Source organism: Bufo bufo, chromosome 3 (assembly GCF_905171765.1).
Source record: "Bufo bufo chromosome 3, aBufBuf1.1, whole genome shotgun sequence".
Taxonomy (NCBI): Eukaryota; Metazoa; Chordata; class Amphibia; order Anura; family Bufonidae; genus Bufo; species Bufo bufo.
In genome coordinates, this window is record NC_053391.1 from 574,963,800 (window position 1) to 575,252,157 (window position 288,358).

A 288,358-nucleotide genomic window follows, 5' to 3' on the forward strand; every position below is an offset into this window, starting at 1 on the left:
AGACAAGGTCTTAAAGAACCATCTTTTTTCTTAAAGAAAAAACCAGCGGCAACAGGTGACTTCGAGGGTCGTATGTGTCCTTTTCTCAGACTCTCAGAGATATAAGCACGCATAGTGACCCTCTCAGGTTGGGAAAGATTGTATAAACGAGATTTAGGCAGTTTGGCGCCTGGGATGAGATTAATAGGGCAATCGTACTCCCTGTGCGGGGGCAAATCCTGAACTCCACTCTCAGAGAAGACATCCGAAAATTCAGAGAGGAAAGGTGGTACAATCTTAGTAGAAACCTCAGAAACAGATGTCGTGAGGCAATTCTCTCTGCAAAAGTCACTCCAACCATTTATTTGCCTCGCTTGCCAATCAATGGTGGGGTTATGTTTAGTGAGCCAGGGTAGCCCCAACACTAGAGGAGTAGGCAAACCGCTAAGGACGAAACATGACACATCCTCAACATGAGTATCACTCACAATTAAACGTGTGTGAACTATGCCCTTTAATGATTTCTGAGAAAGTGGAGCGGAATCAATAGCAAAAACAGGAATATCCTTTCCCAAAGTGCATACCTGGAAACCATGAGTTATTGCAAATTGACTATCAATGAGATTGACAGCTGCTCCACTATCCACAAAAATCTCACAAAAAATGCTCTTGCTCTCTAGCGCCACCCTAGCAGGCAGGACAAAACGGGAACTACAAGCAAACGGAAAACCTTCAATTTCCGCCTCAACCCTGCCAATAGTAACAGACGGAACATTTTTAAAAGATTTTTTCCTTTTTGTTTCTTTATTACTCCCAGAAAACTGCCTGAATCTCCTAGAGGGACAAACATTTGGCAAATGATTTATACCTCCACAACAAAAACAAACCCTCCCATGCGGGCTGAATCTTCTATTGTCAGAGGCAATCAACCCCAGCTGCATGGGCTCCTGCTCAGAAGGGGCTGACAGCGACTGAGATCCCTGCGCACAGAATGAGACCGCTGCACTGTCCCGGGACTGAGTATGACAGGAAGGAGAGATCTCTCCTCTCTCTCTAAGACGCCTGTCAATACGAACGGCCTGAGACATAGCAGAGTCCAAGGAGATAGGCCTCTCATGAAAGGCAAATGCATCTTTCAATCCCTCTGAAAGACCATGGCAAAATTGACTTCGGAGTGCAGCATCATTCCAACCAGTATCAGCTGCCCATCTCCGAAATTCTGAGCAGTATATCTCTGCGGATTGTTTACCCTGGCATAACAGACGTAGTCTAGACTCAGCCAGAGCAATACGATCCGGATCATCATATATCTGACCCAGGGCTAAAAAGAATTCATCCACTGAACAGAGGGGCCGTGCCCCCTCCGGCAGCGAAAAGGCCCAGGACTGAGCGTTACCCCTGAGCAGCGATATAATGATCCCCACCCTCCGTTCCTCATCACCAGAGGAATGGGGAAGAAGGCGAAAATGGAGTTTGCAAGCCTCTCTAAAACGCACAAAATTCTCACTACCCCCGGAGAACGTATCCGGGAGCGAGATCTTAGGCTCAGAACAAACTCCATGAACGCAAGCTGAACCGGTCACTTGAAACTGAGAAAAAGTCTTACGAAGATCAGCTACCTCCAATGAAAGACCCTGAAAGCGTTCAGCCAAAAGTGAAACCGGATCCATGCTTAAGACGGTTTTGACGGCTTATAATGTCACGGATGGTGTACAGGAAACAAGACAATGCAAAATAATCTATGACTCACTGGATCCACAACTAAGGAACAAAAGGGAGACCCCTGCATGAGACCTGGCACACTCTCCCTAACTGCTCAGCCTATGCAAACACCCCAAAGGTGGATGGTCGCATATCCACGTACCTCGACTATCTAACGCCTGAAGACCCTACAATAGTGAGGGGACACGACCACCGGCTCCCTACACTAGACACGGAGGGAGTCAGGGTCTCCTAAGATCCAGCAAACAGAAAATCACTAATTAATATACAGCACTTATCTTGCAGAAGACTGGGATATAGGAACAGCATGCACACACACTCCAGGAAGTTGTATAAGCCGCACACTACTGCATTATGGGGAGGAATTTAAAGGAAAGCAATCAGTCCAACTGCATGACAGCTGAGAGAGGCTAACGAGATGAGGAACTGAAACCAAAATAAAGAAAACTCAAGGAGGAGGTTCTGAAAGGCTTCTGTCAGAGCTTCTCAGCTGTCTGGTTGTGACACGGAAACATAAAATGAAATAAATGAAATATACCCGTGCGAAGCCGGGTCCTTCAGTTAGTCTCTTATATATATATATATATATATATATATATATATATAAAAATGGGTTGTCCAAACGACTGAACCAATCGTCACCAGAGTCTCAGCTCTCTAGGACGTACTATTCCTGAGATATTCCTAAACAATTACCTGCATTAGCCAATACAAGCCTTTTTCTTCAAAACCCAACTGCCATACACACAGTTTTAAACCAGGTTTCCATAAAAACCCAGCCATTTTTCTTCACTGCTGTAGGTCAGCCTTAGGCTAGGGCTACAGAACGATAAAAGTCGCACGACACATAGGGCACAACTACACTGCTTGGATGGATTTTTTGCGACTGTCGTGTCGCAGTCGCAGCATGTCGCATTTCACAGTGTGACACCATAGCCCATCATTATAAAAGTTGTTGAGACAAAATGTCGGGCGACACATGTCGTCGTGTAGCCCTAGCATTAAAGGGGCAGGGCGCTGTGGAGGTCATTGTTAATGGGGCAGGCACTGTTAAAGGGGCGGTCACTGTGGAGGTCACTGTTAAAGAGGCGAGCACTGTGGAGGTCACTGTTAAAGGGGCGAGCACTGTGGAGGTCACTGTTAAAGGGGCGAGCACTGTGGAGGTCACTGTTAAAGGGGCGAGCACTGTGGAGGCCACAACTGCGCAGACGGGGAAGGGTAAGGAGGGGGGCTGTTTGGGGGCTCTCTCCCTCTCCATCGGGGGGCTGCAAAGGCACAGCAGCCCCCCAATGGGAGAGGGAGGGAGCTCCCTGAGCTGTTAACCTTTTCCATACAGCGGTCCATACGGACCGCGGTATGGAAGGGGTTAAACGGCTGACATCACATCACAGATGTTAGCCGTTTATACCAGAGTGTCAGCAATGTGCTGGCACCCTGGTATACCCACTAGCCACCAACGATTATTCAAGCGGAGGCGGGCGGGGGATCGCGATCCCGCCTGCCCGCCTCCTGCACCTCCCACCGGGATAAAATCACTCAGGGGTGCAGGGGGGGGGAGATCCAGATATATTTTCGGCATAGTAAAGTTTCTGATCCCTGCGGTCAGGGACCGCGGGGATCAGAAACTGCAGAAAGCGCAGCAAGCCGCAGGTCTGAATTGGCCTGCGGTTTGTTGCGATCGCCGACATGGGGGGGGGTCACGGGACCCCCCCGCGCATTTAGCCGAGGTGCCTGCTCAATGATTTGAGCAGGCACCGGGTTCCGATCACTTCCAGCCGCACTGCAGTGATCGAAAATACACAGGGCATACATGTACGCCCTGTGTCCTTAAGTATCAGGACATAAGGGCGTACCTGTACGCCCTATGTCCTTAAGAGGTTAAAGGAGTGGGCACTGTGGAGGTAACTGTTAATGGGGCAGGGGCCACTATTAAAGGGTTAACTGCTGTGAGGTAACTGTTAAGGCAGCGGGGTACTGTGAAGGTCACTGTTAAGGGAACAGGCCCATGAGGAGGTCACTGTCAAGGGAGTAGAGTGCTGTGAAACTCACTGTTAAAGAGGCGGGCTGCTGTGAAGGTCAAAGTTAAGGGGATGGACTGCTGTGGAGGTCCCATTTTAAAGTGGCGGGGCACTGTGGGGGGATCAGTGTTAAGTAGGGATGAGCGAACCCGAACTGTATTCGTACCGAATTTTGGGGTGTCCGTGACACTGACCCGAACCCGAACATTTTCGTAAAAGTCCGGGTTTGAGTTCGGTGTTCGGCGCTTTCTTGGCGCTTTTTGAAAGGCTGCAAAGCAGCCAATCAACAAGCATCATACTACTTGCCCCAAGAGGCTATCACAGCCATGCCTACTATTGGCATGGCTGTGATTGGCCAGTGCAGCATGTGACCCAGCCTCTATATAAGCTTGGGTCACGTAGCGCTGCACGTCACTCTGCTGATACAAGTGTAGGGAGAGGTTGCAGCTGCGACGTTAGGGCGAGATTAGGCAGTGATTAACTCCTCCAAAAGACTTCATTCAGTGATCGATCTACAGCTGTGGATCATTGAAGTGCTGATATTCAATTGCTCAGTGTTTTTAGGCTGCCCAGAGCGTTTTTCAGTCACTTTTTTCTGGGGGGATCGGCGGCCATTTTGTGGCTTGTTGTGCGCCAGCACAAGCTGCCACCAAGTGCATTTAACCATCAATAGTGGGGTTATTTTTGGCTATATCTTACATCAGGGTCAAGATTTCATCAAGTGCATTTAACCATCAATAGTGTGGTTATTTTTTGGCCATATACTACATCAGGGGCAAGCTGAGCCTGTCACCCAAGTGCATTTAACCATCAATAGTGTGGTTATTTTTTGCTATATCCTACATCAGGGTCAAGCTTTCATCAAGTGCATTTAACCATCAATAGTGTGGTTATTTATTGGCCATATAATACATCAGGGGCAAGCTGAGCCTGTCACCCAAGTGCATTTAACCATCAATAGTGTGGTTATTTTTTGCTATATCCTACATCAGGGTCAAGCTTTCATCAAGTGCATTTAACCATCAATAGTGTGGTTATTTTTTGGCCATATACTACATCAGGGGCAAGTTGAGCCTGTCACCCAGCGCCTAAAAAATAGGCCTCACATTTATATTCATCCAAATCTGTCATTACTGCTTTAGCTGGTCAAGTTATTTAGTGTCCGTCAAAGCACAGTTTTTGTTCTGGGTTGAAATACAATTCCCAATTTTGCAATTCTCAAAATTAGTGGTTTCTGCTGTATCAGGCCTACTTTAAATCTATCCCTAAAAGGGTATATTAGATTCAAGGTGCTGATAGGGTAATTCTCAAGAACTTCACACACACGCTACAGTGCAGATCCAAGTCTAATTCTGTGATTAAACGTATACCTGTCACCCAGCGCCTAAAAAATAGGCCTCACATTTATAGTCATCCAAATCTGTCATTACTGTTTTAGCTGGTCAAGTTATTTAGTGTCCGTCAAAGCACAGTTTTTGTTCTGGGTTGAAATACAATTCCCAATTTTGCAATTCTCAAAATTAGTGGTTTCTGCTGTATCAGGCCTACTTTAAATCTATCCCTAAAAGGGTATATTAGATTCAAGGTGCTGATAGGGTAATTCTCAAGAACTTCACACACACGCTACAGTGCAGATCCAAGTCTAATTCTGTCCGTAAACGTATACCTGTCACCCAGCGTCTAAATAATAGGCCTCAAATTTATATTCAGCTAAATCTGTCATTACTGGTGTGCCTGTATTAGTGTAATACGGTACCTAAATAGATAGCCAGATAGTGTTAGGTGTCTGTAAAAAAAGGCCTGAATTTGAATTCAATACATTGGCCCGAATAATATTTTTCTTATTGTGGTGAATGGTAACAATGAGGAAAACATCTAGTAAGGGACGCGGACATGGTCGTGGTGGTGTTAGTGGACCCTCTGGTGCTGGGCGAGGACGTGGCCGTTCTGCCACAGCCACACGTCCTAGTGTACCAACTACCTCAGGTCCCAGTAGCAGCCAGAATTTACAGCCATATTTGGTGGGGCCCAATGCCGTTCTAAGGATGGTAAGGCCTGAGCAGGTACAGGCATTAGTCAATTGGGTGTCCGACAGTGCATCCAGCACGTTCACATTATCTCCCACCCAGTCTTCTGCAGAAAGCGCACAGATGGCGCAAGAAACCAAGCCCATCAGTCTGTCACATCACCCCCATGCATATCAAGGAAACTGTCTGAGCCTCAAGTTATGCAGCAGTCTCTTATGCTGTTTGAAGACTCTGCTGGCAGGGTTTCCCAAGGGCATCCACCTAGCCCTTCCCCAGCGGAAGACATAGAATGCACTAACGCACAACCACTTATGTTTCCTAAAGATGAGGACATGGGAATACCACCTCAGCACGTCTCTGATGATGACGAAACACAGGTGCCAACTGCTGCGTCTTTCTGCAGTGTGCAGACTGAACAGGAGGTCAGGGATCAAGACTGGGTGGAAGACGATTGAGGGGACGATGAGGTCCTAGACCCCACATGGAATGAAGGTCGTGCCACTGACTTTCACAGTTCAGAGGAAGAGGCAGTGGTGAGACTGAGCCAACAGCGTAGCAAAAGACAAAGAGGGAGCAGTGGGCAAAAGCAGAACACCCGCCGCCAAGAGACTCCGCCTGCTACTGACCGCCGCCATCTGGGACCGAGCACCCCAAAGGCAGCTTCAAGGAGTTCCCTGGCATGGCACTTCTTCAAACAATGTGCTGACGACAAGACCCGAGTGGTTTGCACGCTGTGCCATCAGAGCCTGAAGCGAGGCATTAACGTTCTGAACCTTAGCACAACCTGCATGACCAGGCACCTGCATGCAAAGCATGAACTGCAGTGGAGTAAACACCTTAAAAACAAGGAAGTCACTCAGGCTCCCCCTGCTACCTCTTCTGCTGCTGCCGCCTCGGCCTCTTCTGCTGCTGCCGACGCCTCGGCCTCTTCCTCCGCATCTGGAGGAACGTTGGCACCTGCCGCCCAGCAAACATGGGATGTACCACCAACACCACCACCTGCGTCACCAAGCATCTCATCCATGTCACACGGCAGCGTTCAGCTCTCCATCTCACAAACATTTGAGAAAGCGTAAATTCCCACCTAGCCACCCTCGATCCCTGGCCCTGAATGCCAGCATTTATAAACTACTGGCCTATTAAATGCTGTCATTTAGGCTGGTGGACACAGGCAGCTTCAAACAGCTCATGTCGCTTGCTGTCCCACAGTATGTTGTTCCCAGCCGGCACTACTTCTCCAAGAGAGCCGTGCCTTCCCTGCACAACCAAGTATCCGATAAAATCAAGTGTGCACTGCGCAACGCCATCTGTGGCAAGGTCCACCTAACCACAGATACGTGGACCAGTAAGCACAGCCAGGGACGCTATATCTCCCTAACTGCACACTGGGTAAATGTAGTGGCGGCTGGGCCCCAGGCAGAGAGCCGTTTGGCGCACGTCCTTCCGCCGCCAAGGATCGCAGGGCAACATTCTTTGCCTCCTGTCTCCTCCTCCTCCTACTCAGCTTCCTCCTCCTCTTCTTCCACCTGCTCATCCAGTCAGCCACACACCTTCACCACCAACTTCAGCACAGCCCGGGGTAAACGTCAGCAGGCCATTCTGAAACTCATATGTTTGGGGGACAGGCCCCACACCGCACAGGAGTTGTGGCGGGGTATAGAACAACAGACCGACGAGTGGTTGCTGCCGGTGAGCCTCAAGCCCGGCCTGGTGGTGTGCGATAATAGGCGAAATCTCGTTGCAGCTCTGGGACTAGCCGATTTGACGCACATCCCTTGCCTGGCACATGTGCTGAATTTGGTGGTGCAGAAGTTCATTTGCAACTACCCCGACATGTCAGAGCTGCTGCATAAAGTGCGGGCCGTCTGTTCGCGCTTCCGGCGTTCACATCCTGACGCTGTTCGCCTGTCTGCGCTACAGCGTAACTTCGGCCTTCCCGCTCACCGCCTCATATGCGACGTGCCCACCAGGCGGAACTCCACCTTGCGCATGCTGGACAGACTGTGCGAGCAGCAGCAGGCCATAGTGGAGTTTCAGCTGCAGCACGCACGGGTCAGTCGCACTGCGGAACAGCACCACTTCACCACCAATGACTGGGCCTCCATGCGAGACCTGTGTGCCCTGTTGCGCTGTTTCGAGTACTCCACCAACATGGCCAGTGGCGATGACGCCATTATCAGCGTTACAATACCACTTCTATGTCTCCTTGAGAAAACACTTAGGGCGATGATGGAAGAGGAGGTGGCCCAGGAGGAGGAGGAGGAGGAGGAGGAGGAGGAGGAAGAGGGGTCATTTTTAGCACTTTCAGGCCAGTCTCTTCGAAGTGACTCAGAGGGAGGTTTTTTGCAACAGCAGAGGCCAGGTACAAATGTGGCCAGACAGTGCCCACTACTGGAGGACGAGGATGAGGTGGATGAGGATGAAGCATGTTCACAGCGGGGTGGCACCCAACGCAGCTCTGGCCCATCACTGGTGCGTGGCTGGGGGGAAACGCAGGACGATGACGATACGCCTCCCACAGAGGACAGCTTGTCCTTACCTCTGGGCAGCCTGGCACACATGAGCGACTACATGCTGCAGTGCCTGCGCAACGACAGCAGAGTTGCCCACATTTTAACGTGTGCGGAGTACTGGGTTGCCACCCTGCTGGATCCACGGTACAAAGACAATGTGCCCACCTTACTTCCTGCACTGGAATGTGATAGGAAGATGCGCACGTTGGTAGACGCGCTACTGAGAACATTCCCAAATGTCACAGGGGAACCAGTGGAAGCCCAAGGCGAAGGCAGAGGAGGAGCAAGAGGTCGCCAACGCAGCTGTGTCACGGCCAGCTCCTCTGAGGGCAGGGTTAGCATGGCAGAGATGTGGAAAAGTTTTGTCACCACGCCACAGCTAACTGCACCACCACCTGATACGGAACGTGTTAGCAGGAGGCAACATTTCACTATCATGGTGGAACAGTACCTGTGCACACCCCTCCACGTACTGACTGATGGTTCGGCCCCATTCAACTTCTGGGTCTCCAAATTGTCCACGTGGCCAGAGTTAGCCTTTTATGCCTTGGAGGTGCTGGCCTGCCCGGCGGCCAGCGTTTTGTCTGAACATGTATTCAGCACGGCAGGCGGCGTCATTACAGACAAACGCAGCCGCCTGTCTACAGCCAATGTGGACAGCTGACGTTCATAAAAATGAACCAGGCATGGATCCCACAGGACCTGTCCATCCCTTGTGCAGATTAGACATTAACTACCTCCCCTTAACAATATATTATTGTACTCCAGGGCACTTCCTCATTCAATCCTATTTTTATTTTCATTTTACCATTATATTGCGGGGCAACCCAAAGTTGAATGAACCTCTCCTCTGTCTGGGTGTCGGGGCCTAAAAATATCTGACAGTGGCCTGTTCCAGTGGTGGGTGACATGAAGCCTGATTCTCTGCTGACATGAAGCCTGAATCTCTGTTATGGGACCTCTCTCCTCTGTCTGGGTGCCGGGGCCTAAAAATATCTGACAGTGGCCTGTTCCAGTGGTGGGTGACATGAAACCTGATTCTCTGCTATGACATGAAGACTGATTCTCTGCTGACATGAAGCCTGAATCTCTGTTATGGGACCTGTGGCGAAACCAACCTCGCCACTGGGTTTTGGAGAGGACTGGCTGCTGGCCTCTTGCCCCTGGATTATGGGCCATATACTAACTTTTAAACCCCTGAACCTATTCAAGTGAATTTTGGATAGGTTTGTCCCCAAGTTATACTGTTTTAATTGATGTTAGTTATATGTATGGCCAATGTAAACTCACAAAGTTGTAACAATTTATAATAAGTGTAACTTGTCAGCTTGGGAGGAAAATGCTGGGTGTGTTTCTATTGTGCCATTGTCCCATTGTGTGTTTAAATGGTGATGTCTGTCCTGTTGTCCTCACATGTGTATTGGCGATCTCCCTTTGTCCTCAGAGATAATTGGATTGCTCCTCAGGTTGTCTCCGGGACAGAGAGGAGGAGACCATGATGCATGTGGGGATATGTTGTATCTGTCCTATGTCACAGTCTTCATTCTGGTCCTCTGGGGGTGTGAACGATTGGTTGCTGTAGTTACATTGTATGTGTTGTAAATTACTGATTGGTTGCATTTCAAACCCCTGTGGGCAGTACTATGTTTGTGGTTTATGAATAAAAGAGGCTGTACGTGAAGTACAGTCAGACCACTGCTTGACCCTCAACACGGAGCCTTGTCTCGTTATTGGGGGGATTCACTGTATGCTGTTAGAAGACCGATTGCCAGAAGTGTAAGCTGATTCCTGTTCGTCTGCTAGCAGCTATTCGTGAGGTTCCAGTTTGGAGTGCTATTTTGTATCCAGTTCGGGAGTTTGGTGTATCCTGCAGTAGCTGTGCCTGTCTCTCAGAAAGGGGCTTATCGCCTAAACAGATTTTAACCCCTTGTCTGCTGAAACGGTCCGTTACATTGGTGGCAAGTAGCGGGATCGTTCCTACAGCCAGAAGGACAGCTACAGGAGACACCATTTCTGTGGATTCTACAATTTAAGGACAACGCATGTCCCAGTACAGCGTCCCTGACAGCAGCAGGATGGAACCAGCAGTGTTATACGAGGAGGAGGACCTGGATGGCCGGGATGCATTAAGGAAAGGCATCTGGTACCAGGCCCTGGATAGTGTACAATACCAGCGGGGTGAGAGTCTCCCCAGTGAAGAGCAGCGGTTGCAGAAGCAAGTGGCCCTGCGGATGCCCTTCCTGGGAGAGCAGCCCCTGGAGGAATGGGTGAAGGATCTAGAGCACCGGGTATGGCAGGAGCTATGGCTGGAGGATGCCTACCAGGCGCTTTGGTGGTATATGGCACAGTATATACCCTGGACAGCCGAACATGACAAGCCAGAGGGAGAGGAGTTTTATGGTCCTGGCTTGTTATGGGAGTCCTTTGCAGAGCCTGACTTCGGGAGCCCTGCACAGTCCAGACTTCAGGACATTTTTTATGAGAGGGAGGCTAGGCATGAGTGGGATGACCCCCATGAGGTAGAGCAAGACCTGGCTCACCTAGCAACCCTGGAGTGGGAACTGGAGCAGGACTACCGAGATCTCTTCCACTCCATTGAGAAGGCTCAGCAGGACGGTAAGGTGACAGACCCAGATCCAGACCCATTCAGCTGGGCAGATATTGTAGAGTGTTACTGGGAAGGACCCCAGGTGGCCGGTAGAGATGGGACCGAGGTCTCTCCACCGGTCCTGCAGGGAATTGGGAGCCCAGTCTCCATTCCCCAGCGGCAGTGTGAAGTGCAGGGAGAGGAAAGCAGCGTCCTCCCTCCCCAGCGGCAGGCTGAGTTACAGGGGGCAGAGGTAGTTGTTCCTGCCCCCCAGCAGCAGCATGATTTTTTGGGAATTGGGAGCCCAGTCTCCATTCCCCAGCGGCAGAGTGTCCAGCAGGGAATAGAGAGCCCAGTCTCCTTTCCCCAGCAGCAGGACACTGTATTGGGAGCGGAGACGGTCGGTCGCCCTCCCCAGCGGCTGGCAGTATGTATGGGAGAGGAGCTCGTTACCCCCTCTCCCCAGCGGCAGCTTAACGCACCAGGGGGAGACAGTAAGCCCCACAACAGTGCAGATGGGACCGTGGTCTCTGCACTTACAGCACAGGGGGTAGAGACAGTCGGTCTCCCCCTCCAACAACCAGACTCCAAGCCAGGGAGCAACACAGAGACCGGGAGTACCAGCTTCCAACATAACCTTGGTGGACCCACTGGACAGAGACAGGCTACCAAATGCAACAGGTCCAGTATTGGGTTGTTGGTGGGCTGCCAGACTAACTCAGGTACCGACCGGCGTGAGGTCAGGTACCTGGTTAGTCTTCCCTGGGGGGGGGGGGGGGGGGGAGTTGTGTGGCGAAACCAACCTCGCCACTGGGTTTTGGAGAGGACAGGCTGCTGGCCTCTTGCCCCTGGATTATGGGCCATATACTAACTTTTAAACCCCTGAACCTATTCAAGTGAATTTTGGATAGGTTTGTCCCCAAGTTATACTGTTTTAATTGATGTTAGTTATATGTATGGCCAATGTAAACTCACAAAGTTGTAACAATTTATAATAAGTCTAACTTGTCAGCTTGGGAGGAAAATGCTGGGTGTGTTTCTATTGTGCCATTGTCCCATTGTGTGTTTAAATGGTGATGTCTGTCCTGTTGTCCTCACATGTGTATTGGCGATCTCCCTTTGTCCTCAGAGATAATTGGATTGCTCCTCAGGTTGTCTCCGGGACAGAGAGGAGGAGACCATGATGCATTGTGGGGATATGTTGTATCTGTCCTATGTCACAGTCTTCATTCTGGTCCTCTGGGGGTGTGAACGATTGGTTGCTGTAGTTACATTGTATGTGTTGTAAATTACTGATTGGTTGTATTTCAAACCCCTGTGGGCAGTACTATGTTTGTGGTTTATGAATAAAAGAGGCTGTACGTGAAGTACAGTTAGACCACTGCTTGACCCTCAACACGGAGCCTTGTCTCGTTATTGGGGGGATTCACTGTATGCTGTTAGAAGACCGATTGCCAGAAGTGTAAGCTGATTCCTGTTCGTCTGCTAGCAGCTATTCGTGAGGTTCCAGTTTGGAGTGCTATTTTGTATCCAGTTCGGGAGTTTGGTGTATCCTGCAGTAGCTGTGCCTGTCTCTCAGAAAGGGGCTTATCGCCTAAACGGATTTTAACCCCTTGTCTGCTGAAACGGTCCGTTACAGGACCTCTCTCCTCTGCCTGGGTGCCTGGGCCTAAATATGTGACAATGGACTGTTCCAGTGGTGGGTGACGTGAAGCCTGATTCTCTGCTATGACATGAAGCCTGAATCTCTGTTATGGGACCTCTCTCCTCTGTCTGGGTGCCGGGGCCTAAAAATATCTGACAGTGGCCTGTTCCAGTGGTGGGTGACATGAAGCCTGATTCTATGCTATGACATGAAGACTGATTCTCTGCTGACATGAAGCCAGATTCTATGCTATGGGACCTCTCTCCTCGGCCTGGGTGCCTGGGCCTAAATATGTGACAATGGACTGTTCCAGTGGTGGGTGACGTGAAGCCTGATTCTCTGCTATGACATGAAGCCTGAATCTCTGTTATGGGACCTCTCTCCTCTGTCTGGGTGCCGGGGGCCTAAAAATATCTGACAGTGGCCTGTTCCAGTGGTGGGTGACATGAAGCCTGATTCTATGCTATGACATGAAGACTGATTCTCTGCTGACATGAAGCCAGATTCTATGCTATGGGACCTCTCTCCTCGGCCTGGGTGCCTGGGCCTAAATATGTGACAATGGACTGTTCCAGTGGTGGGTGACATGAAGCCTGATTCTCTGCTGACATGAAGCCTGAATCTCTGTTATAGTACCTCTCTCTGTCTGGGTGCCGGGGCCTAAATATATGACAATGGACTGTTCCAGTTTTGGGTGCCGTGAAGCCTGATTCTCTGCTATGACATGAAGACTGATTCTCTGCTGACATGAAGCCTGATTCTCTGCTATGGGACCTCTCTCCAATTGATATTGGTTAATTTTTATTTATTTTAATTCATTTCCCTATCCTCATTTGTTTGCAGGGGATTTAACTACATTTTGCTGCCTTTTGCAGCCCTCTAGCCCATTCCTGGGCTGTTTTACAGCCTTTTTAGTGCCGAAAAGTTCGGGTCCCCATTGACTTCAATGGGGTTCGGGACGAAGTTCGGGTCGGGTTCGGATCCCGAACCCGAACATTTCCGGGAAGTTCGGCCGAACTTCTCGAACCCGAACATCCAGGTGTTCGCTCAACTCTAGTGTTAAGGGGTGGGAAACTACTGTGGAGTTCACTTATTAAAGGAGCGGGGTGCTTAAGAGGTCACTGTTATGGGGGATACTGTCGATATCTTTTAACGACACATAGAAACATTAAATGAAATAGATTAAATATACCCGTGCGAAGCCGGGTCCTTCTGCTAGTCTCTTATATATATAAAAATGAGTTTCTGTCTGTCTGTTCTATATGCGCGACCAAACGACTTAACAGATCTTCACCAAATTTGGCACACAGGTACATCATGTGTCCAGGAAGGTTTTAGACAGCTCTCTAGGACTTAACGTTCCTGAGATATTCCCAAAAGATGACCTGCATTAGCCAATAAAAGTCTGCAAGTCTCTAACTGCCATACACACGGTCACATGTCATATCCTTCTGCTAGTTTTTATATATATATATATATATATATATATATATATATATATATATATATATATATATATATATATATATGTATGAGACTAGCAGAAGGACCCGGCTGTGCACAGGTAAATTTCATCTATTTAATTTAATGCTTGTGTGTGTCATTAAAAGATAGACAGTATCCCTCATAACAGTGACTTCTACAGCACCTTTAACAGTTAACACTGACCCCCCCACAGTCCCCCGCCTCGTTAAAATTGGATCTCCACAGCACCCGGCTCCCTTAACAGTGACCTCACAGTACCCTGTCCCTTAACAGTGACCTCCGCAGTGAACGTCCCTTTAACAGTAACCTCCACAGCAGCTGCCCTTTTAATATAACTGTGTGTATGTAGAGACTAAGGGCCTGTGAGCTTCTATTGGCTGATAAGGGACATGTCACTGTGTGTACGGTAGTTGGGATATGAAGAGAAAGACTTGCAGACTTCTATTGGCTAATGCAGGTAATTTTTTGGGAACGGTACGTCGTAGAGAGCAGAGACCCGGTCTAAAACCTTTCCGGACACCTGATGTACCTGCACCAAACTTGTTGAAGATCGGTCCAGTCGTTTGGTCGCGCATAAAGAACAGACAGACAGAAACTCATTTTTATATATATAAGAATATATATAGATAGATATAGCAAAAGAGAGTTTGTAAGTTTGCAATTTCACAGTAGGTGTATACAGTATGCGCATAATTTAGTATTTGCGGCATAAACATTAACTGTCTGCATCACTTTGTGATTTACGTTAGCCAAGTGGGGGTACTTTTTAATCCATATTTATGAAATGCAAATCTTTGCCTCTGCATATCACCAGCCGGCTGACATGAGCCACAGATGTAATCCTAAAGGCACTACATCTCATCAACACAAACTGCAAAAAAGGAACAAAATAAGACATAGAATTGTTGCTACTGGACAAATGTATATAGGGATAGTCATATAAAAGCAAACTTGACTCTACAAAAATTACATTATGGCAAAAAGTCTTAGTAAAAACCCCAAAACTTTGTGCGTATATCAAGCCGACGAAAAAAAACAAAAAAAAAAAACGATCAGGAATTAAACTGTCACTAACTTTCACACAACTTTACATAAATTAATAATACAAGCAACCATAAGAAACTTTGCATATGTCTTATCAGAGAGAAATGTCTAGTTCTCATGTTATCAGCTGTTTACCTCCTGACTTCCTTGCTAAATACTGTTCTCTTTGAAATATGCTTTAAATTCATCCAGGACAGAAGCAGCTCACTGAAGGTTTATATTACACATGTCAATACAAGTCTATGGAGAGGGAAGAGAGGAGGAGTAAGCATGAGTTGAGTGAGAAAGGACTCCAGGAGATACAACAAAGACTGCTGCAGCTAAATAGAAAGAGTCTCTCTCAGCCCGTGTATTATTCACAAGTACCATACACCTAACTTCAGGGAGTGCAGAATTATTAGGCAAGTTGTATTTTTGAGGATTAATTTTATTATTGAACAACAACCATGTTCTCAATGAACCCAAAAAACTCATTAATATCAAAGCTGAATATTTTTGGAAGTAGTTTTTAGTTTGTTTTTAGTTTTAGCTATTTTAGGGGGATATCTGTTTGTGCAGGTGACTATTACTGTGCATAATTATTAGGCAACTTAACAAAAAACAAATATATACCCATTTCAATTATTTATTTTTACCAGTGAAACCAATATAACATCTCAACATTCACAAATATACATTTCTGACATTCAAAAACAAAACAAAAACAAATCAGTGACCAATATAGCCACCTTTCTTTGCAAGGACACTCAAAAGCCTGCCATCCATGGATTCTGTCAGTGTTTTGATCTGTTCACCATCAACATTGCGTGCAGCAGCAACCACAGCCTCCCAGACACTGTTCAGAGAGGTGTACTGTTTTCCCTCCTTGTAAATCTCACATTTGATGATGGACCACAGGTTCTCAATGGGGTTCAGATCAGGTGAACAAGGAGGCCATGTCATTAGATTTTCTTCTTTTATACCCTTTCTTGCCAGCCACGCTGTGGAGTACTTGGACGCGTGTGATGGAGCATTGTCCTGCATGAAAATCATGTTTTTCTTGAAGGATGCAGACTTCTTCCTGTACCACTGCTTGAAGAAGGTGTCTTCCAGAAACTGGCAGTAGGACTGGGAGTTGAGCTTGACTCCATCCTCAACCCGAAAAGGCCCCACAAGCTCATCTTTGATGATACCAGCCCAAACCAGTACTCCACCTCCACCTTGCGGGCGTCTGAGTCGGACTGGAGCTCTCTGCCCTTTACCAATCCAGCCACGGGCCCATCCATCTGGCCCATCAAGACTCACTTTTCTCAGTTCATGGGCAGTTATTTTGCGCCTTGGTTTTTCCACACGCTTCTTGCGACCCTGTTGACTATTTTGAATGAAACGCTTGATTGTTCGATGATCACGCTTCAGAAGCTTTGCAATTTTAAGAGTGCTGCATCCCTCTGCAAGATATCTCACTATTTTTGACTTTTCTGAGCCTGTCAAGTCCTTCTTTTGACCCATTTTGCCAAAGGAAAGGAAGTTGCCTAATAATTATGCACACCTAATATAGGGTGTTGATGTCATTAGACCACACCCCTTCTCATTACAGAGATGCACATCACCTAATATGCTTAATTGGTAGTAGGCTTTCGAGCCTATACAGCTTGGAGTAAGACAACATGCATAAAGAGGATGATGTGGTCAAAATACTCATTTGCCTAATAATTCTGCACGCAGTGTATCTGTAGTGTCCTCCATGATCCTGAGGCTGCTTCTGAGTAAAAGAGGGTTAGGAAGCAGATTATCCTCTACTTTCTGTGTGTAGTGGATGGCAGCTAGTCTCCACTCATCTCTGGGCTAACTGAAAATTAAAGGTCTAGTATACAGAGGAGAAAAATGCTACAAAATACAACATACAAGTCACATATTGGCAGTAAATAGTATTATTCCTTATGTACACACATTGTACTATTGATTAATGCAGTTAATTGAAAGGTTAGCTATGCTTTAGCCCTTTCAAGACCGGGCCTAAAAAAGGCCTGAATGTCCAGGCAATTTTTGTGATTTTGTGCACATGGTGGTTTAGTGACCCCAACTTTTTTGTTTGACTACCAAAATAATTTTTGCGACGTTTTTTACTTGACACTTAGGACTTATTAGCATGTTTTTATAGAGATTTATTGCAATGGTTTCCCTATTTTGTGACAATAGTTTTGTTATATAACATGTATAGGTTTGAGTGAACGGGGCGACTATGGTGACAGTTTCCGTTAGCAACGACATTACACACAACCAGAGCTGATCATTGTATCCTTAGACCCTGCAGCTCTGCCCCGAGACTCCCGGCTGTCATGTGACTGCCAGGACTAATAGAAGCCGCTTCCTACTCTCCTCCCGGCACCGGAGAAGGCAAGAGCGGTAATAAACCACTCCTGTCTTCTCCTCAGGGTCCCAGCTATGTCTCACAGCCAGGACCCGATTTGCTCCTCCTAGATTGCAGGAGCAGGAGCTTTAATCCCAGCGCTGCCTGACCGTTTATATACGTGCTATCTGCATGTGCAGATAGGACATATATAGCCAGTGGGCAGTCGGGAAAGGGTTAATTATTTTACATGCTGTGTATACATAATCTGCTACTTGTCACGGTAGTTTATGATGCTTTATGATACAAATAGGCAACAGGAATAATGGTGGACAGCAAAATGTGTCTTCCATGTGGATTGTGATAGGGATTTCATTGTAAAGTGTGAAATCTGAATGTAGGACAAGATTTTGTGGTGTATGACAGTGACATAAAATTATGGTTGCCCACCACTTATGTGAATGGTTCAGCTAGTTATAGGGAATGTGATCAGAAAATGACCTATTGTCTAAGTCACATTTTTAGTGAATTTTTCCTATCTACAGGGTGGGCCATTAATATGAATACACCTTAATAAAATGGGAATGGTTGGTGATCTTAACTTCCTGTTTGTGGCACATTAGTATATGTGAGGGGGGAAACTTTTCAAGATGGGTGGTGACCATGGCGGCCATTTTGTTTAGTTTTTTTCAATAGGAAGAGGGTCATGTGACACAAACTTATTGGGAATTTCACAAGAAAAACAATGGTGTGCTTGGTTTTATCGTAACTTTATTCTTTCATGAGTTATTTACAAGTTTCTGACCACTTATAAAATGTGTTCAATGTGCTGCCCATTGTGTTGGATTGTCAATGCAACCCTCTTCTCCCACTCTTCACACACTGATAGCAACACCGCAGGAGAAATGCTAGCACAGGCTTCCAGTATCCGTAGTTTCAGGTGCTGCACAGCATAGACAATTGCCTTCAGATGACCCCAAAGATAAAAGTCTAAGGGGGTCAGATTGGGAGACCTTGGGGGCCATTCAACTGGCCCACGACGACCAATCCACTTTCCAGGAAACTGTTCATCTAGGAATGCTCGGACCCGACACCCATAATGTGGTGGTGCACCATCTTGCTGGAAAAACTCAGGGAACGTGCCAGCTTCAGTGCATAAAGAGGGAAACACATCATCATGTAGCAATTTCGCATATCCAGTGGCCTTGAGGTTTCCATTGATGAAGAATGGCCCCACTATCTTTGTACCCCATATACCACACCATACCATCAATTTTTTTGTTCCAACAGTCTTGGAGGGATCTATCCAATGTGGGTTAGTGTCAGACCAATAGCGGTGGTTTTATTTGTTAACTTCACCATTCACATAAAAGTTTGCCTCATCACTGAACAAAATCTTCTGCGTAAACTGAGGGTCCTGTTCCAATTTTTGTTTTGCCCATTCTGAAAATTCAGTGCGCCGATCTAGGTCTTCCTCGTTGAGATGCTGCAGTAGCTGGAGTTTGTAAGGGTGCCATTTGTGAGTAGCTAATATCCGCCGAAGGGATGTTCGACTAATGCCAATCTCCAGTGACATGCGGCGAGTGCTACGCTGTGGGCTCTTGCTGAATGAAGCTAGCACAGCCACTGATGTTTCTTCATTAGAGACACATTTTGGCAAATCCAACACTGAACCAGTTTCACGAAACTTAGCAAGTAGTTTGCTAACTGTAGCATGGGAGATGGGTGGTCTCGTAGGGTGTCTTGCATTGAAATCTGCTGCAATGACCCGGTTACTGCGTTCACCAGACATCAACACAATTTCTATCCGCCCCTCGCGTGTTAACCTCGGCAACATGTCAATGGCTGTAAACAAAGAGAAACTTGTAAATAACTCATGAAAGAATACATTTACGTTAAAACCAAGCACACCATTGTTTTTCGTGTGAAATTCCCAATAAGTTTGATGTGTCACATGACCCTCCTCCTATTAAAAAAAAACAAAAGTTGGATTCAAAATGGCCGACTTCAAAATGGCCACCATGGTCACCACCCATCTTGAAAAGTTTCCCCCCTCACATATACTAATGTGCCACAAACAGGAAGTTAAGATCACCAACCATTCCCATTTTATTAAGGTGTATCCATATAAATGGCCCACCCTGTATATTTAAAAACATACCTAAAAAACATACCTAAAATTGGCAATTTTCACACTGGCCAATTGGTTTAATAAGGTTAAGACTTCCTGTTCTGTAAAGCCAACTCTTCAGTAGCCATCGCATTATCATCACATGTATGATTACAACGAAGTTATCACCTCTGTATAGGTAACACAGGATCGACAATTCACAATAGGTGATATCTCAGCTTATCTGCTCAATCCTGACCTCTGCACACTTCATAGAGCGTGCCTAGAAAACTCTCCTATAGAAGTCAATAAAGGTCCCCTGCAGTCTATTGTGTCTATGGCCCATGTAGCTGATCTGAAACAACAGGAAGTCTTGAAATATTTTGGTGGCCAGTGGGAAAACTGAATGATTAAAAAAATTTTTTTTTATGATAGAGACATGAAAAAAAAAAATAATCTCCAAAAATTCTATATAAAAAAAGTTTATCATACAAATTTTATTTAAACAAATAGGTCATTTTCTGATGGCACATTCCGTTTAAAGAACTGCTGATCAGTACATGCACATAGCCAGATCTTCTAGGGATCTTCCTTCACTCATAATGCTCGTAGTAACAAAATAACTACAATCTGTAAATTGGAGGTAATAAAGTAAGTATATGACCACATGGCTCAGCTGTGATGCGGTCATGATGCGGCTGGTAAGTCAATGGGAAAATAGGTTTCTGAGACAGACTTGACACTTTCAAAGTTGTGATGACTGCACCCGATTTACATGCAGTTGATCGCACACATAAAACATGTCCGGTTGCTTGCCATTGCTGGCCACATGGGGTATACAGTTGAGTATCCGCTTGCGGTATATATTTTTAACATTTTACCACGTGTCACTACTTGAAGTTAAAGAGGTTATCCGGTAATTTAAAAAAAAAATCTCATCTTGCCCCCAGTGGCAAGTCTTACAAGAATTAGCATTATGAAGAACTTTTTTTTTTGCATTACTGAGCAAGCGCTGTGCTTACCAGTCTAATTATGTTGCGGGCACCTCTGGGATCAAGTGCTGTACACGTGATCCTAGCCTGGCTTCAACCCACTATGTATAGTGGTTGTGCAATGAGCAGGACCGTGGTACGGTTACACGGACGCCAAATTATGTAGTGGGTCCGGATATGGGTATATAAGTCTATAGTTTTTGTTCGTGACACCAAATGCAGCGTGCGCAGGGTACTAACATAGGGCCCTTTAAGATGTTGCAACTCACGTACCAGGTGAGGAATGCCAGAGTGGTTTAATGTCTCTGTAGTAGTAGGTATAGTGTCAACGGTGTCTCCTACCTTGGTACGGCTGGACTCCAGGATCCTGGCTCACTTGCAATAAATGAGTGTGTTGCTAGTAGGAGTAATTGAGGTATTTTGGTAGCAGTAAATGAGATCCAGACTTGGAATATAATTCAACTTGTCTTTACTGGAGGCAGCATTAATCCATATGAGTTACAGCAATAGTCTTGGGTCCCAGCAGGTATTGGCAATGTATGGCAGGGATCAATATCTCTTCTGCATCTATCATGTGCCTGGAGAATATGGCAGGAATATGTCTTCTGCTCTGTCTATCTTCTGCTGTGTATGGGACTGACTAGCTGAGGAGGAATTTGGCTTCTCCTGGCCTCTGGATGGTACTCACAGTTATGCTCACAGGGATTGGTTCGTCCTGGAGTTCTGGAGATGGCTGCTTGCTTGTCACCAGTTGAGGCTGAAGGGCTCAGACTGGGGATGAAGATCTTTAGTTTCAGCAGAGACTAGATTCTGGCCTGGATCCCTATTTCTGGGAGCTCCTACCAGCACAGCCTTCCCCTATCTGGGGTGGCTGGCACACTAACTGTAACTGAGGGAACATTCCACACCTCCTCAAAGAGGGGGGAGCTAAACTGGAATGTACTATTCCAGTCTAGATATGCTAAACTGACCTAAGACCTTGCTAAACATTTATGCCACCTGCTGGTGAACATGAAAATTACAGCAAATACATGTAACAGGCTTAGAAATTGCACATTTGTGAGGAATGTTAAATAAAATCACATTAGATGACAAGGCACATGTTACCAACAAATAGTAGCAGGGAAAAAGAGTTTAGTAACATAACTCTGGGAAGTTACAGTTGCGCATATGCAGTCAGGCAGCAATGGGCATAGACAGCTCATAGCGCCCTAGGCTGCCTGATTGCACAGCCATAACCTGCAAGCATTGTGGGTTGGAACCAGGCAAGGACCACATGCCCAATGTATGGAAGGTGATATGGGAAGTGCCTGCAACATAATTAGACAGTGAGCTTGCAACGTAAAAAAAAATTCAAAAAAATAATCAGAGTGCAATTCTTTTAATATATGTCGCTGTGTGCGAGATTAGAAAAAATAAAAATAAAAGGGAATACTGCTTTAATCAGAAGGCTAAAGAACCACAAACATTCACAACAGTCCATCACGGACAAAAAACACATGATTCTGCATGCCGTAACCTGCCCGTGGCAGGGCTCCATAGGAACACAATAAATCTAACAAAGGCTGCAACGTTAAATCAGCAGTCTATGAGAGAAGCAATTATACGATCGCAAGTTCAAGTCCCCTAGGGGGACTTAAAGGAGATCTGTCACCACCAACATCCTATAAAACAATATGTCAATCTGTTCAGCTCCTCCTGCTCCGATACATGCTTCATTCAGCTCAGCCATGTTCAATGTGACAAATTCACTTCACATCTATCACAAGCGACTTCCCTATCCAACTGATTGCATAGACACATAGCTGTGGTTTACCTAATTGAAAGCAGTTTTTTTTTGTTGATTCAAGGCTCCATTGTAGAGTTTTTTTTTTTTCTTAATATGAAAATTAGGCCTTTGGCACAATGAAGGTGTCATCATTGGTCTTGTTTAGGGTTGAGCGAACACGAACTTTAAAGTTCGGGTTCGTACCGAACTTTACGATTTTTTGACCCTGGACCCGAACATTTCAGTAAAAGCTTTGTGGCCTGCGCTGCATATCTGACAGCCAGGCAAATAAATACAGTAAATCCATCTGTAGGATTGTGGGGTGACATTTTCACGGTTATCAGGCCAGTCATTCACAAGTGGCTCGGAGGGTGGGTTCGTGCACCAACATAGGCCAGGTACACAATTGTCCAGCCAGGGCACATGTGCAATACATCATTTTTACACCCCGGACACAGAAAGATAATTTATCTGTCTGTTCATTCTGTGGCTGACCTTCCTACAGCAATTTTTTGGTGGGCGCAATGCAACATCTAAAATAAATATTAATAATTTAATACTTAATCCGTCTTAGTTAGGTGGGCGACAAACCAATTTTTGTGTGACGTACACCTGCACCTGCATATGTGCCAGGGACAATAATATACACTGTAGTTAATCTGTCTGTGAGTTCAGGGGTTGACATATTTGCATTTTTGGCTGTTTTATACCCCTGCTCTACATAGCAGACAGGGAAATAATTTTTTAAAAAATTGTCTGTTACATTGTTGGGTGACATTAACCCATTTTTGCCGTTTAAAAACCCCTACTCTGCATAGGTGACAGAGACCGAAATTTTTAAAATTCGTCTGTTCCATTGGTGGGTGACATTAACCCATTTTTGCAGTTGAAAAACCCCTGCTCTGCATTGCTGACAGGGAAATTTGGTAAAAACGTCTGTTACTTCGGTTGGTGACCGCAAAAAATTAGGAGAGCGTCAAATAAGGGACGTGGCCCTGGTCGTGGTGCTTCTAGTGTTGGTGGAGCTCCTGTTGCAGGGAGAGGACATGGTCGATCTGTACCAGCTACATGCCCAAATGAAACACCTTCCTTAGGTTCGCGTAGGCGACAGAGCCTTCAGCGTTATTTAGTAGGCCCGAATGCAGCTCTACGAATGGTGAGGCCAGAACAAGTACAGACGATAGTAGATTGGGTGGCTGACAGTGCCTCCACATTGTCTCCCACCTGGTCCACTGCTGAAAGCTCAGAGTTGGCACCTGCAGGCTATGGGCATCTATCTTGCACCTCACCCCCTTGCAAATCAGCCAAGCAGTCTGAGCCCCAAGTCATGCAGCAGTCTCTTATACTTTTTGATGACTCTGCTGGCAGGGTTTCCCAGGGCCATCCACCTAGCCCTGCCCCAGAAGTGGAAGAGATTGATTGCACCGATGCCCACCCACTTATGTTTGAGGATGAGGACATGGGAAGACCCCCGCAGCACGTCTCTGATGATGACGAAACTCAGGTGCCAACTGCTGCGGCTTTCTGCAGTGTGCAAACCGACAAGGAGGGCAGGGGTGAAGACTGGGTGGAAGATGATGAGGTCCTAGACCCCACATGGAATCAAGGTCATGCGAGTGACCTGTTCAGTTCGGAGGAAGAGGCGGTGGTCGCACAGAGCCACCAGCACAGCAAAAGAGGGAGGAGGGTGCAAAAGCAGAGGGGCCATCCCTTAGACAGTACGCCTGCTACTGCCCACCGCACCCAGGGACTGAGCACACCAAAGCCAGCTCTAAGGAGTTCCGTGGTGTGGCAGTTCTTCAGACAATGTGCAGACGACAAGACACAAGTGGTTTGCACGCTGTGCAATCAGAGCCTGAAGTGAGGCATAAACGTTCTAAACCTGAGCACAACCTGCATGACCAGGCATCAAAGTGCAAAGCACGAGCTGCAGTGGAGCAAACACCTCCAAAACCAAGAAAGGTCTCAGGCTCCTTCTGCTCACTCTTCTACTGCAGTCTCAGCCTCTTCCTGCACCTCTAGAGTGACAGTGGAATCGGCCACCCAGCAAACAGAGGATGTGTCAGCAACGCCACCACGTCCGTCACCTTCAACAAGCAGCACCACAATGTCCCATGGAAGCGTTCAGCTGTCCATCTCCCAAACACTGGAGCGAAAGAGGAAGTACCCCCCCTCCCCACGGCGATCCCTGGTCCTGAATGCCAGCATTTCAAAATTCCTGGCCTTTGAAATGCTGTCATTCTGTCTGGTGGAGACGGAGAGTTTTAAAAACCTTATGGCAGTGGCTGTCCCACAGTACGTCATTCACAGCCGCCACTACTTTTCCAGGCAAACCATCCCTTCCCTGCACAACCAAGTGGGGGACAAAATCAGGTTTGCACTGTGCAACGCCATCTGTGGCACGGTCCACCTAACTACGGATACGTGGACCAGTAAGCACGGTCAGGGACGTTATATCTCCCTAACACCACACTGGGTAAATGCAGTGGTGGCTGGGCCTGAGGCAGATAGCTGTTTGGCGCATGTCCTTCCGCCGAGGATTGCAGGGCGTATCTCTTTGCCTCCTCCTAACCCGGTCAGCGTAACACCTTCACCACCATCTTCAGCACAGCCAGGGTTAAACGACAGCAGGCTGTTTTGAAACTCACGTGTTTGGGGGAAAAACCCACCACCGCGCAGGAGCTGTGGACGTGCATGGAACAACAGACCGATGAGTGGTTGGTGCCACTGAGCCTCAAGCCCCGCCTGGTGGTGTGCGATAATGGGTGAAATCTCATCACATCTCTTGCTGAGATATCCACTAAGATGTTACCCCCGTTTCTCTCTGATTGTTCAGAAGTGTTCACTGAGAGTGTGGATCAGGAGTTGCCCCCTCACAGACAATATGATTGCCCTGTCAATCTGATTCCCAGAGCTAAGTTGCCAAAGTCTCGGTTGTATAACCTTTCTGAACCCGAAAGAGTTGCTATGCGAAAGTATATTACTGAGAGTTTGGCAAAGGGACACATCAGATCTAAGTCACCTATGGCAGTGGGGTTCTTTTTTGTAAAGAAAAAAGATGGGACATTGAGACCGTGTCTAGATTTCCGAGAGTTGAATCGCATCACTATCAGTGATCCTTATCCCCTTCCCCTGATCCCAGATTTGTTTAACCAGATTGTTGGAGCTAAGGTGTTTTCTAAATTAGACCTAAGAGGGGCATATTATCTGGTAAGAATCAGAGAAGGGGATGAATGGAAGACAACTTTTAATACTCCTGTGGGTCATTTTGAGAACTATGTCATGCCTTTTGGTTTGACCAATGCCCCGGAAGTATTTCAACATTTCATCAATTACATTTTTCATCATTTGGTGGGAATGTTTGTTGTCGTATACCTGGATGACATATTGATTTACTCGCCCAAGATGGAGAGTCATCAGGATCATTTGAGACAAGTCTTGCTGATCCTCTGGGAGAATAAGTTATATGCCAAGATAGAAAAATGTGTGCTTGCGGTTCAAGAGATTCCTTTTCTGGGTTACCTGCTTTCCGCTTCGGGCTTTCGCATGGATCCCGAAAAAGTCTGTGCGGTCTTGGAATGGGATCTGCCCAAGAATCAGAAAGCTATTATGAGGTTTTTGGGGTTTACCAATTACTACAGAAAATGTATCTTGAATTATTCCGCTGTTGTCAAACCTTTGACTGACATGACTAAGAAAGGGGTGGATTTCTCTGTCTGGTCGGAAGACGCGTTACATGCTTTTTCCACTATAAAGAGATTTTTTTTCTTCTGCTCCCATTTTGGTTCAGCCTGATATGTCTCAGCTATTTATTGTTGAGGTGGATGCATCAGAAGTGGGAGTTGGTGCAGTTCTGTCGCAGGGTCCTTCTGGCACATGGCGCCCTTGTGCTTTTTTTTCGAAAAAAAACTCTTCTGCAGAGAGAAATTATGATGTTGGCAATAGAGAGTTGCAGGCCATTAAGTTGGCCTTTGAAGAATGGCGTCATTGGTTAGAAGGAGCGATTAATCCCATTCCTGTATTTACTGATCATAAAAGATTTAATTTCATTGTCACTTTTTGCCCTGGGGTCAAGAATGTCAAGGCGGATGCCTTGTCACGTAGCTTCCCTGGGGGGGGATGGGGTTGATACTGAGGATCCTGGTCCGATTTTGGCTGATGGGGTGGTTGTATCCGCCCTCTATCCTGAACTGGAGGTGTTGGAAGTTCACGGAGAGGCACCTGATTCCTGTCCCCCAGGGAGGCTGTTTGTTCCTTCTGAGCTTCGTCACATGATACTGTCTTTGCTGGACACCCTGGGAGCAGATCCACTGTTGATCTTAATTCTCTGAGATTCTGGTGGCTGGGTTTACGTAAGAGTGTTGAGGGCTATGTGACAGCTTGTGAAACCTGTGCACGTGCCAAGGTGACTCATACTCGGCCCTCAGGATCTCTTCTTCCTTTGTCCATCCCGTCCCTGGACGCACTTGTCCATGGACTTTATCACCAATTTACCAAGTTCTTTGGGTACAACGGTGATTTTGGTGGTGGTCGACCGCTTCAGTAAGATGGCACACTTTATTCCATTTTCTGGTTTACCAATGCCAAAACTCTGGCTCGGACATTTGTTGATAACATTGTGAAATTACACGGCATTCCCTCTGATGTGGTGTCTGATAGAGGGACTCAATTTGTGTCCAGATTCTGGAAGGCTTTCTGTACTCGCCTGGGGATTTGTTTGTGCTTCTCTTCGGCTTTTCACCCTCAGTCGAACAGACAAACTGAACGCACTAACCAGAATCTGGAGACGTATTTGAGGTGTTTTTTCGCTGAGAATCAGGAGGAGTGGTCCTCATTTTTGTCCTTGGCTGAATTTGCTTTGAATAACCGTAGTCAGGAGTCCACTGATGTCACAATTTTTTGGTGCATATGGGTTTCACCCTCAGTTTGGTATGTTCTCTGGGAATAGTTCCTCTGGTATACCTGATGAGGAGAGATTTGCTTCTTTCTTGTCATCTACCTGGCAGAAAATTAAAATCAATTTAAAAAAGATGGGCGATAGGTATAAACGTATGGCTGACAAGAAACGTGTGTCTGGTCTGGACCTGAATGTGGGTGATTTGGTGTGGTTGTCCACTAAGAACATTAAGTTGAAGGTGCCATCCTGGAAGTTAGGTCCAAGATTTGTTGGTACATACAAGATCTCTGCCATTATTAATCCGGTTTCTTTTCGCCTTGAACTTCCACAGGCTTGGAAGATCCATAATGTCTTCCATAAATCTTTGTTAAAGAGTTATGTGGAACCTGCTGTACCATCTTCCTTGCCACCTCCACCTGTCATTGTTGACGGGAATCTGGAGTTTCAAATTTCCAGAGTTGTTGACTTTTGTGTCCTTCGGGGTTCCCTTCAATACCTCATTTATTGGAAGGGTTACGGTCCGGAGGAGAGAATGTGGGTCCCGGCGACTGATGTGAATGCCTTTCACAGAGCCCACCCTGATAAAGTTGGTCCTGGGTGCCCAGAGGTCACCCGTAGAAGGGGGGTACTGTCACCGCCGGCCATGGGAGAGATCTTAGAAGTTCAGACAGACGGAAGACTCAGGAGTCTACCTAACAGATCCCTCTTGTTTTCATTGTTGCTGACAGGTTTCCACCCCTTCACAGATGCTGCTCATTATCAGTCAGGTGGCTCTTTATATGTTCCACCTCACTTGTTTTCCTGCGGCTGATAGTTCTTCTGTGGAGTGCTCTGCTTGTGAGGTGGTTCTCTTGTTCCAGTTGCTTTCAAGCTTAGTCCTTTTCTATGTGTGTCTGTTCTGACTAGGCCTCAGGGAGGCACTAGCTCCTTCAGTTTGGAAGTAGCCGGTTACCTCTTTCCCCCTTACCTAAGCTGAGGGTTTGGTGCAGTGTTTCAACAGTCTCAGGTTTCTGTGAATGTACATTTCTACCTTTGAGATTTGCACATGGTAGCAGCTTAGGGAGAGAATCAGGGATTGCTAGGAGGTGACCTCTTTGTTCCCTAGGTTTGGGGCCTAGTCTGTTGTTGTTTTGTTGTGGTGTGGTTCCCTTTGGTTCTTTTCTTCCCCGTACTACCTGTGACACTAGCCATTTCCAGGACTTTTTTAGAGCCATTTTAGTGCCCAAAAATTCAGGTCCCCATTGACTTCAATGGGGCTCGGGGTCAAGTTTGGGCCCCAAACTCAAACTTTTTTGTAAAGTTCGGCCGAACGTGGCGAACTCGAACATCCAGGTGTCCGCTCAACTCTACTCTTGTTGCACTCAAACTTCACTCCTTTCTGTGGCCAGTGTGTGCAAACACGTTTCTCTCCTTTCTGTGACCTGGCTCTTTTGATTGCCATGGCAAGGCACTGGCAAAGCAGTGAGGAATATAACTGCAAAAAAAAAAGGGGTCAGTCAGCACATCCCAAAGAAAAAAAAAAAACAATGTAACAGCACTCTACAAATAATAATGCCATAGTTGTAGAAAATATTCCGGTGCTAATGCTAAGCCTATTTTGAAAAATGTGAGATTCTTGGCAAATACTTTTTGTACAAAATCATTTGAGCCCGTCTTCCAAACGTCAAGGCGATCTCTATAAGACGGGAACCTAACACCAAATACTACCTGTTATGTGCCATACTGGCCACCATAAAATTCAGGGAATGCAGGTTCCCCATGCATGCTGGGTCCACTCTGCTTTTTACCATTTTTGGTGCTATAATGGCCTCCATTAAATCCAGGGAATACAGATACCAACATGCACTCTATACCTCTCCTGGTGACAAAAGGCTTCCAATGAATGTAATAAGAGCAGGCTACAGCTTTATACTTACACTAATTAAAATCAGCCTATGGGTCAGATAGGCTAGTCAGGGGTGCAAGACCAACTGGCGTCAGCCACAGCTCCAGTACAAACTGCAAATTAAAAGGGGGTCAGTCAGCACATCCCAATGCGCAGGTGCACGCTGCCATGCCTGTAGCCTGCTCTTATTACATTTATTGGAAGCCGTCTGGCACCAGGATAAGTATAGAGTGGGCTCAGCATGCATGTTGGTACCCGCATTCCCTGGATTTAATGGAGGCCTTTATGGCACCAAAAATGGTAAAAAGCAGAGTGGACCGAGCATGCATGTGGAACCTGCACTCCCAGTATGGCACATAACAGGTAGTATTTAGAGTTAAGTTTCCGTCTTATAGAGATCGCCATGATGTTTGGCAGACGGGCCCAAATGATTTTGTACAAAAAGTATTTGCCAAGAATCTTAAATTTACTAAATAAGCGTAGCATTATCCCCAGAATATTTTCTATAACTATGGCATTATTGTAAGTTATTTGTGTTTTTTGTCAAAGCAGTGAGGGAAGAGCTGGTCTAAGAAAGGAGTGGAGCTCGTGTGCAACAAGAGCAGTGGTGACACCCTCACTGCACCAAAGGATTAAAAGAGTTGTCTCACTTCAGCAAATGGCATTTATTATGTAGAGAAAGTTAATACAATACACTAATGTAATGTGATTATCCATATTGTCTGGCTTTGCTGGCTAGACAAATTTTTCATCACAATATACACATCTCGTTTCCATGGTTACAACCACCCTTCAGTCCAGCATCGGCTTGTGCTTCTGTGGTCCTGGCCACTAGAGAGGCCAGTGCTTTTTTTCTGTAGTGTGCAAGCACGGCCACCGCTGCTGGATTGAAGGGTGGTCGAAACCATGCTAATGAGCAGTGTATAATGTGATAGAATAATTTGTCTAGCCAGCAAAGGAAGCAATGTGGATAATACCAATACATTAGTGGCTGCTTTGACACATGCCGGGGTCATATAGCATTATATTGATTTATGATGCCATGTAACCCTTAGAGGTCTGGAATGTATTAGATAACAGTGACAGCATTATGTCACCGTTATCAAATACATTCCAGAACTGTAAGGGCTCTTTTCATACGAGTGGATCCCGTGCGTGGAATCCGCTGTGTGAAAGACAGCCAAGCCCCATGCCGGACAGCAGAGACGCGGAGCATTAACATGATTGATAATGCTCCGTGCCTCTCTGTGATCTTTTTACTACAAAATCACAGTGACAACTTTATCACACTGTGATTTTGTAGAAAAAAAAGATCACAGAGAGGCACGGAGCATTATCAATCATGTTAATGCTCCGTGTCTCTACTGTCCGGCACGGGGCTTGGCTCTCTTTCACACAGCGGATTGCACGCACGGGATCCGCTCGTGTGAAAGAGCCCTAAGGGTTAAATAGCATCATAAATCAATATAATGCTATATGACCCCGGCAGTGCTAGGAGTTCAGGACGGGAGCTGTCTTATACTCACACTCCAAGTCCGGATGGTACAACTCACTCGTGTGAAAGCAGCCAGTAAGTGCCTTGTATTAACTTTCTCTACATGATAAATGCTACTTGCTAAAGTGAGACAACCGCTTTAAAGAGGACCTTTCACCAGGATAAAACATGTAAACTAACTATACAGCCATGTAGAGCGGCGCCCAGGGATCCCCCTGCACTTACTATTATCCCCGGGCACCGCTCCGTTCGCCCGGTATAGCCTCCGGTATCTTCATAGTTAGGCTCCACCCAGGGGAACCTGCCGGCGTCTCATTCTCCCATGCTGTAGCGCTGGCCAATCACAGCGCTCAGCTCATAGCCTGAGAGAAAAAAAAAACCTCTCAGGCTATGAGCTGAGCGCTTCGATTGGCCAGCGCTACAGCATAGGAGAAAGAGACGCCGTCAGGTTCCCCTGGGTGGAGCCTAACTATGAAGATACCGGAGGCTATACCGGGAGAACGGAGCGGCGCCCAGGTATAACAGTAAGTGCAGGGGGATCCCTGGGCGCCGCTCTACATGTCTGTATAGTTAGTTTACATGTTTTATTCTGGTGAAAGGTCCTCTTTAATCTGCATATTAAGAAAAAGTATAACTCGGGAACAGAGCCTCATATCAACAAAAGAAAAACATTTTTATTCAGGTGAGCCAAAACTAAATAGTTGGATAGGGCAGTCACTGGTGACAGATTTAAAGGGAACCCATCGCATTGAACATGGTGTCTGAGCCAAGGTGTGTGTGTGTGTGTGTGTGTATATATATATATATTTTAAAAACTTTTTGCCTTTTACACTTTAAATGAAACTTGTCACCATAAAAATGCAAAGTAATCTGCATGGTGTCTGAGCTGAAGGCAGCATGTTACAGAACAGGAGAAGCTGAGCATATCAATATATAGTTTTATAGGAAAAGATTCTGTAAAACTTGTAATTTATTCATTTTAATTCCTGCTCATTCTGGGCTTTGAAATCATTAGGCCTTCCCTCTATGACCCACAAAAGTCTATATTGATCTGCTCAGCTACTCCTGCTCTATAACATGCTGCCTTCAGCTCAGACACTATGCAGATTACTTTGCATCCCTTTAAAGTCTAGGGAAAAAAAAAAGGGAATACTTTTGTAAAAGTATAAAAAAAAAACAATAAGAAATTAATATAAAATTTCAAATCACTATCCCAATATACAGAAAAAAAAAGTTCATGGGTATCTCCTCTCCCCGGCTGCTCTGCTAGGATGTAAACTTTCATTTTGACATTGTTGCAGCCAATAGTTAGCTGCAGCGGTGACCTGTTCCCCTTGCGTCACATAACTATTTGACATGATGCAAGGAGAGCGATTGGCTCTAGCAGCAACAAAACAGAAATTTTCCTCTTTGGAACGCAGAGGAGCAGCTGTTGTCGTGGAGAGAAGGAGCGGGGAGCCAGGACAGGGAAGTATGCTTCCCTTTGCAGGTCTGCCCAAGAGGGGGGTGTTTGCCAGAAACCTGCTCAAAGCTGGGTAACCATTTTAAGGGGTTAAAGAGATATAAAAGAAAAAAAAGAAAAAAGAACTGCTTTTCTTCTCACCATTAAAAACAGCGCCGCTCTTGCATAGGGAACACACACAGCCAATGAAGATGAGTGGCACTGTTTATGAAAAAAAAATAAAAAACTTTTCTACTCTCATACTATCCCTTTAAGCAACTTCTATGTCCATGTTATCAGTGAAAAAAATATATTATAAAAAGGTTTATTATTCAAAAAATAAAATAAAATCATGCATTTCACAAACCACTTAAAACAAACTATTAGTAGGAATTACAGACGTAGGTACCAGATAGCGCTGGTCAAGGGGGTGTCTTCAATTATGTATACTGATAATGAAGAATTAATTTATGTATAACTAGCACACCATACAATTCTATGTTGAGACCTAGTACATTGGGAGCGGAGTGTTTAGATATTTGTGTTTTTCTAGAACTAATATCGGACACATTACTAGGGCATTGCAAATAAATGGCATGTAGTTGGGCCAAAAAGTGCTAGGCTCCTGTTTAATTAAAGGCTATGGACACATTTGATAATTTTTTATTGAATAATGTGTAAAAGGATACTTTTTCAATGGGTTTTATTAGAAATGTTGCTGTGTTTGGCTTTTGCAGCTTCTACGTATTCCAAAACATAGCAAGCTGCACAGAAGGCCATTCTGTGCTAAACTGGTCAACTTTCTGCCGACTTGTCCCCAGCCCCTCTTCACTACTCTCCTGAGTAATAATTGGCTGAATTCTGGCTGAATTGATAAGAATACAAGAAATGACTGCCCAGGAGAGGAGAAGGTGACTAGCGATAAGCCTCAAGAAAGCCAGCATGATGGAAATGACAGTGAACAGTATTCTGCAAGGTGCTAAACAAAGAAATACATGCAATTTGAAGCGAAAGGAAGCAAAATTAAAAACAAAACAAAGTTATTACATAATTGAGATAAAGCAATAAAAACAGGTGCCCATAGGTGTTATACAACTTAACTCCATCTTACCCACACTTTCCAGGACAAATTCCTCTTTGATCTTGTTTGTCCTTTATGGAAATCCAATAAACATATATGCACCCAACAGCAATGCTAGAAAATTTAGACTGGTGGTCAGGAGACTACTTGCTTAAAGGGGTTGTGCAGCCAGTACAGTACATACTGATGACATATCCACAGGATAGGTAATCAATATCTGATCAGTGAGGGTCCGACCCCTGTAGATCAGCTGTTTGAAGAAGTGGCTCCCATGCAAGCGCTGCTTCCTATTCAAGATTACTCTGTGCGTTGCCTCTCCTGTAGCAGTGGCACAGATTAATTACAGGTGTTCATCCCATTTAAGTGAAAGGAAAAAGCACTTGTACACTGCGTTCCAAACTATAATGCAAATTAGATTTTTCTCGGATTTTCGGAAATGGTCGATGCAAAGTCAATATATTTTCAAGCCATAAACCATTAGAGTACTTGAATGGGTCCACGATCTGCTCGCACCACAAAAATAGAGCATGTTCTATTTTTTTTTGCGCTGCAGAGGGCTCCATGGCCTTCTGCTCCATATCTTCCGGATTGCAGACCCATTCAAGTGAATGGGTGTGCATAAGACTGGCGCCTGTATATTGGGGGCCGCAATATGGGCATGGCCGGCACACATTCGTGTGCACAAGCCTGTAATCCGATGAATTTGTCTGGCAGAAACCTTCTGCATTATGCCTTTATCTGCACAAACCAGTCTGTGCGCTGAATCAGTCACACATCTCTCGACAGTACAGTGATCATGCTTACGTTTTAGTGAAATATCTAATGTTTTCATACCTTGTCCAAGGCATTGCACATTGATGCTTTTCGGCAGCAGAGAGATCCTTTCCCCCCCCCCCCCATATTGCTTGAAACCTGTGGCCTGTTTAATAATGTGGAACGTCCTTTTTAAGTATTTTTCCTTCAATTGGGCTCACCTGGCAAACTAATTATCACCCCTTTACATCTAAATTTGCATAATCATTTGGAATGTGGTGTAATTACATAGTGACGCCTAGTGTAATCTTGAAGAGGAAGTAGCGCTCGCACAAGCGCCATCCCCTTTTTTAAAAATCAAACCACGGTCACCTGACCAAAAACTCCTTTTAGGGGTCCTATCTATATGTTAAAACTTTAAACTTTATTATTTAGTTTTAAAACAAAAATACTCAGAGAAACCAATACTACAAGGTAATTTAAAAATATCAGGTTGCAGTTTTGGGCTAAGTCAGTTAATTTATGTCTTTTGGGGCGCTGTCGCTCGCTCTACATTCTATTTAAGAGGTGGTTAACCTCATGGACACTCTGTATCACCGCAGGTTGCCAGGTGTGTTTTCAATGGTGAATTATTTGGTGTCCCTATAGGTCCTAAGTATAGGAGTTTCTATTGTAAATAGATGAGATGTATTCCTATATCCCTATGCGACAGACATCCATCATTCATTCAAGCATCTCACACGCTGGGAGATCAGGCAGTTTGCCTCTGAACATTTGCACAATATGTATTGAGCTGGACAATGATTGCGACCATACTGGTTGTAGATCTTGCCCTATACTGCAACCTGTCTAAAAATTGTAGATAGTCACTACCCCACCCGACATGTTTTGCTGCGATGCGGCTTCGTCAGGGGAGTTGGGATAATTGCGTGATCTCCTGTTCAAACAGCTGATCGGTGTGGGTTCCGGAAGTCTGACCCCCCACTGATTAGATATCGATGACCTATCCTGTGAATATTAAGACAGGAAACCTAAGCTCCTATCACAAGTTTAAAGGGAATATATCACCTCCAAAACACCTTTGAAACTAGCGTAAGCAGTGTATAGTGTAAATGACTGATAGTGTAACTTTTATCTTCACACTCACTTGCGTTCCAATGATGTGCTCCTCCAAACCAGCAAAAAAAGACATTGAGAGGACTCCTAGAGTCCTCTCCATTATGTACATAAGCTCAGGAGCCCTCTCAATGCATTTTACAGCTGGTTTGTAGGAGCACGGTGTCAGACTGCAAGTATGAAGATAAAAATGACATAATTGAACTAAGCGTCACTTACACTATACGCTGCTTATTCTAGTTTAGGGAGGGTTTTGGAGCAGACATTCCCTCTAATCCTGGCCAAAGTTGCTCCAGAATGAACAGAGAATTCTGAGGATATGCATCCACATATTCTCATTATTACTCATTCATTATTAGGTTTGGGTCCCTTGAACAAATAAACCAAGAATTGCAAGTCTTATTAAATAAATGAACTCAAACACAAGACCTTATTAAAATAGTACATGAAATAAAATTTATGGACCATAATGCAATTCTATGACTGAATACCTTTAGAGGCATTCTGTTATAATAGAAGTCTATGGGCTGCAAAACAGATCCGTCCCGTTTCCGTTATGCAGGGGATCAGTTATGCAGCCATAGACTTCTATTATGACAGAATGAATAATGGAATGCCTCTAAAGGCATTCTGTTATAGAATTGGCACAACCTGCCCGCCGGGGGAAGAACAGCCACGATGTCCTGGTGCAGACAAAGGGCGCATTCAGAGACCGCCTTAGCCACCCATGGGGAGGCAAAAATGGGACGAAGCACGGAGCCAGCCACCGCAAAGGCGGACTTAGTAAAAGACTCGGCAATCCACGGGGTCCTGAAGGGACATGACATTTGGCGACCAGGTCTGGCGGAAAGGGGTATAAACAGAATGAGGCACTTAGAAGCGCTGAAACGACGATCTGGATGGTCCCATGCCTTGGCAATGACGTCCAAAAAAATCATTATGAAGGGATCCGGTTGTATTATCTTTAACAAAGCAATGACGGATCTGTCATAAACACCATTGAAAGCAAATGGGGAACGGATCCATCCCCATTGACTTGCATTTTGGGTCATCCGTTTCACTCCTCTGCATCCCATGACGGAAAGAAAATCGCAGCTTGCTGTGGTTTGCTCTCCGGTATGGGAACGCAACCAAACAGAACAGAATGCATTTTGGAGCATTCCGTTCTGTTCAGTTCTGTCCCCATTTACAATGAATTGGGACACAACGGAAGCTGTTTTCTCCGGTATTGAGACCCTATGACGGATCTCAATACCGTAGAAAGTAAACGCTAGTGTGAAAGTAGCCTAACATAGGTTTCCGCTGTGCCATACATTAGTATAACAGTATTTGTGTTCAGAATTCTGCATCCAGTGCACTGACTTACTGAATTGCATAACAAAACAGTGGAGGTGCTTCATAGCGTGAGATCCCACAAATGAGAGAAAATGCAGCAAAGAAATGGATATCCTCACCAGAAGGGTGCCAAGAGCAGGCACAACACTGAAATGCACTAAGTATGGATCAAGTATCCACTAGTTATAGATGCTACCTATGGGGAATCTCAGAAAAGGTCCCTGGAATTTTCAAGAAATCCACAGATTTTGAATAAAAGTTTTCCAGGAGTTTGATATTGCTGACCTATCTCAGGATAATTCCTCAACATCAGATCTGTGGGGGTTCAACTATAAGTGGTGGATGTCCAGCTCCCAAGAGAATAGCTTGTAGACTCGGATCCTAAGGTGTGTCCACACCCTGAGAAAGCTTGGAAGAGAAAAAGGTGGATCCAGCAAGTAAAATATCTTCTTTATTGACAACTGTTCACATTAACCCCTTAAGGACCCTGTCATATTTCATCTTAAAGGGGACCTTTTATGCGATTATATTAAGGGAGATAAACACATGTACTTTGACGCTGCCACCCTGCTTGATTTTTTAAAATATGCCTCGCCGGCGTTCTCCCACTCAGTATGCTAATACTGAGCATCGAAACAATGAGGAGGAGATTGAGTCTTTCTCCCTGGCTGTGATAATCTGGCTTGTTCCACAAGAATTAATGGAAAATGGAGATGAAATTTCAGAATTTTACTTTTTTGGCAGATTTTCCATTTTAATCCATTTTTTTCCTCTAACAAAGTAAGGGTTAACAGCCAAACAAAACTCAATATTTATTGCCCTGATTCTTTAGTTTACAGAAACACTGCATATGTGGTCGTAAACTGCTGTATGGGCACACCGCAGGGCACAGAAGGAAAGGAACGCCATGTGGTTTTTGGAAGGCAGATTTTGCTGGACTGGTTTTTTGACACCATGTCCCATTTGAAACCCCCCTGATGCACCCCTAGAAGAAACTCCAAAAAAGTGACCCCATTTTAGAAACTACACCCATCAAGGTATTCAAGACTGATTTTACGAACTTTGTTAACCCTTTAGGTGTTCCTTAAGAATTAATGAAAAATGGAGATGAAATTTCAGAATTTCACTTTTTTGGCAGATTATCCAGCTTAATAAATTTTTTCCTCAAACAAAGCAAGGGTTAACAGCCAAACAAAACTCTTTATTGCCCTGATTCTGCAGTTTACAGAAACACCCCATATGTGGTCGTAAACTGCTGTATGGGCACATGGCAGGGCGCAGAAGGAAAGGAATGCCATATGGTTTTTGGAAGGCAGATTTTGCTGAACTGGTTTTTTGACACCATGTCCCATTTGAAGCCCCCCTAAAAGAAACTCCAAAAAAGTGACCCCATTTTGGAAACTACGGGATAAGGTGGCAATTTTGTTGATACTATTTTAGGGTACATATGATTTTTGGTTGCTCTATATTACACTTTTTGTGAGGAAAGGTAACAAAAAATAGCTGTTTTGGCACCGTTTTTATATTTCTTTTATTTACAACATTCATCTGACAGGTTAGATCATGTGCTATTTTTATAGAGCAGGTTGTTACAGACGCAATACCAAAAAGGACTACATTTTTTGGTTGTTTGTTTCAGTTTTACATAAAGCATTTTTGAAAAAAATTATTTTTTATTGTCTGAAATGACGTTTGATTGGTACTATTTTAGGGTGCATATGACTTTTTGATCGCTTGGTATTACACTTTGTGTGAAGTAAGGTGACAAAAAAATAGCTTTTTTGACACTTTGTATTTATATATTTTTTTTACGGTGTTCACCTGAGGGGTTAGGTCATGTGATATTTTTATACAGCAAGTTCTTATGGACGCGGTGATACCTAATGTGTCTACATTTTGAAATTTATTTAAGTTTTACACAATAATATTTTTGAAACAAAAAAAATATAAATTTTAGTGTCTCCATAGTATTTTTATTTTTTGGGCGATTGTCTTAGGTAGGGTATCATTTTTGCGGGATGAGATGACAGTTTGGCACTATTTTGGGGGGCATACACCTTTTTGATCACTTGGTGTTGCACTTTTAGTGATGTAAAGTGACAAAAAAAATGTTTTTTTTTAGCAGTTTTTATTTAAATTTTTTGACGGTGTTCACCTGAGGGGTTAAATAATTAAATAAATCATGTTTTAGTGTCTCCATATTCTGAGAGCTATAGTTTTTTTTATGATTTGGGTGATTGTCTTAGGTAGAGTCTCATTTTTGCGGGATGACGGATTGATTGGCACTATTTTGGGGGTGCAAATGACTTTTTGATCACTTGCCATTACACTTTTTGTGATGTAAAGGGACAAAAAATGGCTTTAGACACAGTTTTTATTTTATTTCTTGACAGTGTTCACCTGAAGGGTTAGGTCATGTGGTATTTTTATAGAGTAGATCATTACGGACGTGGCAATACCTAATATGTCTACTTTTTTTTGTTCATTTACTTAAGTTTTACACAATAACAGCATTTTTTAAACAAAAAAAAATATGTTTTAGTGTCTCCATATTCTGAGAGGCATAGTTTATTTTTTGGGCAATTGTCTTCGATAGGGGCTCATTTTTTGTGAGATGAGGTGACAGTTATATTGGTACTATTTTGGGGGTATACGCCTTTTTGATCGCTTGGTGTTACACTTTTAGTGATGTAAGGTGACAAAAAAAGTTTTTTTAGCACAGTTTTTATTTAATTTTTTTGACGGTGTTCAACTGAGGGGGTTAGGTCATGTGATATTTTTATAGAGCCGGTCGATACGGACGCGACGATACCCAATGTGTCTACTTTTATTTGTTTCCCTATTTTTTTTTAAAAAAAATTAACTTTATTTTGGGAAAAGGACGATTTTCTTTTTACTTGAAACTTTTAATTTTTTTGTAAAACTTTATTTTTTTTTACCACTTTGTTTTTTGTCCCACTTAGGGACTTCAACTTTTGGGGGTCTGATACCCTTTACAATACTTCTGCATTGTGATGCATTGGCTGTAAGTGTATTACTGAATGTAATACACTTCAGCCTGCTTGCCTGTGAGATCCAGGGAGCTGGATCTCACAGGCTGTCAGGGAAGGCAGCCACGATGCCTAAGGAAGGCATCGGGCTGCCTTCCCTGCTATCGGGTCCCCAACACAGCAGCGCGGGGACCCTATGGCAGCTCTGATCCCCACAAGTACATTGCACGTGCTGCGGTTAGCACTGACCGTGGCACATCAAGGGTTAATGCGCTGGCTTCGGTGATTTTACTGATGCCGACGCATACAACAGGGGCCCGGCTATCAGTGCCTGCTGGACCCCTACCACGGTCGGGCCGGCGCATCTCCTGCACCCGCCTGATCAGCGCGCCGTACATGTACGGTGCTGGTCCTCAAGTCACGGACATCTGCGCCGTACATGTACGGCACGGGTCCTTAAGGGGTTAAAAAAATGCATATCATAATTAGGTCTAAGACCATATTATGATGTGTGTTTTTTTATGTGAACAGTTGTCAATAAAGGATATGATTTTACTTTCTGGATCCACCTCGTTCTCTTCCAGGTTCAACTACTAGTACCTCCGCTGATAAGTTGTACATTACATAGTGGCTGTGCTTGGAATTGCAGCACAGGCCCATTTATTTGCATGGACTCAACCTGCTCCTAGGCCATGTGACCAAAGAACGTGATGTCACTGGTTTAGAAAGAGGCTACAGTGCTCATCTGATTGTTGGGAATCCAACTCTCAGCATCCAACCAATCAGATAGTGAATACCGAACTGGAGGACAGGCTATTAATATCGATGTCCTGGAAAGCCCCTTTAAGGTCCCTTTCACGCAAATTAGTTTTCTGCGCGGATGCAATGCGTGAATTAAACGCATAGCACCCGCACTGAGCCATTCATTTCAATAGGTCTGTGCACATATTTTTTTTTCACACATCCCTGGTCCCATAGAAGTGAATGGGGCTTCAGTGAAAAACACATTGCACCCAGATGTAATCCGGATGAAATGCATTTTTCACTAATGGTTGCTAGATGTTGTTTGCAAATCTTCCTTTTTTTTTTTACGCATGTAAAAAATGCATCAAAACTGAACGCAATTACAGACAAAACTGACTGAATTTTCTTGCGAAATGGTGCAAGTTTCACTGAACGCAGCTTGACACAATCCGTATCATGTGTGTGAAAAAGGCCTAACGGTAGCAGTGACCTGGACTTTTATTTTTTATTTTTTTTGCATTTCATGGATTACTGAACTGCATGTGAGTGGAGTCTGGACGAATATCAGTGTTCGGAGTGATTAATGGCTTGCAGAACAGCAATGAGAGAATGACACCAAGATACATAACACAATATAAATCTTTTTTTTTTTCTTTTCTTTCTTTTTTACCAAAACTATAAAGAAAGGGACACACTTAATGTGACACATATTTTTTTTTCCATATTTAAAAAGAAAATTGGATTAAATAAAATTTACAGTGAGTACAGCCCATTTGTGCAAATAAATACCCATGTTAATGTACTCTCACAAGCATAAAAAAACTAAACAAAAAGGAAAAAAAATGAAGAAAACCAAAAAAGAAAAAACTATACAATGTTCAGGACAATCAACTCCAAGAAAAAAAACAAAAACATAAAAAGGCAAGTTTTCCACGCAGGGCCAAAGAAAAAAAAAAGTTACCGTCTTTCTGTTACCCTATGGCAGTTTTATACCCGCTACAGAGCATTTCTGCTCACGATCAGAAAATGGGGGTTATGTCAAAATGAAAAGTACCGGAGGAGGGAAATTAAAAAAGGAAGAAAATTCATTATATATATATATATATATATATATATATATATATATATATAAATATATTATATATATATATTATTGAGAATGTGCAAGAAACAGGGAGAAGTTGAACAGCATGGTGACACTGGAAGAAAATGAAGTGTTGATGGACAAGTAAAAAGCCTGTCAACAAGAAAGCATGCAAATAAAAAAGCAAGTGAAGGGGGAGTTACACAGTATGAGTACTGGACAGCGAATCAGGAGGTCGGATGAGAAAAGGGACAAACGAGAGATGTACAACCGTAAAGGGAACTTCTGAAAGGAACAAAAAGGTGCGCGGAGGAAGTGGAGTTAGAAAGGGAAAGGCTGTATTAAGTCCAGTGTGCTTCTTTTGGGGTAGAAAGGGCAAAGAGTAAGAAGTGTGACAAAAAGAGGGAGGGGGGGGGGGGGGGAGAAAATATTTTACTCCTCCGGGTCTTTGCTGCAGCCCTCTTGTCCCCTTCTTTCCCATCTTCCCCCACCAATCTTCATACGCTATTGCGAGCTGGCACGTTCCAGTATGCGCAAATCATAGTTCTTCTTGATGCTGCGCAATTTGAAGCGGCTGAGCGGACTGTTTTGCTGCACTGAGGCGTTTTGTGCTGCCATGGTGCTAGGGAAGACTGCCACGATAGTATAAAAGGCTGCCAGGTCGTTGTTGTGAACTTGGCGACCATTTTCTGCAGGTCCATGGTTGTCACCATTAGGCCCTGGGGCATGACCCTGAGCGTCCCTCAGCCACTGTATTTTGGCCCCAGACATTGCCAGCTGTGTAAAAAGTTTGCCTGCTTCTGCTCGCGTGATGCCCTCTGGGAGGTCTGTGATTTCTAGCACTCTGCCAAGAACTGTAGGAGAGGAAGAAGGGAAAAAGAAAGCATTTATGAGAAACACACAGTACAATATCCAGAGATGTTATTAATATTATAACTGCATGCAAAAGACAGTGACTGCATCAAATTTAGCAGTTCTTTTCAAGCTACTGTTTAGCAAAGATATGTTTACGTCTGTCTGAAGAAGTTAGCCTGAAGGAGGTTTTACATTGATTAGTTAGCAAAAACAAATTTACAAATCCTGCTCTCTGTCTACAGCTTAGGGCCTGTTCACAACACGTTTACAGCCTACACTGGAGGTTTACATTAGAAGGATCTCCCAACGTATACCTCCTACAGAAGGCGGCAAAGTTTACGACTGTATAGACATAAAGTGTGTTATCCGGTAATCGGCTCCCATAGTTAAAAAAATAATAATACAACAAAAAAAATAATACAACACATATACACAGTAAACTATTTTCAGCAGTAACTGTATGGAATAGTTGGGTCTAATGTGCTATTACCATAATGCAAAAAAAAAATTCATAAAAAATACAAAAATCTACCAGGGTTACAGTCTGTTTAGAAAGGATCGCTAAAACCGGAGAGGGGTCTGCCTTTATGTAAAGCCCTGTCTAAAGCCCACAGTCCGAGACGATATAAGTGAGGGACATGAACATGTGGAGTCACTGCGGGTAGATATAAATGGAGGCAAAAAATAATAATAAAATACTAATAGCAGTTTATTATAAACCACCTAATATACCAGAGTCCACAGAAAATCTACTACTAAACGAGATAGACAAGGCGGCAAATCATAATGAGGTGGTTATTATGGGGGACTTCAACTACCCAGATATAGACTGGGAAACTGAAAGCTGTACATCTCATAAAGGAAACAGGTTCTTGGCAATAACCAAAGACAATTACCTTTCCCAACTGGTTCAGGACCCGACTAGAGGGACAGCCATACTGGACTTAATATTAACCAATAGACCTGACAGAACAACAGACGTGCAGGTTGGGGGACACCTGGGAAATAGTGACCATAAAGTAATAACCTTCCAATTATCATTCAAAAGAGTGTTTCTTCAGGGAGGAACAAAAATACCAAACTTCAAAAAAAGCTAAATTTAACCAACTAAGAGGGACAACTAACTGGGACAAAGTCCTCAAAAATAAAAATACAGCCACAACATGAGATATTTTTAAAAGCATCCTAAACTCCAATTGTGAGAGGTACATACCTTATGGGAGTAAAAAGTTAAGGAACAAAAAAAAACAAACAATGTGGATAAATAGAACTGTAAGGCCCCTTTCACACGAGCGAGTATTCCGCGCGGGTGCAATGCGTGATGCGAACGCATTGCGCCCACACGGAATCTGCACCCATTCATTTCAATGGGTCTGTGTACATGACTGTTGGTTTTCACAAATCACTTGTGTGTTGCGTGAAAATCGCAGCATGTTCTATATTCTGCGATTTTCACGCAACGCTGGCCCTATAGAAATGAATGGGGCTGCGTGAAAATCGCAAGCATCCGCAAGCAAGTGCGGATGCAATGCGTTTTTCACTGATGTTTGCTAAGAGATATTGTTTGTCCGTTTTTTATCACGCATGAGCAAAACGCATTAAATCGCATTGCACCCGAGCAATAAAAACTGAACGCGATCGCAGACCAAACTGAAAGAACTTGCTTGCGAAATCGCGCATTTTTCACTGAACGCATCCGGACCTATTCCGCTCACGCTTGTCTGCAAGGGGCCTAAAGAAAGCAATAAATGACAAAAAGAAAGCATTTAAAATCACTAAAACAGGAGGGCAGCGAGGAAGCACTGAAAAACTATAAAGAAAAAAATAGAATATGTAAAAAACAAATAAAAGCAGACAAACTAAAGACCGAGAGATTAATTGCCAAAGAGAGCAAAACTAACCCTAATATGTTCTTCAATTATATAAATGGTAAAAAGTGTAAATCTGAAGTGGTCGGCTCTCTACACAGCAATAAGGGGGGAGTTGCAGAGAGCAATGAGGAGAAAGCAAAGTTATTAAATATTTTTTTCTCCACTATATTCAGTTAGAAAAATAAACTGTCAGATGAAATGCAGAATGTAAAAGTAAATTTCCCATTAAAAGTCCCCTGTCTGACCCAGGAATAAGTACAGCGGCATCTTAAAAAGATTAAAATAGACAAAATCGCCAGGACCAGATGGCATACACCCCCGTCTCCTCAGAGAATTAAGTAATGTCATAGCCAGACCCTTATTTCTGATATTTAAGGACTCTATACTGAAAGGGAGTGTTCCACAGGATTGGCGCATAGCAAATGTGGTGCCTATATTCAAAAAGGGTCCAAAAACAGAGCCCGGAAACTATAGGCCGGTCATCTGTAGTGGGTAAACTGATTGAAGGTTTTCTAAGAGATGCTATCTTGGAGTACCTTAATGAAAATAAGCAAATAACGCCATATCAGCATGGCTTCGTGAGGGATCGGTCATGTCAAACTAATTTAATCAGTTTCTATGAGGAGGTAAGTTCTAGACTTGACAGAGGCGATTCAATGGATGTCGTATATCTGGACTTCTCCAAAGCATTTGACACTGTACCACATGAAAGGTTAGTATATAAAATGAGAATGCTTGGACTGGGAGAAAATCTCTGTATGTGGGTAAGTAACTGGCTCAGTGATAGAAAACAGAGGGTGGTTATTGATGGTACACACTCAGATTGGGTCACTGTCACTAGTGGAGTACCTCAGGGGTCAGTATTGGGCCCGATTCTCTTCAATTTATTAATAATTTTGTAGAAGGCTTGCACAGTAAAATATAAATTTTTGCAGATGACACTAAACTGTGTAAAGTAATAACACGGAAGAGGATAGTATACTACTACAGAGGGATCTGGATAGATTGGAGGCTTGGACAGATAAGTGTCAGATGAGGTTTAACACTGACAAATGTAAGGTTATGCACACGGGATGGAATAATGCAAGTCACCCGTACATACTAAATGGTAAAACACTGGGTAACACCGACATGGAAAAGGACCTAGGGATTTTAGTGAACAGCAAACTAAGCTGAAGAAACCAGTGTCAGGCAGCTGCTGCCAAGGTCAATAAGATAATGGGTTGCATCAAAAGGGGCATAGATGCCCGTGATGAGAACATAGTCCTACCACTTTACAAATCACTAGTCAGACCACACATGGAGTACTGTGTACAGTTCTGGGCTCCTGTGAACAGGGCAGACATAGCAGAGATGGAGAGGGTTCAGAGAAGGGCAACTAAAGTAATAACTGGAATGGGGGGAATACAGTACCCTGAAAGATTATCAAAATTAGGGTTATTCACTTTAGAAAAAAAGACGACTGAGGGGAGATCTAATAACTATGTATAAATATTTCAGGGGTCAGTACAGAGATCTCTCCCATCATCTATTTATCCCCAGGACTGTGACAAAGGGACATCCTCTGCGTCTGGAGGAAAGAAGGTTTCTACACAAACATAGAAGAGGATTCTTTACGGTAAGAGCAGAGAGACTCTGGAACTCTCTGCCTGAGGAGGTGGTGATGGTGAGTTCACCAAAAGAGTTCAAGAGGGGCCTGGATGTATTTCTGGAGTGTAATAATATTACAGGCTATAGCTACTAGAGATGGGTCGTTGATCCGGGTAGTTATTCTGATTGCCTGATTGGAGTCGGGAAGGAATTATTTTTCCTCTTAAGTGTGGAAAATTGGCTTCTACCTCACAGGGTTTTTTTTTTTGGATCAACTCGCAGGATAACAGGACGAACTGGATGGACAGATGTCTTTTTTCGGCTTTATAAACTATGTTACCAGCCCAACAGAGGCTGAAAAGACACATTTGACCTCTATTGGGTAAAATAGGGCTCTATAGACATGCATGGCAAACAGGGTATTCGGAAATTTTTTTGACAAATTCACCTTTTTGTGTTATGTTTCGGCCTTGTGTTAAAAAAAAAAAAAAAAAGTTTTCCCTCGTCAATCTATATCAGCCCCCTCAAAAAAAAAAAAATACATTTTAATTACACATTTTTTTTTTAGAAATGTTTGCAAATTTATTAAAAAGGAAAACGAACATTTTGTGCATGGACATAAGTATTCAGATACATTCCTCTTGATCATCTTTGAGATGTTTCTACACCTGGATTGGAGTCGACTTGTGGTAAATTCAGTTGATTGGGTGAGATTTGGAAAGACAAAGCCCTATCTATATAAGTTCTCACAGCTGACAGTGCATATCAAAGCAATAACAAGGCCATGAGGAGAAAAGAAGTGCCTGTAGAGCTCAGAGACAGGATTGTATGGAGGCACAGTTCCAGAGAGCACAATGGCCTCTGTAATTCCTAGATGGAAGAAGTCTGGAAAAAACAGGACTCTTCCTACAGCTGGTTGCCCCACGGAACTAAGTAATCGAGGGAGAAGGGTCTTGTAAGAGAGAGGACAAAGAACACAACGGTGACTATGGCAGAGCTCTAAAGATCCTGTGTACAGATGGGTGAAACTTCCAGTAGGTCAACCATCAGTGCAGCACTCAACCAATCTGGGTTTTATGGCATAGTAGCTAGAAAGATGTCTCTCCTCCGTAAACGAAACCTGAAAGCCTGTCTGGAGTTTGCAAAAAATATATAAAAAAAATCACCTAAAGCACTCAGACTGTGAAAAAAAGAATCTCTGGTCTGATGAAATTAGAATTAGAACTGTGGCCTCAATTTTAAGCGTAATGATTGGAGGAAACCAGGCACTGCTCATCACCTGCCCAACACCATCCCTACAGTGAAGCATGGTGGTGGCAGCATCATGCCCTCTGGGTGTTTTTCAGCAGCTGGGACAAGGAGACTGGTCATAGTTGAGGGAAAGCTGAATGGAGCAAAGTACAGAGATGTTAATGAAAACCTGTCCCAGAGTGCTCTGGACCTCACACTGGGCTCACATTCCAAAACAATTACCCTAAGCATACAGCAAAGACAACACAGGAGTGGCTTAGAGACAACTCTAAATGTCCTCGATTGGCCCAGCTACAGCCCTGACTTGAAACCAATCGAACATCTCTGGAGGGAACTAAGAATGGCTGTCCACCAATTGTCCCTTTGCAACCTGACAGAATCTGCAGAGAATCCCCAAATCCAGGTGTGCAAACCTTGTGGCATCATACCCAAGAAGACTGGAGGCTGCACTCGCTGCCAAAGGAGCTTCAACTAAGTCCTGAGTTATCGGTCTGAATACCTATGTCAATGCCATATTTTAGTTTTCCCTTTAAAGTAAATTAACAAAGATTTCTTACATTCTGTTTTCACTTTGTCATGATGGGGTGTAGTGCAAAATGATGGGGAAATGTATTTTGTTTTATTTTAGCGCAAGGCCACAATGTAACAAAATGTGAAAAAGTCAAAGGGTCTGAAGACTTTCTGAATGCACTGTGTATATGCCAAATATATGGTATGAATATGATTTGAACAAAGCCTTAATGGTCTGAATACTCTTGGACCTCTTACAGTTCCAGTCCTGTACCGACACAGGACTTGCATTTGTATGTATGAAGAGCCCCTCCCCCATACACATACATTTATATTACCCCCTCTAACAAACCGATGCTAAGGGTGATTACAATTGTGGGGCGATCATACATTTATCACCTATCCTTGTAGATAGGTGCTTAATGTTGAATAGTGTAACCTCCTTTAATGGAATGTTACTGTCTATTTCTTTGCATCAGAGGGTCCCCCACCATGTCCCCTGTGTGAATAGAGTGGTGGGACACATGTGGGAATAGTGCTCTTTTGACATCAAGGGGACTGCATCAGTCCTCATGGGCATGAATGGGGCAGTGGTCACACATGAATGCTACTGCACCATTCACTGAGGAGACTCTGGGACCCTTATTCTCATGACTTAGCAGAGGGTATTTCCAGTGGTGTCCCCAGGGCACATCTATTTATGTCCTACCCTGTCAATAGGTGAAAATGGGTAAACCCCTTTAAGGCCAATTATCCAGCACAGTTCTTTCACCCTGACATAGTTAAGAATTATTTTTATTGCTCTACGGGACAAGGAAAATAGAGCTCAATAGTTCACTCCTATGGCCACTGCCTTTTTCTCTACTGCCCCATTACTATGCCACTCTGCCTCCATGATGGGCTGCACACTAACTGGCAAAAATATGTAAAGTCATAGCAGTTAATTGGCAGTGAAAGGTTTGTGATGTACTGCGGTCATCCTCTTCATTATGGTCACCCTGCTATAAACCACCTGTTAAGGTGAGTGAAAAGCGGGTCCTTGTAGTGCATTAGGGCTAAGTAGGAGCCACTGAAGTTTGGCCTAGAGTTCTCTGGCTCTATTGTATCTAGTATTTTAGTTGTATTAATAACATATTTTAGTGTTTTCCTCTCTGGTCTACTATCCAAATTGGAGAATACTAGTTTGTGCTCCCAGTAACTACTGAGCATTCATACTAAACCATTACTACAGACTGGAGTAATGTTTCAAGAGAGCGAGTAATGTTAGAGAAGTACAAATAAATAGTAAGAATAAAATGGACATGACCTAGTAGCACAAGTTATAGAAATGAAATGGAGCTATACTTGCCTATGTCTGTTGTACCCAAGTCTGTAGATGCTGACTTCAGGGCCTGCCTTTTTCCCCGGTTTCCATGTTTCATCCCTGTCTGTCCATTCAGCACCATAGGATGGAAGAAAAAAAGAAAAAGTAATCATGAGAATATGTGCACATACAGGTATCATTTATAGCCTGAAGAGTATGATCGAAAATGTCCAATAGGTTTATAAGTTTCACAAAATCTAAATCGTGAAATGTAGGAGTTAAAGGAAACCAAACTAGAAATAAATAATGAAATTCCACCAAACACCTGCCCCTCACTGTTTGTCAGTCTGCAACATTTTCAGCAGAATCCTGAAAGAACGCCTTACAGAAATTCTGCAGAGAACACAGGGTTAATCTCCTGTTGATCTGCTCTATCTTCAGATGAAACCAACCAAAAAGGCTTGATGATATTTTCCACAAACCTATAATAACTTCTCCAATATACAAAAATGGACATAACCTACAAAAATCCCCAAATTGTAAAACAGGAGGCAAAAGAACCACCCATAAAAATACAGTACCGTATATATGCTTATATTAATAATTGTAAATAAAAATATCATACATTAAACATATATATATATATATATATATATATATACATATATACATATACACACATATATACACACACCATACTTTGTTTTGCACATATACATAATAAGAAATGACCTGCTGATAGCAACACAATGATGGAATTACAAAAATAAAGCATCCAACTAAATTAACAACAGTCTATTTACACAAAAAGTTCCGATAAATAACGATGATATACATAAGTAGAAAAAAAATAGGTGTGACTTATATTACCAATAGGGATGAACGAATCAACTTCGGATGAAACATCCTAAGTCGATTCGCATAAAACTTTGTTCTAATACTGTACGGAGCAGGAGCTATGTATAGTATTAGAATGTATTGGCTCCGATGAGCCGAAGTTATTGCTTCGCGAAGTCTTGCGAGACTTCGCGTAATAACTTCGTAAATGAATCTGTACTGTGAAAAACCATTTCCTGAACTCGGCTCATCAGAGCATAACGGAAACCGGCCGGATCAGTTATGCTGCCTATTGACTTCTATTATGACGGAATGCCGTCGTGGTAACGAAATACATAACAGAACAGCCACCGAACCGAAACTTAAAAACATCAAATTCGCTCTTCCCTACTCACTATACATTACACTCTGGCACTTGCAGGTACCACATATTGGTGAACGTTTCTGTCAGGCTGCTCAGCCATGATGGCATATCGTATGCAGGATCACATCATTACCATCTACTGTACAGCAGCACAGTGAGGCCCCGCTCCACCTCCCTCCCAGCTCTGCAAGTGGAGACCACCAGTCCTGCTCACATTCAAGGACAGGTTGCTGGCGCCCATTTTTAATCATTCATAGAGAACCCCTTTAATAGCAGGAAAAAGATGTTTCAGTTGACGTGCTTTATGACAGCTATGGTTTTGAAAAGATTCACTCAACTTTAGCTGAAGGAGAGAAGATGAGGTATTAGGGAAATTCATTAATATATGCCACTTTTGAGAAAGTTGCCTTAGCCCTTAGAAACTAATTTACAATAGACAGATATTTAATAAGTCAGTAGCATAGCAGCAGAATAGGAAGAGACGTTTTTTTCTTTCTACTATTTTTCAATTTTGAGGGTGCAGTATAGACTAAAATTATTGCTGATTCTGATGATATTTCTTTCGCAGGAGCAATTTATTACTACATTGCTTCCTCTGCAATATTAGCATATTCCTGGAGGTTTTAGCGGCTGCACTAGTCTGCATTCCGAAAAGGGGCTGACTTGATGAAGTAAGTACTTCTATACACCCAGTTATGAGAAATAATTACAACTGTTCTTTTCATTTCTGGTCAATGTTACTCGTCTTTAATTTTGTAATAAATAAAAGCAAATCAGTTTGCTTAGATTATAGGCCGTCAGAAAAAAAGCTTCAAAAGAAGGTACAGTATCATATCGACTTCTGGACCCCATTAGGGGTTGTGTCCTCTCAAACATTGGTGGCATATCACTACGATATGTCACCAATGTCTGATAGCTGCGGGTCCCACCTCTGCTCATCTCTAGAACGGAGAGAGAAGACCACGCGTGCGTGGCCGCCCTCCATTTATTTCTGAGCCCTGGCTCAGCTATTTCCGTCAGCCCCATAGAAGTGAATGGAGCGGTGGCTGCGCTTTAATTCTGTCACTCCCATAGAAATGAATGGAGGGCGGCCGCGCAAGCCTGGTCCAACCTCCTTCGATTTGTGGATTCAGTTTTAGAGACACATGCGTGTCCCAGAGGTGGGACCCACCGCTATCAGTCATTGGTGACATAGCCTAGCGATATGCCAAATAATATTTGAGATGACACAACCCCTTTAAGTAAATACAGTATTGTGAGGCTACTCCAGTGAATACATCTCATTTGTGGACTTAACCAATATCCCGTTTCTATTAACCCTTGAATTAATTCTACTGTATGTTCCAGGACAAAAGTAGGTCATTTCTGCCTTTGCTGTGTAAGGGACTCCTTAAACATTTGCTAAAAAGCAGAACATTGAATTTAACCATCATACACACAATCGCTTCATGCCACATTTGTGTAACTGTACCAGTTGTGCAGAGTAGGGCGACTGACTGTGCAATAATTGGGGGCAAACAGAAAGGTTGTACTGGAGTGGCTGTCCAAGCAAAGAGTATCGGCCATCACCTGCAAGGAAAAAGGAAGGGTGACACGATCTATACATAGTCAAACAGCGTCTTTACTACAGATTTATCTTTATCTGTGTACCTTGTCCTGGGCCAACAGGTCGGGGAAACTGGGAGATGACAGATAATGGTGAGAGACCAGTGCAGACACTGTTAATGCTGGAGCCTGGAGAAGGTGTTGGGGACTGTGCTGGAGACGTAATAGGACTGTTCATAAGGTTACTAGGCTAGATAGGAAAAAAAGATATTTTTTTGTTAAAGGGGTTGACAGATTTAGAAACTCCAATCTCATAATAATCTCAAAATAGGTTATACAGGTATGATTTCAGGCAGTCTGCTGCTAGGAGTCCTACCCATCAAAAGAGTGAGGGATCCCTATCCAAAACTCTCCAGAAGCCCTTCTGTTATTCGACAGTGTCCTGAACGTCCCGGCATATAAAAAATCCCTTCTAAAATATATGGTTCAGGCAGCAAAGGCAGTGATTCCCAGACATTGGAAATCTTCTTCTCCCCCCTCACCTGAGGAGTGGTTTGACGAAATTGCCTTGTATCAGAGGTTGGAAGATCTCATTTGTATTACGCCCTCAGACACCACACGCTATGTACAGACTTGGGGCCCCTGGGAAGTCTTTCGTTCCTCAGACACATTTCGTGATGCGCAAGTTTAACCGCTTCAGCAGAAATTATACCCTTTCCCCTCCTTTCCTCCCCCCTAATCCCTTGTCTAATGTCTTGTCTGTCTATATGTTACTGAAATTTTACATGTCCATTTAGATACGTCTCACTCATATTCTTCCATGAGCTAAGCTATGTGATAACGGGTGTATACCCAACACAATTCTGTGGACATTATGTTTAAATTGATAACATTTTTTGAATGTGCATTTGTCTCTATTTTGGTTGTACCAGAAAAATTTCAATAAAACTTAAATTTGAAAAAAAAAAAAAAGAGTGAGGGATCCCAAGACTTCTGCATGAACTGAGGAGCAACCGAATGCATGACCACAGATCCATTTACTTCTATGAGATGAGTGCTAACCTGCCTTTAGCAGTTCCACGGACAGCGAATAGACCAGTGGTCACGCATGCACACTAGCACTTCCATTTACACAGAAGACCACCGTTTACCACCCATCCTGTGGAAAGGTAATAAATGCTGTTCATGGGCTAACCTCTTTATGGCCTCACACATACGACTGTATTTTCAGTCCAAGTCCGATTGCACGGGGACCTATTCATTTCTATGGGGCTGCAAAAAATGTGGACAGAACATGGATGCCATCTGTGTGCTGTCCGCATTTGTGCAGCCGTATATATATACCGCAAAAAAGAACATGTGCTATTTTTGTTTGTTTTGCACGAATAGATATTTTTACAGTAGGGAGGGTAAAGTGGGGGGCGCACACAGCCGGTATGCGTGTTTTGCGGATCTGCAGTTTGCAGACCACAAACCTAATATGGTTGTGTGCATGAGGCCTAAAACTGTTGCTGCTCCAGCTATACGTATGCCCCCCCTAAGATCAACATTCCATTTCTGCTGATGAAAGGCATTTAAAATTTCTTATGTGTCAATGCCATTAACAAATAGGTAGAAACCGGTATGTACTTTGCGGTCTACATTGCTATAACTACCTTTACGCCATTAATCAATGACATATTTCATCTGCCTACCTGAGCGCTAGTATCTGCACCATATAGATGTTCAGGTTTCTGCCGCTGGTCAACACTAAAATATTTGCAGTGGTTCCACTGGACCATTTGCGGGTTTTGGGATGTTCCTTGAGGACCATTGGGTACATTCAACTGCATCACCACCACACCCAGACTTGAAGGGCTGACTCCTACAATAAGGATAGAACAAGGTTTTTCACACTGGGTTATGGTAATCCATTTAGCAATGAAAATAAGCCTTTGAACTCATATAGAAAGTTATATGAACCCTACATTTGGGTAACATTTCAATGTGTTCAAATGCAACAAGCAGCCTATAATCCAGCTGGCTTCATCCTTCCATATGTACTCTTGTCCTTCAGGCAGATGGGCGACTATGTTCAGTGCTTCATTTCACATATTCCCACCTTATTTTTAGCAATCTGTACATAAAATGACTTAAATGTGACAGCTGACTGTCATCTCTCAGCAGTCAGCCACAAATTTATTGGAGTGCCGACAAAACCGTGAAACAAGGTGACCAGGATTCATTAGCAATGACTCAAGATGTCTATATGTCATAAAATAAGTTATGACATATAGGGGGAAAAGGATATGCTACCTCAGGCTCTATTGAAAATGTAGCAAAAAAGTCCAAATGGATCCAGCAAGTAAAATCAATGAGTCTTTGTTTCTTCATTTAAAAAAAATGTATAAACAAGTAATCCTCCTGCAGAAAATCAACGCATCTCAACCATAAGACAGGTCTTCTTCATGGATTCATAGTATAAAGTATTCAGTTACAGGCATGTGGATGGGGGGGAGGAATGAAATCAATTGAAAAAAAAAAAAAAGAAAATAATTTTCCAATTGATTTCATTCCCCCCTCTTTGCTTAAAAAGCAGTTACCATATTTTTCTCCTTATAAGACGCACCTAGGTTTTATAGGGGGACAATAAGATTTTTTTTTTTCATTATACCTCAGGTCAGACCACCAATCAGACCCCCAATGTTAATCAGACCTCAGCTAACAGCCCCAATAAGATCCCCAATATTAATAAGACCTCATCCCAAACCCCAATATGAATGACCCCCAATCAGACCTCAGATAAGAGCCCCATGCCTCATAGCAGCCCCCAGTAGTCTCATATCAGCCCCCAGTAGCTTTTCCATCAGTCCCCAGAAGTGTCCATCAGCCTCATAAATCTAAAATAAAAAAAAATAAAAAAACTTACCTCACCTGCTCCTGGACGCTGCTGCTCCTATCCTCCAGCGCGATCTGCATCCTCCTACTGTCGGCTGTGCTGTGAAAGCTGCGCACAGCGTGACGTCACAGAGCGCCTCACGCAGTGCACAGCCCTGCACAGTCAACAGCAGAGGACCAGGAAGCGGTGAGTACAAAGCCTTCACCGCTTTCCGGTCCTCCGGTACTAATGAGTGCTTCCATAATGGAAGTGGCTCATTAGTATTCACCCGATAAGACGCAGGGGCATTTTTCCCCAAATTTTGGGGATGTGTCTTATGGGGCAAAAAATACGATACATGCCTGTATCTGAATACTTTATACTATGAATCCATAAAGAAGACTTGTATTATGGTTGAAACGTGTTGATTTTATGCAGGAGGATTACTTGTTTATACATTTTTTTAGATGAAGAAATAAAGAATCATTGATTTTACTCGCTGGATCCATTTGGACTTTTTTGCTGCATCTACGTGTTGGGTGTGAACACAGCCCGGATCCGTGCACAGCAGGTCAGAGCACCTTTACCACTTGAGAGCTGGACTTTGTTCTATCTATTTAAAATGTCCCTTTAGCTGTGTGACGATCCTCTCACCTTATTGCCTGGCATCAGTCGCTGTTGCCAAAGTCGCTACTAACAAAGCTGCCCTAGTCATTAGGATTACCAAATTTGCAAAAAAAGATAAAAAATTCTGTATGCCTTTCAACTCCTAAAACATCGGACACCTCTTAGTGACATGATAAAGGTTCTGATAGTGGGAGCCTAGGTGCTAAAACCCCCACCAATTGCTACAATGAAGGGGTGAAAGCCCTCCACTGTGTGAGCCGTGTACAGACTCACATTTTCTATAAGTTCATACACCACAAGCTTTTCTCCCAATAAGGACACAAAAGCACTGTGTGCAGTTATACCTTATGTGGAAACTGTAAACCAGCTTATTCCCACAAACTAAAGAAATTTTAACAAACCAGGAATAGAAGTAGTAATAACAAATGTCACAATGCAATAAATAAAACATACACTAGATGGCACTATACACAACTTCGGTCTATAAACTCCATGGTCCTTATAATTATTATATGAAATCAGATATTTTTATTCTGAAACAAAGAGTTTTGCTTTTTCTTTACTATACGCAGATGGAGCAGTTCTAAACTTGAATGTTATATTATTTTCATCAGTGAAAAATGTCTAGTTCTCATTTTATCAGCTGTTTACTTCTCCTCACCCTTGATAATTGCTAGAGATGAGCGAATTTTTGCTTAGGAAATTTGTTTACACGTCGTTTGGTGGTAAAAGGTGAAACGCTATTCTATAACGGAATGCCTTTAGAGGCATTACGTTATTCATTCCGTCATAATAGTCTATGGGCAGCAAAACAGATCCATCCCTGCATAACGGAAACAGGACGGATCCATTTTGCAACCCATAGACATCTATTATGACGGAATGAATAACGGAATGCCTCTAAAGGCATTCCGTTATAGAATAGCGTTATGGTCCATGGTAACACAATCCATAACGCAATTCACCTTTTACTACCAAACGAAGTGTGAACGAATTTCAAAATATGAAATTTGCTCATCTCTAGTAATTGCTTTTCACTTTGAAAAATGCCTTAATCCTGTCCAAGACGGACCAACTCCACATGAGGATCATATAATGATACATGTCAGTGCAAGTCTAAGGAAAGGGGAGGGAGCAGGAGCACACAGACTGCTGTACCTTCATGGGCTGAGATATAAACTTCCCAAGTGCTTTATTCACAACTATACAGGTCAGTACATTTCTGTAAAGTCCTCCATTAACCTGGGGCCACTTTTGAGTGCATAAGAGAAGGTAAGAAAGTAGATTCTCCTATACTTTTTGTGTGCAGTGGATGGCAGCTAGTCTTCACCCACCACGTGTGAAAGATCTGAAAACAGACCTTCACCAGACACAAAGAAAAACTGGTAAAAAAAATGCCAGATACAAGTGATATGTTATTCCTCATGTACGCTGTACTATTAATAAGTGCAAAGTGATACTTTAAATTAGCAATCCAATTGTAAAACTTTTTTTTTTTTCCTTACAAAATTCCTCTGCTAAGAAACCGACCAAGGGGAGCACATAAACCTTGAGACTTCATACTGTGCATTCAGGCAGGAGTTCATGGGAAAAGCCTGCTTACAAGGTAAGATGTGCATAATAGTATCCTCAGATGAAGCCCTGGGCCTTAACTGCAGCAACGTTTTCTTAAATGTGTGAAACTGTCCTTAAGGTTATTTGAAGAAAATAAAAATAATAATTAAGAGGGATCCAAATATATCTGCCAGCTAAAACCTAAAGTCTATGGCCAAAGGAACTTTTCCCTGAACTCATCCATGTATCCAATGGAAAGAGATGAGCTGCCCCCAGACACTTCATTTCCTGGAGGACAGCAGGACCTGGCAGGTTGAAAGCCCACAAGTCTGATCCTTCTTGCCACCAGGGAATAGTCAGGACATCTGCTTTCATAGAGATTCAGGACACCCCTGTATACACACATCTGACTTGCAAGTCTAACCATCTAATGAATAATATTGGAATTGGAGCACCGCACACTATGTTTACTGGTGCCAGCAATGACTGTATAGTCATAGTCAGTAACATGCAAATTGTGGAACACGGATTATTTAGATGCAATTTCAATATTTTATTGGTCCGATATCATACAAACAATCGTGATCCAGTTCAACATTGTTTTATTAACATGCTGTATATATTTATTCTGTCATTTTATTAATGGTACTTATCTGGTTACTAATGGGGCCCATGTTATTATCATAGATACTACTCTTTCACAATTTGAGCCCGATGAATCCTGGCATTGTCATCTTGGAATATGCCCGTGCCATCAGGGGAGAACAAATCCATTGATGGAATAACCTGGTCACTCAGTATGTTCAGGTAGTCAGCTGACCTCATTCTTGGAGCACATACTGTTGCTGAACCTAGACCTGACCAACTGCAGCAACCCCAGATCATAGCACTGCCCCCACAGGCTTGTACAGTGGGCACTAGGCATGATGGGTGCATCACTTCATCTGCCTCTCTTCTTACCCTGATGCGCCCATCACTCTGGAACAGGGTAAATCTGGACTCATCAGACCACATGACCTTCTTCCATTGCTCCAGATCTTTATGCTCCCTAGCAAATTGAAGCCTTTTTTTCTGGTTTGCCTCACTGATTAGTGGTTTTCTTACGGCTACACAGCTGTTCAGTCCCAATCCCTTGAGTTCCCTTCACATTGTGCGTGTGGAAATGCTCTTACTTTCACTATTAAACATAGCCCTGAGTTCTACTGTTTTTCTTCGATTTGATTTTACCAAACGTTTAAGTGATCGCCGATCACGATCATTCAGTATTCTTTTCCCTCCACATTTCTTCCTCGAATACGATGGGTCCCCACTATCCTTCCAGTTTTTAATAACGCTTTGGACAGTTCTTAACCCAATTTTAGTAGTTTCTGCAATCTCCTTAGATGTTTTCTCTGCTTGATGCATGCCAATGATTTGACCCTTCTCAAACAGACCAACATCTATTCCACAACCACGAGATGTGTCTTTCGACATGGTTGTTTAAGAAAAATGAGAAGCAACTCATTGCACCAGTTGGGGTTAAATAACTTTTTGCCAGCTGAAAGATAATCGTCCATGCAGTAATTATCCAATAGGAGGCTCATAACTATTTGCTTAGTTAAATCCAGCTGGCGACTTTTTTTTTGGACAGGCAGTGTATGACTTGACTTTTTGATCAGTTTTAATTCAATCTATTTTCATTATTTATTCATTTAATTTCATTTTTGGGGCTGGGTGTGTGTGTGTGTGGGGGGGTTGTCAGGGTCAAATATGACAACTGCTCCCCTTGCCTATGCCTAACCGGTGAAATGCTGCAAGTCAATAAATTGTGACTGTGGTCCTCTGAGGGGATAAATCTCTGGAATTAGAGTTACTGGAGGCTGTGCTACATTGTTACATGCACACATGCCCCTATAAGGGGTAAGGTCTAGGGGCCCCCTTTACATGGCCTGATGTAGCGAGTGATTGCTGGGAAGGAAACGTTCTCTTCCACAGTATGGAGAGGAGTGATCGCTAATACTATTGCTCATCCTCAAACAGAATCATTGTTTGCCGGCAGCAGATCACTGATCATACATTACGGAAAATTATGATTTAGGGGTCCGCACCAAAGATCTTATTACCCGATAAATGAGCATTTTGCTATTCGGTGGTACCTTTACACTGGCAGATTATCGCTAATGAGCATTTGTGCGAAGGTCGTCAGTGATAATATATGCCCAAACATCGAGCAGTGTAAAGGGCCCACCTTCAGAAAACTTCTGACTTGTCATAATGGCATGTTAGAAGTTTTGCTAGGTGGGAGTCGTGGTATTGAAACCTCCAGCAAACAATGTAATATGCAAAGCAGAGCACTTTACCCTTTCAGATACGATTGTCTCTCCTCAGCAGCTGACAATCGCCTTATAGAAATCTAGAACCAACAGAATACCAAGCAGCCCTAAATGTAGGAACTAGGGTTGTCACGATACCAAAATTTGGATTCGATTTCAATACCATAAAAAAGAATTGCGATACTCGATATCATTAGAAAAAATAAAAACACAGAAAAAATGGAACGTCTGGCCCATAATAGAACAGTCCTATCCTATTTTATGGGGGGGACAAGGTGGCTAAAAATGTTGAATCACGCGGTTTTGATTTTTTTTTTCTGTTATGGTGTTCACCGCATAGGAAATATTTTAATAGTTCACACTTATTTTATATGGTTTGCAAATTTTATATGTAAAATTGGGAAAGGGGCCGATTTAAACTTTTAGTATTTTGGTGTTTTTTTACTTTATTTACTAACTATTTACTAACTATTAGCCCTTGTCTTATTCACCATAATAGAGATCTATTAGGGTGAATAGTACTTCACACTCTCCATGCTGCCCTGTGCTTTGTGCACACAGCAGCAGGGAGATTACCATGGCAGCCAGGGCTTCAGTAGCGTCCTGGCTGCCATGGTAACCGATCGGAACTGCTGGGGCTCCGATTCGAACTGCCACTGTCACAAATGAAGAGGAGGCAAGGGTACCCTGTGGACACTGCAACCAATGAATATAACAATTGGAGGGGGGGGGGGAGATGGTGTGCCTGCTGCCACTGCGCCACACAGATACTAATACTTGGGGGTAAGGGTGCGCACTGCGCCACAAATGAATGTTATTAACATTAAGTATATGAGGCAGTAAGTGCATCGCATACCTGGCCTTAACAGGGCACAGCGATCTGCCGAACCGCGGCAATTAACCCCTCAGGTGTGGCACCTGAGGTGTTAATTTCCACGGCTCGGCGGATCGCTGTGCCCTTTTATTGAGGCCGGGTGCCGGCTATGTGATACCGCTGCCTTCACTTGAATTAATGTGTTTTATATTCATTGGTGCCGCAGTGGCCACAGCCCCCTCCTCCTCCCTGCTATCTCCCCATTGGTGGCAGCCGAGTCACGGTGGGGAGGGAGGGACTGCCTCCTTCTCCACTGTGCTAGTGAAGAGAACATGGCGCGCGCTGAGAGCGGTGTGTGCCATGTTCTCTAACTGATACTAGGCTGCGCAGCCTAGTATTGGTAAATAGTAAGACCTGGTATCGTATCGATCCGGGTCTAAAAGTATCGATTGGGTATCAATACTTCGACACCCGGTGCAACCCAACCCTAGTAGGAACTCCATAGAGATGTAAAATAGAGCTGTGCGTTAATTGTAATTAATATGAATGAGTATTACATTTTAAATAGGGTAAGAAATCTTGTACCTGAATACTGTTGTTGCATTTGTGGGGGACTGCAGGGAGAGGGAGACTGAGGCATCTGGTACTGCTCAGAACCTGGAGGAGGAAGGAATCCAACCGAAGAGCTACAAGAAATTTAACACATGTTAAATATATATATATATATATATATATACACACACACACACACAGCCTACTGGGAGACCAGGGTGGACATAACAAGAGGTATATAAAGGTGGATGTTCACTAGGACTTTAATACAGACAGAGCTAGAATGATCATCAGTTTACCTGGAGCCATTTTGCTGTGCTGGTGGTATAACACTGTAGTATACCGGCATTCCTCCGGCTGGCATGGCTCCCTGCACCGACTGGTTAGCTGGTAGCAGTACAGATTGCTGATAGGATTGTGGCACAACTCCCTGTGATTCATTTCCTACTGGAACCTGAGTGAAAGTGCAAAGTTACATATAAAAACTTCACATAATCAAACTGTAAAGTCTGTAACACTATTTTTCACCCTCCTTGTCCAAGACAACATTTATTCCTATTTCCACTTCATAGCTAAGTTGTGGAAATGTCCAAATAATCAATTTGAATCCTGAAAAATAAATTCCTGAATATTTTACTATTATAGGTGGGGTCAGAGTGGCATAAAAACACTAAGGAAGCAGTACTCGCCTCCAGCGCTCCACCAACTGTCCAGGTCCCTGACGCTCTCTACTTCCAGCTTCTGTATTGACATTAGGCAATCACCAGCGACAGCGGGGACATGCTGAAGTCAGTGATTGGCTGAGTGGGTATTGTGTGGCACTTTCTTAGTGTGTCAAGATGTAAGCCAGAAGAAGAGAAAAAACTTACAGCGCCAGCGGAAATACAGATTCTTTTATGTTTTTAGGCCACTCTGACCCTCGCTACCACCATTTTTTTCACACACTTACTTGATATGAAGGTAGTGGAGTGTACTGCACCATCATACTCTGCATTTGATTCCCAACACTGGCTCTCTGGCTGTTCAGCATGGCAGGACTTTGCGATTGCTGGACACCCATCATACCCTGGTAAGTTGGCGGCTGGTTGGAAATTATGGGCTGCATACCTGTCACATAAGACATATAGGGCACAATGTAATTTGTGTGATGTAAATTAACAGTGTCCTAAAAACTGTACGTGAGGCATGCAAGAATGTGAAAGAGGTGGAATTCATTCACAGCATTTGTGATCTCTGGAAACACCATAGAAACGTATAGAGCCGGTAGAAATCTAATAAACCATCTCCATTCAACAGCGTGACAACATATTATAGATTCCAGACAAGAGGGACTATTCTATACAGGACAGTGGAGTAAAAGCAGACACATTTCATTAAGGCTACCTTCACACTCGAGTTTTGGGCAGATCAGTCATACAATAACACAACCGCATGCATCCGTCATGAACGGATCCGTTTGTATTATCTGTAACATAGCCAAGACGGATGCTTCCTGAACCCCAATGAAAGTCAATGGGAGACGGACCCGTTTTCTATTGTGCCAGATTGTGTCAGAGAAAACGGATCCGTCCCCATTGACTTACATTGTGTGCCAGGACGATTGGTTTCGTCAAGCGGACAGCAAAAAGCTGCAGGCAGCGTTTTGGTTTCCGCCTCCAGAGCGGAATGGAGACTGATCGGAGGCAAACTGATGCGTTCTGAGCAGATCCTTTTCCATTCAGAATGCATTAGGGCAAAACTGATCCGTTTTGGACCGCTTCTGAGAGCCAGTGACGGATCTCACAAACGGAAAGCCAAAAAGCGAGTGTGAAAGTAGCCTAAAATGACAGAACTATACGTGTAGTCAGCACATTCAGAGTCTTACCAGGTTGTTGAGGCGGCTGGGTGACCTGTTGATTGCGTTGTGAATTGTAGGCCGCTGGGTGTGAGATAGGTCTATATTGCTGGCTAGAGTTTGCGAACTGCCCAGTAGGGTAATATGAGACCTGAATCTGGAACACAAATACGAGAATATAGTTCCCCCTAATACATTAAACATCTAATATAATATGATATAATACATTTGAAACAAAAAGTAAACCATGCCCTGCATAATACTGAACGTCTGTTTTTTCTAAAGACTATTGGGTACTATTTTATTTTTTTTATCTAAAAGGTTCCAATTTTTTATTTATTTTTATTGTATATTCACCGCGGTCGAGCTGTAAACCCACTCTGTTCACAAATATATAAAAGAACATGCTAACTTCCTGCAACTACCACAAATTTAGCTTTGTACATTGTAAAAATATCTTGAGAACTTTTTGAGGACAGTATTTTGAAGCAGGAATTTATTGGATGTGTGTTTATTTACCTGGTAATAGCTTTGCAAATCTTTTAGGCTAGTTTCACATTTCTCGGCATTGTGATCCGGCAGCCAGTGCCGGCAGAGAATGCCAGGAGTAGGCCAAACACAAACGGAGTAGTGCAGTGGTCAGGCCGATTCTAGGCATATTTGCCAGAGATCGTCCAGATCTCCATCGGACCCCTTAATAGTTAATGGGGCTGGCGGGCATTCCATTTGTAGCCCGCAGTACTGGATCTGGAGAATTGCTGCCATAGATGTGAAACTAGCCTTACTTATCCAATTGGTTTTCTGGACACACTGGGGTCATTTTCTATCCAGAAATATGCCTCATTTAGGTATATTTTAGGCGCAACGGTTAGTTGCGCCGCTATCTGCAAATTTTCCTCACTCACGCCAGATCTAACACTGTGGGCGGGGATGGGCCGGCAGGCCAGTCTCATTTACCATTTTCTACACCTGTTTTAGGCACAGAAAATGGTCTAAATGTAAGACAGCTTGGGAGCGGTCTTACATTTAGAACTTGCACTGGATGCGCCGAAGTTATGGAGAGGTCGGCGCCTCTTTATAACTTCAGTGGCTCCACCGCCAGCACAGGGCCTTTATAAAAAGCAGCGTCTAAAACACTGGTCTTAATAAATGTGCACCACTGTACTTTACGTAAATTTTACTTGATATGTTTTACATATATAAAAGACATAAAACAAAATACAAAAACAAAAAGAAGTTAATAATTAACATTTACTATATGCCTACTTTAAAGGGGTTTTCCAGGAGTTTTATACTGACGACCTATCCTCGGGGTAGGTCATCAGTATCTGATCAGTGAGGGGCCGACACCCAGGACCCTGCTAGCGCTGCGCCTTCTCACAGCTTTTCCTAGGCCAGTGACAACACGTTGATCAGTCATGTGGCCTAGAAGCAGCTCAGCCTTATAGAAGAGAATGGGGCTGAGCTGCAATACCAAACACTGCTGCTATACAATGTACAGCGTCGTGCGTGTTAAGCACGGAGAAGGCCGCAGCTCTCATAGGAGCACCAGTGCCTTCTCAAACAGCTGTTTAGCGGTGGTCCCGGGTGTTGGTTCCCCACCGATCAAACTATAGGTAATCAGTATTAAAGTCCTGAAAACCCCTTTTAAGTTAGCATTTTTCAAACTGCCTATTTTTAGGATGTTAGCAGGCGTAAAAGTTTAGAAAAAAATATCTTTTTAGGGAGCATTTCAGGTCTGAAGTGGCTTTAAGGGACCTATGTATTAGAAACCTTTAAAACACCTCTTTAAAAGGGCACTGGCCTAGAAATATCTTTTCCTGGATAACCCCTTTAATATGACTGCATTTTACTCACTCTGGGCTAAAACTATTTTCCAATTGGTCTTCATTAAAAATGTTCAGCCGTTTCTGAGATACAAGGGTTAAAAATCAATATGTTTGCAAGCTGTCAGCTTTATTTGAATCCAGTCACCTGACAGCTCATGTGTAGCTCTCATCTCCAATATCCTGACCTCATAAACACGCATTATAGCTCAATTCATATCAAACATTAAAAAATGGCTTAAATAAATGTCTATTTAAGCGATATGGGGGACATACGGATTTTTGATAGCTTTTTATTCTGGTCTTTTGGAGGTGAGTGGGCCTAAAAAGGAGACTTTTGTATTACTTACCAGTAAAGTCTCTTTCTCGCTCTTCCTTGGGGGACACAGGAAACCATGGGTATAGCTCTGCTCCCTAGGAGGCGTGACACTAAGTGAAAGCTGTAAGCCCCTCCTCCATCAGCTATACCCTTCAGCCTGGAGAAGAGACTGCCAGTTGCGTGTCCAAGTAGTGAAAGATAACCACCAACCGGAAAAAGAACTGTCGAGCCCCAACGGGGGCAACCAAGCCGGAACCACAACTGTAACCCAAATGAAGGGCGGGTGCTGTGTCCCCCAAGGAAGAGCGAGAAAGAGACTTTACTGGTAAGTAATACAAAAGTCTCCTTTTCTCGCCCATATTCCTTGGGGGACACAGGAAACCATGGGACGTTCCAGAGCAGTCCCAGAAGGGAGGGACCAGAAACAAACTCAACCAACACCAGAGGCATCAATCAACTGCCGCCTGCAACACCAGACGGCCTAAAGCAGCGTCAGCCGACGCATGAGTATGCACCCTGTAGAACTTGGTGAAGGTGTGCAAGGAGGACCAAGTGGCCGCCTTGCAAATCTGCTCCGTAGAAGCCCGATTCCTCTGAGCCCAGGAAGCCCCGACCGCTCTAGTGGAGTGAGCGGTAACACCAAGGGGCGGAACCTTGCCCTTGGCGAGATAAGCCTCAGTAACAGCCATCTTGACAAAACGGGCGATAGCAACTTTGGATGCCGCCATCCCTCTGCGCGACCCCTCCGGGACCACAAAGAGCGAGTCAGTATGCCTGAAAGAGCTGGTTATTTCCAGGTAAATCTTGAGCGCCCTGACAACGTCCAGGCGATGAAGCTTCCTCTCCCGCGGGTGGGAAGGGGAAGGACACAAAGAGGGGAGAACGATGTCCTCGTTCAGATGAAAGGCGGAGACCACCTTAGGAAGGAAGGAAGGGACCGGACGAAGAACCACCTTGTCCTGGTGGAACACTAGGAAAGGTTCCAGACAGGAGAGTGCAGCCAATTCGGACACCCTCCGAAGAGAGGTGACGGCTACAAGGAAAATAACCTTGCAGGACAGAAGTCGCAAGGAAACCGTCCGCAGAGGCTCGAAAGGGGAAGCCTGGAGCGCTGAGAGAACCAGGTTCAGGTCCCAGGGCGGTACCGGAGGACGATACGGGGGAACCGCGTGAGCCACGCCCTGAAGGAAGGTCTTGACAGGACCAAGGGGGGCCAGAGGGCGCTGAAACAAAATGGACAGCGCAGACACCTGACCCTTCAAAGAACTAAGGCCCAGCCCTTGGGCCAGTCCGCTCTGCAGGAAGGACAAAACGGTGGGGAGAGAAAAGCGGAGCGGAGGAATCCCCAGATCGGCACAGAACCCCAAAAAGGTCCTCCAGGTCCTATAATAGATCCTAGAAGAGGACGGCTTACGGGCGCGGATCATGGTGCGGACGACGTCCGCAGAAAAACCCCTACGTGTCAGGACGGTGGTCTCAACAACCACGCCGTCAAACGTAGGGACCCTAAACACGGGTGGGAGATCGGTCCCTGAGAGAGAAGATCTTCCCTGGCGGGCAGCGGCCAGGGCGCGTCTGCCAGGAGCAGCATGAGGTCGGCATACCAAGACCGGCGGGGCCAGTCCGGAGCGACCAGAATCACCGAGACGCCTTCCGCCGCGATCTTCCGAAGGACCTTGGGCAGGAGAGGGATGGGAGGGAATATGTATGGGCGCGCGAAGCCTCGCCAAGGAAGAACGAGGGCGTCGGCTCCGCAAGCTCCCGGATCCCTGGCCCTGGACAGATAGGCGGGGACCTTGTGATTGAATTTTGAGGCCATGAGGTCCACGTCCGGTATGCCCCAACGAAGGCAAATGGCCTTGAATACCTCCGGGTGAAGAGACCACTCGCCGGGGTCGACGGTGGTGCGACTGAGGAAGTCCGCCGCCCAATTGTCCACCCCTGGAATAAAAATTGCAGATAGGGCCGGGACGTGGGCTTCCGCCCAACGGAGAATGCTGGTGACCTCCCGCATTGCTGCAGCGCTGCGAGTGCCCCCCTGGTGGTTTATGTACGCCACAGCCGTGGCGTTGTCCGATTGTACACGAACAGGATGACCCTTCAGCAGATGAGTCCAGTGTCGTAGAGACAGAAGGGCCGCTCTCAGCTCCAGGACATTGATCGAGAGTTTGGACTCCGATGGAGACCAAATGCCCTGGACGGATCGGGGAGGAAACACGCCTCCCCAGCCCAAGAGACTGGCATCGGTTGTAACCACCAACCAGTTGAGTGGCAGAAAGGACCTGCCCAGAAGAGGGGACTGTAACCACCAGCGGAGAGATGACCGCACCGGAGGCGATAGACGGAAGGGATGATCCAGAGACTCCGGCGATTTGTCCCAGGAGGAGATGATCGCCCGTTGGAGAGGGCGGGAGTGAAACTGCACAAATGGGATCGCCTCGAAGCAGGCAACCATCTGCCCCAAGACCCGCATGCAGAAGCGGAAGGACGGTCGACGGTGGAGAAGGAGACCCCGAACCGCCCCACGGAGGGTCAGACGTTTTTCCGAGGGAAGACGTACCTCCGCCGCTCCTGTGTCTAAAAGCATTCCCAGGAAGACTAGTTGTCTGGAGGGGGGAAGGGAGGACTTGGGGAAGTTGATGACCCAACCGAACCTCGCCAGAGTCTCTAGAGTGAGATCCACGCTGGCAACCGCTTGAGAAAGGGACGGAGCCTTGATGAGGATATCGTCCAAGTACGGTAGCAGAAAAACACCCCTGGAACGGAGTAAGGCCAAAACCGGGGCCAGGACCTTGGTGAACACCCGGGGGGCTGTTGCCAGCCCAAAGGGAAGGGCGACAAACTGGAAGTGGAGGTCCCCCACGGCGAATCGGAGGAAGCGATGGTGACACCGGGCTACCGGAACATGGAGGTAGGCATCCTGTATATCGATGGAAGACATGAAATCTCCCTGCTCCAGGGAAGCCACCGCGGAACGGAGGGACTCCATCCGAAACCGTCGAAGGAGGAGAAAACGGTTGAGCTTTTTGAGGTCCAAAATGGGCCGCACCGAACCTCCCTTCTTGGGAACTACAAAGAGGTTCGAGTAGAACCCTTGGAACCTTTCCTCTAGAGGAACGGGGGTAATCACTCCCCTGTCCAGTAAGGCTTGAACGGCCGCGGAGAACGCAGCCGCGCTTTTCGGGTCCCGCGGCGGGCGGGAGCGAAAGAACCGATCTGGAGGGAAGGATGCAAATTCGATTTTGTATCCGGAGGACACAATTTCGAGGGCCCAGGCGTCGGAGACGTGAGCCATCCAGACGTCCCTGAAAAGGAGGAGCCGGCCCCCCACCCGGGTGGGTGGGGGCACGCCTTCAGGCAGAGGACTGCTTTGCTGCGGGTGTGCGGGCAGCCTGCGGCTTGCGCCAGGAGGGCTGGGCCCGAAAAAACGGCTTCCTACGCTTGTCCTGGGGAGGAGCCGAAGCGGCAGCTGTGGTGGGAGTCCCAGAGGCCCTGCGGGAGGACCGAAAACGAGACGCACCAGGGCGTCCGCGGGGGGCGCCCCTGGCTTGGGGTTGAGGAAGATGGGTGCTTTTACCACCCGTGGCCTCCGAAATAAGTTCGTCTAGGCGGACCCCGAAAAGGCGGGAACCCGCAAACGGTAGCCCCGCCAAGGAACGTTTGGAGGCAGCGTCCGCTTTCCAAACCTTCAGCCAGAGCTCCCTCCTGACGGAAACTGCCAGGGCAGAGGAGCGTGCAATAAGGGCTCCCGCATCAAGGGAGGCCTCACAAACAAAATTCCCGGCCCGAATAATAAGCTGGGCCAAGGAACGTAGGTCCTGGATGGGGACGTCCGAGTCCAACTCCTGTTCCAGCTGCGCACCCCAAGCAGAGATTGCTTTCCCTGCCCAAGCAGAGGCAAAAACCGGTCTGAGAGCAGAACCGGAGGCAGCAAAAATGCCCTTGGAAAGGGTCTCCATGCGACGGTCCTCCGCTGACTGAAGAGAGGACCCGTCGGGAACAGGGATGGCCGTGTTCTTTGACAGCCGGGCCACAGGGGGGTCCACCTTGGGTGGGGAAGACCATGTGGCCACGACATCGGCTGGAAAGGGATAGCAAATGTCCAGCTTCTTGGGGTTGACAAAACGGGCGTCCGGGGCGAGCCCAAGCCTTAGACACCACAGAGGAGAAATCAGAGTGGATTGGAAAGACTTTTGAGGCCTGCCTGGGTCTGATAAAGGAGACGCTAGCTGCGTCAGAGCTAGGGGGATCATCCTGCACCTTAAAGGTGTCACGAATATCAGAGATGAGTTGACCCATCGCTGAGGCTAGCTTGGACGGCAGGGCCGAGTCCATTTCCAAATCTGAAACCGCCAATTCACCTTCAGAGAGCGAATCCTTTGGAGAGGAGAGGCTCGTCTGGGTGCGCACGCGTGGCGGGGAGAGTGAGGCCTCAGAGGAGGAGGCTCGCTCTACTCTAATACGCTTCTGAGAGTGCCTAGCTCGGGAGGGGTCACTAAGAGAGAGTGAACCCGCTGCAGCGGCAGAAGCAGTGGACCCGGAGGGCGCGACAGTCAGAGAGGCGTCCTGCGGGGTAGGTGGCCTGTCTATTAGGCGGCCCACGACATGAGTGAGGCTTTCCACGGCCTGGGACAGGGATCTAGCCCAGTCAGGCGGGTCAGAGGAAGCAGGGAGCGACACAGCGGGCGACTGAGGCTGCGGTGGAGCTCGGCATGCAGTACAGTGCGGATCAGACTGCCCCCGGGGAAAGGGTTCCCTACAAGCAGTACAGGCATGGTACCAAGGCTTGGCGGCTGCAGAAGGGTCTGACATGGTGGAAAAAAGATGTTGCACTTAAAGTGGGAGACCCCAAGAAAAGTGGTGGCACGGAGGGGGTTAACAGTCCTACCAGACCCGGATGATGCAAGTGGCAGCGGTAAGGGGAACAGACTGAGGAGGCTGTGGAGGAGAGGCAGCAGCACGGAGATGAATGGCTTCAGGATTGCACGGCAGAGAGGATTCCACGCAGCACTGAGAACTGGAGCCCGATGAAACCGGAAGTAGCGGAGCGCATGTAGGAAGCTCCGCCCCCCCTCTGCCGCGCTGAAGATGAAGCAGAGCCGCGCGCGCGCGGCAAAATGATTTTAACCCCCAAGGATGATGAAGTGCCGGCCATGAAATGGCGCCGTTCACGCCAAGTAAGCGGCCCCCGCCGCGCCTGGATGTGGCAGACGGCTTGCTTTCGCCTGCAGCCGTCCCCTGAAGGCAGCGTCCCTGCCAAGGACTTGCCCAGATAAACTCCCCTGCCCGGTAACGGTCCCGATATGCCCGGGGGGGGGGTAGGGGTGGGCGCACGATGTAGCAGTAGCCATGTAGCAGTGGCCAAGGGGGATGTAGCAGTGGCCATGGGAGCCCAGGAAGCCTGTAGCAGCGGTGGGAGGGAGGAAGGGGAGGCTGGAGCAGCCACTCTCACCATACGCTGTCTTCGCCCTCAGTCCATCCAGCGGGGGTCGCCCCTTCAGCTCCTGGCACCGCAGTGGCAGGAAGCCGGGGGAGGGACTTGGCGTGCGGACGACCCTGAGCTGGCGGGACGCAGGGGAGCGAGGCTGCCCTGGTCCACCTTGTCTTCTGTGGGGGAGGCGGCAGTGCGGAATTACCGGCACTGGCGCAACTCAACCCCGGGAGAAACAGAGGGGTCTAATGCGCCTCTGTTGTCCCTGTAGGTAGAAAAAAAAAAATCGAATTAAAAACAACAAATAACGCAAAAATAAAAAATCATAGGAAAACAACCCTGCATAAGCAGGGGGTGTCTTGCCTCCTTGGACACTAAGCAAAAACTGGCAGTCTCTTCTCCAGGCTGAAGGGTATAGCTGATGGAGGAGGGGCTTACAGCTTTCACTTAGTGTCACGCCTCCTAGGGAGCAGAGCTATACCCATGGTTTCCTGTGTCCCCCAAGGAATATGGGCGAGAAAGTAGCAATTTTATGGTATAAAAAACAAATTAACGTTATTCTGAGGGTTGACATGATTATGGCAATACCAAATCTATATCTTTTTTTATGGTTACTACTTTTACCCTATGAAATCACGTAGATGGCAGACCCGGAGACCATTGTTAAGCCTTAACCCTGCAGCTACAATGGCAACCATCAGCACCCTCTAATCACGTTGTTGGGTACAGATGGGATACACTCTTGGTGAGCCTTTTAGATGCCGCTGTCTCTACTGACCACAGCATCTAAGAGGGTAAATGGTTGTGATTGGAGCTAGCTCTGATCTTGGCCATTGCAGCAAAAGCTCAGCTGTGTATTACAGCCAGTTCCCGCTGCATAATGCATAGGCTCAGCTATGGTGCCGGCACTGGGTGTTGAGTACATTCCCACTGTGCCATAAAATGTACGGCATAGAACGTAGAAGGGTTCATCTCAAATCTTTACAGCAGGAGCATGACCATTTCTTATGCAGTGACAGAACAAGCATACCTGTTGTGGAGGCTGCATGAAACCCTGTGTTGGGATGACCTGCTGTGTGGGAGAAGGGTGCCCTGAGGAAGGGTAGCCTGCTGCCGGAATGGCTTGTCCCCCAGTTGTCATGATGAATCCAGCCTGCTGCGGATGCTGGGAGATAAGGGGAGACTGATAGATGGCAGTGGAGGGATCAGGCGCCTCAGATGAGCCCTGGCGACTTAAAGTCATCTGTCCAAAGTGACTATTTAAATCATCAGCCTGTAAAAAATAATATGACCTGTAAGTCCATTATTATATATCTATTAACATTATGTATATTGTAAAGCCTAGACTTGACGCAACTGATTCAAAGGCTTGTACGTTGTGCACTGCGCTATACACAAAGTCCAAGAGACCAAAGGGTAACTAAACTTCTGAATACAATTTTAATAAGATGTTCCTAATGCCATAGTAACACTTTTCCTAATATACTTTATTAATGCTTTTTGTATTTTTAATACAGTTTCCCCACCCTAAAGTGCACCGCCTGTGCCCATGTCAGGAAAGCCCGCTCTGCTAAGCTAAGAGCAGACATGCAGGACTCTTAGCTTATGCCAGGAGTTAGTAAACCTTCAGGGGGCACGGGCAGGAGCAGCAATGTGTGCTCCTGCCCGTACTCACAGCGCTGCGGCCCCATTCATAAAGTGTCATCTCTGTACACCGCTGACTGCTCAATTTTAAGCACACAGGGAATGGTGCGCTATAAAAAAAACCCAAAAAAGTATATTAGAAAAAGTGTTACTATGGCATTGCGAACATCTTATTAAAATTTTACTCAAAAGTTCAGTTACTTTTTAATTTATATGACTCTACAGTGGTCACGGAACAGTTAAAATTGTAATTTATACATTTAAATCTCTGCAGTTGTACACAGGACTGTATTATTGGTTAACCCGATAGTTGGGCAGATAATTGGGGATGAACGTTCCTGTGAACGCTCATTTCCGATAATCTTGCCCGTGTAGAGGTGCAGCCGATCACCCGGTGAACAAACAAAAAGCTTGTTCATTAGATGAAACTGTGGTTCAGGCAGGCAAGCAAATTATTGTTTCAGGGAGGCAGGTCGTGCTGTTTAAACAGTGCTCAGCTGCCCAGAAACAATACAGCAGGATGAGGACGAGCGATCATAGTAGCAATTGCTCATTCTCTTACTGTGGAGGTGATCGCTGCGTGTAAATACAGCACTTTACCCCCACTGAAAGACTACGGAATGCTTCCTTCCCGACAATCTGCTGCTCCTCAACCTGTGGAAACCCGCCATTAGTGTGTATACATAGCTGCCAGTCAACGACAACACCTCTCCGGTGAAGTCAGAAATAGCAGAGATTTTAATGTATAAATTACAATTTTACTGAATCCTTTTCCACAAAACTAGATAATCAATCTGCTATGCTCCTCCCGCTCTATAATATGCTGCCTGCAGATTATACAGGTTCTCTTTAAAATGTCCCACTCAGCTGCTTTGGTTCCTGCGCTCCTCCATAGGCCACTTGCCATTCATCATTCATGTGGCCACTGCAGCCAACCACTGGCCTCAGCAGTTCATGCACATGTGGCTGCTGAGGCGGACGTGTGAATGAGGAATGGCACGTGACCACTGCAGACTTAGCGGGGATCGGAGCAGTACTGCAGGACATTAAATAGGTAAGGGTTTGTTTTTTTTTAACAATTTTACACCAAGGGCCAAAATGTTAAAAATCTCAGAAATCCCCTTAAAGAGAGTGCACCATAAAAAGACAGCCAAAAGTGAAACAGTTACTGATAATAATCAAAAAATAGAACAGTTTAACATGATAAATAACACGTCAGGGTTTTGGCTCTCGGCAGCAAACAGTACGACACGGAGTGTATGACAAACTATGTATTTTTCAGCTACACCAATTATTCAACTACGAAATATTTTCCCTTTTGGAATGACAAACTGGCTCTACACAAGGCACTAATACAAGCAGTGATTCAATTAATAAGAGGAGGGGGGAACGGGAATATACCAGATTGTACTGCTGGGGAGGTGAAACTGGCAGGAGGACTTGGGGGCAGGAGCTGGCGGAGTACTGGACCGGTTGTGGAGAGGGCTGGAGGGTCTTGGAACCAGCAGAGCAGCATGCAGAGAACAGGACAAAAAGGGGTAGGAGGATGCAGTGAGAGGAAAAGGAAACAGGTTGAATATCGTAGAAAAGGGTTAAAAAAAAAAAAAAAAAAAGAGAACAGAGAAATATGTTAGTTCCACAGTTATATTTACAAAGTCACACATTTACAGAGGCAGGAAAACGCGGCAGAGCAAAGAACTGGGGAATTAATTAGTCTCAAGCTCCAATTCTGGAAGCACAAACAGATAACGGCTTCATGTGAGTCACAGGAACTGCTAAGCAACAAGAAATTACACCAACAGAAAGATTCCAGGTGATTTCAGGTGACTTTCCTATAGTGTACAAGCACGACCACTGCTGCTTGATTGCAGGGTGGTCATAACCCCTGAAGACAAGCAGTATATAAATGTGATGGGAAAACGAATCAAGTAAAAAGCATTGTGTCTGGCTTATCAGTGAACTTCCTGGTGAACTTTTCCACAAAACTAGATCATCAATCTGCTATGCTCCTCCCGCTCTATAATATGCTTTACCCTTTAAGCCTGTGACCAGCTTTAGTGTTGGACTAATCGTAATACCCACCACTTGATCTACTGAGATTAATAGATATATAGATAATAGATAGATATAAAGGAAAAATTCCACGGCACTCCCAAAGTGAGGAAATTAAAAAGAATGTTCTTTAATCACCAGACAGCGACGTTTCAGTCCTCTTACTGGGGCTTTTCTCAAGCCGCGACCACATCCAATGGTGCAATGTGCAAGTATATAAACATCTCCATAGTAAATGATCATTAAACAGAATTGGTGAATAAAACACAATCCTTAATACATAAGTGAAAATAAAGCATGATCTATCACCACATTTCATTATAGTGAATCCATGAGTAAAAAAAAATAATTCATAATAATTCACTCATATCCATGTCTTCTACATAATTAGTTATAATCAACATATCCCACAGTTTATACATGATCAGTGATCATTAAAATATCTCACAGTTGTGTGAACACAGGTGTAGATTAAAAACAAAACCGATAAGGAAACCGCCTACCAGCAGGGACCTGCTGCACGTGTATTCAGCGTCATGTACTACATATGCTCTCAGGTCCCAGCGGAGCGCATTACCCATCGATACTCGCATTTAACTGTCCGCTGGGTTACGTGATCCCGCCCCACGTGGAACGCACTCTGAACCGCAAGCACCACCCTAGTGATGCAGTCACATCATGATGCTTGCGGTTCAGAGTGCGTTCCATGTGGGGCGGGATCATGTGACCCAGCGCACCGTCATATGCGAGTATCGCTGGGCCGCCGGGTAATGCTGGTAGGCGGTTTCCTTCTCTGTTTTGTTTTTAATCTACACCTGTGTTCACACAACTGTGAGATATTTTAATTTTCGCTGATCATGTATAAACTATTAAATGTCAAGTGCCTGCTTTTCAGAAAACACATGGGGAAGGGGCTGATTATTATTATTTTTTTTCACTTTACAATTCAGGTTTTATTTTCTGAAAGTGCAAAACCTGTCCTGGCAGCAAAAGGGTTAGACGCAGTAGGAAAGAACAGGAGGCGTGGATGGTATAAAGGATGGTCAGTAAGGCTACTTTCAGACTAGCGTTCAGAGCGGGTACGTCTGGTATCTGCACAGACGGATCCGCTCCTATAATGCAGACGTTTGGATCCGTTCAGAATGGATCAGTCTGCATTATAGCTTAGAAAAAATTCTAAGTCTGAAAACTGTTCAGACGGATCCGTCCAGACTTTACAATGAAAGTCAATGGGGGACGGATCCGTTTGAAGATTGAGCCATATAGTGTCATCTTCAAGCGGATCCGTCCCCATTCCCTTACATTGCAAGTCTGGACGGATCCGTTTGCCTCCGCACAGCCAGGCGGACACCCGAACGCTGCAAGCTGCGTTCAGGTGTCCGCTTGCTGAGCGGAGCGGAGGCTGAACGCTGCCAGACTGATGCATTCTGAGCGGATCCGCATTCACTCAGAATGCATTGGGGCAGTACGGATGCGTTCGTGGCCGCTTGTGAGCCCCTTCAAACGGAGTTCACAAGCGGAGCCCCGAACGCTAGTGTGAAAGTAGCCTAACAGGTAAGGAAAGCTAGAAATGAAAAACAAGACCCTGAGAGAGATGGTGAGAGGTATGAAAAGTGACACGACGCAATGATGGCGACTCACCTGTGACATTAAGTGGTTACTCATGGACTGTTGCTGAGGAGTGGGTGGAAGTGCCTGGTGAGTATGGGCATGTTGTTGCTGTGCAGTGCAAGGTATGATGCTTCGAGTAGACTGCTGAGAGGAGGAAGCCTGGCTGCACACTTCTGGGGCGCCTATTGGCAAACCTGGAAAGAACACAAAAGGCATAAAAGAAATAAAAGAGTTAATAAAAGAGTTAGCAAATCTAGTTAAAACTACGTTTAGCATCAATTCTAAGGTAGATCTGCTCATCGCTGTTTCCATGGATACGACCACAAAATAAGGACATACTAAAATACGGGATAATAGAAGATTCACACCAGAGATCTGTTAGTTCTGATCTTTGCCTTTCCCATGAGAGACTGGAAGGATCATCCAAGTCCAAATAAAAAGCCTCATCCCAATCACTGGTATACAGATCAGCGACATGGAGACACTATTAGGACTTAACAATGGAGAGCAGGAGACTAAATGTGAGGAGGATTAATGCAAGAACAAATCAATGGACTACATAGATAGATCACTAATGAGTGGTAAAAATAAACCAAGCCACATTTTCTGAAGGTGGGCCACCTTTCTCGATTTTAACACTTTATACTGTATCTGAAGATAGAGACCATAAGTCCCGCAGAGAGCACCCAAATTAGGACAGCTACATGACGCCTGTGCCCCCACCATGCCATGTGCCTTCTACATCCTCAGAAAAAAAGCTCTCCAAGATTAAAGGGAATCGGTCAGCAGTTTTGTGGTGTCCTAACAAAGGGCGACCTAAACTACTTACAGATTTCCTTAGCAAAATGCTGGGTCAGTTTCTTTAATCGACCTAGACGTTTGGCTAAAATCTTTGCAGCAGAAAACTGGTGATAGATACCCTTTAAGGGTGCATTCACACGACTGTATGGATTTGGCGGTCAGCAAAAAATCAGGATGACAACCGTGTTGCATCCGTTTTTTTTGAGAACACATTGTAACAATGCCTATTCTTGTTGGCAAAACAGAGAAGACTAGGACAGTTCTAGCTTTTTAGTAGGGCTGTGAAACAGACATACAGATGCGGACAGCACATGGTGTGCTGTTCGCATCTTTTGCAGCTCCAATGAAATGAATGGGTCCGCATCAAATCTGCAAAAAATGCGGATCAAATGCAGACCAAAAATATGGTCGTGTGAATGGGGCCTGAGTGATAGTTCCCCTTCTCATTCACCTTGTCATGACGCCAATGACTTGCATGTACAAAAATCTCACCTGGCCGGCCGGTACGGTTGGTCGTGCTTTTGTTACTGCCAATACTGTCTCCTCTTGTCAGGATGGAGATTCCACTGAAGCTGCTGGCTTTGGTAACTGGAGGACGCATACTGCGACAGGAGCCATCAGAGTCTGTGCTGCTCCATGGTCTTGGATCCAGGGACTTTAATTCACTTTCAGTGCTGCTCTGACGACTACAAGAGCCTCGATTCAGCAGGTCTCTGTTGCCTCTACAGGGTAAGATACCACTTGTGTCAGTTCATTCATCTCTTAATTTCCATCTGTGAAGCTAATTGTTATATGCAGATGCCCTGCAGTCATCTCCGGTGTTCTGCTCTAGACTAACAGAAGCGTGTCCCTGGCTTTCAGATTGGGATGAAGAACACTAATGTCCACTGCATTGTCACTCATAAAACACACACACACACAAAAATCAGTCCTCCAAACAGCCGCTATAGAAACGTACTGTCAAAGTAGCAGCACCTGTAAGGGTGACTTCAGAAGTAGTGGATTTGCGGTGTGGATTTTGCAGCATATGATAGTACCATACATGTGGAGGTGGAAACATTCTGCATAGAAAAACAAGCATGCTGTGGATTTTTACTGCAGACTTTACCCCTTTAAGGGAGGAAATCAGCAGTAAAGCCATAAGTAACCGCAAGATCCATTGCAGAAGTAGAACTCTATACGTGGCCTTACCCCAACTGCATACAGCCACAGGACATGCCCATAGTGAGATCTGCTCATTACATCATAAACCCCACCATTAGCTGCTACGGACAACAAGTCCACTTTTCTATTTCACAGAGTTTTAATGGGGCCCAGTGTGTGTGCTCTTGGAAAGAGTGCCCTAAAAATCAATGATAAGGCACTAAACGATAAAGGGATCTGTCAGGTTAATCATGGTGCCTGAGCTGCAGGAAGCATGTTATAGAGCAGAAGGAGCTGAGCAGATTGAGATTATTATATATATATATATATATATATATATATATATATATATATATATATATATATATATATATATATATAGTTTTATGGGAAAAGATTTAGAATGTTATTTATTTAAACTCCTCCTCATTCGGGGTTTAGGAGTCCAGCGGTGGTGCTGATCAGAGTCGACACTGACTGAGTAGGAACGCCCACTGGACTCCTAAAGCCCAGAATGAGAAGAAATTTTAATGCATAAATAATACGTTCTATTGAATGTTTTCCCACAAAACAAAATTGTTTACTATATTTTTATTTTTTACTCCCCCAAAAGTGGGGGGGGGGGGGGGGGGAAATGGCACTGCATCTTATAAAGCGAATACTAGTGAGCTCTTCAATTATGGAGATGCTCACTAGTATGCAGGAGGCACAGGGAGAGGTGACTGTAGCGCTGCTAGCACTGCCTGTACTCACTGTTCCCTGGTCTTCCTTCCTGCATGTGTCCTGACTATGTACGCAATCAGGTCACAGTTCAGCAGGGGAGCGGTGAGTGCAGTAGAGACCGCAGGATCTGCAGAGTAACGGAGGAGCAGGAGGGGTACATTTATTTATTTTATCTTATATGAGGGTCTGATCTGAGGTCAGATGAAAAATGTTTTTTTTTTTGTTTTTCCTCCTCTAAAACCTAGATGTGTCTTAACAGGTATATACATCTCTCTCTATCTAATCTGCTCAGCATCTACTGCTCTTTAAGGAAAATCAGACTGCATGTTCAATGTGACATGTTCCCTGAGAGAGCAAGAAGAACAATAGAAAATGTCTGGCATGTTGCACTGCTGGGAAATGTCTAGCGAGCCACACTATAGAATCTGCAGTTTTGTAGGTGCTGCTACTACACATCATAAAAGGTTATCATCAGCAAATATCAAATTAAACCTGGCTGATGTAGACAGACCCTCAGCTTACATTTTACTGGAGAGTTAGCAAAATAGGATTTTTTGTGCTTACCTGTAAAATCCTTTTCTCGCTGAGTTCATTAGGGGACACAAAAGACCATGGGTATAGCTGCTGCCACTGGGAGGCGACACCAAGTTAAAAAAAAAAGTGTTCGCTCCTCCTCTCAGCTATGCCCCTCCTGCAGACACTGAGCTAATCAGTTTGCACAAAAGCAGTAGGAGCAGCCAAGAAAAGCCAACAGAAAACAATAAAAAGGAAGAAAACGGGACCCATCTAGGAGAACCAGCAGTGTACATACAGGGAGTGCAGAATTATTAGGCAAATGAGTATTTTGACCACATCATCCTCTTTATGCATGTTGTCTTACTCCAAGCTGTATAGGCTCGAAAGCCTACTACCAATTAAGCATATTAGGTGATGTGCATCTCTGTAATGAGAAGGGGTGTGGTCTAATGACATCAACACCCTATATTAGGTGTGCATAATTATTAGGCAACTTCCTTTCCTTTGGCAAAATGGGTCAAAAGAAGGACTTGACAGGCTCAGAAAAGTCAAAAATAGTGAGATATCTTGCAGAGGGATGCAGCACTCTTAAAATTGCAAAGCTTCTGAAGCGTGATCATCGAACAATCAAGCGTTTCATTCAAAATAGTCAACAGGGTCGCAAGAAGCGTGTGGAAAAACCAAGGCGCAAAATAACTGCCCATGAACTGAGAAAAGTCAAGCGTGCAGCTGCCAAGATGCCACTTGCCACCAGTTTGGCCATATTTCAGAGCTGCAACATCACTGGAGTGCCCAAAAGCACAAGGTGTGCAATACTCAGAGACATGGCCAAGGTAAGAAAGGCTGAAAGACGACCACCACTGAACAAGACACACAAGCTGAAACGTCAAGACTGGGCCAAGAAATATCTCAAGACTGATTTTTCTAAGGTTTTATGGACTGATGAAATGAGAGTGAGTCTTGGGCCAGATGGATGGGCCCGTGGCTGGATTGGTAAAGGGCAGAGAGCTCCAGTCCGACTCAGACGCCAGCAAGGTGGAGGTGGAGTACTGGTTTGGGCTGGTATCATCAAAGATGAGCTTGTGGGGCCTTTTCGGGTTGAGGATGGAGTCAAGCTCAACTCCCAGTCCTACTGCCAGTTTCTGGAAGACACCTTCTTCAAGCAGTGGTACAGGAAGAAGTCTGCATCCTTCAAGAAAAACATGATTTTCATGCAGGACAATGCTCCATCACACGCGTCCAAGTACTCCACAGCGTGGCTGGCAAGAAAGGGTATAAAAGAAGAAAATCTAATGACATGGCCTCCTTATTCACCTGATCTGAACCCCATTGAGAACCTGTGGTCCATCATCAAATGTGAGATTTACAAGGAGGGAAAACAGTACACCTCTCTGAACAGTGTCTGGGAGGCTGTGGTTGCTGTTGCACGCAATGTTGATGGTGAACAGATCAAAACACTGACAGAATCCATGGATGGCAGGCTTTTGAGTGTCCTTGCAAAGAACGGTGGCTATATTGGTCACTGATTTGTTTTTGTTTTGTTTTTGAATGTCAGAAATGTATATTTGTGAATGTTGAGATGTTATATTGGTTTCACTGGTAAAAATAAATAATTGAAATGGGTATATATTAGTTTTTTGTTAAGTTGCCTAATAATAATGCACAGTAATAGTCACCTGCACACACAGATATCCCCCTAAAATAGCTAAAACTAAAAACAAACTAAAAACTACTTCCAAAAATATTCAGCTTTGATATTAATGAGTTTTTTGGGTTCATTGAGAACATGGTTGTTGTTCAATAATAAAATTAATCCTCAAAAATACAACTTGCCTAATAATTCTGCACTCCCTGTAGGGTGGGAGCTGTGTCCCCCAAAGAACTCAGCGAGAAAAGGATTTTTACAGGTAAGCACAAAAAATCCTATTTTCTCGCTCTTATCATTGGGGGACACAGGAGACCATGGGGTGTTAAAGAGCAGTGCCATGGAGAGGGAACAAGAACAGAACAATCCCAGGCCGGTCATAAGGCCCCGCACAGAAATGCGGGGAAAAGAGACCCCAGGAACCCTGAAAAGGTACCGGAAGACCGATTCCCCAGAAGGCCAGCCAGAGAGCGGCTGAATACTCAGAGGCTCCAGATGGGCAGAAGAAAGAACAGCCCAGGGAATATAATTCACGGCTTCAGAAGAAGTGGAGAGCACACGGAATATCCACAAGATGGACAAGAATGAAGAAAAGTCAGTCACCAGAAGCAAGGGATCAATTGTGGAAGATACAGGAGAGAAATACGTAGTCTTGATCCAGAGGACTGCTAAGGAGTGATGCCCCTTGGGGGGGGGAACAAAACAAAAAAACAACAACAACACTCAGTGAAATACTGATTGAAAGAAGATGAACTGAAAATGGCGTCTGGATATCAAGGGCCAAAGAACTGCAGATGTGACAAAACATGGCCCCCATGGGGGAAGTAGGGATGCCCGAAGGCAAAGGCCCCACACACCATACCGGACTGCCAGAAGAGAAGAACACTCCAGCGGGACCATGATGAACAAGTCAGGGCTAGAGAACCTGGAAGTTAGGCATGAGAATGGCCCACAAGAAACAATTCTTGAGGGAGTGAAGAAATCCAAAGGGAACAAGACAGTGGAACCGACTAGGGGTGGGCGGTATAGGCGATATGCGATATAAATTTGGGCCACGATATGGATTTTTGACATATCGCCGGACCGCGATATGATCGCGCTCTCTGCGCGCACCATTTTCTCCTGAGCCGGCCGGCACAGTGGAGGGAGTCCCTCCCTCCCTCCCCACTGTGCGCGGCTGCCGCTGAACACCAATGAGGACAGAGTAGGAGGAGGAGGGGAGGGACTGTGGCCACTGCGCCACCAATGAATGTGCCGGCCATATCCCACAGGGTCCCCCTCCTCCCCCCCATCATTGGTGGCAGTGGGCAGTTCCGATCAGAGTCCCAGCAGTGTAATGCTGGGGCTCCGATCGGTTACCATGGCAGCCAGGACGCTACTGAAGTCCTGGCTGCGATGGTATGTTAGTGAGCAGTATTACACTCACGTGTGCCGTGGCCGCCGGTCGCTCCTTCTTCTCATAGGTCTGTGCGGCGCATTGATAATGCTATAAGCATTAGCAATGCGCCGCACAGACAGAAGAAGGAGCGCCCGGCGGCCACGGCGCACGTGAGTATAATACTGCTCACTAACATACCATCGCAGCCAGGACTTCAGTAGCGTCCTGGCTGCCATGGTAACCGATCGGAGCCCCAGCATTACACTGCTGGGACTCCGATCGGAACTGCCCACTGCCACCAATGAATGGGGGGGGGAGGAGGGGGACCCTGTGGCCACTGCCACCAATGATTAATACTGGGGAGGGAGGGGGGGGGGGTTGAGTGATCAGAGGCTGAGGGGAGCAGATCAGAGGCTGAGGGGAGCAGATCAGAGGCTGAGGGGAGCAGATCAGAGGCTGAGGGGAGCAGATCAGAGGCTGAGGGGAGCAGATCAGAGGCTGAGGGGAGCAGATCAGAGGCTGAGGGGAGCAGATCAGAGGCTGAGGGGAGCAGATCAGAGGCTGAGGGGAGCAGATCAGAGGCTGAGGGGAGCAGATCAGAGGCTGAGGGGAGCAGATCAGAGGCTGAGGGGAGCAGATCAGAGGCTGAGGGGAGCAGATCAGAGGCTGAGGGGAGCAGATCAGAGGCTGGGGGGAGCAGATCAGAGGCTGGGGGGAGCAGATCAGAGGCTGGGGGGGGAGCAGATCAGAGGCTGGGGGGGGGAGCAGATCAGAGGCTGGGGGGGGAGCAGATCAGAGGCTGGGGGGGGGGGCAGATATGACAAGGGTTCTAGCCCTTAAGGAGGCTAATAGTTATTAAATAAAAAGTAAAAAAAAAAAAGTTTAACCCCCCCCAATATAGAAAACAATATATCGCAATATATATCGCACATGCTTAAAATTATATCGCAATATAGATTTTAGGCCATATCGCCCACCCCTAGAACCGACCCAAAACTGCAAAAAAATAAAATAAAATAATTGGGGAGTAACCTGACAGGGAAAGAGTGTCCTCTGGGATCAAAAACCACCCGCGCAGGCACCCCACAGCAGAAAGGGGGCATACGAGAACCCAATGGCTATGAACACTGACCGAGCAGGCAGTAACAGTATGTTAGAGAGCGCACGTGAGTATAATACTGCTCACTAACATACCATCGCAGCCAGGACTTCAGTAGCGTCCTGGCTGCCATGGTAACCGATCGGAGCCCCAGCATTACACTGCTGGGACTCCGATCGGAACTGCCCACTGCCACCAATGAATGGGGGGGGGAGGAGGGGGACCCTGTGGCCACTGCCACCAATGATTAATACTGGGGAGGGAGGGGGGGGGGTTGAGTGATCAGAGGCTGAGGGGAGCAGATCAGAGGCTGAGGGGAGCAGATCAGAGGCTGAGGGGAGCAGATCAGAGGCTGAGGGGAGCAGATCAGAGGCTGAGGGGAGCAGATCAGAGGCTGAGGGGAGCAGATCAGAGGCTGAGGGGAGCAGATCAGAGGCTGAGGGGAGCAGATCAGAGGCTGAGGGGAGCAGATCAGAGGCTGAGGGGAGCAGATCAGAGGCTGAGGGGAGCAGATCAGAGGCTGAGGGGAGCAGATCAGAGGCTGAGGGGAGCAGATCAGAGGCTGAGGGGAGCAGATCAGAGGCTGAGGGGAGCAGATCAGAGGCTGGGGGGAGCAGATCAGAGGCTGGGGGGAGCAGATCAGAGGCTGGGGGGGGAGCAGATCAGAGGCTGGGGGGGGGGAGCAGATCAGAGGCTGGGGGGGGAGCAGATCAGAGGCTGGGGGGGGGGGCAGATCAGAGGCTGGGGGGGGGCAGATCAGAGGCTGGGGGGGGCAGATCAGAGGCTGGGGGGGGCAGATCAGAGGCTGGGGGGGGGCAGATCAGAGGCTGGGGGGGGAGCAGATCAGAGGCGGGGGGGGGGGCAGATCAGAGGCTGGGGGGGGGCAGATCAGAGGCTGGGGGGGGCAGATCAGAGGCTGGGGGGGGGCAGATCAGAGGCTGGGGGGGGGGGCAGATCAGAGGCTGGTGGGGGGGGGGGGCAGATCAGAGGCTGGGGGGGGGGGGCAGATCAGAGGCTGGGGGGGGGGGCAGATCAGAGGCTGGGGGGGCACATGAGAGGCCGGGGGGGGCACATGAGAGGCTGGCTGCCATGGTCAGCTCCCTGCTGTTGTGTGCACAAAGCACAGGGCAGCAGGGAGAGTGTAAAGTCCTATTCACCCTAATAGAGCTCCATTAGGGTGAATATGACAAGGGTTCTAGCCCTTAAGGAGGCTAATAGTTATTAAATAAAAAGTAAAAAAAAAAAAGTTTAACCCCCCCCAATATAGAAAACAATATATCGCAATATATATCGCACATGCTTAAAATTATATCGCAATATAGATTTTAGGCCATATCGCCCACCCCTAGAACCGACCCAAAACTGCAAAAAAAAAAAATAAAATAATTGGGGAGTAACCTGACAGGGAAAGAGTGTCCTCTGGGATCAAAAACCACCCGCGCAGGCACCCCACAGCAGAAAGGGGGCATACGAGAACCCAATGGCTATGAACACTGACCGAGCAGGCAGTAACAGTATGTTAGAGAGCGCAACTACTCACCCTGCGGAAGAAGAGAAGTAGAAGCAGCGGCTTAGTAGAAAACCAGCACCTAGGGGTGACAACAAGGGCAGTACGACCGCTTGACACGGTGAGGGGAGCCATGTAGACAACTCACATATGCAAACTGAATAAGTACATATCCGAACTCCACACGGAGGGAACGCTGATGCTGTCACCGTAGTAGATTGTAGAGGCAATGCGGTACATGTAAAGGGAACAAGGCGCTAAGCCAGCGCTATAGAAATCGGTAGGTTATACCAGGTACAGAAAACTTACTAATGACCAGCAGCAGAAGTGAGCAAACCCCTCACCGCAGCGTGTCATGGCAGAACATAAGCAAAGTGCCCCCTGTGGAAGAAGGAAATGTAGATACGATCAAAACTTCAACTAGCGATAAAGCACCATGCCTAGAGGAATGCTGTGAAGATACCGCCGGAATGCCAGGCCGATACTCCACATGGAGGAAGAGGATGTGGAGAAAATCATAAATGTAGTGTCCCCCGCCTATGCGTCATGTAAGCTGCAGTTGAAAGCTGAATGCAAAAATGCCAGAATATCTATGGGCAGCGCAAAGACTGCCTTACAGGGGGGAGGCAATAGCAACCACCATTGGCTCTAGGGTCAGAGGAGAGACTCCACCTGAAAATGAGGACAACAGCAATAGCCACCAAAAATTGGTGGTAAGCAATACTCCACCTGAGAAGGAAGAAAATTGGCAATCAGAGCAGACGTTCCCCCTACGGAAGGAGTGTGGACGCCGGGCGTGCCAATGACAATCAACCAAATGAGATTGCCCCTCACAGGGACTCAAGTGGAAGTGCAATTACTCCGCCTAAGGAAGGAGGGCAATGCTACAGGCCATACAGAACCCAGTGGGGGTGCAATTACTCCTCCTACAGAAGGAGGGTAACGGCAGGGGCTGAACAGTATCCAGTGGTAGTGCTATTACGCTGCCTATGGAAGGAGGATAATGCAATGGGCTGTAAAGTATCCCGTGGTAGAGCAAGTACATCGCCTAGGAAAGAGGGCACCGCTACAGGCTGTACGGCATCCAGTGCAAGGACAATTACTCCGCCTATGGAAGGAGGGTAATGCTACAGGCTGTACGGCATCCAGTGCAAGGGCAAGTACTCAGCCTAAGGAAGGAGGGTAATGCTACAGAATGTACAGGGTCCATTGGTGAGAGCACATATTCCACCTAAGGAGGGAAGGGAATGTGACAGGACTCCCGGAATTCAGTGGTAGTGTAACTACTCTACCTATAGAAGGAGGGTAAGCTACAGGGAGTGCGGTATCCAGCGGTAGTGCCAGGATTCCGCTTACGCTATAGGACGTATGTATCCAGCGGTAGGTTAAAGAAATTATGCCTACAGAATGGCTTGGGAAATAGGCTCAGAAGAACCAGATAGCTCCAAGGGTTAATAATATATAAATATATCTTTTTTTGTTGTTTTTTTTATATAGAGCGCAATTCTAACAAAACAGAGCTAGGGAAACTGAACCCACATCCGTCTGTACTAGTGACCAGCACTGTAAGCTTCAGCAGAGATCCCAGTAAGCACTTTGCTCAGCACAGTAGTACTGAGGCAAGGTAGGGGTTAAGCAGAAGGAAGGGCGGAGCTTATTGAGCAGCTGGTGGAGCGAAGGCATGGGTGCGAAACTTCCGCACTCCAAAAATACAGATCCCGCCCCCGAAACACGCTGGGAGATGCGGTCTATTAGGCCACAGAGCTGGGGCCTCGAGTACAGGTGGGGCCGACTGGAAGAACTTCCAGTTGGGGCGGCGAGGTACGGAGTAGAGTGCACTGGGAAACAAGGTGGCCGGGAACGTGCGTACCGATGCCCCGAGTAGAAAAGTGGCAGCCACCCAAGGAGACATGCGACCACCGGGACTGGCCCGCAGGGCGTGGATGGGGCCGGGGACTGGAGGTGGGACCGAGGAGGCGAGTCACAGGGGCGAAGGTCTAGGAGAAATGACATCTATTCCTGTGTTCACTTAGAGAACACAGGAGAAGAGTGGCTGAGGCACAGGGGAGGGCCAGCAGGGGAGGTAGGTAATATACTTACTCAGATGGTTTTTGCCCACCCTGATTCCAGCATTGTCACCTTCCTCAGTGTGCTGCCCCCTGGGGAGGACGACTACACCGGTAACATGGGAGACTTCAAGTAGTAGTAGCCAAGGTGACACTGCAGCTGGTGGGTAACATCAGATTTGAGATCCCCTGTTCCTCCTCATCTTCCAGAGGTGGGGAACGAGCAGCAGGCTTGAGGACCCACTGGTCTCCCCCCTCAAGTGTGGGGAAAACAGGAGGTTAGAGCCCACCTGCAGCCCGAACCTGAAAAGTAAAACAAAAAGGAAAAAACGTTGGCAGACCTGCAGAAAAAAATGTCTGCCTCCTACGGACACTAAGCTAAAACTGATTAGCTCAGTGTCTGCAGGAGGGGTATGGCTGAGAGGAGGAGCTAACACTTTTTTTTGCTTAGTATCGCCTCCTAGTGGCAGCAGCTATACCCATGGTCTTCTGTGTCCCCCAATGATACAAGTGAGAAACAGTTATGTTTAGGAAGTGTTACCAAGTAAAGCTCGCCATACACTGTAGAGTTTAGATGGCCATGTAGCCAGATCTAGACGATTTTCTACCTTATGTTGGCACTTTTTATGGACACTAAAGGGCATGGAGGACACTGATTATAGGCAGATGCCTGTAGTAAAGTTGATCTGCCATGTTAGATTTTGATAACATCATTGTGATCATGATTACATCAAGCGAAGCTCAGCCCGGGTCACAGAGACAGGGCACAAATAGATTTATGGTTTTAATTTAGGACTTTTTCTTTCATCCAGCACGAGATCCGCTCAGAAACTAGCTACGCTATCTAAAATCTCCAGTGTACGGCCAGCTTCTTGTAACCTAGTACCATGTGCAAGCAGTAATATACCCACATTATCTGTAAATTAAATCTGGTGAAAGTTCCAATAAAAACACACATCAATACCAGATACATGATGAATGATAAACTGGAAATGAATTTGCCGCTCAGAGCAGATATCTTGTTGCTTGTAAACCTGGACAACCAGAAGCAATTGGAGAGTTTACCTAGAAAAATAATCGGCTCTCATCCCGGCCTGCTGTACTACGGCGTACAACTGCTGCGCAGAGCTCCATACTGGACACAGCATTACACAATAACAGAATGATATGTGGCAGCCATGAATACCAGCTGTCTGACAAAAAGGGTTACAGGGCACCCTACCCACATTACAGAACAGGACAATGGGCACAGACTACATGTCAAGAAGAACCTCACAAGCAGCCATGCGAGGAAGGTGTGGGCGCCAGTGACCTGGACATAGAATATTCATAGTACACAACATAGAAGGTACCTAAACAATTGTCTCCTTTTGTGAGAGATAGTGGAAAAGCCTTCGCGGTAGAGTCTGCTGGTTGCATTAAGAGGGAGGGGGAAAAGTAGTATAGAGTTTATAATTGTCATGTAAGTCGCACTGTAGAACACTGACGCACAACTGATTTAAAGGGGTTTTGCCACTTCAGCAAATAGCAATTGTTATGCAGAGAAAGTTTCCATGGTTACGACCACCCTGCAGTCCAGCAGCATGGCCGCGCTTGCACACTATAGAAAAAAGTACCAGCCTACGTCAGCTCCCACGTTCCTGGCAATTTTTCTTAGTGTGCAAGCACGGCCACCGCTGCTGGATTACAGGGTGGTTGTAAACATGGAAACGAGCAGTGCATAATAAGATGAAACCATGCCAGCAAAGGAGGCAATATGGACAGTCACAATACATTAGTAAGTGCCAGGTATTAACTTTCTCTACATGATAAATGCCACATGCTGAAATGAGACATCCCTTGAACTATCAGTGACTGAGAGCTATGTACACATCTATACACACTTAGGCCTCATGCAAACAAATGCATTTTCGGTTTGCATTTTTACGGATCAAATGCGGACCCATTCATTTCTATGGGGCCGCAAAAAAAAAAATGTGGACAGCACACGAATGTTATATGTGTGCTGTCCACATCCATTTATCATGTAAAGAAAGTTAATACAAGCCACTTACTAATGTATCCTTATTATCCATATTGCTTCATTTTTTCCTTAACATTATACTCTGCTCGTTTCCATGGTTACAACCACCCTGTAATCCAGCAGCGGTGGTCGTGCTTGCACACTATAAGACAAAAATGCCAGCCTCTCTGGTGGACTGCAGGGTGGTCGTAACCATGGAAACTTTCTCTGCATAATAAATGCTATTTGCTGAAGTGGCAAAACCCCTTTAACTAAACTGAAGTGTGCTGCGGCTTCAGCTGTGGATCATTTGAGGGCACTGTAACCTTCTGTAAAATGAATGTATTTAAAGGGAACCTGTCATGTTGTGCATGCACTTCTATCTGTAGGCAGCATGGTACAGAGCAGAAACTGAGCAGATCGAGATAGAATTCTGTGGGAAAAAAATCAGTACACTCTAAAACTTTGCCAAAAGTGCGAATCTCAGAGAGATCACCACCTTCGAGTTTCGGATCCCATACACTTTCTATGGAAAAGCTGAGCAGTGCTGATGAAACCCGGAGGAGCAGAGCACTCTGGGACGCCCTGCTGCACCTTTGGGGTTTCAGCAAAGGTTAAGACTGGGTTCACAGAACATTTTGGTCTTACAGTTAACGTATACAAAAAACATAAATGTTAAATGGATTCCTCTGACAAATGCCATTCAGAAGAGTTCCATATATAAAAAAATATTAAAAAAACTCTGCAGGATGGAAATGTATAGTAAACTGCACTTTTTTTTTTTTTTACAAACGTATAAGTTAGGCTACTTTCCGGTATTGAGATCCGTCATAAAGTCTCTCTCAATACCGGCAAAAAATGCTTCCGTTTTGTCCCCGTTCATTGTCAATGGGGACAAAATGGAACTGAACAGAACGGAACGCACCAAAATGCATTCCATTTGGTTGCGTTCTCATACTGGAGAGCAAACGGTTTTCCTTCCGTCATGGGATGCAGAGAAAGACGGATCTGTCATGACTCACAATGCAGATCAATGGGGACGGGTCCTTTTTCTCTGACACTATAGAAAAAGAGGATCCGTCCCCCACTGACTTTCAATGGAGTTCATGACAGATCCGTCATTGCCATGTTAAAGCGCTTCTGTCACTCAACTAAACTCATTTTTTTTATTTTTTTTTGTCTCCTTAAAATCCTTATGCTGCGATTTCTCAATATATAATGCTATTCCTCAGTTTGGTTCAGTAGTTATATAAAAAAACGGACTTTTATAATATGCAAATTACCTCTCTAGCAGCAGGTAGGGCGGCTACTTGCTGCTAGCAGCCGCATCCTCCATTCATAATGACGCCCCCTCCTCATGTTGATTGACAGGACCAGCCAATGCGCTCGTCCTCTGACTGGCCCTGTCTGCATTTTAAATCTCGCGCCGGTCTTCAGTTGGTGCAGGCGCACTGAGTGGAGGACGCTTGCTCGGCCGCTCCATCCTCAGTGCGCCTGGTGTACATGTGACGTCATCGGCGCAGGCGCACTGAGGATGGAGCTGCCGAGCGAGCGTCCTCCACTCAGTGCGCCTGCACCAACTGAAGACCGGCGCGAGATTTAAAACGCAGACAGGGCCAGTCAGAGGACGAGCGCATTGGCTGGTCCTGTCAATCAACATGAGGAGGGGGCGTCATTATGAATGGAGGATGCGGCTGCTAGCAGCAGGTAGCCGCCCTACCTGCTGCTAGAGAGGTAATTTGCATATTATAAAAGTCCGTTTTTTTATATAACTACTGAACCAAACTGAGGAATAGCATTATATATTGAGAAATCGCAGCATAAGGATTTTAAGGAGACAAAAAAATAAAAAAAATGAGTTTAGTGGAGTGACAGAAGCCCTTTAAATATAATACAACCGGATCCGTTCATAACGAATGCAGGCGGTTGTATTATCAGTAAGGGAAGCATTTTTGTTAAACCCTGCAGGATCCAGCAAAAACGCTAGTGTGAAAGTAGCCTTAAATGTATGACAATATCCCAGCCTTAGGCTCCATATCCGTTCCGCAAATTGCGGAACGTGTGCGGACCCATTCATTCTCTATGGGGCAGGATTGGATGCGGACAGCACACAGTGTGTTTCCGGAGCGGGCCGCCGATCTTCAGGTCCGCGGCTCCAGAAAAAAAATTAGAACATGTCCTACTCTTGTCTGCAATTGGGACTATGGGGGTGCCGGCCGGGTGTATTGCGGATCTGCAATACACTACGGACGTGTGAATGGACCCTTACGGATCATGTACACGACCATTACCTGTTTTGCGGTCTGCAAATTGTGCATCCTCTAAACACCGATACCGGCCGCTTGCATTATGCATTTTGCGGAATGGAACTGCCGTCCTTAATAGAACAGTCCTATTCTTTTCCATAACGTGGACAAGCATAGAACGCGTTCTATAATTTTGCGGACAGCATTGAATGGACTTGCAGACGCGGACAGCACACAGAGTGAGCCATGAAAAATGTGGATCAGATGTGGAGAAAAAAAAATAATACGTTTGTGTACATGAGCCCTTGGACACACTTTAAATCCCTGCTCGTTCTATACTTAGGGTACAGTGGACGGACACATGACTCCTACATATAAAATGAGCAGAGATGTAAAGGACTATATATGAATCTGCTCAGCATCTTCTGCTCTATAACATGCTGCCTGCAGATCAGATACCATGTCCAATGTGATTGGTTCCCTTTAACTATATCCAGAAGTCTATGGGCAATCTACAGATGTATCAGCTAACCTCCTTTTATTATAAATGATGTTAAATATTCCTCAGAGTAGGCCGTGCCCCCATGCAGGTTATATATACATAGTATAGTTCAATGCTACATATAACACAAATATAAATCCATAGAATTGTGAATGTCGTTGATAGCTCGCTATGGGAAACAAGGAAGAGTTAATATTTTTCCTTATGAACAATTTTACCAGTGAATTAGTAAAAACAGCTTAGGAGAAGAATTATGGAAAGGCTGGCTTACCTGTTATCCGGAATATGACCATTCTGTGCAGACTAAAAAAAATTAAAAAAGCAATCTAAGTGATATTGAAATCATAGACAAGTCATCAAGTCAGTTAAAGAGTTTTTCTGGGATTTTCATATTAATGGCTTATCCTCAGGACCGGTTATCAATATGTGCTTGGTAAGCTGCAAGGAAGGATCTGGGGAACTCAGCAGTTTTAAACAACTGATTGGTGGGATTATCATTAATATGAAATCTGGAAAAAACCCTTTAAAGACTGTTTTATGATTATTAAAAGAAACTAAGTTTGGGGCTACTAAACCACCGATGTGTCCTCATGAAGGTGCCATTTATCTTTCTAGAGAGCCTATCACAACCAACAGTCACCTGCACAATGTATATGAAGCCACTGGACTCATGTCCCGGGGTAATCTTGAGAAATAAGTTCTTTAACTACATAATGCTCAAAAGTCTGGAGAGACATCTTTAGAAAGCTAAACTAAAATGCATAAAAACACGCTGGAGGTTTAGAGACAGGTTCCCTTTACGGCCAATTTGACATGAGCACAATTGTATGCCTGAAATATGGTCATAAATAGAGATGAGCGAATTTCAGGTTATGAAATTCGTTCACGCTTCATTTACTGGTAATAGGTGAATTGCGTTATGGATTCTGTTACCACGGACCATAACGCAATTCTATGACGGATCCGTTATGCAGCCCATAGACTTCTATTATGCATTCCGTCATAGAATTGCGCTATGGTCCGTGGTAACGGAATCCATAACGCAATTCACCTTTTACCAGTAAACAAATTTCATAACCTAAAATTCGCTCATCTCTAGTCATAAATTGTGACCCAACTGGACATCCAACAACCGGAACTAACATAATAAAGATTTATGATGCTGTCAGTTGGTGTCATGAAACTGGAGGTTTGGTCGGGGCTCACAACCTGCATTATGTTCATGTAAGACTTGCTTCATAAGATTCCCATACCACAACTATTTAAGATAAAGTTTTTCATTTATTACTATAATAGAGTGGGATATCATGCTTAGGGCCTCTAATAATCAGAGTGGAGCAACACGGCAAGGAGGGACTCTCTGAACTAGCTAGCTGAGCATTATTCAGTAGATCAACCGATTTCAAAGGGCACCACATAATGCTTCATTACGACAATGCAGATGACAATACGCGTAACTCGTAGGTCAGGCAGGCGGTAAGATGTGCGGTTCAATCACTTTCGAAGAAGCACGAAGAAATGGGCAATATTGAGGACCAAAGACACAGTGGTCAGCCAAGAAAACTTAATGCAGCAGATGAGACACCTCATGCTCATCTCCCTCCGAAATCGGAAGATGTCCAGCAGAGGCAGAAACCACTGGGACCCAGGTACACCCATCTACTTGGAGTGGTCTTCATGCAAGAATTGCAGCCAAAAAGCCACAAAAGAGGCCAAGTGACTCAAATATGCATCAAAACATTGGGGAGTAGAAAAAGGGCAGCAGGTGCTCTGGACTGACGCGTCAAAACTCAAAAGTGAATATAGCAAACTAATTTAAAAGATGTTACCTCTCTTGCAAAAATCCTTTCCCGTACTCTCTGGTATTCCTCTTCTCTCTCTTCTATGGACTTACTCCTTCTGCCATCTTGTAAAGGAACTCTGATCTTTAAAATATGAATACAACAAAGTAAACAGTTGAAGAAAGAACCAGAAAAACTAAAATTAAACAACAACATCAAATCAGATGCACTGGGGCAGATTTACTAATCGTATAGATGGCATAAACTTAAATGCATACTAGACAAAATGATTATAGTCTAGATTTCTTTAAAATTGCTTGAATTTCAATTTTTCCCCACGTGGCGTGTGCGGGGAAAGGGACGGGCCAGCAGACCTGTCTCATTCATCAGTTTCTATGCCCGTTTTAGAAGGCTGGCTTACATTTAGACTGGCGCTGGATGCGCCGAAGTTATGTTGAGGCCAGCACCAGGTACAGGGGTTATTAACCCTGTATGTGCTGGCTTAGTTTGAGACAAAATTTCACACCAGAACTGTGGAGCAAAACATTTCCCATTAGGCCATGCTCCCTTGTCAATCTATACTCTGATAATTTCATTTCTCTAAATCTAGGTGCAACAGACTGTACCCCATTTTGGTGCAATTTTCAACAGAATCTAGGTTCACTCATATTAGTAACTGTCAGTCAATGAGTTCCAGGGCTAGTTTTAGAGGGTGGCACACTGGACCTTATTACATAGCCTCTGCTCCAAGGAGAAGAACCACAGAAGCAACCTGAGAGAATGGGACAAAAAAAAAAAAAACAACAACATTTTCCCCCACTGACAGCTCCAGCAATCGTGAAGACTGCTGTGCAGATATTAAAACTGCTCTGGTCTGTATCCCAACAGGGGGAAGAGCTATTTTCTATTTTCCCATGGTCTCATTTTCTATAAAACCAGCCACAATGAGCTGCAAGAGATTCACAATTATTGGTCCAAACACAATGGTTTCTTACTAGAGTAGACGCTAACAAAAGGTGAATTAACAGATTTGTAGTGTACCAAGTACTGTTTTACTATATAAACGGCATGTTACAATCTCAGAGATTGTTAATTTGTAGGGCAATTCAATCCTTTACAGTTTTTATTTCAGCATTTGCAAAAGGAAAGCAATTAATAAATAAGGGGCTCTGGGTATTGTTTGGTTACAGATGTAATGTTAGGTATCCCCACCAAGAAGAACACAAACTTAGAGCAATAGCACATATAGGCAGCCGTTCTACCTGATTATCATCACGGTCCATGCTAGCATCATCCCGCTTTAGGATGAACCTTTGTTGAAATTCGCAGCTCTTTTCATCTTTAATGTGCTCTGAGAACCTTTGTTCAGGTCTGATAAAAAAAAAAAAAAAGTTCATATAACTATGCTAACACAAGTAAAACAAAAAGGTAAAAGGAGTCCTTTGTACTGCTCCATATTTACTGCCAGTATAGACATGCTGAATTTACAATGAAGATGGGAATAACCAAAAAGTCACTGTATTTAACAAACTCTTCATACATCAATACAAGTGAATATAAGAAACTTTATAATATATCTTATCAGAGAAAAGTACCCTTTTGTCCACTTATCAGCTCTCCCCCTCTGAAATAAACATTAAAGGGAAACTGTGAGCAGGAAATTCACTTTTAAGCGACTTGTAGCTCAGCAGAATGTAATGATGCTTTTCACCTAGTGATCCACTGTCTCACTCTAGAAAAGTACTTTTAATCCATATACAAATGAGCAGCTAAGGCCTCGTTCACATCACCGTTTCTCCTTTCAGTTCTCCGGCTCCGTTGAGGAGCAGGAGAACAGAAAGGACGGATTCTGCAGATAACCGAGACCTAACTGAGCGTAACGGAGCCTAAAGACCCCATAGACTATAATGGGGTCCATTCGGTGTCCGCTCAGAACATGATTTGTGAGCGAAGACGAAAGTCCTGCATGCTCAACGGAGCCGGAGAACGGAAAGGAGAAACGGTGATGTGAACGAGGCCCAAGTACACGGGCGGGCTGAAGTCACTCTGTACAACCTTGCTTCTCCATCCTCCCCTCTCTCTCCTTGATTGACATGGCCAAGTGAGATAACTACGCAGGGTCCATTTAACTTGGAATTCTGGGTTTAAATTTGTCTCAAGAGACAGAAATGGACTGCCAGCTCACTAAAAGATCAGACTAATAGGTGCTATAGAAGACTATGGAGAGGGTAGGGAGAAGAAGAGTGAGAAGCAATGAGGGAGACACAGGTATAGTGTTTTATTCACATCTATACTGTTCAGTACTTTTCCATGTCCTATATGGTGTTCCTCAGTGAGTGGGAAAATCTGCTCTCCATGTGTATCCTGCTTTCTGTGGGTGGCATCATACCAGACAGTCTCCACCAACTAGCTCAGAGACAACTGAAAATTATAAACAGCCTGCAGAGGGGAAAGCACCACAAATGCCAGATAAAAGTCATGTTGCTATGTCTCATGTAGACCCACATGTCAATTCTGAAAAATTACCTGAAAAGACTAGTATGTTTTAAAGTGTATGTCTCCCTATTATTAATAATCATTTAAATGCATTTATAAGACAATGAAGTCTCCAAAACGAGATTTTTGTATAACTTACCAGTAAAATCTCTTTCTCGCTCTTTCCTTGGGGGACACAGAAGACCTTGGGTATAGCTCATCTCCATAGGAGGCGTGACACTAAGTGAAAGCTGTTAAGCCCCTCCTCCACAGCTATACCCTCAGCCTGGAGAGAGAGACTGCCAGTTGCGTGTCCAAGCAGTGAGAAAAGGCAAAGTCCAACAAAGAACCAACAAGCCAACTACCCAACGGGTAACACAAACTCGGAAACCGTGTAGAGAAAAACAATGAATGGGTGGGTGCTGTGTCCCCCAAGGAAAGAGCGAGAAAGAGATTTTACTGGTAAGTTATACAAAAATCTCGTTTTCTCGCCCAGTTTCCTTGGGGGACACAGAAGACCTTGGGACGTTCAAAAGCAGTCCAAAAGGGGAGGGACCACAGCTCCAAGGCGAAGCACCCGAAGGCATCAAGGAACCGCCGCCTGCAGACCCAGGCGGACCAAAGCAGCATACGCCGAAGCCAGAGTATGCACCCTGTAGAACTCTGTAAAGCGTGCAAGGAAGACCTGTGGCCGCCTTGCTCAAATGCATGGCCGAAGCCCAATACCTCCGGCCCAGGAGGCACCGACCGCTCTGGTGAAATGAACGGTGACAGCAAAGGCAGAATCCTGCCCTCGGTGCGGTAACCTCAGCAATAGCCAATCTGATAAAGCGGAGGAAAACGACCCTGGAGTCCGTCAACTCTAAGCGCGGACCTCCAGGAAACCCAAGAGACCGAACGTCGACAAGAGTCGGAGATCTCCAAGTAAAACCGGCAAGGCCCAAACAACGTCCAAATCGGTGAAGTGTTGAAGCGAAAGGCAACACCACCTTCAGAAGGAAGGAACGGGATGTAGAAACAGCCCTGTCCTGGGAAAAGACAGAAGGCTCAGAACAAAAAAAGGGGCCATTCAGGCACCCGTCAGAGACACGACTGATACGGAAACACAACCGTACAGGACAGGCGGGGTAGAGAGAACTTCTGTAACGGCTCCAAGGAAAAGATTGGAGCGCCGAGAGCTCAGTATGTAGTTCCCAGGGCGGTACCGAAGGACAGTACAGAGGAACCCAAGAGCCATTTCAAGTAAGAAGGTCTTGACAGGCCCAGAGGGCCGGGGAACGCTGGAAGAGGAAGAACAGCGCTGACACTTGACACCTCAAGTAAAGGAATCTCAGTCCCAGGTCCAGGCCGGACTGGAAAAAAGACAGAACCATGGGGAGAGAAAAAGTCAGAGTGGGGAATGCACAGCTTCCCACAGAACCCCAGACAAAAAAACCATAAGTCTTACGACAGATCCTGGACGAAAATACAGCCAGGAGCGGACAATAGCGAACCCGCTGGAGTCGCCTGGCAAGCGGGCGAAAACCCAATGTGATCAGGCGCAGACCAGTAACACGGGCAGAAGTCGACAAAACTGGTCCAGTCGGCCCCCGAGCAACGTTGTCCCGTATCCACCCAGTGGGGGAGCAGAAGGACAGACGGAACGGAACCAAAGGGTCCGCCCAGTATCCGCCAGATGCCAGGACAAGACAGGCTAAAGTCCATGCTGATGTAGCCATGTTCTACAGTCCCGGTGTGGGAGATCAAAGGACAATCTGGACCGAAAGGTAGTCCCCCCAAGTTACCGAGAAGGTAAGTCTACAGCAGGACCATTGTCTTAGAATGGACCACGCAATCTGCACTCAGCGGGAGGACAGAACGCGGTAGACTCGGTAAATAGGCACAGCCAATACAGCCAGTGTGAACAAGGGAGACAGAACGAGGCCAAAAGGAACACCGGAACCATCCACATGAACAACCATGCTCTTCCCAGAGGGGAGGACAGTGAAGGAACAGCCTCTGAAGTCTGGCGGGACAGAAGCCACATCGGAGTGATCTGTACCGAGCGGGAGCCAAACAGAGCCAGCGAGATAAGGTAGTCGAGACAGAGGCCGGCATAACACCCTCCAACCGAACGGAGGAGTGGGCAACAGGGAAGCCATAGGACAGCTCAAAAGCAGAACCCTGCTACACTGCGAGATGCCCGGTTCACCGCCTCGCAGAAGGCGAATACCCTGAAGAACCCAAGGTGGAGGTCCTCCGACCTGGGTAATCGAGCACCCAAGAGAATTTGGGTGACCTTCCCGAGAAAAGCAGCCCGCACTTGGTAGCAGATCAGACTGAAGCGTAGAGGCGCCAAGAGGAAGGACTCATACCACACTACATCCGAAGAGGAGGAAATTTGAGCAGGCAAGGGAACCGCAGTCCTGCCAGAGCCAACGAAGAATTCGAGGGGCGCTCCAGACAACAGCACTCTCGACCATGTGACCACTAGCGCAGGGAAGCAATACCGCGGAAGGACGAATGGGCACGCATCTAGGAACCACGAACACTCCCTGGGATGAAGGGCCAACTAAATGAATGAGTACCACCCAGCTCCGTGCAGCATAGAGCAAGTAGAGCCCGTCCGGGTCAGGTGGACAGAATGAACTCCTTAGAGACGAGTGCAAGGCTTGCGGCAAGCATCGTATCCCAAGAAAACAAAAGTATGCCGCAGGAAGCAGATGAGGCATACGTACGAGCAGCTCGTAAGCAGTGAGAAGGCCAACCCACCTACAGGAGGAGAAGGCATACACGGCCCAAACAACGCACAAGAACGTCCGCTCACTGCAAAAGGTTAATTCAGCGAAAAAGGGGGCTCGCCACAGAGTGCCACAGCATGTACGTAATTGCAAAGTGCAACCTGCAAGGGAGTTATGCACAAGCCTAGTATAGCATGCGATGGAACGCAAGCAGTCCGCCCCGAAAGGGGGGAAATTGTATCTGGCAAACTGCAGTCGGCAAGAGTGCAAAGGCCGGTCCCAAAAGGGAGTGATGCCTAAGGCCGTACCTACTTCAGAGAAGCAGGACATACCATATAATCCAGCAGGAACGCAGGAGGTCCACCTAGTGAAAGGGGAACATGCACAGGGTTATCCTAGCATTAAGTGAGTGTGCAATAATACACCCAACACTGACTTAGCGAGAGTGCAACTACTCTGCCAATGAAGGGGGACATGTACAAGTCCAGCACAGCCATACAAGGACAGCCGTGAATCTCATGAGCGTGCCAAATTCTGCCCATGGAATGTGGGGTGGTCACGCACAAGGCCAGCACCGTATCCAATGGGAGTGCAAGCGTTCCACCCATGTTAGAGGGCCATGCTCATGGCCAGCAAGGTATCCGGTGAGAGTGTAGCATGCCGCCCAGACAAAAAGGGGGGGTAATGCACATGGCCAGCATCTCATCCAGGGAGAGTGCGTGCACCCGCCATGTATGGGAGTCATACACATGGCCAGCAACGTACTGGTGAGAGACAAACACAGTCAGTGAGAATGTATGTACAGTGGGGGAAATAATTATTTGACCCCTCACTGATTTTGTAAGTTTGTCCAATGACAAAGAAATGAAAAGTCTCAGAACAGTATCATTTCAATGGTAGGTTTATTGTAACAGTGGCAGATAGCACATCAAAAGGAAAATCGAAAAAATAACTTTAAATAAAAGATAGCAACTGATTTGCATTTCATTGAGTGAAATAAGTATTTGAACCCCTACCAACCATTAAGAGTTCTGGCTCCCACAGAGTGGTTAGACACTTCTACTCAATTAGTCACCCTCATTAAGGACACCTGTCTTAACTAGTCACCTGTATAAAAGACACCTGTCCACAGAATCAATCAATCAAGCAGACTCCAAACTCTCCAACATGGGAAAGACCAAAGAGCTGTCCAAGGATGTCAGAGACAAAATTGTAGACCTGCACAAGGCTGGAATGGGCTACAAAACCATTAGCAAGAAGCTGGGAGAGAAGGTGACAACTGTTGGTGCGATTGTTCGAAAATGGAAGGAGCACAAAATGAACATCAATCGACCTCGCTCTGGGGCTCCACGCAAGATCTCACCTCGTGGGGTGTCAATGGTTCTGAGAAAGGTGAAAAAGCATCCTAGAACTACACGGGAGGAGTTAGTTAATGACCTCAAAATAGCAGGGACCACAGTCACCAAGAAAACCATTGGAAACACATTACACCGCAATGGATTAAAATCCTGCAGGGCTCGCAAGGTCCCCCTGCTCAGGAAGGCACATGTGCAGGCCCGTCTGAAGTTTGCCAATGAACACCTGAATGATTCAGAGAGTGACTGGGAGAAGGTGCTGTGGTCTGATGAGACCAAAATAGAGCTCTTTGGCATTAACTCAACTCGCTGTGTTTGGAGGAAGAAAAATGCTGCCTATGACCCCCAAAACACCGTCCCCACCGTCAAGCATGGGGGTGGAAACATTTTGCTTTGGGGGTGTTTTTCTGCTAAGGGCACAGGACAACTTATTCGCATAAACGGGAAAATGAACGGAGCCATGTATCGTGAAATCCTGAGCGACAACCTCCTTCCCTCTGCCAGGAAACTGAAAATGGGTCGTGGATGGGTGTTCCAGCACGACAATGACCCAAAACATACAGCAAAGGCAACAAAGGAGTGGCTCAAGAAGAAGCACATTAAGGTCATGGAGTGGCCTAGTCAGTCTCCGGACCTTAATCCAATCGAAAACCTATGGAGGGAGCTCAAGCTCAGAGTTGCACAGAGACAGCCTCGAAACCTTAGGGATTTAGAGATGATCTGCAAAGAGGAGTGGACCAACATTCCTCCTAAAATGTGCGCAAACTTGGTCATCAATTACAAGAAACGTTTGACCTCTGTGCTTGCAAACAAGGGTTTTTCCACCAAGTATTAAGTCTTTTTTTGTTAGAGGGTTCAAATACTTATTTCACTCAATGAAATGCAAATCAGTTGCTATCTTTTATTTAAAGTTATTTTTTCGATTTTCCTTTTGATGTGCTATCTGCCACTGTTACAATAAACCTACCATTGAAATGATACTGTTCTGAGACTTTTCATTTCTTTGTCATTGGACAAACTTACAAAATCAGTGAGGGGTCAAATAATTATTTCCCCCACTGTATGTCACCTGAGGAAGGAAGGCATGCCCATGGCAGGCAGCGAATCCAGCGAGAGTGCGTACACCGCCCACGGAAGAGGGGTCATGCATATGGCCGACAGCGGATCCAGCGAGAGTGCAAGCACCCCGCCATGTATGGGGTACATGCACATGGCCAGTAACGTACCTGCGAGAAAACACCACAGACAGAGGGATGTATGTATGCTGCCTGAGTCATGCCTATGGCTGGCAGCGAAACCAGTGAGAGTGCAGCATAGTAACATAGTACATAAGTACATCATAGCCCATCAGAGAGAGTGCAGCGTTCCGCCTATGGAAGGGGGTCGTGCACATAGCCAGTACCGTATCCGGTGAGAGTGCAGTATTCCGCCTAAAAAGGGGGGGTCATGCACATGATCAGCAACTAATCCAGTGAGAGCGCTGCCTTCCGCCCATGGAAGGGGGTCACGCGCATGGCCGACAACGAATCCAGTGAGAGCGCTGCGTTCCGCCCATGGAAGGGGGTGACGCACATGGCCGGCAGTGAATCCAGCGAGAGTGCAGCGTTCCGCCTAGAGAAGGGGGTCGTGCACATGGCCGGCAGCAAATCCATAGAGAGAGTGCAGCATTCCGCCTATGGAAGGGGGTCGTGCACATGGCCAGCACCGTATCCGGTGAAGGTGCAGTATTCCGCCTAAAAGGGGGTCATGCACATGGCCAGCCGGGAGCCAGGGAGAGTGCAGTATCCCGCCTAGGAGGGGGGGGATGCACATGGCAGGCACCATAACTGGAGAGATGATGAATGCTGCCTACGGAAGGGCCGCATGCACTTGGCCAGCGCCGTATCCTGGAAGAGGGCAGGAAAACCGCCTAAAAGGGGAAATGCCCTAGCAGCGACGCAGGTTGGGAGCGCAACACTATGCCGCCTGTGGAAAGAGGGCATGCAGACATGCAGCACTACTGATGAGGCTGCAGCGTCCTGCGCAGTCCAAAAGAAATCTATTATTATTATATATATATATTTATTATTATTTCTTTTTTTTTTTTTTTTTTTTATTAAAAACACAGCCTCTCTGAGGCTAAAGGGTGCCACCATATAGGGGCACAGATAGTCAGGAAAAAGGAAAAAGGGGGGCCAGCCATACCGGCCCATTGGGATCCGGCCTGTACCCAAAGGGTTAACATGGATCCGGCCTGGAGGGCGGCGCTGCGATCCCCTGGGGGCGGAGGAACCTCCCGGCGGGAAAAATTCGCGCCTGGAGAAGTTCCCGCCCCCTCCACCAGAGGCCGGAATTTTGCGGCCTAGTAGGCCGTGAAGCCGGGGACTAAATTTGCGGCGCCCGGTATGTACCGCCAGGACCTGAGGCGGAGTGGCGCATCAAACCGGCCGCGGGTGCCCACCCCGCGGGCCGGTCGGAATTGCGGCCCAGCAGGCCGCGAAGCCTGGGCCAAAATTTGCGGAGCCCCACCGACCGGCACCGACGGTCGGCCGGGGCCTGCTGGGCCTAGAAGTCAAGCCCAAAGCCGGCCGCGGGAGCCCACCCCGCCGGCCGGAGGAGTCAGGGGCCCAGAATGGCGGCTTGCCGGCCGCGGGAGCCCACCCCGCCGGCCGGAAGAGTCAGGGGCCCAGAATGGCGGCTTGCTCGGAATGGCGGCTTGCCGGCCGCGGGAGCCCACCCCGCCGGCCGGAAAAGTCAGGGACCCGGAATGGCGGCCTGGCAGGCCGCGGAGCCTGGGCTAAGATTTTTGCGGCGCCCGGCCGCACCGGAATACCAATGTCGGCCGGAGGCGAGGCCTTACTCCACAGCCGTCAGGAGCCTCAGGCCTGGAGCAACACTCCGGTAGGAGATGTAGGGGGGGACCCAGAGACCGGGTGCCTGTGCTGATAAAGAAATAAACTATGTTGCCGCTTCTGTAGCTGGCTGTGGAGACAGCCACTGGCTGCATGTCCCAGGCAGGAAGGGGGCAGAAGGAGATTGCCGCTCTGCGGCACCCCAGGGGCCAGCATAGATCCAGCAGGGGACTAGAGGCCCAATATGGGGGTCAGGCACGCAGGAGACCAGGGTGGGGGGGTGGGAGACGTAGGGCTGGAGAAGCCAATCTCTTACCACAGCCGTCTTCACCCTCGGTCCATTCCAGCAGGGTCGCCCCTTCAGCTACTGGCACCGTAGTGGCAGGACGCTGGAAGAGGGACTTGGCGTGCGGGCGACCCTTGCGCTGGCGGGATGTAGGGGAGCTGGGCTGCCCTGATCCACCTTGTCTTCTGTGGGGGAGGCAGCAGTGCGGGTGACCGGCACTGGCGCAGCTCAACCCCGGGAGAACAGAGAGGTCTAGTGCGTCTCTGTTATCCCTGATGATCTGGAACAAAAAGAAAAGAAAAAACTAAAAAACTAAAATTTAAACAAGGAGAAACCAGCCCTGCAGAGCAGGGAGTGTCTTGCCTCCTTGGACACTAAGCAAAAAACTGGCTGCCTTTCTCTCCAGGCTGAGGGTATAGCTGTGGAGGAGGGGCTTAACAGCTTTCACTTAGTGTCACGCCTCCTAGGGAGATGAGCTATACCCAAGGTCTTCTGTGTCCCCCAAGGAAACTGGGCGAGAAATCATATTTTAACAAAACAAACGCCCACCATTTTGCGCATACACTTCCCCTACATACCTAAACTACACCTACACATACAGAACCAGACAGCAGAACCAGACAGCAAAAACCATGCCGCCACTGAATCAGTTTACAACCCACTGTGAATGCATGTCAACACGTTTTTTTGCCATGTTAGTGCTGCTAGGTGTTCCCTAACACACAACATACAAAGGCTGTGTTGTCTTAGGCCTCATGCACACGACCGTTGTGTGCACCCGTGGCCGTTGTGCCGTTTTCCGTTTTTTTTTCGCGGACCCATTGACTTTCAATGGGTCCGTGGAAAAATCGGAAAATGCACCGTTTTGCAGCCGCATCCGTGATCCGTGTTTCCTGGCCGTGAAAAAAATATGACCTGTCCTATTTTTTTCACGGCCAACGGTTCACGGACCCATTCAAGTCAATGGGTCCGTGAAAGAACACGGATGCACACAAGATTGGCATCCGTGTCCGTGATCCGTGGCCGTAGTTTAGTTTTTATACAGACGGATCCGAAGATCCGTCTGCATAAAAGCTTTTTCAAAGCTGAGTTTTCACTTCGTGAAAACTCAGAACCGACAGTATATTCTAACACAGAAGCGTTCCCATGGTGATGGGGACGCTTTTAGTTAGAATACACTACAAACTGTGTACAAGACTGCCCCCTGCTGCCTGGCAGCACCCGATCTCTTACAGGGGGCCGTGATCAGCACAATTAACCCCTTCAGGTGCGGCACCTGAAAGGGTTAATTGTACTATCATATCCCCCTGTAAGAGATCAGGGCTGCCAGGCAGCAGGGGGCAGACCCTCCCCCCCCCCCTCCCCAGTTTGAATATCATTGGTGGCCAGTGCGGCCCCCCCCCCCCTCCCTCTATTGTAATAATTCGTTGGTGGCACAGTGTGCGCCCCCCCCCCCCTTCCTCCCTCTATTGTAATAAATCGTTGGTGGCACAGTGTGCGCCCCCCATTGCCCCCCCCCCCCCTCTATAGCATTAACAACGTTGGTGGCCAGTGTGCAGCCTCCCATCTCCCCCCCCCCCTCCCCCCCATCATCATTGGTGGCAGCGGAGTTCCGATCGGAGTCCCAGTTTATTCGCTGGGCCTCCGATCGGTAACCATGGCAACCAGGACGCTACTACAGTCCTCGTTGCCATGGTTACTTAGCAATAGTACAATAGTAGAAGATTAATACTTACCTGCTGCTGCGATGTTCGTGTCCGGCCGGGAGCTCCACCTACTGGTAAGTGACAGTGACAGGTCTGTGCGGCGCATTGCTAAATGAACCGTCACTTACCAGTAGGAGGAGCTCCCGGCCGAACACGAACATCACAGCTCCCAGGTAAGTATGAATCTTGTACTATTGCTAGTAACCCGCTGCCACCAATGATCGGGGGGGGGGGGGGGGGGGCGCAAGATGGGAGGCCGCACACTGGCCACCAATGTTGAAAATGCTATAGAGGGAGGGGGGCCAATGATTGCCACCAACGATTTATTACAATAGAGGGAGGAAGGGGGGGGGGGGGGGCGCACACTGTGCCACCAACGAATTATTACAATAGAGGGAGGAAGGGGGGGGGGGAAGGGGGGGGGGGCGGGGGGGGGGGGGCACACTGTGCCACCAACGAATTATTACAATAGAGGGAGGAAGGGGGGGGGAGGCGGGGGGGGGCACACTGTGCCACCAACGAATTATTACAATAGAGGGAGGAAGGGGGGGCGCACACTGTGCCACCAACGATTTATTACAATGGAGGAAGGGGGGGGGGGGGCCGCACTGGCCACCAATGATATTCAAACTGGGGAGGGGGGGGGGGGGGGTCTGCCCCCTGCTGCCTGGCAGCCCTGATCTCTTACAGGGGGATATGATAGTACAATTAACCCCTTCAGGTGCGGCACCTGAGGGGTTAATTGTGCTGATCACGGCCCCCTGTAAGAGATCGGATGCTGCTAGGCAGCAGGGGGCAGTCATGTACACAGTTTGTAGTATATTCTAACTAGAAGCGTCCCCATCACCATGGGAACGCCTCTGTGTTAGAATATACTGTCGGAAATGAGGTTTCACCATCTAACTCATATCCGACAGTATATTCTAACATAGAGGCGTTCCCATGGTGATGGGGACGCTTCAAGTTAAAATATACCATCGGATTGGAGAAAACTCCGATCTGATGGTATAAAAGGGACTCCGGACTTTACATTGAAAGTCAATGGGGACGGATCCGTTTGAAATGGCACCATATTGTGTCAACGTCAAACGGATCCGTCCCCATTGACTTGCATTGTAATTCAGGACGGATCCGTTTGGCTCCGCACGGCCAGGCGGACACCAAAATGACTTTTTTTTCATGTCCGTGGATCCGCCAAAAATCAAGGAAGACCCACGGACGAAAAAACGGTCACGGATCACGGACCTACGGACCCTGTTTTTGCGGACCGTGAAAAAAAACGTTCGTGTGCATGAGGCCTTATTCTGATACTCCTTGCTAAACTACTGACAGTAGAAGAACTGACAGATGGAAGGGAGAGGCTCCGCTCTGCAGGATCAGACTACACACGGGTTTGTTTCTAACCTGTAAACATGATTTTCATAGGAGCTGAAAGCACAAAATAGGATATTTTTAACCCCTTCAGGACCCTGCCATTTTTGTCACTTTATGTGGTAATAACTTTGGAACGCTTTTACTTATCCAAGCCATTCTGAGAATGTTTTCTCGTGACACATTTCACTTCATGATAGTGGTAAATTTCAGTCAATATTTTTCGTTTTTATATTTAAAAAAAAATGACAAAAAAAAAAAAAAAGGAAAAATTTTCAACTTTCCAAATTTCAATTTCTCGGCTTTTAAAACAGACAGTGATACCTCATATAATAGTTATTACTTTACATTTCCCATAAGTCTACTTGTTAGGATCATTTTGTGAATGCCTTTTTATTTTTTGGGGACGTTAGAAGGCTTAGAAGTTTAGAAGCAAATCTAGAAAATTTTCAAAACCCATTAGGTCTGAAGTCACTTTGTGAGGCTTACATAATAGAAACCACCCAAAAATGACCCCATTTTAGAAACTACACCCCCAAGGTATTCAAAACAGATTTTACAAACGTTGAATTAATGGAAAGTGTAGATGAAATTTCAGAATTTAATTTCTTTTTGCAGATTTTCCAAATTAATCCATTTTTTTCAGTAACAAAGCAAGGGTTAACTGCCAAACAAAACTCAATATTTATTGCCCTGATTCTGTAGTTTACAGAAACACCCCATATGTGGTCGTAAACTGCTGTATGGGCACACCGCAGGGCAGGGGCGGACTGAGAACCCTCAGGGCCCCCGGGCAAAATAAATCAAGGGCCCCCTTACAGGCCACACCCATTTTCTGCTGCAAGCCCCACCCTTGTCCCGCCTCCAGCCACACCCTACACAATCTTTAATAAGATTTCAAAGTTAAAGTGACACAAAAGGCACCCAGACCCCTTCAGCTCATTGATGTGGTCTGGGTACAGTGTCTCTTTTGCAAATCGAGCTGCAATGTTCTAGAGAAACTGCATTGTTTACGTTCCAGCAATAAGTCAGCCTCTAGAGGCCGGCAGCCACCTGAGGGCTTCCTGGAGTAAAGCAGACCTTTGGTCTGGTATCTGACGCTGGACGTCCTCACACCCTGCATGATGACCTCCAGGGTCAGATTTTTCCCCATAGGAAAGCATTGATTCAATGCTTTCGTATGGGGTGATCTAATCTCAGCGTCCATTAGTGAGCCTTTGTTAGAAACAGTCCCCTCCACCTTGTACTTGTTCCACTGATCTGCTACTTGCGGGCTACGTGGGCATGAGTTCAGTCACTTCGGCGCGTGATCCCACGAGACCCGTGACCTACAGCGGCGGGTCTCGCGGGATCACGCGCTGCAGGACGGGATTGCGCACCGAAGTGACTGAACTCATGCCCGCGCAGCCCACAAGTAGCGGAACAATTACAAGAGGGGTGGGGAATAGCCAAATAAAAAAAATTTGAACCTAAAGGTGTGCTTTTTGTGGGTTTTGAACTAATGGTGGTCTGTGGGTGGCACTGTTGTGGGGGCTCTGTGGGTGGCACTATTGTGGGGGCTCTGTGGGTGGCACTATTGTGGGGGCTCTGTGGGTGGCACTGTTGTGGGGGCTCTGTGGGTGGCACTGTTGTGGGGGCTCTGTGGGTGGCACTGTTGTGGGGGCTCTGTGGGTGGCACTGTTGTGGGGGCTCTGTGGGTGGCACTGTTGTGGGGGCTCTGTGGGTGGCACTGTTGTGGGGGCTCTGTGGGTGGCACTGTTGTGGGGGCTCTGTGGGTGGCACTGTTGTGGGGGCTCTGTGGGTGGCACTGTTGTGGGGGCTCTGTGGGTGGCACTGTTGTGGGGGCTCTGTGGGTGGCACTGTTGTGGGGGCTCTGTGGGTGGCACTGTTGTGGGGGCTCTGTGGGTGGCACTGTTGTGGGGGCTCTGTGGGTGGCACTGTTGTGGGGGCTCTGTGGGTGGCACTGTTGTGGGGGCTCTGTGGGTGGCACTGTTGTGGGGGCTCTGTGGGTGGCACTGTTGTGGGGGCTCTGTGGGTGGCACTGTTGTGGGGGCTCTGTGGGTGGCACTGTTGTGGGGGCTCTGTGGGTGGCACTGTTGTGGGGGCTCTGTGGGTGGCACTGTTGTGGGGGCTCTGTGGGTGGCACTGTTGTGGGGGCTCTGTGGGTGGCACTGTTGTGGGGGCTCTGTGGGTGGCACTGTTGTGGGGGCTCTGTGGGTGGCACTGTTGTGGGGGCTCTGTGGGTGGCACTGTTGTGGGGGCTCTGTGGGTGGCACTGTTGTGGGGGCTCTGTGGGTGGCACTGTTGTGGGGGCTCTGTGGGTGGCACTGTTGTGGGGGCTCTGTGGGTGGCACTGTTGTGGGGGCTCTGTGGGTGGCACTGTTGTGGGGGCTCTGTGGGTGGCACTGTTGTGGGGGCTCTGTGGGTGGCACTGTTGTGGGGGCTCTGTGGGTGGCACTGTTGTGGGGGCTCTGGGTGGCACTGTTGTGGGGGCTCTGTGGGTGGCACTGTTGTGGGGGCTCTGTGGGTGGCACTGTTGTGGGGGCTCTGTGGGTGGCACTGTTGTGGGGGCTCTGTGGGTGGCACTGTTGTGGGGGCTCTGTGGGTGGCACTGTTGTGGGGGCTCTGTGGGTGGCACTGTTGTGGGGGCTCTGTGGGTGGCACTGTTGTGGGGGCTCTGTGGATGGCACTGTTGTGGGGGCTCTGTGGATGGCACTGTTGTGGGGGCTCTGTGGATGGCACAGTTGGCGATAAAGTCTCAGTGGGTCCCCCTATACAGTGATAATTCTCTGAGTACAGAAAATATAGTAGATGTCCCCTGCAGTCCTATGTAACACCACAGATAACACAGTGATGGCTATCTGAGTACAGAAATTGTAGTAGTGTTACCTGCAGTCCTATGTAAAACTACAGATAACACTAGTGCTGATAATGTGGTAGTGTTACCTACGTCCTTAGGGTGCCTCCCTATTAGTGTTGAGCGAACTTGTGTTTTAAGTTCGGCGTCTAAAGTTCGGGTTCAAGTTATCAAAGTATCCCGTTATGGATTCTAAATTCCGTTATGGTCCGTGGTAGCAGAATCCATAACGGGATACTTTGATAATCCGAACCCGAACTTTAGATGCCGAACTTAAAACACAAGTTCGCTCAACACACTTCCCTATGTCTCTCCCACGGACTCCATGCTGGCGGCGCTGCCTCCTCTTCCATATTCTTCTTGCCCCGCACAGAATGTCTTGATGCATCTTCGTCAAGACATAGGAACACTGTGGGCATGGTGATGGTGACACACAGGGACAGAGAGCCACAGACACACACACACACGGAGAGCCACAGACAGACACACACATGGAGAGACACAGACAGACACACGGAGAGACACAGACAGACACACAGAGAAACACAGACACACACACACGGAGAGCCACAGACACACACACACACACACACACACACACACACACACACACAGAGAGACACAGACAGACACACACACACACGGAGAGACACAGACAGACACACACACACACACACACAGAGAGACACAGACAGACACACACACACACACACACACACGGAGAGACACAGACAGACACAGAGACACAGACACACATACACACGGAGAGACACAGACACACAGGGAGACACACAGGGACAGACTCTCACAGAGTACTGTAGACAGATCCCAGAAATCACAGAGAACATCTGGCTGAAAGAAAGAACCGAGCAGCTTCAGGTGGATCTCACCCTGGAAAAGCTTATGTTAGATGGAGACAGTCAGCAGGTTGTATGCAGGGCTCTCTGTGGGCTGACACACTGTAACACAGGTGCTGTAATGGAGGCACCAAGGTACAGAAGGGCTGGGACCACCACTAGGATGAGGTAAGGGGCAGGAGGACACACACAGTTGTGCGAATTAATGAACATACAAAACATAGGCCCCTTCTAGGACCAATCTAGGATACCCCAATAGGATAATTGACAACCCTTTAAAATATAAAAGTTGTTGGATCCCTGATGCCATTGGAGGTTAGGAGGTGCCAATTTCACTAAGAGGACAAAAGGGAATTTGATATATTTCAAGTAGTGTACATTCACAAAGAAACTCAGAAACTATAGACCAAGAAGGAAAGAAAATATTTATTTTAGACAAGCAAGTTTGAGCCTAGAGGATGACACAAATGAAGCCAAATGAACTATTACTTGTTCAAGTTAGGGCTCTTTCACACTTTCATTCTTTTCTTCCGGCATAGAGTTCCGTCGTCGGGGCTCTGTGCCGGAAGAATCCTGATCAGTTTTATCCTAATGCATTCTGAATGGAGAGAAATCCGTTCAGGATGCATCAGGATGTCTTCGGTTCAGGACCGGAACGTTTTTTGGCCGGAGAAAATACCGCAGCATGCTGCGCTTTTTGCTCCGGCCAAAAATCCTGAACACTTTCCGCAAGGCCGGATCCGGAATTAATGCCCATTGAAAGGCATGAATCCGGATCCGGCCTTAAGCTAAACGTCGCTTCGGCGCATTACCGGATCCGACGTTTAGCTTTTTTGGAATGGTTACCATGGCTGCCGGGACGCTAAAGTGTAGTGAGGAGCGGGGGAGCAGTATACTTACAGTCCGTGCGGCTCCCCGGGCGCTCCAGAGTGACGTCAGGGCGCCCCACGCGCATGGATGACGTGATTGCATGGATCACGTCATCCATGCGCATGGGGCGCTCTGACGTCATTCTGGAGCGCCCCAGGAGCCGCACGGACGGTAAGTATACTGCTCCCCCGCTCCCCACTACTACTATGGCAGCCAGGACTTTAATAGCGTCCTGGGTGCCATAGTAACACTGAACGCATTTTGAAGACGGATCCGTCTTCAAATGCTTTCAGTTCACTTGCGTTTTTCCGGATCCGGCGTGTAATTCCGGCAAATGGAGTACACGCCGGATCCGGACAACGCAAGTGTGAAAGAGGCCTTAAGATAAATAAATAATTCTGTAGACCAATATTTTCCAACCTGTGGCTCTGAGGCTGCTGCTAAAACTCTGAGCATGTCCTGGCAGTCTTTGGTGGGCAAGAAATTCTGAAAGTTGTAGATCTGCAACATAGGTGGGGCCCTGGTCACAGATTTTACCTAGGGAATCTCACTTGACTTCGCCCATACAGCATCACAGGGTAGCGACAGCATCACAGGTCCTTTACCTCCTCCAGTTGCACAGCCTGTGAGCCTGACTCCTCCCACACAGGATCACATGGTCTTGACATCATCACAGGTCCTTTACCTCCTCACGCTGAACAGCCAGCCCAGGAGACTGACTCCGCCCACGCAGGATCACGTCGTCGTGACATCATGAAAGGTCTTTTAGCCTCCTCTAACTAGAAAAAGCCTGTAAGGTATGGGCTACTGGAAGGAATAGGTCACGTGACGAGGGGACGCGAAATAGGCGGTGAAAAAAACCTCTTTAGCACAGCTGCGGCGGGCCCCTATCCTGGCCGGGCCCTCGGACCACGTCCGAAATGCCCGACCGGTCAGTCCGCCCCTGCCGCAGGGCACAGAAGGAAAGGAACACCATATGGTTTTTGGAGGGCAGATTTCACTGGGATAATTTAAGTTGCCATGTCACATTTGAAGACCCCCTGATGCACCCCTAGAGTAGAAACTCCAAAAAGGGACCCCATTTTGGAAAATTCACCCCTCAAGGTATTCAAAACTGATTTTACAAACTTTAGTAACCCTTTAGGTGTTCCACAAAAATTAAAGGAAAACGTAGATGAAATTTCAGAATTTCACTTTTGTGGCAGATATTCCATTTTAATCCATTTTTTCCAGTAACAAAGCAAGGGTTAACAGCCAAACAAAACTCAATATTTATTGCCCTGATACTGTAGTTTACAGAAACACCCGACATGTGGTCGTAAACTGCTGTGCAGAAGGAAAGGAACGCAATATGGTTTTTGGAGGGCAGATTTTACTGGGATAATTTTAAGTTGCCATGTCACATTTGAAGACCCTCTGATGCACCCCTAGAGTAGAAACTCCAAAAAAAAGACCCCATTTTGGAAACCACAGGATAAGGTGGCAGTTTTTTAAGTACTATTTTAGGGTAAATATGATTTTTGGTTGCTCAATATTACACTTTTTGTGAGGCAAGGTAACAAAAAATAGCTGTTTTGGCCAAGTTTTTATTTTTTATTATTTACAGTGTTCATCTAACAGGTTAGATCATGTGGTATTTTTATAGAGCAGGTTGTTACGTACGCGACAATACCAAATATGAAAACTTTTTTTGGTTGTTTGTTTCAGTTTTACATAATAAAGCATTTTTATTTTTTTATGATTTTTTTATGTCTCCATATTCTGAAAACCATAGCTTTTTTAATTTTTTTTGTCTTATGTAGGGTATTATTTTTGTGGGATGAGATGATGGTTAGATTGGTACTATTTTGGGGCATACGCCTTTTTGATCGCTTGGTGTTGCACTTTTAGTGATGTAAGGTGACAAAAAAAAATGTATTTTTTTAGCACAGTTTTTATTTTATTGACTGTGTTAACCTAAGGGGTTAGGTCATGTTATATTTTTTTTAGAGCAGGTCGTTACGGATGTAGCAATACCTAATATGAATACTTTTTTTAATTTAAGTTTTACACAATATCATCATTTTTGAAACAAATCATGTTTTAGTGTCTCCAAAGTCGGACATTTTTTTTTTGGGCGCGTTTGGTAAAGAACAGTGAGGGATCATCGAGAAGGAGCGCTCTCAAAATTGCATATCCCAACACCGGGGATAATAGCAACCTTTGAGTCAATTACTCATACCTACAGATGCTTGAAGTCTCCGCCTGAAACTTCCTAACCACATCCACATGACCGAACAGTGAACCAAGTGGGACACCACGCAGGTCACAACAGTGAACTGTGTTATACCGCCGTAACGTACCTTAGGAGCGGGGGAAGTTTCAATCTACAGGTCCTTGCAGATGACTGCAGAGATATATGCCACGCCGCATAACCGGTGATAACAGATGAAGAAGCGGTAACGTAAAAACAACTAATAGAGTATCATTAACTCTGTGACTCACAATTCATGTGAGTATATATGAATATATGATCCTGAGGTCTAGTGCAATCGAATTGATATTATCGTGACACAGATTTGGTTGCCGATTGACTTATCTTCTGATTGACTTACTTTTTCATATTGGGTCATGCGCCCTGGGATATCCCTTTAAAGATTGCAGCATTTTTATTTATATTTATTATTTTTAAGCTTTTTGTGCAATATGATATGTGTATGATGATATGGTTATATGTTTTTATCTATTATAAAGGTGTTATTCTGGATACAACTTGAACATATGTTTGGTTGATATTGAGTGACCCCCTACCCAATTTTCCTATTTCACTTTCTACCACACCAGCATTTAGGAGTGCTGTGGGGCAGTGCACCTTTCCAGAAGTGGAACAGTGAGTGAGCCACCACTTTGTTCTATATTCTATATGCATGCTAACATAAGAAAGTATAATCTGAGAGATAAAAACATATATCCCAATTTGCTTAGCTCCTCCCTCTGTATTAACATGCTGTATATTTAACATGACAAGGTCATTTTAAAAGGATACTTCCATCAAAAAAGGCATATTTTAAACTCAATATTCATAGAAAACATTTTTTTTTCCAAACTTGTGGCTCTTTCATTTCATTCAAAATGAAATACAAAATACTGTTGAAGTCATCACAAATGGCTTTCTATATACAGATGGATAACCTATTGTCAGGGTACATTATATGCTAGTAAAATAGTAGGTATAGAATTTGGATAACAGCATAAGCTCTATTGGTCTTTTGATAAGCCTAGATAAAGATGCCCGCAGAAGAGAACTGCACTTAGCATAATGTTTAATGCTCTGAGTCACTCATCCCGCTTCCCTCTCTGGTAGAAGTGTATGGTCAGGACCAGCGAGGCTGTCTGCCATGCTAAACGTCCAAACAAAGAAGGGGTTTAAAGAGCCAGGACAGGAAGCACACTAAATGGAGTGACTGTGAAAAATTATATCAAGGAAACCATTCACATTGTTTATAAAAAAAAAAAAAAAAAAAAAAATATATATATACACACACACTGCTCAAAAAAATGTAACTCCAAGTCAATCACACTTCAGTGAAATCAAACTGTCCACTTAGGAAGCAACACTGAGTGACAATCAATTTCACATGCTGTTGTGCAAATGGGATAGACAACAGGTGGAAATTATAGGCAATTAGCAAGACACCCCCAATAAAGGAGTGGTTCTGCAGGTGGTGATCACAGACCACTTCTCAGTTCCTATGCTTCCTGGCTGATGTTTTGGTCACTTTTGAATGCTGGCGGTGCTTTCACTCTAGTTGTAGCATGAGACGGAGTCTACAACCCACACAAGTGGCTCAGGTAGTGCAGCTTATCCAGGATGGCACATCAATGCGAGCTGTGGCAAGAAGGTTTGCTGTGTCTGTCAGCGTAGTGTCCAGAGCATGGAGGCGCTACCAGGAGACAGGCCAGTACATCAGGAGACGTGGAGGAGGCCGTAGGAGGGCAACAACCCAGCAGCAGGACCGCCTTTGTGCAAGGAGGAACAGGAGGAGCACTGCCAGAGCCCTGCAAAATGACCTCCAGCAGGCCGCAAATGTGCATGTGTCTGCTCAAACGGTCAGAAACAGACTCCATGAGGGTGATATGAGGACCCGATGTCCACAGGTGGGGGTTGTGCTTACAGCCCAACACCGTGCAGGACGTTTGGCATTTGCCAAAGAACACCAAGATTGGCAAATTCGCCACTGGCGCCCTGTGCTCTTCACAGATGAAAACAGGTTCACACTGAGCACATGTGACAGACATGACAGAGTCTGGAGACGCCGTGGAGAACGTTCTGCTGCCTGCAACATCCTCCAGCATGACCGGTTTGGCATTGGGTCAGTAATGGTGTGGGGTGGCATTTCTTTGGAGGGCCGCACAGCCCTCCATGTGCTCGCCAGAGGTAGCCTGACTGCCATTAGGTACCGAGATGAGATCCTCAGACCCCTTGTGAGACCATATGCTGGTGCGGTTGGCCCTGGGTTCCTCCTAATGCAAGACAATGCTAGACCTCATGTGGCTGGAGTGTGTCAGCAGTTCCTGCAAGACGAAGGCATTGATGCTATGGACTGGCCCGCCCGTTCCCCAGACCTGAATCCAATTGAGCACATCTGGGACATCATGTCTCGCTCTATCCACCAACGTCACGTTGCACCACAGACTGTCCAGGAGTTGGCAGATGCTTTAGTCCAGGTCTGGGAGGAGATCCCTCAGGAGACCGTCCGCCACCTCATCAGGAGCATGCACAGGCGTTGTAGGGAGGTCATACAGGCACGTGGAGGCCACACACACTACTGAGCCTCATTTTGACTTGTTTTAAGGACATTACATCAAAGTTGGATCAGCCTGTAGTGTGTTTTTCCACTTTAATTTTGAGTGTGACTCCAAATCCAGACCTCCATGGGTTGAAAAATTTCATTTCCATTTTTTAATTTTTGTGTGATTTTGTCGTCAGCACATTCAACTATGTAAAGAACAAAGTATTTCAGAAGAATATTTAATTAATTCAGATCTAGGATGTGTTATTTTTGTGTTCCCTTTATTTTTTTGAGCAGTGTATATATATCCATAAAGGAAAATCTGGCAGCACTCCCTTCAGCAGTGTCGCAGGGTGCAGGCGGTGGTCCCTCGATTCAGGACGGAAGATAAGAAAAAAGATCCGCAGCACTCCTTGAAAAATAAAATGTGCTCTTTATTCACACATATCAAATATTGAAAACGTTTCGGATCTCTCACAGAACCTTTCTCAAGTCAAGTGACTTGAGAAAGGTTCTGTGAGAGAACCGAAACGTTGTCAATATTTGATATGTGTGAATAAAGAGCACATTTTATTTTTCAAGGAGTGCTGCGGATCATTATATATATATATATATATATATATATATATATATACACACACACAAAAACAAAACACTGAATATTCATATATAGGCTGTTAAATTTTGTGGCGTATATCTGGCGCACATTCTGACGCACGACATGTTGCCCTCTTTTAGACCTGGCATGAGTGGGGAAGGGGATGGGGCAGCAGACACGTCTCATTCATCATTTTCTATGCCTGGTTTGGGAGTAGAAAATGGTCTAAATGTAAGACAGCAAGAAAGCTAGCTTACATTTGGATCCAGCACTGGATACACCGAAGTCATGTAGAGGCAGACGTCGCTACATAACTTCATCGATCCTCCGCCTGCGCAGGGGCTTATTAAGAGAGGCGTCTAAACCAGCAGTCTTAATAAATGTGCCCCATTATCTTTTGAAGCAAAAATCTAACAAAACATAAGAACAGTTCTTAATTCAGAAAAAGATATGGATTACTCTAATGATTTTACAAGGAAGAAAATCTAAAAACTACAGAAACACCCAACAATTCTGAAACCTAATAATTCAACACATTATGCTACAATGCGCACTGGTCACTTACATTCGAGTGTTACTGGTTTTATTAATGATCACGGCTTTGCCTGTTTGGTCTACATTATGATCCATGCCAAAGTAGGCAGCAGCACGGTGCAAAAGCATCCTGTGATATGAGGTCATCTGTGGAAACTTCTTAAACTGATTGCTGAAGACAAGAAGAAAAAAAAAAAAAGTAAGATTTAAAGTGAATGTGTCATCAGAAGATTACTTTTCTTTTTAATTTTTCATGTCTATATATATATAAAAAAAATCCTTCAGTTTTCACATTGGCAACTAAGCCCATTAATAGGCACCACTTCTTGTTCTGTACCTATCACTTTACTGCAGTTATCTCATTACAGGCAGCATTGTAATGATACATAATAAAATTAAATTATATTATAATATATATATATATATATATATATATATATATATATATATATATACACACACACACATACATACACACACACACACACACACACACACATACATACATGCACATATATACACAGATAAGACAGGATCCACCATTCAAAATAAGTGACTGTCAAAGCTCATCTATTCTTTCCTCGTACAATGACCCCTGCACAAGTCACAGAGCATGTCTAGAAAACTCTCCCATAGAAGTCAATAAGGTCCCCTCCTGTCCATTGTGTCTATGGACCATCGGGCTGCTGTAAATGCACATTAGAAGGTCAGCTGAATTTCACCTGGCGGGACAACACTGCCCAACACCATAACTTATCATTGACAAATCAGAATAGTGAAATGTGAAACATTAGCCAAAATTATCTGACTAGCAAAATTATTTTTACAGAACTATTTACCCCATGTCAGCTATGGAGGGCAAATAATGGACCTATATTTTCACCTCCAATTTCTCTCTTCTAGCACAAAAGGGGCAAACCACATATCAAACGAAAACGTATTCTTCAGTAATCATCAGTATGTCCATCCTTCCCACCAAAACTTACCTGCCATTTACTTCTGTGGAGCTCACGTAAAGGGCTTTTGTCATCAGGAACATGGTTATTAAACTGGCTGGCTTTAGACGTGTGCTAATGTCAGCTGAAGCCAACAGTCTTTGTCCATTCTTTCTATGTGCCCCCATTTTTGTAACTTTTTTTTATTTTATGCAAATGAGCCTCTAGGAGCAGTGGGGGTGTTGCCCCAACTTCTAGAAGCTCCATTCTCCCTCCTCTGGCCAAACCCTCATCATGTTGACTGACAGGGCCAGGCAATGTTCCCCTCTTCCTGCTTGGCCCTGTCAATCAACATGACGAGGGCTCGGCCAGAGAAGGGAGAATGGAGCCTACAGGAGTAGGGGCAACACCCCCATTGCTCCTAGAGGCTCATTTGCATAAAACAAAAGTTCATTTTTTCACAAAAATGGAGGCACATAGAAGGAATGGACAAAGACTCTTAGCTTCAGCTGACAGTAAAGCCAGCCAGTTTAATAACCATGTTCCTGATGACAGAAGCCCTGTGAATGTCTACTGCGGGTAATGGACCAAAGAGCTATATAATAAAAAATAAAAAAAAGAAGGGGACACGGGGACGGGACCTAATTTCTGAGCACAAAATGCCACTAAGATGTTTCCGTTTACACAGACTTTCCCATCCAGGAGAGGGGATTTACAGAAACAATTGTACAAGTCTGGACAGAAGACCCATCAGGGCTATGAGAAGCTGGCATTAAAACACCATGATTAAAGATTTTGGAGCTAAAAAGAACATAAGAGAACTGTGACTGCACCCATGTAGAAGTCTATGGAAAATGTATTCACATGCTCCATTTAAACAACCTCATTTTGCAGCGTCAGATGAAGACAAAATATCCACACTTTGATGTTTATTTCTAAATAGGTCAAGAAATAAAAATACCTCAACCTCTGGGATTCGCACTACATCACATGCTAAGTGTATGCAGGCTGCCGCCCGAAATTTACATTAGGACTCGATTCTCGCCAAAGACGCGGTGAGGGGCATCAAGGCATCGCACTTACCTATTGTCATTAATAAATTCAAGGATTTCTTGTTCTAATTTTAGCAGCATCATTCTGTCCCTGAGGGAATAAAACTTTAGGTTAGAAACACAAGACTTCTACATCAGTTATATGACAAGAAATAACGCTATAGGATAAATGCAAAATATGTGAACAAAACCCAAACAAACTGAAGTGACCCTGCCATGCGGTAGATGCCTCCAGAGGAGTGGCGACACTGTGCAAGCCCTTATGGCCACTGCGGAGACTCATGCCCAGGATGGCTTAGACAGAACTTCTCCTATTGGTCAAAGCAGACAGCCACTGCAAAAAGCAGCTCTTGCTATAAAGACAGGCATGACTCATTTCAGTGGGCATTGTTTAACACTGCATAGCAAGGTATTAGTGGTTCCTTCCCCTTTAATGTCTTGTAACGTAGTTGGTTAGTAGTGCCTGATACCTGGCCACATTCTTGAAGTATGAAATAATAACTTTGGAATGCTCAATGAAAATAAGCAAATACCGGAGTATCGGCATGGCTTTAAACTAAATTAATCAGTTTCTATGAGGAGGTAAGTTCTAGACTTGACCACGGCGAGTCAATGAATGTCATAGCTTGACTTTTTCAAAGCATTGGATGCTGTCCCACAAAAAGTTTAGTACCGTACAGAAAATGAGAATGCTTGGACTGGGAGAAAATGTCTGTATGTGGGTAAGTAAATGGCTCAGCGATAGAAAACAGAGGGTGGTTATTAACAGTACATACTCAGATTGGGTCACCATTACTAGTGGAGTACCACAGGGGTCAGTATTGGGCCCTATTTATTCTCTTCAATATTTCTGAACAAGGCAGACATAGCAGAGCTGGAGAGGGTTCATAGGAGTGCAACTAAAGTAATAACTGGAATGGGTGGACTACAGTACCCAGAAAGATTACTAAAACTAGAGTTATTTAAGTTTTGAAAAACTGAGGGGAGATCTAATAACCATGTATAAATATATCAGGGGCAGTACAGAGATCTCTCCCATCATCTATAGTGAGGAACAGAAGTATTTAATCACCCTGCGATTTTGCAAGTTCTCCCACTTAGAAATCATGGAGGGGTCTGAAATTCACATTGTAGGTGCAAAAAATGCAGGAAATCACATTGTATGATTTTTAAAGAATTTATTTGTCTTGCACTGCTGAACATAAGTATTTGAACACCTGAGAAAATCAGTGTTAATATTTGGTACAGAAGCCTTTGTTTGCAATTACAGAGGTCAAACGTTTCCTGTAGTTCTTGACCAGGTTTGCGCACACTGCAACAGGGATTTTGGCCCACTCCTCCACACAGATCTCCTCTAGATCTGTCAGGTTTCGGGGCTGTCGCTGAGCAACATGAAGTTTCAGCTCCCTCCAAAGATGTTCTATTGTATTTAGGTCTGGAGACTGGCTAGGCCACTATAGAACCTTGATATGCTTCTTACGGAGCCACTCCTTGGTTATCCTGGCTGTGTGCTTCGGGTCGTTGTCATGTTGGAAGACCCAGCCACAGGTGACCCATCTTCAATGCTCTGACTGAGGGAAGGAGGTTGTTGCTCAAAATCTCACAATAAATGGCCCCATTCATCCTCTCCTTTATACATTGCAGTCGTCCTGTCCCCTTTGCAGAAAAGCACCCCATAAGCATGATGTTACCACCCCCATGCTTCACAGTAGGGATGGTGTTCTTGGGATGCAACTCATCCTTCTTTTTCCTCCAAACACGACGAGTAAAGTTTAGACCAGAAAGTTCTACTTTGGTCTCATCTGACCACATGACTTTCTCCCATGTCTCCTCTAGATTATTGAGCTGGTCATTGGCAAACTTCAGACGGGCCTGGACATGTGATGGCTTGAGCAGGGGAACCTTCCGTGCAATGCATGATTTGAAACCATGACGGCATGGTGTTCTACCGACAGTGACCTTTGAAACTGTGGTCCCAGCTGTCTTCAGGTCATTGACCAGCTTCTCCCTTGTAGTTCTGGCCTGATTCCTCACCTTTCTTATCATCAGTGATACCTCACGAGGTGAGATCTTGCATGGAGCCCCAGTCCGAGGGAGACTGACAGTTGTCTTTAGCCTCTTCCATTTTCTAACAATTGCTCCAACAGTTGATCTATTTTCACCAAGCTGCTTGGCAATTGCTCCGTAGCCCTTTCCAGCCTTGTGGAGGTCCACAATTTTGTCTCTGGTGTCTTTTGACAGCTCTTTGGTCTTGCCCATGGTAGTAGTTGGCATCTGACTGACTGTGGGGTGGACAGGTGTCTTTAAAGAGCTCAGATAGGTGCTACTAAGTTAGATTAATGAGTGGAGTAGAGGTGGATTTTTTAAAGGCACAGTAACAGGTCTTTGAGAGCCAGAATTCTTGCTGTTTCAGCAGTGCAAGACAAATGCATTCTTTAAAAATCATACAATGTAATTTCTTGAATTTTTTTTTTATTCGGTCTCTCAGAGTGGAAATACAATGTGAATTTCAGACCCCTCCATGATTTCTAAGTGGGAGAACTTGCAAAATCGCAGGGTGTTCAAATACTTCTGTTCCTCACTGTATTTATCCCCAGGACTGTGAAGAGGGGGCATCTACGTCTACAGGAAAGAAGGTTTCTACACAAATACAGAAGAGGATTCTGTACGGTAAGAGCAGTGAGACTATGGAACTCTCTGCCTGAGGAGGTGGTGATGGTGAATTCACTAAAAAAAGAGTTCAGGAGGGGCCTGGATGTATTTCTGGAGTGTAATAATATTACAGGCTATAGCCACTAGAGAGGGGTTGCTGATACAGCGAGTTATTCTGATTGCCTGATTGGAGTTGGGAAGAATTTTTTTTCTCCGAAAATGAGGAAAATTGGCTTCCACCTCATGGGGTTTTTTGCCTTCCTCTGGACCAACTTGCAGGATAACAGGCTGAACTGGATAGCTGTATGTACATCTTTTGTCAGTCTTATAAGCTATGCTACTATGCTTTTACTTAACTAACCGTTTCTGAGACTGTCTTCCCACGACACATTGTACTGCATGTTAGAGGTACATTTATTTATAATTTTTAAAAAACATCTAAATTTACATAAAATTTGGGGGAAAAATTGCAATTTTAAAACGTTTACTTTGTGCCAGTCATCTAATAACTCGTACCTCTAAAATTATTAAAAGGTTACACACTTATTTAAGCCACATTATTATCAGTAAGAGAAGGATTGAGCTTTGATAAGTGTTTATAAGGTTTGAGAGCAGAGATAAGGAGCCTGTCAGCTCCCTGTCTGACAGAGCAGAGAGAAAATTTAGATCCTACTAGTAGGGAATCTCAGCTCTGTACATATTTCTAATAAAGACCAATTGAAAAAAAGATTATTAACTCATAATGAGTACAATGCACCAATAAATAATTGCCCCCAAAGGTGTACATAGCCCTCAAGAACCAATTCAGTTCTGAAGTAACTTTGGGGGCCTTAGAATAAACTTTTACAAACTTTGTTAACCCTTTAGGTGCTCCACAAGAATTAAAGGAAAACATTTTTCCTGTAATAAAGCGTTAACAGCCAAATAAACCTCAATAATTATAACCAGACATGGGATGTTTCTGTAAACTATAGTATCAGGGTAATAAACTGCTGTATGGGATTCACTGCAGGGCACAGAAGGGAGGGAGCACCATATGGCTTTTAAATGAAAAGGTTAACTTTATTCTGCTGGTCAATATGATTACAGAGATACCAATTGTATTTTTTTTCATTAACATTTTCGGGGGAAAAAAATCATGAGCCATATTTTTTTTTTACTTTTCTGGTGATTGTCTTGTGTGAGGGCTTGTTTTTTGTGGTGACAGTTTTATTGGTACCATTTTTACAGCATTCACCTGATGGGGTAGATCATGTCATATTTTTTATAAAGTTGGTTGTTACGGATGAGGCTACACAAAATAGGTCTACTTTTTATTTTTGTTAAGTTCTACACAATAAAAGCATTGCTGAAAACAAAAAAATATATTGCGGGCAGCTAATAGCAGAACAAGACAGGGATGGACCTCCCTAGCATCGTGGGTCACGCTAGGGAGGCTTGTCCCAATTGCGGCCTGCTATTTGCTGACCCCCCGTCGCCGGGTGTTTTGATCCACGCGACGGGGAAATGCCGCGGCCGTGCGGGGTTCAAAAGCAATGCGAGTGCTGGGGAGCGGGGTAAGTATATTCCATATGAGAGGCCCAGGCATTACAGGGGTCATTATAGGGGTTAGATAACCCTTTTAATTTTACAGATCGTAGACTTAAAGGGGTTAACCTAATTTTTATGTCTGTATGCAAGTTGTAAGTCACTATGGTAAAAGAGCCACAGTGAAATAAGTAAGAAATTGAAGGACTTAAGACTAACTAAAATTTTTGCAATTCTGTCCTATCTAGCCTAAATCGTGAACAAATTTCTAATATGTCCTTAGGATTCACAGCAGAGTATGCTTTGAGAATTTCTTCCATAAGAACAGTTGCTATAACCACCAACATTACCAGTGCATGTAGCCATGCTAATAATAAATACTCCACCTGTGTAACTGGGAAGAGAGCCACAAAATGTGCTATTTGTGAGGACTAAAGTGACAGACTAAGAAACACTAGGCTAAATTACATTAAAAGTGTTGGCCCATCTGGGACATTGATAGCATGTCACTAGGATCTGCCATCAATGTCAGATAGAAGCCGGGCTCAGATCCACAACTATCCACAGAACAGGACCCCAAAAAGGTGGGGAGAGGGATAAATCTGCTATTTCTGGCAGTCCCAGAGTGGAGAATGGAGAGGTGACCGCATTGTGCCGTGCGCTCTCCATTCACCGAAAATAGCAGAGCGTACTCACTCAGTAGTTTTCGAAACTCCCATAGTGATGAATGGTAAGCACGTCGCCCATGAGCGGTGTTCTCTTCTTAATTTCGGAAGGGGGGGGGGGGGGTCCTGTTTTGTAGATGGGAGCAGGGCCCCTATATGACATTGATGGCATATCCTAGTGATATGCCATCCATGTCCGAGAGCAGGGAGAGCAGGAATTCATGACCATGACTCTTCTCAGGTGGCCGTGACTCTTTTCCAGGCCCAGTCTGCAAGGATTATGATGTTGCTTCTCGGCAACCACTTACTTTTAACTTAGAAATGACAGACCGCTGAAATCAACTCACCTGTCTACTTTATTCTGCCGTTAGTATGGGCAGCATAAAGTTGATGACAGGTTCCCTTTAAAGCAGGGTCCCTCTACTGAAGCGTTTTCCTAATATACCTCATTAGTGTTTTCATTTCCTCCTCCAGATAATTCTGCACAGACTGCACAGGGTCCGTGCTGCACGCCGCTGACAGCTCTGTGGCTCCTAGCGATTAAAACAGGTTTGCAGCTGACACTTCCGTTTTGAATACGGGCTCTTAGGAGACAAAGCATCCTCTCCTTCATTATGTGAGCATCCATCTCCGCATACTAAAACCAGCACCACTGCCCCAGGGTATGGCACTACATTATAAGGAGCTCTGTGAGCTCCTTTCAAGGAGCTCTAATGAGCAGTATGGGCCAAAATCACCCCACCTGTCCAAAATCTAGAAAGTACGTCAAATGTTTTGGGGATTTATTATCTATGACAATGCTGAAAATAGAAATATAAAATTGCAAGCAAAATATATACCTTGGGTTATTCTTCAGTGTGTTTACTAAAAATTCATGTACGTCTATTCCTGTAGAGTCTGTGTACTCTTGACTAGAATCTGTAAGGATAAACATAAAAGTTACCACAAATAAGAGGGAAATAACCCATTAAAGCAATTACATATACAAGCCGTTAAACAGCGCTGATAAGCAGCATTGATTGCACTTCAAGCCTTATTCACATCAGTGTGCAGCACTCTTCTGCCAGATCTGATGAAATCTGCAGCAGGGGAGAGCCTCCAGCAGAAATGTCAACATGGTCTTAAAGGGGTTCTCTGGGAATTAAGAAAATGAAATTACTTAAATATTACTTTATTATTAATATATTCTCAAATACCTTTTATTATTTATAATGGCTAGTTTTGTCTGGGGAGCAATCATCAGGGGAAACAAAATGGCCGCCGTCCTATCAGTTCACACAAAACCTGTCCTGATCACACATGAGGACAAGTTCCTTCACAACACTGAGGTAAAGAGCTGCCTCATCCGCCTCTCTGTTCTAATTTTCAGGGATTATGATCCTGAATACAGATAAGAACTTTAGCTTAATCTCTGGGGAATTTAGTTCATGAGGAGACATGAAGTACAGAGAGGACTGACAGGACAGACTGTGGTAATGTGGGGCTGTGGTAATGGAGATGGTAAACAAATGCTGCTGCTCATTAGCCACACATCACCCTCCTCTCATGTCTCCTCATCATTTCCATTCCCACAGAGATTCACCTGTATTCAAGATCATGATTCTTCACAAGCAGAGCAGAGAGGAAGATGAGGCAGCTCTTTAGCTCATTGTGGTGAAGTAACTTGTCCTCTTGTGTGATTAGGACAGGTTTTGTGTGTACTGATAAGACAGCGGCCATTTAGTTTCTCCTAATGATTGCTCTCCAGACAAAACGAGCCATATAACTAATGAAAAGTATTTGGGAAAACATTGCAAGGCTTGAACACTTAGGGCACATGCACACTAACTTCTTTTTTTTCCGCCACTGATGGGCATTTTATGCAGTTCTGAAGCAGACCCATTCACTTCAATAAGGCCACAAAAAATCTATCGCTTAGGGTATATATTCACATTCTGTGGGCATCACATTGGTCTGAGTGGGACTTGAAAAAAAATCCATGTGCATGTTGTAGAAACAATCTCAGACATTTCTGGCAGGTTGAATCGTGCCAAGGAAGTGAAGAGTATTCTGCAGTAAGGGTACAGAGGGGTGTTAACTAGTTGGGGGGGGGGGGGTGTACCTGCACAGTCTCACTCTATCCAGTCACTGCTGCCATTGTCAGTCTGTGCAGGTACACCCCCCTAACTGGTTACCACCAGCATTTTACTTATCTTGTTAAAAAAAAATGTCCCCGGGTGCGCTTTAACTAGTCCTATGGGCCAGTTGGCTGCAGTGATCAACGTCTGGTGTGTAAAAACTACAAAGGTGTTAGAGGCATTTATGTGCACTTGTAGTCTTAGTGCCATTTTTGGTGAACTTTTTTCAGTAGCAAAAACACCAGCTCTAGATCTTAACTGAAAGTCTACTGGAAATATGAAACATGGTACATTCAAGTGTTTGAAAAAGAATTATGTTCAGAGAACAAAAAGACACTAAAAATGCCATAAAAACTATGCGGTATGGAAAAACAAAACAAAAAAAAAAACAGCAAGCTTCTATTGTGACTTTTTAGTGAACAAAAAAGTCAGAGCAAATTTGTGTGTGTAGGGGCCCTTAAACTATTACGCTAGTTTCACACGAGGGTTAAAATCTTCCAGCAGGTTGATCCAGCAGCGGAACAGGCTTAAGAAGTTCGTGGTATCTGGCATAGCTGGATACTGCCCTTCTCCACCGAAGCCCATTGACTATAATGGGACCCAGTGGGGATCTGGCATTAGTGCTGGTATTCACCTGGACAAGAACAGTTGCAAGCATCGGTTTTTGTCTGGCTGAATGCCGGCACTAATGCCCGAAAGAGGCCGGGTACCCGACAGGTCTCATTATAGTCAATGGGGCCTGGTGGTGCTCCGACCCTGTCCGGCTATGCTGGATATGATGAACTCCAGCAGACTGTTCCTCTGCCGGAAGATGTGAACAGTAGTGTAAAAGTAGCCTTACCCGTCCAAGACCATCAAATTCTGCTCCATCACATTCTCCATGTCTACACAGTAAAATGAACACCAACCTCTAGACAACATTTTCTTTGGCCCCTTCTCTTTATTTTTTTCCTCCTTCTCAGACCCATCTTTGCAGGATTTCTCCTCCTTATCAGAAGGGCAGCTGATATGCAACTGAATGACATCCTGCAAAACAACAAAGATCAGCGCACATAATACAGACATATCCCACCTCAAGACAGAGCCTGTATTTCTGCACACAGATGTACAACGCAGGTGCCCATGAAGCTATTCTTCACGTTATGAATTTAGTGGAAAAAAGGTACATTACGAGATGTGGCACATTTTTTCTCTTTTGGATTTGTATAAAATGTTTTTTTTTTTTTTGTTTTTTTTAATAGCAACAATGCATGACAATACAGAAGTATTGTGTTGCATTGTAAAGGGGATCAGACCCCCAAAGTTGAAGTCCCAGAGTGGGAAATAATTAAGTGAAAAAAAAAAGCTAAAGAAATAAAGTAGACATCAGGTATCGCTGATTCCCTATTGACCGGCTCTATAAAAATATGACATGACCTAACCCCTCAAGTGAACACCGTCAAAAAATAAAATAAAAACTGCTAAAAAAAACTTTTTTTTTTTGTCACCTTACTAAAACGAGATTTTTGTGGACTCACCTGTAAAATCTCTTTCTCGCTTAGTTAATTGGGGGACACAGGACCGTGGGTATAGCTGCTGCCTTTCACTAGGAGGCGACACTAGGCTGAAAAGTGTTAGCTTCTCCCCTGCCAGCTATACCCCCTCCAGCCCGGAGAGAGTATATCAGTTTTTAGCTTAGTGTCATAGGAGGCAGACCTCCCTGCTTGCAGGGCGGCTTCCTTTTGTTTTTTTTTTCCTTTTAGGTATGGAAAACTGAGTCGCCTTGCCTCTCTGTCTACCCAGGGAGCAAGACCGGTGTCCGTTTCCCTCACCGCCCGACCTCCCCCAAGAAGTAAAGGTGGACCAGGGCAGCCTAGCTCCCCTGCCTCCCGCCAGCCAAAGGGTCACCCTCCCGCCATACCAGACTCCTGCCACTACGAGCGATAAAAGTGCAAGACCAAGCGATCAAAAAGGCATATTCCCCCAAAAATAATACCAATCTAACCGTCGCCTCATCCCGCAAAAATGAGCTTCTACCTAAGACAATCGCCTAAAAAAAAAAAAAAAACTGACTCTCAGACTATGGAAACACTAAAACATGATTTTTGTTTTACAAATGCTTTTATAGTGTTAAATGTAAAAAAATAAAATAAAATAAAAAAGTAGACCTATTACGTATGTAACAACCTGCTCTATAAAAATACCATATGACCTGACCCCTCGGGTGAACCCCATAAAAAAATAAACACGGTCTCAAAGCCATTTTTTGTCACCTTACATCACAAACTGTAATAGCAAGCGTTCAAAAAGTCATACACACCCCAAAATAGTACCAAACAGTCATCTCATCCTGCAAAAAATTAGACCCTACCTAAAAAGTATACATATTAGGTATTGCCGCGTCCGCGACCTGCTACATAAAAATACCACATGATCTAACCTGTCAAATGAACATTGTAAATAACAAAAAAATAAAACGGTATAATATAGAGCAACCAAAAATCATATGTACCCTAAAATAGTACCAACAAAACTGCCACCTTATCCAGTAATTTCCAAAATTGGGTCATTTTTTTGGGTTTCTACTCTAGGGGTGCATCATAGGGTCTTCAAATGTGACACGGCAGCTTAGAATTATCCCGGTGAAATCTGCTTTCCAAAAATCATATGGCGTTCCTTTCCTTCTGCGGCCTGCCGTGTGGCCGTACAGCAGTTTACAACCACATATGGGGTGTTTCTGTAAACTACAGAATCAGGGCAATAAATATTGGAGTTTTGTTTGGCTGTCAACCCTTGGCTTTGTTAGTGGAATTTTTTATTATCAAAATGGAAAAATCTGCCAAAAAAGTGAAATTCTGAAATTTCATCTCCATTTTCCATTAATTCTTGTGGATCACCTAAAGGGTTAAAGTTTGTAAAATCAGTTTTGAATACCTTGAGGGGTGTAGTTTCTAAAATTGGGGCATTTTGGGTGGTTTCTATTATGTAAGCCTCACAAAGTGACTTCAGACCTGAACTGGTCCGCAAAAAGTGGGTTTTGGAAATTTTCTGAAAAATTTCAAGATTTGCTTCTAAACTTCTAAGCCTTCTAACGTCCCCAAAAAATAAAAAGGCATTCACAAAATGATCCAAACATAAAGTAGACATATGGGGAATGTAAAGTAGTAACTATTTTTGGAGTTACTACTATCTATTATAAAAGTAGAGAAATTGAAATTTGGAAATGTGCAGCTTTTTCCAAATTTTTTGTAAATTTGGTATTTTTTTTATAAATAAAAAATGAATTTTTTTTTAACTCAATTTTATCACTGTCATGAAGTACAATATGTGACGAGAAAACCATCTCAGAATGGCCTGGATAAGTAAAAGCGTTTTAAAGTTATTACCACATAAAGCGACACGTCAGATTTGCTAAAAATGGCCTGGGCAGAAAGGTGAAAAATGGCTGGGTCCTGAAAGGGTTAAAGGCCCATATACCTCTATAGGCTTCATACATGTAAATAAGGTCTTAAAGCAAAGTTCCAGCGAAATTTTTTCCAAAATAGTAAAAATACTGCTCTTGTTATTTTTCCAGGAATATTTTCAGCCAAGGAGGAGCCCGAAATAAGACGCTGGGTGGCTGTATTTTTTTCTGGCTATACCGTAACTCTATGTCTCTGTCAAAATAGCTGTATGAAAGTTTTTGGGAGTTTTTTGTAGGCAAATAGGCTGTGGCCTCTCCTGAGATGTCTGTTTAGTAACTACTTACATTCTCCATGAAATGACCGTTCTGGAGCATCTATTCGTACAACGCTGTAAGGTACAACTCTGTGTTACCAGTTGGGGATGCAACCCTGCAGTCTACTGGTGGCACTGATTGGACAGTGTCAGACTGCGCCAGGACACAACTGGTAACACCCAGATAGACCTTTACTGCTGACTGCTGGCAATTCGAGTGGCAAAACCTCAAGTAGGAATAATAGTGGAACAGCACAACAGTTACTAAAATAGACATATCAGAGGAGGCGACAGGCTTTTAGGTAACTTTATGTCTTCTATGTTTTTTACAGATGTCCAGTGGTTTATTAGAACCATAACTGGACCACCATAGAAGCCTCTTTGTTTGTGTCTTAAAGGGAGTCTATCACCAAAATTGGACGTTACACACTGCTTACATGGCGCTCTAGCACAACTACCAATGATTCCAATGGTACCTTTGTTCTTTTGTTGTGACTTTCACCAGCTGAAAAACGATGTTTAATCCATATGCAAATGAGGGCTCGCAAGTGCCCAAGGGCGGGGATCATGGTGTAGGTTCCCAGGCCACTCTGCCTTTTTTTTTACATAACTCCCCCCAAGCCTCTTGCTTGTTCCGCCCTGCAAGTCCGTTGAGTTATCCCCAGTACCGGCAGAGATCGCAAGAGTGCGCAGTTTCAATTTCTCTACTTTTATAAAATAGATAGTAATAACTCCAAAAATAATTACTACTTTACATTCCCCATATGTCTACTTCATGTTCAGATCATTTTGTGAATGGCATTTTATTTTTTGGGGACGTTAGAAAGCTTAGAAGCAAATCTTGAAATTTTTTAGAAAATTTCCAAAACCCACTTTTTAAGGACCAGTTCAGGTCTGAAGTCACTTTGTGTGGCTTACATAATAGAAACCACCCAAAATGACCCAATTTTAGAAACTACACCCCTCAAGGTATTCAAAACTGATTTTACACACTTTGTTAACCCTTTAGGTGATCCACAAGAATTCATGGAAAATTGAGATAAAATTTCAGAATTTCACATTTTTGGCAGATTTTCCATTTTAATAATTTTTTTCTAGTAACAAAGCAATGGTTAACAGCCAAACACAACTCTATTTATTGCCCTGATTCTGTAGTTTAAAGAAACACCCCATGTGTAGTTGTAAACTGCTGTACGGGCACACGGAAGGGCGCAGAAGGAAAAGAACGCCATATGGTTTTTGGAAGGCAGATTTCACTATAAAAATTTTAAGCTGCCGTGACAATTTTTTAGTGTCTCCATATTCTGAAAGCCGAAGTTTTAAAAAAAATAAATTTGGGCGACTGTCTTATGTAGGGGCTCTTTTTTTCAGTATGAGATGATTGTTTTATTGGTACTATTTTAGGGTGCATATGACTTTTTGATTGCTTGGTATTACACTTTTTGTGATGCAAGGTGACAAAAAATAGCTTTTTTGAAACACTACTTTAAAAAATATTTTTTACAGTGTCCACCTAAGGGGTTAGGCCATGTGATATTTTTATACAGCAGGTTCTTATGGACGCGGCAATACCCAATATGTATACTTTTTATTTAAGTTTTACACAATAACAGCATTTTTGAAACAAAAAAAATTATGTTTTAGTGTCTCCATATTCTGAAAGCCATAGTTTTTTTTATTTTTGGGGCGACTGTCTTAGGTAGGGTATCATTTTTTGCGGGATGAGATGATGGTTTGATTGGCACTATTTTGTGGTGCATATGACTTTTTGATCGCTTACTATTACACTTTTTGTGATGTAAGGTGACAAAAAATGGCTTTTGACACAGTTTTTATTTTATTTTAGTGTTCACCTGAGGGGTTAGGTCATGTGTAGTGTTGAGCGAACTTCTGTTTTAAGTTCGGCATCTAAAGTTCGGCTTCCGGTTAGCGGAGAATCCCGATATGGATTCCGAATTCTGTTGTGGTCCGTGGTAGCGGAATCCATAATGGCCAATTATTGATTCCGCTACCACGGCCCACAACGGAATTCGGAATCCATATCGGGATTCTCCGCTAACCGGAAGCCGAACTTTAGATGCCGAACTTAAAACAGAAGTTCGCTCAACACTAGTCATGTGGTGTTTTTATAGAGCAGGTTGTTACGGACGCGGCAATACCTAATATGTCTACTTTTTTTTAATACTTAACACAAAAAAAGCATTTACAAAAAAATAATCTAATTTTAGTGTCTCCATAGTCTGAGAGCTATAGTTTTTGAATTTTTTAGGCAATTGTCTTCGGTAGGGGCTCATTTTTTACAGGATGAGGTGACTGTTTGATTGGTACTATTTTGGGGGACATACGCCTTTTTTATTGCTTGGTGTTGCACTTTTAGTGATGTAAGGTGACAAAAAAAATTGCTTTTTTAGCACAGTTTTTAATTTATATTTTTGCTGGTGTTCACCTGAGGGGTTAGCTCATGTGATATTTTTATAGAGCTGGACAAAACGGACGCGGCGATACCTAATATGTCTACTTTTCATTTTTTTCCCTCTTTTTTTTTAAGGAAGTATTTTTTTACTTGAAGCATGGGGGCTGGGCCTCTTAAGCCTCCGTACATGAAGGGCCCCAAGCCTTGGAATGGCTTGGGGCTGCCATGGCAACCATAGAGTCCCCGCCACAGCAGAGCGGGGACCCGATGGATGAGGTGAGGGAGCACAAACCTCCCATATGTCGTGGTCAATGCTGACCGCGGCATATGAGGGTTTAATCCACCGGCATCGGCGTTCTCATTGGTGCTGGTGGATGCAGCAGCTGATCGCAGCACCGCACACGGGGGGAAGGAAGGACCGCAGGATGAGAATGCTCATCCTGGGGCACTAAGTACAGGCCCTTTAGGACGAGCATTCTCGTCTTGGGTCCTTAGGCCTCCTGCACACGCCTTGTGGCCGTGCTGTGGCCCGCAAATTGTGGGCCGCAGAGCGAGAACACCGACTGTGGGGAAGCCACAGCGGATTGCGAACCCATTCACTTTTATGGGTCTGCGATCCGCCCGTTCCGCAAAAAGATAGGACAAGTTCTATCTTTTTGCAGAACAGAAGTACGGGACGAAACCCCACGGAAGCAATCCATAGTGCTTCCATAGGGTTCCGTTCCGTGCTTCTGTTCCGCACCTCCGCATTTGCGGACCCATTGAAGTGAATGGGTCCGCATCCGTGATGCGGAATGCCCACGGAAAAGCGCCCGTGTATTGTGGATCCCTAAATGCGGTCCGCAATACGGCAATGGGCAGCACACGTTCGTGTGCAGGAGGCCTTTAACGTGTTAAAGGCAACTTAAAATGTTTACGTTTCCCAATTTCACCTGAGGTTCCACGGAGCCATCCACAAATGGTCCAGATGACTCTTCACACACAGCTAAGCTTCTCACCAATTTTAACTTGGAGTTTGACTAAAGAGAAAAATAAAATTATTATTTATCAATAAAGTGTCACAAGGACTTTTTCGTGCATCCTGAGGGTCTATACCTTGTCATTATGGAGTCATGCACAAGGCTGTAGTTTCTGTCCGCATCCGCACGTCTATTTTGCGGTCCCACAAAAACTAAAATAGTGCATGTCCTATTCATTGCCCATTTTGAAGACAAGGATAGGACATTTCTACAGAAGTTAGAAAACAAATGGTGGCATACAATCAGCGGGGGATCAGTGTTTTGCGGATCCACAAAACACTTGCGGCCGTGTGCATCAGCCCTAAGGGGAACACACAATACTTGTGTCAAGGAGGCTTCCTATTACATGTGAGTAGCTCCTCTCAATGCAAAGCCCTGGTCTAGTAAGAGTAGGATTGTTTTTGGGACACACATGCATTTACCCATTTCCCTCTCTTCAAAAGTTGGATGGCAACCTCTACCACTTGTACCATCCAGCAAGAGTAAAGCTCATCTGAAAGCTTGATGCCACAGTGTGATTTTGTCCACAGAGCCATTTCCGTCCTAGGGCAGCCACTGAGCGACATGTCACATTGTGGGAGACGGAATAGAAGCTTCCTTCTAACAGGGGCACCACACAATTAGCATGGCGGCACACTGTAATAGGTTTTTAGTCGTTCAAAGACAGACATATTGCAAATCCTTTATACTACCAACAGCTCATCAGTCTATGCCTATTACTATAAAGATATAGGCAACCCCTTCAAAAGCCAGGCGTGGTTCTTCTCCCAGCACAACAGCTGATTTTGAATGGGGAAGCCATGGGTGACCAGGCAGCGCAAATGTAGTATTATATCATGGCCGTCCAGATGAATGGCCTCACGTCATACAAGAATGGCTCAATTCCACCAGAAGGCCATCCAGTTACATACAGTAGATTGAATTTCCATTCTGGGCTATAGAAAGGGGTCCCTAGCAGTCGACACCTCTTTGTGAAGTCCATATGGCCTAATATGCCCATTCTGAGGCAACCCTTTTAAGTACAATTCTGTATGCTAAGAAGTGTTTTTTACACACTGAATGCACCGATATCCCTTTAAGTGCCATGAAGTAGTAAGACAGCATTGTGCATCAAGCATATACAATTACATGCCCTGTCTATTCTTTCTTTCACTGGGAAGCCTCAACATGACGGTCCCTTTTTTATTTGAGACTGAAGCCGCAGTTGATGATCTGATGGCCATGGATCTGGCTTCTGAAAACCAATGTGTATGTAAGCCGACTACATCGCAATTACTAATAAAGCCTTTGTTGATATTCTGTGCCATGCTATACTTCACAAGCCATGCCCAAATGTTAGGCAAATCTTCACTGCTGTCCACATAGAGGTCCTGTCCATAAGATGGCCGCTGATGGAGGTCATCTTAGCCTCCTCCCTTTTAAACACGCTGCACCTGCAATAAACACTCAACAGCGCAAGTGAAATGGCAGCTGCAATGTATTGGAATGGAGGAGACAGTGATTTCCCTGATCACATGACCCTCTGGCAGCGGCCATTTTATGGACAAGACCTCTGTGTGGACAGCACTAAAGACTTTGCAAACAAGGGTACACACCTTATGAAATATAGAAAATGGCACAGAATTTTAACAAAGGTTATATCAAAGGGCCATATAATAAGCGGCCAACCCCTTTAAGTGCTAAAGGGTTATGGGGTTCCAAAGAGCATTGCATCATTTTGCATCCATTTTAGTGATCATGGGGAGTAGTTATATAACAAAGTGCTAAAATGAGATGACGATTAGTAGTATCTGGTGCTTGTTTTAGAGATGTGGGTGGTGCGAGTTAAACTTAACTGTACCTTGGCTCTCTTCCTGGCATGTCCGTGGCTGGGATTCCGCCTCTACACCATTGGAATAAGTACATGAGGGGAGAGAGGAAAAACAATGAAACAATAAATGTAACAGATAAACCAAAAGCATGCAGCCAGTTTACACACTCTGCTTGTTTAATTAATCTATCACAGATTGAAGATTATGCACAACTGACATTGAAATATGAGTTTATAGTTAACTTCAGGAAAGAAAAAAAAAGGCACTCGTTTCAGTATGAGATCATCAATCCATCAGTCATTTCCTACACAGTCTCCTGGGGCTCATTTCAGAACTTTCGCATGTGGATGAGTCACTCCCAGTACATGCTGGTTGTGAGGTCTGTGTGCCGAGGATGCTGCTATCTTCACTAGATCTTATGCATCAGCGCAAATTAATTTCTGAACAGATTTTGCCTTCTACAGCTCATGAGGAATGTTTTTTGAATTGTACTGACAGACACTGACGCTAAGGAGTGGGTGACTGCTGTCCCCCTGCATGGTTTGCTCTGGGTCAATTGCTTTCTCTCTACACTTGTACATAACCCATGTGATCTATCTCTCCTCCTATAAACTGCCATGCATGCGTTGCTCCATATCTACAGCCTGTGTGTTTTTTTCTTCCTGAAGACTTTGAAGCTTTCTTCCCTCTCCACTCTCTGATCTGCTGCATACAACCTCCTCTATACTCTGGTGCTATCTGTAACACTAAGAAAGTGGCAGAGAGTGAGAACAGACAGAGCCAGGAGCAGTGTTCTGGTGGCTTTATGTTAGATTCAACATGGCATTCATCTAGGTGAAGGAATTACGCACACATTTCAAAATGGTAGATTATGTTTAATAAAGACTATTTAGACAGTTCCTTAACCCCTTAAGGACTCAGCCCTATTTCACCTTAAGGACTTGGCCATTTTTTGCAAATCTGACCAGTGTCACTTTAAGTGCTCATAACTTTAAAACGCATTGACTTATCCAGGCCGTTCTGAGATTGTTTTTTCGTCACATATTGTACTTCATGACACTGCTAAAATTGGGTCAAAAAAGTTAATTTTTTTTGCATAAAAAAATACCATATTTACCAAAAATTTAGAAAAATTAGCAAATTTCAAACTTTCAGTTTCTCTACTTCAGTAATACATAGTAATACCCCCAAAAATTGTGATTACTTTACATTCCCCATATGTCTACTTCATGTTTGTAGCATTTTGGGATTGATATTTTATTTTTTGGGGATGTTACAAGGCTTAGAAGTTTAGAAGCAAATCTTGAAATTTTTCAGAAATTTACAAAAACCCAATTTTTAGGGACCACTACAGGTCTGAAGTCACTTTGCGAGGCTTACATAATAGAAACCGCCCAAAAATGACCCCATTCTATAAACTACACCCCTCAAGGTATTCAAAACTGATTTTACAAACTTCGTTAACACTTTAGGTGTTGCACAAGAGTTATTGGCAAATGGGGATGAAATTTGCGAATTTCTTTTTTTTGCCTAATTTTCCATTTTAACCCATTTTTTCCACTAACAAAGCAAGGGTTAACAGCCAAACAAGACTGTATCTTTATTGCCCTGACTCTGCCGTTTACAGAAACACCCCATATGTGACCGTAAACTACTGTACGGGCACACAGCGGGGCGCAGAGTGAAAGGTGCGCCGTATGGTTTTTGGAAGCCAGATTTTGCTGGACTGTTTTTTTGACACCATGTCCCATTTGAAGCCCCCCTGATGCACCCCTAGAGTAGAAACTCCATAAAAGTGACCCCATCTAAGAAACTACACCCCTCAAGGTATTCAAAACTGATTTTACAAACTTTGTTAACCCTTTAGGTGTTGCACAAGATTTAATGGAAAATAGAGATACAATTTCAAAATTTCACTTTTTTGGCAGATTTTCCATTTTAATATTTTTTTTCCAGTTACAAAGCAAGGGTTAACAGCCAAACAAAACTCATTATTTATGGCCCTGATTCTGTAGTTTACAGAAACACCCCATATGTGGTCGTAAACCGCTGTACGGGCACACGGCAGGGCGCAGAAGGAAAGGAATACCATACGGTTTTTGGAAGGCAGATTTTGCTGGACTGGTTTTTTTGACACCATGTCCCATTTGAAGCCCCCCTGATGCACCCCTAGAGTAGAAACTCCAAAAAAGTGACCCCATTTTAGAAACTACGGGATAGGGTGGCAGTTTTGTTGGTACTAGTTTAGGGTACATATGATTTTTGGTTGCTCTATATTACACTTTTTTGTGCGGCAAGGTAACAAGAAATAGATTTTTTGGCACGTTTTTTTTTTTGTTATTTACAACATTCATCTGACAGGTTAGATCATGTGGTAATTTTATAGAGCAGGTTGTCACGGACGCGGCGATACCTAATATGTATACAATTTTTTTTATTTATGTAAGTTTTACACAATGATTTCATTTTTAAAACAAAAAAAATGTTTTAGTGTCTCCATAGTCTAAGAGCCATAGTTTTTTCAGTTTTTGGGCGATTATCTTAAGTAGGGTCTCATTTTTTGCGGGATGAGATGACGGTTTGAGTGGCACTATTTTGGGGTGCATATGACTTTTTGATCACTTGCTATTACACTTTTTGTGACGTAAGATGACAAAAAATAGCTTTTTTTACACCGTTTTTATTTTTATTTTTTTACGGTGGTCACCTGAGGGGTTAGGTCATGTGATATTTTTATAGAGCCGGTCGATACGGACGCGGCAATACCTAATATGTATACTTTTTATTTATTTATTTAAGTTTTACACAATGATTTCATTTTTGAAACCAAAAGAATCATGTTTTAGTGTTTCCATAGTCTAAGAGCCATAGTTTTTTCAGTTTTTGGGCGATCTTGGGTAGGGTATGATTTTTGCGGGATGAGATGACGGTTTGATTGGTACTATTTTGGCGTACATGCGACTTTTTTGATCACTTTTATTACCTTTTTTGGGAAGTAAGGTGGGCAAAATTTCAATTTCCTAATAGTTTTTATTTTTTTATTTTTATGGCGTTCACCGTGCGGGGAAAGTAACATGACCGTTTTATAGATCAGGTCGTTACGGACGCGGCGATACCAAACATGTGTAGGGAATTTTATTTTTTTCATTTTTAATCAGTGATAAATGTGTTTTTGGATTTTTACTTTTTTTTCACTTTTTTTCACTTTTTTTTTGACCCAGACCCACTTGGTTCTTGAAGATCCAGTGGGTCTGATGTCTGTATAATACAGTACAGAACAATATATATTGTACAGTACTGTATTTTACTTACACTTTGTCTGAACAGATCTCTGCCTTTAGCACAGATCTGTTCAGCACCATGGACAGCAGGATGCCTGAGAGGCGTCCTGTTGCCATGGGAACCTTCCCCGTCTGCTCAGAACTTCGCAGACGGGGAAGGGTAAGGAGGGGATCTCTCGGGGGGCTGTCTGGGGGCTCTCTCCCTCTCCATCGGGGGGCTGCAAAGGCACAGCAGCCCCCCGATGGGAGAGGGAGGGAGCTCCCTCTTACTGTTAACTTTTTCCATACAGCGGTCTGTACGGACCGCTGTATGGAAAGGGTTAAACGGCTGACATCGCATCATCGATGTCAGCCGTTTATACCAGGGTGCCAGCAATGTGCTGGCACCCTGGTATCCCCACTAGAGACCAACGATTATACAAAGGGAGGCGGGCGGGGGATCGCGATCCCGCCTGCCGCACCGCCCGCCTCCCGCACCGCCCCCACCGCCCACAACTCCCCCCCTGCACCACCCGCCGGCAAAAAATCATGCAGGGGTGCAGGGGGGGGTGTAAAATATATATTTTAGGGACACTAAAGCTTCTGATCCCCGCGGTCAGGGCCCGCGGGGATCAGAAACTGCACAAAGCGCAGCAAACCGCAGGTCTGAATTGACCTGCGGTTTTCTGCGATCGCCGATGCGGGGGGGTCAAATGACCCCCCCCTGCATTGTTACGGGATGCCGGCTGAATGATTTCAGCCGAAATCCCGTTCCGATTAACCCCTCGGGCGCCGGAATACAGATTTCAAGTTATGACGTACCGGTACGTCATGGGTCCTTAAGGACTCGGGATCCATGCCGTACCGATACGTCCTAAGTCCTTAAGGGGTTAAAGGGGTTCTCCAGGAATTAAGAAAATTAAAATACTGAAATATTTCTTTATCATAAATATATTCCCAAATACCTTTAATTAGTTATAATGGCTCGTTTTCTCTGGAAAGCAATAACTAGTAGAAATAAAATGGCCGCCCTCCTATTCCTATTAGAAAACCTGTCCTAATCACACAGGAGGACAGTTACTTCGGCTAAAGAGCCGCCTCATCCTCCTCTCTCCCTCTGCTGGTCAGGGATTACGGTCCTGAATACAGCTTATAAGATCTTTAGCCGAATCTCTGAAGGAATGGAGTTCATGAGGAGACATGAAGTACAGAGAGGGTGGACAGGACAGACTGTGGTAATGGAGACTGCATACAAGTGCTGCTGCTCATTACCCCCACCTCTTTTCTGTACTTCATGTCTTCCCATGATCTCCATTCCTACAGGGATTCAGATGAAGATCTTATAAGCTATATTCAGGATCATACTGTAATCCCTGACAAGCAGAGAGGAGGATGAGGCAGCTCTTTAACTCAATGTTGTGAACTAACTTGTCCTCCTGTGTGATCAGGACAGTTTTTTGTGCACCAATAGGACAGCGGCCATTTTATTTCTCCTAACAATTGCTCATTAGACAAAACGAGCAATTATAACTAATGAAAGATATTTGGGAATATATTTATAATAAAGTAATAAAGTAATAAAGTATTTTCATTTCCTAATTCCCAGAGAACCCCTTTAACTTTTCATTTAGAAGGCAAATAAACAATAAAAAAGTTCAGTGCAAAGGGGTTCATAGTCTTTAAAGGGGCTGTCCTACCAGGGACATTTATGGCATATCGATAAAATATGCCATAAATATAAGATAGCTCCAGGTCCCAAAGGTGGGACCTGCATTTAATTCAAGAATGGGGCCCTGAAAAGCACATCAGACATGTGCGGCATACTCACTATGCACAAGACAATGTTTTTTTTCTTTTTTTGGTAGTCCTAACAGTAAGTGGAGAGCAAGTTGCACAAGCGTGGCCACCACTGCATTCACCACTGTGGAACTTCTGAAAATCTCTGAGCCAACACTTGGCTATTTTTACAAGTCCGATAGTGTTGAATGGAGACTGGCCGCACATGCATGGCTTGTTCATTTAACTCGGAAGCCTTATGATGGAGATAGGAGCCAGTCCTAGAGGTGGACCTGCACCAATATGCCATAAATGTCCTAAAAGGGAACAACGTTTTAAGGATACCTGAATGGGCTACAGCATGGTGACAAAAGTATTTCATTAAATGTTGAGGGTACTGTCACACATCAATACAAAAAAAGTAATAATAAGAAAAAAATATTTAAAAAAAATGCACCCTAAAGCTGCCCATACACATTTAATAGCTGTCGGCTGAAAGCTCTCTCTCGTGACTCCCCTATACACATTCGGTTGAACATTCGTGTTGTCAGAGGGGAGAGGAGATTTGACATGGCATTGGGTGGATTTCCGGCATAAACGCCAGCTTTTAGCCAAATACCACCACTATAGACAATGGGGACCCGGCTGTGTATGGCGATATCTGGCTACGGCAAAGTCCGTTAGTCTGTTCCTCTAGGTTCAAACGAACGCTCGTTAGCGATAATCTGTTAGTGTAAAGGTGTTGACGATTACCTGATGAACGAGTGAAACGCTCGTTCATTGGTACAGTGTAAAGAGCACTCTGCTGTCAGCAAACATTGATTCGGTACGGGGACGTGCGATAGCATTAGCAATCACTCCTTCACAGTGGAGTGGTAACATCCACTGACAAGCAAGCGACTGTGGGGAAGGAACGCTTTCTTTCCGACAATCGTCTTCTCCACTGAGCAAAGGGGACTTAAAAAGAGTTTAAAAAAAAAAAAAAACACAATCTAAATGATCAAATCAATTTCTATTAGTTTTGACAAAAGCAGATATCAGATCACAGGACTAAACCATGGAAACCAAGACTTACTGTAGCTCCTTGTAAATGTGACATAAAATTTATAAAATTATTTAATCTATAATAACCTGGGGTTCTTGACGTGAGTTTGGTTCATCAGATTCCTGTTCCTCTTTACTGGGTGACCTAGATATGGCCTTACTTCTGTTTACAGACTCTTCAACTAAACGCTTTTCTGACTCCTTCATGATCTCCAGAACTTCCTGGGTTGTGTGGCCATGGGACATCTTCAACATAGTACAGCACAAGCGGTAATAACCTGCACAAAAAGCAAACATTTAGTAAATTCTCAACATGTATCACAATTTCACTAGTGGGGTCAAGAAGCCAAGATTTAGATCACTAGAAGTTCACTCACATTCCTAAAGGAACTTACACTGTAATCAAGAGGACTATAATGCAAAGTCAGCACTACCCTCCTACCCCCACAGGAATGTAAGTGAACCTGAGTGAGGTAAGCTGCACATACACATTCAAAAGCTATTGGCCAAACGATTGTTTGGTCGACTCCATCTCTCCGGATATGCCTGATATGTTTGGCTCAGACGAATACGTCTTTGTTTTCTATGAGGAGAGAGGAGAAAGCCACTGCCAGGCACTTCTGGTGGTGGCTCATCTTCTGAGAGAACAAAAGGATCGGACAAAAATATTAATTTTGCCCAATCTTTATTCTCCCCTGACATAGCGTGTTGGCCGAACCGTATGGTCAGCTTTAGGCCATCTAGTGATTATTTGTGGGTCAGATCAGCATCATATTACAGAACAACGCTAAATGAGTATATATGTATACGGCTGGACAATTCTACTAGACCATCATTGACACAGGTTAAGGGGCTCCACGATTCTGAAGAATATGGTTAAAGTATTTAAAGTCACAACATAAAACATCAATAAAAGTCAATATGACAAAGAAACGAGAAGAAAGGTCCACATAACCACAGATAAAGCATGCCTTTTGATCCTCACTAGTATTGATCGAGCACTAAAGTGCTCGGGTGCTCGAGTAGAACACTTCGGGATGCTTGGGTGCTCTACAGAGCACCAGAGCACAATGAAAGTCAATGGGAGAACCCTCTGAATGGGGGAGGGTGTCTGGTTCACAGGAAAAGGTCAGAAATTGAAGGAAACACCACTGAAATTGTTCAGGAACAGCATGGGAAGGATGTCTGGATGCATCTTGGACTCCCAGGTAGCTGCTGGGAACGATGTTGTCCGAGTAGTACGCCACTTTTACAGACTGACAAGAACACGCACAAAACTGAAGATAAAATCGATTTTAGAGGAAAAATTAATCAGAAACATTCGTTCCTGTATATTTACTTATACACTCAGAACTGCCTTAATTCTACGTGGCATTGATCCAACAAGGTGCTGATAGCATTCTTTAGAAATGTTGGCCCATATTGATAGGATAGCATCTTGCAGTTGATGGAGATTTGAGGGATGCACATCCAGGGCACGAAGCTCCCGTTCCACCATATCCCAAAGATGCTCTATTGGGTTGAGATCTGGTGAGTGTGGGGGCCATTTTAGTACAGTGAACTCATTGTCATGTTCAAGAAACCAATTTGAAATGATTCGAGCTTTGTGACATGGTGCATTATCCTGCTGGAAGTAGCCATCAGAGGATGGGTACATGGTGGTCATGAAGGGATGGACATGGTCAGAAACAATGCTCAGGTAGCCCGTGGCATTTAAACGATGCCCAATTGGCACTAAGGGGCCTAAAGTGTGCCCAGAAAACATCCCCCACACCATTACACCACCACCAGCCTGCACAGTGGTAACAAGGCATGATGGATACATGTTCTCATTCTGTTTACGCCAAATTCGGACTCTACCATTTGAATGTCTCAACAGAAATCGAGACTCATCATACCAGGCAACATTTTTCCAGTCTTCAACAGTCCAATTTTAGTTAGCTCGTGCAAATTGTAGCCTATTTTTCCTATTTGTAGTGGAGATGAGTGGTACCCGGTGGGGTCTTCTGCTGTTGTAGCACATCCGCCTCAAGGTTGTGCGTGTTGTGGCTTCACAAATGCTTTGCTGCATACCTCGGTTGTAACAAGTGGTTATTTCAGTCAACGTTGCTCTTCTATCAGCTTGAATCAATCGGTCCATTCTCCTCTGACCTCTAGCATCCACAAGGCATTTTTGCCCACAGGACTGCCACATACTGGATGTTTTTCCCTTTTCACACCATTCTTTGTAAACCCTAGAAATGGTTGTGCGTGAAAATCCCAGTAACTGAGCAGATTGTGAAATACTCAGATCGGCCCGTCTGGCACCAACAACCATGCCACTCTCAAAATTGCTTAAATCACCTTTCTTTCCCATTCTGACATTCAGTTTGGAGTTCAGGAGATTGTCTTGACCAGGACCACGTCCCTAAATGCATTGAAGCAACTGCCATGTGATTGGTTGACTAGATAATTGCATTAATGAGAAATAGAACAGGTGTTCCTAATAATTCTTTAGGTGAGTGTATATAAAGTGCAAAAGCTGCCAAAAATGACAAGGAAGAGGCACTCTGATACAACCTGTCGATCACATTAAGGGTACATGCACACGTTCAGGATTCATGTGCGGAGCATCCGCACTGAAATCCGCAGGTGTTCGCAGGCAAATCTGTGTGGTCAATCCGCATCAATTGGTGCAGATTTGCGTGCGGATTTGTTGCGGTTTCGGTGCAGTGTTTTCCGCATGCGGATTTTACTAAGTGAATGAAGAAAATCCGGTCATGAAAAATAAAATAAATTGACATGCTGCGGATCAAAATCCGCGCGGGAAAAATCTGCATCGGTTGCACTGAGAATTTCAAATTCTCATAGAATAAAATGTAAATGACCTACAGTGCGGATTTTTCCGCACGAAAATCCGCGCGCAATCCTCCACATTGTGGAAGAATTGTTCAGGTAGTGGGACTCCTACACTCATAAAGCCTATCCACTAAGTGAAAGTGCTGCCAAAAATTAAAAGGAACAGGTACTCCAATACACCCTTTATTACACATAAAGGAGGGCTTCAAACACACCCTTGAAAAATTATGATTCATGGCCTGCTGGTGACCCTCAAACACATTAGGGGCGAGGGCCTGCTGCTGAGCTGACCCTCTAAAACATTAGGAGCGAGGGCAGCCTAAGGCCTCTTTCACACTCGCGTGTGCGGCCCACAAAATGCAGGCCGCAATACACGGGCGCCGTTCCATGGGCATTCTGCATCACGGATGCGGACCCATTTTGTGGGCCGCACACGCCGGTGTGAAAGAGGCCTAATAAGCATGTTGATATGATGCAGGAGGAGGACGAGAAAAGGAAGATTGAACCATATACTCTGTTTTGTGGTGGAAGGGGTGCATGGGAATACAGTGTATTCAATACACTATAAAAGCCACATTAAGTGTCCATTCACACGTCCGTGTGTGTGGATCCGCAAAACACGGACATCGCCGGCACTTAATAGAAAATGCCTTTTCTTGTCCGCAATTGCGGACAAGAATAGGACATGTTCTATATTTTTCGGGATCGGAATTACGGACCCGGAAGTGCGGATCCTCAATTCCGGATCCGGGCAGCAAATCGGGCTGCCCCATAGAAATCAATGGGTGCGCAATTCCGTTCCGCAAAATGCGGAACGAAATTGCGGACGTGTGAATGGACCCTTAAAGTGCCTTTATGTTCAGCCGCTTTCCTCTGGTGGATTAGAGAAGTCAGGTGCAATCCAGGCCTTGTTCATTTTGATAAGAGTCAACCTGTTAGCATTTTCAGTTGAAAGGCCGAAGCGCTTGTCAGTTATTAATGCCGCCAGCAGCACAAAATACCCGCTCTGACAAAACACTGGCGGGCAGGGCAGGCCAGCACCTCCAAGGCGTAGAGCGCCAGTTCGTGCCACGTGTCCAGCTTGGACACCCAATAGTTGTAAGGCACAGAGGGATCACTGAGGATGCTGACACGTACTCCTTCACCATCTTCCAAAAATTTTCCTTCCTTGTGACACTAGGCCGCGCATCAGGGTAAGGGTGCTTGTGGGGTGTCATGAAACTGTCCCAGGCCTGAGAGAGTGTTGCCTTGCCTCTGTTGGAACTGCTGTGTGTTACCCTCGTCTCCCCTCCTCGGTTGCCCAAGGAACTACGTACTCTGTTGCCAGCGTTGTCAGCTGGAAATCTTTGGAGCAATTTTTCCACAAGGACCTTCTGGTATTGCAACATTTTGCTAGTCCTCTCCACCACAGGAATGATAGATGAGAAGTTCTCTTTGTAGTGGGGGCCAAAAAAAAGGGTGAAAAACAGTAATCGGTATTGGCCAAAATGCGTATAACGCGAGGTTCACGGGAAAGGCAGCATAACAAAGTCAGCCATTAATGCCAGAGTCCCAACAGACAAGACTTTGCTGCTCTCATCAGGTGGATGACTCAATCTCCTCATCCTCCTACTCCCCTTCGGCCCATCCATGCTGAACAGATGGAATAAACCTCCTATGGGTACTACCCTCTGTAGCGGAGGCAACCATCTCCTGCTCCTGCAATTTGCGCTGAGAAGATGAACTGAGGGTGGTCTGGCTATCACCCTGTGTACTGTCTTCCCCCATTTCCACCTCTTTCACATGCAAGGGTCCGCCTTCATTGTGAGCAGCGAGCGTTTCAGTAGACACAGAAGTGGGATGGTTACGCTGATAATCAGACATCCATGCCCACTCGTCACTTGTGAAGAGCGGAAGCTGACTGGAAAGGTGACGACCATGTTGTGGCTGGTATTTCACTACTGCCCTCACAAAGCCTGGCCAACATGTGGAACGTGGAGTTCCAGCGCGTGCCCACGTCGCACAACAGTCGGTGAGCTGGCAATTGCAAGCGCTGCTGCAGCGTTGCCAGACCGGCGGCAGCTGTAGATGACTTTTGGAAATGGGCACACACGCGGTGCACCTTCACCAGTAGCTCAGGCAAATTGGGGTAGGTTTTGAGAAACCGCTGAATCGCTAAGTTGAACACGTGGGCTAGGCATGGTATGTGTGTGCGCTTGCCAAGCTCCAAAGCCGCCGCCAAGTTATGGCCATTATCAGACACAACCATGCCTGGTTGTAGGTTGAGTGGCGAGAGCCACAGCTCAGTCTGGTCCCTTATACCCTGCCACAGCTCTGCGGCGGTGTGCCGTTTGCCACCTAAGCAAATTAGTTTCAGCACGGCCGGTTGCCGCTTCCCCACTGCAGTGCTACACTGCTTCCAGCTACTGACTGATGGCTGACTAGTCCTGCAAGATGAGAATTCAGAGGGGGAAGTGGAGGAGGAGAAGGGGGGCTTTAAGCCACTAATGTAGGCGGTGGTGGAAATCCTGATGGAAGTAGGGCACGCAATCCTTGGCGTCGGTAGCACCTGTGCTATCCCAAAGTACGACTCGCTCCCGGCCTCCACAATGTTCACCCAGTGTGCAGTCAGGGAAATGTAGCGTCCCTGGCCAAAAGCACTTGTCCATGTGTCAGTCGTTAGGTGGACCTTCCCAATAACTGCGTTGGTCAGGGCACGGGTGATGTTACGGGACACATGCTGGTGTAAGGCAGGGACGGCACACCGGGAAAAATAGTGGCGACTGGGGACTGAGTAACGAGGAACAGCCGCCGCCATCAGGCTGCAGTAAGCCTCAGTGTCCACAAGCCTAAATGGCAACATTTCCAGGGCAAGCAATTTTGAAAGGTGCGCATTTAGTGCTATGGACTGTGGGTGGGTGGCTGGGTATTTGCGCTTTCATTCAAAGGCCTGGGGTATGAACATCTGTACGCTGCGCTGGGACACAGAAGTGGATGTGCTAGATGATGGTGCTTGCGAAGTTCCAGGTGCAGGGCGGGAGGCATCCGGGCCTGCGTCTTGGATAGGGGATTGGCCAGCACGTAACACAGAGGAAGAGGAGGCAGTGGTGTGACCCACAGACACCGATTGGGAACCCAGGCGTTCGGTGCACCTATTAGGGTGCTTTGATGCCATGTGGATCATGCTGGTGAGGTTGCTAGTGTTCACGCTGCTGCTCATTTTGGCACGGCACAGGATGCAAATGACAATTCTTTTATCATCTGCACTTTCCTCAAAAAAGTGCCAGACTGTGGAACACCTACTCCTTGGCAAGGGAGATTTCCGCAAGGGGGTGCTCTGGGGAACAGTTGCGGGCCTGTTTGGTGTGGCCCACCTTCTCCCTTTTGCCACCCCACTGCCTCTTCCAGCCTGTTGCGGTGCTGCGGATCCCTCCCCCTCTGTACTGCTGTCCTCGCTCGGGTTGCCACCTTCCCAGGTTGGGTCAGTGATTTCATCGTCCACCACATCCTCTTCCACTTGCTCACTCTGGTCATCCTTCAGACTTTTTGACCTAACAAGAACCTCAATTATTGACAACTGTGTCTCATCCTTATCATCCACCTCGTGAAACACTAATCGCCGTTGAATTATTGGCAACTGTGTATCGTCATCATCCACCTCGTGAAACACTAATTGCCGTTCCCCACTGTCATCTTCTTCTGACTGTGGATGCTCAAGAGTTTGAGAATCAGTGCACAAGATCTCCTCATGTCCCTCTTCAAGCGGGCTTGGCGAGAGGCCCAAATCAAGGAAAGGCGATGAAAAGAGCTCCTCAGAATATCTGAGTGTGGGATCACTTGTTTTCCAACACTCTCCATGGTGGGAGGAAGGAGGATCAGGGTGAGGATTCTGTTGATCAGACTCTTGGCTACTGAGACTGGACTTTGTGAAAGACAGGATGGTGCTTACCGACTGGAAGCATTATCTGCTGCAATCCAACCGACCACCTGGTCGCACTGGTCTGACTTGGAGAGTGGTGTCCTGCACCGCCCTGCAAACTGGGACATGAAGCCAAGTATCGTGGATTAGTGTGTTTCTTGTGCTCTGGCAACAGGCACAGTTTCACCGCGCCCAGGGCCACGGCCTCTGCGTGCACCATCAGCAGCACGGCCACTTCTCCATCCCTTACTGCTCGCCTTGCGCATATTAAATGGTATATATGCTTGCAAGTATGTCACACGTAAAGTAGCGCAGGTTTTTTAAGTGTATGCGCAAATAAATTACACTGAATGTCACAGATATTTAACACGCGCAAACGTTATACAGGAGATGTAGCGCAGGTAATGTCGCCGTCACCAGCTGCAAAAAAAATTACATTGAATGTCACAGATATTTAGGATGTGCAAACGTTATACAGGAGATGTAGAACAGGTAATGTAGCCGTCACTAGCGGCCAAACAATTGCGGTGAATGTCAGATATTTAGGATGCGCAAATGTAACAACAGAAGTAGCAGAGGTTGTGTCACTGTCAGCAGCGGCCAAACAATTGAGCGCAATTTAGCGCAGGTTGCTGTAATATATATTGCAGCCAGATAAAACAATTGTCCTCAAAAGGACTTTTGGCTCTCTAACACCTTTCTACACTAAAACCTAAATAAAAAAATAAATAAATTCCTGTCCATACACTATCTGTCCCTTTTGGTGCAGCTCTTCCTGACTAAGGCTCCATTCACACATCCGCAATTCCATTCCGCATTTTGCGGAACGGAATTGCGGACCCATTAATTTCTATGGGGCCGCACGATGTGCGGCCCCGATCCGGAATTGCGGGCCGGCATTTCCGGGTCCGCAATTCCGATCCTGAAAAAAATAGAACATGTCCTATTCTTGTGCGCAACAGCGGACAAGAATAGGCATATTCTATTAGTGCTGGCAATGTGCGGTCCGCAAAATGCGGAACGCACATTGCCGCTGTCCGTGTTTTGTGGATCCGCAAAACACACACGGATGTGTGAATGGACCCCAAGACTGAGCCGAACCAGGTGTCATCGGGTGCTATATAGCACTCGATGTCGCGTTCCGACCAGCCAATCACTGTAATGCCAGTAACAAACATGGCTACGGCATTACAGTGAGTGCCAGTACTTCCCCGCACGTTTATTGGCTGCGTAGCAGTCAACAAACGTGCAGGGAGAAGACTCGAGCATCGCGCTCGAGCACACGCGGTGTTCGGCCGAGCATGCTCGCCCAACACTAATCCTCACAATATAAAATATTGCTCTGCTACCATTCTTTCAATGAAACATGGTTTATCAGCAAATGCACACAAAAAACATGGATGACAAAAGGATCCTCCATGTCACAATAGCCCAACATACCCGAAAGGCCAACAATCTGCTCATTTCCCACTGCATGCTCCTGTTCCAGTTGCTTCATTAAGGTTTCTGTAAAAGGCAGGCCGTTTTATCTGTATGAATGAATCAGCCTCCGTCCCCCAGGACAGCGTGGGAGGCTGTGAGGAGGAGGAAGACATGATCGCTTTGACAAGAGCGCGCAAAAGCAAACCAACACAAGGAAACGAGCAGAGAAAGGAGGACAAGACGCAGGTAACACAGCAACACACAGAACGTCAAATAGAAGCAGCACATTTCCAGAGAGTCTACATCCAAACACAGACTGCAGATTCTCCAGCACAGGTCCTACCAGCTATGAAAGATCGCCTGACAGAATGACAAAGCGCATGACATGGTTTGCCCAAGTGTAAAATGTAACTAAATGTCTAAACATATAGCAGCTTGCCATAGAAAATTCAGCCTCAACCTGTCAGCCATAAATTACCATACCAAGGCACAGTAAGTGTTATCTGCTGTTATACGGTCGGAGAAAATACCGCAGCATGCTTTATCCCTTGAAATGCATTAATGCCGGATCCGGCCCTAAGTGTTTTGGCAAAACGGATCTGGTTTTGCCGTCTGCGCACGCGCGGATCTTTAAAAATGAGAAGAAAAATAAATAAAATAGCCGATCAGTTTTTCCTGATGACAACCGGAAAGACGGATCCGGTATTGCAACGCATTTGTGAGACGGATCCGCATCCGTTTGCGTCCGGATTGCCGGATCCGGCAGGCAGTTCCGGCGATGGAACTGCCTGCCGGAATCCTCTGCCGCAAGTGTGAAAGTACCCTAAGAATATGAATCTCAGTTTTATTATTAGACAAATTTAAGATTCAGGCACCTTAATAAATTTGGCTCATCTTAAATCCTCCACCAGATTGACACCAGATTTCTGTCCGTCCATCAAAATGTTGTCCAAGTTTCAAAACGGTGGTATCGGACACTAACTGAGGAGACTGCGGCAAAGCAAACATGGTAATTACTGACACTGTGCAGACCGGGTAAACTTAGGGTCCTATTACACAGGCAGATAGAACAGACGAGTGTCGGGAAGTAATCGCCTGCTTGCTAGAGGAGCAGACCGAGGAGGCAGAGTGCCTATTACATGGCTCCATGTGCCACCAGAAAGCCAGGATATTTTAATACGTTTGCTCGTTCATCGGGAAATTGGCGGCAGTATTACACTGTCAAATGAACGCTCCTTAGCAATCATCTTAACAATAAGCTGCCCGTGTAACAGGGCCTTTAGACAGACAGTGGTGAATGCTGGAAGAGAAATTTGCTGCATTTTTAGATTTTGTGGCCTAAAGTTACGCCGCCTATAAGTTGACCTAGTGTTATTTAAAAAAAGCCATGCCCGGTTTACATGAGGTCACACCCCCTATTAGACAAGACGTAACATGGCTAGAAAAGGGTCTAAATCGCTTGATAAATGTGGGGCAAAGCATGTATGCCAGTTCTTGGAGCACACTGCCATCCGCTCCACCCCAAATGACACATTTTCAATAGTAAGCCCACTAGCACAATTTCCTCGTGGAGTTTTTCCCCTATAAAGAAGGTGATGTGCAAAAGGCTGAAAAAAGCCAAGAGCTCCAGCAGGCTGCGTTTCTGAAATGAAGCCAGAAAGACAAAAAGGAAAAAGCAGCGACCTAAACTAAAGAACAAAAATGGCAGTATCCCAAAATGCTTGTGCATCCTGCCTTTCATATTTCCCATAGACCTTCAGCCAACATCTGGAGCTACTGTTTTTACTGTAAAAAGAAAAAAAAAACACCAGCAAAAAACCTGTGTGTGAACCCACCCTTATAAAGCAGAGACGCATCAAAAAGAGACAATGGAAGAAATGCCCCTGAAAATCCAACCATTCTTTAGACATTTGTTTTAAGGAGGGAGATCAGGGAAGAATCGCAGCAATACAAGGTTAAAATCATGATCCTATCAACATTCTTATTCTCATTGGAAGCGGCAGATATCCAATCAGAATCCCAGCTCCGTGGCAACCAGTTCTATCTCCAAGCGCAGCCAGCGAGGATGTGATACATACAGGGAAAGCACAGAACAAACCTCACTCGCTGTGCAGGAAAACATGCAGAGGATACTGCACATGGGGGGGCTTCCAGTGCTTGTTTGCCGCATGCGGCCTAGGCCAGTGATGGCTAACCCTCGGCACGCCCGCTGTGGTGACACTACCACTCCCAGCATGCTCCATTCATTTCTATGGAGTTCTGAAAACAGCTAAGCAAGTGTCCATCTTGGGAGTTGTAGTTTTACCACAGCTGGAGTGCCAGAGGTTAGCCATCACAGGCCTAGGCTCTGCGGAACTGCAATACCAAGCACAGCCACCACTTTACAGACGGCACTGTGCTCGGTCAGCAGAGAGAAGGTGGCGGCACCACCTTTGAGCGCCAGTGCTTTCTCAAACAGCTGATATATTGGGGTCCCTGGTGTCAGGACTCCACCGATCAGCTACTGATGACCTATCCAGTAAAAAAATAAAAAAAATAATAATATCTCGGAAAACCGTTTTAAATTATTTCACTTGACAATACGAGTTTTCCTCTGCCCTGGCGATCAGCTTCCACAGGGAAGTGTTTACTACATGTCAGAAATTCCGATAAATGGATGCCCAAGCAATAAAGAAGTTATTAAAAACACATCTTGCCTCTTTTAATAAGGGCAAGAAGGACAAGCTGCACAGGCACAGTTTTCTCCATTCACTGCTATGGGACTTCAGAAGATGGCTGATCACTGGCTCGACCCTTCTCGGAAATCCTATAGCTGTTAGACAGAAGTGATGTGGTCCGTGCCTGCCGCGTGACAGGATCAGAGAGACCTATACATGCAGCCGTGCTCCGGGGCAGTAAGGAGAGCACACCTCATATTCTACACAATCTAGGACAGGGTGTTGGTGGCCATTCTAATGAATTCCCAGAGAACTTCTTTAAAGTGGAATAACACAGTTACAAGATGCTCCAGAATTGTCATCTCATGGGAAATACAGGTATTTTCTAAAACACACAAGTCAGGAGAGCTGAAATATCCTCTGTAATTGCTCCTCTGTTCTTGACAGGGTTACAACAGAATGCCGACACGAGAATGTATGAGCCTTCCATAAAGGTATGTCTGACAGCACCCGGCTGGATTTCATTTTCCTCTTGCCATCATGTCGCTGTCGCTTGCAGCCCAATTCTCATCAACCTAGTCGCTGAACACAATTGCAGCACTCGATGCACCCATCTCCTATTTCCATTACTCCAGTAACTTGGCTATGGGTATTGTAATCCCTGTCATAACCCATGAGACTTCTGCCCTAATCAGACACACCAACAGTGCACGGTGAAGAACGAACGCATTCACTGAAAGGTGTGCGCCACGGTAAGAAGCTGGTCAGGTACCTGATGGAGGCCAAGTGGGTCCTCTTTGGCCTCAGTCATGCTAAAAAAAAAAAAAAAAATTCTGCAGCACAGTCAGTCAGTTGCCCATGCTGCAAATTTTTTACAAAAATCTCTTTTACATGGGATCCTATTGGGAATGTATGCCACTGTACGGCATCGGATAAGGGCTCTTTCACACCTGCGTTCTTGTCTTCCGGCATAGAGTTCCGTCGTCGGGGCTCTATGCCGGAAGAATCCTGATCAGTTTTATCCTAATGCATTCTGAATGGAGAGAAATCCGTTCAGGATGCATCAGGATGTCTTCAGTTCCGGAACGGAACGTTTTTTGGCCGGAAGGTACATGCTGGGAAATCCTCCAGGCAAATATTGCAAATGCAAATAACTTGTTTTTTTGTCATCTCCTGTGACAAATTGTGAGCAGTGTCAGGTACTGAGAAATGCGACCTGGCAAGGTGGATTTTATTTTGGTTGTTGTCAAAAACAGTGATTGCTGAATGACAGTTGTGCAGCCGCTCTACAAAAAAGCCAAGGTTGCAGGTCCATTAGTTTACGAGAGCAGACTACCCGTTAATAACCATCACCAATCACTAGAGCAGGCATCCTCAAACTGCGGCCCTCCAGCTGCTACAAAACTACAACTCCCAGCATGCCCTGACAGAGCCAGACTTCAGACCCTGCTGCCAGCACAACCGTTTGCCATCTTTTAGGACTCCGTTTTTCACAAATCACTGAACCGGATTAAATAGGGACTTCTCCAACATGAAGTCATGTCATCAATGTAAAATTCTAATTGAAACTTTACAATACAATAAAGTTCAGAAAAGTTACAGAAAAAAAAAAAATACTTAAATGTGAAGTGTTAGGAAATCACACCACAAATCATGTAATGAAAACAGACTAAAAAAAGAAAACTGCAATTACAGCTACAAAGTGCAAATATTCCCCTCACCGGTATCACTGGTTTCTAGGTCTTTGATTCTCTTTTCTACGCGCTATTGTCACCTTTACATTGGATCTTTTTATTGTTCATTTGCTTCCTAATTTAAAAAAAACAAGCAACTTTCTAAAATAGTCTTCATTAAATGGGTTATCCAACCCCTATAATGAACCTCCCAATCCCTGGGCACCTCATATAGATTATACTTACTCTGCTCCGCTCCCAGGCACCCACATCGCTCCCGATCCCCGCACGGCGCCGCTTGCATCTTCTCGTTGTGGGGATCAAAACATCCGGCGACAGGGGGAGCAGCCAATAGCAGGCTGCGACGGGCATGAGCCTCCCTAGCATCCCCCGCGATGGGGAGATGCAGTGTCAGCCATGCAGGGATCAGGACCGATGCGGGTGCCGGTTAAGTACTGCCTGGGCACGGGGGGGGGGGAGGTCATTTCCTACAATTTCAATTCTGCAGCGCATGTGCATTTGCTTTACCTAGCTGCTGGTGCTGCTGAATTAGAACATTTCTCTTGTTTCGAATGGCTCTGTCTTCTCTCCCCCTCCCTTCTCTCAGTATTAGGGCAGATTGTCATGATTGGCAAGCAAGTATTACGGGGGGGGGGGGGGGGGGGGTGTCTGAAATTGCAAGCAGGTTGTAAATTGAATATCAAGAGGGTCTGAAATAAATTAAGAAATGAAGATTGCAGACAAACTTGTTCAGCTTTATCCCCACTTTTTAATCTGACCAGTACAATGTAGCACACGAAGTAAAAAAAATGAAAAAAAATAACACATTTACCAGTTCCCCATCGCTCCGTTTCGGCACAGAGGGTACTTCTGGTTTAAAGGATGTATCCCAGAAGAGGTCAGGTGTACCACTGCAGCCATTTAGTGGCTTCATGACACTGCTGAGCAAGTGACATCACGCTGAGGCCAGTGAATGGCTGTAGCGACAAATGTGACCTTGTCAGGAAGTTTACACGCTGGGGGGGGGGGGGCAGAAGGAGCCAGACTGGACCCTTGGCGCTGGAACAAAGCGGCAGGGACCACATGAGTGTTTTTTATCTTTATGTACAGCACTGCCCTGGCCAAACTGAAAACTGGTATTAGACATCCCTTTAATGCAATTTTATTTTATTTTTTTACTCAAAGTAATCCCCCTTGTATGCAAAAAATAAATAAATCAGTCAATAACTTTTGCAATGTTAAAAATGTCCATAGCTACTAAATCTCAGAGCTGGACTGATCTCAGGAGCCAATAGGATCAAATCTACAATAATATGTCCATAATACAGCATACAGTAGGAATTCTCAGCTTTTCTAGCGCTATGAATTTGATTAACTAAACATTTTACTGTTTTTGCATGAGTCACGGTAGAAAATGCTGCCTTCTGACACGATGCCCAGATTGTCTACGGCTTTGCATGTGATATTTATGGAAAAGAACAATGGTAAGGCTAAAAGAAGCACAATTTGAGGTTTAAAGTTAAGGGTAGAGACTGCCTCTTGTATGTGGGCAAGGTTAAGTTTACATGAGGCCCTGCACTGCTAACTCCCAGGTTACACATGGGCACTGCTACATCAGTGTAGAAAAACCTTCTTCTTAAGGCTACTTTCACACTTGCGTTAGGAGCGGATCCGTCTGGTGACTGCACAGACGGATCCGCTCCTATAATGCAAACGCTTGCATCCGTTCAGAACGGATCCGTTTGCATAACCATGAACAAAAAAATAAAAAAAAATTTTTTTTTTTTTTTTCCCATGATAATGCAAACGGATCCGTCCAGACTTTACATTGAAAGTCAATGGGGGACGGATCCGTTTGAAAATTGAGCCATACTGTGTCATCTTCAAACGGATCCGTCCCCATTGACTTACATTGTAAGTCTGGACGGATCCGTTTGCCTCCGCACGGCCAGGCGGACACCAGAACGCTGCAAGCAGCGTTCAGGTGTCCGCCTGCTGAGCGGAGCGGAGGCTGAACGCTGCCAGACTGATGCATTCTGAGCGGATCCGCGTCCACTCAGAATGCATTAGGACTGGACGGATCCGTTCGGGGCCGCTTGTGAGAGCCATCAAACGGAACTCACAAGCGGAGCCCCGAACGCTAGTGTGAAAGTAGCCTAAGCCTCATGTACAGGACCATTGTTTTGGCTGTGGCAATCACTGATGGAAATCACTGGGAACGAGGCTTTACTATGCTTTGATCACTGGGGATACGGCTGCTGGAACCCACTGATAAGACAATCAGATACTAAATCCAGAAGATGCATGTACACCCATGGCTCCCTTTAGAAATATAGTATTAGAACAACACATCGATAATAATGATAATAATAAACTTTCTATAGAGCCACCATATTCTGCAGCGCTTTACAATTCAGAGGGTTCATGTACAGCACAAAATAGACAGGCTTAGGGCTCATGCACATGAACTTATTTTCTTTCCGTGTTTGTTCCATTTTTTTTTCTACGGACTATATACGAAACCATTCATTTCAATGGGTCCACAAAAAAAAAAAAAACGGAAGTTACTCTGTGTGCATTCCATTTCCATATGTCCGTTTCGCAAAAATATAGAACATGCCCTATTATTGTCCGCATTAGGGACAAGGATAGGACTGTTCTATTAGGGGCCAGCTGTTCCGTTCCACAAAATAAGGAATGCACACGGACGTCATCTGTATTTTTTGCTGAGCACAAAATATATACAGTTGTGTGCATGAGCCCCAACTGAAATATTAGGTATGAGGATCGTAGTCGCGAGAACTCAATCTATGCGGAAAAGAGGATGACACAAGGGGTAAAATTGGGTCAAGGTGATGTAAGAAAGTAAAAAGTGTATGTGTACTGTACATGGGTGAGGGAAGGAGGGATTGATATGGAGAAGGGATAATGGGCGGAAGTGATGGATGAGTGTAAAGGTAACACTGCAACATACCGGAGATGTGAACAACTTTGTGTCCTGCCCCTGTCATGATTAACTGCGGGTCATTGAAGGGGCTGTCTCACCTCAGACATTGGGAGCACATCGCTAGGATATGCCCCCCATGTCTGATAGGTAGTGGTCCCACCTCTGGGACCACTACCTATCTTTAGAACGAGCACAACGCTCATGCGAGGCCACCCTCCATTCATTCCTAAGGGAGCACCGAAAAGAGCTGAGCGACGCACTCAGCTATTTACTGCAGTCCCATTGAAATGAATGAGAAGCGCAAGACCGGCCACCGCTCTATTCACTTCTATGGGGCTGAAGGAAATAGCCTAGCAATATGCCAATGTCTGAGGTCAGAAAACCTCTGGCTCGTGCCCACCCTCTACACTATGTCTAGATTTGTGTATACTACAGAACCATCCCATTGGAGTGAATGGGATGGCTTGTAAATATAGCTTCTCACCATTGTGACATCGACGGTGAGCAGGTAAACAATGAAGGGAAGGCTGCACTCGCACGGAGCACGTCCTTCTCTTCAACCAGCTGATCTCCGAGAGTGCCGGGTGTCGGACGCCCACGGACCTGAGGATAGGTCTTCAATATTAAAATCCCGGAAAAAACTCCCTTAAACAAGATGGCGTTCTGACTCAGTACACATTCCTTTTACCAACCTATGCTTCACGCTTTCAGTCGGTGGGTGCTGTCGGGCCACTACATGCTTCTCCACTCCTACCATAGTCACATACCATCCCTCTTGTCAGATAGAGACAGCACACAAGGACGGTCCTAATAAGCGACTTCTGCATAGGAGCGCCGTCCAGAAAATTAACCAGGAAGCTACAAGCAGCAGCTATTAACAAGGCTGCTCCTAGGTAGGTTCCTGCAAGCAGAGGGTAAGCCTGCTGTGAATACTGGGAAACTGGTTTCTTGAAGTGGGAGCTCTGCTGAGGAAGAGAGTAGGATAACACTGCTGTGACTACTGGGAAACCAAGGGGGCAGCAGTGAGGTGAACAACGTGGAAGTGGAGCCACCAATTCTTAAAAATGGTGATGTGGGGGGCAACATTTTTAGTAGAGGGGACACAACAGGCACTTTCTTTACAAGTGAAGCTCTACTCTGTATACTGGGGTGGCACAGGGCAAAGCCCAACACAAAATTCCAGGTTTACGCCTCACCATCTGAAGTGTGTTTATGGATTATTAACAGGATCATAACTTTAAGGTGGCTCCTAAACCTGTGACTGAATTAAATAGTCACTACTTTTTATAAATCATGAGCACAAGTGACCATAAGAAGCTTTGTAACATATCAATCTTATCATAAAGAAATGTCTACTTCTCCCTCTACTAGTTCTCTCTGAAAATTCTCTTGGAGCTGTCCAGGACGGAGCAGCTCACTGAAGGATCACGTGGGAAGGGGTAAGCAAGAAATGAGCAAGACAGGACTCCAGAAGAGGCACCAAAAAGACTGCTACAGCGGCTACTTTCGCACTCGCGTCTGGTGCGGATCCGTTCAGATAATACAACCGTCTGCATCCGAACGGATCTGTTTGTATTATCTTTAACATAGCCAAGACGGATCAGTCTTGAACACCATTGAAAGTCAATGGAGGACGGATCAGTTTTCTATTGTGCCAGATTGTGTCATAGAAACCGGATCCGTCCCCATTGACTTGTCAAAACGGATGCGTTTGGGTCAGTTTCCTCAGATGGACACCAAAACGCGGAAAGCAGCATTTTGGTGTCCGCCTCCAAAGTGCAATGGAGACGGAACGGAGGCAAACTGATGCATTCTGAGCGGATCCTTTTCCATTCAGAATGCATTAGGGCAAAACTGATCAGTTTTGGACCGCTTGTGAGAGCCCTGAACGGATCTCACAAACGGAAAGCCAAAACGCCAGTCTGAAAGTAGTCTAAATAAGAAATGTCTCTTAGCCCAAATGCTTTATTCACATCCTTACAGATCAGAACATCTCTGTAATGTCCTCCATAATCCTGGGGCTTCTTCTGTTCTATGTACAATGCATAGCAACTAGTCTTCACCCAAAATCTAGCATACATGTGAGATAATGGCTAAAAATGGTAAATACAATTAATATGGTGGCGAGAAATAGTGTTATTCTTCCATTGATAAGTGCAAAGTTTGCTGAAAGGTTAAGCATGCTTTAAAGTAAGTGAGATGGTGAGATGTAGGAGTAGTGGCTGAGCCCAGTAAGGCCCCTTTCACACTACGCTCATCACATGATCCATCACCATGGTGATGGATCGTGTGAATGACCATGTGATGAACGCAGTGACGTCAAAGGCCCTGTTCCTCACAGAAGAAGACAGAAGAGATGCCGGCTGCGCGAACAAGTTGATTATGGGGAGTTAAATTTTTATATATTTTTTTTTTTAACCCCTCCAGCCCTATTTTATTTTATTGTTTTCAGAATGCTATTATTTTCCCTTATAACCATGTTATAAGGGAAAATAATACAATCTACACAACCCTGAACCCAAACCTGAATTTCTGTGAATAAGTTCGGGTCTGGGTACCACAGTCAGTTTATCACGCGCTTTATCAAAACTGACTGCAATTGGGTACCTACTCGCGTGGGTTTGCCGCAACGCATCCGGACCTTATCCGGACATGCTCGTGTGAAAGAGGCCTTACTCCAGTGGAGAAGGGCTTTAAATATATGTAAATTCTGAAGAAAGCTTTGGCATCATTTATACTTATTGATAATTGGATAATTCCATTGACAACAGAAGCACAGATAACACTGCCAGATTGGCTCTGCGTTCCTTTATTCCAGGAACACAAAGCAATGTGTCACATCTAAAGCCTTAATGACACGTCCGTGAGAAGGTGGTCAGTGATGCATCCGTGAAGCTGTCTGTGAAGGATCCGCATGGGGTCCGTGTGCCAACTGTGTTTCACTTGCCCTGCACAGCTGGAAAATAATTTTCAAAGCATCTCTTCCTAATGATCCGTGAAACACGGATGGCATCCGTGGTTTTCACGGACCCATAGACCATAATGGGCGTGATTGATCCATGAACATGGACAAAACAGACATGCATCTGTGCTGAAAACACGGAACCATGGACCATGGTAAAACACTGATGTGTGAATACACACATTAAAATGAATAAGGACCATGGAGAACCCAGACGTGTGAATGAGGCTTAACACCGCTTTGAGCGACATGTGCACATGCCTGAGTGCATCTCCCGACATAAAACACTTTTGTGCAATATGAAAGTCTATATACTATTAAGATCTAAATTAAACAAATTCTCATTCAAAGTAAAAACCAAACCACATGCAGACAAATACTCAGGATGATATAAGGATGAAGGTCCCCGAGCACATTGTCCTCATTGATGGAGAACAATCTGATGAAGGTCCACCCCTTAGATCAAAAGCAATCATTCATACTGATAGCATGGGTTTATCTATCCTTCTACCTTCTTTATCTCCATGATCCTCTTCAAAGCCTGCAGAATGATCACTGTAAATCACAAGAGACTGCAATGCAGACTTATTGGCAATTAAACAGTTAAAGCAATTTTTATTTTTTTTCCAGCCTGGGAACTGCCATTGACGTCACAAAACCGTCACTTGGCAACCAAGACATAGGGATATCCTCCACGGGGGTTCCCTGAAATCATTCTGTGCTTTTTCAATCCTATCAAGATCCAGTTATAGAGCAGGGCACTTCCTAGGCTTGTCAAGGTCAATGCAGGGTTCTTTGTCCCCTCGGTTTTCTTAGAATCTCCCTACCAGCCAATACTGGCTTTCCCCTGCCAGTCCCGCCCCTCTCCATCTTCTGCTTCCCAATGCCAACCTGCGTCACACAGACGGAAATCCCAGCTGACGTAGATGCATCAGGACAGATGCTCTGCAGCTTGTTGGGGAGGAGGAGGAGGAGAATGCAGAGTCTTGCAGAACCAGGGCGGCAGCAGCAGAAGAAATCAGCACGTTCTTCCCAGAAACAACCTTATCCCTGATCATGGCAATAAGACAAACCGTCTACAAGAAGGAAAATGACTAGACCTTAAAAAGGAACCTCTCACCAAAGTGTCACCCCCCCAACCGCACCTCAAAAAAAATTCGGATTCCTAAGTGTAAACACAATCGTCCTTCTGATTCACAAGATTATCGCTATGCCTGCAACTCTAGCATATTTCACTGAATGCCCTGTATGTTAGGCCTCATGCACACGGCTGTTTTGGTCCGCATACGAGCTGCAGTTTTGGCGGCTCAGATGCGGACCTATTCACTTCACTGGGGCCGCAAAAGATGCGGACAGCACCCTGTGTGCTGTCCGCATCCGTTGCTCTGCTTCGTGGTCCGCCCAAAAAAATAACCTGTCCTATTCTTGTCCGCGCTTTGCGGACAATAGGCAGTAATATTAAAGGCTGTACGTGCCGTTCCGCAAATTGCAGAACGCACATGGACGCCATCCGCGATTTGCAGACCACAAAACACACACCGGTCGTGTGCATGTAGCCTTAAAAGGGTTCAACGGTTTTTAAAGGATATGGGCATCACTGGTGGCATTTTTAATTACTGCTTTCTAATTATTTGGGGCTAACAATCATTTTTCCACAGTTCAACAGCTTTTCTTTAGGTTTCACTGACTCTAGACTTTTTTTTATTTTTTGCATTTTTAATGAAACCCAGCAAGAGTGCTGCGATGATGGCTCAATCTGTAGTCCTTATCTGCACTTTCCTGACAGATTAAACGCTCATTTCACCCGAATTAGAGGTTTCCCAAGATTTTAATATGGATATCTATCCTCAGGATAGGTCATCGATATCTGAGTGATGGGAGCCCAACACCCAGCACTGCCACTGATCTCTTGTTTGAAGAAGCCATGGCGCTCCGGGGAGTGCTATGGCTTCCTCACAGCTTACAAAGCCCAGCAACGCACATTGTATAGCGGCTGTGCTTGGTATCGCAGCTCAGGCCCATTTCCTTGAATAGAACTGAGCTGCGCCTAGGTCATGTGACCAATAAATGTGATGTCACTGGCCAAGAAACCCTCCCCCCTCCCTTTAAAGAGGACCTTTCACCACCCCTGACATGTCTGTTTTAATAGCTACAAGCAATTCCCATGTAATAACAATTCTGGAGCATCCATTCTTATGGCTCTATGTTGTACCATTCCTTTATTATTTCTTCTAGAAGTTATGAATGAATTGCTAGCAGTCTGCAGTAAGGGTACAGGGGGGTGGTAAAAAGTTGGGGGGGGGGGGGGGGGTGTCCCTGCACAGACTCACTCTATCCAATCATTGCTGCCATTTTCAGACTGTGCAGGTACACCCCCCCCCCCCCCCAACAGGTTACCACCCCCCTGTACCCTTACTGCAGACTGCTAGCAATTCATTCATAACTTCTAGTAGAAATATAGGGATAGCACAACAGAGACATAGGAATAGATGCTCCAGAATTATTACATGGGGAATGCATGAAGCTATTAAAACATACAGTTTGACCATGTGACCATTTGTCATGACATAAGGGTCACCGCTGTGGCCAATGCCAAACCAGATATTTTCAGCGAGGGAGCCCAGCACAGCATCACAGATCAGGATGAGGAAGGAGCAGGGAACCAGTGCCTGGAAGCAGGTAAGTAGGCTTCCCTTTACAGCTCTGCCAAGGGCCCCTTAAAGCGGCCCCGTCAGTATGATCAACCCTATTAAACCAGGCATAATACCTCGTAGGACTGATAAAGCTGATTAAAAATGTATTTCTTTACTCTGTACCAGTTAGCCCTGGTAAGATAAGTGGGCTTTTATCAGTCTGAAAATTAACGAGGGGCAACACCCCCATGACAGATGACTGACAGGGCACAACATCTGATCTTGCCCTGTCTGATGCGCCTGGGCTGTGGCTCAACAACTTGGCGCTGCGCTATAGATTTGCTGCTGCTTGCCGCATGAACCATAGTGCGCTGATGATATCATTGAACCCAGAAGTGGAGGCGCCACTCATGACATTGACAGGTACAGAGTAAAGAAACATTGTTTTAATCAGCATGATTAACCCTTAATAGGGTTGATCATGCTGACAAGGCCGTTTTAAGGCTTGTCTAATGTTGTGATAAATTATCTACTGCATCTGCCACAACATACATCTATCAATCAGGTACATCACTATCTCCCATCAGGCTCCGTGGAGTACAGATGCAACTTCATGCAACTTCATCCTCATTTGCTACGTTTTTTTTTTTCTTTAAAAAGTCACGTTTCATAAAAGCCATTTTTACAAACTATTCAAATAGAGGTGCATGGTGCAAACGGCACTAGATTCTGGAGCAATTTAATAGGGAGGTTTTTTTTATTCTGTCGGATTCCATGTCAATCCTACAAAGTGTGGCACGTTTCAATGGACTCCCTATGTATTCACCGTGCACTGCTACACAGGTGGTCCTGCCATGTGTCCGAGTCCTTGGGCCATTTATCATGAGGGCAATTTCAGTTTTGTGTTGCCATCATTTGCGTCAAATTTATGAAACGTCAAACGTTGTTTGTCAGGTTTGGCACACCTTTAAATAGGTCTAGAAATGCTACTCCAGTTTTCCAACCAACCCACACCTGGAGTGAAGTGGCAACATTCAGTGTGCGCCAAAATATGCGACTTATCTTTTATGCCAAAAGTCACCATTCAAGGTTTCATAAATTTCCCCTATAGAAGCAGTAGGCCACACAGAAAAACCACCTGGCAATGCTTCTCAAGCGGATCCATAAAACACGGATACTGGCCGTGTGTGTTCTGCCTTTTGTTAGAAATGTCTATTCTTGTCCTCAAATGGAAAATAACTGGACATGTTCTATTTTTTTTGCGGGGCCGCGGAACGGACGTATGGCCGTGTGCTGTCCACATCTTTTGCAGCCCCGTTTAAATTAATGGGTCCGCATCCGGTCCTCAAAAAATGCAGATCAGATGAGGACTGAAAGCACGGTCGGGGGGAATGGACCCTTACAATGTATTGTTTTCTACAGAGATTTTTCCCCACATAAGTCAAGTGGTTCACAATACAAGACAAGCTTTGTCAATGCAAATGGCAACTGTAACATCTGTAGCATTTAACATCGGGCCACCACGGGTTGTCTGCACTGAAAATACAGACCTGTGAAGTGCAGTGAGAAGATGCCATTGCTGAAGACGTCAATATGGTACATATCCACTTGGAGACTGTGTAGCCCTGCTCAGAAGACAATGGGACATGGGTGGCCTCATTTCCTTAGCACCTTATGTGTGGCCCATGCTACTTGTCCAGTCAGATGGCTCCATTTTCACCTCCTCACAAGGTAAATATTCCCTTGGAGTGAGGGCTGGTGGGAACGAGCTTTCGATAAGCAGGTGGCTTTGGGGGGTGTAGAGCAGGAGGGGGTTTGCGACGGCTGCTAACAGTTGTCGGTGTCTTTTTCTTTTTTTGCTTAATTAAAAATAAAACAGAAGCTAGACAAGGACACGGCACTAGGCAGGAGCTTTAAGAGAGCAGGCAAAAATAGCCATCAAGTTGGGCGGCAAAAAATAAAAAAACTACGAAAAAAGTCACTGCATGTACACGGACATATCACCACACACCTAGAAATCAGTTCCCTGTGGCAAATATTCACCATATACAATGCCATCACGTAGAATGGTGTATCTTCGTATGTAAGGAAATGGAACTCCAAGGCATAACGCCCTCACAAGGCACTGAAAGAGCGGAAACAACCCTACATACATACGCGGACAACACAGCAAAGGCAACGCAATTCAAGCAGCTGAAAAGGAACGCCGTGTCAGGAAGCAATAACACAAAATGCTGAGTTTACATAAGGGTGAAAGGGGCAGATTCCTTCAGAGTTTGGCAGCAAACCATGCAAGCATCTGACGATGGGAATCCCCTCTATGCCAAAGGCATTTCCGTGACGCCATCGACTAAATGAATGGAGGGAGGGGTGATTGAATGACAAAAATAATTACCAGTCATTTCCATTAACCTGCATCAAGATCCTCCAGCACTATGCATTGTTGCCTCAACGAGTGACATGGTCATCTCCTGCAGAATATGTCCCCCACCGTCAGAAAATCTGAGCGGCGAACGTATAAAATCTAGCTTGCTGCGAGGAGCCTTGCAAACCCCAAGATCTTCATTTCTATGAGCAGGGTTAAAACAAAGCACAGCCCATAAATTATAAAGTGTAAGAGCAAATGGAAGATGGCATGGAGGGATGCACAAGGACGATCCCTTCTGGGGCGGCCATCCAGCAGGGAGAAAGCCAGCCGGTGACGGAGTTTATGAATGGGGTAAAACAATCGCCAAAACAGGAAGACACGGAAAGACGACCGCTGCATACAAATCACTTACACTCACCGCAGGGTGGGGGGGATGAGGGACTCAGTCTGACGAAAATCAGCTATTCTGCCCTGTGAAGGAGATCATCGTTGTGAGGTGCCGAAGCAGATTGATTTCAGCAATGATTCACAAGCTGGGTTCTTTTCTCCCCTAACGCCTCAGATGCGGCCCCCTCCCTTCTCTTTTTTGCTTTCCTTGTGAATGGAGTGCTACGGACTCTGGCTGCCTTTCCTTTGCCAAGATAATTGCTCTGACAAGCTGTTCTGAAGCAGGGCAGAGCCCAGCTGTTCCCATCCGCTGTCACACTGAGAGTTCTGCCAATAGTCGCGCACACAGCCACCCACACATGCTCGCTCTCCCTCTTGCTCTCATTCAAAACACTCTTTAATGGAACAACCTCCGCAGCTGCTTAAAGACCAAGAGCACCTAGCAGAAGACAGGAAAAACAGAACATGGACATTGTGGCCTATAGCCACTAAAATGAATCTACATACTGTAGGCCAAGAGTCACCAGTCCTGGAAACGTGAAGTTCTTCTAATGCTTTACCCATAACAGCGGCTTATTGTGAGAAGTACTTTCAGGTAAACTGGCAGCCATATTCAATTAGCACCATCGGTCCCTCTACCATTAAAGGGAACCATGACAGAAGCTCTTGCAATCTGATGTGACATTTGACGGATGTCTCAATTACTAAGGTAACTGCGGCCTTCCCAAAGGGGAAGAAGCTTTGCTGAATGGCTGAGAGGTCACATGTTAGAAAACGAAGTCCCAGGTTTACAATTCAAGCTCCTGCTTTCTAAAAGGCTCCCTCGTTCACCATTCATAGGGCTTCTGCAAGTTGCACCTTACATAGGGAGCTGATGAGGTCACAGGGGCAAACCTATGCAGCAACCAAGGATAGCTTGTTGCCTAATTGGCGCTATTAATCCTGGTCGAACAGGTACAGTTAATACCTACTATTCTTCTGGTATAGTGACATGGCACATGCACAGTAGTACTGGCGTCACTGCACAGCGCAGACATGCCCACACATGCACAACCAGGCGCTCCAGCCATCTGGCCAGTCTCTCTGCTGACGCCCGATTAAGACTTGATAAAGGAGTCCGAAACGCGTTGTCTACTGAACAATAAAAACAGCTATTTCACCAAAGTCTGCTGACTGAGGTCGTCCTTTTGTGCGCCAAGCAAATACCCTACTGTGTGCATTCGCACACAAACCAGCAACTTCTTCATGCCCACTTTGAAGAAGCCGCTTGCAAAAAAGGAATAGCTCCTCAACTCGACTGATTGGCAGAAACCCACTCAACCGCCAATGTTTGGTAGGGGAATGAGAATTATAGTGATCCCTCAAGATACAATGGTCTCAGAATGCAATATTTTCAACATACAACGGTCTTTTCTGAGCCATAAGTTGAAGCCAGACTCAACATACAATGTCTCATACTTCGATCCAACCAATGAACATGGCAATTTCTCTGGTAAACACCCTGTATTGGTTGTCTAGTAGTCCCTCTGCATACTACATGTTCTGTACTGTCCCTGTCTGTGCCAGGATGAGCTGCCGCTACATTTCATTTTTTCTGGTACATCTATGTTCTATGCAAGACACTGAAGAAGCTCCTGCCCTCACCATGGAACAGGATTTACACCTTCCAGCATCTACAATAATCCGGTCAGTTCTACATAAGGACCTGCTTTATCGGTCTTGGTTATGTGCTTTTTTTTTCTCAAAAAACGTAACTTTTTGTAGTGACATTTTTGGGCTTTCAAACCAATTACTGGTTTTCCAGTTATAGTCTCAAGTTACAATGGTTTTAACTTACAATGGTTTTTCTAGAACCAATTAATATTGTAACTTGCGGGGCCACTGTATAACATTTGACACAAGGCAATATGGAAATACAACAATCGCATTTATTGATCCTCAAGCTTCTTCAATTCACTACCGCTCCATGGTCATCTATCGTGACAAAATCTAAATCACTGCCCAAATTTATATCGTTTATACCACCCACTCCTACCTCAGAATAACAAAAAAAAATAAAAAAATAAAAAACATACACCCCTCCACCTGCTACTGCCATACTAATGCTGCCCAGCTTCCCACTGCTCTCTACTTCCTGCTCATCGCTCAATAAGCAGGAAATAATACCCTTTCGGCCAACCGCTGGCCTCTGTGGAGAAGCAGCTTAGTCAATTACAGGTTGAGCAGTCAATGGATAAAAAAAAATAAAAATGAGCAGGAAGTACACAGCTGCTGGGACCAAGGCAGCATTGGAACAGCAGAAACGGGGAAGAAGCGATTGAGGCAAGTATTGGTTCTTTTATGTTTTTATGAGCTCATGAACACGAACGTGTGCCGCACATTTGAGACTCCAAATTGCATGGGAATCGTATGGCCTGCACTAGCCGATGCAGACCCATTTAACTTGAATGGGAGCGAGATCCGTCCGCACCAGAAAAAAAAAGAGCAATTTTTTTGCAGTGCGGAGGCATGGACGCCGTAGTGTTCCGTGGCCTACCGTTCTGTTCCTCCGCTCCAACACATGCCAACTACAGTAGCCAGTTCCGTCCTGCCAAGAAAAGCTAAGGAAGTTCTAAAAACACACCCTGCACATTCCTATTAGTAAGTCAGTCCTAGGTCCCGGACATTTATGATGCTAGACAGGAAGTAGTTATCCACCTATTCCACAATGGCTCAAGCACCTGGGGGGACGCTTCCTTTACGAATGTAATAATTATGCTCATCCTATTAAATGAACTCTCGATCAAATCAACAGGTCTGATCCAATATCAGGCAATCAATGCCCTCAACTGGAATAGTATACCTTGAATATCTAAATGAAGCAAGTCATCATGTACTGTATTGTATCATCTATGAGGCAATATGCGAACTCTAGGAATGGATGGAGGGGTCACGGTCTTGGACATGTTTGGCAAGTCACTTGGCTAATCGCAGTGGACAGGGTTGTGGCTTAGTGTGGAAGACGTGTATGGCTTAAAATGAGCAAAAGTGCGTAAAACATTTGTCAAACGGTAGGTGGTGTGAAATTAGACAAAAGTATCTAAAGATACACAAAATGTATCACAAGCATGAGCCACTCTGATAAATTTGGCGCATATTTAGACTGTCTAGTTTAGGCTACTTTCACACTAGCGTTCGGGGCTCCGCTTGTGAGTTCCGTTTGAAGGGGCTCACAAGCGGCCCCGAACGGATCCGTCCAGCCCTAATGCATTCTGAATGGATGCGGATCCGCTCAGAATGCATCAGTCTGGCTCCGTTTGTCCTCCGCTCCGCTCAGCAGGCCGTGCGGAGGCAAACTGATCCGTCCAGACTTACAATGTAAGTCAATGGGGACGGATCCGTTTGAAGTTGACACAGTATGGCTCAATTTTCAAACGGATCCGTCTCCCATTGACTTTCAATGTAAAGTCAAAACGGATCCGTTTGCATTATCATGAACAAAAAAAAAAAAAAATTTTTTTTTTTTTTTTGTTCATGGTAATGCAAACGGATCCGTTCTGAACGGATCCAAGCGTTTGCATTATAGGTGCGGATCCGTCTGGGCACATACCAGACGGATCCGACCTAAACGCAGGTGTGAAAGTAGCCTTAAACTGTTGGTTTGAAAGGATTGGTAAACTTGTTTTCTTTTTTAAGAGTGGCTTATATCAGCAATGCACAGGAGAGTACAGGGAGCATGGAGGAGAAGATAGGTGCTACTGAGAAATGTACAAGCAAAAAGTCGTGTGGGCAGTGCTCATGGCTTAATGCGAATGATAGTCATTTTTGTCCGGAAACCAAGAAGGAAAGCAAAATGAGTATCTAAAAGGTAAGTATGCTTCTTAAAACGTGCGGTAGCAACCAGGTGTTGGCAGGAGTGATCATAGGCTGCACCGACTTTCTACTATTACACACATCTTTGGTTCAGCAACAGAACTGACTACTATTGCGCTTATTTTAAATAATTTACTGGGCTCAAGATAAACTGAGGTAAGGCTAGGTTCACATCTGTATTCCAGTATTCCTGTACTGTGTTCTCGCAGAGAAGCAGACTACTGGAATTATCGTATCCAGTATAGCCAGACACCTCCGGGGAGCACCAGATCTTTTTCACTATGAATGGATCCATCATGAATGCTGCATTCTGCCCTTGCGGTAATACAAATCAGTTCTCCATGCACTGACTTCTAGGTGAGCCGGTGATAGACTATTGTTTATTCAAACCAGCTAATCTGAGGAGGCAGAGCTGCAGGAAGGGGAAGAAGCAGAAGTCTGAACCAATATTGAGACAGGAGGGGTGTCTCAGACTTCATGTAGACGCTGTAGCTAACCTGCAATTAAAGGGTTTTCCGAGATTTTTTATTTTTTTAGCTGACGACCCTCTGGTTTGCAAGGGCTGAAGCATTCTCAAACAACTGAACGGTGGGGGTCCCGGGTCTCCGACCCCCACTGATCAGAAACGAAATGACTTATCCAAAGTATAGTTCATCAGTATCAAAATTTCAGAAAACCCCTTTAAAGATAATGGGCATTAATGGAGCTGAACTAAAAATCAGGCAAGCAACAATATCTATAAAGGGATCTGATCCAGTGGTTCAAATGGAGGTTTCATCAAGACTGAGAGGACCAAGTTTAAATCCCAGGGTGGAATGACGAAACGGATGGTAGGCAATCTTCTCGTAGTCCCTTTAAAAAAAATGTTTAATAAGTGGGGAGTCTGCCAATTTTTTAATCTAGGAAAGCACTTAAAGCGGATATCTGTACTTTGAGTGTAGTGGGCCTGAGACCTTTATCCAATCCTGCTTGCAAAAAACTAAGAATCTGAAGGATGTCTGGATAAAGGCTATTTGAGAAGGATAGAAAAGCGTTCCATGTTCTTAAATACATTTTGGATGTTATAGGCTTATGACTCAACATTAATGTGGCAATGACATCATCAGACAACCCTTTCTTCTTCAAGGCGAGGCGTTCAGCTGCCAGGCCGTCAGGTTGAGTTGGTTTATCTTTGAATGATAGACCGGACCCTGATGGAGAAGGGCTGGGATCGAAGGAAAGGTCCAGAATATTCCCGCAGACAGCCGAAGCAGTAGGGGGAACCAAGACCTTCTTGGCAAAAATGGAGCAATGAAAATTACTTCAGCCTCTTCCTCCTCCGCCTTCATCAGAGTTCTTGGAATCAAGCTGAAGGGAGGGAATGCATAAAGTACAGTCTTCGGCCATGGCTTAGATAGAGCATCTATCCATAAAGGCTGATCTTGACGGGATAGGGAGCAAAACCTTTTAGTCTGTCGGTTGTTCCTTGTGGCGAATAGATCTAGGTCTGGTACTCCCCCTTTTTAGCAGCTGAAATATCAGAGAATTTAGGGACCATTCTCCTTCCTTCAAAGTTTTGCGGCTGAGGAAGTCGGCTATTATATCGTTTTCTCCTTTGACATGGACCGCAGTTAAAGATAAGATTTTTCTTTCTGCCCAAAGAAAAATGTCTCAAGACACTGACCCCAGTGAGCGGCTCCTTGTCCCCCCCCCCCTTCTTGTTCAGGTAAGCAACGGGTGTGGTGTTGTCTGATAACACCTTCATGTGTTTTGGAGATGAGGGAGTGTTAAGGGAAGTAATGACTTTGTAGATGGCAGTGAGTTCTTTTAGATTGGAGGAAGCCTGTAATATGTCTTCTCCCCATCTGCCCTAAACTATCTTTCCCTCTGCATGACCCCCCATCCTGAGCTGCTGGCATCTGTGGTTATCATTATTTGTCTATCCTCTTGCCAATGAACCCCCGTCTGCAAGTTCTTCCCCATTCTCCACCACAGTATTGGGAATGTAAACACGCTTTTCTAGAGCAGAATATGCTCCGTCCCAGGAGTAGATGAGGAAGGCCTGAAGGATCCTTGTGCGACTGAGCCCATCTGACCGACGGGATTGCAGCTGTGAGAAGGCCCAAGACAGTCATGATATTCCTGATTGAGGAAGTCTTCTGGCTGCTGAAGCGGTAGACCTTTTGAAGTAGATTGTTCCTCTTCTCTATGGGTAAAAATGACATTAGTAGACGAGAGTCTAATAGTACTCCCAGGAACATTTTTCTTCTGTCCAAAAACAGGTCTGACTTCTTGAAGTTTATAATCCACCCCAGGGTGGTAAAGCATTTCTGAACTAGAGAGAGGTGGGATTGCAGGATTTCTTCTGAGGGCGAAGCGATCAGGAAGTTGTCCAGATATGGTACAATTAGAATCTCCTTCAGATGTAAGTATTTTGTGACTTCTGACAATATCTTTGAAAATATTCTTGGGGCTGAGGAGAGTCCGAATGGAAGAGCTCTGAACTGAAAATGGCTTAGATGATCTCCTATGAAGACAGCTATTCTCAAATATTTCTGATGACCTGGACATATCAGAACATGATAGTAAGCATCCTGGAGGTCCATCGTTACCATGTAAGTTGATGGTTGATTTTATAGTCTCCATCTTGAACTTCTTGTAGATGGATTTGTTTAGGCATTTTAAATTTATTATCAAACGGAAGGATCCGGAGAGTAGAAACCTCTGCCGCATTGATCTTCTGGGACTGGAAGGAGAACTCTTTTTTTTTTCTACCAGGGAAGAGACTTCTGATTCTAAACACCACAGTTTTTCTTTTTGAGGCAGCTTTCTGTTTTTTATAATAAATTGATCTGGAGGAGGGGATAAAAACTCTAGTTTTAAACATTCTCTTAGAGTAGTTAATACCCACGAGGAGGCTCCTATTTCTTCCCAGGCTGAGGCGAAGTCTGTTAACCTGCCTCCCACATGACTGCTGGCGTCATTGAGTGGGGCGGGAGGAGCTTTCAGGAATAAATTAGGAATTTTCTCCCTCTGCCCCTAGAAGGCTGCCACATCCTTGATCCTTCTTTCTTCTTCTGATCCAGCCTTGTTCTTTTCTGGTTCTGAAAGGATCGCCTCTGGTGAAAATAACAGCTCCAAAGGGGGAATCCTTTTTTATTATCCGAGGCCTTCTCTAGGATATAATCAAATCCTGAGCCAAACAAAATCACAGGGGATTGAGCACAGGCGGCTTTTTGAAGTCGCATCACCTGACCATGACCGAAGCCATATCGCTCTACGAGTTGCATTAGACAGAGCAGCTGACCTGGTGGAAAATCTGACATTCAGCAGACGCATCAGCTAAAAAGTTTGATGTTTTACACAGTAGAAAACAAATCTAGATCACCCTGCATGTAGAATCTCCTGTGCGCGGACCGAACCAGGTGAGTTCTTCAATCAGCAGCAGTAGAAAAGATAGTCCAGCACTTCAGAGAAGAATATCAAAACTCTGTCTTTATTGGTTGTTAAGACTAAGACCAGTGTTTGGTCGAAACTCGTCAACTTGGAGGAGCAAGTGTGCTGTGTGGTCCACCATATGTTATCTTGAATTCAACCAATAAAGACAGAGTTTTGATATTCTTCTCTGAAGTGCTGGACTATCTTTTCTACTGCTGTAAAAAGTTTGATGCATTTTTTAGCATAGGCAAGGAGGCCAAGATCTCCTCCCTTGGGGAACCCGCAGCTAAGTGCTCTTCTAACCGATTAAGCCAGACAGATAGTGTTCTGGCTGTACAGGTAGAAGCAATACTAGGGCGCAGCATAGCCGTATTTGTCTCCCAGGCCTTTTTTAATAAACTTTCCAATTTTTTGTCAATGGGATCTCGTAAGAGACCCATATCCTCAAACGGGAGAGAGGTCTTTTTTAGAAATGCGGGCAACTGGGGCATCAATACTTGGCGTTTTGTCCCACAGATTAGACTCAATCTCTGCAAAAGGATATTTTATGTTAAAGGAGTTTGTTACAGCCATTCTCCTTTCAGGATCCCTCCATTCTTTGGATATTAGGGATTTAATGTTATTATGGATGGGGAAGACTCTTTTCTTTCTTTCTTTCTCCCAGTCCCTGGAACATTTGATAAATGGATGGAGTGGGCTTCCTTCATGTCTTCAATGCCCATAATGGCTCTAATGGTCTTTAGAAGACAGTCTGCTTCTTCCGGTAGAAACAAAGGTCTACCCGAGCCGTCATCTGAAGAAGCAGAGTCTGGATCAGATACCAGCTTCCCCTCATCCAGATCAAATGCCAACTCAGAAGTATGGGATATCTGAGAAGTGGATGGACGTGGGGATTGTGGTGCACTGCCGCATTAACTTCCTCCTTAATCATAGTTCTCATGGAATCAAGGAAGGAAGGCAACTCCTCTGTAACCACTTTTTCGGTGCATATTTGACATAAGGCATTTTTAGATTTAGAAGAAAAGGACTTCCTGCAGATGGCGCACTTTCTGCGTGCTGAATCTCCACTGGCTGGTTTAGGTGTCATGGTCTCTGTGCCCTAAGAATTAAAAGAAAAAAAAAAGCGGGATCTCCAGGCTTTCTTGCGGCGGCAAGCATGACTGCAGGCATTGAGCGCTACATCCGTTCAGCAAGCTCCATGCATTTAAGTTCTTCTGCAGTCGCGCTCTTATCCCAAGCCGCATTATTGTGAGATTCTCTTGCCCAAGGAAAACCTCACCTGGTGACGTCACAAGTCAAATCCCGCGCGATTTCCCCTTACCTGGGAATATCACGAGCCTGGTGAGGCCTGCACGCAGGGCTTACTCCGAGGAACGGGTAAGGGAGGCAGCGCTTCCCTGGGGTATCCATTCCCTGCACCACCCCTCCCACAATCTGTGGGGAAAAGAAGTAAGGCTGGGCGAATAGTAGAGCATTCCTGGCACTCCAGGAGAGGCTTCCACGCATCCCAAGGACAGGAAACAACGACTGGATAGGTAAGGGGTGGAGGGGAGGCCTTTTTAAATCATGTGCTCCTCCGTTGTGTCCTGTCCTGTGGGCGGGGACACCCTCCCATAAGTGCCGTTGTGGAGGCGCCGAGGAAAAAATGCACATAAATTAGCATTATTTGTTGCAGTTTTGCATAGTTTTTATGCTGTTTTTGGTGTTAATTTTCTGTTTAATAAGCCCATTGAAGTTTATGGGTTAAACCATTCAACATAAGGTGCGGAATTGCACAGACAATTGACATGCTGCAAATTTTAAAATCCGCACAGCAGAAAATATACAATGTGTACATGAAATTTAGCAAATCTCATTCACTCTGCTGGTACTAAATCAGAGCAGAAAAAAAAACACACGTAATCTGCAACGTGTGCAGGCAGCCTTACATGGATTTATCAATGTTAAAGCCAGAAAATGCTCCTTTTAATAACTTTGGCACAATTCACTCCAATGACTTCACTGGTATTTTTCCATTCTTTTTATCTGTCAGAAGAACAGCAAAATAAAAAAAATAAAAAAATAAATAAAAAAAGATCCGTTAAAAACAAACGGATCCTGTGCATCAGTTATGCACATTTGGCATCTGTTTGAGCCCTTTCCGTCAAAGATCCATTATCTTACACGAAAAAAACATCCAGTACTTTTTCCCCCCCATCTAAAATAACATCTCTTACAGAAAGGGCTCAAACGCATGCCAAATATGCATAACTGATGCACAGGATCCTTTTTTATTTAATTTTCTGTTCTTCTGATGGATCAGAAGAATGGAAAAATAAAGATGATGTGAACCCGGCCTAAATCTGTCCCACAGTGCATATCCATTAGAAGAGTATATCATTATACTACAAAAATGTTATCTTCTATATACCAAAAACCAATCTGTCAACACACTGAAAAGCCAAATGCCAAAATCAAAATCTACAAAATGGCACTACATCAAAGATTGGGGGGGGGGGGGGGGAGGGGGGAGGGGGGGTTCTGAGTGGTTCTGTTTGGGTCACACAGTGCCCATTCACTACCCCCATTCAAGTGTTAAGAACGGCAGCCGCCTTCGCTCCGTTTCCACACTGTGCCCGAAGGGAACGATCATGCTTCTTCAATTCCTGATGCTCAAGCGCAACAACTAAACAATCTTGCTCTTATTTACTGCAGATGGATGCCTTCCCAGAAACCCCGGCTACGATACAACCCAGAGCCCACACTGCAGGACATGAACCAAATCTGTCAAGGGCTGTGGGCGAACGCGTGGCCCCTAATAAGGATGGAAAATGATCAATCCACTCCGCTCTGAACGGTGATAAATAATTCAAAGGAGGGAAGAAGTGAAGAAAAAGCCTAAAAATAGGATTCAGACTGAAGAAGGGAGGAAGCTCGGTCCCACAGGAGGAATTTGGGGGGTGACTGAAGAGCCTTGTGTTTACCAACGGTATCTAAAAAGCTTGGAGCTAAACCTTCACACATCTCCATGGCTACAAGCTGCAAGAGACAATCTCATGAATGTAAGAGGAGCCAAGGTAAGGAAGCCTAAACAAGACACATACAAAAGGGCTTCGAGAGCAGATTTCTGCCTCCCCTTCACCTACTCCCTTATTATTTTTATCTCAGTCACTAGCCGATCATCTCACCAGGCTGCTGCAACCTTCTGATTAACAACCTAAATTCCTGTGTCTGCTCTTCTCCAAAGCCTCCAGAGAAAAATTAAATATTCTATCACTTATCTATAAAAGGAAACCACCCCCTGTCCTCGTGACTTGCCTCTCTCGCTCTTCTTTTCTTACCTCTCGATCATGGGATTCACTTCATCTGCCATGTTCCCATTCTTCAGGACTTCGACCAGAAGATGTGCTTTTCGGTCCCCTGCTATTATTACAGTAATATTTTACATCTTAAAATAAACTAGCTCCAAAGGAAAATACTAAAAAAAACACATTATCCTACAAGCAGCAAACAAGATTTATTCTACCAATTTCACAGCCGGTGATTGCTTGGAGAAAGTGTAATATAACAGGTAGATTTAACTGCTGCATGACCAGATCGCTATCATGTAATTTATAGTGTATCAGAATGCTGTGCACAAGTGATGGAGAAGAGGGATTCATGAAATACAACCAAGCGAGAAATGCATTCAAATGGTGGCTTTCAAGACACAAAATACATAGAATTCTAGAAAGGAAGATGTACGGATCTCCAATAGAGGATGTACTGGAGAAAAAAAATAGCTTTCCTACAGATAGATGGCCATGGCTGGATGAGGAAGACTGCAGCCAACTGCCCTCATCGACACTTCCAAAAAACGCACACAAAAACCAAATGGGACCACCACTGAGAACCCTCAGGATAAGTCATCAATATCTGATCAGTGGGGGTCCAATCTGTCGCTTGGTGCTCTGGTGAGTAGTGCGGTCACCTCACAGCTTACTAAGCACAGCGCCGTACATTGTATAGTGGCTGTGTATGGTATTGCAGCTGAGCCCCATTCACTTGAATAGGACAGAGCTGCACATATGGCTGAAGAACGTGATGTCACTGGCCTAAGAGGAGGACCTGAGCGCTTCGGCCTCTTCACACAGGTGATCAGCAGAGGTGCCAGGCCCCCACTGGTCAGATACTGATGACAGGCCATCTAAAATCTCAGACAACCCCTTCAATAAGTCAGCAGAAGCAAGAGGCACTAAATTAACATGACAAATCACTTGATGTTCGTGCACCACAAACTGCAATCTCCACCAGCTATATAATATATATATTTTATGCCAGTTTTCAAGAGTAAATTAAATGTGTAGGACCAGCCCAATCTGAGGGCAGCATAAACTAATGACACAAACCCCGATTCCATTACTTCTTCCTGAAGTCATTTTCATACAATCTCTGCTGAGCAGAAGCACATGGGCATGGAGCTCCGATATTCATGCAGTGGACCCATGCGGATTACTGACAGAGAAAGCTGCAAAATCATAAGAAGGGGTAGCCGACGATGGGTTCCTTTAAAAGGGTATCCCCATCTTGACATTTTTGGCATATCCACAAGATATGCCATAAATGTCCAATTGAGGCGTGCCCCGTCCCACAGCGACTATGGAGAGGTGGCTGCGTGTCCATGGCACTTTACATTCACTTCTATAGGACTTCCAAAAATAATATGTGCGTCCACCTTGAATGTTAAAAGGGGTTGCCCTATCTAGGACACTTACAAAAATCGCTAGGAGATTCCATAAATGTCACATAGCAGCGGGACCCAGTGGTGGGGACCGCAACTATCTCAAAAACGGGGGCTAACCAACATGAAGGAGGAGAGCACACTGTGCACATGCGGTGTCATCTGCATTCACTGCTATGGGATTTCCTAAAAAAAAAAAAAAAGGCGAGCAAGCACACCCAGCTATTTTCGGAACTTCCATAGCGATAAATGGGGGGGCTAACGAAATACCACCCTTCCATTAACCACTAGGGGAATTTTGAAAATAACCAAGCCAGCGTTTGGCTACTTCCAAAACTCCCACAGTGGTGAATGGATGGTGGCTGAGCATGTGTGGCTTGCTCTCCCCTTCACTTGAGGATCCCGTTCTGGAGATAGAAGATGGTACCAATGGTGGGACCTTCACCTGGCTGACATTTATGTCATATTCTAGTAACATGCCATAAATGCCCCAGATGGGACCACCCCTTTAATCTTACAGATGCACAGAGGAAGATGAGCAATGTTTAGGCAACAAATCTCAGAAGCACACTATTTGAGTTGAAGGTTATACGGTACATGTTCAAATAAACTTAATAAATTCACAGCCTGAGAGAACGCTAAAGGAAAAAAAAAAATACATTTTTTAAAATTAAATCCCTTAATAAAATTAGGGGCTTAGGTACCCTCTTAAGTCTTGCGTGGCACTTTTCCATGTGGCATGCAACAACATAATGAAGGGTGCTTTTTTCACCAGCTCCTTCACCAAGGAAAAATACTCCATTAGATCGTTTATCAATTGTACGTCTATAGGTGTGGTGTACTTGCTCACGTGTAAATGCGGATTGCAATAAGTGGGCAAGACGAAACGCGAACTACGGAGACGTATTGGTGAGCATTTATGGGACATAACGAACAATCGAGAGACGACGGTAGCACGTCATGTTTGTGACCATTATGGCGGGAACACAAACGCGATCAAGGTTCAAGGGATTGAACCTGTCAAAAGATCGGCTTGAGGAGGTGACATCGATGTGATGATACTCCGCAAGGAGACACAATGGATCTTTAAATTACAGACAGTGAATCCCAAGGGGTTAAATGAGGCAATTTCGTACGTGTGAGGGGTTTTACTATCAGAGCTGTAATTCAGTTGGGGTCATATTTTCTGTTCTATGACTGCATGTCTAGCATCTTGCCATGTGACAACGTGGATGCTACAGAGATATCTATTCATGACTTAGCTGCGATTTTGGTCCCCCTGCATCGCTTGAGCGTGAGTACGCTCGCCTCCTGGGCATCAAAAGCCATACTCGCCGCTTGGAGTAATCAAGTGGCATGTCGGATGACGCGCCCGCCCACGTGATTGGCTCTGAGCGCAGGCATTCCACCCCCCCCTGGAGGAGGGGCTTATTTAATTTAAGTCCGCAGTCTTCCTGGCTGCAATGCGGCCATCATAGCGCCGATACGCACGTTGCAGTGCGACCACAACTGTCATCTATTGTGCCACCTTAATAGTACACTCCTGATAAAGCGTGGGACATTATCTCCATGCAGAAACACGTACAGTGTGTTTTCATAAGACATGGGTGTGTGTCTAAGGAAGAGTAGGCAGGGCAGAAGGTAGCAACCTGCTAGTTACTGATTTAATGTGCCAGATAGTAGCTCCCCTTCACTTCTGTGACCAGTCTGGGAGCTCTTGGCACTGCTCAGTACTGCTCCTAGTGGCCATTCTATTACATCTGTGTGCGCTAGATTCAATGTTACAAACAAAGTGAATGTATCCAATGATATTACACCACAGAGTGTCAATCAGGGCTCTACATGTGTAGATGGTATTTACCTAGTCCTTCTGTACACAGATGGTGCCCTGATAGATACCCTCAAGTCTAAAACAGGCTAAGTCCCTAATTTTATTAAGAGAGTTAATTAAAAAAATATATTATTTACTCTCCTACCTAAAATGGTTAATTTCTTGTTGCATGACCCTCCAATAACTCAGTCGTTTTACACTCATATCACTCTGACTCCCAAACTGGGCAGCAACCATACAGAATGTGCTTATTATCAACCAATAGCACTTTTATAAAATGTTGTCTTTACCAATCACACAGATTTTAAAAATCTTAACCAAGACTTTGGCCTCGTTCATATTTCCAAGTCCATTTGACATCTATGGAAAATCCATCCATGTTTCATCAGTGAAGACATCTGTAAACAATCTGCTTTTGGTCCCTTTTTTGCCCTCCGTGTGTCATCTGTATTCTACGGACACGGCTTTCCAGAGCATCTCTTACCGATGGTGTATGAAAAACTACTAACAGAAGACGGATGCCATTCATGTTGTGTCAGTGGGTTTTCAATGACCCATAGATTTCAACAGGCATGTTTGTTTCGCATCACGTACCATCGTGGTACATGACTGATTTTTCCACTGACCCACAGTGTTGCAGCCTGTCTTCTGAAACAGAGGATTGGTACTTATCGGCTCCACACTGCCTGCTTCTTCAGGTCGTGCATAGGCATGGTCACATGCACCGCTCCAGCAGTGATGTGGCCACAAGCAGCACGTCACCTCCGAAGCCAGTCACTGGCTGGAGCACGTGACCATGTCCATGCACCACTGCATGTGAACAGTGCAGAGAACCAAAGCAGCATGGAACATGGAAGTACGCGTCTTCTGTTTCAGCAGGCAGGCTGCGGGCCTTTGCCTAAAAATCATTATAACCAGAAAATCCCTTAAGGGTCAGTCTCTCTCCGTGAAACTCTAGAAGGAGTTTCTTCTGTTCGGACCCCAGGGATGTGTTTTGGTTACTTACTGTACTGTCTCCTGAGATTGGGTAAAAACCTGCTTGATTGGGACTTACTTGGCTCACGCTCACCTCCGTTTCCTTTATGTACCTGTGTTCATGTTCTGTTTCTTCCTGAATGTATGCTGTATTCTTAGATTAGTCAGGTTTGTGCACTTCATCTGCTTAGATTAGTCATGCTTGTGCACTTTATACACTCCCTATGCTTAGATTAGACATAGTAAGGTTAGGCTGCTAGATTACTAATAATCATGTGTAATATTATTTCCCTGTTTGCCTTTCATTACATGTTGGTATTTGCTGACTTTTTCCCTACCTGCCTTTATATTACTATTGGAAAAGGTTGAGAACAAATCCCAGCAGCCACGTAAACAATGCGCCTAGCAATGTGGTACTGGCCCAGAAATAGCCTTGTATTGATGACTATAGCTACTTTCACACTTGCGTTGTTGTTTTCCGGAGGAGGATCTCAATACCGGAAAAAAACGTTTCCATTTAGTCCTCATGCATTCTGAATGGAAAGAAATCAGTTCAGGATGCATCAGGATCAGGCCTCTTTCACACGGGCGAGTTTTCCGTGCGGGTGCAATGCATAAGGTGAACGCATTGCACCTGCACTGAATCCGGACCCATTCCTTTCTATGGGGCTGTGCACATGAGCGATGATTTTCACGCATCACTTGTGGGTAGAGTTGTTGCGATACCAAATTTTTGATTCGATTTCGATACCATAAAAAAGTATTGCGATACTCGATACCACACGAAAAAAAATAAACCAAAAAAGCCACGTGCATTCCGCATGTTTAAAAAAATGGCGAATTGTGCAGTTTTTTTTCCCGGCATTCACTGCATAGATTTTTTTTCTATTTTAATAGTTTGGACTTTTCGGACGTGGCGATATGTGATGTGATATGTTTATTTATTGCTTATATATTTTATACTTAATATTTTGGTGTTTTTTTATTTTTTTTACTTTTTATTTAATAACTATTTCCCCCCTTAGGGGCTAGAACCAGGGATTTTTTCATCCCTTGTCCTATTCACCCTGATGGACTTCACACTCTCCCTGCTGCTCTGTGCTCTGTTCACACAGCAGCAGGGAGCCGACTATGGCAGCCAGGGCTTCAGCAGCGTCCATCCCTAATTTACTTTGCATTCTGTATTAAGAATGCTAATATTTTCCCTTATAACCATACAATACATTTCTGTGAAGCAGTCCGGGTTCGGGTCTGGGTACCAAACATGGAAAAATCGTGCATTTTCCCGCAACTCACCCGCATCCTATCCGGCCCTCACACGCGACGCCCGTGTGAAAGAGGCCTTAGTGTTGAGCAAACTTCTGTTTCCAAGTTCGGCGTACAAGGTTCGGGTTATCTAACAATTCTGTTATGGATTCCTCTACCACGGACCATAACTTATGGTCCGTGGTAACGGAATCCATAACGGCATTCTTTGATAACCCAAACCTTGTACGCCGAACTTGAAAACAGAAGTTTGCTCAACCCTAATCAGGATGTCTTCCGTTCCGTCAGCATTCCGTTTTGTGACTGGACACAAAACCACTGCAAGCTGCGGTTTTGTGTCCAGTCATAAAGAGGAAAAAACGGATTAGTCGCTGAAAACAATGTAAGTCAATGGTGGCTGATCTGTGTTTTTAGGAGCTTTCAATGTATTTAGTGATGGATCTTTTTTTTTTTCTATTCGATTTCACACAACCGCATCCTAACGGAACGGTTGCATCCTGATGTGCAAAATCAAAACGGGTCAGTTTAATTCCAGTATTGAGATCTTCTGCAGGATCTCAATACTGGAATTAACAACGCAAGTGTGAATGTAGTCTATGACAATTCTTGTACACCAATTCTTATAGTATACATTGCAATAATGGGAGAATGCACCATACTTCTTAGGCTACTTTCACACCTGCGTTTAGGTCGGATCCGTCTGGTATGTGCCCAGACGGATCCGCACCTATAATGCAAACGCTTAGATCCGTTCAGAACGGATCCGTTTGCATTACCATGAACATGATAATGCAAACGGATCCGTTTTGACTTTACATTGAAAGTCAATGGGAGACGGATCCGTTTGAAAATTGAGCCATACTGTGTCAACTTCAAACGGATCCGTCCCCATTGACTTACATTGTAAGTCTGGACGAATCCGTTTGCCTCCGCACGGCCAGGCGGACACCTGAACGCTGCAAGCTGCGTTCAGGTGTCCGCCTGCTGAGCGGAGCGGAGGACAAACGGAGCCAGACTGATGCATTCTGAGCGGATCCGCATCCATTCAGAATGCATTAGGGCTGGACGGATCCGTTCGGGGCCGCTTGTGAGCCCCTTCAAACGGAACTCACAAGCGGAGCCCCGAACGCTAGTGTGAAAGTAGCCTTATTGTGTTTTAAGTCATGAGGCCATGAAAATCATATAAACCAAACAAAGGTCTTCTCCATATCAACATAATCTTTAATGTCAGCAGATCTGAAGGTTAAAGGGGTTATCCAATGTTTAAAAACATGCCCCCCAATGGCAAGGACCCTCATATAGATTATACGTAGTCCGCTCCCCAGCACCCATGTCACACCTGATACCCGCACGGCCGCCGATCAAAACATCCGGCGCCGGGCTGAGCCAATAGCAGGCCGCGACGGGGATGAACCTCCCTAGCATCGCGGGTGAAAGTCTTAGAAAACCCTTTTAATAAGAAATGTATTAAGACAAAAGTAAATTATGTGGAGAATGTCTGGCACAACCCTTATGGAATATTGGTGAAGAAATTCTGTGCCTTAAAGACAACTCACAGGGGGAGAGTTACTAAAAATTAAAATCGGAAGTAGTACAGTACATGACAATCCCTTTTTAACACAGCTAGAACCAGGGCTCTCCCATTTATTGCTAACTAGATTTACTTTTAGCTGCAGCTCCCTTCCTATCATAGCTCAAGAAGCATGAGCTTCTGCTGCATCTCTATCCTTGTAACAGACGCAGCTTTTAAAAGACCCAGCTGCTGGCAGTTGAACAATGAAACAGAGCATGTGCGTCCACCTCCGCAATGTTACTGAGGTGGGCAGAGACATAAGGAAAAGAACAAACAGCAGGTGGCGCTATACGTATAGATATTTTTTTTTATTACATGTACTTACAAAAGTATTCCGATCAAGGTGCTGTTTTTCGGGACTTCAATATAGAAGACTAGAGATGAGCGAACTTCATGTTATTAAAATCGTTTGCGCTTCGTTTGGTGGTAAAAGCAGACCATAACGCAATTCTATGACCGAATGTATAACAGAATGCCTTTAGAGCTAAGCTACAGTACCCCGCCATGGTCACTACACACTGACTCTGTAGATTCCAGAACAGCTGATCAGTGGGAGTGCCAAACCACCATCGATATGAAATGGATGACCTATACTGAGGGATAGGTCATCAACACTTAAAGTCTGAAAAACCCTTTTCCGTTCGTGACCACTAAATGAGACTTTTTACTGACGTAAACAAATGGGGTTTTAGCTAAACAGCTGGCTTTAATCAATCATTACATGTACCCAAAATGGTGCATTAAAAACTATAACTTATCCTGCAAAAAATAAGCCCTCATACAAGTACGTTGATGAAAAAACAAAAAGTTATAGGTCCTGGAATGTGATTTTTTAAAAATGGGGTTAAAGAGTAGTTATTTACACTGAATAGAAGCGCTATGTCACCAGCAGTCAGACCTGCGTCAGTCAGTATTAGAAGTCCGCCGACACGTCTCGGTTCTGCCAGTTTCTACATGTCCCAGAAGTATTAATACAAGCTGTTTATTCCAAGGTAGCAGCTTTCCTATTGTTTCTTCAATACCTTCCAGTGCTGGTTAGATCTGCTATACTGCCTGACCCAGTTCTAGCACACAGATTGCACTAGAAAGGGTGATAATTGCAAATCTCTTAAAATAGTTTGGCTGCTATTTCACCAGTTCACGTCTCTGAGATTTTCAGACATCAGCTCAGCGTGTCTTCACATAAACCTTTAGAATCAAGGTGAGGAAAAAGATGAAAAAATAAATAAATAAATAAATAAAAACATTTTCCCGAAAAACCAAATACAAAAAAAAAATTGTAATAAAAATGTTGCCATTTCTGACCATTCCAGTGATTTCTTAGGAATAGTTCTCACATGAAGGAGGCTTTCACATGATGTGAGACAGCCATGCCTGTTTTCTGAACCCCAAACTGGGAAACACGGCACTGGGCGCGTGAACTTGGGTCTACAATCTGCAAGATGTGGCCGAAAATAGGACATGTGCTATTTTTTGCAGCGAGGAGGCCGGACCTGGAGGCACGCAGAAGCTCTTCCATGTGCTTCCAGATGTTGCGGCCCCTATGATGCCAGTGGGTTTGCAAAGCCGTGCGGCATGCACACGGCCAATGCCTGTGTTTTGTGAGTCTTAGACTTGGGGGCAACGTCACCTGCAATGGCTGCTGCAGAAGACATGCAGTATTACATAGTGGTTATCCACATGGTAAAAAGAGTGCCTGAGCCAGAAAGAGCCATTCATACAGAACGGGTTACCGATAGTGTTGAGCGAACTTGTGTTTCAAGTTCGGCGTCTAAAGTTCGGGGTCTGGTTATCGAAGAATCGCGTTATGGATTCCGCTACCACGGACCATAACTTATGGTCCGTGGTAGCGGAATCCATAACGCGATTCTTCGATAACCCGACCCCGAACTTTAGACGCCGAACTTGAAACACAAGTTCGCTCAACACTAGTTACCGAGTGGATGATCCCCCTCTATTATGTCCAGAAGACAACCTACAATACGGTCATTGATAAAGCTATACTAACTGGGTGGCAAAAAGAAGAAAAAAAAAAGGCTCAATGAGTAAAAGTTTTGAAGTGTATGGGAATATTCAAAATCCTTTACAACAACATCGACTGAAGCCGAAGAGCGCACTGTTTTTACAAGTCCCAATAAAAATTGCCTACATGAAGGAGATGGCATATCAAGTATTTTATCCACGATGCACAAGTGAACGAAGATCATCCTATAGAGCGTATTTATGGAAGTATTCCTAGACTATTCTAGTTCATCCGTATGGCACTGCTATAAATATTCGCCTGTGAGGAGATCCCAATGACACTACTAGGCACTACGGCACATCATACATGGGGGGTCGTTAGAGTACATATCTTGTAGGGCTATTCCCTCTCTACAGAATAATGCATCAGCAACAGTCAGGTTCAGACACTGTATTTCAATCATAATTTTAACAGATTCTAATTGATCAAAAATAGTGGGTAGAGATGAAACAGTTTCATGAGCCCTTAAAGCGTTTCCCTCCATCTAACGAAATAACTGCACTCCCTGTGTAGGTGGTGATCATGTTGTGCTGTTCCTCCTAGAAACATAAATACATAGGAAACGTGCGCTTTCTATGTCAAAGAGGTGTGCCCCTAAACAGGAAGGGGTGTGTCCATAAACAGGAAGTACTTAATGGAAAATGTCAAACTGTAGGGACCCGCCCCCAACTGGTAACGCCCAGTGGTCAATTTATCTACAGATTTGTAGTAAAGGTAACAGAGGAACAGTACAGTAAAGATCCAGAGCTGTTAAACATGTTAGTCTACTTTCACACTGCCGTTTTGGCTTTCCGTTTCTGGGATCAGTTTTGCCCTAATGCATTCTGAATGGAAAAGGATCCGCTCAGAACGCATCAGTTTGCCTCCATTCCGCCCTGGAGGCGGACACCAAAACGCTGCTTGCAGCCTGACGATGCGGAGGCAAACGCGTTTGGTGCGGATCCGTCATGGATCTGCACAAATGCTTCCGTTCAGATAATACAACCGGATGCATCCGTTCAGAACGGATCCGTTTGTATTATCTGTAGCCAAAACTGATCCGTCTTGAATACCATTGAAAGTCAATAGGGGTCGGATCCGTTTTCTATTGTCATATTGTGTCAGTGAAAACGGATCCGTCCCCATTGACTTACATTGTGTGTCAGGACGGGTCCGTTTTGGCTATGTTACAGATAATACAAACGGATCCGTTCTGAACGGATGCATGCGGTTGTATTATCTGAACGGAAGCATTTGTGCAGATCCATGACGGATCCGCACCAAACGCGAGTGTGAAGGTAGCCTTACTCAATCAGTATCCTCACCATTCCCTTGCCAGTCCTGATACAACGCCTCCTGAGTCCCCCGCTGATCTCTACTTCCTGGTGCCTCAACACGGTAAGTTGACCACTCAGCCAATCACTAGCTGAGAAGGGGCAATGCTAAAACCAGCGAGGCAGTCACATTTCTTGTGTCAAGATGGATAAGGAAGCAGACACCAGCAGGGCAAATGCAAAGCGTAAAGGAGAGGGAGCGGGAGTCGATTGGCGAATTGATGAGCTGTATGAAGAGAAAGCACGTGCTGTCCGCACGTGACGTCTCCTCTCTCTCTTCCTGCATGGTGTGTGCCTTCTCTTCATACAGCGTATTGGAGGGGGTGCCGGGTGTTGGCCGCCTGCCGATTCGATATTGATGACCTATCCTGAGGATAGGTCATCAATTTTAAAAGCCTGGAAAACCCCTTTTTTAAATGTTTACTGACCCCTTTAATTTATGGAGAATACAAGTATTTGCTAAACCTGATATGTCAGAACTGGTGACAGGCCCTCTAAGTGTCACTTGTAAAGGAGAAACAGATGCTCATGATTCTTCGGAACTGACCAAGTACCACTGAAGATACCTAGCGTGATGACCCATGATGGTCCCCAATATATGGTAACATTACAGTCACCTGGGATTTAACAGAGAGCTGCTTTTATTTTTACCATCCCACGAATGTGAAAACACAAATATTGGGGGGAGATTTATCAAGACTGGTGTAACAGAAAACTAACTTAGTTGCCCATAGCAACCAGATTGCACAATTTGGGGCTCACTGTATACCAAAAACTGGCTTACTCCAATTAATCAATGTGGCCTATGATTACATTGATAATTTGCGGTTAGCTTGGGACGTCTTAGACCTGGGGACAACTTTAAAAAATAAAATAAAAAAAATAAAAAACATGGGGGAAATGTATCAAAACTGGGGCAAAGGAAAACTCTTAGTTGCCCATAGCAACCAATCAGATTCAATCTTAAATTTTTCAGAGCTTCTTTAGAAAGAGAGAAAGGTGGATTCTGATTGGTTGCTATGGGCAAATAAGATAGTTTTCCTTTGCCCCAGTTTTGACAAATCTTCCCCATTTTCTGCATGTTGTGGACACCCACATCTCTACATACAACCGCATGCTGCTCAACACAGATGTAATAAAATAAGCTGCAGACCGTCCTTCACTACACACAGAGGTTGCTCACAAACCTTAACCTGACAGAAAGCAAAGTTATTAAGCTGACGGCTAATCACAATTTGTAATGTTCTACATAATTAAAAATGCATACCTTAGAGGGAGACAAATCAAGGCAAATGGCATTAATGTTGTTACTGAGACAATTTTGTCCACGCCTAGTGAAGAGAGAGAAGCACAATCAGGGGTGATTGTGGGAGGTCTGATCTCCACTACAGGTCCACGTTCACCTGTGGGAGGTCTGATCTCCACTTCAGGTCCACGTTCACCTGTGGGAGGTCTGATCTCCACTTCAGGTCCACGCTCACCTGTGGGAGGTCTGATCTCCACTTCAGGTCCACGCTCACCTGTGGGAGGTCTGATCTCCACTTCAGGTCCACGCTCACCTGTGGGAGGTCTGATCTCCACTTCAGGTCCACGCTCACCTGTGGGAGGTCTGATCTCCACTTCAGGTCCACGCTCACCTGTGGGAGGTCTGATCTCCACTTCAGGTCCACGCTCACCTGTGGGAGGTCTGATCTCCACTTCAGGTCCACGCTCACCTGTGGGAGGTCTGATCTCCACTTCAGGTCCACGCTCACCTGTGGGAGGTCTGATCTCCACTTCAGGTCCACGCTCACCTGTGGGAGGTCTGATCTCCACTTCAGGTCCACGCTCACCTGTGGGAGGTCTGATCTCCACTTCAGGTCCACGCTCACCTGTGGGAGGTCTGATCTCCACTTCAGGTCCACGCTCACCTGTGGGAGGTCTGATCTCCACTTCAGGTCCACGCTCACCTGTGGGAGGTCTGATCTCCACTTCAGGTCCACGCTCACCTGTGGGAGGTCTGATCTCCACTTCAGGTCCACGCTCACCTGTGGGAGGTCTGATCTCCACTTCAGGTCCACGCTCACCTGTGGGAGGTCTGATCTCCACTTCAGGTCCACGCTCACCTGTGGGAGGTCTGATCTCCACTTCAGGTCCACGCTCACCTGTGGGAGGTCTGATCTCCACTTCAGGTCCACGCTCACCTGTGGGAGGTCTGATCTCCACTTCAGGTCCACGCTCACCTGTGGGAGGTCTGATCTCCACTTCAGGTCCACGCTCACCTGTGGGAGGTCTGATCTCCACTTCAGGTCCACGCTCACCTGTGGGAGGTCTGATCTCCACTTCAGGTCCACGCTCACCTGTGGGAGGTCTGATCTCCACTTCAGGTCCACGCTCACCTGTGGGAGGTCTGATCTCCACTTCAGGTCCACGCTCACCTGTGGGAGGTCTGATCTCCACTTCAGGTCCACGCTCACCTGTGGGAGGTCTGATCTCCACTTCAGGTCCACGCTCACCTGTGGGAGGTCTGATCTCCACTTCAGGTCCACGCTCACCTGTGGGAGGTCTGATCTCCACTTCAGGTCCACGCTCACCTGTGGGAGGTCTGATCTCCACTTCAGGTCCACGCTCACCTGTGGGAGGTCTGATCTCCACTTCAGGTCCACGCTCACCTGTGGGAGGTCTGATCTCCACTTCAGGTCCACGCTCACCTGTGGGAGGTCTGATCTCCACTTCAGGTCCACGCTCACCTGTGGGAGGTCTGATCTCCACTTCAGGTCCACGCTCACCTGTGGGAGGTCTGATCTCCACTTCAGGTCCACGCTCACCTGTGGGAGGTCTGATCTCCACTTCAGGTCCACGCTCACCTGTGGGAGGTCTGATCTCCACTTCAGGTCCACGCTCACCTGTGGGAGGTCTGATCTCCACTTCAGGTCCACGCTCACCTGTGGGAGGTCTGATCTCCACTTCAGGTCCACGCTCACCTGTGGGAGGTCTGATCTCCACTTCAGGTCCACGCTCACCTGTGGGAGGTCTGATCTCCACTTCAGGTCCACGCTCACCTGTGGGAGGTCTGATCTCCACTTCAGGTCCACGCTCACCTGTGGGAGGTCTGATCTCCACTTCAGGTCCACGCTCACCTGTGGGAGGTCTGATCTCCACTTCAGGTCCACGCTCACCTGTGGGAGGTCTGATCTCCACTTCAGGTCCACGCTCACCTGTGGGAGGTCTGATCTCCACTTCAGGTCCACGCTCACCTGTGGGAGGTCTGATCTCCACTTCAGGTCCACGCTCACCTGTGGGAGGTCTGATCTCCACTTCAGGTCCACGCTCACCTGTGGGAGGTCTGATCTCCACTTCAGGTCCACGCTCACCTGTGGGAGGTCTGATCTCCACTTCAGGTCCACGCTCACCTGTGGGAGGTCTGATCTCCACTTCAGGTCCACGCTCACCTGTGGGAGGTCTGATCTCCACTTCAGGTCCACGCTCACCTGTGGGAGGTCTGATCTCCACTTCAGGTCCACGTTCACCTGTGGGAGGTCTGATCTCCACTTCAGGTTCACGTTTACCGTTCCAGATTTGATCAGGATTCCGCGCAGAAGTTAAAGGGGTCTTCTGAGAGTTCAATATTGATGGCATACACTCAGAATAGGTCATCAATATCTGATCTTTGGGGTCCGACTCCTGGCACACCCGAAGATCACTTCTGTTTGAAGAGGTCAGAGCACTTAAGTGAACGCTGCGGCCTCTTCCTAGGTCAGTGACTTCACATTCACTGGTCATATAGCTTATGGGTATTCGAGTCCGATTCACGTGGATGGGCCTGGAGTGCATGCATGCTTTGAGAAGGCCGCAGTGCTGATCAGCGGAGGTGCCAGGAGTCAGACCCCACTGATCAGATACTGATGACCTATCCTTTAATTACCATAAGTGAACTTGTTGCAATTAAAATCCACAGTATGTTCATTATTGCAGCGGATTTTGCCAGGCAAACATGAGGAATAGCGCCACGAAATTACAATGAGACTAATCTGTGTACGCATTTTCCAGCACATCAGAGATCCTAGTAGTTTCCGTCTAGGATTTGCCTACTGCTCATGAAGCCTACAGCTTGGCTTTCTAATAATTTTTCCTGAGGCTTAGGCCTCTTGCACACAAGCGTTTGTCCTCTGTGGCCGTATTGTACACGGGACACCGGCCGCATTCCGCATCACTTGATTCACTTGAATGGGTCCGCAAATCCGGAGATGCTGTGGGGAACAGAACGGAAGCACTACGGAGTGCTTTCATGGGGTTCTATTCCGTGCTTCCGTTCCGCAAAAAGATAGTACAAGTTCTATCTTTTTGCGGAACGGACGGATCGCGGACCCCATTCAAGTGAATGGTGTCGTGATCCGCATGCAGCTGGCCCACGGTCGGTGCCCGTGCATTGCGGACTGCAGCATGGGCACAGGAAGCACATGTTCGTGTGCAAGAGGCCTTAACCAGACAGAACAAGGCAATGTCTGGGTGTCAATATCAAAAGTGCCTCCTGAGCCAAGTCTTACTAAGAGGGGGCACTGAATGTGCAGCAATACGATTCTGAGCTCGACTTCACATAGGAGAAGTAAACAGAATGCAGAAATTTTTGGAAACAAAGTGGACCTGTCCCCTTGAGATAACTGTGCATCTTATAGGTAGAAAAAGTGCTGTTTGTAACCAGCATTGAAATGATATTCAAAAACCCTGTTATACTGAAAGCCTTGATGCTCCTGTGAACAGAGCCTAACAATGGTATTAATAAGCTGAGGGTCTTACCTTCTGTAAATGTCATATTCCCAGCAAACTCAAAAAAAACTCTAACCATACTGATCTGGAAAGGGTTGTCTAGCTTTATAACTTCTTTTAAATTTGGCTGTAAAAATAAATAAATCCTGCTACTCCATTCCAGTGTCAAGGGGCCAATCTGCGCTCCTCCCGGTAAACCTGCCAGTAAACTTGTGGACAGGGTCATGTGCACCGCTGAGGCCAATCACTGGCCTCTGAGGTGACGTCCCCTCGAGTAGCACCTCACTGTTGGGTTATTGTAATGATACCTTTCCCTTAGTGTTCTGCTGCTTCATTCTGGAGAAAAGTTACCATCAATCCATATGTAAATGAGCAAATGAACATTTAAGTGCACGGAGGGAGAGTCCAAGCCACTCTGTGCACCTTTGCTCCTCCGGCTCCCTCTCCCAGACCCTCGCTCTCCTCGATTCACTAAAGGTTACTTTTATGATCCATTTCTAGGTTTAGATTTCCTTTAGGGTGCCTTCACATGCTGCACATTTTTTTCCAGAAACTTTTTTCCAGGAACAATTCCGTTATCGCTTTCTTTACCTTGTTTACGGTGCAGTTTACATAAAATGTTATCTTTATTATGCATGTTGTGGCAAACACAGCACAATACCATAGATGTGTGCTTTTTATTTTCAAATCACTTTTACTAAATAAAACCACTTTAATTAACCTTTATTTAATTTTTTATTCTCGCGTTGTAAACCACTGCATTATAGCAGTGAATGGGAGCAGCGCTGCAGTAACCGGCTCCGTCCACTACACAACGGACAGAACTTTTTAGTTCCAAAACCAACACTACGCAACCCCGACCCCAGAACACGATTTTTTATTTTATTTTTTAGATTCTGGGGTCACGGTCACACCAACTTCAGTCACGCTGTAACCCCATTCACTTATTAGACTATACTGTTATGCAACAATATTTGGTTGTGCAATGCTCGTCACAGCCAGCGTTGCCGTGTAGCCCCAGCCAAATTCATCAATAACATTTGTAAGCACATTTTGCATAATATATACCCTTCTAATTCATACATGAAACCTTTCATTGCCAAGAACATTGAGTTTAAAGGGCGCTATGATCACCTCCAGGACAATTTAGTTTTATTATTGTGTTTTACTTTTTACTCAAAAAAAAATATATAAAAAAATAAAAATAAAAAAACATTTTTTTAATCGGTCTTCGGTAAAAATGTTCAGCCTTTGCTGAGATGCAAGGGTTAAAAAAAAAATATCTGTCTGTATGACAGCTATCAGTCTTTTTCTTTAAATCCCATCTTACCTCTGATCTTCTGACCTCAAACACTCATTATAGCTCTATTATCAAGCTGATAAGAATATGGCTTAAATAAGTGTTTATGACGTCAGGAGATCAGAGATAAGAGCCATCAGATGATTGGATCCAAAGAAAACCAACTGACAGCATGCAAACAGAAAGAATTTTAACCCTTGCATCACAGAAATAGACGAACATTTTCATTAAAGACCAACAGGAAAAAAAAAAAAAGTGTTTAGCCCAAAAGGAGTAAAATGCCATCAGAAAAAAAAGGCCCCAAAAGGTGTAATAGCTTTTAAGATAAGCAACGAAATATTTGCAATACAGTCTTACACACCATGTTTCTTCTTCGAGAAACCGATTTTCAACCACTCGAATCCCCCAGAGAAGCTGCTTGCACAACGGGGCTAAATTTAGCAGTGTGAAGGGAAGAGTTGGAAAGCAGAAATTTGATTTTGCATACGACGGAGCTGAGAGATATATTCTATATGAAAAATATCCAATCTCAAAACACCCCAAGAAAATACAAATCATAGAGAGGGATTATCTGCAAGAGATAATTACCAATTACAATGCTTCAATAATGTATCGCTTTCAACAACCCTCCCCCGTCACGGCTTTTACTACAGTGGTCCAAACAAGGGGCAGAAAGAAGAGCTAATGTACAGTACTCCTGAATAGTCGATTTACTACAGGCAGCAAGTACAGACCCTCTATCCCGGAAACTCCTGAGGGTCTCGGACAATCCCTTTAACATCATCTTTCACTTTTATCCTATCTTGTCTTATATTAAAATAAAAACAGAGAAACCTTCTCTACGAGTAAGAGCTAAGCCACGTTCTGCCTCCTCATTGATCTGTATCTGGCAGTAAGACAACTGGCTATAGCAGGAGCCCCCTCCTCAGGACTGTCTGCAGTAGGTCAAATAGACTGTTAAAAAAAACCTCTCCCTCCATACGGCATCTGCTAAGCTGACCCCTAGCAAAACAGAGAACAGATCATAAGATTACCTGCTGTACCCTATGCAGAATTTCTACAAGCAAGACAATTCTGCACTAACTTCATGGTTTAGCGTCGCTTTAGGGGAGGTTAAAGGAGTTCATCAGTTGTCCTATTGCTATCCGACGTGTATAGCTAGCTATAAACATGAAACCATAATCTGGGGTGACCAGCAGTCTGCTGTCAGACGAAGAACGGTTCTGACAACCAAGCCAAATCCTATTCTACCACCTGCCTCCTAAACACAGGGAGAAGTGCTGAATAGGTGTATTTGTGGTGGGGGGTCATTTACCATGACCCTACATGCCAAAAACTGGGGTAAAAAAAAAAAAAAAAAAAAAAGATGCAGTCTGGGAGTCTGTGATTTTTAAAGTCAAAATTACAGTTTTTTGCATATTAGCCCCAAAAAAAAAAAAAAAGGAGTACAAAGTCAATGGGAGCATTGCCGCTTTTTTACATTCCTCCCCAGAAAGGGTTAATAAAAAGTTAATCAATGAGTTATGAGTACCCCTAAATGGTACAAGTAAAAACTACAACTTGTTCAGCAAAAACCAAGCCCTCATACAGCCACATCAACCGAAATATAGCTCTTGGAATGTGATGATCCAAAAATTGCTGGGTCACTAAAGTGCAAAACGCATACATGGAAAAGGGTTAAAAGTTAATGCTACATTATGTACCAGAGAGGTGCCAAATTTTGTTGCATTTGACAAGGTCTAAGTGCAATCACCTTCGTAAATTTGGGAGGACAGGACGGCAGCGGTCTCATACTGACACTGCAATTGTGCAACTTGCTCGTCTGACAGGAGCCTTAGATGCCAGAGTTGCTACTGACTGTGGGAGCCAAAATGTTAAACGGATGAGCGGGAGCGCGGCTGTCATGCGAGAGTCAAGCTCTTACTCTACGCTGCATGGGAGACCTGTGTAGCACTTATTCTAGGCTGCCATAAACCTGAACTGTAGTCACGGCATTAATTAGGTGACTACAGTTCAGCAGATTCACAGTCGGGAAGGAATTTACAGCATAAATAAATCATTATGATGCTGACAGTTCACTTCTGAGGAGCAGTTTTCAGTCCAAGAAATACAACTACCACGCAGAGCACATTTCCCAGAGTGAACACGCTCGTGTAAAACGGACCTTAGACCTATTTATAAAGCAGAGGCGCTAAAAAGAATAATCTGCAGCGCCTAGTTCACCAATTCACTGCATGCTGCGGTTGGCTTTCCGTCCTGAGATGCGGAGCAAGACGGATCCGTCATGACCCACAATGCAAGTCAATGGGAAGGGATCCGTTTTCTCGTACAAAATCTGACAATAGAAAACGGATCCGTCCCCCATTGACTTTCAATGGAGTTCATGACGGATCCGTCTTGGGTATGTTAACCCCGGATCCGTTCATAACGGATGCAGACTGTTGCATTATCAGTAACGGAAGCGTTTTTTGCTGAACCCTGCCGGATGCAGCAAAAACGCTAGTGTGAAAGTAGCCTAAGCTGCAACAACATGCAGTAAAATTCAGCTGCAAAGTAAACCAACCGATAGCTGGTGTAAAGTTAAACAGTGTCAAGCCATGCACCAAATCTATCATCCAGCCTTGGCCCCGGTGATAAATAGGGGGCATGCTCACCCTGTCTAAGTTTACACTGTCTACATTTTAAACAAGGATTAGTAAACACGCTTCTGTGTATAAATGGCTGATCTCCATCATAGCAAGAATAGAACAAGCAGCTAGACGCCCCTGAGTGAGAAGAAGATAATCATCAGGTAACACAAGTAATGAGGCTTCTCTCATATCACTGTACTGCCCATATGATTTAACACGTGCCGCACTGTCGGGCCACCGCTCTGTGGAGGTTGACAGAAGTCCACAGCAGAAACTAGGTTCACAATGTGCCCTGCAGGGAAAGAACTGGAAAGCCTCCAAGATATTTCTTACAACCTGTTCTAATGGGACCAGAGAAGTACTTAATTAAAATGGTAAGGCTAGGTAGAAGCTGCAGATACATGGAGCACACACACAGGAGAGGCTTGCGCTGTCTTTTCCTGACATTAAATAACGTGGATGCTAATAATGGCAGGCGGGGGCGGGGGACGCCTTCACAGCTAATGATCTGGATGGACAGAATGGAAAAACCGTCTATCACATTTGCAAATTCATAACCGAGAAAGTAGCTCATAGAAAGCATCAGGAAATCCAAGAGTAAGTAAGTATATTTGTTTAACCCCTTGCTGACTCGCGTCGTAATAGTACAGCGGAAGTCAGGTCTGTAAAGATGACGTCCGCTTGCTAATAGCTACCCAGGGCTAAGGTCTGTGATTGGCAGTAAAGACGACCGCAGGCATTTAACCCCCCAGAAGCCGTGATCAAATGAGACCATGGCATCTGAGAGCGCAAAACACGGAAGCTCTGCGCTTCTGGGCCTGGAACAGCTCCTCCACCTGGCAAACAGTGAAGCCGTTCATTGCCTGCTGAGGGTCCAATGCCTTTCACAGGAATATTCCAATGTAGGCCAACAGGTGGCCGCGTTTTTTTTTATTGATCCCGGACAACCCCTTTAACCCCTTGATGTGTTAAAGAAAAAAATTAATCAATATGGAAAATCGGCCAAAAAAGTGAAATTTGATCTCCATTTTCCTTTAAAAGGGTTCTCCGAGCTTTTAATATTGATGACCGTCATCAATATCAGATTGCGGTGGTCCGACACCTCCGCCGATTAGCTGTTTGAAGAGGAGGTGTGCGCCGTGCCAGCGCTGCCTCCTCTTCGCTGTTTACCTTCTCGCCGTCGCCTCTGCAGCGGTGAGCAGGTGTAATTACACCCAAGCCGTAGCATTCATTTCAAAGGGACGGATCGCTCCTATACAAGTGTATGGGAACGATCTGTCCTATTGAAATGAATGGGACGGTTAGGTGTAATTACACCTGCTCACCGTTGCAGAGGCGACGGCAAGAAGGTAAACAGTGAAGAGGAGGCAGCACTGGCACGGCGCGCGCCTCCTCTTCAAACAGGTGATCGGCGGGGGTGCCGGGTGTCGGACCCCCGCCGATCTGATATTGATGACCTATCCTGAGGATAGGTCATCAATATTAAAAGCCCGGAGAACCCCTTTAATTCTTGTGGAACATCTAAAGGGTTAACGAAGTTTGTATAATCAGTTTTGAGTAACTTGAGGGGTGTAGTTTCTACAATGGGGTAATTTATGGAGGTTTCCACTATGTAAGCCCCACTAAGTGACTTCAGACCTGAACTGGTCCTTAAAAAGTTGGATTTGGAAATTTTCTTAAAAATGAAGAATTGCTTCTAAAATTCTAAGCCTTTCTAACGTACTAAAAATAAATAAATAAAATGACATTTACAAAATGATGACCAATGATTGTTTACATGTATGTTACGTGTGCAGTAACTTCCTGCCGCACTGCCTTGTGGGTCCTAGCGCAGCTCAGCATCGCATTGTTTAAGCTGTCCATCATATTACTAACTCCTCCTCCGTGCATCCGCCCCCCTCATTGACATTCCGCCTCTTGCTGCACATATCCCTCCCCCTTTTTATAGTTACGCCCCTAAACCCGCCTGATCTTATGCCTGCACGCTCAATCCCTCCCTTCTAACACGCGCTCAATGTGCTCTGCATAACTAGCTAATGTGCCGGTGACGTCACCGGACTAGAGGGGCGTGGGGCTTAGCGCTGTGTGTTGCCGCCTTCTTACCGCCATGCGCTCTGTTTAATGAGTGTGGCTGGCGGTGACGTCACCAGGCTCCTTGCGAAGCGGAAGAAGAGGCTTCGCTCTCCACAAAGGGGCCCGGTACGTCACCTACTTCGAGAAACTCTTCACTTCCGGCTCCGATTTTTCAGATGTAAAAAAAGGGGCATCACAAAATGCATATAAAAGGTAGGACACGCATGGATGGACTATTTAGGTATCTGAGGTCCACTTAAACTAAAGTCTCCAATCCCGGACAACCCCTTTAACAGCCAAAACAAAACTCAATATTTATTACCCTGATTTTACTGAACTAGTTTTTAGATGCCATGTCCCATTTGAAGCCCCCCTGATGCACACTTACAGTAGAAACTCCCAAAAAGTGACCCCGTTTTAGAAACTAGGGGATAAAGTGCCAGTTTTATTGGTACTATTTTGGGGTACATGATTTTTAATTGCTCTATATTACTTTTTTTTGTGAGACAAGGTAACCAAAAAATGGCTGTTTTGGCACGGTTTTTATTTATTTTTTACAACATTCATCTCACAGGGTAGATCATGCTATTTTTATAGAGCAGGTTGTTACGGATGCAATGATATCAAATATGTCTACCTTGCTTGCTTGAGTTTTACATAATAATGCATTTTTGAAAAAAAATATATGTTTGTGTCTCCATATACTGAACGCAATATTTTTATTTTTTTCTGCCGACCGTCTTGTGCAGGGGCTCGTTTTTTGCAGGAGGAGTTGACGTTTTTATTGATCATTTATTATTACACTTTATGCAGCAAGGTGACCCAAAAATTTGTTTTAACACAGTTTTTATTTATTTTTTCAGCGTTCACCTGAGGGGTTAGGTCATGTGACATTTTTATAGAGCAGATCATTACGGACATGGCAATACCTAATATGTATACTTTTTCTTATTTATTTAAGTTTTACACAATAATAGCATTTTTTAAACCCAAAAAATTATGTTTTAGTGTCTCCATAGTCTGAGAGCCAGAGCTTTTTTATTTTTTGACCGATTGTCTTAGTTAGGGTCTCATTTTTGGCGGGATGAGGTAACAGTTTGATTTTGAGGGGTATACGCCTTTTTGATCGCTTGGTGTTGCACTTTATGTGATGTTAGGTGACAAAAAATTGCTTTTTTTTTTTATGGTGTTCACCTGAGGGGTTAGATCATGTGATATTTTTATAGAGCAGGTCGTTACCGACGCGGCGATACCTAATATGTATATATTTTTTTTATTTATTTTGCTTTAACACAATAATATCATTTTTGAAACAAAAAAATTATGTTTTAATGTCTCCATGTTCTGAGAGCTATAGCTTTTTTTATTGTATGATCGATTTTCTTATGTAGGGGCTTATTTTTTGCAGGATGAGGTGACGGTTTATTGGTACCATTTTGTGGGACATACGCTTTTTTGATCACTTGGTGTTGCACTTTGTGATGTAAGGTGACAAAAATGGCTTTTTTTGACACAGTTTTTAATTTTTATTTTTTTATGGTGTTTATCTAATGTGGTGGACCATTGATCTATTTATAGAGCCGGCCGTCACAGACGCAGCAATACCAAATATGTCTATCTTATTTTTTCTATTTTTAACATTTTTATTTTATTTTTTATTTTACACTTTGCGTCCCCCATAAGGTTATACAAGACCTCTGGGGAATATGGGGACATTTAACTTCACTTTATTTATTTCACTATTGATATCTCCTGTAACTGGGGCTGACATAGTAGCCCCCAGTTACAGGGGAAATACACCCCCCAAAGAGGCTGTACAGCACTATACAACGCTGTACAGCCTCAGTGCAGGGCTGATCGAGGTCTGTGGAAGACCCGACAGCATCTGCACTCCCCCGGGCCCCGGCGGTCACATGATCACCGGGCCAAGACAGGAAATGCATAGCGCTTCCTGATCTGTATATACAGCCCTCGTTGAGCGCTGTGTATACAGCGATCTAGAAGGCAGGGACACCTGGGAACTGTCCATGCCTTCTCTCTGGGGTGCCCTGCAGTCACTGACAGCGGGCCCCGCTGCTCGGCAGCTGCACGATTAGCGTGCAGATGCGATCTCTGAATGGACGTTCCAAAACGTCTAGAGTTAAACAACCACCCATAGTCTATGGGCGGTCATGAAGTGGTTAAAATACAAAAAATATTAATCTCATACAGCGAACAGTGTAATGGAAAAAAAACTAAGTGCCCAAAAAGCCAAACACACCCCAAACATGGTATAAATAAAAACTACAGATCATCCCGCAAAAAAATTTAGCCCTCACCCGGCTCCATAGACATAAATATAAAAAAAGTTATGCAGGTCAAAATATAGCAATGAAAGCAAAAAAATAAATGTGGTATTACAGTAATTGTACTGGCCTGGAGAATGAAGGCCACGGGTCAGTTTTACCGCATAGGTATGGCTCTGTGAAGGCAGGGAGTAAAAATTTTTAAAGCAAAAACAAAAAATCAACGGGGGTAGAAGGGATTAAAGGAAATGTGTCACCAAAAAATGTTTTCTGCCAGTTAAAACCAGACAGTAACACATATCCTTTTCTTGGAATCTGTTTTCATTTTCTAATTGCAGATGTATTTATTCTATTTCCTGAACATGATTATAGGGGCGGCCATCTTGCCTGAGCTGTTCTTAATAACATTTAGAAAGAATTAAGAAAAAATTGCTTCACGGGAGAGTTTTCTGGGCTTGTCATTGTACAAGGAAAGAACAGAGAAGATTGGACGACCACCTATTGTGAATGGTGGATCCTGTATTAGGCTACTTTCACATCTGCGGCACTGCAATTCGGCCTCCAGAGAATGCCAGGAATCAGCCGGACACAAACTGCAGAGTGCAGCAGTTTGTGTCTAATGGATTCTCTGCGTATTTGCCGAATTGTCACTGGATCTCTGCCAGACCCCATTATAGTTGATGGGGCCGATGGCCATTCCAGTTGCATCTGGCAATGCCAGATCTAGAGAATTCCAGCAGGCTGTTGTCTGCCGAAACCACCTGCTGGAATCTGTGCCGCAGATGTGAAACTGGCCTTATCGGTCATTCTAATCCTGCTTGTAATAAGATCACCTCTGTATTCATAAGTAGGTAACTGCAGTAAAATGATCTGCACAGACCAAGAAGTGGCACCTATTATTCTTCTTAGTGGCCAGGGCGAAAACAGCAGGATTTTATGGTTTTTGTTTAAATATAGATATCAACATGGAAAATTAAAAAGAAAAACAAAAAATTCTTTAAAAGTATGTAAAACATAAAAACGGGATTTAAATAGGTCACTTTCTGATGACACATTCCCTTTAAAGGGCATCTGTCAGCAGATTTCTCCCTATGACACTGACTGACCTGTTACATGTGCAATTGGCTGCGGAAGGCATCTGTGTTGGTCCCATGTTCATATGTGTCGCATTGCAGAGCAAAATAAATGTTTAAATAAATGCAAATGAGCCTCTAGGAGCAACAGGGGCGTTGCCATTACACCAAGACTTTGATTGACAGGGCCAGGCTGTGAAAACATTACCACGTCTGGTCCTTTCAGTCAATGTGATAGCCCAGCCTGTAGGTAGAACCACAACGCCACCGTTGCTCCTAGAGGCTCATTTGCATACATTTAAACATTTTTCTCAGCAATGTGGGCACATATTAACAAGGGACCAACACAGATGCCTTTAGCTGCCAAGCGCACATGTAACAGGTCAGCCAGTGTCATAGGGACAAATCTACTGACAGATGCCCTTTAAAAAACTACTTAGCTGTTTTGCAGTCCTAGCAGGTGTGCCTTCATACAATTCCACATCAAAGCATGAGGTTTTGTAAAAAAAAAAAAAAAAAAAAAAAATACATAAAAGTTACATTTATGACTAAAAGTCTAAAACCTACTAATAAACTAACCTTTGCATGCAGATAGCCCTTCCTACTAAATACACCAAAATTCCTCATGATCCAGATGTCAGTACACATGAAATATCAAGAGGTAATAAGATTTGCTTTTCTCCAACACCCCCAAAATGTTCCTACTCCTCTCCCCATGGGTCACTAGAGGCTGTACTGGGGAAGATATGAAAGTAAAAATAAAGTAAAAATAAAAAATATATAAATTACTCTCTCCAGCGCCATTTTTCCGCCACTGTGGTTTGCAAACTGCAGCGGTGTTGTGCTTGGATATGGCACATGACTGCTGCAACCAATCACTGTCTTCAGTGGTCTACTGCTGAGGACAGTAATTGGCAGCAGTGATGTGCCGATGATGTACACAGTGACATGCTTGGATAGGACAAGTCACCACTGATGCTTGCAAACAGCATCAGGAGAACCAGAAAGTGGCGAGTATAACTTTTTTTTTTTTTTTTTTACATTTTAGGGAACTTCCAAGATTTAAAATTATCTTGTCCAAATCCTTTAATGGCCACAGAATTTGTCAAAATTATCTGTCGATATTCCGCAGCAGCAAACTTCGCACCAAATGCGGATTTTGCTGCAGGAATGATCATGGAAATGCGTTGGGCTTGCTGCAGATTTTACCCTCTGCACTGCAAAGAATGACATGAGGAAGCTATGTGCGGATATGCGCTATGTGCGGATATTGCTGAAGAATATTTCCGCAGCACGTGGATGAGATTTTTGAAAACTTCGTCCTCTTCAATGCTACTGTAAACGCTACAGATTTATTGCATGCAGAAAATCGCCAGATACGGCTTGTGAGAAATTGACGCACACATTAATTTGAAAATAATCCACACGAGGAGATTCAAAGTAGCTTCGACGTCCCCACGATACAAGGGCGCATGCGCGAGACCACCATCCAAGCCGGCATACAGCAGAGCGGGCGGCCGACTGCGATGCAGTAACACTGTCACAGCGCTGTGGATTCCGTGAGTAACTGACCCTGAAAACCACCACCAATACAGATAAATATAACGAACCAATATATGAAGTTCGCTCATACTGAAGTTATCCGATTGGCTAAAGTGGGACATAACGGGACATTTTATGTATAGCTCGTTAGTACTACAAGTCCCAGCCTGAGCACAGAAGCGCTAGGACATTGAACATTAAATACATCTTAGGCGGATATTAAGTCATTTTTATAAATAAGATATAAATATCGATACAAGGAACTATAAGAATCACAAGGCCGTATCTTGTATATCATTTATAAAAGTTTTATGCGAGAGCTCCATCTCAAACATTTAAAGAGACCGTGAATGTGTTTGACGATAATTTTTAATATATTGTTTTTATGACATTATATATATATATATATATATATATATATATATATATATATATATATATATATATATAGTAAGGCTACTTTCACACTCGCGTTCTGTGCGGATCCGTTCAGATAATACAACCGTCTGCATCCGTTCAGAACGGATCCGTTTGTATTATCTGTAACGGATCCCTTTTCTATTGTACCAGATTGTGTCAGTGAAAACGGATCCGTCCCCATTGACTTACATTGTGTGCCAGGAGGGATCCGTTTCGCTCAGTTTCATCAGACGGACTGATGAAAGCAGCGTTTTGGTGTCCGCCTCCAGAGCGGAATGGAGACTGATCGGAGGCAAACTGATGCATTCTGAGCGGATCCTTTTCCATTCAGAATGTATTAGAATGCAAACTGATCCGTTTTGGACCGCTTGTGAGAGCCCTGCACGGATCTCACAAACGGAAAGCCAAAATGCCAGTGTAAAAGTAGTCTAAAGTGTATGCAAACTGACTGTGAGCCGGCCATTTTTTCCCTTTCTTGCTTTGTACTTTTAACATCAATAGGAAGTTGGTGGGCTGTGCTCCAGTCCATAGAGTGGGGACATTTATAGAAAATTGTCGGCGCCTGGAAATGTGACAACTCGTGTAGAATTTGTAGTGCGCAATCTCCTAAACAGAATAAGCAAAACGTGAACATGCACTGGTGGAAAAGCCCTTCAATGCAGATCTGTCGGGTCTACTGTGTATCCAGAGCGAGCCCATGAGTTCAGCTTCCCTCACCCACACGCTGTACACACCAGTCCGTGGTGAAATACAGGATACCCATCACAACCCTCCAGCGCAGCAGTAGGCAGCGTAGAACCCCTTTAGAAAAGAGCGAAACTCTTGGTAAAAGAGCGTTCTTGGCCCTTGATAAATGTATCAAATACAAAGAGGATTTGCAGACGCTGGGCTCAGAGATACCTCGCAGCACAATAATCTCCTAATCAGATAAATCAGACAGTGTGGAGGATGCGATTACTTCCGTTACAGGGCAATAAGGGCAGAATATTCCGTGCTGCTCAGGGAGAGGGCATGGGCACAGTGGAAGATCTATAGACCAAGGGAGCTAAAGGCATAAGAAGATTACCTTTTAATAGAGTAATAAAAATGCATACAATTCAGATACAAATTTGGTTTACATCATTTACACGATGCTATCCAAGACGAACGCGTGGCACCAGTAGTTTGCCTCCCGGCCAATAAATAAGCAGCAAAATAAGCCATTTAACGGCTAATTATCACAGTTTCTGTTTCACTTGTATTTGTGTGGCTAAGAACAGCATCACAAAACGGGTTTAAAAAAAAAAAATTATAATATTCAGCACCACCGTTCTTGTCCATGTGCGCGGATTCCACCTCATAAAACCACCATGCGGTTGTGTGAGATCCTTCTCCCACGGTTCCTAATGAAATGTTCACGCAGCCGCCATTTATATCAGTGTCTCACCAAAAAAAGGCCATGTCTGGGTTATGATCGCAGCCCATCATTGAAAACAACAGAAGGTGGACTTCGTGTGGCCAACCAGAGGCTTTTTTTTTTTTTGTCTGGAATCTGTGTCAAAGAACCCAGTATCTACATTCCCCTGAGGTCGGATTCACTAATATTTCTCTTTCGGGGGGCACTGTTCGCATCTTTAGTGGGTTTCTTGCAGAAAAACACCAGCTTTGGATGTTAGATTAAAGTCTATATGAAATTTGAAACGCAGGACACACATGAGTTTTCTTTTGTTTGTATTTTTTATTTGGGTGCTTTTAAAAAAAAAAAAAAAAAAAAAAAAATGCAGCATGTTGATGCAATGATTTTTCTTTTAGGTGTTTTTCCATATCCCTGCTCTAAAAAGGAAAAAATTAAAATTCAAAACATGTTGAAAATGGCACTAAAAGAGGCCATAAACCCATGTAACATGCAAAAAATGCATACATATTGACATTCTATAGCTGCAAAAAACAAAAAAATACATAAAAAAAAAGCCAAAAGCAAGTTTGGATGTGAAGGAGTTCTAAGGGTCCTTACGCACATGAATTTGTATTTGCTTTTTTTTTTTTAAACCTTTAAAAAAACTGAATAACCATGCTCCGGTTTTTTTAGGACACCTGCATTTTTTGTGGACATATTTTCTAAATGGCTGTGAACTGCCTTGTTTTCTTTCCCATATAGTGAAGGAAATGTAAAAATGCCTATAAGAAGCCAGAGCTCCAGCATGCTGTGAGTTTTAAAAGAAGCCAAAAATTGCCACCCAATAAACAAAAACCCCAGCATGGCCTGGGATCATGGCCGGGATGAAGAGTTCAATCAGCAGCTTCTATTCATTTACACTGGGTACGGACTGCGGACGCGTTAGTTTCCCTGTCCGTCCCTAGTGTAAGTGAATGGAGGCCACTGAAGGACAGAACGCTCCATCGGGGGCCATGTTCCCAGCACTGGCACACAGGTCAAGGGACCTGCATGTAAACACGAATTATTCATATCAGTGAGATGACATCAGTGCCTATAGTGTAATCATGCTTAGTATGAGCTGCATGCATGTACAGCTACTAATATAAACCGCCCAACCCCTTTAGGATCCAGTAAAACGGGTCACACCATTTTATTTTATGTAATGCAATCCAAGTCAGATTTTTCTTCAACAGTGGCGTCGCAGTCGCAACATGTCGCATGGCGACACCATTAAAATACATTATATCAAATTTTCGCGACATGTCACCATGTATCCGGACCTTTAAAGGGGTTTTCCCGAGATCGAGGTAGCACTGTGGCCTTCTTGCTGCAGTTCCTAGGCCAGTGACGACACGTTCAGGTGAAAGGAGCTGAGCTGTGATACCAAGCACGGCAGCTATACAATGTACGGCGCTGTGCTTGGTGAGCAAGAAGGGTGCGGCGCTCACAAGAGAGACAGTGCCTCCTCGAACAACTGATCAGCGGGGGTCCCGGGTGTTGGACCCTCACCGATCACATACTGACAACCTATCCTGAGGAGTAGTGTTGGTCGAAGTGCACTTCAGAGCAATCTCCGTACAGCATTCAAAAGTATGGGCTTCGAAAGTGAAATTTATTATGTCCGAATTCTTGCGAGACTTTGTTAATAACTTCGGACTTCGATTATTCAACTTGAAAATCATTTTAAAACTGGGACCTAATGTCTGCTTACCGAAACAGACATTGAAGATGTCCCAAGTTATTCAACGAAGTCTCGTGAGACTTCAGACATAATGAATTTCACCACTGCGAAGCCCATACATTTGAATTCTGTACGGACACGGGTCCATGATCCGAAGCACACTTCACTCAACACTACTGAGGAGTATTTAAATCTCGGAAAACCCTTATAAAGTTTTTTTTAATCCCTTTGCCCCATCTCCTGTTCTGAACATACAAAATGAACTCAGTCTGTAACATACATGGTTTTAGAAATCTGTCTGTTCTCGCTGCTCCTGCGGTTAATTCTTGAGAACCACTCTGCCAATGTATGGTACACCATCAGGATCATCTAATGCTTATATCGAGCTTGCATGGTTCAACCCTCCTTGTTAACCCCCGCCAATCCTAGCCAATGAGTGTGTGAGAGAGAGAGTGTGAGTGAGTGAGAGAGAGAGTGAGAGATGTTTTAAGGCATTTTTATTACTTTATGCAAAGTCAAAAGTTTACATACATTTCATTAATATTTGGTACCATTGCCCTTAAACTGTATGACTTGGGTCAAACGTTTTGGATATCCTTCCACAAGCTTCTCACAATAGTTGGTCGGAATTTGGGCCCATTCCTCCTGACAAAACTGAGCCTCGTTTGTTGGTCACCTTTTCAGCTTTGCCCATAAATTTTCAATAGGATTGAGATCAGGACTTTGTGATGGCCGCTCCAAAACATTGACTTTGTTATCCTTAAGCCACTTTGTAACCAGTTTGGCAGTATGCTTCAGGCCATTGTCCATTTGGAAGACCCATTTCCTTCCAAGCTTTAACTTCCTGGCTGATGTCTTGAGATGTTGCTTCAGTATTTCCACATAATCTTCTTTCCTCATGGTGCCATCTCTTTTGTGAAGTGCACCAGTCCCTCCTGCAGCAAAACCACCCCACAACATGCTGCTGCCACCCCCGTGTTTCACAGTTGGGATGGTGTTCTTAGGCCTCCAAGCTTCTCCCTTTTTCCTCCATACGTAACGATGGTCTTTATGGTCAAAAAGTTCAATTTTAGTTTCATCAGACCACAGGACATGTCTCCAAAAATGTAGGTCTTTGTTTCAGTGTGCATTTGCAAACATGAATCTGTCTTTTTTATATTTCTTTTGGAGTAATTGGAGTAATGGCTTCTTCCTGGCCGAGTGGCATTTCAGCCCATGTTGATACAGTACTCGTTTCACTGTGGACACAATCTTACCAGCTTCCACCATCATCTTCACAAGGTCTTTTGCTTTTGTTCTTGGGTTGATATGCACATTTCGGGCCAAAGCATGTTCATCTCTGGGGGACAGAACCCGTCTCCTTCCTGAGCGGTATGATGGCTGGACTTTCCCATCTTGTTTGTACTTGCGTATCATTGTTTGTACAGATGAACGAGGCACCTTCAGGTATCTTGAAATTACACCCAAGGTTGAGCCAGACTTGTGCAAGTCCACAATTCTCTTCCTGATACCTTGGCTGATTTCTTTATACTTTCCCATGATGCTACACAAAGAAGCAGTGTGCTTCAGGTGTGCATTTAAATACATCCACAGGTGTGTCTCTAATTAACCCAGATGTTGCCAACAAACCTAACAGAAGCTTCCAAACACATGACATCATCACATAGGCAGTCCAGAATTGTTTAAAGGCATAGTAATCTTAGTGTATGCAAACTTTAAACATTGCAGAAAGTAATAAAAATGCCTTAAAACATTCTCTCTTTCTCATTATTCTGGCATTTGGCAAATAATAATAATTATGGTAATCCTAATTGACCAAAAACAGGAAAGGTTTGTTCTGATTTCATGTCAGATATTGAGAAAAACATGCATATGTGTCTTTATATTAGTGCATGTAAACTTCTGGTTTCAACTGTATTTCTTCTTGGTGTGGTGTCCGGACGGACGCCGATTGGAGCTGTGGTGGATGCCGCGAGCAGGTATTCAACATTCAAAGTGAATAACCATAGTGGTTTCCGCTGAAGTATGCAGCGGAGTGTGACGCTGTCAATATCTGCCGTGTGAACGTCCCCTTGAAGTGTTTTTTCACCTGTATCTAAATTCTGACATCTCATTAAATGAGCCAAGAATCCAACTGAGGCCGGCAGCATAATGTATGTATCAATATGCATAACCACGAGACAGAATATCACAAAGATCTGAATTCATAAGATCATTACATGGTCCAAGAATGAGGCCTAAATATCAACATGTATGGCATATGTTATCTACCTGATGCTGGCACTGGGGTGCTGTGATATTAAAGGGGGTGTGCAGTTGCTTAAAGGGAGTCTGTTACCAAAATTTCACCTTCTGCGCTGCTTATATAATGCCGTACCACAAATAAACAAGATTTAAATGGTACCGTTGTTCTTTTCTTCCAACGTTCATAGACAGCAAAAGCGTGGTTTTAATGATATACAAATGAGGGTTCGCAAGTGCCCAGGGGTGGCATTCGGGCAGTAAGTGCTCAGGCTAACTCCCTAACCCCTTGTTTGGCCCGCCCTGTAATCCTGTTGAGTGGCCAAGATGGCGTGATTGCGCAGTTTACCACCGGGCCCGGGCATGCGCTCCCAGCAATGCGCACGCTCCAGCTAACAGCATTCTACTAGGGATAGCTGGCGCCAGGCGGTGAACTGCGCACGCGTCGATCTTGGCCACTCAACAGAATGACACAAGGGGATTACAGGGCGGGGCAGACAAGCGGAAAGGGAGGCGTTAAGCTCGCATAAGGCAGAGGGGCCTGGGCATTTACTGCCCGAATGCCACCCTGGGGCACTTGCGAGCCCTCTCTTGTATATCATTAAAACCGCATTTTTGCTGCTTAAAAACATAGGAAGAAAAGAATTAAAGTACCATATAAATCATGTTTATCTGTGCTACAGCGTAGTGTAAGCAGCGCAAAATTTTGGTGACAGAGCGGTGGGGATCCGACCTCGGCATCTGCGCCGATAAGCTGTTTAAAGGGGTAGCGGCGCTCATGCAAGCACTGCTTCATCTTCCTCAAAATTACCTGTGCGTCATTTCCTTTATAAAGCCGATTGGTGGAGGTGCTGGAACTTGGACCCCACCGGTCTGATATTGATGACCTATCCAAGTAACTGCACAGCCCCCTTTACAGAGAATCCGTCACAGAATTTACAACACAAACTGCCCACAGTAATAAATAGATCCCTAAGCCCTGATAAGGCTGGTGTATACGTAACTTATAAATCCATGTAAGAATGGCTGCATAACCCTTTCGCCCAATATTGATAAAGGCCTGAGCCCAGCCTATCTTCACTTTAGATGGGAAGAAAAATGGATTTATACAGCCAGTCTCACATGGATTTTCAAAGTACACTAGCCTCATCAGGTCTAAGATGTATTTATAGGGCTGTCCAGGATAAGAAAAACATGGCAGCTTTATTCCAAAGCTCCACACCTGTCCACGGGTTGCTCCATCGTAGTGAATGGAAGATACAGCATATCCAGGCTATAGTCATTACAATGAACAAGAATGTCGCCATTTTTTTTTCAATACTTACAAAAATAGGATCTAAAGAAGTCTACTGGAGAATCCAAACAATTCTATGTAGAGACGACGTCATTCAACCCAGCAAAGTGGATAATATGCTTTGCCTGTTAATGATGAGAAAGGGACATAAAGGGGGAAGCTTTAATGTAACGCACAGTTCTCAAGCATTATCTTATGAAATGACCATTCCAGAATCCACTGCATTTTCTTATAAAGATATTAAACGAGTGAAAAGAAACAAAAACTACAATTGCACAGAACCCACACACGTACAACAGCTAATGCATAAGGCTACTTTCACACTGGCGTTGTGGTTTTCCGTTTGCGAGATCCGTGCAGGGCTCTCACAAGCGGTCCAAAACGGATCAGTTTGCACTCTAATGCATTCTGAATGGAAAAGTAGGGATGTCCCGATACAGAACATTTGCACGAGTACTTCCACTCATGCAAATGTCGCCGATACCACTGCAGATACCTGATGGCAGTGCATCGGTGGGGACGACGGTTGCGGGTCCCGTGTCTGCTGCGGCGGCGGTGTTCTGTGAAATTTCCCTACCCTCGTCACTTCCTGTTGTGACGCGGCCGCACCGGACATGACGTTCCCAGCTTGGTGCCGCGCAGGCGCACGATGACGGGGTAGGGAAGTTTCACACCAGAGTTGGGGAGAAGGGGCCACCTAATGCGCTTGTGCCTTACCTCTCAGCTGGCTCCAGATGATTGTACCCCAGCGGATGGGCGTGGGGGGCAGGACTTCTGTGCGGCGGTGTTCTGTCAGAAAACCTTAAATCGTCAGATTCCCTTACCCCACATCCCAAGTCCCATGCGGTTGCCTAGCACTGGGAGGAAGTTAAATCCACTTCCTCCCAGTACTCTGGTGCATCCACATGGGAAGGATTACAGCAGGCCAGGTGGGTATAGTGCATGAAATGGAGGAGAAATTCAGTTAATTTCTCTCCATTTTATGCCAAAGGCTGTCCGGGCATGCTGGGAGTTGTCGTTTTGCAACAGCTGGAGGCACGCTGGTTGGGAATCACTATTATATGCCCATTCTCTCACTTCATATGCCAATTCCCCTCCTTATATGCCAGTGTTTTCCAACCAGTGTGCCTCCAGCTGTTGCAAAACTACATAAAACTGTAATAATTGGTATCGTGAGTGCTTAAATAAAAGTATCGGTATTCGTACTCTGTCTTAAAAAAATGGTATCGGGACATCCCTATGGAAAAGGATCCGCTCAGTTTGCACGAGTTCAGTCTCCATTCTGCTTTGGAGGCGGACACCAAAACACTGCCTGCAGCGTTTTGGTGTATCTCTAATAAAACTTAGCCAAATGGATCCGTCCTGACACACAATTTAAGTCAATGGGGACAAATCTGTTTTTTCTGACACAATCTGGCACAATAGAAAACGGATCCGTCCTCCATTGACTTTCAATGGTGTTCAACACGGATCCGTCTTGGCTATGTTACAGATAATACAAACGGATCCGTTCTGAACGGATGCAGACGGTTGTATTATCTGAACGGATCCGCACAAAACGTGAGTGTGAAAGTAGCCTAAGAACTGCAATTCATCTGTGCCATCTTCAGCTTATTCCACATCACACTATCAGCCCCGGCATGGCCGGATACCGCCAGATCTCCACGGACTATAATAGCCTTCTGGCATAACTGCTGGCGTTCAGCCAGAAGTATTTGCACTCATGCCGGAAAGCCGCCAGATCCCCAACAGATCTAGGCTATGCCTGATACAGTAAACTCCGGTAGTCTATTGCACTGCTGGACTACCAGAGTTTGTGCCAGAGATGTGAACCTACCCTTAACGTTGTAGTTCCGTCAGTAATGTTTAGAGCCATAAAACAAAAGTAGTTTGAAAGGGTTTTCCCCAATTTTTTTTCCCTGATGACGTATCCTCTGGATAGGTCCTCAGTATCTGATCGGTGGGGCTCAGACACCTGATACCCCGGCCGATCAGCTGTATTGAGAAGGCAAGAGCGCTCCTATGAGTGGCGTGCTTGGTATCGCTCTCAGCCCCATTCACTTCTATGAGGCTGAGCTCCTCCTAGGCCACAGGATCGACAAAATGTGTTGTTACTGGGGAAAAGCGGAGAGAAAGCCGCGATGCTCAGAGGATAGATCATGGTAAAAATCTCAGAACACCCCTTTAAAAGGAGTTTTCCAGGCTTGTGAAATGGATAATTTATCCTTCATTTAGGTCATCAATATCTGAAGGGTGGAGGTCCGACACCCCTAGAACAGCTGGGGATACAGGGAGTTGGACCCACATCAAACGGATATTGATGATCTACCCTGAGGATGTCCTCAATATCAGCTGCCTGGAAACCCCCTTAAGATGGATTTTTGTGTGTTCTCTCTACAGTGCTACAGGAAGCGGCAGCACGAAATAGGGCCATCGGTCACAATCACTGGCATGTATAAAAGCGTCATTTGTTTGCTATAAGAAATAGCAAACCAAAAATGTATATGCTATCTGGCCACCATTTTGCCAGTATTCCTCACATCCAACAGTGTACATTTTTATAGGAGACCTTAAAAGGGGGTTGTCTCACTTCAGCAAATCGCATTTATCATGTAGAGAAAGTTAATACCAGGCACTTACTAATGTATTGTGATTGTCCATTCATTTTTCCATCACATTATTCACTGCTCGTTTCCATGGTTACGAGTCACAACCACCCTGCAATCCGGCATCAGTGGCCGTGCTTGCACACTATAGAAAAAAGCGACGGTCAAGGCCATTAGAGGGGCCAGGGCCTTTTTCTATATAGTGCATGCACGGCCACCGCTGCTGCATTGCATGGTGACTGTAACCATGGAAACGAGGCATATATAATTTGATGGAAATATAGATCAAGCCAGCAATATGGACAATCACAATACATTAGTAAGTGCCTTGTATTAACTTTCTCTACATAATAAAGGCCCTTTGCTGAAGTGAGACAACCCCTTCAATACAATTTACCTCTCGGTAGGTCATCAGTATCTGATCAGTGGGGGTCCAACACCTGGGACCCCCGGCAATCAGCTGTTCATGAAGGCACTGGCGCACAGTAGCGCCGCAAAATTCTCCCAACTTTTCCTAGGCCGAGAGATGACACGTTCATCGATCACATGGCCTAAGTGTAGCTCAGCCCCATAGAGGTGAATAGGTCTGAGCTGCGATACCAAGCACAGCCGCTATATAATGTATAGAGCTGTGTGAAGGCCGCGGCACTCAAAGCAGCACTGGTGCCTTCTCAAACAGCTGATCGGCGGAAGTCCCAGGTGTCAGACCCCCAACGAACAGATATTCATGACCTATTCTAAGGATAGGTCACCAGTTGTAAACTTTTGGGAAACCCTTTTAAGTGTGGTTTGGGGGGATTCCAAGAGATGGCAGCTCTGTGGAGCATCACAGCATCTTCCTAGTTTTGCTGGACATAGACTGAGAAGGTATTACAGCTCAGCGCTATTCAAGTAAGACCTCATGCACACGACCATATGTGTTTTGCAGTCTGCAAATCGGGGATCAACAAAACACACACACCGGCCGAGTACATGCTGCCATTTTGTTTCTAACTCCTGTAAAAATGTCCTATCCATGTCCGCAAAACGGAAAAGAATAAGACGTATTTTTTTTTTGCTGGTTGACAGAACCTGGACAGCACATGGGGTGCACACCGCATCTTTTGCAGCCCCACGGAAATGAATGGGTCCGCATCCGATCCGCCAAAAACGGCATAGACAGAAAATACAGTCGTGTGCATGAGGCCTAGAGACGCCGAGCTAAAAATGTCTGATGCAGAACCAGGGTAAGAGTCATTTTGTGTCTTAAAAAGAATGCAAAGGGCAGAGCTTGGAGAGTCCGTCACCGCTGACTGTCAGGTGTCCAGGCAGTCAGACCTGTATCAACGCCAACAGGCATTTTCCAATTACAGCTTTCTTGCAAACCCCTTCCTTCTGCGGTGGAGATCTATAGGTTCACAGCCAGAATGGAGGCAGTTAAAGGGGGTTTAGGGAGTACAATATTGATGGCCTACCCTCAGAAGAGCTCATCAATATCTGGGGGTGGGGGATCAGCTGTTTGACGAGGCAGCGCCGCTCCAGTGAGTGCTGAGGCCTCCTCACAGCGTCACACATTGTATAGAGGCTGTTCTAGGCGCTGCAGCTGACTGACCTGCAAACAGACCTTGTGACTTTAATGGTCTAGGACAGGGATCAGCGACCTCCGCCACTCCAGCTGTTCTGAAACTACAACTCCCAGAATCCTCCCTTTACTTCTGTGGAAATTACAAGAACAGCCGAGTAAGTTTGCATGCTGGGAGTTGTAGTTTTACAGCAGCTGGAGTGCCGAAGGTTGCTGATCCCCGGTCTAGGAAGAGGCTGCAGTGCTCTCTTCAAACAGCTGATCAGTGAGGGGGCTGGGAATTGGATTCCTACCGATCAGATATTGATGTCTTAGGCTACATGCACACATCCGCAACTGTTTTGCGGTCCGCAAATTGTGGACCCAAAAAACACGGACACCGGCCATATGTGCGTTCAGCATTTTGCGGACCGCAGATGGCTGGCACTATGGTAAAAATGCCTATTCTTGTCCATGTCTGCGGACAAGAATAGGACACGCTCTATTTTTTTGTGGGGCTGCGGAACGGAAGTGCAGATAGCACACGGTGTGCTGTCTGCATCTTTTGCGGCCCTATTGAAATGAATAATTCTGCACCCGTTACGCAAAATTGCGGAACGGATGCAAACCCATTATGCGGACGTGTGAATGGACCCTTAGGCCTCATGCACACGGCCGTTGTTTTGGTCCGCATCCGAGCCGCAGTTTTGGCGTCTTGGATGCGGACCCATTTACTTCAATGGGGCAGCAAAAGATGCGGGCAGCACTCCGTGTGCTGTCGGCATCCGTTGCTCCGTTCCGTGGTCCGCAAAAAAAAAAAAATATAACCTGTCCTATTCTTGTCTGCGTTTTGCAAATTGCAGAACGCACACGGACGCCATCCGTGTTTTGCGGATCCGCGGTTTGCGGACCGCAAAACACACAACCGTCGTGTGCATGAGGCCTTATCCTGAGAATAGGTCATCAATCTTTACTCCTAGGAAACCCCTTTGGGCACAGGTACCTGTACCTGTACATTTAATATAAGGCTTTGACTATATTCACATCTTCCTTTTATGCCTCATTCACACGTCACTGTTTTGGTCAGTGATTGTGAGCCAAAACCAGGACTGGAGCCTCCACAGACATAAGGTCTAAGAGCTCATGCACACAACCGTATGTATTTTGGGGTCTGCAAAACACGGATCAACAAAAACTACGGATGACGTCCGTGTGCATTCCGTATTTTGCGGAATGGAACAGCTGGCCCTTCATAGAACAGTCCTAACCTGGTCCGTAATGCGGACAATAATAGGACATGTTCTATTTTTTTGCGGACATACAGAAACGGAATGTACACGGAGTAACTTCAGGTTTTTTTTGCGGACCCATTGAAATGAATGGTTCCGCATACGGTCCCCAAAAAAACCGAATGTACAGAGAAGGAAAATATGTTTGTGTGCATGAGCCCTATGGGAAAGATCTGCACCCGGTACCTGACAGTACAGCCTTCACAGATCCTGACGTAAAATGATCAGATGTTTGTGGACAGGCCACGATAACCTTTCAATTCTATACAATTGCAGGTTCAGTCATATCTGACAAACAGAAACAAAACATGAATTATAAAATAAAAATAAAAAAAAATAAAAATCACAATTTAAATTTGCCCATTCATTTTCTGAAAGTAGACACAAGGAACATTACATTCAGTGATACCTTCCTGCATCTAAGAGCAACTTTAAAAAATGCCTACAAATTCATGTTTGTGGCTAAAAGTCTGACCCAAGCAGACACAGACTAATCGGCGTGCCAAGTCCATACAGGTCACCTGGGCTTACATACAGGCACATATCACATCTTAACCAGAACTAAACAGACCAAAAATCTCCATGCTCCAGGTGCCGTCAGTTGACAAGTTCCCCGATTAGGTGCAAGGGCTGATTATATGTCCAACTGCTAATTTTCTCACCCTTTTTAGGTGGAAAACCATGAACAGTTCCCGTACCCCCCCAATCGGGTCACTGGAGGCTGTATCGGGGGGCTGATGTCCCCTGCAGCTTCCCCACCTCCCAGAAGCAGTTAGTAAGACTTCTCATGCAGCTCCCTGACTTCAGGCAAGTGATGCATCTCGAATATTGCACCTAGAACAACAAGTATAAGGCCTCTTTCACACGGGCGTTGCGGGAAAATGTGCGGGTGCGTTGCGGGAACACCCGCGATTTTTCTGCGCGAGTGCAAAACATTGTAATGCGTTTTGCATTCGCGTGAGAAAAATCGCGCGTGTTTGGTACCCGAACTTCTTCACAGAAGTTTGGGATCGGTGTTCTGTAGATTGTATTATTTCCCCTTATAACATAGTTATAAGGGAAAATAATAGCATTCTGAATATAGAATGCAAAGTAAACTAGCGCTGGAGGGGTTAAAAAAAAATATATAAAAAAAATTTAACTCACCTTAGTCCACTTGATTGCGTAGCCCGGCATCTCCTTCTGTCTCCTTTGCTGAACAGGACCTGTGGTGAGCATTAATTACAGGTAAAGGACCTTTGGTGACGTCACTCTGGTCATCACATGATCTTTTACCATGGTGATGGATCATGTGATGACCAGAGTGACGTCACCAAAGGTCATTTACCTGTAATAATGTCCACCACAGGTCCTGTTCAGCAAAGGAGACAAAAAGGAGATGCCGGGTCGCGATCAAGTGGACTAAGGTGAGTTAAATTATTTTTTATTTTTCTTTAACCCCTCCAGCGCTGTTTTACTATGCATTCTGTATTCAGAATGCTATTATTTTCCCTTATAACCATGTTATAAGGGAAAATAATAATGATCAGGTCTCCATCCCGATCGTCTCCTAGCAACCGTGCGCGAAAATCGCATCGCATCCGCACTTGCTTGCGGATGCTTGCGATTTTCACGCAGCCCCATTCACTTCTATGGGGCCTGCGTTGCGTGATAAACGCAGAATATAGAGCATGCCGCGATTTTCACGCAACGCACAAGTGATGCGTGAAAATCACCGCTCATCTGAACAGCCCCATAGAAATGAATGGGTCGGTATTCAGTGCGGGTGCAATGCGTTCACCTTACGCATCGCATCCGCACGGAATACTCGCCCGTGTGAAAGGGGCCTAAGGCCTGGGCTACACTGCGACTTTTGGATTTTAACTATTGAAGGACAGCTGCAGTCCACAAGATTGCTTACAACTGAATACATTAACTTGGACTGAGCGGTAGTTCAATAGTTAAAACCAATCAGTCGCAGTGTAGCCCTAGCCTTACCCGGCGGCTAACAATGCCCTTCTTTATGAGAAAAGCTCAGTCTCTTATATTCTAGTGTGGCAAGCATTTAAAAGGAAGCCATATAAGTTCTTGGCAGTGAAAGGGTTCAAACAAATCAGAAATTAAAGGGGTCGTCCAGTCCCAGGATATCTTTTACAAACCACAGACTCTGCTACAATAACAAAAGAAGTAATATCCACCTTACCAATCTCTTGGTGCTCCCATTCCGCCGAATCCCTGATCCCCAGCTCCAGCCATACCTTGTCATGACAGGTGACTGCTGCAGTCAATCACTGGTGGCAGTGGAGACCTCAGTCAGTCCTCATGCACACAAACGTTTTTTTCTTCTGTTTACGTTCCGTATACGGAACCAGTTATTTCAATGGGTCCGCCAAAAAAAAAAAAAAACGGAATGTACTCCGTATGCATTCCGTTTCCGTATTTTCATTCAAAAACAGAACAGTACTATCCTTGTCCGTTATGCAGACAATAATAGGACATGTTCTATCAGGGGCCAGATGTTCCATGTTCTATCTGTTTGCATTCCGTTTTTTGCGGACCGCAAAAAACAGAAAAAGCCATACGGTCTTGTGCAATAGGCCTTACTGTTGCAGCTACTGAATGGCTGATCACAGGTGGAAACATCATCCCTGGAGCCGTGTGAACAGGTTGGCAGGAGATATGGGAGCGGCAGAAGACTGGCAAGTTATGTCTCTCTTTCATTATTTTATAGCATTTTATTATAAAAAAAAAAAAAAAAAAAAAATGGGGCTGAACAACCACCTTAAAAGGCAATCTGTCTGGTCCCGAAATCCCCATTAAATGCAGAACTACATGAATCGTACCGGTGCTGCTGGCCTTGGATTGCTTAAAAGGGTTTTCCAAGACTTTAATATGGATAGGTCATCAGTACCTGATTGGTGGGTGTCTGACACACGGGAAACCCGTCGACCAGCGGTGCACCGGTGCTCCTGCGAGTGCTGCGGCCTTCTCAGCCCCATTCACTTCTATGCGGCCTTCTCAAACCGCTGACTGTGTCGGACCCCCACCAATCACTGGCCTCAGTCGTATAGGGCACATGACCAACAAGGCCAGTGATTGGCTGTAGCAGTCATGTGCGGTATACAGGCACTGCCGCTGCTGCAGTCATGCAAACAAACCTTGGCATAGAAGTTGGCATGACGGCGCTGGCACAGCTCAGATCAGTGGGTGCAGTTTTTGCAGTACTTCACACACTGTAACATAAGCAGTTTTAGGATTCCCTCTATGATTTTGCAGAATACAATGGAAAAGCCTTAAAAAAAAAAAACAGTGGAAGGGAAATGTGTAGTAGTCACCAACAGCGACCAATCCGATTCCAGCTCTCATTTCTCAGAGGGCCCTAGAGGGGAATGAAAAAAGCAACCTGATTGGCAGCTGCCTGGGACTACTCCAGAGCCGTACATGTACAACATCCCTGTGCCAGTCTAATGGCAGGCTGGCACATGGGCACTTGTCACCTGTCACCTACCTGTTGCTTCCTGCCTCCTCGGGCTGCGCAGAGCTCCGGAGAGGGCAATGTGTGAACTAAACGTGATGAAGAAAGCCGTGTGATGGGAAGCTGTGGGAGAATGACATGGATGCCTCTGCCCTCCCTCCAGCCCGGTCAGCCCCGGCTATACGAGAGAGGAGGAGGGGAGCCTGCCGGAGACACACGCGGGAGGCTGGGGGGGCATCACAAAGAATAGGAGCGGAGAAAACGGGGGATGGGCGGAGAGAAAAGATGAACGAATGGAGAAAAGGAGAAATAAAGAGAAAGAAAAGAAAAGGAAAAAAAAGGAAATGAAGGAAGGAAAAAAAATGTCGAGACCCCTCCTCCTCCTCCTGGCAAGCTACGCGCTACGTTCCCAGCGTGCTGACGTCACGTTCTGCGACAGACGTCACCGTCCCCATAATTCCCTAGGAGTCGCTAGTTCCATCCGGCGAGAGGACTCAGCTTTGACGTCATCACCATGTGACTTTGGGTTACTTGTACCACGTGATTACGCGTGTGAGGCGGCGCGGGGCGCGCTAGTGCGCGCATGCGCTGCCTGTGTCCGTCAGTTCTACAGGAAGCTTGTGCGGCCCGGGGTAGGGTTTTTTGATAGAACACCGGCAGGACAGTGACCACTGGTTATCCCCTTAAGGCTACATGCACACCACAGTTATTTTTTTGCGGTACACATATAGCGGATCCGTTTGTCCACAAAATTTGTAGGTTGTGTTTCCGTGTGCCTACAGTTTTTTTTTTTTTGTGGTCCGCAAAATAAAAACCTGAAGGCTGTAATTCTTGAAATTTTAATATCCCCACCCAGGATATACAGGTTTCCCAGCAACCATCCGCCAAAAAAAAACAGATGCGGGTGACATACGGATGGCTTCCGTTGGTCATCCGCATTTTTTTGCGGACCCATTGACTTCAATGGGTCCGCAAAACATTTATTGCGGACAAGAATAGGACATGCAATACTTTTTTTGCGGACGGGAAACACGGACAGCGGACACGGAAAAAATGTCGTATTAAAGTTGGAAAAACCCTCCCAAACACGTCACTTTATTATTGTAGATTTGACTTTGTGTCTGAAGTAAATCTAGTTGGCGCACAGCTTAGGTGACTGAAGTGCAGTTTTAACCCATTTTAGCCCTTTTTACCCCTTTTTGTTCAAGTGTCATCACTTTTTTGTTCAGTTTAGCTGTACGAGATCTTGAATTTTGAGGGGCGAGTTGTGTTTTTTTAACCCCTTAGGGACCGGGCTCATTTTCACCTTAAGGACCAGGCAATTTTTTTGCAAATCTGACCAGTGTCACTTTATGTGGTGATAACTTTAAAACACTTTGACTTATCCAGGCCATTCTGTGATTCAAGTAAAAAAAATTCATTTTTATTTATAAAAAAAAAAATACAAAATTTACCAAAATTTTTGAAAAATTAGCAAATGTCCAAGTTTCAATTTCTCTACTTCTATTATACATAGTAATACCTACAAAAATAGTGATGACTTTACATTCCCCATATGTCTACTTCATGTTTGGATCATTTTGGGAATGACATTTTATTTTTTGGGGATGTTACAAGGCTTAGAAGTTTAGAAGCAAATCTTGAAATTTTTCAGAAATTTTCAAAAACCCAATTTTTAGGGACCAGTTCAGGTCTGAAGTCACTTTGTGAGGCTTACATAATATAAACCACCCAAAAATGACCCCATTCTAGAAACTACACCCCTCAAGGTATTCTAAACTGATTTTGCAAAAGTCGTTAACCCTTTAGGTGTTGAACAAGAGTTATTGGCAAATGGTGATGAAATTTGAGAATTTAAATTTTTTGGCAAATTTTCCATTTTAATCCATTTTTTCCAGTAACAAAGCAAGGGTTAACAGCCATACAAAATGCTATCTTTATTGCCCTGATTCTGTAGTTTGCAGAAACACTCCATATGTGGCCGTAAACTACTGTACGGGAACACGGCAGGGCTTAGAGGGAAAGGTGCGCCGTGTGGTTTTTGGAAGGCAGATTTTGCTGGACTGGTTTATTTACATCATGTCCCATTTGAAGCCCCCCTGATGCACCCCTAGAGTAGAAACTCCATAAAAGTGACCCCATTTTCGAAACTACAGGATAAGGTGGCAGTTTTGTTGGGACTATTTTTAGGGTACATATGATTTTTTGTTTATCTATATTCTATTTTACTGAGGCAAGGTTACCAGAAATGGAAATTCTGAAATTTCATCTCCATTTGCCATAAACTGTTGAGGAACACGTAAAGGGTTAATAAAGTTTTTTAAATCAGTTTTGAATACCTTAAGGGGTGTAGTTTCTTAGATGGGGTCACTTTTATGGAGTTTCTACTCTAGGGGTGTATCAGGGGGTCTTCAAATGGGACATGGTGGCAAAAAAAAAAAAAGGCCATCAAAATCTGGCTTCCAGAAACCATACAGCGTTCCTTTCCTTCTGTGCCCTGCCGTTTGGTCATACAGCAGTTTACGACCACATATGTGGTGTTTCTGTAAACTGCAGAATCAGGGTAATAAATATTAAGTTTTGTTTGGCTGTTAACCCTTGCTTTGTTACTGGAAAAAAACGTATTAAAATGGAAAATTTTTATAAAAATCTTTTGACCGTGTTCATCTGAGGGGTTGGCTCAACAGTATTTTTATAGAGCAGATTCTTATGGACACGGCAATACTTAACATGTCTAGATTTATTTTATTTATTTATGTTTTACACTATATTATCCTTTTATAAACAAAAAAATAATAATTTTAGTATCTCCATAGTCTGAGTCATTTTTTTTTTTAGTTTTTAGACGATTATCTTAGGTAGGGGCTAATTTTTTGTGGGAGGAGAGGGCAGTTTTATTGGCACTATTTTGGGGGGCATATGAATTTTTGATCGCTTGCTATTATAATTTTTGTGATGTAAGGTGACAAAAAAATAATTTTTTCTGCACTGTTTTTATTTTATTTCATGGGGTATTTTTATAGAGCAGATTCTTATGGACGTGGCGATACCTAATATGTCTATTTATTTTAGTTTTACTAAATAATATTTTTGAAAAAAAATATTTTTAGTTTTAGTGTCTCAAGTCTGAGAAACATTTTTTTTTATCCGATTGTCAGTGGCTAAATTGGGATATAAATTTAGTACTCCATAGAAGTGTGGTACTCCCTGAAGCAACCAATAATGCAGAGGCCCGGATGATCGGGGCACGTGTCACACTGAGTAGGGGTGTCCTTCCGTATCCCCCTCCTGTGACACACTCTGCACCTTTTTTGGGTCCATCCCTTCTTTCCAGTATGGGGGACCACACCTGGAATGTGTTGGCCAGGGACGATCCGGGCGCCTCCAGTTCCCGAGGTACTCCGGCCTGCTCTTTCCCGCTCAGAAAAGATCAGGGCCTTGACGACTGCCTCATAGAACTGGAGGAATTTCCCTGTGTTGCCAGCGCTCTGGGACCGCACAAAAGAGTTGTACAAGGCAACCTGTACCAAGTAGACCGCAACTTTTTTGTACCATGCCCAGGTTTTGCGCATGGCATTATATGGCTTGAGGACTTGATCAGAGAGATCAACTCCTCGCAATTCCGATTGTAGTCGACGATACAATCGGGCTTGAGGACCGTTGCCGCGGTACCTCACACAGGGACAGGGGTGATGCCGTTACCGTGAATTGTGGACAGTACTAGGACATCCCTCTTGTCCTTATATCTGACCAGCAACAGGTTTCCACTGGTAAGGGCACGGGTCTCACCCCTGGGGATAAGTACCTGGAGGGGGTGGGCAGGGAGGCCGCGTTGATTTTTCCGCACGATCCCACAAGCGGACGTGGATCTGGCGGCGAGGGACTGGAACAAGGGGATACTAGCATAAAAGTTATCCACGTACAGGTGGTAACCTTTATCTAGCAGTGGGTGCATAAGGTCCCACACAAGTTTCCCGCTAACACCCAGAGTGGGGGGACATTCTCGGGGGTTGAATCCGGGAATCTCGCCCCTCGTACACACGAAACTTGTAAGTGTACCCTGAGGTACTCTCACAAGGTTTGCACAGCTTCACGCCATACCTCGTCCGCTTTGAGGGAACATACTGGCGGAAAATGAGTTCCCTTGAAAGCAATAAGAGACTTATCAACCGCGACCTCCCTTCCAGGTACATAGGCCTGTACAAATTTGGCCTCAAAATGATTGATGACCGGCCTGATTTTGTACAGGCGGTCATAGGCAGGATCACCTCGGGGGGGGGGACATGCTGCATTATCTGCATAATGCAGGCATTTCCGGATGGCCTCAAACCGGGTACGTGTTATGGCCGTACTGTAAGGCGGGGTCTGGTAGAGGACGTCCCCACTCCAGTAATGCCTGACACTAGGTTTCTTGACTAGGCCCATGTGCAGCACGAGGCCCCAAAATGTCCTCATCTCTGCTGCACTGACCGGAGTCCAGCCACCGGGCCTAGCCAAAAAGGAGCCCGGGTGTTGAGCAACAAACTGTTGGGCGTACGGGTTTGTTTGCTCCACCATTAGATTTACAAAGTGGTCACTGAAAAAAAGACTAAAGTAGTCGTATTTAGTGAAGCCCACTGTGGAAATCTGGATTCCTGGTTAGCCTTCAAAATCAGCAGTCACAGGCTCAAAGCGCTCTGGGGTACACCAGACAAGTTCACCGGCAGGGGGCTCCGATGGACTTAACTGGTGGGCCGGAAAACTGGTACGAGCCCCAGAGCTGCTCGTACTAGGGTGGGCCACAGGGTCCCTAGCATTGCGGCCCTCTTGCTCTGCCTGGCGGCGTCTCCGCCACCTTGGGGGCTCATCATCATCGCTAGATGATGAGGAGGACGCGGATGACAAAAGGAAAGTGGGGTCATCCTCGTCCTCACTACGGCTCTCTGACTCGGAGGCAAGCCGGGCGTATGCCTCCTCGGCCGAGAACATCCAGCGGCCCATAGGGGAGTGTGTGTGTTCGTGCGTGGAAAACTTTATTTGGCGTGTGTGTGGGGGCACGGGTGTTCGCGAACTCACCCTAAACCTAACCGACAATAAAAAATAAAAAGCGGTGGGGTGTGCGATGCGCTAACAGTGGCCGGATGCTAAGAGTGCCGGCCACAGTCAGCGTACGCACAAAAAAAAAAAAATGCTTGAGCCCCCCAAAAAGGTGGGGGGGGGGGCAAGCTGCAGCACCCCTGGGGGGTCTAGGGTCACACAGCTGTGCTGTGGAACCCAGACACCCGATTTAGGGTGATGCAATCAGAAACTTTTTTTTTTCCTTCCCCTAACTTTCCCTGAATATCCCTGCCTAACCTAACCTTTCCCTAAATACCTGGGTGGTGCTGGGGCACAGATGGGGTGCTGGGGCACAGATGGGGGTGCTGGATGATGCTCTGGATCTCTCAACAGATGGGGGTGCTGGCTTGAGAAACGTGCAGCGCTCCTCTCTCCTCGGCTCCTGGACTGAAAATGAGGAGGAGATAAACGCAGATGCAATTTAAAATGCCCGCCCCTGCAGCCGACCAATGAGAGCGATCCTGAGAGGTGATGTCACCATCACCTCTCAGGATCTAAGGATGGTGATTGGTGGTGTATTATCACACCACCGATCACCATCCTGTTCCGGGTTATCGGGTCCCCAGAGACGCGAATAACCCGGAAACGCAGCAAACCGCAGGTTTGAATTGACCTGCGGTTTGCTGCGATCGCCGACACGAGGGGGTCACAGGACCCCCGGCGCATTGACCTACGGTGCCTGCTGATACACAGGACTACAGGTATGCCCTGTGTCCTTAAGTACCAGGACATCAGGGCGTACCTGTACGCCCTGTGTCCTTAAGAGGTTAAAATAAAAAAATACTTATTTTTAGGGGGAAAGATAAAAAAAAATATAGCAATTTTAACATTATTTTGTAAGATTTATTTTCACATCTTTTGCTGTTAGGAATAACTAACATGATAAAGGCGCTTTCACATCAGCGCTATTTATTTCTGTTATAGGAGCAGAAGAACAAAAGTTACGCATGTGGCGCATAACTGACAGGGACGGAGCCTCACAGATCCCGTTGACTATAATGGGATGTGTTAGGCTTCCGTTTGGGAGAATGTTTTGTAGCGGAGAAAAAAAATCCTGCATGCATTTTTCTCTCCGCTATTTTTCACAAACTTTATGATGGAAGCTCCAAACTGAGCCTCCCAAGCAGATGTGAACATACCCTAGATCAGGGGTGGCCAACCTGTGGCTCTTGAGCCACATGCGGCTCTTTGCTTCTTCAAGTGAGGCTCTAGCTGTGAAGCCAGGAAGCAGTCAGGCCGACTCACTCTCCACCCCATGCTAGATCTCTTTTCCTGATCGGGCACTGTTGTTACTTTGCAGCTCCAGCTCACTCTCCACTGCATTCTGATGCACACAGTGCGAGAACGTAGTACGTGGAGATACGCACTATGACCTGACGTTGTGCTCATCAGGTCACAGTGGACAGCGTGTCAGACCTGCAGAGTAGCAGGTGCCCGAGCAGGAGCCCAGTGCCTGATCAGGAGAGGGAACAGATTTTTTACAATTATAGAACTGAGCATGTGGGTCTGATCTGAGCATGGGGGGGGGGGGGGGTCCTGATCTGGGCAATGGGGGTCTGATCTGAGCAATGGGGGTCCAGATCTGAGCAATGGGGGTCTGATCTGAGCAAGAGGGGGTAGATCTGAGCATGAGGGTTCATATTTGAGCATAGGGGGCACATCTGAGCATGGGTTGGTCAGGTCTGAGCATGGGGGGGGGGGCAGATCTGAGAAGGGGGGAGATTTGAGCATGGGAGGGGGGGGGATCTGAGCACTGAGGGTCTGACACTGGGAGTCTGATTTGTGTTGTCTGATCCAAGCATTGGGGGTCTTATTTTGGGGGTCTGATTTGGAAGTCTGATGAGGTTTGGGGATCTTATTGTAGGTCAGATGAGGATTAGGGATCTGATTTAGGAGTCTGATCTGAGGTCTGATGAAAAATATATTTTTTAATCTTATTTTTCTTTGTTAAAACCTAGGGCGAAAAATACGGTGACTGTGTGTAAATGTATAGCTTGTGGCTCCTGGTAGTCATACGTTTTTTTTTTTGGGCTCTTTGTGTATGTAAGGTTGGCCACCCCTGCCCTAGATGCTTCACATCTGCATTTAACAAGGGTGTGCTGGGTCCGACACCCGGGACCCCCGCCAATGTTTGAGAAGGTACTGGTGCTCCTGTGCGCGCCGCTGCCTTCTCCGTGCTCACCAGGCACATTATATGCACATTATATGGCAGCTGTGCTTGGTGTCGTGTCCAGCCCCATTCACTTCTATGGGGCTGAGTTGCTCATAGGTAGAGTTGAGCGGACACCTGGATGTTAGGGTTTGTCCGAACTTTGCAAAAAAAATTGAGTTCAGGACCCGAACTTGACCCTGAAGCCCATTAAAGTCAATAGGGACCCGAACTTTGGAGCACTTATTTGACGCTAATTTTTTGTAGTCACCCACCGAAGTAACAGACGTTTTTACAAAATTTAGTTCCCTGTCAGCAATGCAGAGCAGGGGCTTTTAAACGGCAAAAATGGGCTAATGTCACCCACCAATGGAACAGACGATTTTCAGAATTTTCGGTCCCTGTCACCTATGCAGAGCAGGGGTTTTTCAACAGCAAAAATGGGTTAATGTCACCCACCAATGGAACAGACGAATTTTAAAAATTTAAATCCCTGTAACCTATGTAGAGCAGGGGTTTTTAAACGGCAAAAATGGGTTAATGTTACCAACCAATGTAACAGACAAATTTGTTAAAATTATTTTGCTGTCTGCTATGTAAAGCAGGGGTATAAAACAGCCAAAAAAGGGTTAATGTCACCCACCAATGTAACAGACAAATTTTTGAAAATGATTTCCCTGTCTGCTATGAGGGGCAGGAGTATAAAACAGCCAAAAAAGGGTAATGTCACAATTGTTTTTCAATTATTTCCCTGTCTGCTATGTAGAGCAGGGGTATAAAACAGCCAACGATGCAAATATGTCAACCCCTAAACTCACAGACGGATTAACTATATTATTGTCCTTGGCACATATGCAGGTGCAGGTGTACGTCACACAAAAATTGTGTACCTGGCCTATGTTGGTGCAGGAACCCACCCTCCGAGCCACTTGTGAATGATTGGCCTGATAACCATGGAAATGTCACCCCACAATCCTACAGATGGATTTACTGTATTTATTTGCCTGGCTGTCAGATATGCAGCGCAGGCCGCAAAGGTACTTTATGGCCCAAAAAAAGTTGTTTTTTCACCCACAATGTCTAAGTTGTATTCACTGATTATATTTCACTATCAGACTTGTAGTGCAGGTCGCAAAGGTCCTTTATGGCCAAAAAGTGAGTTTTTTTCAAACGACAATGTAACAGCAGTATTTAACAGTTTTATTGGACTGTCAGAAATGCAGCACAGGCCGCAAATGTACAATCTAGCACAAAAAGGGTGTTTTTTTCAAACCACAATATAACAGCAGTATTTAACGGTTGTATTGGACTGTCAGAAATGCAGCACAGGCCGCAAATGTACGATGTAGCACAAAAAGGGTGTTTTTTTTTCAAAGAAAAATATAACAGCAGTACGGTTGAGCGAAAACGAACTGTAACGTTCGGGTTCGTACCAAACTTTAGGATTTTTGGACCCCGAACCCGAACATTTCAGTAAAAGTTCGGGTTTGAGTTCGGTAATTTAATGGAGCTTTTTAAAAGGCTGCAAAGCAGCCAATCAACAAGCGTTTTACTCTTGTGCCCTTAGAAGCCATCACAGCCATGCGTACTTATGGCATGGATGTGATTAGCCAGTGCAGAATTTGACCCAGCCTCTTTATAAGCTGGAGTCACGTAGCGCCGCCCGTCACTCTGCTCGGATTAGTGTAGGGAGAGGCTGCAGCTGCTGTGAGGGAGAGATCAGGGAGAAATCTTATCAAGAACTGCTTTTTTTACTCAGCGATCTACAGCAAATGTGTTTTGTGGGTGCAGTGCACAATTACTGCATCTGTCAGCGTGAAATACACACGTAAGATACTGCTGTTATTTAAAAAAAACACCCATTTTGGGCCAAATACTAAATTTGCGGCCTTTGCTGCATCTGTCAGTGTGAAATACACGCGTTAGATGTTATCTTCTGTTATTAAAAAAAAAAACATTTTGGGCAAGATCCTAAATTTGCAGAGAATGAGGAGAGCGTTGAATAAGGGACGTCGCCCCGGTCGTGGTGCTGCTGGTGGAGCTCCTGTTTAAGGGAGAAGAGGTGGTCGATCTGTGCCAGCTACATGCACAAGTGAAACACCTTCCTCAGGTGCGAGTAAGCGACAGAATCTTCAGCGTTATTTGGTCGGGCCTAATGCGGCTCTACGAATGGTGAGGCCAGAACAAGTACAGGCGATAGTAGATTGGGTGGCTGACAGTGCCTCCAGTTCCTTCACATTGTCTCCCACCCAGTCTCCTGCTGAAAGATCAGAGTTAGCACCTGCAGCCGATGTCCATCAGTCTTTCACCTCACCCCCTTGCAAATCAGCCAAGCAGTCTGAGCCCCAAGTCATGCAGCAGTCTCTTCTGCTTTTTGATGACTGCTAGCAGGGTTTCCCAGGGCCATTCACATAGCCCTGCACCAGAAGTGGAAGAGATTGAGTGCACCGATGCCCAACCACTTATGTTTCAAGATGAGTACATGGGAGGACCACCGCAGCACGTCTCGGACGATGATGAAACACAGGTGCCAACTGCTGTGGCTTTCGAAAGTATGCAGACCGAAAAGGAGGGCAGGGGTGAAGACTGGGTGGAGGACGATGAGGTCCTCGACCCCACATGGAATCAAGGTCATGTGAGTGACCTCTGTAATTCAGAGAAAGAGGCGGTGGTCGCACAGAGCCACCAACACAGCAGAAGAGGTAGCAGGGTGCAAAAGCGGAGTGACCGTCCCCTAGACAGTATGCCTACTACTTCTCAACGCAGCAAGGGACCGAGCACACCAAAGCCAGCTCCAAGGAGTTCCCTGGCGTGGCAGTTCTTCAGACAATGTGCTGACGACAAGACACGAGTGGTTTGCACGCTGTGTAATCAGAGCCTGAAGCGAGTCATAAACGTTCTCAAACTGAGCACAACCTGCATGACCAGGCATCTAAGTGCAAAGCACAAGCTGCAGTGGAGTAGACACCTCAAAAACCAAGAAAGGTCTCTGGCTCCTCCTGCTTCCTCTTCTGCTGCAGTCTCAGCCTCTTCATCCACCTCTGGAGTGACAGTGGCACCTGCCACCCCGCAAACAAGATCTGCCAGCAACGCCACCACCTGGGTCACTAAGCATCTCCAGGTCAGCGTAACACGTTCACCACCAACTCCAGCACAGCCAGGGGTAAACGACAGCAGGCAGTTTTAAAACTTATCTGTTTGGGGGACAAACCCAACACCGTGCAGGAGCTGTGGACGGGCCTTGAACAACAAACCGATGAGTGGTTGGTGCCAGTGAGCCTCAAGCCCGGCCTGATGGTGTGCGATAATGGGCGAAATCTCGTAGCAGCTCTGGGAATAGCCGGTTTGACACACATCCCTGGCCTGGTGTCACGGAACCATGAACCAGACGTACAACAAGAGATAAGTGAAAATAAGAAGGCTTTATTGAAAATAAAGCTGTAAAGCAAAAGTCCAAACGGATGGTGAAACCGAGCAGAGTCTTTGCGAAGCCAGAGGTCAGGAACCAGAAGGGTAGTCAGACGAAGCCAGGATCAGGAACCAGCAGGGTAGTCAGACGAAGCCAGGATCAGGAACCAGCAGGGTAGTCAGACGAAGCCAGGATCAGGAACCAGCAGGGTAGTCAGACGAAGCCAGGATCAGGAACCAGAAGCAGCAGCAGTCTTAGAAGCATGTGAACACAAGAGGACCAAGCAAGGAACTGAAGCCACAGACCTCCTATATATATGAGCTAGGCATCCAGCTCCTCCCAGGGGAAGGAGGAGCCGCAGGGTGGAAGGCTACAAGAAACCCAGAAACCAAGATGGCCGCCAGCACATGTCAAACGAAGGAGAGCAGCAAGCAGGTAAGACCATGACAGTACCTCCCCCTCAAGGGCCCCTCCTCCGCGGAGCCCAAAACGGTTTCTGAGGGAAGCGTGCGCGGAAGGCTCGGAGTAAGGCAGGAGCATGGACATCTGCGGAAGGAACCCAGGAACGCTCCTCTGGACCATAACCACGCCAATGGACCAAAAACTGCAACCGACCGCGGACCAGGCGTGAGTCCAGGATATTGCTCACCTCATATTCCTCACGATTGCCCACTTTGACCGGACGAGGCCGAGGAACCGAGGAAGTGAAACGATTACACACCAGTGGCTTCAACAGGGAGACATGAAACACGTTGGAGATCCGCATGCCAGGAGGAAGCGCAAGGGCATAGGCTACCGGGTTTACCCTGCGAAGCACTCGGAAGGGACCAACAAAGCGAGGCGCTAGCTTGGGAGTGGGCACTCGAAGGTTGAGGTTGCGGGTGGACAACCATACACGGTCTCCGACTTGGTAGGAAGGAGCAGGAGCTCGTCTGCGATCAGCCTGGAGTCTCTGGCGCTGCGCAGAGACCTCAAGGGACTTCTGGATCTGTACCCAAGAAGCACGTAGGACGGAAAGGTGATCCTCCACAGCCGGAATATCCTGGGGAGAGAATACCTCCGGTAACACGGCAGGTTGGAACCCATAATTGGCCATGAAGGGAGACGTCCCAGAGGAATAGTTCACCGCCGTGTTCCTGGCAAACTCAGCCCAAGGCAGGAGGTCAACCCAATTGTCTTGGTGATCGGAGACATAGCAACAAAGGAATTGCTCCAAGGCCTGATTGGATCGTTCTGCGGCCCCATTGGACTGAGGGTGGTAGGCCGAGGAGAAGGAGAGATGAATCCCCAACTGGGAGCAAAAGGCGCGCCAGAACCTGGACACAAACTGACTCCCCCGATCCGACACAATCTCCTTAGGCAAACCGTGCAACCGGAAGACCTCCCTGGCAAAAATCGTGGCCAACTCTTGTGCAGAGGGTAACTTCTTGAGAGGAACACAGTGGCACATTTTGGAAAACCGATCCACAATCATGAGAATGACCGTATGGCCTCGGGATGCAGGGAGGTCCACAATGAAATCCATCCCCAGGTGTGACCATGGGCGCTCCCCGGTGGCTATGGGTTGCAGAAGGCCCAACGGAAGGTGCCGAGGGGACTTACTCTGGGCACAAACGGAGCATGCCGCTACATATGCGGCGATGTCGGAACGTAGGGAAGGCCACCAGAACAGACGTGAAACAGCCCAGGACAGCTGATTCTTTCCAGGATGCCCCGCGGTCTTGGAGTTATGGTAGGTTCGCAACAACCGAGTGCGCAACTCCTCAGGCACAAAACATCTGCCGTTGGGTCTCCCAGAGGGAGCACCAGATTGAGCCGCCAAAATCTGCTCACCCAGGGGAGAGGTCAGGCTGGTGCGAATGGCGGCCAGGATCTGATTCGGAGGTATGACCGAAGTCGGAATCGACTCCTCCCTGGACAGCTCGGAGTACTGCCGTGATAAGGCATCCGCCCTGATGTTCTTGGAACCGGGTAGGTAGGAGACCACGTAATTAAAACGTGACAAGAACAGAGCCCATCTGGCCTGACGTGGTGTCAATCTCTTGGCCTCAGAAAGGTAGGTCAGATTCTTGTGGTCCGTCAGGATGAGAACCGGAACCACCGAACCCTCGAGCAAGTGCCTCCATTCTTTAAGGGCCTGCACGATGGCCAATAACTCCCTGTCACCAATCTGATAGTTGCACTCCGCGGAAGACAGTTTCCGGGAGTAAAACCCACAAGGAAGCAGAGGACCCTCTGGTGTTCTACGCTGAGACAGAAGGGCGCCTACTCCCGTCTCAGACGCGTCCACCTCGAGGACAAAGGGCAACCCAGGGTTGGGATGCGACAGAATCGGAGCAGACACAAAGGCGGACTTTAGGGCCTCAAAAGCTCGGATGGCCTCGAGCGGCCAGACCTGGGAATTACTGCCCTTCCTGGTCAGATCCGTGAGAGGCTTGGCCAGCATGGAAAAGTCCCTGATGAACTTCCGATAATAATTGGCGAAGACCAAAAAGCGCTGCAGGGAACGAAGACCACTGGGCTGGGGCCACTGTAAGACAGCCGAAACCTTCTCAGGATCCATGGAGAACCCCTCAGCGGAAATGATGTAACCTAAGAAGGTTACCTGGGATCGGTGAAATTCGCATTTCTCAAGCTTACCGAACAGCTTGTTCTCTCGTAACCGTTGCAACACTCGTCTGACATCCAGAATGTGGGCCTCCATGGATTCAGAATATACCAAGATGTCATCCAAATAGACTACCACACACTGCTGCAACAGGTCACGGAAAACATCGTTGATGAATTCCTGAAAGACTGCGGGCGCATTGCACAACCCAAAGGGCATAACCAAGGATTCGTAATGACCGGTCCTGGTGTTAAACGCGGTCTTCCACTCATCGCCCGCCTTGATCCTTACCAGGTTATATGCCGCCCTCAGGTCGAGTTTGGTAAAGACCGTGGCCCCTTTAAGGCGATCGAACAGCTCGGAAATCAAGGGTATCGGGTAAGCGTTCTTGATCGTGATGCGATTGAGACCCCTGTAATCGATGCAAGGCCTCAACTCACCGCCCTTCTTTTTCACAAAGAAAAATCCAGCCCCTGCCGGGGACGAAGATTTGCGAATGTGTCCGCGTGAAAGCGCCTCCCTCACGTACTCCTCCATGGCCTCATTCTCCGCTACCGACAGTGGATAGACTTTGCCACGAGGAGGAACGGCACCAGATTGTAACTCTATGGCACAATCGTATGGGCGGTGCGGAGGTAGGGCAACCGCGCGCACCTTATCGAATACATCCCGGTACTCCTCGTATTCGGGAGGCAACAGAGAGTCCGAGGAAGTACATAGCAACTTGACAGACCCATGGATGCAACTAGCCCCACACTGCGGTGACCACGAGAGGATCTCGACCGATCTCCAATCGAAAGTCGGATTATGCTTCTGGAGCCAGGGGTACCCCAAGACCACCGAGTAGTGTGGAGACGAAATAACCTGGAGGCAGACCGACTCTCTGTGAACGGCACCAATGGCTATCCCCACTGGAAGGGTCTCATGAGTCACGTGTGGCGGCAGAAGGGGTCTGCCGTCTATCGCCTCAAGAGCCAGTGGGGAACCTCGAGCCTGCAGAGGAATGGAATTGGCGGCAGCGAACACACTATCAATGAACAAACCACCAGCACCAGAGTCCACCAACGCCTGGGTCGTCACCGAGCCCCCGACACAGGAGAGGACAACAGTGATCAGTGGTTTGTCAACACGGGAAACCGGGGACGAGGAGACTCCACCCAAGATCTGCCCCCGACAGGATCTCAGGGTACGAGCGTTTCCCGGACGGTTCGGACATGCCAACCGAAAATGCCCACCGAGACCACAGTACATGCATCGGCCCTCGCGTCTCCGGAGTGCCCTCTCCCCCTCGGACAGGCGAGCAAACCCCAGCTGCATGGGTTCACCCCCAGACAAGTCATCCCCAGGAGGCGTGGGAGGAGAGGGAGGCACGGGTGGGACAGCAAACGTAGGCACCAATCTGTTAGAAGACCTCCGCAGGTTCTCCTTAAAGGAAGGTCTCTCCCTGAGTCTGGTGTCAATCAAAATCAGGAAAGAAATAAGAGACTCGAGCTCAACTAGTAGGTCCTTAGCTGCAACCTCATCCTTCAAGGCATCCGAGAGACCATGAGAGAAAGCAGCGACCAGAGCCTCATTATTCCAGCCCACCTCTGCTGCCAGGGTACGAAACTCAATGGCGTATTCAGCTACGGATCGTGAACCCTGTCTGATGGACATAAGGAGCTTCGCAGCAGAGGCAGCACGAGCCGGCACATCGAATACCTTCCGAAGAGAAGCAACAAAACCGGAAAACTCGGCAATCACCGGATTGTTGTTCTCCCATAAAGGGCTGGCCCAGGCCAAGGCCTTGTCCGAGAGCAGCGAGATCAAGAAGCCCACCTTTGATCTCTCAGTAGGAAAGGCATGTGGCAGCAACTCAAAATAAATGCCCACCTGGTTAAGGAAACCTCGGCACTGAGTTGGCTCTCCCCCAAAGCGCTGTGGAAGAGGGGCAGAACCGGTCATACCCCGAAACACCGCAGGCGCAACAACAGGTGTCGGGGTAGACTCTGGCGCAACAACCGGAGCGGCAGTAGGAGCGAGCCCAGGAGCGACAACCGACCCATCGGCAACGGGAGCGAAATGAGCCGTGCGTTCAAGCAGGGTTTGCAACGCCACAGCGAACCGACCCAACAGGTGATCCTGCTGATCAAGTCTGGCAACCAGCGTGGGTAGCGAGGATGGCCCTGTACCGTCAGAATTCATGGCTTGGTCCTAATGTCACGGAACCATGAACCAGACGTACAACAAGAGATAAGTGAAAATAAGAAGGCTTTATTGAAAATAAAGCTGTAAAGCAAAAGTCCAAATGGATGGTGAAACCGAGCAGAGTCTTTGCGAAGCCAGAGGTCAGGAACCAGAAGGGTAGTCAGACGAAGCCAGGATCAGGAACCAGCAGGGTAGTCAGACGAAGCCAGGATCAGGAACCAGAAGCAGCAGCAGTCTTAGAAGCATGTGAACACAAGAGGACCAAGCAAGGAACTGAAGCCACAGACCTCCTATATATATGAGCTAGGCATCCAGCTCCTCCCAGGGGAAGGAGGAGCCGCAGGGTGGAAGGCTACAAGAAACCCAGAAACCAAGATGGCCGCCAGCACATGTCAAACGAAGGAGAGCAGCAAGCAGGTAAGACCATGACACCTGGCGCATGTGCTGAATTTGTTGGTGCAGAGGTTCCTTAAAAATTACCTCGATATGTCAGAGCTGCTGCAGAAAGTGCGGGCCATCTGTGTGCGCTTTCGGCATTCTCACCCTGCTGCTGCTCGCCTGTCAGAGCTGCAGCGTAACTTCAGCCTTCCGGTTCACCGCCTCATATGCGACATGCCCACAAGGCTGAACTTCACCTTGCACATGCTGGTCAGACTATGCGAGCAGCAGCAGGCGATAGTGGAGTTTCAGCTGCAGCACGGGTGAGTCGCTCTGCGGAACATCACCACTTCACCACCAATGACTGGGCCTCCATGCTAGACCTGTGTTCCTTATTGCGCTGTTTCGAGTAATAGGAAGAGGATGTGGCACAGGAGGAGGAGGGAGACAGGTTAATAAATGTCACAATTTTTTCTGTTACATTGTCGGGTGACATTCACCAATTTTTGGCTATGATATACCCCTGCTCTACCTAGTGGACAAGGAAATACATTTCACTAATCAGTCTGTTACATTATTGGGTAACATTTTACCATTTTTGCAGTGAATAAACCCCTGCTCTGCATAGGTGACAGGGACCAAAATTTTTAAAAAATCATCTGTTCCATTGATGGGTGACATTAACCCATTTCTGGCGATGAAAAACCCCTGCTTTGCATAGGTGACAGGGAATTAAAATTTTTCAAATTTGCCTTTAATTGGCCCTTTCATTCGATCCTTCCGCTTTAATAACTTGTCCCATATTGCAGCTCGATCACATTGCAGCTATTGACCTCCTTTGGATGTGGTCGCCCTTTCTCACGCTCCCTCTCCAGCGTGAAACCCTGATTCGCCGCTAACCGTGATCAACATGGTAGGCGCAGAAAAGAACATCGAAAGTTGATCGAGCAGATATCCAATTGGATCGTGGACGTCACAGGGACGTACGACATGGTGGAGCAGTATGTGTGCAGTGCACACGCCTACATGTACTGACTGATGGGTCTGCCCCCTTCAACTTCTGGGTCTCCAAATTGGGCATATGGCCTGAGCTTGCCCTTTACGCCTTGGAGGTGCTGGCCTGCCCTGCAGCCAGTGTATTGTCTGAATGTTTGTTTAGCACGGCTGGAGGGTGTTATAACAGATTATATTTCCCAATGTTTTGGGGTCTACACAAATGTAAAAATAAATAAAATAAAAAACAAAAACCAGTGTTGGCTACCTCCTCCGCTTCCACCTACACCGCCACATCCACCGCCTCCTCAACCTCCTACTCCAGATGGACCTCGTACTCCAAGATAAAGATTATTATTTTTTATAATTTTTATTTTATAAATGCCATTAGTAGGCATGGCTGTGATGGCTTCTAAGTGCACACGAGTTAAACGCTTGTTGATTGGCTGCCCTGCAGCCTTTCAAAAAGTTGCATTAAATCGCCGAACTCGAACCCGAACTTTTACTGAAATGTCCGGGGTCAAAAAATCCTAAAGTTTGGTACGAACCCGAACTTTACATTTCGGGTTCACTCAACCTTACTCATAGGCCACGTGATCGATGAACGTGTCGTCACTGACCTAGGGAAAGCAGCAAGAAGGCTGCAGTGCTACTGATATCAAACAGCTGATCGGCAGGGCTGCCGGTGTCGGACCCCACCAATCAGATGCCGATGAACTATCCAGAGGATAGGTCATCATTATTGAAATCTCAGAAGTCCCCTTTAAATCCAGCAGGCTGTTCTGACAGAGGAACAGCCTGCTGGACTACACCGTATCTGGCGTAGCCGATACTGCCGTTCACTGCTGATTCCTTTTGACTCTAATGGGATACAACTGGTTTCTGGCATGAGTGCCCACTTTTTGCTTGACAAAAACCTGTGCAAGCAACAGTTTTTGTCCGTCCGGATCCCATGATAGTCAATGGGGTCCTGAGGTGAATGGCAGGATTTGGCTGTGCCAGATACGGTAAAACCTGGCAGACTGTTCCTTTGGCAGAACAGTCTGCCAAATTTAAAATCACAGATGTATAACCAGCCTAACTATTTTGTGGGACCGTATGATGAGAGATGTGCGAAGCGACTTCGGATGCTGCATCCGAAGTTGCTTCGCTAAAAAATTTGTTATAATACTATACAGAGTTTTTGTCTCCGTACAGTATTAGAATGTATAGGCTCTGATGAGCCGAAGTAAGTTATTCATAAAGTCGTGAGTGACTTCGTTAAAGGGGTTCTTTAGGAATTTAGAAAATCAAAATACTTAAATATTACTTTATTCTAAATATATTCTGAAATACCTTTTATTATTTATAATGGCTCGTTTTATGTGGGAAACAATCATCTGGGAAAACAAAATGCCCACTGTCCCATTAGTTCACACAAAACCTGTCCTGATCACACATGAGGACAAGTTACTTTACAACACTGAGATAAAGAGCTGCCTCATCCTCCTCTCTGCTCTACTTGTCAGGGATTATGATCCTAAATACAGATGATAAGAACTTTCGCTGAAACTCTGGGGAATTTAGTTCAGAGGAGACATGAAGTACAGAGAGGATGGACAGGACAGACTGTGGTAATGTGGGGCTGTAGTAATGAAGACTGTAAACAAGAGCTGCTGCTTATTAGCCACACCTCACCCTCCTCTCATGTCTCCTCATGATTTCCATTCACACAGAGATTCACCTGTATTCAGGATCATAAAGAGCAGAGAGGAGGACGAGGCAGCATTATCGCTCATTGTGGTGAAGTAACTTGTCCTCCTGTGTGATTAGGACAGGTTTTGTCTGTACTAATAGGATGGCGGCCATTTTATTTCTCCTAATGATTGCTCCCCAGACAAAACAAGCCATTATAACTAATGAAAAGTATATGGGGAAATATTTATAATAAACTTTTATTTATGTATTTAAATTTTTAAAATTCCTGCAGAACATTTTTAAATAACTTCAATAATTGATTATTACAGTGAAAAACCACTTCAAAACTTGGAGTCCTAGAGAGGATGTGCGAAGATGCCGTAATGCTGTTGCTAAGAGCAATCAACCTCGACAGCATGCAGCTGTCCGGCAACAGAGAGAGTGCTGCTGGAGATGTCGCCAAGTGGGAAGGTGTGCACCTGGTTGTCCTATGACCAGGAATCCAAGATGGGAGGTTCCCAACATCCTGGAAAAGGATGTCTACTGTGGAGATGGACGTATCACACGTGAGAGGGATGAACCCGAGGCGACAATGGGTAAGATCGTTCCTGTAATTGCTGGTGTAGCAGACCACGTGACAGTGAGCACGGCTCTGGAGGTTGGGCATGTGACTGACCGGGTCCCTGGTACCTCAGAGACCGTGAACTGTGGTGTGAGCCGGCAGCAGTTGCTATATGCTGGGCCAGGAGGTGTTGAGACACTGGGACTAAAGACTGCGCCGAAAATGTGCAACATTGTGGTGAATGGCAGTTCAGTCCAGGCGTTGTTGGACGCAAGGTGCCAGATGAGCCTGGTACATGCCAGCATGGTAGATGGGGACTATGTGCGGAACAATCATGCTGTAACGGTCGCGTACACACACACACAGGGGGGAGGGAAGTGACCACTGCGCTCCACCCTTACCCCTGGCCCTGCCTACTTGCCTCGCGAGTCCTAATGACAGGGGACAACTGGACGGCAATCCCTAACTTGGAGTAAGTGCAGGGATGACAGACAGACAAACAACAGGACGTGAACGGACCGAGTCAATACCAGGAAAGCTGCAAAGTACAAATGGAGCAAGCAGAGAATTGTCAGGAGAAGCCGGGGTCATAAATACCAGGAGAGCAGAGAAGTACAAGAGGAGTCCTAAGAGAGTAGTCAGGTGGGAGCCGAGGTCACAATACCAGGACGGATGCGCAGTACAGGAGGATCAGGCAAAAGGATGGTCAAGGAACAGGATCAGGTAAGTATTCAGCAGTCCAACAAATAGCCAGGAACCTAGAAATTAACAGGCAACCTGTAGCCAGCAGGCTGCCTGTATTTATAGTGGGGAGTGAGGGTCATGTGACGTGGCCAGCGTCACATGACCGACAGACCAACCAGTCGAGCACCGAGTGATCAGCTCGGCGCTCAAGGCAGACTTAGGAGCAAGGAGCCACCCAGCTAGTAAAGCCGCCCTGGGAATGAGGTCAAACACAGAACCTCATTCCAAAAGCTAAGCAACAGTTCTGCGGGCAATGGGGGACCGAGTGCACCTTCGGAACCCCGTGACACATGCGGATAGTAGGGACTATCCGGTGGCTCTCACTGAGTGTGAGACTCCAGTGGGAACTGGGACTTATAAGTTTGGGGTTGCAAACAAGCTTGCGCATGACGTAGTTTTGGGCTGTGATTTCCCCTTGTTTTGGGAGTTGTGGAGTAATGGAGACACTTCTGCAGAGAGTGCAAAAACTCCTGCAGAACTTGTACCTGTCCCTTTAAGTGAACGTGTAAGGGAAAGGACCATTGAAAACAGTGATGTAGTTGAAGTGAAAAATGAAAATGTGAGTTCATATGAAGTATATGATGATGCCATGCCTTTTCCCTTTCAGGATGTGATCAGGAGAAAAGTGCCCCCTCCTGGTAAAAATATATGTGATACAAAAATGCTGGTTAATGTTGTGAGCCCAGAGGGTGTACCACACGTACCAGAGGTGGATATGCAGTACCCAAGGGGTTCTATGGTTGCTGGGGAAGTGTCCAATGTGGGAATTAGTGCATCGGTGCCCCTAGAGGTCAGAACTGATAATGATGACTCAAGTAATATAGGTGACGCATGTGCCATGGCCGATAGCAACTCAGAGAAAGAAGCTACCCGGTCAAGGTCTTGTGAAATTAAAGTAGTTGCTAGTAGTGACCAGACAATAGTTATACCTGACGTGACGAGAGTTAAGTGGGGAGAAGTCAGCCTAGTAACTGAGACCTATACCCAGGCAGTGGTAGATGACCAGACGTGTCAGTACAGCTGCAATCAGAAAGAGATGAGTGAGTTGAAGGATCTACTGCCTGATATCCCGGTGAAGAGTAAAGGCTCCAAAGAAGCACAGAAAACTGCGGTAGACATGGACAATGTGCTTAAAGAGACTCTGGGTAGAACCCCCACAGGGTGTCCAAAAGAGAATGGTGGTACTCCTACATCTGCTGCTGCAGCAGAGCAAAGCAGGGAGCAGCTGGAACAGGAGGCCAAAGAGTGGGGCGCTTCCATTACGTTTGTGCACAAAACCAAGAACGAACTTCAGCGAGAATTGGATGATCTGATGGTGGACCTGGACCACCAGAGGCAAACTATGTCTCATATAGAGAAATACGGCTCGGCCCGATATGCCGAAGAACGTGACCGAGCTGAGGCTGATGCTCGGGAGAAGGAGACCAAGGCCCTCTCCTTGGTTAGAGCCCTTGAAGACGCGCTTGAGGAGCGAGGTGAATGTGAGAGGCTGAATAAGCAACCCAGAGCAGAGATGGAGGATCTCATGAGCACAAACGATGACGTCGGGAAGAACGTCTATGAGTTGGAGAAGACTAAGCTTGATGGGTTAGAGGCAAGAGCTTCTCGAGATGACAGGTTGGCTCAATCAAAGGAAAATGAGAAACCTGAAGGGGAGCAGCCTTTGAAAGATGCCAAGAAGTCAGAGCCTGTTAAGAATGGGCCTGAAGATGGTGGTACTGCACTGCTGGCCGAGGCAGAGAAGATGGAAGAAGTTTCTTCTGAACAAGTTGATGAAGCTGATGTGGAGGCAGAAGTCAAGAGACTCATGGCAGTAAGTAGCCAGGATCGGGTCATGAAAGATGTCCCCTCTGCCGTCAATGCCTTCCAGAAAGCCAGCGGTCTGCTGGGCAAGAAATATGAGGAGACAGACGGCCAGTATACAGATGTTGTCTACTACTGTGAGATGGCTCTCCTAGCGCCTGCCCGAAAGGAGAACAATATCCTGGGTGACCCTCTGGAGGGAATGCCAGGAGATGAAGAGTCTGATGAGGACCCTGGTGTCTCCAGTACCTCCAACCTTGATGAGAAAGAGGAGGAGGGGTTAAGAATGCAAGTATATGCCGTGTCCGAGAAAGATGAGAAGGTCAACAAAGGGAATGAAGACTCCAAAGGATACTCAAAGGCTGAAGAAGCTAAGGCCGATGAGTTGGAGTGGGAGAAATTCTCAGATGTACCACAGACCAAAGATAGGGCTGAAGAAGAGTCTGCCGAAGTGGGCAGAGCTACTGAAGAAGCAGAAGACCCTGAAACTGAAGCCAAACCTGAGCTAAACCCTGTGGGGAGTAAAGAAAAAAGAGAAGTGTTATCTGTTGATAGAAGAGAGAAACAAAGCGAGTGTGAACACCAGGTGACACCAGAGCGGCTAAAGGGTGGTATAAAACTGACCAGCCGGATCTCCAACAAAAGGAGGAGGCGGGAGCTCCTCATGGAAAACACGGCTGTAAAGATTGCGGAAGTTAGAGGTCGTGGACCTAAGAAGAAATCTGGAAAAGGAGCAAGCCAGAAAGCTAAGAAAAAGTTCTCCAGCAAAGAGGAGAAGGAGGAGTCCATTAGACACTGTCTGCTAGGTAGAAAGTCAGTGTTTATGAAAAACCGAGCTCTGCTAGCCTGGGGGTGGCAGAATAGAGAGAAATATGTGACACTGACCACATCTTCCAGAGGGCATGGTACGATGTGGGAAAATCCCCAGACCTCTGGTCTGAAGAAGAGGGGGGGGGGGATATGTGGTAATGTGAACAGTGCTGGAAGGTGTGTTGTTTCACTTCAGGTGCCTCAGATGGGTGAGACAGGTAAAATCCAGAGAGTGGCAGTAGTTTGCTGAGACATTTTTGTATACATTTTCTGGGCTGGATTTTACTTGGACTGGTGGCTAGGCTTGGTAGAGGGAGTTCCCAGTCCACACCCTTCCAATACGGGTTTTGCTTTCTACCTGAGGTGATCGCAGGTGAGGCCTGCTGTAATCAGGCTGGCATAAAGCGCCTCAGAGTAGGTCAGTCTGAGGAGGGAGAAGTGTCTGTGATACTGGAGCAGAGGCTCTGTGTGTGGTCTCAGTCAGGAGGACTGAGGGGCTACAAGGCTATGCGAAGCCTGATCTCTCCCCTGTGTGGACTGACGCTTGATGAGTGGAACCTGCTAAGGCTTGGAGCCTGAGACCCTGACACTAAGCGGTACTTAGAGGTGAGTCAGGGAAACCTATGTGTTTAGGTAGAGCCCAGACGGGCAGGAGTTTATTTTGTACAACTGTTTATGTTTACGCGGACGTGCCGCAATAAAACACAGTTTTGGCCCTTAAATCCTGGTGTCTGTGAGTGTGACCCCCTGAAAGAGAGACGATCCCAATACGTTTTACCTTTATGCATAAAAAAACACACAATTTGCTGAAAATGTGGAAAAATTTGCTATTTTCAAAATTAGAATTTCTCCGCTAGTCATAGTTCATAAAATAGTTATTACTTTACATTCACCATATGTATACTTTATGTTTGCATCATTTTGTAAATGTCATTTTATTTTTTCAGGAAGTTAGAAGGCTTAGAAGTTTAGAAGCAAATGTAAAAATTTTTTAATAAAATTGCCAAAACCCACTTTTTTAAGGACCATTTACGTTATGGATTCGGTTTGTGGGACTTAGGCTATATTCACACGAATTTGGTGTTTTGTGGGGGCAGCGGCACAGTGCAACAGTGCAACAGATGCAGACAGCACACGGTGTGCTGTCCACATCTTTTGAGGCCCCATAGAAATGAATAGGTCCGCACCCGTTCCGCAAAATTGTTCATACAATTCGGTCGTGTGAATGTAGCCTTACATAGTAGAAACCATCCCTAAATGATCCCATTTTAGAAACTACAGTACACCTCTCAAGTTATTCAAAACTAATTTTACAAACTTTGTTAACCGTTCAGGTGTTCCACAAGAATTAAAGCAAAATGGAGGGGAAATTTTAAAATTTTCATTTTTTGTGTGCAGATTTTCCACTTGAATCAATTTTTCCTGTTACACAGTAAGGGTTAACAGCCAAACAAACCTCAAAATGTATTACCCTGATTCTGCATTTTACAGAAACACCCTATATGTGGTCAGACTCGTAACTTGCTGTATGGGCACACGGCAGGGCACAGAAAGAAAGGAGCGCCATATTGTTTTGCTAGGATGATTTTCAGGTGCCATGTCACATTTGAAGAGACCCTGAGGTACCCCTAGAAAGAAAACCCTGAAAATTGAACCCATTTTGGAAACTACACCCCTGAAGGAATAAATCTAGTGGTGAAGTGAATGCTTTGACCCAACAAGCGTTTCACAGAATTTAGAAACACATGGCTGTAAAAATGAAAAATTAACTTTTATTTCCAATATAAAGAAAAGCCGGACTGAGGGCTTTAGCCTAGGGAGGGGCGGCCATGACGGGGGGAGGGTGGTTTAAGGAGACCCTGGGTAGGGATTGGGGGATTTGTGGGGTCGGGGAGGAGTAATGGGGTTAAATAAGAATCACGGCCGGTAATAGGGGCCATTTTGTGTTGAAGGAACATCTAGACACCACTGCACTTACCAAAGATGGAGGCCTTGCTGGCGGAATTGCGGCGGCAGCCGCGGAGCGTGGCGAGGGATGGCTCCAGGAGTGGGTGCAGGAGCTGCTGAGAGGGGCTGCGGAGGTGTCGGTCTTGCCTCCGCCCATGGTGTCCCCGGCCGCGGCAGTCTATTCCGACGGCGCGCCTTAGCCCAGACAGTGGACCCCCTCGGGCTCAGCGCCGGAGAAGGAGCCCCAACAGGGACCCTCCACGCCTGCAGGAGGCGGGCCCCGTTCCTCCCCGCACGCCCAGGCGTGGAAGGAATCCGGTTTATAGGCGGAGCCCCCATGCAGGCCGTGCCACGTCTGCCCGGCCAGTGTCGCAGAGCAGGGAGTCGGGACCAGGTTCGGCGGGCCCAGTCATGGGAGATGTGGCTGGGGCCCCTCAGCGCGCAGGTGGAAGAGAAGATGTCGGAGCTGCTGCAGGCCGCGTGGCAGGAGGCAGCAGGCTCTCGTCCAGGACCACCAGGATGCAAGAGGGTGTTGGCTCCGCCTCCCCTGAAGATGCAGGAGATGTGCCGGCTGACGTCCCTGGCTCCTGCCTAGCCAGGGAACTCATAGGAGAATCCTCAGCCGTGCGGTGACGGAAGATGTCCAGTTGCTACTCGCCAGGAACACAGAATCAGGGAGCAGGTCACCTCCTGTTGCGTCCCTAACGCTGACCCTGTCTCCTACCTGCATGGGCCGACCTTGATGGTAGGAGGACCCATGCGCAGGAACCTCGGATCCCTGACTTACCCTCCGACCGGTCCCTGGGCTAAGGAGCAGGGTAAGACAACCCACTCCTCCTAGGCACGGAGGAGCAGGAGTCTCACTGGCCAAGCAGCATGAAGAAGGGGGTACATAAACAGGACTATGGATAAGACAGGTGAACACTAACAGTTCCACACAAACCTGTCTCAGCCTAGCTGACTGGAACCCGTGCTAAGAAAAGGCTGTCCACACAGACTAAGGTAACAGCACACACATGAAGACACACAGGGACCAGGACATCCATAGCTGCACAAAAAGCCAAATACACAAGACATCAACAACACATCACGGTATTAGAACTTATGACCGGAAGGGTGGCCCTTACAAGAAGATGGAAATCACAGGAGGCTGCTACAGCAAAGCATGACTGAAGCAACCTCCTGAGCCATGCCAAAGTGAGAGGCTTTATAGGCCAAAGAGGCCACACCCAACGGTCAGACACACCCAGTGACATCACACACACTGGGAAAGGAGTTAACCCTTCTAGCACCACAGGAAAGGGAAAACACCAACTTAAAGGGAAAGTGTCCAACACAACAAACACACTGTGGTTGTTGCCGCAGGCAACGACATGGGTGGCAACCGTGTCCTGGGAGTCAGCCCCAAGGCCAGGACACTGCCACCACATGTACACAACGACAAACGTTGCCACGGGCAACCACAGTGCAGGAAAGGTGTCCGTGCACACCACACACTACACAGAGTGCACACAGACAAACGACAGTGCATACATACACGCACACAAACTCCAAAGGGACCGCACACATACCTGTTGTCCGCGGCAACCGCACTTGAGGCAAACAACATCAAGCCTCAAGCTGCGGTTGAAACAACAACCCAAACCGCGGGCAACTGTATGCGGCTCCCAAGGAGTCACGGCCAAAACCGTGGCCGTGACACACTCCCAATATGCATATCTCGAATTGGCTTGGGACTTTAATGCAATGGTATTGCTCTATTCTATCACTAACTTTTCTCCAGAACTCCTGGATCTTCAGACATGTACAGAGTATGTGAATATCATCCACCCCTATCTCCCCACACTTTAGACATCTGAAGACTTTGGGTTTGTAACACTTCATTAGAAACTTGGGGGAATAATAAAGGCGATATAGTATGTTAAATTGGGTAATTCTTTGAGAAAAGTTCTTTGAGATCCTATTTTCCCCCTGTATAGCCAAATCCCAGAATTCTTCTCACTGGGTGTTTATAGTATCTTGCCATTTGTGCCTTAGGCTGTTTACTGCTATCCTCTTAGTCTTTTGTTTTAACAGACATTGGTATATTTTAGAGACTAATTTCCCCCCTGTTTTTAAACCAGAAATGTCAGCTAACGGCTGCGGAAGGGTAGATATCAAAGTACCCCGCCCCAGCAGCTTTCTCAGTACTTGTTTTATTTGTATATAGAAAAACCACAGTTCTGTATTACTCAAGCCATACTCCTTTTTAAGATCTTCATATAATATTATATCACCCTGTCTCCATATCTGGCTCAGTTTGTAGACTCCATGCCGCCACCACACCTCTTGTTTAATTTATTTTAATTCTATTAAATGGGTATTGTCCCACAGTATGGTATCAGCGTGTAGTCCAACCTGGGTCCAGAAAACCCTTGCTTCCTTCCAAACCTTTTCCATCAGCTCAAACAGCGGTAACTTTCTACTTCCCTGTTGTGTCAACACTCCTGCTTCTATGTGCTGGAATATAGTACAGTTCTCCAACCTTGCATTAATCCCTACTATCATGGACTTGTATCTTTGTGTGTTACTCCACATTATCATATTTTTTATATGGCCGGAAATAAAATATAATTCCAAATCTGGGACTGATAGTCCCCCTTCCCTCTCATGAATATACAATATTTGTGCTTTTATTCCTGTTTTTTTCCCTTGCCATATCAAAACCATTAAAAGACTAGCAATTATTTTGAATATTTTTTTAAGGATTATTGACGGTGCATTCCACAGAATATAATTCAGGGAGGGAGATTCGACCTGCCATCGACACATATAATCTTTTCCATATATCTATTTTCTTCCTAATTTCTTGTATTTTAGGGATCACATTCAGCTGGACATATTCCTTAGGATTTGGGGTTATTTGTATACCCAGATATTTAACGGGTTCATTGCTCTTCTTAATTTCCAATGCTCCTGGTATAAAATTGTTCAGAGGATCAATCGGGACACAAGCCGATTTAGACCAGTTTATCTTAAGACTGGCATATTTACCATACTGATCAAATACCTGAAAAATCTTCATAAGTGATCTATGTGAACCTACAAACAACATAATATCATCCGCATACAAGGCAATTTTTTCCTTGTGCGCACCAAACCTGAAACCCACGATTTCTTCATCTTGCCTAATTATATCCGCCAACGGCTCCAAAGCTATAGCAAAAAGCAGGGGGGAAAGGGGACACCCCTGTCTAACCCCCCTACCAATATCGATATTATCAGAATACTCCCCATTTAATATAACTTTTGCAGAAATTTCAGTATACAACAACCTTACCCATGATATAAAGCGATCTCCAAAGCCCATTTTCTTCAATGTTATAAACAAAAAGGGCCATTCTACAGTGTCGAATGCCTTTGAGGCATCTATGGTAACAATTAGTCGTTCACCGCAATTCGTGGGTTCAAGCTGGGTGTTCACTAAATAGTGCATAATATTATCGGTTGTAGTCTTACCTGACATGAATCCCGTCTGATCCTCATGAACAAGCCCTGAAACCACACTTCTAAGTCTAGCTGCCAAGATCCTGGCCAAGATTTTATTGTCGGTATTAATTAGTGAGATGGGACGGTATGAGTCCAAAAGGGTTGGGTCTTTCCCCGGTTTTAAAATCAATGTAATTAGGGCTTCTCTCAGTGAGTCTGGCAGCTCCCCTATCTTCCTCGAATCCTCCCACATCTCCAGTAGTTTGGGGATTAATATTTTTTTTATATTGAGCATACACTTCGAACGGGATACCGTCTATTCCTGGGGCCTTGTTTTTGGTGATACTAGACCGTATTTTATCCACTTCCAGGGGATTTAGGGGGGCCTCCAATTTTTCACTTTGCTCTTTTGTTAACGTTGAGATAGTAGTGACCTCCAGAAAGTATTGTATTTGTGTTGAATTCATATTTATCTTACTACTATATAATGTCTTGAAAGTATTCCTTGAGTAATTCTATTTTAGCCGCTTGTTCAGTGGTTTTATGACCTGATTTATCTGTTAAGCAGTGGATATAGTTATCTAGTCTGAGTCCCCACCAAAGCCGCTAACTTTTTACCCGGTATATGTGCAAAAACATAACTATCCCTTACATAATTTTCTTTCTGTTGTTGGGTGAATAGGAGCCGCTCACCTTCCAATTTGGATACTACCTCTATCCATTCCTTATAATTTTTATCTGTTGGATTTCCAATATACTTATTTTCATATCTTTACACCTCTTGTTTCATAGCCAACATTTTTTTCCTTAACCCTTTTTTATATCCTGCTGTATATTTAGTGAAAATCCCTCTGATATATGCCTTTGCGGCCTCCCAAACGATATTGGTTGCTGCTGAACCTTCATTCCAATCAAAAAACTCTGTTATCTCTTTCAAGACCTTTTCGTGTATACCCATTATATTTATCCACCCAAAATTTATGTGAATCCGTCTACTTTTTTTAAATTTGTTTTTATATTTGTGATAATTGGATTATGATCCGAAATCCCACGCTGTCCATATTTGACCTTTTCAATTTCAGATGAACCCCTATCATTGGTGAAAACTAAATCAATTCGTGATAAACTTTTATGGGTCTTTGAAAAACATGAATACTTTTTCAATTTCGGGTGCATTACCCTCCAAATATCTATCCAACCCAATTCCTCTGTGATATTTTTTAATTTTGATCCCCTGCTAGCATTTTGAACCTTCCCACTTCTACATCTACATTTTGCTCTCCATAACATTATTGAAATCACCCATAACTACAAGTGGTTTGTCCCCTACCTTAAGTAAAAAATTGTGAATTTTTAATAAAACCTCCAACTTGAAAGGTGGCGGTATATACACATTTGCAATTACCCATGGTCTTCCTTCCAAGAGATAGTCAATCAAAACATATCGCCCCTCCCCATCTATGTCTCGTTCCCCTATTTTAATATCCACATCCCGGTGTATTAATACACTCACCCCTCTGGCATATGATGAGTAGACTGAGTGAAAGGAGTGCTGTATCCACGATCTAGCCAGTCCATTTATCGTTTCACCTGTCAGATGCGTTTCTTGTAAACAAACTATTGCCGGTAAAAATCAGTGTATTGCATCAAAAACTGCCACTCTCTTTGCACCCCTACTCAGACCCCTAATATTCCAAGATATAATTCTCATAGAAGGCTATTTATAAATCTGCCCATCTCAAGAATGTACTTGGAAGCGAGAGAGGAGGAGAGAAGAGGAACAACAAAAAATAAATTAAAAAAATTCGACCCCCCCCCTCCCCTCTAGATGAGCCAGAACTCCTGTCCTGGTTCTCTATCTTGGCATTACCCCCTCCCAACCGATCCCCGGCCCAATACCCCTCAGCTCCTTATCGTTTCTCTAACCCAAGCTCCAGCCGCCTCCGCTGTATCGAAAACCCAGTTTTTATTTTCCCATTCAACCCTCAGTTTGGCTGGGAACATCATTGAATATTTAATATTATTTAGGCGTAAGATTTTTTTCACCTCTATAAGCCGACTTCTTTCCTTTGCCGTTTCTTTTGCATAATCAGGGAATAACATTACCGTTGCGCCTGAATATTCTAATTGCCCTCTCTTCCTAGATCTACGCATTATCTCATCCTTATCCCTAACCGATAGTAAATTGAGGATTATGGGTCTTGGTCTCGTTCCGGGTGGGGGTTTCTTTGACGGGAGTCTATAGGCTTGATCCACGAAGTTTTTATAATCCGAGATGTCCTGGCCCAGCTGTTCCTTCAGCCAAGATTGTACAAAAGTGGTGAGGTCTTGCCCCTCCACCCCCTCTGGGATCCCCAGACATCTCAGATTATGCCTCCTGGACCTATTTTCCAACTCCAGTACTCTGCTTTTCAATTCCCTATTCTCCTCCTTCAGGGAGTTATTTTCTACCCTAATTATCTGTAGGAGATCCTCAGAGTCAGACGTTCTTTTCTCTATTTCTGTTAATCTTTCTTTATATTTTTGAATGTCCGCTCTGAGTAGTCCCACCGACTCCCTGATATTTCCAGTCTGGAGAGAGAGGTCCTGTATTGCCAGGCTACATTTTTTTTATTTCTTGGAATACATCCTGTAGACTAGGCACCTGCTCCCCCTCTGTTATCTCTTTTCCCTCCTCATCCGCCCTCCCCTGCTGCCCTCCCCTATCTCCAGACTGGAAACTCCCCTCCATCACCTTCATTACAGAATTTTCCTCTAAGATAGATTCCCCCTCTTGAGAGCGAGTCAGCTCCTCTTTTTTCTTTTTTGGGGGGCTACTTTGTACTCGCATAGTGGTCAAAAGTAATTGCCTAGTTTTTTCAGTTGAGGTGTTTAACTCAACTTGGCCCTTAGCCCTTTTCCCCGCCCCCTGTCTAGCCATCTCTAGAGTTTCCTCTTTCCCCTAGTCCGTTGTACTAACTACAAATCTTAATTAGAAGTTGTATTATTTTAGAGCTCACACAATTGATGGCCTAAAAAACATCAACAACAACTTAATTATTTTTGAAAATTGTTAAATAAATTTGAGCCATCCATTCATCCCGTCATTGCGTATTCGACCACAGCTCAAAGCAGTTAATACCATAAAGTCAGTGGCAGTCACTCAGTTAGCTCAATTCATTTGCAAGTTAGTTGGATTAGTTCAAACCCTGAAGTCAGCCGACCATCCCCTGTTTAGAATATATATAGCCTATAACAAGGCTATCATACTTCCGATATTCACAACAGAAATAGTAAACCATGGGGGCCGGTGGGGCTCACTTCATTTGCAATATTAATCAAGTTAGTTCCGCCCCTCCTTTCATCCAGCCACTTCACTTTTGAGCCGTATACCCCGTATCAGGCTCCAATACTTATAATGTTAGCAGCTTGTACTGTTAGTATCATGCAGCCGATAGCAGTCAATAGCCGTCACTTTTCGTAGCTCTGTTACTTGGAAAGGTCTCCACCACTTTTCCACAGACTGTCAAAGGGAGAGGGGGTGGGGGGAAGCGCCACACAAATCCCACATGTGTGCCTTTAGGATCTATTCCATAGCCTCCTTCCGACAGTCCCCCAACCTGCTCCCTCTCTCCAGAGGTCTCAAAAAAAACTCCAAGCAAGAGGAGAGGCAGCAACCAACTCACATCCCATTCGCAGGAGAAGGAGGGAGAGGAGTGAGGCACTCACGAACACCAGGTTGGCTCAGCCTTACTTCGGACACAGCTCAATGACCAGCTCCAATTCCATGCCCACGCATCACCGCAATCACAACGTGCTCAGCAGACCCAGGGCAGTCGGCCGACGAGCAGCAGCGAAGTAGATCAGCGGTACAGGCCAAACCGTTACGTGTTAAGCTGCAATAAATCAGGAGATTTCCACGGCATTTCCAAGCAGCAGGCGGGATGGGAGGGGAACCAGCACAGCAGCAGGGCAACCTCGTCAGGGACTCAACTTCTCATCGGGCTGGGAGCTCCATAGCTGGACGAGGGGTGTGCCCGCCCACATACCATCCCGACCCCCACATATACACTTCACATCCAGATATCGTGGCCCCTTCAGCCCCCCCTCCGCCTGCACAGCACTACTCTATCAGCCTGAAATAGGAACATATGCACCTCTCACCTCATCACCGAGGCGGGGAGGGAGGGTACTCACACACCGCCGAGACTGTCCCTCCAATTATGGTATAAATTGTACATGTGGCTCCATTTAGCTCCCTCTATCCGGGGCTGAGGAGCCCACTCTGTATCCACTTCAGGCCCAGGGGAACAAAAACAGCTCAGCGGTGGAGCGGAGGCAGCAGGACGTCAGCGGCTACGGGACATCAGCAAACAGCGGCATCACATAACAGCGGAGAACGGCATACAGTGAAGCGATGGCTGGAGCTGCATCACATCGGGCCGGGCGTTCGGCGGCCGGAAGAGGGGTGCGGACGTCAACGCGCATGCCCTCTGCCGTCCTCCACTGATTACTTAGTTTGGTGGGATGGCAAACTGTAGAAAGAGTCAGTGTTATCCAATACAATAGTATTAGTATTATGTCAGTGTTATCCAATACATTCCAGAACTGGTAGGATTACATAGCATCATAAATCAATATGATGCTATGCGATCCCGGCAGCGCTGGGAGGTGAGGACGGGAGCTGTCTTATACTCACACAGTGAGTCTGCAGTATGCAACTCGCTAGTCTGAAAGTGGCCTTAGACCCCCACTAATCAGGTACTGATGATCTATCCTCGGAAAAAACTCAGTAAATCCCTTTAAAGTGTTAAAAACATACTGTAAATACATTTGTCAACACTGTATTCACACTGACTGCAAAATTAGTAGAAAAAAATAAATAAAATTGGTGGGTTTTTAGTCCCCCTCTGGAAAGAGTTAATACAATTTAGTCAATCATTTATATTGAATGATGCCATTCAAAAATAGAAATCATCCAGCAAAAAAACAAGCGCCCATAAAGGTACATCAAAAATTTTAATTTGAAGGCCAAAAAAGGGGTTTTCTATGTATTTTTAGGGGTTCTTCAGGCATTCTCAAGGTCATCTTTGGGTAAGGCTGGCTGGAATGCAAACATGCCAGAGCCTCGTCTGACACTGGACCTGGGAAGCACAATTTTAACTATCCACATCCTTAGGAGACAGATACAGTTCAAGCCTATGGCAAAGCATGGAGCTGTAGGCTCCATGTCTTGCTATGCTGTCTTTCATGGTCCTGCGGTCTGCAAAACTCTCGGAAGATACTAGCAGTTCACACTGTAGCTTCCTACAGCAGTGAATCTCAAAGGGTGTTCTGTAGTAGTGCACACCATTATATTAATGTGGCACCTGTGGGGTTAAATGATGGGGTGGCAAGATCGCCATTACCCGTCGTTGCGCCCGCTCCATACAATGGAAAGCGATTCGTGACAAAATGATTCATAACGAATCAAATTTCTAATAACTATTTTTAATGTTTGTAAGGGCATGTAACATACAAATATAATATAGAAACATATCTTTGGCGTATGATATAAAAGGACGTTTTTATATTGGTGAGTGCCACAGATTCTTTTCTTTTTTGGACTGGTTAATGTGGACTATTTTCTCTATTGAGCACCGCCATGGTATAAGTGCCAGACTAAGGCCTCATGCACACGGACGTTTTTTTTGCGGTCCGCAAAACGGATTTCCATTGTTCCGTGACCGTTTTTTCGTCCGTGGGTCTTCCTTGATTTTTGGAGGATCCACGGACATGAAAAAAAAGTCATTTTGGTGTCCGCCTGGCCGTGCGGAGCCAAACGGATCCGTCCTGACTTACAATGCAAGTCAATGGGGACGGATCCGTTTGACGTTGACACAATATGGTGCAATTGCAAACGGCTCCGTCCCCCATTGACTTTCAATGTAAAGTCAGGAGTCCCTATTATACCATCGGATCGGAGTTTTCTCCAATCCGATGGTATATTTTAACTTGAAGCGTCCCCATCACCATGGGAACGCCTCTGTTAGAATATACCATCGGATTTGAGTTAGATCGTGAAAACTCATATCCGACAGTATATTCTAACACAGAGGCGTTCCCATAGTGATGGGGACGCTTCAAGTTAGAATATACTACGAACTGTGTACATGACTGCCCCCTGCTGCCTGGCAGCACCCGATCTCTTACAGGGGGCTGTGATCCGCACAATTAACCCCTCAGGTGCCTCACCTGAGGGGTTAATTGTGCGTATCATAGCCCCCTGTAAGAGATCGGGTGCTGCCAGGCAGGAGGGGGCACCCCCCTCCCTCCGCAGTTTTAAATTCATTGGTGGCCAGTGTGCCCCCCCTCCATCCCTCTCTCCCCTGTATTACATTCATTGGTGGCCAGTGCGGCCCCCCCTCCCTCCCCTGTATTACTGTACATTCATTGGTGGCCAGTGGGCCCCCCCTCCCTCCCCTGTATTACTGTACATTCATTGGTGGCCAGTGGGCCCCCCCTCCCTCCCCTGTATTACTGTACATTCATTGGTGGCCAGTGGGCCCCCCCTCCCTCCCCCTCCTAATTAAAATTCCCCCCCTCCCATTATTGGTGGCAGCGGAGAGTTCCGATCGGAGTCCCAGTTTAATCCCTGGGACTCCGATCGGTAACCATGGCAACCAGGGCGCTACTGCAGTCCTGGTTGCCATGGTTACTTAGCAATTTTTAGAAGCATTATACTTACCTGCGAGCTGCGATGTCTGTGACCGGCCGGGCGCTCCTCCTACTGGTAAGTGAAAGGTCTGTGCGGCGCATTGCTTATAGCACAGACCTGTCACTTACCAGTAGGAGGAGCGCCCGGCCGGTCACGGACATCGCAGCTCGCAGGTAAGTATAAAATTGGGGAGGGAGGGGGGGTGTCCCCTCCTGCCTGGCAGCACCTGATCTCTTACAGGGGGCTATGATACGCACAATTAACCCCTCAGGTGCAGCACCTGAGGGGTTAATTGTGCGGATCACAGCCCCCTGTAAGAGATCGGGTGTTGCCAGGCAGCAGGGGGCAGTCATGTACACAGTTCGTAGTATATTCTAACTTGAAGCGTCCCCATCACTATGGGAACGCCTCTGTGTTAGAATATACTGTTGGATCTGAGTTTTCACGAAGTGAAAACTCAGCTCTGAAAAAGCTTTTATGCAGACGGATCTGAGGATCCGTCTGTGTGAAAGTAGCCTACGGCCACGGACCACAGACGCGGATGCCATTCTTGTGTGCATCCGTGTTTTTTCACGAACCCATTGACTTGAATGGGTCCGTGAACCGTTGTCCGTCAAAAAAATAGGACAGGAAACGCGGATCAGGGCCGCGGATGAACAACGGTGCATTTTCCGAGTTTTCAACGGACCCATTGAAAGTCAATGGGTCCGCAGAAAATCACGGAAAATGGAATAACGGCCACGGATGCACACAACGGTCATGTGCATGAGGCCTTATAGTGATGAAATTTCTATTAAGAGAATAATAGCAGCCTTATAGTGCTGACCACAATTGTGTTTTCGTTTCACGAAAAAATAAAAAAAAGTTTAGCCATGACATGTTCCGTTTCGCAACTATCTAAGACTACTTTCACACCAGCGTTTTTGCTGGATCCGTCATGGATCAGCAAAAACACTTCCGTCATGATAATACAACCGTCTGTATCCGTTATGAAATGATCTGGTTGTATTATCTGGATACTGGAGGATTTTTTCGTTTTTGCGTTTTCATTTTTCTTCCCTATTTTCCTTGAGCCATAACCTTTTTATATTTCCAGTCACATAGCTGTATGAGGGCTTATTTTTTGCAGGACAAGTTGTACTTTCTACCATTAATTATGGCATAAATGTAGTGGAAAGCGGGAAACAAATTCCAAATGGGGTGGAATTGGAAAAGAAACGCAATCCTACCACCGTTTTACGGGTTTTGTTCCCACAGAGTTTTGTTTATGGCAAAACTGACCCATGCCCTTCATTCTCTGGGTCAGTACGATTACAACGATACCCGATATGTATACGTTTTTTATGTGTAAATAGTGTAAAAAAAAAGTTTACATTTATTTTTACATCACCATATTCTGACCCCCATAACTTTTTCATACTTATGTCTACTGAGCTCTTTAGTGGCTCATTTTTTTGCGGGACAATTCATAGTTTTGTATTGATACCATTTTGGAGTGTACATGACTTTTGGATCACATTTTATTTCATTTTTTTGGGGTAAGAGAAGCAATGAAAAAATCTGCCATTTTGACCCTTTGTTCCTGCTACTGAACAACTTGCAAGTGAATTTTTTACCTTTAAATCGACTAAAACTTCGGCCAGACCTCGAGATATTGTGGCTCCCAAATGAGCCTCTGTTGATGCAGCACTGTCTTATCGGGAGGTTCCTGTTGGTAAGGACTATGCTGGTGGATTTATCGTCACCACCTGGGCCAATGATAGCCGGCCTTCTGTTGGTTAGTCCAGAAATGCTGTATGGATGACTTTCGTAGATTTAAACAGCTCCCCTCTGGTCAATGGCAGTCGATAGTTGGTAATAGGTCTTTCAGCACAACAAAAGTGGGCGATGTAGCACCAGACGCGTTTCGGGGTCCCAATGTTCACCCCTTCCTCAGTGGTATCACCACTGAGGAAGGGGGGAACATTGGGACCCCGAAACGCGTCTGGTGCTACATCCCCCACTTTTATAAAGTAATATTTAAGTATTTTCATTTTCTTAATTCCCGGAGAACCCCTTTAAGGTCAAGCTCAGGGTTAACTCTGTAATGATGGTGAAATATTGTCAACTGATACAAGACACAATTTTCTTTTCTTAGAATTCATCCTTGTTTGCTCTATAAGAAGGATTATTCAATATTAATGTAAAGTGAAACTGAAGACAATAAAAAAAATTATGCCAGCAACATGTGTGTATGGAATATTAGTAAATTTGTTTTTGTACCGAATTAAACACTGTATTCATGTAATCCAAATGGATCCCCTGTGACTACAGCTTGAGCAGCAGCTGCATCAGTATTGTGTAAATTAGAAAATGTATTTTTAATGTGTTCATATTTTATATTTATGATAATGGCAAATAAACTTATAATTGAATGTAAACAAAAGCAAATATTTTTTTGCAAGCTAATAAAATGAATTAAGATATAAGCACTAGATAAGCAAGCACTGCTGACATGTAATTATTCTCTTTTCTCAAGATGAATTAACGTTTCAGAATAAGCATGACATTGCAGTACAGAAAATCTGTAATTATATGTCACGGCACGGAGGCTCATATTGCATTTCTCCTTCTTTACTGAAATCCACAGCAGCAAAGAAAATCCACAGAAATAACTTACAGACCACCCCCCAAAGGGGTAACCCCTCCCACAGTCCAGTCCATAAATAGGTCCTCCCACCGGAACTCTTCCTCTTTCTTTGCTGCTGTCCATAGCAGATAAGTATAACGTTTATGGCTTCCCAAGCCTATGGTTTTTCTACCCCCCTTTATTTTTTAATTTTTTTTCTGAGATTGTATTACTCTGGGGTGTTTGGGGTTTTACTTCCCATAGTTTGTATTGCTTAATATATATTTTATATTTATATATTGTTTATATATGCCTTCGGGGGGGGGGTTTAATACCTGCCGTTTTGCCAACCTTCCCCGCCCACCCTAGGCGGGATTTCTTCCCCTTTGTGCCGGCCGCCTTAATCCCTCCTTAGCCTACCTTGGCGCGTCCGGCGCCATTGTTTTCGTGCGCTCCTCTTCCCGTGATCTCGCGATTGGCTCCGGGATTCTCGGGCGCCATCTTGACTCTCCTACTGCGCCGGCGGCTTCTGGTAAGCCGGGGAGGGGGCGTGTCTTCTTCTATTCCCGCGAGCGCTGGGGGAGGACTCTCTCCATCGGCGCCATTTTGCAGTCCCCTGTTCGGTTATCGCAGCGGTCAGGCTTGAAGCATCGGCTCTCCTGGAGTGACTAACTCCTTTTTCTTCTGCACCATGTCTCTTCCTGTGGAGATCTCCCCTTCTGTCTTGCAGGTTCCCTCTACTCTAATACCTACCCCTGCCCCAACGGGTGCCATTGCTAGCTCCTCTCCTCAGTCCCAGGCGGCTGCCTTGCAATAGTCCATATCTGATGCCATTAATAATGCTATGGGTTCCATGTAATCCATTATATCCCAGTCTATTTTTCTAGCTCTGAGGGCTCAGACCCCTGCCCCTATCCCTCCCCCAGCCACTCTTGCCTCCAGAAATATTAGAACTGATAGCTTAGTTCTATCAAAGGATGGCGTGCTTAGTACACGCAAAAGAGCCTGCCCGTGCCAGGCAGAAAAAGCGCGCCCCTGGAAATCCACTTGGGCTCAGCCCGTCCTTAGTTCTGCTTTAGAGATGAGTCCGAGGAGGAGGCTTTGAGTGATGGCCAGAGTGCCTCTGATGTTGACCTTGAGGGGGTCTTAGTGGAGGATGATGATTTTGTGTCTAAAGTCCCTCTGTCGCGCCCTTCAACTAGTACGGCCCCTGAGGCCAATGGTCCGGCTCTTGCCTCCCTAACGGACCCTTTGGGCGAACCCTTATTTGACCCCAACTGTTTGCATCAACCGAGGTCAGCGGAGTGGTTACCCGCTCCACATGTGGCTCGGTATTTGGAGGACAGGGTTAGGAAGCCCCTGTCTAAAGAGACACGGAACAAATTGAGGGCGGAGTGCCCGCGCCCCCTTATTCCAAACAAGGTTTGTGAAACCCCTAATGTGGACCCCAAGATGGTCCAATTTTTGGCCAAAACGGGCTTTAATCTCCGCAGGGGCCTGGATTCAGCGCTTAGATAGCTTAGGTCCCTTGACCAAAATTTTTGAGTTGGCGGAGACAGCCAGATCGGAGGGCACCCCTATTGACCCAGATGAGCTCCGTGGCTGGGCGCAACGCGCCATCTGCATGGTGGGAAATGTGAACTCTTCACTTTCCATTGAAAGGAGGAAAGCTATCCTCATTAAGATTGAGCCGAAGTTAGCCAACATGGCTCTTACCGAGTCTGGCAGGGAGGCACAGGGGCTCCTTTTCGGTGACACCTTCATAAAAGACTTGGGCAAGTTCGTCTGAGCTTTTACCGCCTTGGATAAGGCGCAGAGTTCTATGCGGAAGGTGTTTCATGGTAGGGTCTCTTCCAGGGCCGGCAGTTTCAGGGGCCGACTGTCCGGCCGTGCCCATTTCCAGACCCGTGGCAACAATCGAGGCTCCTTCAATCAACGCTCGGCGTTCCAGGACCAAAGGCAACAGTCCTCGTTCTTTCCAGCCAGAGGGTCCGCCGGAAGATCCAGGTCCTTCAGAGGTTATTCAGGATCAAGACGTCCTCTCGGTGAGTCGCCAAAATCTGCTATCTTCTTCAACCCATTTTTTAAATGTTTGGTCCCGTATCACGTCCGACCCGTGGGTCCTCTCCGCGGTCCGCGGTTTTCATATAGAACTAATAGACACACCTCTGTTACTCCCAAATCCGCACCCGAGGTTTCTATCAGTGCAGGCCCTTCAATGCATAGATGCGGAGCTTCAGTCAGTGGAGAAGAAAGGGGGGCAGTTTCAGCCCGTTATAAATCTAAAGAACCTCAACTGTTTCGTTTGTTACCGCCATTTCAAAATGGAGGGCATCCATCTGCTCAGGGACCTCCTTCTCCCGGGCGACGATGGTGAAGTTGGACCTGAAGGATGCTTACCTGACGGTCCCGGTTGCTCTGCCGTCCAGGGATCTACTTCAATTCCTTTGGAAGGGACAGGTTTGGCGGTTCACTTGCCTCCCGTTTGGTCTTTCATCGGCACCTTGGTGTTTCACCAAGCTGATGAAGCCGGTGGTGGCGTGGCTCCGCTGCCAGGGTGTTCGTCTGGTAATTTACCTGGACGATATTCTTCTCTTGGCCCAGTGTCCCTCCATCCTTCGGGATCATCTGCATATGGCGATTTCCCTGATCACCGACCTAGGTTTTATCATCAACTCCGAGAAGTCCTCTCTTCGACCTTCCAGGTCCATGGAATTCTTGGGCTTCATGGTAGATTCCACCGCACAGACTCTTTGTCTTCCAGGAGCGGAAGTCAGAGCCATCCGCAAGGAGTTGCGGCATACGCTGAAGCTTCCCCGGATCTCTCTGCGTCATTTGGCACGGATTATCGGCCTGTTATCCTCTCCCATCCAGGCGATCTTCCCGGCTCCGCTCCATTATCGAGCGTTACAGCGGCTCAAGATAGCTCACCTGCAGGCAGGAGCATCGTATGCGGACGTTTTGGTCCTGGATCAGGAGACGAGGGACGATCTGACGTGGTGGATCTCCAACCTCGAAGCTTGGAACGACAGAGCCATCGTGGGTCCTCAACCAGATCTTATCGTGGAGGCGGACGCCAGTCTGTACGGCTGGGGTGCCTACTGCAACAGGGTTTCCACCAGAGGTCCTTGGTCGGCAGACGAGTCCCGGCTCCACATAAATGCTCTGGAGCTCTTGGCGGGATCCCTCACCATCCGCAGTTTCACCAGCGGCACGGTCTCTGCGTGCATCAGACTCAGGATGGACAACGCGTCGGCCCGTTCGGTACGTCAACGCCATGTTGACCCATCTGGTGAAGGAATTCTGGTCGTATTACCTGGACAAGGGATTCACAGTGATCGCAGAATACATCCCGGGCCTTCACAATACTTTTGCGGATTGGAGTTCGCGGTACACTTCGGACTTCAGCGATTGGAGATTGAATCCGGGGGTGTTCTATTCCATCGACTCGATTTGGGGCCCTTTTGCGGTAGACCTCTTCGCTTCACGATGGAATTCCCATCTGCCCAGATTCTACAGCTGGAGACCGGACCCACTTTCGGAGGCAGTGGACGCCCTTCTACAGGACTGGTCGGGTCCGCCTTTCCACCGTTCGCGTTGATCCCTCGCGTTCTGACACAGCTTCGCCGCCAATCGGCAGAATTGATCCTGGTGGTTCCCTTCTGGCAGGCTCAGGTTTGGTTTCCTCAACTCCTGGAGCTCCTAATCGAGGATCCTCGTCTCCTCCCGTTTTCCCCGGATCTACTTCTCGGCCCGGTAGGCCAGCATCATCCCCTCCTAGTGGACGGGTCTCTCCGTCTCCTGGCATGCAGAGTGTCGGGGAATGTTGGGACGTCGCTGGAGTATCGGGGACGGCTAGATTCCTCTTGGAGAACGCTTGGGCCGTTTGGTCTCGCTGGTGCGTGGGCCGGAGTCTGGATCCCCTTACGGCCTCTGTGACGGATATCCTACAATTTTTATCTTCTCTTTTTGAAGAGGGTAAGGCGTATAGGACTATGAATGTGTTTAGATCAGCGATATCCTCTCGCCACCAGGGTTTCGCTGGTTGTCTAGCCGGTCAGCATCCTTTGGTTTGCCGACTCCTTAGGGGCTCTCAGCTTTCTCGGCCTCCTAGACCTCATTTTTCCACTTCTTGGGATGTCCGTTTGGTCCTGGATTTCTTTTCACGGTGGTCTCCTAATTCGGATCTGTCTCTTCGTCAATTATCTGCTAAATTGGTGTCCTTGCTCTGTCTTATCTCTTGTAAAAGAGTTTCAGATGTGAGGGCTCTAGACTTCGATGCTCTTTATTTTACCCCGGGGGGGTCTCCTTCAATATCTCTCGCCGCACCAAGACCGGTATTAAGTCTGTCTCTTATCCGGCTTTCCCCAGCTATCCGGAGCTTTGTCCGGTGGGGTGTCTGAGGGAATACTTGTCTCGTACATCTGCTCTGCGTCCTGCGTCTACACCTCAATTGTTTATTTCTTTTCGCAGGCCATTTCGTCCGATCACTAGCGTCACCCTGTCACATTGGGTGAAATGGATCCTTTCCTTGTCTGGTATTGACACATCCGTGTTCACGGCCCATTCGGTCAGAGGGGCCTCTGCGACTTCCATGGCTGTCGCGGGTGCTTGCCTGGAGGATATTCTAAGATTGGCGGATTGGTCCAGAGCGTCTACGTTCAGAGTTTTATTTTAGGCCTCCTCCGCATGCCTTCACTTTGGTGATATCTACGCTTTGAACTTGCAATATGAGCCTCCGTGTCGTGACATACAATTGCATGATTTTCCTATTTTATGACGTAAAGTCATGATTTTATGAAAGACACGGAGGCGAGTATTGCCCCTCCCTAATATTTTTTTTTTATTTAATAAATAAAAATTTCCCCTCCCTTGTCGTTGTGGTATGTTTTTTCTCTCCAGGACACTGTTATTGCTGCGTTTGTTAGCGCTACTGTGATGTCTTTGTTATTTATTACCATGTATCCCTTTATTGTTTGTGATTTGGAACTGGTCGATTACCATGTACCTCTGTTTTTTCCCTTCCTTTTAGGCTGATGTCCCGAACCACTGATTCCGATTAGTTCGAGTTGCTGATCCATCCTGCCAACTGTTTGTTTGTTCAGTTGGAATTCCTGGCAGGGATTTCGATCCCGTGTGTTCTTTAGAGTTCTCCCGTTGGAGCTTGTTGGTCGGAGTCGTTCCAGCTCGGTTATTGAGATTGGAAGGTTCATCGTTACAAAGAAAGAGGTGGGAGGACCTATTTATGGACTGGACTGTAGGAGGGGTTACCCCTTTGGGGGGTGGTCTGTAAGTTATTTCTGTGGATTTTCTTTGCTGCTGTGGATTTCAGTAAAGGAGAAATGCAATACTCGCCTCTGTGTCTTTCATAAAATCATGACTTTACGTCATAAAATAGGAAAATCATGCAATTTTGACTCATGCACTTAGGGAGCATCAGAAAACCAGTATTTGCATTATTTAAGCAAAATAAAGTCATTTTGCTGTAAGAATATACAGTCGTGGCCAAAAGTTTTGAGAATTACATAAATATTGGAAATTGGAAAAGTTGCTGCTTAAGTTTTTATAATAGCAATTTGCATATATTCCAGAATGTTATGAAGAGTGATCAGATGAATTGCATAGTCCTTCTTTGCCATGAAAATTAACTTAATCCCCAAAAAACCTTTCCACTGCATTTCATTGCTGTCATTAAAGGACCTGCTGAGATCATTTCAGTAATCGTCTTGTTAACTCAGGTGATAATGTTGACGAGCACAAGGCTGGAGATCATTATCTCAGGCTGATTGGGTTAAAATGGCAGACTTGACATGTTAAAAGGAGGGTGATGCTTGAAATCATTGTTCTTCCATTGTTAACCATGGTGACCTGCAAAGAAACGCGTGCAGCCATCATTGCGTTGCATAAAAATGGCTTCACAGGCAAGGATATTGTGGCTACTAAGATTGCACCTCAATCAACAATTTCTAGGATCATCAAGAACTTCAAGGAAAGAGATTCAATTCTTGTTAAGAAGGCTTCAGGGCGTCCAAGAAAGTCCAGCAAGCGCCAGGATCGTCTCCTAAAGAGGATTCAGCTGCGGGATTGGAGTGCCACCAGTGCAGAGCTTGCTCAGGAATGGCAGCAGGCAGGTGTGAGCGCATCTGCACGCACAGTGAGGCGAAGACTTTTGGAAGATGGCCTGGTGTCAAGAAGGGCAGCAAAGAAGCCACTTCTCTCCAAAAAAAAACATCAGGGACAGATTGATCTTCTGCAGAAAGTTTGGTGAATGGACTGCTGAGGACTGGGGCAAAGTCATATTCTCCGATGAAGCCTCTTTCCGATTGTTTGGGGCATCTGTAAAAAGGCTTGTCCGGAGAAGAAAAGGTGAGCACTACCATCAGTCATGTGTCATGCCAACAGTAAAGCATCCTGAGACCATTCATGTGTGGGGTTGCTTCTCATCCAAGGGAGTGGGCTCACTCACAATTTTGCCCAAAAACACAGCCATGAATAAAGAATGGTACCAAAACACCCCCCAACAGCAACTTCTTCCAACAATCCAACAACAAAAATGAGTTTTAGAGAAGGCTCACCTCTTAAACAAAAATGGAATGGGTGCACCTACAAAGAAGATTTCACCTAATCTTCAGAAGAAAGAATAGCAACAATCAGCTGCACATGGAGAGTTTTTATGCAAACAGTGTATTTTATTTGAACTAAATTGTGTATAGTATTACATAAAATCGTTATTAAACATATATATTTAGCATGCTATATAGTGCTAATAAAATAATACATATAAGATCAATAAAATCAATAAATAAAAATAAGATCATACAGGAGTAAGTCCTGGTGAGTTCCTCAATTTAATTGTTACTTTCTATAAGGCCTCATGCACACGACCGTATTTTTTTGCGGTCCGCAGAAACGGGTTCCGTTTTGCCGTGATCCGTGACCGTTTTTTCGTCCGTGGGTCTTCCTTGATTTTTGGAGGATCCACGGACATGAAAAAAAAGTCGTTTTGTTGTCCGCCTGGCCGCGCGGAGCCAAACGGATCCGTCCTGAATTACAATGCAAGTCAATGGGGACGGATCCGTTTGACGTTGACACAATATGGTGCAATTTCAAACGGATCCGTCCCCATTGACTTTCAATGTAAAGTCAGGAGTTAATATACCATAGGATCGGAGTTTTCTCCAATCCGATGGTATATTTTAACTTGAAGCGTCCCCATCACCATGGGAACGCCTCTATGTTAGAATATACCGTCGGATTTGAGTTACATCGTGAAACTCAAATCCGACAGTATATTCTAACACAGAGGCGTTCCCATGGTGATGGGGACGCTTCAGGTTAGAATATACTAAAAGAACTGTGTACATGACTGCCCCCTGCTGCCTGGCAGGTGCTGCCAGGCAGCAGGGGCAGCCCCCCCCCCCGTAGTTAACACATTGGTGGCCAGTGCGGCCGGCCCCCCCTCCCTCCCCTGTAGTTAACTCATTGGTGGCCAGTGGGCCCCCCTCCCTCCCCTGTAGTTAACTCATTGGTGGCCAGTGGGCCCCCCTCCCTCCCCTGTAGTTAACTCATTGGTGGCCACTGCGGCCGGCCCCCTCCCTCCCCTGTAGTTAACTCGTTGGTGGCCAGTGGGCCCCCCCTCCCTCCCCTGTAGTTAACTCGTTGGTGGCCAGTGGGCCTTCTCCCCTCCCTCCCCCTCCTAATTAAAATCTCCCCTCTATCATTGGTGGCAGCGGAGTGTACCGATCGGAGTCCCAGTTTAATCGCTGGGGCTCCGATCGGTAACCATGGCAACCAGGACGCTACTGCAGTCCCGGTTGCCATGGTTACTTAGCAATTTGTAGAACCATTATACTTACCTGTGAGCTGCGATGTCTGCGTCCGGCCGGGAGCTCCTCCTACTGGTAAGTGACAGGTCATGTCACTTACCAGTAGGAGGAGCTCCCGGCCGGACGTCACTCACAGTTTACTCACAGTTAGTTGAATCTTTGCCAGTTATACTGTGACTACCGTGGCGTCCCACGTCCCACGATCCCTAAATCTACAGAGAAACCTCCTGGAAGCCACACCACTGCCTGCAGTAATCGTACTACACGTGGGACGCCACGGTAGTCACAGTATAACTGGCAAAGATTCAACTAACTGTGAGTAAACTCAAATGCCGAGTCAGTGTATGTGTGGACAGGGGTATCTGATACACTAACTAATCAACCAAAGAAATACAAGTGACTATACAACAATAGATTCTATCTGACTATATTGAAGTCTGTTTATGAGTTTTTCTCCTTAACCGCAGCATCGCCGATTGCGATTTTTATCTGGGCCACCTGCTGGATGAATGATATAATACATCTATACGGAGTTATAGAAAGTAACAATTAAATCGAGGAACTCACCAGGACTTACTCCTCTATGATCTTATTTTTATTTATAGATTTTATTGATCTTATATGTATTATTTTATTAGCACTATATAGCATGCTAAATATATATGTTTAATAACGATTTTATGTAATACTATACACAATTTAGTTCAAATAAAATACACTGTTTGCATAAAAACTCTCCATGTGCAGCTGATTGTAGGTGTGCCCTACTATTTCTTAAATCCAACAACAGTTTGGTGAAGAACAATGCATTTTCCAGCACGATGGAGCACCGTGCCATAAGGCAAAAGTGATAACTAAGTGGCTCGGGGACCAAAACGTTGACATTTTGGGTCCATGGCCTGGAAACTCCCCAGATCTTAATCCCATTGAGAACTTGTTGTCAATCCTCAAGAGGCGGGTGGACAAACAAAAACCCACTAATTCTGACAAACTCCAAGATATGATTATGAAAGAATGGGTTGCTATCAGTCAGGAATTGGCCCAGAAGTTGATTGAGAGCATGCTCAGTTGAATTGCAGAGGTCCTGAAAAAGAAGGGCCAACACTGCAAATACTGACTCTTTGCATAAATGTCATGTAATTATCAATAAAAGCCTTTGAAACGTATGAAGTGCGTGTAATTATATTTCACTACATCACAGAAACAACTGAAACAAAAATCTAAAAGCAGTTTAGCAGCAAACTTTGCGAAAACTAATATTTCTGTTATTCTCAAAACTTTTGGCCACGACTGTACAGTACCGCATCCAAAGCTGATTCTTGGAATTAGCTGAACTGAATCCTAAGTGTTTTAGCAAGATTTAGAAACAGCTAAGGATTAACCCAAACAAATGTGAATCCTACTTCCATGTAAACATTTCTCACAATGTATTATCTAGTTAAGCTAAAAAAATAATATTGAACACAACATGGGAGAACATGGTGGAAAAAAACGAAGTACTATTTAACTAGTGTGAGCGCTAAGATACAATGTCCTAATCATGATAATATACCTCTATTAGGGTGAATAGAATTTTACGCTGTCCCTGCTGCCCTGGGCTTTGTGCACACAGCAGCAGGAAGCTTACCATGGAAGGCTTCAGTAGCGTCCTGACTGCCATGGTAACCGATCTGAGCCCTGCGATTTCACTGCTGGTGCTCCGATCAGAAGCTGCTACTGCCACCAATGCAAATACTGAGGGGGGGGGGGGAAGATAATACTGGAATGGGCGGGAGGCCACTGTGCCACCAATTAAAATATTTAACTCCTAAATTGAAATGTAGGCGGCGGGTTCCAGCTGTATCAGCCTTAATGACAAGGAATGGCGATTCCCCCAAACCCCGTCAATTACCCCTCAGGTGCCATGATCAGTATTGATCACAGCACCTGAGGGGTTAATTGATGAGGTTTGGAGGGATCCCTTTAATTGAGACCGGGTGCCGGCTGTATCCCACAAAAGTATCGATTGGGTATCGAAAGTTCGATACCCAATGCAACCCTAGTCTCCATTGAACGGATCTTGGGACCTTTATTTTCATATACAGTAAGAGGGAAATGAACTAATTATTTCCCGGTTAGTAAAGCAAGCAATGCATTTCTTTCAAACAGCTGATCAGTGGAGGACTAGAGCCGAACCCCCACTGATCTGATATTGATGATCTACAGGATAAGTCATCAATATTTAAAGGGGTTATCTGAGAAATTATAATGATGACCTATCCTCAAGATAGGTCATCATTATCACATCGCCAGATATCCAAGTCCCATCGCCCCGCCAATCAGCTATTTCCGGGAGCCACAGCCTCCTGGTAGCTTACCAAGCACAGTGCAGTACATTGTATAGTGGATGTGATTGGTATTGCAACTCAACCCCATCGACCTGAATGGAGTTGAGCTGCAAAAAGGCCACATGACCAATGCATGGTGACATCACATGGCCTAGGAGGCCACAGCGGTCACTAAGCGCTCAGTCTCTTCTAACAGCTAATCTCGCGTGAGCCGAGATTTCCTGTGAACGCGGGCACAGGCACGCGCTTTCACAGGATCGGAAGGTAAGCGAGTGGATCTCCAGCCTGCCAGCGGCGATCGTTCGATGCTATTTTTTTTAACCCCTAACAGGTATATTAGATGCTGTTTTGATAACAGCGTCTAATATACCTGCTACCTGGTCCTCTGGTGGCCCCTTTTGCTTGGATCGACCACCAGAGGACACAGGCAGCTCAGTAATAAGTAGCACCAAACACCACTACACTACACCCCCCCCTGTCACTTATTAACCCCTGATCATCCCATATAGACTCCCTGATCACCCCCCTGTCATTGATCACCCCCCCTGTCATTGATCACCGCCTTGTAAGGCTCCATTCAGACGTCCGTATGATTTTTACGGATCCACTGATACATGGATCGGATCCACAAAACACATACGGACGTCTGAATGGAGCCTTACAGGGGGGTGATCAATGACGGGGGTGATCACCCCATATAGACTCCCTGATCACCCCCCTGTCATTGATCACCCCCCTGTCATTGATCACCCCCCTGTAAGGCTCCATTCAGACGTCCGTATGATTTTTACGGATCCACTGATACATGGATCGGATCCGCAAAACACATATGGACATCTGAATGGAGCCTTACAGGGGGGTGATCAATGACAGGGGGGTGATCACCCCATATAGACTCCCTGATCACCCCCCTGTCATTGATCACCCCCCTGTAAGGCTCCATTCAGACGTCCGTATGATTTTTACGGATCCACTGATACATGGATCGGATCCGCAAAACACATACGGACATCTGAATGGAGCCTTACAGGGGGGTGATCAATGACAGGGGGGTGATCACCCCATATAGACTCCCTGATCACCCCCCTGTCATTGATCACCCCCCTGTCATTGATCACCCCCCTGTAAGGCTCCATTCAGACGTCCGTATGATTTTTACGGATCCACTGATACATGGATCGGATCCGCAAAACACATACGGACATCTGAATGGAGCCTTACAGGGGGGTGATCAATGACAGGGGGGTGATCACCCCATATAGACTCCCTGATCACCCCCCTGTCATTGATCACCCCCCTGTCATTGATCACCCCCCTGTAAGGCTCCATTCAGATGTCCGTATGTGTTTTGCGGATCCGATCCATGTATCCGTGGATCCATAAAAAACATACGGACGTCTGAATGGAGCCTTACAGGGGGGTGATCAATGACAGGGGGGTGATCACCCCATATAGACTCCCTGATCACCCCCCTGTCATTGATCACCCCCCTGTCATTGATCATCCCCCTGTCATTGATCACCGACTTGTAAGGCTCCATTCAGACGTCCGTATGATTTTTACGGATCCACTGATACATGGATCGGATCCGCAAAACACATACGGACGTCTGAATGGAGCCTTACAGGGGGGTGATCAATGACGGGGGTGATCACCCCATATAGACTCCCTGATCACCCCCCTGTCATTGATCACCCCCCTGTCATTGATCACCCCCCTGTAAGGCTCCATTCAGACGTCCGTATGATTTTTACGGATCCACTGATACATGGATCGGATCCGCAAAACACCTACGGACATCTGAATGGAGCCTTACAGGGGGGTGATCAATGACAGGGGGGTGATCACCCCATATAGACTCCCTGATCACCCCCCTGTCATTGATCACCCCCCTGTCATTGATCACCCCCCTGTAAGGCTCCATTCAGACGTCCGTATGATTTTTACGGATCCACTGATACATGGATCGGATCCGCAAAACACATACGGACATCTGAATGGAGCCTTACAGGGGGGTGATCAATGACAGGGGGGTGATCACCCCATATAGACTCCCTGATCACCCCCTGTCATTGATCACCCCCCTGTCATTGATCACCCCCCTGTAAGGCTCCATTCAGACGTCCGTATGATTTTTACGGATCCACTGATACATGGATCGGATCCGCAAAACACATACGGACATCTGAATAGAGCCTTACAGGGGGGTGATCAATGACAGGGGGGTGATCACCCCATATAGACTCCCTGATCACCCCCCTGTCATTGATCACCCCCCTCTAAGGCTCCATTCAGATGTCCGTATGTGTTTTGCGGATCTGATCCATGTATCCGTGGATCCGTAAAAAACATACGGACGTCTGAATGGAGCCTTACAGGGGGGGTGATCAATGACAGGGGGGTGATCACCCCATATAGACTCCCTGATCACCCCCCTGTCATTGATCACCCCCCTGTAAGGCTCCATTCAGATGTCCGTATGTGTTTTGCGGATCCGATCCATGTATCCGTGGATCCGTAAAAAACATACGGATGTCTGAATGGAGCCTTACAGGGGGGGTGATCAATGACAGGGGGGTGATCACCCCATATAGACTCCCTGATCACCCCCCTGTCATTGATCACCCCCCTGTAAGGCTCCATTCAGATGTCCGTATGTGTTTTGCGGATCCGATCCATGTATCCGTGGATCCGTAAAAAACATACGGACGTCTGAATGGAGCCTTACAGGGGGGCTGATCAATGACAGGGGGGTGATCACCCCATATAGACTCCCTGATCACCCCCCTGTCATTGATCACCCCCCTGTAAGGCTCCATTCAGATGTCCGTATGTGTTTTGCGGATCCGATCCATGTATCTGTGGATCCGTAAAAAACATACGGACGTCTGAATGGAGCCTTACAGGGGGGGTGATCAATGACAGGGGGGTGATCACCCCATATAGACTCCCTGATCACCCCCCTGTCATTGATCACCCCCCTGTAAGGCTCCATTCAGATGTCCGTATGTGTTTTGCGGATCCGATCCATGTATCCGTAAAAAACATACGGACGTCTGAATGGAGCCTTACAGGGGGGGTGATCAATGACAGGGGGGTGATCACCCCATATAGACTCCCTGATCACCCCCATGTCATTGATCACCCCCCTGTAAGGCTCCATTCAGAAATTTTTTTGGCCCAAGTTAGCGGAAATTTCTTTTTTATTTTTTTCTTACAAAGTCTCATATTCCACTAACTTGTGTCAAAAAATAAAATCTCACATGAACTCACCATACCCCTCACGGAATCCAAATGCGTAAATTTTTTTAGACATTTATATTCTAGACTTCTTCTCACGCTTTAGGGCCCCTAAAATGCCAGGGCAGTATAAATACCCCACATGTGACCCCATTTCGGAAAGTAGACACCCCAATGTATTCGCTGAGGGGCATATTGAGTCCATGAAAGATTGAAATTTTTGTCCCAAGTTAGCGGAAAGGGAGACTTTGTGAGAAAAAAAAAAAAAAAAAACAATTTCCGCTAACTTGGGTCAAAAAAAATAAATTTCTATGAACTCGCCATGCCCCTCATTGAATACCTTGGGGTGTCTTCTTTCCAAAATGGGGTCAGATGTGGGGTATTTATACTGCCCTGGCATTTTAGGGGCCCTAAAGCATGAGAAGAAGTCTGGGATCCAAATGTCTAAAAATGCCCTCCTAAAAGGAATGTGGGCCCCTTTGCGCATCTAGGCTGCAAAAAAGTGTCACACATCTGGTATCGCCGTACTCAGGAGAAGTTGCGGAATGTGTTTTGGGGTGTCATTTTACATATACCCATGCTGGGTGAGAGAAATATCTTGGTCAAATGCCAACTTTGTATAAAAAATTGGGAAAAGTTGTCTTTTGCCGAGATATTTATCTCACCCAGCATGGGTATATGTAAAATGACACCCCAAAACACATTGCCCAACTTATCCTGAGTACGGAAATACCACATGTGTGACACTTTTTTGCAGCCTAGATGGGCAAAGGGGCCCACATTCCAAAGAGCACCTTTCGGATTTCACCGGCCATTTTTTACAGATTTTGATCTCAAACTACTTCGCACGCATTTGGGCCCCTAAAATGCCAGGGCAGTATAACTAGCCCACAAGTGACCCCATTTTGGAAAGAAGACACCCCAAGGTATTTCGTGATGGGCATAGTGAGTTCATGGAAGTTTTTTTATTTTTTGTCACAAGTTAGTGGAATATGAGACTTTGTAAGAAAAAAAAAAAAAAATCATCATTTTCCGCTAACTTGTGACAAAAAATAAAAAGTTCTAGGAATTCGCCATGCCCCTCACGGAATACCTTGGGGTGTCTTCTTTCCAAAATGGGGTCATTTGTGGGATAGTTATACTGCCCTGGCATTCTAGGGGCCCTAATGTGTGGTAAGTAGGTAAATGACCTGTGAAATCCTAAAGGTGCTCTTTGGAATGTGGGCCCCTTTGCCCACCTAGGCTGCAAAAAAGTGTCACACATCTGGTATCGCCGTATTCAGGAGAAGTTGGGCAATGTGTTTTGGGGTGTCTTTTTACATATACTCATGCTGGGTGAGAGAAATATCTCGGCAAAAGACAACTTTTGCCATTTTTTATACAAAGTTGGCATTTGACCAAGATATTTATCTCACCCAGCATGGGTATATGTAAAATGACACCCTAAAACACATTTCCCAACTTCTCCTGAGTACGGCAATACCACATGTTTGACACTTTTTTGCAGCCTAGGTGGGCAAAGGGGCCCACATTCCAAAGAGCACCTTTCGGATTTCACCAGCCATTTTTTACAGATTTTGATCTCAAACTACTTCGCACGCATTTGGGCCCCTTAAATGCCAGGGCAGTGTAACTAGCCCACAAGTGACACCCCAAGGTATTTCGTGATGGGCATAGTGAGTTCATGGATGTTTTTATTTTTTGTCACAAGTTAGTGGAATATGAGACTTTGTAAGAAAAAAAATCAAAAAAAAAAAATCATCATCTTCCGCTAACTTGTGACAAAAAATAAAAAGTTCTATGAACTCACTATGCCCATCAGCGAATACCTTAGGGTGTCTACTTTCCAAAATGGGGTCATTTGTGGGGTGTTTGTACTGTCTGGCCATTGTAGAACCTCAGGAAACATGACAGGTGCTCAGAAAGTCAGAGCTGCTTCAAAAAGCGGAAATTCACATTTTTGTACCATAGTTTGTAAACGCTATAACTTTTACCCAAACCATTTTTTTTTTACCCAAACATTTTTTTTTATCAAAGACATGTAGAACAATAAATTTAGAGAAAAATTTATATATGGATGTCGTTTTTTTTGCAAAATTTTACAACTGAAAGTGAAAAATGAATTTTTTTTGCAAAAAAATCGTTAAATTTTGATTAATAACAAAAAAAGTAAAAATGTCAGCAGCAATGAAATACCACCAAATGAAAGCTCTATTAGTGAGAAGAAAAGGAGGTAAAATTCATTTGGGTGGTAAGTTGCATGACCGAGCAATAAACCGCTAAAGTTGTGGAGTGCCGATTTGTAAAAAAGGGCCTGGTCACTAGGGGGGTATAAACCTGTGGTCCTTAAGTGGTTAAAGGGGTTGTCCAGCCTTTAGAGCATGATAGCTTATGCTAAAGATAGTATAACTAGCTGATCTATGTGGGTCTGACACCCTGCACACCCGCTTCATCACCAGAAGATGGCACCGGAGTCACACAGTACCATCAACATTGTAGTGGAGGGCACTGCTACTTTTCACTTTATTCACTACACACAGGACCAACACCAGGTGTCATGGTGTAGGGCACCATGGCTATACCTGTCTGGTATTTATGGAGGGAACATTAACCAGCCTTCGGTGTGTCCAGGACACTGTGAATCCAGTCCAACTGCCTTTTTTTTTTTTTTTTTTTTTTTTACTCGCGAGACATGGTGTTCCTACAAGATAACACCCCCCAATACACTGCCTGTGCTACATAACATGCTTTCATAGCGGCTCCCTGGCCAGATCGAATGCCAGATCTCTCCCCCATCGAGAATGTCTGGGACTGGATGGGGCGATAGATCTCCTATGCACAACAGGCAACAACCACCTTGGATGTACTATTGTCACAACCAGACAGTTGAGAAGCTCTGACAGGAGCTTTCCAGATCCTCCTCCTTGAGTTTCTCTGTTTTGGTTAAGTTCCTCATCTCGTTAGTCTATCTCAGCTGTCATGCAGTTGGACTGATTGCTTCCCTTTAAGTTCCTCCCCATGATGCATTAGGTTGCGGCTTATACAACTTCCTGGAGTGTGTGTGCTTGCTGTTTCTATTTCCCAGTCCTCTGCAAGATAAGTGCTGTTCCTTTATTTGTGATTTTCTGTCTGCTGGATTTTCAGGTGACCCTGACTCCCTCCGTGTCTAGTGTAGGGAGCCGGTGGTCGTGTCCCCTCACTATTGTAGGGTCTTCAGGTATTAGATAGCCGAGGTACGTGGATATGCGCCCATCCACCTTTGGGGTGTTCGCATAGGCTGAGCAATTAGGAAGAGTGCCAGGTCTCATGTAGGGGTCTCCCTTTTGTTCCTTAGTTGTGGATCCAGTGAGTCATTATTGTATTGCATTGTCTTGTTTCCTGTACACCATCCGTGACATTATAAGCCGCCAAAACCGTCTCAAGCATGGATCCGGTTTCACTTTTGGCTGAGCGCTTCCAGGGTCTTTCATTGGAGGAAGCTGATCTCCGTAAGACTTTTTCTCAGTTTCAAGTGACCGGTTCAGCTTGCGTTCATGGAGTTTGTTCTGAGCCTAAGATCTCGCTCCCGGATACGTTCTCCGGGGGTAGTGAGTATTTTGTGCGTTTTAGAGAGGCTTGCAAACTCCATTTTCGCCTTCTTCCCCATTCCTCTGGTGATGAAGAACGGAGGGTGGGGAATATTATATCGCTGCTCAGGGGTAACGCTCAATCCTGGGCCTTTTCGCTTGATCTTCCTCAGACTTGGAAGATCCATAATGTTTTTCATAAGTCCTTATTGAAACCTTATGTTCAACCTATTGTACCCTCGCCTTTGCCTCCTCCTCCGATTATGGTTGATGGAAATCTTGAATTTCAGGTCTCTAGGATTGTGGATTCTCGTCTTGTCCGCGGTTCCCTCCAGTACCTCGTTCATTGGGAGGGTTATGGTCCTGAGGAGAGGATGTGGGTCCCAGTGACGGACATTAAGGCCACTCGTCTCATCAGGGCTTTCCATAGGTCCCATCCTGAGAAGGTGGGCCCTGAGTGTCCGGAGTCCACTCGTAGAGGGAGGGGTACTGTCACAACCAGACAGTTGAGAAGCTCTGACAGGAGCTTTCCAGATCCTCCTCCTTGAGTTTCTCTGTTTTGGTTAAGTTCCTCATCTCGTTAGTCTATCTCAGCTGTCATGCAGTTGGACTGATTGCTTCCCTTTAAGTTTCTCCCCATGATGCATTAGGTTGCGGCTTATACAACTTCCTGGAGTGTGTGTGCTTGCTGTTTCTATTTCCCAGTCCTCTGCAAGATAAAATCTGTTCCTTTATTTGTGATTTTCTGTCTGCTGGATTTTCAGGTGACCCTGACTTCCTCCGTGTCTAGTGTAGGGAGCCGGTGGTCGTGTCCCCTCACTATTGTAGGGTCTTCAGGTATTAGATAGCCGAGGTACGTGGATATGCGCCCATCCACCTTTGGGGTGTTCGCATAGGCTGAGCAATTAGGGAGAGTGCCAGGTCTCATGTAGGGGTCTCCCTTTTGTTCCTTAGTTGTGGATCCAGTGAGTCATTATTGTATTGCATTGTCTTGTTTCCTGTACACCATCCGTGACAACTATGAGTCCAAGTTGAAAGGGCTTGAAATGACCATTACTATACCAGAGTGGCAGCCTGTATCGCAGCAAGGAGAGATGCCACCCAGTATTAATGTGACCCTGCCAAAACATATACCTTGCTACAGAACCCAAAATAAAGGGGGCACCATTTTGGCTGTGTCATCATTAACCAAGCACCGATAACAGTTTATACTTTGTCAATCTCAGCTAAGTCACATTAAAGGGGTTCTGCAGTTTGTTTAAACTGATGATCTATCCTCTACATAGATCATCAGCATCTGATCGGCGGGGGTCCGACACCCGGGACCCTGCTGATCAGCTGTTTGAGAAGGCGCTCACTGTTTATCGCAGGCCCAGTGACATCACGACTAGTACCATTCAACTGAACTGAGCTTAGCCGCGCCTAGGCCAGTTGATACTAGTCGTGAGCGCCGCTGCCTTCTCAAACAGCTTATCGGCGGGGGTCCCAGGTGTCAGACCCCTGCCGATCAGATGCTGATGATCTATCCAGAGGATAGATCATCAGTTTAAACAAACTGCAGAACCCCTTTAAGTTTTCCAGGGATTCTTTTATTCATTTTCTGGTAATGTATATTTATACAATAGGGAATGTATGTTAGATCAAACATACCAGTATCTCACATTTTTGTAAATGTTTTATTCTATCTTTTCCTTGGACAACACTGAAGATCTGACACTTTGATACAATGTAAAATAGTCAGTGTACAGCTTGTATAACAGTGTAAATTTGGTGTGCACTCAAAATAACTCACAGCCATTAATGTCTAAACAGCTGGCAACAAAAGTGAGCACACCCATAAGGGTACTTTCACACTTGTGTACGCAAACGGATGCATTTGTGAAACAGATCCGGATGCGGATCTGTCTCACAAATGCATTGCAATACCGGATCCGTTTTTCCGGTTTTCATCTGGAAAAACAGATCCGATATTTATTTTTTCACATTTTTACAGGTCTGCGCAACCGGATCCTTTTTGCCAGAACACTTGCCGCCGGATCTGGCATTAATGCATTTCAATGATCCGGCATTCCGGCAAGTGTTCAGGATTTTTGGCTGGACAGAAAACTGCAGCATGCTGCTTGCTGTATTTTCTCTGGCCAAAAAATGTAAGAGGGACTAAACTGATGCATCCTGATGCATACTGAACGGATTGCTCTCCATTCAGAATGCATTAGGATAAAACTGATCAGTTGTTTTTTTTCGGTATTAAGCCCCGAGGACGGAACTCAATACCAGAAAACTTTAAAGCAAGTATGAAAGTACCCTAAGTGAAAATGGCTAAATTGTGTCCAAAGTGTCAATATTTTGTGTGTGCAGTGAGCAAGGACCGTGGTACGGTTACACAGACGCCAAATTATGCAGTGGGTCAGGATATGGGTATAATAGTCTATAGTTTGTTCGTGACGCCAATTGCAGCGTGGGCAGGGTACAATCACAGGGCCCTCCAAGATGTTATAACTCACGCCCCAGGTTAGGAATGCCAGAGTGGTGTAATGTCTCTGTATGGTAGTGGTAATGGTGTCAACGGTGTCTCCTACCTGGGTACGGCTAGACTCCTGGATCCTGGCTCACTTGCAATAAATTGAGTGTGGTGCTAGTAGGAGTAATAGAGGAATTTGCAGCAGAAATTGAGATCCAGACCTTGGGTAAAGTTCAAACTTGTCTTTACTGAGAGGAGCTTTCATCCAAGCAAGATACAGCATTAGTCTTTGTTCCCAGCAGGTATTGGCAATGGTTGGCAGGAATTTATGCTTCTGCTCGCTCATGTATCTGGAGCTTTGCAGGAAAGGACGTCTGCTCGTTAGCTCTAAACTGTGGCAGGAATTTGGCTTTTGCACTTTCTATCTTCTGCTGTCTGGGGACTGACTAGCTGAGGAGGAATATGGCTTCTCCTGGGTCTCTGGACTTTACTCACAGCTATCTTCACAGGGTATGCTTCTTCCTGGAACTGGAGTTGTCTGCTTGCTTCTACCAGCTGAGACTGAAGAGCTCAGGCTGGGGATGGTGCTCAATCTCTCAGCCGAGACGAGATCCTGTCTTTCTCCTCTAGCTCTGGGAGCTCCTACACGCACACCCTTCCTCTAGCAGGGGTGGCTGGCACACTAACTTAACTTCCTTCCCTCCCCATGAGACAGGATGTGCTGTGCTCACAGAGGGGGGAAATAAACTGGAATGAACTATTCCAGCCTAGAAACACTAAACTGACTTAAGTCCTTGCCAGAACATTGCTGCCACCTGCTGGTGAACACGAAGAATGACAACAATATACATTTAACAAGGCTTTCAATGCACAGTTGTGAGGATATTATGTGAAACTACATTAGATGACAAGGTAAATGCTTTTAACAGATTGTAGCGGGGTAGAAGAGTTTCGTAACACAACTCTGGGGTGTTACATGTGGCGACCATTATTTTCCAGCACTGCCTTAACTCTCTTGGGCATGGAGTTCACTAGAGCTTTACAGGTTGCCACTGGAATCCTCTTCCACTCCTCTATGACGACATTACAGAGCTGGTGGATGTTAGAGACCTTGCACTCCTCCATTATCTGTTTGAGGATTCCCCACAGATGCTCAATAGGGTTTAGGTCTGGAGACATGCTAGGCCAGTCCAGCACTTTTACCCTCAGTTTCTTTAGCAAGGCAGTGGTTGTCATGGAGGGGTCTTCATATTGGAGTACTGCCCTGCGGCCCAGTTTCTGAAGGTAGGGGATCATGCTCTGCTTCAGTGTGTCACAGTACATGTTGCCATTCATGGTTCCCTCAATAAACTGAAGCTCTCCACAGCCAGTAACACTCATGCAGCCCCAAACCATAACATCCCACCACCATGCTTGACTGTAGGCAAGACACACTTGACTTTGTATGCCTCACCTGGTTGCCACCTCACACGCTTGACACTAGAGATGAGCGAATTGAAGTTGGCGAAGTGGAATTCGATCCGAATTTCAGGAAAACCTTGATTCGAACCAAATCCAAATCTCCTCACACTTCGTGGTAACGAATCCATTTTTTTTTAAATGGCTTCTGCACGTGTTAGGACATGGAGGAAGGTACTCTGGAAACGAGGGATCACCCACAATACCATGCATGCAGCCAATCAGCAGCCAGCCAGCCCTGTGATGTCACAGCCCTATAAATAGCCTCAGCCATCTTAGATTCTGCCATTTTCCAGTGTACTTAGTGCAGGGAGAGACGTCAGTAGGCACTAGGGACAGTGGTAGAAAAGACTTTAAAACTTTTATTTTGCTGTATAGAAGTTCAGGGAAAGGATAGGGAGGAATCATTCCACAGAATTGAGGCAGAACAGGGCTCAGTAGGGGAATTTACAGCCTGGGTAATAGGAACAATCCTATTACACCTTGGTGCACTGACTTGGGATCCAAATTGCCATTATACTGCTCTGTAATTCCAGCAAACCGTTCTTGTTATTGGGGTGCAAGTGCTGTTTGATACAGCCATTAACAGGGTTTATTACAAGGAAATATTTCTACGTCTTATTTGCCCTTGTGCGGTGCAGTTATATGTTCTAAAGCATTTTTTGGCTTGTATTAGTGGGAAAAAAGGGCTTGTTAGCCATTGTGTGGTGAAGTGAGTAAATTACAGCCCTTTTTTGCTTGTATTAGTGGCAAAAAAATATATATTATTTGCCATTCAGCAGGGCAGTTATATGTTCTAAAGCCTTCTTTGGCGTGTATTAGTAGCACAAAAATATATACCGTGAAGGAAAAATTGGCCATGCATCTTATAAAGTAAATAGAGCAGTATTACATGGCCAGCACATCGCAGGCCGTGCTGTGCTGCATAGGCATAGCGGCCTGCGATTTGCCAGTGACATGTACACAGGGGAGCTATACGGGTAGTAGCGGGCCCCGGTCGGAGCAGCCATCACATATAAAGTGTATGCAGCAGCCCCTAGCAGTGCTGCTTTGCTAAACTAAACTTACTATGCACACAGTGGGCAGGCCGGCAGCCCACGTCACTCACTCAATCACGTGGAGTGTGACTGAGTGAGTGACGTGCGCTGCCAGCCTGCCCGTTGTGTGCATAGTGAGTACTGCCGATAAGCGATTACTGCTAGTTTAGCAAAGCAGCACTGCTAGGGGCTGCTGCATACACTTTATACAGTCAGGTCCATAAATATTGGGACATTGACACAATTCAAACATTTTTGGCTCTGTACGCCACCACAATAGATTTGAAATGAAACAAGCAATATGTGCTTTAACTGCAGACTGTCAGCTTTAATTTGAGGGTATTTACATCCAAATCAGGTGAACAGTGTAGGAATTACAACAGTTTGCATATGTGCCTCCCACTTGTTAAGGGACCAAAAGTAATGGGACATAATAATAATCATAAATCAAACTTTCACTTTTTAATACTTGGTTGCAAATCCTTTGCAGTCAATTACAGCCTGAAGTCTGGAACGCATAGACATCACCAGACCCTGGGTTTCATCCCTGGTGATGCTCTGCCAGGCCTCTACTGCAACTGTCTTCAGTTCCTGCTTGTTCTTGGGGCATTTTCCCTTCAGTTTTGTCTTCAGCAAGTGAAATGCATGCTCAATCGGATTCAGGTCAGGTGATTGACTTGGCCATTGCATGACATTCCACTTCTTTCCCTTAAAAAACACTTTGGTTGCTGTCAAATTAAAGCTGACAGTCTGCAGTAAAAGCACATCTTGTTCGTTTCATTTCAAATCCATTGTGGTGGTGTATAGAGCCAAAAATCTTAGAATTGTGTCGATGTCACAATATTTATGGACCTGACTGTATGTGATGGCTGGCTGCTATAACTATGGCCCAATGTAATGGGGTCAGATCCCCCCATAACAGTGTCCTTCACAGATCCCCCAATAAGTGTCCTCCACAGATACCCCAATAACACTGCCCTCCACAGATCCATATAACTCTGTCCTCCACAGATTTCCCCTATAAGTGTCCTCCAAAGATCCCCCATAAGTGTCCTCTACAGCAGTGTTTCCCAACCAGTGTGCCTCCAGCTGTTGCAAAACTACAACTCCCAGCATGCCTGCACAGCCAAAGGCTGTCCGGGCATGCTGGGAGTTGTAGTTTAGCAACAGCTGGAGGCACATTGGTTGGGAAACACTGCTCTACAGATCCCCCTACAAGTGTCCTCTACAGATCCCCCTACAAGTGTCCTCTACAGATCCCCCTACAAGTGTCCTCTACAGATCCCCCTACAAGTGTCCTCTACAGATCCCCCTACAAGTGTCCTCTACAGATCCCCCTACAAGTGTCCTTTACAGATCCCCCTACAAGTGTCCTCTACAGATCCCCCTACAAGTGTCCTCTACAGATCCCCCTACAAGTGTCCTCTACAGATCCCCCTACAAGTGTCCTCTACAGATCCCCCTAACAGTGTCCTCCACAGATCTCCCATAACAGTGCGCCATTCACAGACCTCCCATTAGTTCAAAACCCACCAAAAGCACACCATTTAAAAATATTTTCTTTTCTTAATTTCCTCCACAAAAACCTGGGTGCGTCTTATCATCAGGTGCGTCTTATAAAGCAAAAAATAAGGTGCCGTTCAGTGGTGCAGTTATATGTTCTAAAGCCTTTTGTGGAGTGTCTAAGTGGAAAAAAGTAGTGGCCTATTTGCCGTTCAGCGTTGCAGTTATATGTTCTAAAGCCCTTTTTGGCATGTATTAGTGGCAAAATAAAATATATTATTTGCTGTTCAGCGGTGCAGTTATATGTTCTAAAGCCATTTTTGGCGTTTATTAGTGGCACAAAAAAAAGTATTTGCCGTTGTGTGGTGAAGTGAGAAAATTACAGCCCTTTTCGGAGTGTATTAGTGGCAAAAGAATATATATTTGCCGTTCAGCGGTGCAGTTATATGTTCTCAAGCCTTTTTTGGTGTGTATTAGTGGGAAAAAATTGGCTTTTTAGCCAATGTGTGGTGAAGTGAGAAAATTACAGATTTTTTTGGGGTGTTTTAATTTGAGCCCTTCCTGCCTGTTTAACCACTACAGGACCGCCGTACGCAGGATTTGCGGCGGCCCTGTTATTCTGGATTGACGCGCCGGCGCGTCCTCTCGCGAGACGCGAGATTTCCTGTGAACGCGCGCACACAGGCGCGCGCGTTCACAGGAACCGGAGGTAAACTAGCTGATCAACAGCCTGCCAGCGGCGATCGTTCGCTGGCAGGCTGTAGATGCGATTTTTTTAACCCCTAAAAGGTATATTAGACGCTGTTTTTGATAACAGCGTCTAATATACCTGCTACCTGGTCCTCTGGTGGTCCCTTTTGCTTGGATCGACCACCAGAAGACACAGGCAGCTCTGTAATAAGTAGCACCAAACACCACTACACTACACCCCCCCTGTCACTTATTAAGCCCTTATTAACCCCTGATCACCCCATATTAGACTCCCTGATCACCCCCTGTCATTGATCACCCCCCTGTAAGGCTGGCTCCATTCAGAGGTCCTTATGTGTTTTGCGGATCCACGGATCCATGGATCGGATCCGCAAAACACATACAGACGTCTGAATGGAGCCGTACAGGGGGAACATCACCCCATATAGACTCCCTGATCACCCCCCTGTCATTGATCACCCCCTGTAAGGCTCCATTCAGACGTCCGTATGTGTTTTGCGGATCCGATCCATGGATCCGTGGATCTGCAAAACACATACGGACCTCTGAATGGAGCCTTACAGGGGGGTGATCACCCCATATTGACCCCCTGATCACCCCCCTGTCATTGATCACCCCCCTGTAAGGTTCCATTCAGAGGTCCGTATGTGTTTTGCGGATCCACGGATCCATGGATCGGATCCACAAAACACATACGGACGTCTGAATGGAGCCTTACAGGGGGGTTATTAATGACAGGGGGGTGGTCAGGGAGTCTATATGGGGTGATCACACCCCTGTCATTGATCACCCCCCTGTAAGGCTCCATTCAGACGTCCGTATGTGTTTTGCGGATCCGATCCATGGATCCGTGGATCCGCAAAACACATACGGACCTCTGAATGGAGCCTTACAGGGGAGTGATCAATGACATGGGGGTGATCAATGACAGGGTGGTGATCACCCCATATAGACTCCCTGATCACCCCCCTGTCATTGATTACCCCCCTATAAGGCTCCATTCAGACATTTTTTTGGCACAAGTTAGCGGAAATTGATATATATATATATATTTTTCTTACAAAGTCTCATATTCCACTAACTTGTGACAAAAAATAAAATCTCACATGAACTCACCATACCCCTCACGGAATCCAAATGCGTAAAATGTATTTTTATTTATATTCCAGACTTCTTCTCACGCTTTAGGGCCCCTAAAATGCCAGTGCAGTATAAATACCCCACATGTGACCCCATTTTGGAAAGAAGACACCTTAAGGTATTTTGTGAGGGGCATGGCGAGTTCATGTAAAATTTTATTTTTTGTCACAAGTTAGCGGAAAGGGAGAAAAAACAAATAAAAATCAATTTCCGCTAACTTGTGCCAAAAAAAAAAATTATATGAACTCGCCATGCCCCTCACGGAATACCTTGGGGTGTCTTCTTTCCAAAATGGGGTCACATGTGGGGTTTTTATACTGCCCTGGCATTTTAGGGGCCCTAAAGCGTGAGAAGAAGTCTGGAATCCAAATGCCATCCTAAAAGATACTCATTGGAATTTGTGCCCCTTTGCGCACCTAGGCTGCAAAAAAGTGTCACACATGTGGTATCGCTGTACTCGGGAGAAGTTGGGAAATGTGTTTTGGGGTGTCTTTTTACATATGCCCATGCTGGGTGAGAGAAATATCTCTCTATAATGACAACTTTGTATAGAAAAATGGGAAAAGTTGACTTTTAGAGAGATATGTAAAAAGACACCCCAAAACACATTGCCCAACTTCTCCTAAGTACGGTGATACCACATGTGTGACACTTTTTTGCAGCCTAGGTGGGCAAAGGGGCCCAAATTCTAAAGAGCACCTTTAGGATTTCACAGGGCATTTTTTACACATTTGGAATTCAAACTACTTCTCACGCATTAGGTCCCCTAAAATGCCAGGGCAGTATAACTACCCCACAAGTGACCCCATTTTTGGAAAGAAGACACCCCAAGGTATTTCGTGATGGGCATAGTGAGTTCATGGAAGTTTTAATTTTTTGTCACAAGTTAGTGGAATATGAGACTTTGTAAGGAAAAAAAAAATTAAAATCATCATTTTCCGCTAACTTGTGACAAAAAATAAAAAGTTCTATGAACTCACTATGCCCATCAGTGAATACCTTAGGGTGTCTACTTTCCGAAATGGGGTCATTTGTGGGGTGTTTGTACTGTCTGGCCATTCTAGAACCTGAGGAAACATGACAGGTGCTGAGAAAGTCAGAGTTGCTTCAAAATGCGGAAATTCACATTTTTGTACCAGTTTGTAAACGCTATAACTTTCACCCAAACCATTTTTTTTTTTATCAAAGACATGTAGAACAATAAATTTAGAGAAAAATTTATATAGAAATGTCGTTTTTATAAAAAATGACATTTTTTTGCAAAAATTTTGATAAATTTGGATTAATAACAAAAAAAGTAAAAATGTCAGCAGCAATGAAATACCACCAAATGAAAGCTCTATTAGTGAGAAGAAAAGGAGGTAAAATTCATTTGGGTGGTAAGTTGTATGACCGAGCAATAAACCGTGAAAGTAGTGTAGTGCAGAATTGTAAAAAGTGGTCTGGTCATTAAGGGTGTTTAAGCTAGGGGGGCTAAGGTGGTTAATACCACGCCATTCTTTTCAGTTTGTATATATAGAGATGCCTGGAGATGTATAAACTCCAATTTAAATGTGCCTGCTTTCCATCCACAGGCTACATTTAGGTGCACCTGTGAGGCCTGGGCCATATCAGCCAGTCTTAAGTGGGACTCGCAGACTCCTCCCTCCTCCCATTGCTAGCATGGTTACATGCTGGAGGTAACTGGTGAGTTGTTTGTGAGTCGGACTCATGCTCCTGTAATTTGCCCACTGGCTCCTGGTATTGCCCACATGGCACAGGTAGGTGAGTGTTAGGTCCCGAGCTACTTGAGAAACCTTGGCGTGGTGCTCGGGCTCAGACATGTCCTACACCGTAGGACATGTTGGCTAATCTCTAATTTTTTTTTTTAATCAAAGACATGTAGAACAATAAATTTAGAGAAAAATGTATATAGAAATGTATTTTTTTTTTTTTATTTACAACTGAAAGTGAAAAATGTCATTTTTTTGCAAAAATTTTGATAAATTTTGATTAATAACAAAAAAAAGTAAAAATGTCAGCAGCAATGAAATAACACCAAATGAAAGCTCTATTAGTGAGAAGAAAAGGAGGTAAAATTCATTTGGGTGGTAAGTTGTATGACCGAGCAATAAACCGTGAAAGTAGTGTAGTGCAGAATTGTAAAAAGTGGTCTGGTCATTAAGGGTGTTTAAGCTAGGGGGGCTAAGGTGGTTAATACCACGCCATTCTTTTCAGTTTGTATATATAGAGATGCCTGGAGGTGTATAAACTCCAATTTAAATGTGCCTGCTTTCCATCCACAGGCTACATTTAGGTGCACCTGTGAGGCCTGGGCCATATCAGCCAGTCTTGAGTGGGACTCGCAGACTCCTCCCTCCTCCCATTGCTAGCATGGTTACATGCTGGAGGTAACTGGTGAGTTGTTTGTGAGTCGGACTCATGCTCCTGTAATTTGCCCACTGGCTCCTGGTATTGCCCACATGGCACAGGTAGGTGAGTGTTAGGTCCCGAGCTACTTGAGAAACTTTGGCGTGGTGCTCAGGCGCAGACATGTTGGCTAATCTCTCAATTTTAAAATCAGTTTGAGGGTTTAGTAAGACTGCAGAGTGCACCTGTCTTTGCTATTATTTTGTTATAGTGTTTTAATTTCCTTTTTAATTGATGTATTTGATCAAAATAATTGTTTATGGCAGCAGGAATCGCATCGAGAGGCCTGAGCTCCCGGTGTCATCTAGCGGTCGTGTCTTGACCAGCAACCCAGCGGTTCTTGAATGGTTGACTAGGTCATCCACTTCGTCCCAGAAGACACTTCGTCCCCATCATCCACTTCGTCCCCATCAGACACCCCCAGCTAAGAATCGGTGGGTTCGTCAGACACAACTGTTAGTTGGCATGTCCCGGGAGCAGGCCCTGTGCCCTCAAGCTGCCTCTGTCCTTTTCTGTTCCCTCAGCCAGACAAGTATTATATGCTGTGGGCTCAGCTCCACTATACAGCGAGGACGAGCTGCTAGAGGACAGTCAGCAACTACTGTCCAGCCAAGATGTGGAGGAGACATCTGCCGCTTCCTCTGGTAGGCGGCAAGTAGTGATGAGGAAAGTGGCATGGGAGCTGGTGTTGCGAGCGGTCAGGCTCCTGACCCAGAGATGGTTGAGGAGGAAGTCATTGACGTGCAGACAGTACTCGATGATGATGATGTAGCTGATCGCACTTGGGAGACAGCTGAATTAGGGGCTTCATCATCATCAGGAGAAGAGGGTGGCAACTTCCCCATGAGGCAGCGTTGGAGCCAGCATGTCGCTAGCGTTGCTGGGAGTCAGCAAGGTGGCAGCAGTGAGAGGCCTCATGCACACGACCTTTGTGTGCATCCGTGTCCGTTGTTCCGTTTTCCGTGATTTTCTGCGGACCCATTGACTTTCAATGGGTCCGTTGAAAACTCGGAAAATGCAGCGTTGTTCATCCGCGTTCGTGATCCGTGTTTCCTGTCCGTCAAAAAAATATGACCTGTCCTATTTTTTTGACGGACAACGGTTCACGGACCCATTTAAGTCAATGGGTCCGTGAAAAAACACGGATGCACACAAGATTAACATCCGCGTCCGTGATCCGTGGCCGTAGGCTACTTTCACACAGAGAGATCCGCAGATCCGTCTGCATAAAAGCTTTTTCAGAGCTATAAGCAATGCGCCGCACAAACCTGTCACTTACCAGTAGGAGGAGCGCCTGGCCGGTCACAGACATCGCAGGTAAGTATAATGCTTCTATTGCTAAGTAACCATGGCAGCCAGGACTGCAGTAGCGTCTTGGCTGCCATGGTAACCGATCGGAGCCCTAGCGATTAAACTGGGACTCCGATCGGAACTCTCCGCTGCCACCAATGATGGGGGAAGGTGATTTTAATTAGGGGGGGGAGAGGGGAGACCGCACTGGCCACCAATGATGGGGGGGTGATTTTAATTAGGGGGGGAGAGGGGAGGCCGCACTAACCACCAATGATGGGGGGGTGATTTTAATTAGGGGGAGGAGAGAGGGGAGGCCGCACTGGCCACCAATGATGGGGGGGGTGATTTTAATTAGGGGGGGAAGAGGGGAGGCCGCACTGGCCACCATTGAATTTAATACAGGGGAGGGAGGGGGGCCGCACTGGCCACCAATGAGTTAAATACAGGGGAGGGAGGGGGGCCGCACTGGCCACCAATGAGTTAAATACAGGGGAGGGGGCAGTCATGTACACAGTTCTTAGTATATATATATATCACTATGGGAACGCCTTTGTGTTAGAATATACTGTCGGATCTGAGTTTTGACGATCTAACTCAAATCCGATGGTATATTCTAACATAGAGGCATTCCCATGGTGATGGGGACGCTTCAAGTTAAAATATACCATCGGATTGGAGAAAACTCAGATCCGATGGTATATTAATAGGGACTCCTGACTTTACATTGAAAGTCAATTGGGGACGGATCCGTTTGCAATTGCACCATATTGTGTCAACGTCAAACGGATCTGTCCCCATTGACTTACATTGTAAGTCAGGACGGATCCCTTTGGCTCCGCATGGCCAGGCGGACACCAAAACGACTTTTTCCTTCATGTCCGTGGATCCTCCAAAAATCAAGGAAGACCCACGGAAGAAAAAACGGACACGGATCACGGACCTACAGACCCCGTTTTTGCGGACCGCAAAAAAATACGGTCGTGTGCATGAGGCCAGAGGTTGGGAGCCAAACGTGCCCGGGGTAGACCACCCGCTTCGCAGGAGCCTACCTGCCTGGAAAGTACTGGTGAAGAGGTTCAGGGATAGTGATGGACGAACATCAGCCGGGACTATTCACGAATGCGATCAAATGTTCGCGAACCGCAAGTTTGCGGCGGGCCCCATTCACTTTAATGGCAAGCGAACCTGAAAAACCTTCAGGTCATATTTGCAGCCACCAAATACTAGAAGTGCACAAATAATCACACAACATGGACAGTGACATACTAGAGGGGGATCAATGACAAAAATTCTCATAAAAACTATGTATTTTAATCATGGGCCATTTTTATGCATCTTAAAGGGAAATTCTCAAAAATGTGCCCTGCTGGAGCCTATAAAAGTTTTATTTTAGGCCACGGGAGTACGGGCCCTAAAAATTAGGCATTCACCTGACATTGAAAATTGTGATTATGTGGCTCGAGGTACATTATGCGGTCACTGAATAACAATTTTACCGTCGCCCACTGGAATACTGGCCCCAAACATTAGGCATTCACCGTACAGAAAAGATCAAGTGATTATGTGGCTGGAGGCCAGTACAAATATATGTCAAATACATATGTTTAAAACAACTAAAAATATTAAATTGGATTAAAAACATGGCTAACGAAATCTCCCCTCTTGAATAAACCCCAAGTGATAATAGGTGAAATTCGATAACACGTGGTCGTCATAGGTGTTGAATTCCTCCGAGGCCCCAACAAATTAGGCATTCATCGTATAGAAAAGATCAAGTGATTATGTGGCTGGAGGTATATTAGACGGTCATTGGATATCAATTTTACTGCAGGGCAGTGGGGTACAGGTCCCAAACATTAGGCATTCACCGGACAGAAAAGATCAAGTGATGGGGGGCAGAGCCTGCGCCTGTGCTGTGAGGACATGCTTTGCTGAGCTCCGTACATTCCCTTGCTAAGGGACCCGCATACGTTAGCTGACAACCTTCAAAATGGTAAAGATCGGGGGGCAGAAGACCACTGATCCTGCCACGGTGCCCAAATCCCATAATCCCGGAGCAGGGATGGCGAAATACCTGAAAAAGCAAGCCAGCGCGTCCGCGGTCAGAGAATCCAAGATGGCGCCAGTGGATGAACGTACTCCCGCCGAAGCAGAGGAAGGCGTCTCTGATGAAGAAAGTGACGGAGGTGAGTCGGTGAACTTGCGCCACTTACCAGTCTCCAGACACTTCATTAAGCAGGCCCTCGCCAAAGCTTTATCCCCTCTTAAACAGGAGATTTTGGTCCTAACGCACGAGATACAGCATATAGGCCATAGAGTGGAATCGCTGGAAGCCGCGCAGTCGGCTGCCCTGGAGCATAGCTCTGCTGTATCGCAATCACTCTCCTCCTGCCAGCACCACATTAACACTAGAGATGTCCCGAACTATTCGCCGGCGAACATAGCTTGTTCGCCGCGGTCCGCCCCCTATTCGTCGTCATTGAGTAAACTTTGACCCTGTACCTCACAGTCAGCAGACACATTCCAGCCAATCAGCATCATACCCTCCCTCCCAGACCCTCCCACCTCCTGGACAGCATCCATTTTAGATTCATTCGGAAGCTGCATTCTTAGTGGGAGGAGGGACAGTGTAGCTGCTGCTGATTTAATAGGGAAATCTATAGCTAGGCTAGTGTATTCAGTGTCCACTACAGTCCTGAAAGACTCATCTGATCTCTGCTGTAAGGACAGCACCCCAAAAAGACTTTTTTAGGGCTAGAACATCAGTCTGCTTTTTTTTCCCCTGTGTAATCTAATTGCAGTTGCCTGCCAGCGTGTGTGTCAGGCTCACAGCGTATACTGTGCCCACTTGCCCAGTGCCACCACTCATATCTGGTGTCACAGTAGCTTGCATTAAAAAAAAAAAAAAAAACTTTTTGGACTGTAATATAATAGCAGTCAGTGGCCTGCAAGTGCATAGTGTCACCAGCGCAACTCATATCTGGTGTCGCATTAGATTACATTTAAAGAAAAACAACAATTTTGACTGTGAATAAATAGCAGTCAGTTGCCTGCACGCGTGTGTGTGTTTCAGGCCCTGCAAGTGCATAGTGTCACCAGCGCAACTCATATCTGGTGTTACAGTAGATACCATTTAAAAAAACAAAACAATTTTGACTGTGAATAAATAGCAGTCAGTTGCCTGCACGCGTGTGTGTGTTTCAGGCCCTGCATGTCACAGCCAGACAGCTGAGAAGCGCTCACAGGAGCTTCTCAGATCCTCCTCCTTGAATTTCTTTGTTTTGGTTTAGTTTCTCATCTCGTTAGTCTATCTCAGCTGTCATGCAGTCAGACTGATCGCTACCCTTTAAGTTCCTCCCCATAATGCAGTAGTGTGCGGCTGATACAACTTCCTGGAGTGTGTGTGCACGCTGTTCCAGTTCCCAGTTCCCAGTTCCCAGTCGTCGTCAGCAGATAAGTGCTGTTTATGTATTTATGTTTTTGTCTTTTCTGGATCCAGGTGACCCTGACTCCCTCCGTGTCAGTGTAGGGAGCCGGTGGTCGTGTCCCTTCACTATTGTAGGGTCTTCAGGTAATAGATAGCCGAGGAACGTGGATATGCGGCCATCCACCTTTGGGGTGTTCGCATAGGCTGAGCAGTGAGGGAGAGCGGCAGCTCTATTGCAGGGGTCTCCCTTTGTTCCTTAGTTGTGGATCCAGAGAGACATTGTTTATATGGTATTGTCTTGTTTCCTGTACACCATCCGTGACATTATCAGCCGCCAAAACCGTCTCAAGCATGGATCCGGTTTCACTTTTGGCTGAACGCCTCCAGGGTCTTTCATTGGAGGTAGCTGATCTCCGTAGGATTTTTTCTCAGTTTTAAGTGACCGGTTCAGCTTGCGTTCATGGAGTTTGTGCTGAGCCCAAGATCTCGCTCCCGGATAGTAGTGAGAATTTTGTGCGTTTTAAAGAGGCTTGCAAACTCCATTTTCGCCTTCTTCCCCATTCTTCTGGTGATGAAGAACGGAGGGTGGGGATCATTGTATCGCTGCTCAGGGGTAACGCTCAGTGGATGAATTCTTTTTAGCCCTGGGTCAGATATATGATGATCCGGATCGTATTGCTCTGGCTGAGTCTAGACTACGTCTGTTATGACAGGGTAAACAATCCGCAGAGATATACTGCTCCGAATTTCGGAGATGGGCAGCCGATACTGGTTGGAATGATGCTGCACTCCGAAGTCAATTTTGCCATGGTCTTTCAGAGGGATTGAAAGATGCATTTTCCTTTCATGAGAGGCCTATCTCCTTGGACTCTGCTATGTCTCAGGCCGTTCGTATTGACAGGCGTCTTAGAGAGAGACGAGAGATCTCTCCTTCCTGTCCTACTCAGTCTCGGAACAGTGCAGCGGTCTCATTCTGTGCGCAGGAGTCTCAGTCGCTGTCAGCCCCTTCTGAGCAGGAGCCCATGCAGCTGGGGTTGATTGCCTCTGACAATAGAAGATTCAGCCCGCATGGGAGGGTTTGTTTTTGTTGTGGAGGTATAAATCATTTGGCAAATGTTTGTCCCTCAAGGAGATTCAGGCAGTTTTCTGGGAGTAATAAAGAGACAAAAAGGAAAAAATCTTTTAAAAATGTTCCGTCTGTTACTATTGGCAGGGTTGAGGTGGAAATTGAAGGTTTTCCGTTTGCTTGTAGTTCCCGTTTTGTCCTGCCTGCTAGGGTGGCGCTAGAGAGCAAGAGCATTTTTTGTGAGATTTTTGTGGATAGTGGAGCAGCTGTCAACCTCATTGATAATCAATTTGCAATAACTCATGGTTTCCAGGTATGCACTTTGGGAAGGGATATTCCTGTTTTTGCTATTGATTCAGCTCCACTTTCTCAGAAATCATTAAAGGGCATAGTTCACAATATCCGTTTAATTGTGAGTGATGCTCATGTTGAGGATGTGTCATGTTTCGTCCTTAGCGGTTTGCCTACTCCTCTAGTGTTGGGGCTACCCTGGCTCACTAAACATAACCCCACCATTGATTGGCAAGCGAGGCAAATAAATGGTTGGAGTAACTTTTGCAGAGAGAATTGCCTCATAACATCTGTTTCTGAGGTTTCTACTAAGACTGTACCACCTTTCCTCTCTGAATTTTTGGATGTCTTCTCTGAGAGTGGAGTTCAGGGTTTGCCTCCGCACAGGGAGTATGATTGCCCTATTAATCTCATCCCAGGCGCCAAGCTGCCTAAATCTCGTTTATACAATCTCTCACAACCTGAGAGGGTCGCTATGCGGGCTTATATCTCTGAGAGTTTGAGAAAAGGACACATACGACCCTCGAAGTCACCTGTTGCCGCTGTTTTTTTCTTTGTTAAGAAAAAAGATGGTTCTTTAAGACCTTGTCTGGATTTCAGGGAGCTGAACAGTATCACTATTCGTGATCCTTATCCGCTTCCTCTGATCCCGGACCTGTTTAACCAGGTTGTTGGGGCTAAAGTCTTTTCCAAATTAGACCTAAGAGGGGCATACAACCTGGTTAGGGTCAGAGAAGGAGACGAATGGAAGACGGCTTTCAATACCCCTGAGGGCCATTTTGAGAATTTGGTTATGCCTTTTGGTTTGATGAATGCCCCAGCCGTTTTTCAGCATTTCGTCAACAGCATTTTTTATCATTTAATGGGAAAATTTGTATTAGTGTATTTGGATGACATTTTGATTTTTTTCTCCTGATTTCAAGACTCATAAGGAACACTTACGTCAGGTCTTGCTCATTCTGCGGGAGAATAAATTATATGCGAAACTGGAAAAATGTGTGTTTGCGGTTCCAGAAATCCAATTTCTGGGGTTTCTTGTCTCCGCTTCTGGTTTTCGCATGGACCCCGAGAAGGTCCGCGCTGTGCTTGAGTGGGAGCTTCCTGAGAACCAGAAGGCGCTGATGCGTTTTTTGGGCTTTGCCAATTATTACAGGAAATTTATTTTGAATTATTCCTCTGTTGTTAAACCACTCACTGATATGACCAGAAAGGGGGTAGATTTTTCTTCCTGGTCGGTAGAGGCGCGTAAGGCCTTTTCTAATATCAAGGAGAGTTTTGCTTCCGCTCCCATCCTAGTACAACCTGATATTTCGTTACCCTTCATAGTTGAGGTTGATGCTTCTGAGGTAGGGGTGGGTGCGGTCTTGTCTCAGGGTTCCTCTCCTGCCAAATGGCAACCGTGTGCCTATTTCTCAAAGAAACTCTCCTCCGCAGAGAGAAATTATGATGTGGGAAATAGGGAATTGTTGGCCATCAAGTTGGCTTTTGAGAAATGGCGCCATTGGCTAGAGGGAGCCAGACACCCTATTACCGTGTTTACTGACCATAAAAATCTGGCCTATTTGGAGTCAGCCAAGCGTCTGAACCCGAGACAGGCCAGATGGTCTTTGTTCTTTTCAAGGTTTAATTTTGTTGTTACGTTCCGCCCTGGGGTTAAGAATGTGAAGGCAGATGCCCTGTCACGTTGTTTTCCAGGAGGTGGGAATTTTGAAGACCCGGGTCCCATTTTGGCTGAAGGTGTGGTGGTCTCTGCTCTTTTTCCTGAATTGGAGGCAGAGGTGCAGGCAGCCCAGTCAGAAGCTTCTGATCTTTGTCCTCCTGGGAGGTTGTTTGTGCCTCTCCCTTTGAGACACAAGATTTTTAAAGAACACCACGACACGGTCCTTGCTGGGAACCCGGGGGCAAGAGCCACACTGGATCTCATCGCTCGGAGATTCTGGTGGCCTGCGCTTCGT

At 45.6% G+C, this 288,358-nt stretch overlaps 1 protein-coding gene and 1 long non-coding RNA gene across 4 annotated transcripts; one reads left to right on the top strand and one right to left on the bottom strand.

Moving 5' to 3' along the window:
- Window positions 1-41,126: 41,126 nt before the first annotated feature.
- On the bottom strand, window positions 41,127-215,951 carry R3HDM2 (R3H domain containing 2). Of its 3 annotated transcripts, XM_040425722.1 has the most exons (25): window positions 215,566-215,951; window positions 206,675-206,768; window positions 139,295-139,485; window positions 133,157-133,198; window positions 131,230-131,316; window positions 125,097-125,214; window positions 122,911-122,989; window positions 117,259-117,318; window positions 115,272-115,412; window positions 93,271-93,379; window positions 92,057-92,152; window positions 90,499-90,530; window positions 75,893-76,122; window positions 74,630-74,793; window positions 72,338-72,430; window positions 70,323-70,565; window positions 61,747-61,873; window positions 60,832-60,989; window positions 60,182-60,336; window positions 59,916-60,016; window positions 52,861-53,030; window positions 51,272-51,416; window positions 51,093-51,190; window positions 48,466-48,544; window positions 41,127-41,894 (listed from the first exon to the last, which is right to left on the bottom strand). In XM_040425722.1, the coding sequence occupies exons 3-25, from the start codon at window positions 139,460-139,462 to the stop codon at window positions 41,545-41,547; spliced, it is 3,045 nt and encodes a 1,014-aa protein (XP_040281656.1). In that variant the 5' UTR covers window positions 139,463-139,485; window positions 206,675-206,768; window positions 215,566-215,951; the 3' UTR covers window positions 41,127-41,544. The 3 variants fall into 3 exon arrangements, with proteins under 3 accessions (XP_040281656.1, XP_040281658.1, XP_040281657.1); XM_040425724.1 differs by lacking the exon at window positions 72,338-72,430 and having other exon boundaries at window positions 41,545-41,894; window positions 215,566-215,950; XM_040425723.1 differs by lacking the exons at window positions 206,675-206,768; window positions 215,566-215,951 and adding an exon at window positions 162,650-162,766 and having other exon boundaries at window positions 41,545-41,894.
- Window positions 123,365-137,757, top strand: LOC120996054. Its single transcript, XR_005777715.1, has 3 exons — window positions 123,365-123,399; window positions 136,951-136,956; window positions 137,480-137,757. It is a non-coding gene; the product is annotated as an uncharacterized LOC120996054 (long non-coding RNA).
- Window positions 215,952-288,358: the final 72,407 nt, after the last annotated feature.

Bases quoted from the DNA above. Each gene is read 5' to 3' on its own strand.
- R3HDM2 (XM_040425722.1), bottom strand. From the start codon at position 139,462: ATGTTGAAGATGTCCCATGGCCACACAACCCAGGAAGTTCTGGAGATC. The intron at 133,199-139,294 runs GTTATTATAGAT...CCAATGGTGTAG, and splicing joins ACTCACGTCAAGAACCCCAG to AGGCGGAATCCCAGCCACGG. The intron at 122,990-125,096 runs GTTGGTGTTCAT...TTATCCTTACAG, and splicing joins AAAGAAAATGTTGTCTAGAG to ATTCTAGTCAAGAGTACACA.